The 225,616-nt window shown below is 33.5% G+C and overlaps 19 protein-coding genes and 2 pseudogenes across 34 annotated transcripts; 10 read left to right on the top strand and 11 right to left on the bottom strand.

Moving 5' to 3' along the window:
* Positions 1-977: 977 nt before the first annotated feature.
* Positions 978-3,743, top strand: LOC130823431 (malate dehydrogenase, chloroplastic-like; annotated as a pseudogene).
* Positions 3,744-7,643: 3,900 nt separating this feature from the next.
* On the bottom strand, positions 7,644-8,507 carry LOC130823430 (uncharacterized). The gene has a single exon (XM_057688050.1). It carries the CDS (start codon positions 8,505-8,507, stop codon positions 7,644-7,646), a length of 864 nt encoding a protein of 287 aa, XP_057544033.1.
* Positions 8,508-10,636: 2,129 nt separating this feature from the next.
* On the bottom strand, positions 10,637-12,097 carry LOC130824547 (outer envelope membrane protein 7). The gene is made up of 2 exons (XM_057689604.1): positions 11,731-12,097; positions 10,637-11,083 (listed from the first exon to the last, which is right to left on the bottom strand). The coding sequence occupies exon 1, from the start codon at positions 11,970-11,972 to the stop codon at positions 11,763-11,765; it is 210 nt and encodes a 69-aa protein (XP_057545587.1). The 5' UTR covers positions 11,973-12,097; the 3' UTR covers positions 10,637-11,083; positions 11,731-11,762.
* A 2,047-nt stretch (positions 12,098-14,144) lies between these two features.
* On the bottom strand, positions 14,145-22,641 carry LOC130823429 (cytochrome b561 domain-containing protein At4g18260-like; annotated as a pseudogene).
* A 3,338-nt stretch (positions 22,642-25,979) lies between these two features.
* On the top strand, positions 25,980-37,926 carry LOC130824395 (SUPPRESSOR OF ABI3-5). Of its 8 annotated transcripts, none has more exons than XM_057689391.1 (17): positions 26,016-26,300; positions 28,960-29,091; positions 29,300-29,340; positions 29,791-30,012; positions 30,102-30,504; positions 30,590-30,661; positions 30,743-30,835; positions 30,919-30,998; positions 31,701-31,854; positions 32,628-32,715; positions 32,789-32,880; positions 32,985-33,053; positions 33,332-33,511; positions 33,762-33,951; positions 35,633-36,574; positions 37,004-37,185; positions 37,453-37,926. In XM_057689391.1, the coding sequence occupies exons 2-17, from the start codon at positions 29,047-29,049 to the stop codon at positions 37,630-37,632; spliced, it is 3,033 nt and encodes a 1,010-aa protein (XP_057545374.1). In that variant the 5' UTR covers positions 26,016-26,300; positions 28,960-29,046; the 3' UTR covers positions 37,633-37,926. The 8 variants fall into 8 exon arrangements, with proteins under 8 accessions (XP_057545379.1, XP_057545374.1, XP_057545373.1 ...); XM_057689390.1 differs by having other exon boundaries at positions 29,782-30,012; positions 31,704-31,854; XM_057689388.1 differs by having other exon boundaries at positions 29,782-30,012.
* A 1,677-nt stretch (positions 37,927-39,603) lies between these two features.
* On the bottom strand, positions 39,604-41,856 carry LOC130824228 (60S ribosomal protein L18a). Its single transcript, XM_057689146.1, has 4 exons — positions 41,699-41,856; positions 41,432-41,547; positions 41,283-41,346; positions 39,604-40,128 (listed from the first exon to the last, which is right to left on the bottom strand). The coding sequence occupies exons 1-4, from the start codon at positions 41,711-41,713 to the stop codon at positions 39,787-39,789; spliced, it is 537 nt and encodes a 178-aa protein (XP_057545129.1). The 5' UTR covers positions 41,714-41,856; the 3' UTR covers positions 39,604-39,786.
* A 14,736-nt stretch (positions 41,857-56,592) lies between these two features.
* On the top strand, positions 56,593-59,443 carry LOC130823996 (cytochrome P450 710A1-like). Its single transcript, XM_057688859.1, has one exon. The coding sequence runs from the start codon at positions 57,211-57,213 to the stop codon at positions 58,753-58,755; it is 1,545 nt and encodes a 514-aa protein (XP_057544842.1). The 5' UTR covers positions 56,593-57,210; the 3' UTR covers positions 58,756-59,443.
* Positions 59,444-66,170: 6,727 nt separating this feature from the next.
* On the bottom strand, positions 66,171-74,171 carry LOC130823768 (uncharacterized). Of its 5 annotated transcripts, none has more exons than XR_009046621.1 (10): positions 73,853-74,166; positions 73,557-73,784; positions 73,366-73,487; positions 72,628-72,688; positions 72,258-72,398; positions 70,799-70,906; positions 70,402-70,630; positions 70,068-70,322; positions 68,548-68,831; positions 66,171-67,241 (listed from the first exon to the last, which is right to left on the bottom strand). XR_009046621.1 is itself a non-coding variant. In XM_057688522.1 (9 exons), the coding sequence occupies exons 1-9, from the start codon at positions 74,057-74,059 to the stop codon at positions 67,162-67,164; spliced, it is 1,431 nt and encodes a 476-aa protein (XP_057544505.1). In that variant the 5' UTR covers positions 74,060-74,171; the 3' UTR covers positions 66,171-67,161. The 5 variants fall into 5 exon arrangements, 3 of the variants coding, with proteins under 3 accessions (XP_057544505.1, XP_057544507.1, XP_057544506.1); XR_009046620.1 differs by lacking the exon at positions 68,548-68,831 and having other exon boundaries at positions 66,171-66,795; positions 66,880-67,241; positions 73,853-74,165; XM_057688522.1 differs by lacking the exon at positions 68,548-68,831 and having other exon boundaries at positions 73,853-74,171.
* Positions 74,172-77,048: 2,877 nt separating this feature from the next.
* LOC130823939 (gibberellin 2-beta-dioxygenase-like) lies at positions 77,049-81,131 on the top strand. Its single transcript, XM_057688771.1, has 3 exons — positions 77,049-77,513; positions 78,447-78,789; positions 80,626-81,131. Exons 1-3 carry the CDS (start codon positions 77,101-77,103, stop codon positions 80,878-80,880), a joined length of 1,011 nt encoding a protein of 336 aa, XP_057544754.1. The 5' UTR covers positions 77,049-77,100; the 3' UTR covers positions 80,881-81,131.
* A 10,543-nt stretch (positions 81,132-91,674) lies between these two features.
* Positions 91,675-105,374, top strand: LOC130824274 (cullin-4-like). The gene is made up of 17 exons (XM_057689211.1): positions 91,675-92,775; positions 95,853-95,968; positions 96,069-96,415; positions 98,179-98,359; positions 98,829-98,951; positions 99,039-99,326; positions 99,814-99,939; positions 100,084-100,185; positions 100,269-100,322; positions 102,466-102,572; positions 102,708-102,768; positions 102,845-102,976; positions 103,084-103,221; positions 103,306-103,386; positions 104,352-104,432; positions 104,544-104,624; positions 104,903-105,374. Exons 1-17 carry the CDS (start codon positions 92,472-92,474, stop codon positions 105,014-105,016), a joined length of 2,436 nt encoding a protein of 811 aa, XP_057545194.1. The 5' UTR covers positions 91,675-92,471; the 3' UTR covers positions 105,017-105,374.
* Positions 105,375-106,634: 1,260 nt separating this feature from the next.
* LOC130824275 (uncharacterized) lies at positions 106,635-116,863 on the top strand. Of its 2 annotated transcripts, none has more exons than XM_057689212.1 (11): positions 106,635-106,834; positions 107,350-107,526; positions 107,616-107,671; positions 108,695-108,760; positions 110,792-110,899; positions 112,226-112,292; positions 112,528-112,612; positions 113,336-113,496; positions 115,307-115,408; positions 115,698-115,920; positions 116,379-116,863. In XM_057689212.1, exons 1-11 carry the CDS (start codon positions 106,796-106,798, stop codon positions 116,510-116,512), a joined length of 1,218 nt encoding a protein of 405 aa, XP_057545195.1. In that variant the 5' UTR covers positions 106,635-106,795; the 3' UTR covers positions 116,513-116,863. The 2 variants fall into 2 exon arrangements, with proteins under 2 accessions (XP_057545195.1, XP_057545196.1); XM_057689213.1 differs by having other exon boundaries at positions 106,637-106,834; positions 107,377-107,526.
* A 2,605-nt stretch (positions 116,864-119,468) lies between these two features.
* LOC130823107 (protein TIFY 5A-like) lies at positions 119,469-120,442 on the top strand. Its single transcript, XM_057687712.1, has 3 exons — positions 119,469-119,637; positions 119,770-119,860; positions 119,992-120,442. The coding sequence occupies exons 1-3, from the start codon at positions 119,576-119,578 to the stop codon at positions 120,235-120,237; spliced, it is 399 nt and encodes a 132-aa protein (XP_057543695.1). The 5' UTR covers positions 119,469-119,575; the 3' UTR covers positions 120,238-120,442.
* A 1,622-nt stretch (positions 120,443-122,064) lies between these two features.
* Positions 122,065-124,164, top strand: LOC130823104 (uncharacterized). The gene is made up of 2 exons (XM_057687707.1): positions 122,065-123,612; positions 123,691-124,164. The coding sequence occupies exon 1, from the start codon at positions 122,087-122,089 to the stop codon at positions 123,362-123,364; it is 1,278 nt and encodes a 425-aa protein (XP_057543690.1). The 5' UTR covers positions 122,065-122,086; the 3' UTR covers positions 123,365-123,612; positions 123,691-124,164.
* Positions 124,165-125,656: 1,492 nt separating this feature from the next.
* Positions 125,657-130,983, bottom strand: LOC130823106 (glycolate oxidase 1-like). 2 transcript variants are annotated; one of them, XM_057687710.1, is made up of 12 exons: positions 130,478-130,983; positions 129,265-129,462; positions 129,025-129,149; positions 128,542-128,588; positions 128,372-128,449; positions 127,707-127,831; positions 127,510-127,576; positions 127,359-127,421; positions 127,206-127,275; positions 126,750-126,850; positions 126,455-126,559; positions 125,657-126,185 (listed from the first exon to the last, which is right to left on the bottom strand). In XM_057687710.1, exons 2-12 carry the CDS (start codon positions 129,414-129,416, stop codon positions 126,000-126,002), a joined length of 1,119 nt encoding a protein of 372 aa, XP_057543693.1. In that variant the 5' UTR covers positions 129,417-129,462; positions 130,478-130,983; the 3' UTR covers positions 125,657-125,999. The 2 variants fall into 2 exon arrangements, with proteins under 2 accessions (XP_057543693.1, XP_057543694.1); XM_057687711.1 differs by having other exon boundaries at positions 129,265-129,447.
* Positions 130,984-131,443: 460 nt separating this feature from the next.
* LOC130823105 (glycolate oxidase 1-like) lies at positions 131,444-136,377 on the bottom strand. Of its 2 annotated transcripts, none has more exons than XM_057687708.1 (12): positions 136,145-136,377; positions 134,945-135,142; positions 134,705-134,829; positions 134,222-134,268; positions 134,052-134,129; positions 133,384-133,508; positions 133,187-133,253; positions 132,777-132,848; positions 132,621-132,690; positions 132,277-132,377; positions 132,079-132,183; positions 131,444-131,866 (listed from the first exon to the last, which is right to left on the bottom strand). In XM_057687708.1, exons 2-12 carry the CDS (start codon positions 135,094-135,096, stop codon positions 131,681-131,683), a joined length of 1,128 nt encoding a protein of 375 aa, XP_057543691.1. In that variant the 5' UTR covers positions 135,097-135,142; positions 136,145-136,377; the 3' UTR covers positions 131,444-131,680. The 2 variants fall into 2 exon arrangements, with proteins under 2 accessions (XP_057543691.1, XP_057543692.1); XM_057687709.1 differs by having other exon boundaries at positions 134,945-135,127.
* A 5,427-nt stretch (positions 136,378-141,804) lies between these two features.
* On the top strand, positions 141,805-148,140 carry LOC130823981 (protease Do-like 5, chloroplastic). 2 transcript variants are annotated; one of them, XM_057688834.1, is made up of 8 exons: positions 141,805-142,222; positions 144,451-144,597; positions 145,042-145,104; positions 145,201-145,290; positions 146,115-146,237; positions 147,104-147,191; positions 147,391-147,465; positions 147,782-148,140. In XM_057688834.1, exons 1-8 carry the CDS (start codon positions 141,974-141,976, stop codon positions 147,886-147,888), a joined length of 942 nt encoding a protein of 313 aa, XP_057544817.1. In that variant the 5' UTR covers positions 141,805-141,973; the 3' UTR covers positions 147,889-148,140. The 2 variants fall into 2 exon arrangements, with proteins under 2 accessions (XP_057544817.1, XP_057544818.1); XM_057688835.1 differs by lacking the exon at positions 146,115-146,237.
* A 1,991-nt stretch (positions 148,141-150,131) lies between these two features.
* LOC130824309 (protein NO VEIN) lies at positions 150,132-175,897 on the top strand. Its single transcript, XM_057689243.1, has 13 exons — positions 150,132-150,856; positions 151,117-151,451; positions 152,754-153,396; positions 154,737-154,841; positions 155,476-155,653; positions 158,889-160,531; positions 162,439-162,651; positions 166,321-168,561; positions 169,336-169,448; positions 172,447-172,837; positions 172,920-173,237; positions 173,964-174,218; positions 174,443-175,897. Exons 1-13 carry the CDS (start codon positions 150,221-150,223, stop codon positions 175,496-175,498), a joined length of 8,127 nt encoding a protein of 2,708 aa, XP_057545226.1. The 5' UTR covers positions 150,132-150,220; the 3' UTR covers positions 175,499-175,897.
* A 10,747-nt stretch (positions 175,898-186,644) lies between these two features.
* On the bottom strand, positions 186,645-187,516 carry LOC130824256 (uncharacterized). Its single transcript, XM_057689186.1, has one exon. The coding sequence runs from the start codon at positions 187,368-187,370 to the stop codon at positions 186,942-186,944; it is 429 nt and encodes a 142-aa protein (XP_057545169.1). The 5' UTR covers positions 187,371-187,516; the 3' UTR covers positions 186,645-186,941.
* Positions 187,517-201,483: 13,967 nt separating this feature from the next.
* LOC130824230 (uncharacterized) lies at positions 201,484-205,484 on the bottom strand. The gene is made up of 5 exons (XM_057689148.1): positions 205,358-205,484; positions 204,967-205,138; positions 203,085-204,060; positions 201,999-202,159; positions 201,484-201,908 (listed from the first exon to the last, which is right to left on the bottom strand). The coding sequence occupies exons 2-5, from the start codon at positions 205,098-205,100 to the stop codon at positions 201,815-201,817; spliced, it is 1,365 nt and encodes a 454-aa protein (XP_057545131.1). The 5' UTR covers positions 205,101-205,138; positions 205,358-205,484; the 3' UTR covers positions 201,484-201,814.
* Positions 205,485-206,722: 1,238 nt separating this feature from the next.
* LOC130823788 (phosphoglucan phosphatase DSP4, amyloplastic) lies at positions 206,723-216,608 on the bottom strand. The gene is made up of 14 exons (XM_057688563.1): positions 216,383-216,608; positions 216,205-216,274; positions 216,031-216,081; positions 214,227-214,326; positions 213,995-214,071; positions 213,837-213,913; positions 213,311-213,391; positions 211,878-212,010; positions 211,233-211,292; positions 210,130-210,186; positions 208,974-209,069; positions 207,633-207,692; positions 207,450-207,557; positions 206,723-207,125 (listed from the first exon to the last, which is right to left on the bottom strand). Exons 1-14 carry the CDS (start codon positions 216,406-216,408, stop codon positions 206,994-206,996), a joined length of 1,128 nt encoding a protein of 375 aa, XP_057544546.1. The 5' UTR covers positions 216,409-216,608; the 3' UTR covers positions 206,723-206,993.
* A 2,247-nt stretch (positions 216,609-218,855) lies between these two features.
* On the bottom strand, positions 218,856-225,155 carry LOC130824043 (SEC12-like protein 1). Its single transcript, XM_057688918.1, has 10 exons — positions 224,613-225,155; positions 224,439-224,533; positions 223,212-223,344; positions 222,938-223,029; positions 222,408-222,507; positions 222,248-222,320; positions 221,845-221,968; positions 220,987-221,106; positions 219,412-219,482; positions 218,856-219,321 (listed from the first exon to the last, which is right to left on the bottom strand). Exons 1-10 carry the CDS (start codon positions 224,778-224,780, stop codon positions 219,134-219,136), a joined length of 1,164 nt encoding a protein of 387 aa, XP_057544901.1. The 5' UTR covers positions 224,781-225,155; the 3' UTR covers positions 218,856-219,133.
* Positions 225,156-225,616: the final 461 nt, after the last annotated feature.

Raw genomic sequence — 225,616 nt, 5'->3', positions numbered from 1 at the left:
GTAGAAAGAAAAAAATACATTATTCAATAAACTTGAGAAATAACATCTACCATCAATTCATTTTATGCTGAGAAAAAGTTCATATATCTTGGATTTGATTAGTTATTTAAATAAGTACATACTAGAATATAATAATATTTCTTAAGGTATTTTGTAAATATTGTTTATGGGAATACAGTTATTTAAATAAGCCATGAAATTGAAATTCATATAAATGTCTTACTTAAGTTTATACAACTCATAAGAATAAATTGGTTTATTATCCGTTTATTTAAAGCATAAAATAAGATCTCTCATAAGTTTATAATAAGGGTTTTGTGTAATATTTGAGAAAAATATATAATTGGGTTGAATAAATGGACTTTAGTCATATTTAGATTGAATTGAGAAATTGGTGGTGTTCCGCCTAAGAGTAATTAAAATATAATTTTGACAATTCTTTAAATAGTCAGCTTGTTATAAAATCGTCTCACTATAAGCTAAGTAGAATTCTAACATATGATTTATCTCTGCAATAAATGCTTTATTTCTCATTTTATTTCCTATATACTTTCACATATGTGATGCTTTTCTTTTTGTCAAATCTAACAAAATAGATGGGATGGATGATGTAAACTTTATATTATGCTCTTTCTATTTGTTTATCGCGCTTCCATAAATAATTAGTTGTAATTTTTTCAAGATAAAGTTTTTTTTACAAGGTAAGACGCGTTGCTTGAATAAACGTAGTTTTTCTTGGAATTTCTCGACATTATTGTTTTTCATTAAATCAAATGAAAGCTACTTTTCCCACCTTTGTTACAAATTGTCTTTGTATATTTTTTTGAATTTGTTACATTTTTTCATGTGAGAGTTTTTAGCAAATTTAAAGGAACAAAAGAGTAAAGACCACATCAACTGCTACAAACATGACCTTTGCTTCAATTGCTTCATTGCACCATATAGTGTGAGATAGGCAAGGTCTAAAAAAGGAAGTCATGTGGACTACAACAACTGTAGACTGTAGCTGCGAGTCAGTGGCAGATTCAGAGTTCTTTGGAAAAGATAGGGAGTCGTTCTTTAAACAACACATCCAATGTGTTGCCTCTCTACAGCCTAAAGTTGAAGCATCCTTGAAGGTGGCCATTCTTGGATTAGGAGGAGCTGTTGGCAGGTCGTGCCAAGATGTCCTCACTAGTTTCTAATCTCCATCTTTACGATATAGCTAATGTCGAAGGAGTTGCTGCAGGCCTCAGTCATTGTAACATGCCCTCAGAGGTTTTAACTTTTACTGGCTCTGAGCAGTTGGGATTAGATGCCTTGAAAAGTGCAGACGTCATCGAGTTCAAAGAAACCCACAAATGACTCGAGCTGATCTCTTCATATGAATGCAGGGATAGTGAAGATTTTAGTGGAAACTGTTGCTAACAACTGTTAAGATGCCTTAATTCACAAATTAGCAATCTAGTGAAGTCAACTGTGCCAACTGCTGGAGAGGTTCTAAAAAAGAGGGAGTTCATAATCAAAACAAACATTTTGGTGTCGCTACTCACTACCCTGGATGTTGTGAGGGCAAACACATTGATAGGTCGTTTACGTACTATCAAACAAATCCTAATATGCAACTAGTACAGCGGCAGTTAGGGTCGAATCCACAGGGAACAACGTAGTAAATGATTATTTTCCGGCTACCAATTGATCCTTAGTAAATTAACGATATTAAAACATCTAGGGATAAACTTCCCCACTAGCATGATATGATGACAATGAGATCCTACTACCCTTACAACAATCATAACCAAGTTCAATAGGACGAATACACCATTAAGAATACTAATAACTCATTTCGAAGACTATTAGCTTCACTACCATACTATCAAACCTATTTTCATGGAATCAAGTATAATAATGACATTGGGCACAGTATTCTATAAGATCCAACAATCGAATCTATCTATTTTCATGAAGATTATCAAGTCCTTGATCTAAAAGGCAATTCACTCAACCCTAACTTTCGTTAGCGATTGAATGAATTGTTAACCACAATTTCCAAAGTTTCCATTGAAAAACGTAAGTTAACTAGCATAAGAGATCAAGCATGAATAAGGATTATGCATAACAAAAAGGGATTGGAACTCAATAATTCATCATCAAAATCATGGCTAGGGTTCCATCTAACCCTAGATTAAGAAACTACTCACACATATTAATTGCAACAAAATAAAAATTCATTAAAGAAAACATGATTAAAAATAATAACAAGAAAAGGGATAAAGAAATAGTACTTGAATTCGAATACCAAATGATGAACGAAAGTAAATGAAGTTACAAAGGTTTTTCCCAAAGTGAAGAATTAAAAGTGTCTAAAGAAAACCAGAGAAAATGTTAACTCCCCGTCTACGGTTACATTCCTCATCATTTAATAAAAACCGAGCGGAAAAACGGTTATTAGAGCAGGACCGGACCAGGTTTCTGGAAGACCGGACCAGGTTTTTGGAAGACCGGACCAGGTCCGTGTGCTGAGGGTTTTCCAGAGAGCAGAAATCACAGGACCCGACCGGGTTTGAGCAAGACCCGACCGGGTCCGTGGGTTGAACATTCCATCAAGTAATTTTAGACAAACCCGGCCGGGTTTAAGCTTGACCCGACCGGGTCCTGGGCTTGGATGCTTGCGTTCTTACTTCTTGCTTGAAATCATCCGGGTATGAAATACCCGCCCGGGCCTATAATCTTGTGCTTACTTTTCTTCATGAGAACGCGGTAAAAGTACAAACGAAACCCAACGGGACTAAAAGCATGTCCGAATGGGCCCGTGAGCTCACAAAAGTGTCGTAATGCGGTCTCGAACTCTGCCAAATCTCGAAGCACACATTCTAATGCTCAGGAGTGATTCGCTTCCAATACAAGAGTGGAGTAAAATGGCCTGAAATAATCAAAGACACACAAAACTCCAACCAAGCGTAAAACCACATGGAAAATGCGAAATCACACTTCGAAATGCCATAAAAATGCAAGGGAAGGGAGCATAAAAGTATAGTATAAATTGCATAGATCACACATTTGTCTCTCAAAAGAAGAATTTGAAACTCATTGATACGGATGTTCCGGTGAATGGTGGACATTCGGGTACAAACATATTGTTAGAGATTATAACATATCTTGGGGCCTCAACTATTAGCTTAAGCTTTTGATTGAGTTGGTTCAACATGGTATCAGAAGCCAGCGTGACAAGAGGTCACGGGATCGAATCTCAATCATCTCTCATTTAAAGTAGAATATTCGGCGCATATGTGCATCCACACTTCTAGCCAATGGGCTCTCTTGTGAGGGGATGTGTTAGAGAAGATAACATATCCCTGGACATCAACCATCAGCTTAAGCTTTTGGTTGAATTGGTTCCTTAATATATATGAGTATCCATTATTATCCAAGGCAAAACCTGTGAACTTCACCGATGAATAGATAGAACTACTATAAGAATTCTGATGTGGGGACAGAGGTTGTGCACACTGTGGCGTATGCTACTGCCAAATCTTTTCAAGTCTTCTATATGTGCTCACGATGGAGACTGAGATGCATATGAGCTTTCATTTTTAGCATCAAGATTCAAAAATTATGTTGGGAAAACAGGGAAATGAAGCTAGTGTAAACTATCTATGGTGTATGATGCTGCCTGATTTGTCGAGTCTTCTCGCCGTGCTCTCTACAGAGACTCAAATGTATTTGAGTGCTCATTAGTCATTTTGAGCAGTCTTCTCTACTAAATCTTCTATTTTAACTCAAAAAATCATTTCACAAAATTAGACATCAATCATAACCAAATATGAGCAGGTACTTGGAACTGGCACTTTAGTTTCTATTCCAAAATAATAGATAACAATGATGAATCAAAATTTACAAACCACTTGTAATTAAGTTGCTTCCATTAGTTTCCTCTCCAAATAACTTCAAAATTTCATACTTAATACCTCTTTTTAAGACCCAAATACTTCATAGAAAATGTTCGCACATTGATGAGTGAAAACCTAAGCAATGAAAGATTAATGAAGTTTAAATAGGCAAAACGGAGCCAAAGTGAAAGTTGCTTGAGTTGGCATGTTCAAGGGGCATTTAAGCAGGGAAATAGGGATTATTTTGTTGTGAAAAGTGGCTCAATGGATAATGTGCATTGCATAGATGAGACTGATGCAACGAAGCGGGCTGAATAAACTGTGTTACAAGTGACGAAATAACATGATCTCCATTAAAGAACAGAAGCAAAGAAGAAGAAGGAGAGTAGATTTTATTTGATATGCATTAGTACAGTAAGTGGAGGCCATGCCTCATTATATACAAGAGGAATATGTAATTGCTAATTAATGAGCTGTACACAGGAGATAACCACTTTATACAAGAAAAGAATATTCCCGTAACTTTATTACCAAGTTTGTTATGCTAACAAACAAACTAAATGGGTAAAGAATAATCTGTTATTATTTCTTGCTAACAGAATAATGAATACCAACACCCCCCGCAAGCTTGGGGTGGTGGAAGTCATACCAAGTTTGGACAACAGAAGTTGAAACTGCTGGGAAGATAGGATTTTGGTGAGGATGTCTGCGAGCTGGTGTTGAGTGGGGAGGTAGGTGAGCTGAATAAGACCTTCCATAACCTTCTCGCGTGTAAAGTGGCAATCAATCGCTATGTGCTTAGTACGGTCGTGAAGAACTAGATTGGTGGCGATGTGAATGGTGGATATGTTATCACAATGAAGGGTGACAGGTTGAAGGTTACAGACCCCAAGTTCTTCAAGTAAGCGAACAAGCCAAGTGATCTCAGACGCAACAGCAGACATAGCACGATACTCGGCTTCGGAAGAAGATTTAGAAACTGTATTCTGTTTCTTGGATTTCCAGCTTACAGGGGAATGACCAAACATCATAATATAGCCAGTAACAGATCGACGAGTATCTAAACAGGCCCCCCAATCGGAATCAGAGTATGCATGTAATTGAATATGATCGGAACCCTTAAGGAGAATGCCCTGACCAGAGGTAGAAGCAATGTAGTTTAAGGTGTGGGTGAAGGCTGAAAAGTGTTCTTGTGTGGGTGACTGCATGTATTGGCTCAGAGTTTGGACAGTATAGGAGAGATCGGGACGTGTATGAGTAAGGAAGTTGATTTTGCCGTCAAGACTACGGTAGTGGGAAGGGTCAGGAAGAAGGTCGGTTTGGGAGGCGTGTAATTTAAGGTTAATAGGAAGAGGGGTAACAACAAGATGATACCATCAAGATTATATGTAACTTCTATACCAAGAAAGAAGTTAAGAGGACCCAAATCCTTGATGCTAAAGACAAAATGAAGATGTGATTTCAAACCATTAATACCATCAATATCATTACTGTAAGTATAATATCATCAACGTACACGGCGACCATAATAAACGAATGTGAAGACTTCTTGATGAAAAGAGAGAATCGTTCTTAGACTGAACAAAACCTTGGTGGAGGAGTTCTTGAGTGAGATTGGCGAACCATTGACGGAAAGCTTATTTGAGACCATACAAGGATTTCTTTGATTTACATACAATGTTGGGACCATAGTGAAGACCCTCAGGAACTTTCATAAAAACCTCTTCGGTCAAATCGCCATGTAAAAAGGCGTTGTTCACGTCCAACTGAAATTAGGGCCAATGATGTTGAGCAGCTATGGCAATGATACATCGGACGGTGGTCATTTTGATAACGGGAGAGAACGTTTTTTGATAGTTGATGCCATGTTTTTGTGTATAACCCTTGGCAACAAGGTGGGCTTTGTACCGTTCAAGAGAGCCATCAGATTTCAGCTTGACTTTGTAAACCCATCTGCAGCCAATGGGTTTCTTGTGAGGAGGTAAAGGAACCAAATCCCAAGTATTATTCTGTTCAAGAGCAAGAAGTTCAGCTTTCATGGCCTGAACCCAATGAGGATTATTTGTAGCTTCTTGGTAAGTATGAGGTTCATGCCAAGTTTGAGGGGTGGAGAGAATAGGTGAATGAGAAGAGAAAGCAGAAAAGGAAACAAGATTGCGCCAATGGGAGATAGCTTGGTTACAAATATAATCTTTGAGATGAGAAGGGGGGTGGTGGGGTCGTGTGGACTTACGGACAGGTAAGGTAGGGGTGGGAGTGTTTGGTGTAGAAGAAGATAAAGTAGTAGGGACAATAAATGTAGGTGTGGTGGGGTTAGGTGTAGGTAAAAGTGGTGGCAAGGAAAAGGGAGATGCGGCAGAAGTAGAGGGCGTAGGATTAGGAGTAGCTTTAGATGTAGAAAAAGGTAAGGTAGTGGGGTAAGATGCATAATGGTCGATAGTTGTGACCGGTAGGTAAAAGGTGGGGTGAGGTGAAGTTTGTTTTATATGAAATGGAAAATGGTGTTCATGAAAAACAACATCTCTAGAAATTTGAAATTTGTGGTAGTGAGGTTATAAACCTTGTACGCTTTTTGACCGTATGGGTAGCCAAGAAACACATAAGGTTCAGCACGGGATTGAAATTTATTACGACCTTGTATGATTGTGAAAGTGTAGCATAAACATCCGAAGGCACAAAGATGATCGGTTTTGGGTTTGATACCAAAAAGTTTCTCATGTGAAGAGATATTACCCAAAGTACTAAGTTGCATGCGATTAATCAAGTAGTTTGCACATTGAACACTTTCACCCCAAAATTTGGATGGCAAATTAGCTTGAAATGAGAGAGTACGGGCTGTTTCAATTAGGTGACGATGTTTGCGCTCGACAACACTGTTTTGTTGAGGTGTGTTGACACAATTGCGTTGATGTAAAATGCCTTTGCTATGATAATATTTTTTCATCTCTCCTTCTCACAACTCAAGAGCATTGTCAATCCGCCCTTGTTTAATATGAGCATCATATTGAGTTTCAATAAATGTGAAAAACTGTTGAACAATATGGACACATTAATTCTTATTCTGCATCAAATAAAGCCATGTACACCTTGTGTATTCATCAACAATTGTTAAAAAAAAGAGTACAACCATTGTGAGTAGGAGTAGCATAAGGACCCCATATGTGAATTCAAAAGGTGATATAGACTGGATACAACTAGAAACAAAAGGTTGTCTAGTTTGTTTAGCCTTAGGGCAAATAGTACAAAAAAAAAATTCATTAAAGTAGATGTGTCAATATCATGCTTATAGGCTTTTAGATGACTAAAGGGAACATGACCTAGGCGTATGTGCCATAATTTGGCCTCTTTCATGACTTTATTATAGGTTGCAATATTTGCTATAGGGAAGTTAGAAGACTTTTGTATGATATCTGCAAGTGTAGTGGTAGGGCATACATCTTCAAGAAAATATAGTCCACATTTCAATTTACCAAGATGCAAAGGAGTTCTCATCAAAGGGCCCTGAACCAAGCAAGATTTATCAGTAAATAATAAAGAGGCATGTTGAACAGTGCATAGTTTATGAACAGAGATGAGATTGAACTTGAATTGAGGTACAAAGAGCACATCCTTAAGGATCAAATCTGTATGGATTTTGAAATCACCAACATGAGAAACTTTGGCAGTCCTTCCATCAGGAATAGTAATATCATGTTGATAACCTTTAAGTGTTCTCAAATTTGTGAAAGAAGAAAGGAAGTTGCACATGTGATCGGTGGCTCCGCAGTCAATAATTCATCCAAAATTAGAGCATGAAGAAAGAAAGTAGAACGTAGCTGCTACGTTGGCAGAAATAGTGACTTCCAATGGATATTTGGCAATATGTGCATCAGTTTTACCAAGGTAGTGCAGCAGGTTTTGGAATTGTTCAACAGACAAACCGGTTTTGTGTACATCAATTTTATGATCCTGATCAGAATCAAGAGCAAAAGCAGCAGTGCGTTTGGAATGATGTTGCTCGGAATTTGGATAACCGTGTAGCTTATAGCACCGTTGGATTCTATAACCACTCATTTGGCAATGTTTGAAACCTCGTCCAAGTTGTTTTTTATCTTGAGATGTTCTAGTCTTGCTTGAGAATTTCTCATAAGTGGATTTCTTGTCAAATGCAAATGCCATAAAATCAGTGAGAGAAGAGGTGGAGATCTTACTGAGTTCTTGATGTCGCTGTTCTTGTAATAAGATGTGGTATGCTTCAGCAGCGGAAGGTAATTCTTTCATTCGAAGAATATTGCCTCGAGCTTGTTGAAAATTATCATGGAGTTTCATCAGAAAATGAATAAGGCGTTGATCCTCACGATCTTTAAGATATTGTTTAGTCAGATTGCATGAGCAGTTGATACATGTGCATGTAGCAAGAGGACTGACATTATCAATTTCGTCCCAAAGACCTTTTACTTTGGTGTAATATTCAGCAATCGACATGTGCAGTTCTTGATAAGTACGTGACAAATCTTCTTGAAGAGAATAGAGCAACGAACTGGAGGTTTGGCCAAAACGATCCTCGAGGTTTTTCCATATATCGCGAGCATCATTATAGTACATAACACTCTTGGCAACGGAACGTTCTAGATAAGATATGAGCCAGCCAATGACCATGGTGTTACATCTTTTCCAGGCTTTCAATTCAGAGGAATCAGTTGATGGTTTGCTTAAAGTGCCATCAATAAAGAATTTCTTGTTCATGGAGATTAAACTGATGAGCATGTAGAAAATCATGATGCGGAAATAATAAGGTAGAGATTTGTGTTTTGGGTTTTGATTACTTGGTTTGTATTGAATAATAATGAGAGATACTACCTCTATTTATACAAGAGATTAGCACTAAATTAAGGAAACGAAATATTACGAAATATTAAATTTAAGGAAACTAAATCACAATAACATAAAATATAAAATATAATATTCTACTAATATTCTACACTCCCCCTTAAGTTTGGTCTTGGGATCACCGAGACCGAACTTGCCAAAAATATTCTGCAATGCTTTTGAGCTAATCGCCTTGGACATAAAGTCTGCTAGTTGATCTTTTGATTTTACAAAGGAAGCATTGATAATCTCTTCGCCAAATTTGTCATAATTAATTTTCAATTTTTGGAGTTTGGATAAAAAAAGCCACAGTTTTAAAGGGTAAGAAAATGGATAAAGAAATATGATGGGTCTTATTTTTGGATTTGGGTACGAAAACGGGTTGGATTGGAAAAATGGGGCACGCGGGTCTATGGGTAGATAAACCAGGTAGGTTTAGGTTTAGATTTTTATTTTTTTCCCTCATAAAAGGGTGATTATTTTTGGAAACAAATGTACACCCCATCCATTTCTGATTTCTTGCTTTTTCTCTCCTCATAAACCCCTTCTTTTTTGCTTGACTCACTGTACCCAACTGGGTTGGCCATGCCATCGGTCTGGTTCACCGGCACCTTTGTGATTTGTTTGTCAGTTTTGGTTATTGGTATGTCAATTTTTGGATTTTGTTTTCTGGCAAGCTTTTCGATTGTGGCCTTTTGGATTTGTTTTTCTGGGTTGTTCTTGAATCTTGATATATTTGATTTTGGTTCTCTGGATTTCGGGGGTTTGGATTTAGAATGTTTATTTTCAAGTTTTCTTGGTGAACAATGTCGAAAGTAGTCTTGCCACCGTTCCGATGACTCACCGAAGCTTTGGAGGTGACTTTTTCGTTTTTGAACTCATCACTTAGCTGAAATGATGAATTTTCAGATTATGAACAATTTTCTTCCCTTTCTTTGCTCCCCCTTTCATCTGTGACGAGACCAAGAAAGATGTGAATCCAAGTCCACAATTCATGGGCAGTAATAGTATAGTCAAGAACACAATCAATAATGGTGGGTTCAAGACTTGCAAGGATCCAAGAGATCATCAATTTATCACTTTGGATCCATTGTTGATCTTTGGTTGTAGGAGGGGTGGCAATGATATGATTGAGTCACCCTCGATCATCAATTTCAGTTTGAATTTCTTTACACCACTTGGTGTAATTTTTGAAATTTAAATGTGCAGAAATTTCTGACCAAGTATAAATTTTTTTTGTTGTATTTTTGGATAAGTTGGAACAAATGTTCCATTTGAGCCATAGAAATCATAGTTTTGGCTTGGTTTTGTTTTTAATTTGGTTAGGTTTGATTGGGTTTTTTTTGTTTTGATTTGTTTTTTTATCAATTTTGGTCGATTATGATCAATGATAAAATACCGAATGAGTTTTTCCGTCCAGAAAAACCTTACGGCTCTGATATCATGTACAAATCATAATGCGAAAATAATAAGGTAGAGATTTGTATTTTGGGTTTTGAATGCTTAGTTTATATTGAATAAAAATGAGAGATACTATCTCTATTTATACAATAGATTAGTACTAAATTAAGGAAACGAAATATTACGAAATATTAAATTTAAGGAAACTAAATCACAATAACATAAAATATAAAATATAATATTCTACTAATATTCTACTTTCCTACAGAGCATAGATCTACCAGTGCCATCAAAGGGATTACTAATGAGTTTGATGCTTGAGTGGTCAGAAGGATGAAGAAAATAGACAATACTCGAAGTTTGAGTGAGGTCCATGGTGGTAGAAGAATCAGCTGCCATGGCGAGGAAAGAAAGAGAAGAAGAAAAGGATTTCAGAAAATGGAGCAGGATGAAAAACGCTCTAATACCATGTTACAAGTGACAAAATAACATGACCTCTATCAAAGAACAGAAGCAAAGAAGAAAGGAATGAAGATTTTATTTGATATGCATTAGTACACTAAGTGGAGGCCACGCCTCACTATATTCAAGAGGAATATGTAATTGCTAAGTGATGAGCTATACACAGGAGATAACCACTTTATACAAGAAAAGAATATTCCTATAACATTTATTACTAAGTTTGTTATGCTAACAAACAAACTAAAATGGGTAAAGAATAATCCGTTATTATTTCTTGCTAACAGAATGATGAATACCAACAAACTGGTGAAGGCTGCTCGAACAAGCCACCGAGGTATTTTAAAGTGCAGCAGCTGACATAAGGTAGCAGACTTGCAGTGACCTTTGCTTGGACAAGTACTGTCCATACTCGAACGAGCAAAGTGTATCAGAGCCTCGATTTTGGCGTTTTCTATGCTGAAAACTTTGGTACTCCTATGATTGACTCCTTTAACTCCTAGAACCTATAAAGAAGGCTCCAATGTTAAGAGGAAGCGCATTGTAGTCTGTAGAGGCAAGCAAACTCATCTTCGGTTGTTAAATCATAGAGAGAGTGAGCTTGTATCGTCAGGAATAATACAATCAAACACTATAAATTGTATATGTGAATACGTGCTTAATGTAATTGTTGGTTTATCATTACGAAATACAAATTAATTGATTTAGAGAGAATTAGCTTAAAGAGCTAAATACCCATTTGGCCATTTCTTTACTTTGTGTGTCTGATTTCACAATACCGATTTGGGAAATAATTCCAATCAATTTAAACGATATCTTTTTTTATGAAAACCCTTCATTCTTCGAGGTTTTGTTCAATAATAAAAAAAAAAAAATTTTAATTAATTTCATAAAAATTTAAATAAATAAGTTGAGAATTGAGAAACTACCATATACAAGAACTTGAAAAGCAATCGAAACGATATTATAAAATATGAGAACAATCAGCAATTAGAACTTGTACAGTACAATAAACACAATCACAATTGACAACAACAATTTCACAATACTAATATGCAACAAAACATTCCAATTCCATAATCAGCACTCTAAAAAAACTTCATTAATTAACAACACTTCTCAAAAAAAAATCAAAAACTCAAAATTAGCTTACATCAGGCAAGATTGGCTAAGATCAAGAAGAGATCACACGGACTGAGAAGGTTGAGAGGAAGAATCATGATCATCAGTGGAATTGAGAGGAGCAGTGATGTCGTCTGGATCGTAATCAGGGTTGAGGCTACGATCAATGGCTTCACGGCCTTTGTCGAGGCAAGGCTTGCACGCCATTTCGATTGCTATCCAACCTAACGCTAAACCAACCACTGCAATTATCGCCGTCGTCACTGCCCCCATTGTTGATCTGCAGATCGGGAGGAGGTTGCTTTGCCCACGTTTTGTTGAAATGGAATGTGATCGAGGAGTTGTGATTATGTAAATTTTGAATCGGTTTTGTCTCGGTCGGTTGAAGACTTGAAGTACTCCGACCCACTAATTTATTTTTTTTTTCATTTATTTTATACACTCTATCTAATATACTTATTTAATTTTAAATATATTTAATTATTTATAATTAAAAATTATAAAAAATTAATATTAATAAATTTTACATTAAATAAATCAAATAAGATCCTATATAATTATATTTTTAACTTATAGATTAATAATAAAATACAATTTAAAAGCGAAGATGACTAGCATCCCAAAAATAAGTGGGACACCTAAAATAAGTAGGAGGAATTTTATTATTATTGTTATTATTATTATTATTATTATACCATTTAACCATTCTCACCAAGTCTAGTCTTTTTTTATCATCCAAAAAAACTCAACTTAAAAAACAGTTCATCTGTTTAGATTGGTGTTTGTATTTTTTCATTTTAGACCATTCAATATTTTTTATTTGTTATTTTAATGAATCTTTTATTTACATTATATTTTTATTATTAGTATTAATCACTCTAGTTAAAACATTTTTAATGCTTATGGTTCTGAAATAACACTCCGGCCCAATGGACCACTAGTGACTACTCATGGAGGCTATAAACTGGCCCCACAATCAACACAAGTTTTTCTAGCGCACTTTGGTCTCACTAGTGCGCACTTTGGTCTCACTAGTGCGCACTTAGGAAAACTTTCCAAGAGGTTATCCATCCTACGATTGCTCCCCACCAAGCACGCTTAATTGTAGAGTTATTAGCAAATAGGCTCCCTAGAAAAAGAAGATGCACCTTATTGATATGAGTAGTCTATCAATCTCGTTTCAAGCTAAATCAGGGGTATCACATTCACCCCCACTTAGGAATACAACGTCCTCGTTGAACCGTAGTTTCAGGATCTTTTCCACTGCTAGGTGCACTGAACACACGATAAGCCACGGTCGCAGGGTTACTCTGATACCATTTGTAACACCCCGGCCCAATGGACCACTAGTGACTATTCTTGGAGACTGTAAACTGACCTCACGAATCAACACAAGTCTTTTCAGCGCACTTTGGCCTCACTCGTGCGCACCCAGGAAAATCCTAAGATTGCTCCCCAACAAGCATATATGCTTAACCGTGGAGTTCTTAGCAAATGAGCTCCCTAAAAAAGAAGATGCACCTTCTTTTATGAGTAGTCTATCAATCCTTTTTCAAGCTAAATCTGGGGTATCACATTTTCACTAACTTTATTTTAACATTTCTATAATGCGTATGGTTCCCATTCGTTTTTCACTAACTTTATTTTAATATTTTTTTATGTTTGTGGTTTCTATATTTTTTCTACTAATTTTATTTTAGATATTTTTCATTGCTTATGTCCCTATTTTTCTCCATCAACTTTATAATTCAAATGAAATAAAATATCTATAATCTAAAAGATTCAACTTTTCTTAATTCTCTTGAATATTCTTTATAAAAAAAAATAAAGGAAGTAAAGCAAAATCTATAAAAGAAATTTAAATTCCATAAATCTTACAACCATTAAATTTTAAAAATTTGAGTGTTATTTAATCTATAAAAAATTGACTTTTATATTTTTATTACATGTCAATATTATTTTTTCTCTTAAAAATCTAATTGTATCGGTCATTAAATCTTTTAAATAAGAAACAATGCAAATGCCAGGTTGTTTTGGGATAAATAAAATGTGGGATTCATTTATCCAAATATGAGATTTTTATAATTGAATTTTTTTCATTAAAACAATCCTCATCACATTCTAATTGCTCGGTTATGACTTTTCGGGGTCAATTTATCAAACTTAAAATTGCTCTAATTATCTTTGTAGCTATGGGAAAGCACTCGTTACTCGTTGGATATTAACGGTTTAAAATTATGTATAAAAAGGTAAATAGAAAAACATCAAATTAGATCAAATATACATACTGACAAGTAATTTTATACAATTATACATAGCTCTAACTACGAACAATTACTATAATTCTATATATTTTCTCTATTTTTTAAAGCTTGCTACTTAAATTAATATTTTTCTTTATAATATGTCATTTTCAGTAGCAAACTCAAAGAAATAAGTAATTATTTAATTGAACAAGTTTTTGAGTGCATTAACTTTAAAGCAAGACTTTCTCCGTATATTCGGTTTAAATTCACCACCTTTTTGTAAACAAACACCCTTTTTTTTAATTAATCCCAATTGTCTTGAAAAAGGTAGAAGAATGGCAATGATGAGATTTCAGCAGTGAATAGAACCTTCCAAAGAGTTGCACTTTTTTTGGTTCGTTTGTTATAGGCTTCTAAGCCTATGTAGATATTGAGAATTTCCACTATGCATGTACTTGTGCCCAATATCCAATGCAGGAAATACCATACACTCCTTTTCTTGGTTCCTCTGTTGAAAAATCTAACATTAAATATTACACTTGAACATAAGAGGTGAATAAAATTTATATATATATATATATATATATATATATATATATATATATATATATATATATATATATATGATTTTATATCACATTGATTTCTGATATTATATTAAAAAATTAACTTAATAAAAAGTTTAAGCTAATGATTATAATCTAATGATATGTTGGAACTCTATTGGAGAATGATGGACTTAGCTCCCCTATGAGTCTCAATTTGACACATTTAAAAGGGTTAAGTATGTGAATTTGTTAATGTTGAATGGTTTATCCTATATTGACAAAACTAAACATGGCGTGCATACTTTATAAGTTATTGGAGCCTCCTTCTTCCCATTGCCATATGGTTTTGGGATGGTATATATCTCCTTGACTTATAAAGTGTGTGCACCTCGTGTTTTCCCGTTAATATGTTAGCATTCACAATAAGTCCAGCTTAATTTAACATGGTATCAGAGTCGACGGTTCGATCAAAAAATTAAAAATGGTAGGTCCGAAAAGAATGGCGTTCCTACCAAATTGATAACTCACACCTGCAAACTTACGAGGGTTCGCATGTGAGAGGGGTCAGACTAAAAGGGTTGAACTACTAATGAGTGAATGAGGCAAGATTTTGACGGGTCAGACTAATTTGGAGATTATACATTTATGTCAAAATATAATTGATTTTTATTTAATCAAAAATATTGTTACCACTCGAAATATTTTAATATGATTTATTGATTTATTTAAAAATAAATTATAAAAAATTGGGTTGTGTTGGTTGGGTCAAACTGGCTATATAATTACCTTTGTGGTCTAAAAAAACCAATGATAGCTTGAACCCAAATGGCGCCATAATGTGCTAAACCAATTCTCTGATGGTTGTTGCTGAATGTTTTCGAAATTTTTGATAGATATAATTGCTTCTGTTGTTGCAACACACACTGACAATATCTGTGATGAAACACATTTTCACAAAAATTTTAAAAAATTATTTATTAAATATAATTTTAAAATTTAAGACTTTTAGAAATTATTGTTGGGAATTTCCTTTTTTACGAGTAATAATCACTATAAATCAATAAGTGTAAGTATTATAGGCAAGTTATCGGATTTTAATAGCGTTGACCAAAAGTAACATGTTTGACTTAAATTTTACATTTGACTTCACATAAGTAATGCTTGACTTCTTATTTTAAATTTAGGGAAATTTGCAAAGAAACACCTTTTAAAACCCCTTTTTTTGTAAAGAAACACCTTTTATAATTTTTTTTTCTAAAAAAAACACCTTTTAAGAGACTTTTTTTAAAAAAAAAAACATCTTAAATCAGTTTCCGGTGACTTTTGTCAACTTTCCGGCGTTGACTATGCCAGTCAACGCCGGAAAGTTGACAAAAGTCACCGGAAACTGATTTAAGGTGTTTTTTTTAAAAAAAAAGTCTCTTAAAAGGTGTTTTTTTACAAAAAAAATTATAAAAGGTGTTTCTTTACAAAATAAAATTTTAAAAAAAATTATTATTTTTTTTATTTTGTTATTATTATTATTATTATTATTATTATTATTATTATTATTATTGTTAATTTTTTTTTAATTTTTTTATATAATAATAAAAATAAAATTTTTTTAAAAAAATAATGTTAATAATAAAAATAAAAACAAAAATTTTAAAAATAGTTAAAAAAAATTAATAATAATAAAAAAAATAAAAAGTATAAAAAAATATAAAATAACAATAATAATAATTAAAAATAATAATAATAATAATAATAATAAAAATTAAAAATAAATATAAAATTTAAAAAATAATTTTTTTTAAAAAAAAAGAAGAATAATATTTATTATTATTATTTATTATTATTATTATTATTATTATTATTATTATTATTATTATTATTATTATTATTCTTTTTTTTAAAAAAAAAATTTTAATTTTATTTTAATTTTTAATTTTATTATTATTATTTTTTTTTAATTATTATTATTGTTATTTTATATTTTTTTATACTTTTTATTTTTTTTATTATTATTATTAATTTTTTTTGAATTTTTTTTAACTTTTTAAAAAATTTTTGTTTTTATTTTTATTTTTATTTTTATTATTAATATTATTTTTTGAAAAAAAATTTTATTTTTATTATTATATAAAAAAAAAAATTTTTTTTTAAATTAATAATAATAATAATAATAATAATAATAATAATAATAATAATAATAATAATAATAAAAATAAAAATAAAAAAAATAATAATTGAAATTTGCAAAGAAACACCTTTTAAAACCCTTTTTTGTAAAGAAACACCTTTTATAATATTTTTTGTAAAAAAACACCTTTTAAGAGACTTTTTTAAAAAAAAACACCTTAAATCAGTTTCCGGTGACTTTTGTCAACTTTCCGGCGTTGACTGGCATACTCAACGCCGGAAAGTTGACAAAAGTCACCGGAAACTGATTTAAGGTGTTTTTTTTTAAAAAAAAGTCTCTTAAAAGGTGTTTTTTTATAAAAAAAAATTATAAAAAGTGTTTCTTTACAAAAAAGGGGTTTTAAAAGGTGTTTCTTTGCAAATTTCCCTTAAATTTATATGGAGTATGTAATGCAAATGAGACAATTAAATTAATAGTGGATAGGATTATATAAGTAGCCAAGAAACACTATGGGTGACATAGTCGTCAAAAGGATAAAGCAAATCAAACTTTACACTTTTTTTGGATATAAGAACTTAACAAGAAAGAAATCTAAAAGTGAAAAATTTAGAAGAAAAAGATTTGAAGAAATTAATTTCTTTAATTTTATTCATGACTAAATCTCTGAAAATGAGGAAATATATATTCGGAAGGAATAATTTTCTCTTTTTGTCTTTTTTTTTCCTCTTAAACAAATAAGGTAGTAAGAAAAGATTTCTTTTATAATTCTCTCTCACATCTCCCTTTCCCTGTCGTTATTTTTCTTTTGTTTTTAAATTGTTATCTAAATGTATTGCAAACAATTAAGTAGCAAATGACTCTAGGATTAATCGATATCAATTTCAAAAAATGTTGTAAGTAGAGGTGTTCAAAATAAACCGCACGACTTGACTTTGACCAGATTTTGTAACTAAACCTTACTTTAAAAAAATAAAAAATTATGTAAAATCTAACATATACTTAATGTAACATTTGAGAAATTAATAATTTAAGACGATTGAGTTTAAAAGAATTATTAGTGCGAGAATGATCTTAAATACATATGACATAAAATATTCTCAATTTAATTTTTCTTCTTTTCCTTTTCTTTTAATTTGTTTTTTTTAAAAAAAAAAAACAAAAACAAAAACAAACACTCAAACCTGCTTCCTTCCGAAAATTTGAAAAAAAATAAGATTTTTTAATAACTTTAATAAAAAAAAGAGCTTCGGCCAAACTTTATTCCCAAAATAAGCGTCTTTAGCCCCAAAGTTAGGCTCGGTATGTAATCGCTGTTACTAACAGCTAGTATAAACAAATGGTCAAAATGGTCAAGTCGCTGTTAATAACAGCGTTTAGGTAGTATTGGTCCAAAAAGACTTCAAAGACAGAAAGAAAGAATACATGAGAATTCAATTGCCTTTCTTGTTCCCTTTTCTGTTTCCTTGACCTTTTTATTCCATGGTCTTTCCATGGATGATGTATTCATGCATCCATATCCAAAATACTTGGTATTCAGATATTAGAGGGCAGATCTTTAGCTTCAGTTTTCACCAACTCATTATCCCTCTCTTTATGCATTTATAGGCTCTTCATTTCTGAAAATGAGTAAACTTGAGATTTAAATTTTCTTTTTCCGAAAGTGACTTTCACTGCCATTCAATTCACAGAATAAAAAAGTCAAGGAAACAAGAAAAGGGAACAAAAAAGGCAATTGAATTCTCATGTATTCTTTTTGTGGGGAAAGACCATCAATTTTCTTTGAAGTCTTTTTGGACCAGTACTACCTGAAGTCGCTGTTATTAACAGCGACTTGACCATTGACCAGTCAAAGCCTTATTTCGCTGTTAGTAACAGCGACATATAGCTTGACTAAAATTTTGACCATTTGTTTATACTCATTGTTAGTAACAGCGATTACATACCGAGCCTAGCTTTAAGGCCAAAGACGCTTATTTTGAGAATAAAGTTTGGCCGAAGCTCATTTTTTTATTAAAGTTATTAAAAAATCTTATCATTTCAAATTTTCCTTCCTTCCCCATTGCTCTAAACCCGACATTCACCTCCTTCCCCATTACTCTAAACCCTTATTTCTTTCATGCTTCAAAATTTGAATCCATGGACTCATTCTCATTGGGATAACCGAAGGCAACACGCGTTGTTCTTCAATCTTCTTCTCCGTCCGATCTTCGAAGGATTTGGGCTGTGAAAATCAATTGATTTTGTTCTCTTTCGTGATTTTTTTTCAAGGTAAATGATCAATTCTTCTGCATTCTTGGTTGTTTTGTATAAATTATGGCTAATTGATCTCTCTTTCTTACTCTCCTCTAAATTCGAACCACAAGGAGTGTTGTAGCAACCGAAATTTTCCTTTCTTGTGCCTCTGAATTCTGCCAAAATAAGGGGGAAAGAATGAGTTTCAGTCCTGTTGATTAGGCATCAAATCCAAGCCGAAAATCAAGCATGTAATCTGATTTTTTTTTTTGTTTCTTGTAGCTGCAAACAGAAGGTAATCCTTCTTGCTTCTTTTTCTTTTTTTTTTTTAAAGTAATTATACTCTTATTCATATAAAGGTTAGTTTTATTGAGATACTTTCACTTGCATATTCTTTTATCATGTATTAAACCCTAAACTTTGACAAATCTTGAAAATTTGTATGAATTAATTTGATGAGTTCTTAATTGAGAAATTTATGGATATGAGTGTTGCTAGTATATGGTGAGATTAGTGATTTCAAGGTGCATTACCAAGAATCATTTTAAATTCAAGGAACAAGAAAACCTTGATGTGGATTGATGTTAATTAAGTAAATTTTAGAGTAATTTGCATTGATTTAAAGAAATGTTGAGATTATAGACCTTGTTGATATTATTGTGGAGGTTTGAATTAAAATTGTTGGATGTCAAACATTAGTGGGAAATAAGGAGAATTATTGAGAGTATGCTTTGGGTGGGAAAGTAGTGAATAATTGGAATCCTTTATATGAATTAGGAGTATTCTTGGTTTTGTTATGATTATACATATAGAGTTTATTTGGAAAATAAAAAGAGAATAATTAGAGAAGCGAGTAATCTTTAAAAGAAGTTAAACAAAATCTAGATTGCGGTTATTATAAGTTGATGAAATGGTGGGTTTGACTTGGAAGTACACAAACCTTTTATGTTTAGAAATGTTAGAATATAATCCTTGGTTTAGTCGCAGTCTTAGGAAAGGAAGAGATGCAATAACTTATATAGACCTAGTTTGTTGTATGTTCTTTCGTGATGTTGTGATTGTTATGCTTCAGGAGGCGATATCATCGAGGAATCCTTCTAGTGATCGTGGAGAACCAGACTTAGCTTCTTGAAGCGTTTTTGGTGAGTAGTAATAGTCCCTTAAAAGGGTCTGGCTAGACTACTGTTTTGAAAATGGTTTTTATCATATTGTTTTAAATTGATAATTATTGAAGCAAATTTGTTATGATGATTATGTCGAAATTGATATGGTCAATAGATCGGTGCTCACGAGTTGCTCATTGACAGAGTAGAGGAAAAATCTCCCTTACTCCCTTTTTGAGGTGAATTGTCATTCAAATATTGACTAGCCTCACCCGAGAGTGACATAACTTTAGAGTTATGGATGTTCCTTTCAATTAGACTCTTTGTGCGCACATAGATCTAGGAAACTGGTGTTGCTTTTAAACCTTTGTTTTGAATTAATGTATTTTATTGTTTTGGATTGTTATTTCTCATTCAATTTAATCTAATCCTCTGTTGTTTTCAACTTTTAGTTTGTTTCACAGATCGGAACCAGTCGGGAACGATGAATTAGCGGAGTTGATTAGAGTTCCAAGGGTGTTATATTGAACTGAGCACATTGGAATTTTGTAGTTTTGAATTAGGCTTTGGTAAATGTATATTATTCTAGATTGTATTGGTTATCTTAGACTTTTATAGAGACTTTTATGATTACTCTATGATTTAGATAGATATTTGGATTGAGAATTAGCTGATTTAGCTATGTTTTAGAACTAAAGACTCATTTGCACAAGTTTTGGAATTGGGATTTGAGTTCTTGGGAAATAAACTTCGTGATGACCCTATTTACTCAGTCAGCGGTGAGTCGGGTTATTACACTTAAAATCTAATTTTAAATCAATCTAAAATACTTGACCTAAAATTAAACCGATGGCATGAATGAAGAACCCTTATTGTAACTTGTTGAAAGAATAGTAGGGATTGAAAAATGAGATGGAAGTAAAATTAGAGTTTGATTGGAGTTGTGGACTCCTCTCTGTAGGACATTCTGATGATCAATATGCCTATAGACACAAGGAACCTTAAGGATGCCCATAGCACAAGTCCATGAATTGCAACTTCACATACCATCTTGGGCCTTAGCTCATGCTACAAAATATAATACAACACATACACCACTTACGACTAAGTCATTGAATGACAATATAATAATAAAAACTAGGGTAATTTTATAGTGATTTGATAGTTTGATAATAAATTTAACAAACACAAATTAATAAAATCTGAGTCGTTTGCTTTTTTTATTGATTACTAAATGATTTAAATTTGGATTAAAATATTTTGAATCAAAATTATTCAATTTAAATATTTTTAAAACAGTAAAATGACTTCAATTTTTTTTTTTACATAAATTCATTAATATTTCTAATTATTGTTAATAATCTCACATTTCGCGAAAAAAAAAGAAAAAAACTCAATCAAATGCTTAAATTATGGTTGAGGTCTATGGTATGTTACATCCTCTAACACGCCTCCTAACAAGAAAACTCTTTGGGCTAGAAGTATAGATGCAGTCATACAGCACATGATGCCCTCCTCACATACGTCGTTAAATATTCCACTAAATAATTAATACAAATCTAGTATTCACCGGATTAAATCCAAATCGAATTTCACACTAAAAATTTCTTCATGGTATCAAAATCAATGGTGTTTTCCTGGGACCGGTGATCAACCACGACATTCATCATTAACCAGATAATCAAAACCAAACTAAACTATTTCCTTAGAATGAATGTTCCAAAGTATCCAAACATATAACCAAAAAATCCATACTTACTCAAATGTTTCTGAAAATTTGAATTTTACAAATTACACCAAGTGGTGTAATGAAATTAAACAAGAAATAGCAGATCGGTGGCAGCTCAATCATATCATTGTCGTCCCTCCAGAAAACAAATATCCTCAATGGAAACAAAACGATGCACCAGTGATGTCATGGATACTTTACACATTGTCAATGTTGTTATTAATCATACTAGTGCCCATGAATTGTGGACATAGATTCCACCTTTCTTGGGCCCCTAACTAACGAAAGGGGGAGCGAAAAAAGGGAAGAAAGCCGGTTAGACTCAGAAAATTCATCATTCCGGCAAAGAGATTAGTTTAAAAACGAAAAAGTCGCCTCCAAAGCTCCGATGAGTCAGCGGAACGGTGGCAAGACTACATTCGCCATTCCTCATCAAGAAAACTGACAAACAAGCATTCCAAATTCAAACCCCCGAAGTCTAGAATACAACATAAGCAGAAAATTACAAACAAACAACCAAGACAAAAGGAGCCTAGATCCAAAAAACAGATCTCAAAAGTTACATAAGAACCCAAGAGTAGTCCAAAATCCAACAATCAACATCACAAAACAGCAATTAAAGCCCATGAATCCCCCATTTTCAAACCTCAAAATCCACACACAAAAATCACAAGGAAAATCAGAACATCAAAAATGGGTGACAGCCACCATGGTGCCGGTAAACTGACCTGGCAGCGTGACCAGCCCAGACGAGTGTGACGAAGCAGCCATAGAGAAGAGAGAGGAGAGAAATCTGAAAATAGGGAGGGGGGAGAACAAAGTTTCCATAAATAACATTATTTATAGAGAAACTATGTTTGAAAACCCTAAAACCCCAAAAGAATCCCAACCCGCGTGCCCTCATTTGGGTCACCAAGGATCCGCGTGGGTGGATTCATTTCCAAGCCAAGTACTTCACCCATTTTAAATCCTAATCTTGTTCATCCAACCAATTTAATTAATATACCCGTTTTTCTATCCAAACTCAAAAATTTGAAAATCAATTATGACAAATGTGCCGAAAAAATTATCAAAATGTCCTATGTAAAATCAAAAGATCAACTAGCGGATTTTCTGATCAAGGCAATTGGCTCAAAAGCATTGAAAAATATTTTTGGCAAGTTCGGTCTCGGTGATCCCAAGACCAAACTTGAGGGGGAGTGTAGGAAAGAAAAATATCAGTAGAAGATACAAGTTGTTGATTTTTTTGTCAAGCTGGTTAAAAGTATTTTTTTGTTGATTTTTAAACTAGTTGTTTAAGAAGATACTTGGTAAAATTATATATTGGTTGTTGGTTATCTATTAGATAAAACGTGGATCAACAAGTCAAAATTCAATAAAAAAAATATATGTCAATCTGTAACACCCCGGCCCCTCGAATCGCCGGTGACTACTCATGAAGACTATAGACTGGCCCCACAAACCAACACAAGTCTTTCCAACGCACTTTGGCCTTACTCGTGCGCACTTAGGAAAATTTCCTAGTAGGTCACCCATCTTAAGATTACTTCTCACCAAGCACACTTAACTGTGGAATTCTAGCAAAGGGGTTCTTATGAAAAGAAGATGCACCTTATTGATATGAGTAGTCTATCAATCTCGTTTCAAGCTAAATCAGGGGTATCACACTCACCCCCACTTAGGAATACAACGTCCTCGTTGAATCGTAGTTTCAGGATCTTTTCCCCTGCTAGGTGTACTGAACACACAATAAGCCACGGTTGCAGGGTTACTCTGATACCATTTGTAACACCCCGGCCCCTCGAAACCGCCAGTGACTACTCATGGAGATTGTAGATTGGCCCCCACAAACCAACACAAGTCTTTCCAGCGCACTTTGGCCTCACTCGTGCGCACTAAAGAAAACTTCCTAGGAGGTCACCCATCCTAAGATTACTCCCTCACCAAGCACGCTTAACTGTGAAGTTCTTAGCAAACGGGCTCCCATGAAAAGAAGATGCACCTTATTGATATGAGTAGTCTATCAATCCCGTTTGAAGCTAAATTAGGGGTATCACACAATCAACTTAGTCTTTTTATTTTGGTTCAAAAGCTAATTTCAAACACGTTATTGTTATTTCATCCTTGTGACAAGTGTTTGATTCTCAACGCACACTGATGATAATATTAATCTTCTTTCCCTTTGCATATAGGAATTCTACAGCTTACCAAGTTAAATAAAGTCAATCCCTCCAACTTACTAAGTTCTTTATATTGTAAATTGTACTCTATATTACTTTATATGTTTCTTTAAATTAGTTACATTTGCTTTTTGCACAATTTTAAAATTAAGTATCAATATCTATATAATATACTTTTTATACAAAATTATAAAAATACATATTAAAATTACATTCATGACCGAAGATGAATTTAACAAGATCATACATAAATATATTTTAACTCATATCTAAAAAAAGCTATGTTTGAATTTCTCCCTCTCTAAATATACTAAACATAACTAACTTAATAAAGCTATAAGAACAGTAAGAATACCTATTTCAAATGAGCACTATGATGAAGATGAAAATTGAAATGTGTATGAAATTATAAGAAAGTAATAGAATTTTTTATTTTAAATAAGAAAATGAGACAAAATAAATTAGATGATCAAAAATAAATTGGTACTATTTTTTTCGTCCTATGAAATTTTTCTTACTTTTCTATTTAGCCAATCCAACAAAATTTATCACATTTTATATTTTAGGATACGAGTCACTTTCTTTTTTTAATTTTCATTTATATATCAATTTACATTTTTATCTTATCCACAAATTTCTACCACTACTCTATAATTTTATCTCGTTTTTAAAATTTTTTTAGTTTTTTTTATCAAACATATATAGGGCAAATATATTATGAATAGAATATGAACGGAAGAAGTAAGGCAGTAAAACATAATATGATTAGTTTGTCAGAGCATACAAAAAGGATTCAACTCCAACATGTAAAATGCTCACCAACCAACATGCCACTCTTTTCATCAGGTTGTGCACCACATCACTTTTAGTACATAGTGTGTAGTGGGAAATGGGAATGTGGGATTTAGTACAAATCACAAACCACAAACCAACCAAAACCACATATGTATAGCTATGATATAATATAAAAAATATTTGTTTCTTTAGAGATATATTATTTATAGGTGAAACGAGCTTAAAATAAAAAGTTTATATTCTCATAATTTATATTAATTGCTTATTTAACTTATATATGAGACGTCTCACAGTGAGAATGTCTCATTCAATAATTTGTGTATAGAAAAAGGACTTGCTTTGTAAACTTTTTTTGTTGGGTAGGTTTTTAACTTGTTGCAAAATGCTCAAACTAAAAAAAAAAAACTTGATTGAAAATATGTTTTTAAGCCAAAAGGAATTCTTATTAGCTTGATTCGTTATTTACACTTTTTTTCTAATAAATAGCCAATATACATCTTCTAATTATATCAAGTATTATCTCCATTGACAATTGACTTATATAGTTTACTAAACATTTGACAAAAATATCATTGCTATCGACTGGTCAAACAACAATCAATTGTCAAACATGGCATTGATTAACATTGATTTACAATTAGCAAGTGAAGGTGGTTGCAACTTCAGACGATTTGTTAGCAAATTCTGGTAGGCGTGTGGTAATCGAGTCAAGCAAACTCGAATATAGCATGATCAACATTGACTCGGTCAATTACAAGTTTTGACGAGTTGCTCAATGCAATTAGCAAGTAAAAATTGTCGAAAAATAATCAAAACTTGTATCCATTCGCCGTGAATATTCTTATATTTTAATTATTTTCTAATAATCTCTCCTTTAGTATACATTCGCTCAGATTGTATCAATGTTAAAACGAATTATCTTTCTAGTAAAAAAAGATTTTTCGGAATAACATCCCCTTCTCCTCATCATTTAAACCTGCCCAACCTAGCTACCCACCCCTACCTCACCACTTCATCCACCCCAAAACGAGTCTTATCGACAACCCTTAATCCCCTAACCACCCACCTCACCTCCTTCCCATCAACTCATGTGCTGCCTCCCCATGATTTTGCGAGATGAATTTATTTCAAGTTCTTATTTATATGTAAATATTTAATAATTTAATTTACCTTTTTATATATTACATCAGATCGAGTCATAACTAAAAACCATTAGTGAAATCAATTATAGCCAATTTTATTAAATTTATGAATTTGATTTTCATTATCTCTTGTTTGTAATTATAATTAATAAAAATAGACCTTGGGATTAAATAGAAGGAAACGTGGCAAAATCTAAAACGCGAACAAATTGGTCCTGATTTGTTGTGTCTTTGTGTTTTCCCGTAGCCGAAAACCAATTTTCTTTCTCCTTCTCCTCCTTGTTCTAAGACTTCTAACTAACCCTTCAATTTCACCCTTTTCATTCGATCCTAAATCTTCACTGTTTTTCCTTCAATATGAATCCAAATTCTCACCAAATTATCGGTTTTTCTTTTCTGTTCCTCCTGAACACTCCTTAATTCGTTGCAGCCGCTGAAGCTTCCATTAATTTTCATTTATTGAATTAGGGTTTTTTCGGCCAATATCGTTTTTGGTTGTGAAAGGTACTCTGTTCTCTCTTTTTTCCTTTTGATTGGAATATTTAGGTTTAGTTATTGATTATTGAGGCAGCTGCGCAACTGAAGTTGTTAATTCTGAGTTTTTTAATTTCATGTATGTTTTTAGTGGATGTTTTTGTTTGTTCATTATTTTTCAATCGATAAAGATGGCGGGAGATTGTACGGGTCTAATGTTTTTAGGAGTATTAAAATTAAAATCAGCGATTATTTTTTATTGTTTTTGATATCTAATAGCTTACTGATTTGTGAAACACGGGAAGGACTTAAAGGCCGTGCATGTGTGTTGGAACTTAATAACAAGCATTTATGGAAAATGTGAAAAAAGGGATGATTTTTGTACTGATGGGTGATAGGGTATTATCAATTCTATTGAACTGGTTTGATAACTTTGTCTCTCTCATAGCTACATCGTTTTCACTGCTCCCAAAGTCCCAATGTGAGAGCTTTTTAATCACAACATAACAAATTAAAAGGGACAAGAGTTGGAATGAATGTCGGGCTGATGGGTTGAGGAAGTAATACTAATGGTCAATCAATTGAACTGTCATTAAAAGAGGTCGTTTGATTAAGTACTATTCTTATTGGTAAGTTTTGATTCCCATAAGTTGGAAATTTGATATCTTGTTTTGCTGACTACTCCAGTTTTACAAAATAGAGACCTTAGAAATTTAATGGGAAATGTGAATTCCACTCTTGGTCATTCCAACTTCTCATGTTTTTTCTATGTCTTAATATCAATCCAATAAATCTTGACAAGTCTCATATTTTCACAGTGGAAAGTGGAAACTAAATTTATCAATTAGAGCTTCCCATGGAACTATGAAAAGCTTGCCCCTGTTAATCCATTGACCCTTAAATAGGAATGTGAAATTGGCTCAACTCTCTTCTGTCCCTTTTTAGCAGCCTTTTGTGATAATCGATGTATTTGTTTGAACTCTATTACCATGTGTTTGTAATTGATTGATTTTCCTTCCATATCAATGCTTTAGCCCTCATCAATAATTGATTGATTTCAGGTCATTTTTTGGTCATTTTGAGAGAATATCAAATGAATTATCGGTCGAATAATGTTACACACTACCTTTCACATCATTTTTATTAGGAGCTTAATGAACCATCTCTACCATTTTTTTTGTTTTTTTTGGATTGAGGCATGGTCGTTTTGGGTTACCATTTTGGACTGCGTTTGATTTGGAAATGTATTTTTGAATGCAAATTTTCACTCAATGGATGCATGAGATATTCATGGAATTTCATGATAACAAGTTCAAATCTTTGAATGTGTTAAATTTGTAAGTGTTTTTATGTAGGTGGTATTTTTGTCACAAATGCGCTGGAATTTTCCATTTAAATAAATAATATGGGTGGAATGTTGGTTATTGGAAGAGAAGAGATCATTTTAGGAATATGGTGTTATGAGATACGTATCTTAAGAGGAATTGAACATCCAATAAATGATATATTTATTTGAAATGAAAAAATAAGAAAGGGTTTTAGAGTTGCCAATATTGAACACAAATGGGGAAAAACCATCTACGTGATTTGCTCATATGCAATGAAGACCGAAATTTGCATGAGTTAGAAGAGTGGAAGGTTGCAACTTTGAGGATTGTATTAGAGGAAGAGGTGGGCCGAAAATGACTTGCTTAACAAGAGTGAAGAATTGCATGGAGTATTCTGATATATGCCAATTGATAAGAATGTAAAGAATTAAATTTTGGTGAAGGAAAGTATATGTATATGATTGTTGGAATTAATTTTATTATCTATAGCTTAGTATTAGTGAGGGCCGATTTATAAAAGTTCTATTGTTTTGCTTTTAAAAATGTTTTTAGGCAATCTGTTTCTACACTTAGAGTTCGTTAGATTTTTGGATATTTTTCAAGATGGAACCATGTTTAAGTCGATGGACTTTGTACGAACATAGGTGGGGGTTACGGTATTGGTAACTTTGTGATGGTTATGAAATATGAATTGAACTTCTTACTTACCTAAAATAAAAGCCTCATTTACTTGTGCGTCAATTTTATTCATATCAGTGATTGTTAGTCATCACACTCATATCCCAAGGAACGACCTAGTTCATTTGTATCTTGGTGCTCTTTGACAGTTGATTTTATATGTTGAGAATTGTAGAACCCATAAACCTGTGATAGACGCATGTATTGCACGAGAATTTCTGGTAACCATGGTTGGAATTCTATAATCATTAATTGGATGATGATGTGTCTCCTTCCCAAATTTTTTGCCATCTGTCTGTAAAATGTTCTATATACGCTGAAGTGCTTAAAATGAGCCATATGTATATGCGATACAACAAGTCGTTCCAATGATCCAGACTTCTTTCCTTGAGAGTTTTAAGTAAATTTTGTACTCAGCTGATAACAGGTCGGTAGATGATTTGATTGATGCTGATGGTTGTGTTTCGCTTTTCAGAATGAAACACCTTTTCTTTCATTTTCTTTTTTGGCTTGTCGGAAGAATGTTTTGTTGGCTAGCTGGTGTACTTTTCTTGGCGATACTTATGTTTTAGAGAATGTTTTGGGTATATGTGGCTATGAGGATTCTACTGGAGGCAAGGCCATGTCATAACAATTGGTGCTTGGTTCATCTTGGCATAACTGTGTTTGTGCATCCATTACAGGAAGTTTTGCAAACATTCTGATCCTGAAACCTCTGAAAGATCATGCCAAGAGAATTGCAGGGTTAACTTCCACAAGTAGCACAAGAAATGGATGGTCGCTATGGTCTTCAGCATGGATGGGAAAATAACAGCGTAATTGTGGTTTCCTTTTTAATCACCTATATGGGATATGGGATGATAGTACAAGAATTAGGGTTCATGTGATTGTCCATTTTTTCTGGCATCTCATCCTTGAAAGAGCAATGAGAGAGAGCCTAGGACATTGAGGATATGGAATGATTTCCCTGTCTTATACCATGACTGTTTCTTGCTGACATAACTTGTTCTCTTCACTCCACAGGCATTGGAGGCATTTGGTGCTGCTCACGAGTCAAGTTATCGGTGAGTGTTCATCTGATGCTTGTAATGTGCACACCAAGTATTTTCTTACGACTGGTTGGACTGTGTATGGGTGTCTTTGTCCGAATCTGTCACATTTTTGCTTAATCTTTCTTTATCTGCTACTGCTTTATTCTACATGTGAGTCAATATTGCATTGTTAATGTCTTTTGCTCTCATGGATTCGTATGGAACAAATTGAAGGGTTATTCCTAGATTAGATATTGATTTAGTATGTGCTTATATTTTGAGTTGTCCCATAGCATTTCATTTTTTAATAAAGCATGTTTTTAGGACGTACGCATTCTTTTAAGTTTCCTTAATTTGTATGGAAATTGGTCGATATTGTTGTATGTTATATGAAGAATTGTTTCTTATACTTAAAGGAAGTGTATCTTTCCCTTATTTTGGCCCCACAATATGTATTCTTGTCATGGCTGGCAGTGCCTATAGTGACAGGAGGTATATAGATGAAAGATTTCCTCGGGATAACACATACACTAGGAGTACATTCCACGAGAGGGACAATTATGCAGTCCCTCCACCTGTTGGTCTATGGTCGCAAGAAAGGCGGAGAGGTTATGAAGAATTTCCCCTTGAAAGAGAGCCTAGAAGACATGACAAGTCATTCCTCGAACCATATCGTGAGATAGATACTTACCGTGATGGACACAGGCAAGCAGTTTAACACATATGAGGATGTTCATCTGTTTAGATATCCCCTTGTTTGGTATTGACCGCTGCTGATTTCATGTATTTCACAGGGGTGGAGGATATGGCATGCGTGATCGTGATGATTATGCTTTTGATGACTATGATTATAGGCACCGCAGAGATGATAGTCGTGAGAGGGATTATGAATACGGCAGGAATAGTCATGATTCCGATTATGATAGAAGCAGAAGGGATGGAAGTTTGAGACGACGTGATTCACGTGAAAGAGATCGTGATAGGAGGGATTTGAGCCATGAAAGAGAATTGAGTCCATATAGAAGGCATTCACGCTCCCGCTCTCGGTCTCGTGGTCGTCACGATCGTTCAAAATCAAGGTCTCCCCGATGCCGTAGTCGTGGTCGTAGTCATCATGAGGACACTTATGATGATCATTATGATAGGAATGACAGACGTAGAGATCGTGATGAAAAACGTCATGATCAATATTCTTCTGTATGTTCTTTTGGCATACTGGTTATTGTGTTCTTCATTTTCCTTTTCCTAAAACAGAAGAGCTGATATCTTTGGTTTGTGCTAGACGCCATCTGCTACTGTGGTTGTAAAGGGTCTCTCACCGAAGACTACTGAAGAAGATTTATATCAAATTCTTGTAAGTCCATCTCTCCTGTTGTCATGACGTTTACTTTCTTTGTTTCATCTGCGTACCTAAATATTTAGGTTCTTTTATTAGGCTGAGTGGGGGCCTCTACGCCATGTTCGAGTCATCAAGGAGCGGAATTCTGGCATTTCTCGTGGTTTTGCCTTTATTGATTTTCCATCAGTGGTTAATTTTCTTCCATGTTTGGCTTCTAAATTTTCTTAAAATTTTAAATTCTTTTATCGACTAATATGTACCTTGTGTTGCAGGATGCAGCACAGGCAATGATGGATAAAGTAGGATTGGATGGCTTTGTGGTAGACGGAAAAAATCTTCTATTCGAGTATAGGTAATGTTTTTAAGTTTTTCCCTTTTTTTGCTTTAGGGTAAAATGGCCCTAAGCACTCCTTCAAAATCACAATTATTGGTCTAATTGTTGATAAGGCACATTTTGTGTGGGCGGAGGGTGTGTGTGGCAGGAGAAGTGGATATAAGGTTTCTTCCCCTTTAATGGGGGAGGTTTAAGTCACGTGAGGTTGTGTGTGAAACTACTCATCAGCTACATCAAGTTATGTTGGTCAAATCAGAATGTTAAACTTTTATGTTGATGAAATTTTGCTTAGGTCTATGTTCTTATTCTCTCTTAAAAGAACGGTTTTGTTTCCGATGGACTAGATTTATAGTTCGTTTGGTTTTCGATTATAATGGACTAAAGTAAATTAACTCATTAAACTTCTTATTTATGTAAAGTTGCACATGATACGTGCTACTAAAGGTCAATCGGAAACAACCTCTTGTTACTGTTATCACTAACAAGGGTAATGTTGCGTACATCCTACCCTCCAAACTATGAGTCAGTTAATACATTTGGATAATGTAAAAAATGTTGTCTTAAAAGAACAATTTTATGTGCCTTGTGATATAAGTTGTAGTAGTAATATTTGGTTACATATTTTGTTTTGTGAGTTAATATTTTGCGTATGAAAGAATTAATTCTTTGACTCCTGTTCTTTCTCTATGTATTGCATCTGGAAATCATGTTATCATACAGTAGCAAGCCAACTGGAAGTTCAGGAGGGCCACCTTACGGACAAGATGGTCCGAGATCCTCTCATGCCAGTCACAGAAGCACCATAGTACCCTCTGATTGGATGTGCACTATCTGTGGGTGCGTCAATTTTGCTCGTCGAATATCATGCTTTCAGGTTAGTTTAGTGTCCCATTTTATTGATTGATGTTATTGCTTGTAGCTTTGTGATTTTCCCTCTTGTGTCCTGTTTGTTCTGATGCTTTTGACATCATTTTTCATGACTCATGTATATGTTAACTGGTTGAGTGCTTTCCTTTGACCCTTGTGACAAGGTCCTGTGCTCACCACCTATGGGAAGGGTTGATTTTCTCTCCCTCCCTTGCTTGTACGGATTATCTATATTATAGTGTTTTTTTCCCTTGTCATTTTTTTCACTTTACTGGAGATATAGATCTAAATGCTAAGCTTATCTTTACTTTTTATGACCCAATTTATTTGTGGCCTTCTATATTTTTGGACTGCCTTAGTTGCTACATGTTTGATGCTTCTTTGGGAAACTTATTTTTGAAAGTGAGCCCTGTTTTTCTTAAAGACGCATTGTAGTGTGCTACACCAATTTTTGGACTAAGGGATAACATTTTTTTTACTCATCTGTCCATTGAATGTGCTAACTAGTAAGGAGAAAATTCAGTGGGATGTAAGGATTAAGAATCAAACTTAAACTTGAGCGAGAGATGTATTGTCAGCAGAGGTCCGGCTACAAGGGATGGAAGTTATTACATGTATATTAAATGCTCCAACATCTGATTATCTGGTGGATTATCTATACTGTTGCATTTTGATTTGCAATTTTGGGTGTTGTCCTTAAGGAAATGCCGAAACAAAAGTGGTATAGCTAAGCATTTTGGACTCTTGCTATTGTAAGTCTAACCATGTTCCTATATGCAGTGTAATGAGAGCCGAACTGATGATGCTCCACCTGCTGACATGTCTTCATCAAACCCTGCGCCATTAGGTAGAAAGGGAGCCGAAGCAGGTTGGTACCAATTTTAGATTACTATTTTTTGCTGTTGAGGTACCACTTTAATGTTAAATTAATATGTTCTCAGGACCAACCCATGTTTTGGTTGTACGCGGATTGGATGAGAATGCTGATGAGGAAATGATTCGTTATGAGTTTTCTAAACATGCTGCAATCAAGGTATTTAACATAAACAAAATGCAAATTTCCTTGCTGTACTTCATCATGATGTACCTAAAATTTTTGGGGTTGAGTTCCTTAATAGAAGAACTTATTCTTTGCAGGATCTTCGTCTTGTTAGAGACAAATTTACCCATGTTTCAAGAGGATTTGCATTTGTTCATTTCTACTCGGTATGCCTTTTGAACTTCATCCACGCGTCTTTTGGTATTGATAATTTATTCAAGCATTTCCCAGGCAAGGTTTTTGGTTAGTAAATTTTGTTCCTGTTAGTTGTTGAGACAAGTCACTTTCGGGGGGCTTTATGCTAATGCTATTTGAATATTTTTGGATCACAAAATAAGCTTATTTTTTTCAGTTGTAGGATTGCTGTATTATTTCTTAGATATTTGGCTATGGCTGCTGAAAAGGTCATCATTCACTTTCCGATAATTTTGTTTTGCCTGTGCAGGTGGAGGATGCCACCAAAGCCCTTGAAGCGACAAATGGAACAAATCTAGAGAGAAATGGTCAGATTCTACGTGTTGCATATGCAAAAAGCATACTTGGTCCTGGATCTGGGTCTTCAGGGCCTTCACAATCCAGCAGCCTAGCTGCCGCTGCAATTGAGGCAGCAACATTTGCTCAACAGGTTGATAATTACTGTAAGACTAGCATGTAAATATGACTGTTTATAAGGTCTTTACTGTTGATGGTTAATAATTATTTAAAAAGGTCTATTTTTATGGGTTTTAGCTTTAGATTGAGGTTTAGATATTTTGATATTCTTGTATTTTATTTCTCTCATATTTCATCTTAGTATGCAGTTTTTCATCTACCAATTAAATTGATGCTTCTGATTTTGGGATGTTGATGCTTACTATGGCTTGCATCTGCTACAGTATGATGCTGTTGGTTGGGCACCTAAGGAATATAATCCAAATGACATACAAACAAGTGGCAACCAGGAGCAAGGCGCTGAAGTTGCTAGTCAAAAGGAAGGTTCTGCTCCTCAATCTGGATTTGTGTGGGATGAGGCATCAGGCTATTACTATGATGCTGCCTCTGGTTTCTACTATGATCCAAATACAGGTTTGTGCATTGTGGGGGAATGGTGATCATTGATTCAATTTGCAAGATTGATGTGATTTTACCCATTTCACTGTGATGTCGTGCACGTACAGTTTTTTTTTTATTTTTTATTTTTTTATTTTTGGGTGTGAGGGGGAGAACTTATCAAAATAATAGAACATGTCAATGTGGAATTGTAGACTTTGAAATTAACTTAGTTGAAGGAACCTATGATGATTTAGGCATCCTATTTTAAACTTCTTAGGATTTAATAGCTATAAAATTATTGAGATTAACACAAGAATGCTACCAAAATTGTTACGATAACTCTCGATGAAAGTTGGGGATGCTTGTTCATTGCCCTCTACATCTCCAATACAAAGTTTGAGGAATTGCTCGTCACTGCTTCATAGCTCAGTTATGAATTGATTGACAGATTTTCTTTTTTTTATGGGGTGGGGATTCTAGGCTCTTGTGCTCTTTTGTGTGCATATGCTTCTACTTTCATGAGTATACGAATCATGAGTATGATTTCCTATGGCTTCAATATCGTTGAAGTTCAGGAATTTTGTAAAAGGGATAGATTTGGTAGCTTTTCTACTAAATGATTGTCTTAGTTTTGTTTTTAACTGTGGAAGATGCGCTTAAACACAAAGGCTGTGTGACAGCTAAACACGCACCTCGTGCACAGAAGGCAGTTATGGAATTATTTTTAAAAAAATTCGAAAAAACTCTGTTGCACCTTTTTTGGCTGCGCCTCCCCCATCTCTTGCCATTTTCTGGCTTCTATGTTTGAAGGTGCGGCCCAGTGTCTCATGTTCCAACACACGTTGATTTGCTTATTGTAAATGATATTGTCATTTTATCTGACCCATTTTACTTGCAAGTACACAGCAGTGCCTGATATTGATATATTATTTCATGAAATTGGAAACGTTTGATAAGTTTTTAGGGACATGTATGAATGGTTAGATCAATTATCGTTGGTTTCTTAACCATCATATTTTCCGGTTGCATGTATGAGAAATTCCTGTTGAAATACCAGAATTTATTGCTTCTCCCCTGTTCAAAACCGTGTTGTGGAAAATTGTGCAGCCTCCTGTCTCATTTCAAATTGACTATTGTAAATTAATTATAAATTTGAACTTGATACATATAAGACCTGATTATCAAAGAAAACAATTTGACCTGTGCTCATGAAAGTAACTAAGGCAGACAAGATAGGAGAGCATAATGATAACTAGCACTTGTGTTCAAAATAGTTTCAAGTTAAAATACAGTGTCTGTCTTGGGGCTATTAGAAATTGAAAAGTTTCAAATATTGAGGGGCAAATAGGACTTGTGTTTTGTGATTTATTGGATTTTGTTTTGAGTGATAAGTTGATCTGTACATGCATATTTCAAAGCTAAGTTTCCGAAAATTTACTTATTGACTCTAAAATCCATTGATCTTATTTAGCACATTTTAGAAAGTTTAAGCCAAGATTAAAGTGTTAGCATGTATTGTTTAGTTAAACTTAATAAAAAATGAGATAGGTATTGCTTCCTCTATATTGCTAAATTCTTATATGTGCCATGGATAGACTTAGTTTTTGGGTAGCTTCATGGTGGTGTTCTTGATTGGTGTCAATTGTCATAGTTAGCACTTATTGCTTAGTACTTTCATATATGTGTGATGTATACTGATGGACATGGAATCCAGGTCTCTATTATGATGGCAACAATGGGATATGGTACTCATTTGACAACCAGACTCAGCAGTATGTCCCTTGTGTTCAAAATGCTGACAAGACATTAGAAAAAGAATCTGAAGCTCCCAAGACAGATACTACAACTACTAGGAAAGTAGTGATCTCTGCTCCTGCAGCTACAATAACATCGAGTGAGAAACCTGCCTCTCTACCTGATGCTGTCCAGGCAGCTGCCACAGCTGCGTTAGCTGCTGAAAAGAAAGAGAAAGAAAAATCCAAAGAAATAAAACTCGCTTCCAAGAGCAGCATTTTAGCCAACAAAAAGAAAATGAATAATGTTTTGTCTATGTGGAAGCAGAGGAGTCATGAAGGGCAAACACCCCGTGTGGCGCTGGATGATGGTCAATTGAATGTTACTGATGATCGTCAGAACTCCATCCCTACATCCTTGAAATTGAAAGCAGTGGGTTTGAAGGAGAACACTAATGGTAATACGGGGCTCCTTTCAACTACGACATCAGTTACTCAGACCACAGTCTTGGAATCTGATGTCAAGCCTCGCCCTGTGAGCAATAGTTCTGGAGGAACTTTAATGGGAGTAATTAGAGGATCTGGAAGAGGAGTTGTAAAATCTGATACTGTGTATCCTGGAACAGCAATGTGCGTATCTACTCCGTCATCATCTTCTGGGTCAACTGCTGTGGCTGTGACACCTTCAGATACACTGGGAGCAGCAACTTCATTCAAAACTGATGTTTCTGCTCTTGGCAATCATACAGCACCTGCAGCTTCTGCAAGTGGAAGGAGAAGGTTTTCTGAGACACCTTTGCAGTCCACTTATGCTCAAAGAGAGCAAAATCAGACATCATATCGGGATCGTGCTGCTGAGAGGCGTAGGATGTATGGGTCATCAGTATCTTACAATGATGATGACCAGGATTCCGGAGATCCAAGTAAGGAGTTCTTTTAATGTTGATTGATATTTCTGTTGCATCAATGATTTAGAATTTTATTCAGAAGACTAGAGAAAATTACGGCTTCTAGAAAGGTACCATTGTTAAAATTAGTTCTATTGCAGTATATGCTTCAGGAGGAGGATTAGGATAGCGATAGACATAGTGAAACAGAACCTGCTTATAGTTGACGTCTTTGAAAATTTAACAAAATGGTCTACGTAACATTTGTGCTAACTAGTGAGGATTGGGAAGCAATTGCCTAAGTGCTGCTGTCAGCTTTCTAATTTGTTATATGTAAGAGTGGTTGAGGTCACACATAAAATCATCCTGCGTTGAAAAACCGTTTCATTCGTGAATTTAGCTTATGTACTTCTTTTGCATTAATCTATGGAAATTTGTGTTTACTTATGAATTGGCATGATCAAGATGTGGGGTTCCGAAAGGGTGCATCAGATTTAGGTTCTATGCCGTTTCCACCAGGCGTTGGTAGCCGTGGGACAATTGACAGCAACGTTCAGAACTATGATGTAATTACACCAGAGAAAGCCATTGATGAGAGCAACGTTGGTAATAGGATGCTACGCAACATGGGCTGGACTGAGGGATTGGTATTTTTTCTTTCCTTGCCTTTATTAATTCTAAAACTTTTGTTTATCACTCTCCTTTACATCCAGTATTCATCAAACTCTGTATTTGCAACATGTAATTAATGTTCAGCTGCAAAATATCTTGTAATTGTCAACTATAATTTGGTTTTTACGAGGATGCTTTGGTGGTCAGCCTTTTGTTGAATGAATTCCGAATGCTGATGTACTGACACTGTTGTGGGTATTGGTTGTCTTGTTCTTGTTTTTGTCTGTTGTCACTATATGCAGGGCCTTGGGAAGGATGGTAGTGGGATGGTGGAGCCTGTTCAGGCACAGTCTTTCGACACAAGGGCAGGTTTGGGAAGTCAACAGAAAAAGGTAGACCCAAGTCTAGAAGTGCACCCAGGAGATAGTTACAAAACTTTAATTCAAAAGAAAGCTCTTCAAAGATTTCGTGAGATGTCTTGAATCATGAAAAAAGGCGAAGAACACTGCATTTTTGAAGGTTGAACATGGAAGGATGTTTACATTTGAATATGGACGCCATGGCATTGCGCTTGCGCCCGGACTTCCTTTAGTCGTGAGAAATGGATTTGTGTATAGAACTAAGACAAATTGTTTTGGTACTTTGCAATAAAGCGGTGTCAAGTAGTTTTGTTCTTCGCATTCTAGTTGCTTTGGAGACATAGGTAGAGATTATTGTTCCCTTTTATGCTTTAATTTATTCCTTTTTGAACTTTATAAAAAGTATAATCTTTGTTATCAGCGATCTTTGATGGTGTTTGTGTTGGATTTGTCGAGATTAAATTTTTGTCATCTTTGACATTCATATTCTTTATGTTATGGGGGATATTTATGTGTACTGGAACCTTATCCCCCACAATGTTATAAGGTGAATTTTGTTGGGAAATCCGATTTGGTTGATCGGAATGATCTGTTAAAAGCTTTTTAGGAACAACCAATCACACCTATAATATTTCATGAAATTCTGCTATTTGTATCTATTTCCTTTATTAAAATTTATGAATACCTAAATAAAGGGTATGACTCCACCAAAATATCTACAAACTAAAACCATGGAGTTTATGCTTTATACTTTTTTGCTCCATCATAAGTATGTTATGTTACGAGTATATTTATACATTTAAATTATTTTTTCATCTAATTATATATATATTTCTTCCACTTTTTCTTAAAGTATATCTTTTAACCTCTCTTATTTTCTCTTATCTTGATTTGTACAAAAAAATTATTTTGAACAAACTTTATGCGATAAAAGTAGTATCTAATTTTTCTATTTTCTTTGGAGAGATTGCATTTTTTTCATTTGAATGCTAATAGTGGACGGAAGGAAATAAAGAAAAAGAAATTGAAAAATGAAATTTCTTCACATTTTAGACAAAACAAATCATTCTTATATTAAAAAGTTTTAAACTCCCGATCTTCCCTCATCCCCCTCCCCTCGTATCCTTCATTTCCTTAAAAAAATATATCCAAACATAGCATAAGTCCTAACATTACTTAAATTATCTAACATTAGATTTCTAACATAAATCCAGTTTAGAATATAAGAACCATTTAACTTGAATTTAAATCCCTAAAAACAGTCTCTCAAATATCTTTCCTCCCATGCTTATAATCAATTCATACGGTTAGTTTTTCTAAAAATTGTGATAACCGCAACTTATTCAAATATCCTTAAATTCAATACACATCCTTGGAATACGATATTTAATCATTGTAAAAGCTAAACAAGAAAGTAATTGAGAGACGTGTAAAAGCAATTTAAAAAAATATAATCCATCTTTTTGCCTATAATGTTCAAATATACACAAACACTTTCGTATTTTTTTATAATCTCTTATGAGATAAGATTTTAGATATTGAGGATTAAATACATGTTTTAAAAACTGTGAAAAAAACATCAAATACACTATAAAAACAAAATGGGGGGAGTTTGTAAGATTTATTTTTGTTAAAACTAATACTATTTATGATATATTATAAAAAAAACTATTCTACCTAACTTTAATTTATCTTAAAAAAAAAACAATAAAACTGATTTCAATTAATAACAACTAATTTTAATCCGTAAAAATCCATTTAAATCCGTAAAAACACATTTATAATAAATAAATAAATTATAATATGTAAAAATTAATTTCAATCCATAAAAATCAATTGATCAGAAAAACTCAATTTTAATTTGTAATAATAAGTTCAAAACGGCAAAAATCAAATTAACTAAGCAGGACATAACTTATTTTCATAAAATGTGACTTATTTTCATAAAACACACCTTTTCTTTATAAAAAATATGTAGTATGATTTAAAACATCATCAGAATTCAGAACTACTATTATGGTAAAAGAGAAATTTCTCCTTCAAATTAACCCAACTGTCAATACTGATTGACAGTTATCACAACCAACATAGCAATAGGAAAAAAAAATCACCATTAAAAGATGTTATAAAAAGGTTAACAAAACAAAACAAGTTTAAAAACCACATATCTTGTCTGCAACATACTATCATAAGATCACTACGAACCATAACAATTCAAATATGTTCGGTAAACAAAATTTCGCAGCTCGACTACAATGCGGGATAATAGTTGTGCTCTTACATGAACAAGTTGGGCTTTGAAGCCTTGTAAGTTGTTTTGAGCTTCCTGGTTGGTGGTCTGATCTTCCTGAATACCATGGGAAACTTGATGTCTTGGCTATGGAATTGCTTGGTGCTCTCCCTCTTGCAAAGCTCGTCAGAGACGGTAGCTGTTTTGATAATTTGAATGCACGGAGCCCTAACCCTGTGGCGAGATGCCATCTCATTGTACATGTGCTCAACAGCACCATTCAAGGTTGTGTCCCTGTATTCTTTGTACATGTTGTGGTACCCGGTTCTGCTTTGGTAACGCAGCCAGATACCATAATTCTTGATCACGGTTGGGTTCTTCTCATAGATCTGAAATGAGCGATCATAGATGAGCACAAGAAACAGATTCACTAATAACACAATGGTAATACTGCCGTTGAGCGTATATGAAATACCAAAACACAATGGTAACTACACAAAGGTAAGTACTTGATCACTCGGCAGTCATACGAAAGGATCAATGAAAGAGAACAAAAACAACAAGCTAAAATATCCAACTTTAAACACTGTTATCAGAAAGATTATACAATACTACGGAAACCATAAACGGAAAAGCTAATTAAGAGTACCGGGAACAGAGGGTCCACATAATGGGGACTTTTTTGTATATTATTTTAATCATCAATACATTAAAACATTTTTTACATTAGATCATTGATATGGAGTTTGAGAAATGATGTTTCCTAAACGTTAATCTAGAGTTAATGGGACGCAGTTTCAAAATAGGGATTCTATGGGAAGTTTTAGGTTTCTGCTGACTAGGCTTCAAACACTACTTTCAAAGATAATTCAGGGAGAAAATCATAAATCAAAATCTACATGAATATAAACACCTTGTCACAGACAATGCATAGAACAGATCCTATTAATTAAAATAGAAAAAACCAATACCATACAACATAGTGCATAAGCTACCATTAATGAATTTGAAGGTTTATAAAACTAAATGCAAATGAATGAACGATGACATGCATATAGAATAATGGTATAATCTCAACATTTCCCAAACCAAATATAAAACCTAAAACCTTAAATAATTATGAATGAGAATGTCTTTATCAAAACGTTAAAAAATCAAAAAGTAGCCCAAGACAATGGAGTCCAAATGATAAAACAAAATCAACAAAGCTAATTTAATTGTAAGCAGTTACAAAATATTGTTGCATTTCAAATAAAAAAAACACCAAAATTCGAGTCCAGGCCACAATAATATAGAAAACACCCAACAACAAACATTAATCTCAACAAGTTAAAACCTAAAATAAATAAAATTTAAGAATAACATGTTAAACGTACCAAAATTCAAGATATAATGAAATAAAATTCATGTTAAACCCTAAAATGAATATGTGAAAATAAATAAAATTGCAACTGTTCTAGAATGCATGTACAGTTTCAATCTTCAAAATCAGATTCACAACCTCAAACATTGAACAAATCATTCAAATAGAGAAACCACTTACTTCGTTGATGGCGAGAACCTGGCCATTGCTTTTCTTAACCTTCTTTAGTTTCCTCAAAAAGTACCTAACAATTAAAAATCAAAACCCTAATGAAATCCCATTTACAAAAATCAAAACCGAAAAAAGAAAACAAAAAATTAAAACCATACCAAAACTTGGACTTAGCCCGGACTTCATTGGTCGCCCACAGTTTCATTCGGTAGATCTTGGGGTGCTCATCAGTCTCCGTCGGAAGAGCTCTCCCAACCACTTGATATTGATGAAACTGATCCCATTTATTCACAGAAAATAAATCTCAAAAATTAGCAAAAGAATCAATAAAAATATGCGAAATGTAAATTGATTTGATCAAAGTAAAATGATAAGAATCAAAGTGAAATGAATAAAAATTAATGATGTTGATCTAAACTACTCACTCTGTATTGAACCATTTTCGATGAACTGAATGTGTCTCCCTTCTCTCTCTCGAACTCTTTAAGGTTTTCAGCGGCGGAGATTGAGAATAATGAAATTAGGGTTACCGTCGGGTTTTATATATCGAACATTTTGCGGAGGAACGAAGTTTACTTGGGAGTGAACCCTAGGGTATTTAATTTGTATTAATTGGGCTATTTAACCCATATATCTAATATATCTCTTGGAGAGACTGTTTCTCAGTCTCTCTTGACAATTTGTGTAAAAAAATATCTAAAGTAAGTTTTGAAAAATTTTAATTCCCAAAACAGGCGCCTCCTTAACCGAGCCTGAGGCCAAGTATGTCCGCTGTTAGTAACAGTGAAAAAAGAATTTTGACTTTTTTGACAACTTTCTTTATTTATTGTTAGTAACAGCAAACATGCCCGACCTTACGCTTGGAAAATGAGACGCTTATTTTGGGAATTAATTTTTCTGAAGCTTAATTTGGGTATTTTTTATAATAAAATCAGCTCGTCTTGTATGAGATTGTCTCACCATGAGACGGGCTCATATATCAGCCCATTTCTTTAATTGATTGCTTTAAGACCGTAAGTGATCGGTTTAAGATCATAAGTAATCACTTTAAAACTATAAAAAATAATTTTTTTAAAATTATAAGTGATCACTTTAAGGCAAAAAGTGTGTATCGGGTCAGCCCAATAAAGATGATCTCACTGTGAAACTGTCTCATTTACGAATTAGTGTAATAAAATTACTTTGTTGATAAATTCCTTGTTCTTCTATTTCTTTAGCTTAGACAGGCCTGAGTGTACTCGGGTTGTTAGGTGGGTTGAAGGAACAAAAGCGTAAGACAAGGGGAGTGATCAGCGAGAATCAGACCTAGGACATTTCACGAGAAAGGTGATATATGTTTCAATAAAACTCGATTATCTATTATTCTTTTACTTAGAACGTTTTCGATCAGATTGCTTTTAAATTGAGTTACTTTCGAGTTGTTACCATTAAGAAAACAAACTTCAAAAGGTTGTAATTTAAAATAGTCTATTAAGTTACTAACTATTCAAATTTAACAATTATTGTATGATTGATGATTTTACAAATTCTTAACTACACATTTATACAATGTTATCCTTCATCGACTCAAAATAAAACATTAATTAGATAGTAGGTCTCAAACAAATATGATGAAGTGAACTTTAAAAATTCACAAATTTAAAAGTACTGGTCAAAATAATTGGGTTTAGATTATTATCAAGTTGAACTATTTTTGATTTTTCTATATCGGATTATTTTCATGTTATAGATCAAAATATTTTAGATAATGGTTCACTAATTTTTCTAAGTCGGAGGAAGTACATATACACGTCAAAACACACTTTCAGTTGAGAATTTCTGCAATACGGTTAGATGTACATCTTCATCTCATCGATATTGGGTTTCACCACTAGTAATCAATATTTACTCCAAAAAGTTATAGCAATCACGACCATAATACACTGCATAGCTTGGTTTTCATGAATGTATTTGGCAAATACGTTTTTACGCTTTTTAGCCTTTTGATTTGTCAAATATTATAAAAAAGTGTTTGATAAACGACTTTAAAGTAAGATGAAAAGCTGACTTGCCAAAACTAAAAATCTACTATAAGTAATTTTTTTTATTGGTTTTTGGCTTTATAATTTACTTTTTCTCTAATAAAAAGGTTAAAAATCTTATAACCAACAACTTTGAGATGACTTACAAATTAGCTGATACATTCACTAATATTTCAGCCAACAACCATTGCCAAACAAATACATAAGCCTTGAAAAGAAAGGGACAAGGTTTAGTTATACAACAATTTTGAGATAACTAAGCTGAAAATGAAATAATTGTCTACCATAAGTGCAATTCTTTATGCAAAGGGTGTCTTCATATTGAAAAAAATTGTACAAGGAAGTATTGCTACCATTGCCATATTGCCATCTACATCAAACTACTCGATTGTGGAGCGTGGACACATACAATTGTATTCTATATATCTCATTACAATCGTTCCATTTGTTATTGTAAAATGATCAATTGCTGCTTCAACCAATCTTTATGCAAGCCAACTTTTAGAATATTTTCTAAACACGGTAAGCAGTTTACAGTGTAAAAACAAGGTTGCATCGGATCGCTTCGGCCTTGTTGTAAAGGTTTTCAAAAACAACTAATTAATATTTCTTGTATTGTAACGGTCTAAAAAAACCGTGTTATGGGCCGTATCAAGGGATATCATATGGCTTCGATTTATATTTAGGCGTTATGATGATTACATCCCTCCCGCTATTCCGTCACCTTTACGTTACCACGATCATGATTTTACTAGATTTACAATAACTACTATGATAGTGATATAATGGATTTAAGAAAAAGAAATATTGCCCAAAGGGGAATAGAGAAAACTCTAAAATGCAAGTTAACACTATATTAGCATTGTAATGATTCTTAATCCAACAACATAAATGAAAATAAAAGCACGCTACAATAACAAAAGTACAAAGCCGTAATCCCAACATATGGGGAAAACATGAGAAACATTAGGCTTGCGACAATATAAAAAATAAAAACAGTCAAAAAGCAACCACTTAACTTACAATAACCAACCAGCCCCAATTCCGCAGCAAGGAAGCCTTGGCTCCCTAAAAGTTCTTCCTTCAGCAACAGCATAACCTCATAAAGGTTAATAAACAGATACCTCATCAGCACTACCAAATCCATACTCCCTCCTATTCGCTTTACTTGTTTCATTTTCGTTTTTCAACACTATTCATTAATCACTCTTATTATGTGATTTGTTCTTGTTCTTAATCTATAAGTTACAACATAGTCATGTGGGATCTTGTTTAATTCGTCTTATTGCAAATTTTATTAATATTAACTTTTTATAATTTTCACTCAAGCACAATTAGAGATATTTAAGATTGAAAACGTGCATTGTGTAACCGCCTCGAATTATGAAGGCAAACACTAGCTGAATTTAGTATTAATCAAACATAAGCTAATTTTGCCAACACAATTAAGTGGTTACTTAAAGGTGAAACCAATGCAATATAACAGAAATCTTAATTGTCCAAAATAAAGTAAAATTACAACCAAATTAAAATAAGTCCGAAGTTCAAATTAGATCCTTAAAATAGTCCAAATCTAAACTAAACAAATCATATGATCGAGTGCCGAGCAAGCAGTCATAATTCAATTTTATCTATTTTTGGTAGCCATTCGTTATGTATATGGGCATGAAACTAAGCCAATGTTTGATTTTGAGCTTCCTTCCTTAGCTGGTGTAGTATTTGGATTCTCTCGTCGTCTCTCTCTCTCTCTCTCTCTCTCTCTCTTTCCTCTCTTTCATACTCCTAATTTGTAAGTCTACCATTGTAATCCCTACACTTGTAAGCTTCAAGCTTATTAAACGATTAATACAATCAGAATTTACAATCTAGAAGTTTTTAGCCCACGATTCAGTCTGGTCTCATTTATTAATTGCGATGTAAATGATCTGTTATGTTTCAATGCTATTTAAAGTTGCTAAGATGAGGCTGAAATAGTCGCATGTGTACCACTTCAAATGATGCTAAACCTAATTTCTTTTTAGATTTATTATAATATTTCCATTAGTAGATAAATAAAACATTGCAATGATGAATAACGCTAAAGAAGATAACATTGTTTTGAATACCATCTCAATGACTTACTAGAAAGTTCCGTGCACATGAGATGTCAAGCGATGAGTCTTAATGATTTGAATTGAATTGATTGTGTTGACACTTATAACAAGATAGTTCAACTGTTGACAACATGTTTCTCATTGCAAAAAATTTTTTGTTTTATTATAGCTTCCCTCTAAAAAAGTTAAACAATCCTTGTGATCTAAATATATAAGAGTTCAAATACATGTCTACAAAAAATTACTTGCTTCATATTAATAATCAATTTCAATCTTAAATTTTGTTGTAACATATATATTTTCTTAGTGTTCTAAAATTTTAAAATTTATCATAAAACAAATTAAATATTATTAATTCAAATTTATTTAAAAAGACAATAAGTAATTTTGACAACCGTTAATACATAACCTTTACACAATTTTATTATAAACCAAATTAAACTCTCTCGTTTCATCATTTCATCATTTCAAATTAAAGAAAAAAAAAAAAAAAAAAAAAAAAAAAAAAAAAAAAACTCCCTTTGTTTCATTAGAAAATTCAAGTGATATCATCTACACAATGTTGCAGGTTATGTCTATTAAAAGGCGATGTGGGATAGCATGTATGAAACATTTCAATTCATGGGTGAATTGGAACAGAGAAATCAACTACCTAGTCAAACAACAAAATACGAAACAATCGATATGAAGCCATTGAACAGGAGGTTGCAGAAAAGAAGACGAAGATCTAAAACTCGAGTCATGGAAAGGCAATTGAAGATAATTCTTTCTTACTCTGGAGATACTGATTTAGAATGTGTGCTTATTATATTGAAGAGTAAATATATTGTTTTGAAATTCAAAGTTTAGAACTAGTTTTTGTGTTCTGTAATAATGCTCTGAGTAAGGGATTATCAAAGTTAAATTGCAACACATCCGATCCCACATCCTAAAATGAAAGATGGGAAGCTCTTGCTTTCTTATAAATAGTCTCGTGTGAATTCCAACGGTTTTGCTTAAGTGTTCCCATTGGCTATCTTCTTACTTTAGAAGGTTGGGCTATATGGGCAGCATAGTGTAGATTTGTAGAATAGTGCATAGGGAGGTTTGGGTTTCTAGGGTTGGGTGAGGGGTTAGGATTAGGATAGAAGGCTTTAGAGCCATAAGGGAGGGGGATTGACTTAGGGTAGGGGCTTAGAATAGAAGGTACATGTTTAGGGTAGGATAGGAGGGTGGGATAGGGTATGGGCTTAGGGTAGGATAGGGGAGGTTAGGGTAGGATAGGATAGGGGCATAAGGTAGGGTTTGATAGGATAGGGGCTAGGATAGGATAGGATCTTGGGTTAGGGTAGGATAGGATGGGGGACGGGTAGGGTAGGGGAGGTTAGGGTAGGGTAGGATAGCGGCTTAGGATAGGATAGGATCTAGGGTTAGGGTAGGATAGGATGGGGGACGGGTAGGGTAGGGGAGGTTAGGGTAGGGTAGGATAGCGGCTTAGGATAGGAAAGTGGAGGTTAGGTAGAATAGGATAGGGGCTTAGGATAGAGTAGGGATTAGGGCAAGATGGGATAAAGGTTTAGGGTAGGATAAGGGTAATTGTAAGTTACTGTGGTGTTATTACACACACGTATTGTGTTAATCCAAATTGATAGTTTATTTTGAGACCCTATAGTGTTTGTGATAATTCTCATGGTCTTGAACGTGATTTTATCGATCATTTTACTAAAATTTTTCTGCTAGTTATTATTTTCCCCTTCCCATAAAATTAAATTCTTGAAATACTTTAGAGTTTAGCAAGTTGGGGTTTTAGAGTTTAGCAAGGCAATGTTGACAATGTCATATGAGTGAGCAATCAAGTCGTTCAGGGGAGTGGTGCCGAGCAAGCATAAATCTCAATTCTTTATTTCTTTCTAGAGGCGTTCAAAACTGAACCCAACTTAACTCGACTTTAAAGTGAACTTAAAATAATGTAAAAATCAATGTAGACACAAGAACCGATTTTAAACCAAGTCAAATTGATCAAATGATGCGAATAAACACCCTCCTTTCTTCATTTATTTCATTAGTTGAGCTCCCTATCAACTATTTTAACAAATTCTCAAATGTTCCTTCACCTAATTTATTGACATTGTTTGTTTGCTTAACCTTGAAATTATCCTTAGTTTAACATTTTTTGATGTTTATAGTCCTTATATATTTTTCAATGACTTTCTATAAATATAAAATTAGGTTATTAAAATATTATCAACAGTCAAGTTGATATCTTCTTAATGTGGCGGCTGACTCATGAGTCATGACTTTTGTGTTATTGAAAATGATTATCATTCACTCTGTTTATATTGGTGCTTTTGACTATTTATTTAACTTAGATTCGACTCAAACTTTTCTTAAACTCAATCTATGATCCAACTATGTTAAAAAAAGGTAAAATATAAATGATTAAATAAAATTCATCTATAATTCCATTAGGTACACTTTTAAAATCCTAAACCCATTAAACTCGATAGGTTTGAATTCAAATATGAAGTATAAGACTTTGCTTGTGCATTTGAACTTGAGTCTGAGTCTGAGTCACATGGTTTACACCAGACCAGAATATATTATGGTTTTTTGGTCCGATCTAGTTTAAAATTTTTAAAACCTAGACCGGATTGGAAAACGTAATTTAAAAAAAACAGATCAGGCCATTTAGATCGTAGACTAGACCATATACTTAAATTACGATTTAATCCGATTTAATTTACAATTTAGATTAAACTTTGATCGGCCCTAGTCAAAATAAGCATAGTTGACATCCTAATCATTTAAGGGAGTAGGCTAAGAAGACAACTAATTTACGATTTAAAACCAAATACTTTTATTCTATTTTACTATCAGTTCTTAATACTTGGTACAATGTCAAAATGATGTAATTATCATGTAATGGGTCTAGTATAAAAAAATACAACCTATCTTTTGAGAGATCTTCTTTGTGATAAACATCTTTTAAGTTTAACCCATTAAAGCTTAACCCATCCAATTAGTAAAAAAAAATGTGAAAAAAATAAGTCTTAGAAATTTGAGCAAATGCATATCATGTTGTATTCTGATTCATCATACCATCATCATTTGTTTGCAATCTTTTAGTTATTCATAAAGGCACGTGACTGCCAACCCAGATTGAAAGCTACTCATGTACTCATAACCTGCAATACACGGACATGCGAAAATCCGTGTCCGACACGCTAAATGAAGTGTCTGATATTTTAATATTTTTTCGGACATGCGGACACGGCAAGGCCACGGGAGAGACACGATAAGGGACACGGCAAGGAGTCAAGGACACGTTATAAAAAAAAATAAAAAATTGAAAACAAAATCACTGACTCACTGTCTCACTCCTCTCGAATTCCTCTGATCTCTCAGCTCCCTCTCTTGCTCTCACTGACTACTCACTCCACTCAACTCTCTTTCACTCTAGCCTAAAAACTCTACACAACTCTTCCTCCACCTCCGCTGTCGCTGCCGCACACCCGCACCACTGCCGGCTGCTCCTCCTGTCCTCCATCACAGACAAACACTGTGGGTTGTTCGAAACTTCAAATCGAACAAGACGAACGCTGCTGCTGGCTGCTTAGAATTGCTAATCAATATACCAAAATCATCATTCGATTTCTTTAATGTTGTGACATCTTCTAGGGTTTACGTTGATAATCAATTTCTGGAACTTCAACTCTAAACAACCTATTTCTAAAATTGTTAAAGATACATCAATATTAATCAAACAAAAAAAAGGTAGAAGAGGAACAATACTATTTAGAGTATTAGACAATAGACAGTACCTTAATGGGTAGCAGCATGATGTTGGGGAATGGGGAGGGTGTTTGTGTTTGAGTTTTTTGTGGGTGTTTTTGGTTGGGTTTTTTGGATGTGGGAGTTGTATTTTTTGGTGGGAGGAGGAAATGGGTGAGTGAGAAAGGAGAAGTGAAATACTGAAATGGAATGGGTGCGAAATGAAAGGGTTTGGTTTTTGTTTTCACAAATTGTTACTAGGAGCTGTGAAGCACGGACACACCCCTGAATGTATTTATTTGGTTTTCTTTGATTTAATTTGTATGACTATTTTTAAATATTCATGTTGTTTATTTGGTACTTATTTGCATTTTATGTGAGTTTTATGTTTTTAATGTGTTTATTTACATATATCAAATGAAAGATTGTAAAATTATCTTTAATTTGATATATTTATTATATTACCATTTTCATGTCCCCGTGTCCGCCATTTTTAATTTGGCGTTTTCCCGTACCCGTGTCGTGTACGTGTCCGTCTTAGTGCAACACTGCAACGTTGCTCATAACACATCTAACTTTACCGAGACTTAATTCAGCTGCCATATATTCTCATTTCCATTTAATTTCATTTAATTTGCATTAAATTTTTATTTTGACTCCTCACAAATATTTATATTCTCTTATTTTATTCGCGGTCCATTTGGTAGATGATAATAAAAGGTGGTAATGAAAATGAAAAACTAATACTATAATTTTAGTTGAAAAATCTTTTGGGTACCTTAAAGGTCATACTTGTCTAACTTCAATTATCTTATTTTCTTTATAAAATTCATTCCAATGTATTATCATTGGGAGATGTGATATTAGGTGGTAATGGAAATTTGTAAATAAAATTATTTTTTTGTGATCAAAATTTCATTACCATGGGAATGCTATGGAACTTTTGATGAATTTTTACACTATAAATCATTCTCATTACCACCGTTTAGTACCACTAACCAAACAGTCTGTTAATATTTGTCTTATCCACACACTGCAATAGTGTATGTTCCAAAATCATGAGGACATAATGAGTAGCAAAAATTTGTATCAATTTTCAATTTAATTTGTTCTAATTATTTTAAATTATTTTCCTTTTTGGAAATTAACCCCACTAAGCCTGGCTGAATAGCATGAATAGAAGGTAATGTTTAGGGTAGGATAGGAGGGTGGGATAGCCCCACTAAGCCTGGCTGAATAGCATGAATAGAAGGTAATGTTTAGGGTAGGATAGGAGGGTGGGATAGGGTTAATCTTTAGATAGGGGCATAAGGTAGGGTTTGATAGGATATGGGCATAAGGTAGGGTTTGATAGGATAGGGGCTTAGGGTAGGATAGGGGAGGTTAGGATAGGATAGGATAGGGCTAGGGTAGGATAGGGGAGGTTAAGGTAGGATAGGATAGGGGCCTAAGGTAAGGTATGATAGGATAGGGGCTTGAGGATAGAATAGGGATTAGGGCAAGATAGGATAGAGGTTTAGGGTAGAGTAGGATAGGGGTAATCATAGGATAGTGTAGTGTAGGAACATAGGGTAGGACAAATAAACCTAATATTGTGTTTTTATTTGATTTTGTGATTAGCATAAATAAACCTAATATTACCAATTCAACCAGCCACATTTAATAATTCTCTATTATGTTTTTATTTTATATAAAATGTGTCCATTTACCTACCCCATGGATAGTTGGATACCCTTAGATCTGCCACAGGTTAAACGTATCCGTTATCAAATAATTTTCCAACAGTTTGGATAGTAAATTAGAAGAGAAAAAAAAGAAAGAGAAGGAAAAGGAACGGAAGAGTTATCAAATAATTTTCCAACAGTTTGTATGGTAAATTAGAAGAGAAAAAAAGAAAGAGAAGGAAAAGGAACGGAAGAGGAGGGGTAATGAGGTAGAATGCACATTTTTTTTAGAAGAGAAAGGAATGAAAAATATGAAAAATAAGTATTTCTTCTAAATCTTTCCACTTTAAGAAATATTGTATTCTTAATAAAATTTATCCATATTTTCTCTCTAAATTTCTTCTTTTCAAATCTTCTCTTCTCTCTTTTATTATATAATCTGATATTTTTTTTCTTTTATTTTTTTTTCTATCTAAAGACAATGTTAATGGTAGCATATGAAATTGTTAAAGGTGATGGTGCACCAGGGAGTAATCATGTGGGGTTATCTAACATGAAAGACACTATGTAGTATGTACAAAACTAAATTTACCTTTTAAATCGAAACTATTGTACAAATACTTGATTTGTTCTTTATGTTTAAACAACTTTAATCAACCAATGCAATCATTCCAACTTTAATACTGCTGGTAACTTAAAGCTTGTCAGTTCAAGGACTTCAATATGTGGGGTTAAAGCTTGAGAGGTTTAAAATAAATCCGATAATATGATATTTATATAATTTTTTATTTGTATTTGACTTCAACACAACTTTAAAAGTGAACTTACAATATTATAAATAATCAATATGGACACTAAATTTTACTTTAAATAAATTTGAAATATATAAATCGAAATTTATATGATAATCTAAATGAGCACTTCTATTTGGATATTTGAAGGATATTTTATGTGTGTAATTAACTAATAACAACCTGCAGTAATAAGATTACCAAACACTTAAGTTATTTAACTTAATCAGACATACCAATGATTACCCAAGTTTTGATTCTAAATATTTCTAATAGAGACACGATGCTAGGGGTGTGTTGGGCTCAACCACACCCCTATCATGTTTTTGGATTGTTTCTTTTATAATAATTGGAAATTTTTTATGCTACCATTCAATTTTCATGAAATGTCGGTGGTAACACTTTTTTTGAGAAAATTCAACATGGTAACATCTAGTTTATGCACTATTTAATAGCCGTAACATTTTTGATTAAGTTCTTGTTAAATTCTGTTTAATTCATTATTTTGTAAATTTTTTCCACATGACAACATTCAATTTTTGAACTTTATAATGCCAACAACTTTATTAGTGCTTGAGATGCACCTTTTAAATTTTATAATGTCAACAATTTGAATGAAAACAAAATTATTACAACATTTATGCGCGTTAATGAATTAAACGGTGAATAAAACGTTAAAATGGTGAATTAAACATTTGAAACAAAATTTGGATGCTATTATGTGGAAAAAAACTTACAAAATGATGAATTAAACGGAATTTAACAAGAAATTAACGGAAAATGTTATAGATTGTGCATTAATTGAATGCTATTATGTGGGATTTTCTTAAAAAAGTGCTACCATTGGTATTTCATAAAAATTGGATGTTACCATGTAAAATTTTCCTATAATAATAGTTTTAAGTTTCTTCTATGAATTTTAACTCTTGAATAGCTATAATCTAAAATAATCTTTTGGCTCACCCTTACCAAGCGGCGAAGCTACATGTGGGCCGGGTGACGGAGGGAGGGCCGACCCCTTAACCAAAAATGCGATTTTTTTGTTTTTTTTTTAGCTTTGCCCCCTTTACTTATTAATGATATATAGTTTAAAGAGTTTAAAAATTCAACAAAAAATTACTATAGCTCAATTATTGGAGTAATAAATTTGTAATCTAAGTATAGGGGATCAAATCCTAAGTTAAACTATTATTTTTTAATAAACTCATAAATTTTTATTATGATGTCATTATTCTTTATCTTTCATAATTTTATATTTATCATTTTTAGTGTGTGTTGGTATTTTTCTATCTTAATTTTAATAGTCTTTTTGTCGAGATTTATTAGGCGAATATATAGTAAACAATATTTGATTTTTTTTTAAACGGATAATTATAGAAAAGCTTTAATGGCATTTGTTAAATATAATTTTTACTATAATTCAAGTTAATTTCAGTGTACATAATTTTAAAATTTTCATAGTTTAATTAGTTTTTATATAGTAAATAATCTATAAATATATTAACTATTTAACCCCTATTAAAAATCTTGTCAACGCCCTTGCTATTTCCTTGAGTTTTGCTTCGAGAATGCTTAAATATACCCCAAGTTTGTTGTACAATGTGAGTTCCAGAAGTATTTTGTATTATTATATTTATACAGCAATAAAATTATATTTAAAAGAGGGCTTATTATCTATCTAGAAAACCCAAAGACAGTTGTATATTCAACTATGATAGTCTAAATAATACTGGCAGTTTTGGTAGCCAATTGATTTGGTATACTAATACAATACAATTATTGTCTATTTGTAGACTATTCTTGTTGTCATGATTATATTATTATATCGATTCATTACTCAACGTAATAGTTGATCAATTAGTTGGTCATGCCACTTTATTCTCATACCTTCTCTCTTTCAAAATACTTATAAATTTATTTTTTCATGGAATTCAATACATTAATTTAATTTTTAGAAACATTTCATATGATGACCGTGAGTTTTTGACTTTTCCACAAATGCTTTTTAAATCCACGTGGTAATCTTGAGTTTCCAACTTTTTTATGTGGTTGACAAAATGTTAAATGTTTAGTTAAATTAAGTATTCATTTCAACTGAATGTCAAAATATGTGGTCAATTAGATGGTCACAACATTTGTTTTTTGAAAACAAAATCATTACTATTGGGTAAAAATAGCGTAAAGTTAACAAAAAAATCTTCATTTTTGTCCACCACGTGAAAAAATTGAAAGGTTTGTCTACCACGTAAAAAAGCCAAAAATTCAGGGTTACCACATGAAATTTCCCTAATTTGTAATATATCTAAATAATTAAAAATCTGATATTGATAATCTTTACATTGAGACAAATCAAATAAAATCTCACTTAATTATGGTGCAATATTACTAATATTACATGTAATTTGAAATGAAAAAAGTTTTTTTTTTTAATGGAATGGAGGAAGTATCTCATTCTACTTTATTTTTCTTAGTCATAAATCAGATTATTAATTTGAATCTTAGAATAAACATTAATGAGAAATAAATTATTTTTAAGAAAAAGTAGAATATTCGTTTGTCTCACTTATATTACTTAAAGAAGAAAACACTCATATAATAATTTAAAATTGATTTGCAAAATAAATAGGAGAAATCAATAATACTCACAGTTTTAAATTCACATAAGACTTGTTGCCAGTAGGGTGTTTTAATAGGTTGGATAAGGGCCCTTTAAAATTAATATGGGCTTTCAAAGCCCGGTCTGACCCAACTCGGCCCATTTTTACAACTAAAAATATTTTAATCCCTATTTACAAAGACCCGTTTTTGGCCCTTATTGAGCCGTTTTATAACCCGCTTTATTTTAATTATAAGATAGTTGGTTTTCGCCCCGAACCATTTTTGACCCGCCTTTTACAAAACCTTTCTAAAAACGGACCGGATAAGAACTCAAAATGTAGAACCTTGCTCATTCAACACCCATAGTTGCAGCAATGACCAATTATTTGTTTGTCATTCTAAAATTTACACTTTTGCAAAACATGCTATATTAAGATATTTTATTTAATTATACACTTTTTGTAACTTTGAAATTGCATTACCTTTTAAAATTGAGTCAATGGAAAAAATAGTCTTTGATAACTTTGCTCCCATTTTGATGCCTTTGCCTTTTACCATCCATAACGTCATCAAGTTAGTAATTTGATTTCACTTACTGCCCGTTTGGTACATGGTATTAAAGGGCAGTAATGGTAATAAAATTATGTAATAAAAATTTTAGTTGTTTGGATGCCTTCAATGGTAATGGATGGTAATAAAATAAGGTAATGAAATTACCAAAAAGGGCCATTTTTATTACCATCAAACAACCTGGTATTAGGCTGTAATGGTAATGAAGTATTACTGTGGTAATAAAATAAGGTAATGTTGTTACGAGCCGAAGAAAAAAAATAATGAAGAAAAAAAAGGTAATGTATGTAATTATCTAAAAAAATATTATTATTAAAAAAAGAATCATTAGATAGAATAATTTAGATACAATAATGCTTTTAGATACAAATATACAATAATGAAACTAAGAGTCATACCATTTTTTATTACTAACAACCAAATGCAATCAATGGAATATTATCTTTCATTACCATTCTTTAGTCATGCACACCAAACAAAAGAATTTTCATTACCAATTCTCATATCCATTCCTTCATTACTATTGTCATTACAACATTTCATTTCCATTACTTCATTACCATCAATCAAACGGGCCGTTAATGTTCACATTTTTAATTACATGAAATCGTATGAGACAAATTTATAGACTTTACAAATTTCTCTAATTGATCTTTTTAAGATTATAAATAACTAATTTAGCATTGTAAATGATCACCTTATAATTAAAAAAGTGATTATTACTTTAAGACAATATATATATTTGACTAACTAAATAAAAATGAGCTTAGAACGAAACTTTCTAATAAAGAATTAATTTTTTTTGTTATACTTGTCTTCATACTATATATAAGTATATATTAACTTCTAACACCTTATAGTGATTTCATCATGTTACACATAGGTGTTCGGCAATCAATTTCTTTTAGCTTTTAGTTAAAAAGTCAAACAAAACCTTAGATATGACTTTTAATGCAATTGAAAAATCTTAAATCTAAGACAATACTGATACATACTAATATTTTAAGTAGCTTAATCAATAGATTTATTAATATTTTTAGAATATAACTTATTAAATACTCTCAGTTAACAACATCAAGCTGGTATGGATCTGCTCCTACAAGTGACCCAATTTTTCACAAACCGTGACTATACAACGCAAGGGACGAAAAATTCATCACTAATACCAAACAGAGCCAAAGCACAAGCCATGTTCTGAGAGTGTGAGTGTCGTTTCGAGGCAAACTATAACAATAACAACAACAATCCTAGCCGCCTAGCCAAGTCTCAGCACAGTTCATGGGACCAGAATTGTTTCCTGGAGAGGTAACTAAGATTAAAGTAAAAATAAGGGCAGGCTGTCTCACAATATCTGACCACACCACACCCACCCTGTTGTCTTTAATAGCACATGTAAGTACATCTTTCAATTATCAATCTATCATTCCCTATTGCCCTCTTCAACCCTCCGTCTACATATGCTTAAAAATTTCATATATAGTGCGTGTTGATCTTATAAATAATATTAATATATTTTTAATATATAATTAAAAAAGTGTATGTATTAAGTAGACATTTAAAATAATAAAAATGTCGCTAGGAGAGGATTCAATGGGTTCTGCGAAATTTAAAACAAAAACAAATTTTTGAAGAAGAGTGCACTAGAAATCTTAGTGAAGAGCACACAAATGACCAATAAGAATGTTGTACAAGTATTTCAAATGAGGTGACCATTAACAAAAACAAATGATGGTAAAAGTTATTATCTACATAGAAAAACATATTATGTTATAAATCTAAAAAAATATTCTTAATTTATAACATAGTATCTCTTTCTGTATATATAGTGACAAATTAAAATCTTTCTTATTATAAATATCGAAAAAATTATCAAAAATAATCTAACTTTTAATCATTTGCTTTGAATAATCCCATCTTTAAATTATTTTTTATTAATCCAACCTTTTGTACGTTTTTTCTCCCAATATACCCAACCTCCTAATTCACCTCAACACCACCCCTTCCCTCACCCATAATGTATGTGGGAGCAAATACATATTAAAAATAAAATTATTAAAATAATCAATAATAAAATTATTGACGGCAAAAGATTGAAAAGTTAAATTATTTTTTACAATTTTTTGAGTACGCCACTAGCCGTGGCCCATAAAGCTCATGCTATACTCCAATCTCCCTATTTAAGACTAGTCCAGTAAGTCCACCTTTGATTCTCGATTTGCTCTCTATCTTCAACATTTCCCGCTCATCACTAATGGCTTTCTCTTTCTTTTTACCACTTCTCACAAAATGGAGAAAAGTCTAAAACCTTGAAAAATATTTCAAAAAAGTGTACTAAAACAAGAGGTACACTTTTTGATTTTCTCATCTCAAGAACAAAATCTGAATTTAACCCATTATTTTGTTACTAATCCAACCAAGATCTCAATCCATTTCATACATACCCATCTAAAATGGAGTATCAGTTATCTGAAATTTGGGTTATTCTAAAATGGGTAGTTCCATATTTAGCAACATTTATAGCATTGCTTATCTTAATCGAACAAATCACATACCTAAAGAAGAAGTCAAATCTTCCAGGTCCATTAATGGTGTTTCCTTTCCTCGGTAATGTCTCATCCCTGGTTCGAGACCCAGCTAAGTTCTGGGATGTCCAAGCCGACTACGCCAAATCGTCACCCCTTGGAATATCCGCCAATTACATCATCGGCAAGTTCATGCTGTTCATCAGAGATTCAGAAATGAGCCACAAGATCTTCGCTAATGTTCGACCCGATGCGTTTCAGCTTATCGGTCATCCTTTTGGGAAGAAATTGTTTGGTGAGCATAACATGATTTATTTATATGGTCAAGAACATAAAGATCTTCGCCGACGAATCGCTCCCAATTTCACACCAAAAGCATTGGCTACCTATTCTGATATTCAACAGATTGTGATTCTGAAGCATTTGAAAAAGTGGACGGAATTGTCCGTAAACGGGTCTAGACCCGTTTCGCTTCGGTTAATCGCAAGAGAAATGAATCTAGAAACTTCTCAGAATGTTTTCGCTGGGCCGTATTTGGATAAAGAAGCGCGTGAACAGTTCAAAGTAGATTACAATTACTTCAATTTGGGGGTTATGGCGTTACCCATCGACCTACCGGGTTTCGCCTTCCGAGATGCTCGACTCGCCGTGGATCGGTTGGTTACTACACTGAGTCAATGCGTTGAAGTGAGCAAAACAAAAATGGTGGCAGATGAAGAACCCAATTGTCTGGTCGATTACTGGATGCAAGACATGGTTCGAGAAGAAAGAGAATCCGGATCCGAATGGGTAAACCCACCACCAAATTGTAGCAACCGTGAGATCGCCGCCCATGTATTTGACTTCCTATTTGCAGCACAAGATGCGTCTACATCATCCCTACTATGGGCCGTCACCTTACTAGATTCCCACCCAGAAGTTCTCTCGAAAGTTCGAGAAGAAGTGGAATCAATCTGGAACCCAGAATCCAATTCCTTAATCACACCCGAACAGCTCATATCCATGAAATACACACAAGCGGTGGCGCGTGAGGTGGTCAGGTACCGCGCTCCGGCGACACTAGTACCCCACGTGGCACGTGAGGAATTCAAAATCGCTGAAAATTACACAATCCCCAAAGGAACCCTAATTTTTCCGTCAGTTTATGAATCGTCTTTTCAAGGGTTTATCGACCCGGATCGATTCGACCCGGATCGATTCTACTCGGATGAAAGAAGAGAAGAACAATTATACAAGAGGAATTTCCTGGTATTTGGTGCTGGTGGACATCAATGTGTAGGACAAAGATACGCGCTGAATTTGCTGGTATTGTTCATCTCCATGTTCTCAAGTTTAATTGAATTTAAACGACATCGCTCTGATGGTTGTGATGATCTTAATTTTTGTCCTACAATTTGCCCTAAAGATGATTGTGTGGTTTCTCTCTCTAAAAGGTGTGTTAATTTCCCTACTCTGTCACTATCTCTCCCTTGACCATCTTGGACCAAATTATTTTCTTAGGTTTTTTTTTTTTTTTTTTTTTCTCTTTGGTCTCATCAAAATCCCGTTTATAGTTTCTAATGAGCGTAATAAGATCCCTTTCGTAGTTTCTAATGGGCGGGATCCGATCATAGAAAACTATCCAAATTTCCGATCATAAATTTTAATGGGCAGGATGGAATCCCGGTCATAATTTCTAATGGACGGGATACACGATGTATGATAAAGACGCCATTATATTTTATTTTAATTTATTTATTTTAGGAAAGTTTTAATTTTCGTGTTTTTTTTGGTGTAAAACATAATGTTATTTGCAGTCTCTGGAATTATAAAAAGGAGAATTAGGAGTTAATATTGATTTCTAATTAATGTGTAAAGAATTAGAAATGAGACTGTAAATAACATGGTGGATTTGATTTTATTAAAGCAATGTAATATTTATTTTTATTTTTATTTCTTTTTATTTAATTGTTATTGATTTGGGATTAGGTGGATGTGAATTGAGATACTTGAAAAAGTTGGGTGTCTTTTGTGTTTGTCATTTTGTAATTTAAAATATTATTCTTTCTTTTATGTTTTTTTATCCTTTCTACAAGTCAGATGTTGGAAATTGTATTGTGCATGTGTCTGTATTTATTTGAATTCACATTGACAATCAATACATACATGTGAAAATTTTTTAAGAGATATATACTTGTCAAATTTTTTTAAAAAAATATAAGAAATCGTGAAAATTTGATATAAAATGAAAAGAATGAATTTTATAAATGATACTTCTTCCTTTTGTAAATGCTCGGTTTTTGATGAATACATTAGTTTTTGAAATTATTCATCAACTATATTATACTTCCTCCTATATTATACTTCCTCTATTTAGCTTATGCGTCCAATTTTCTTTTATGGTCAAGTCACCTTAATTGTCTCATTTTTATTTTTGGTATGAATTTTTGACTTTTATGCTCTTAATAACTTTATCCTATTTTTAATTATACCCTCCATTACCCATACTAATTTTCCTTCCTTACATTAAAAAATCCATAATACCACTCTTTTTCCTACCCTTAGAGTCTCACTTTTGACTCTCCTTAAAATCCGTGAAAAGTCAAATGGAACTCCTAAGGTGGATAGGAGGGAGTATATATTATATATGGTGGCTAATGTGTTTGAAAAACATATTCAAGTGGGATCTTATTTGAATCGTCTAATCATATACTTTTATTAGCTATTTTTTTTTCAGAGAATGTCTCTTTAAAAGACGTATCTCAAGCCCAACCCATTAAAGATTATTGTCTATTTACCGTATTTTTAATGCCTACTTACATTTTCCTTAATGGCTAATTACATTATCCTTAATGCTTATGCCTATTTTCAATATCTTAAATGGCTACTTACTTCAATCTTAATGCTTATTTACAATATTTTAAAAATATATAATAAACCACACAATTAGAGATAGTTTCCAAAAAAAGACTCTCTCACGAAAATTTATGTACTTTTATAACATTATATTTTTTTAATTTTTAGATGTGTATAATTGAATATATAAATGATCGAAATAACACATTAAATTGTGTAAAAAATCAAATGTTACAAGTATAATAGAAAAGAATAAATACTCCTATTAAATAAATTTATAAATGTGTTCTAGATTAAAATAAGATGGGATTTTGAGTTGTCTTGAATGTTTGAGAGACCTTGAACAAAAATTGAAATATGGGCCTTTTAACTCTTCCATGATTTTAATTAACCAACAAAAATATTTCCAATTGCAACTAAAAGGAAAGTAAACATTCCATTGTATTTTCATTCAAAGTAAATTGAAGGTCTTTCATAGGATATATTACATAAAATTACTTATAATTTATCAACATACATGCATCTAAAAATGTCTCAAAATTTTAATTTTCAACAATTTTGAATTTTAAGTACTTGAAATCACACAAAACTTGGACAATAAATTAATTTTTGCTCTATCCGTTGAAATTAAATTCAACTATTATTTATTTTTAAATAAATTTATTTATTTAGTATAATTATTATAAATAATTTCAACTATTATTTATTTCTAGTTGGTTGAAGCTTTAAAGATGATTATAACAATACTTTAGTTTATTTCTAGTAAATATATCTAAGAGATAGGTTTATTAAAACAAAAAAATAATTGAGTTTTTATTTGGGAATCAAACAAAAGTTGATGTAATTTTTTTACCAATTCGGTGAATCAAAATGAGTCATATTGCGAACAAACAATTTTGACCAATTTTTTTGTTCGTCGTTAGCAACTACGAACATATCTGGCCTTAGGATTGGATATGAAGATACTTATTTAAGGAATTAAATTTACCCGAAGCTCATATTTTTATTTCTTTTGTTAAAATTAGTTAATTGTTTCAACTTGAGCCAATTACTTTTACCGGAAACTTTCAAATATGTCAAAGGCTCAAACGGAATCATTGAACCAATTACTTTTTTCATTATTGATTCAAATTGAGATAAGAGTGGACCGGTCCAATTCGCGTGTGTATCAACCTCACGTACTTTCATTTTTTTTTTATTTTTTGGACATGTTTCAATTTTAATCTTAAAGAAATCAATTTTGACCTTAAAGAGTATCAATTTCAAATTAAAGTAAACTTTAAACAAATCAATTAACATAAAAAATTTCAATTTTGACCTATTTGTAATCAATTTTGACGTTAAACTAATCAATTTCTACCTAAATATGGTTTTGTTTCACAATTTGAGAATGGAGTTAATAAAATGGTATTAATTTATCATTTTATGGATGAATTATAAACAATAAATGAATGGTCAATAACACTATCAATAATAATATTAAAACATTGTACAATACAAGTAATTTTATTCAATGCAATATAATGGCTCTAATGGTGGACAATTCTAAGATGAGGCTCTGAATCACAACTCATGGTGTTCATGTTATTCAGCCAGGCTTAGTGGGGTTAATTTCCAAAAAAAAATAATTTAAAATAAGTAGAACAAAATAAATTGAAAATTGATACAAATTTTTGCTACTCTATATATGTCCTCATGATTTTGGAACATTCGCTTTTGCAGTGTGTGGATAAGATAAATATTAACATACTGTTTGGTTAGTGGTACTAAATGGAGATAATGAGAATGATTTATGGTGTAAAAATTCATCAAAAGTTCCATAGCATTCCCATGGTAATGAAACTTTGATCACAAAAAAGTTTTTTTGTTTATAAATTTTCATTACCACCTAATACCATATCTCCCAATGATAATGCATTGGAATGAATTTTATAAAGAAAATAAGATGATTGAAGTTAGACAAGTATGACCTTTAAGGTAGCCAAAAGATTTTTCAACTAAAATTATATTAATTTTTCATTTTCATTACCACCCTTTATTATCATCTATCAAATGGACCGTAAATAAAATAAGAGAATATAAATATTTGTGAGGAGTCAAAATAAAAATTAAATGCAAATTAAATGCAAATTAAATAGAAATGAGAATATATGGCAGCTGAATTAAGTCTCGGTAAAGTTTGATGTGTTATGAGTACATAAGTAGCTTTCAATCTGAGTTGGCAGTCACGTGCCTTTATGAATAACTAAAAGATTGCAAACAAATGATGATGGTATGATGAATAAGAATACAACATGATACGCATTTGCTCAAATTTCTACGACTTATTTTTTTCACATATTTTTTTTTGACTAATTGAGTGGATTAAGTTTTAATGGGTTGAACTTAAGAGATGTTTCCCACAAAGAAGATCTCTCAAAAGATAGGTAGTATTTTTTTTTATACTAGACCCATTACATGATAATTACATCATTTTGACATTGTACCAAGTATTAAGAACTGATAGTAAAATAGAATAAAAGTTAATGATGACAAAAATATAAAAACTAATAAGATATGAAGTAAGATAAAATAAAATAAATAAGACAATTTATAAGTTAATTCCTTTATTATGACATGCTCCCTCATATAATATTCTAACCAAATGTGAAATGTTTCATTTAGTCTTGCACACTTATCGATTTTTAGATCGTAAATATCTCTAATCATGCTTCTTTAAAAACTATACTCCCTCTATTTTTAAATGTTCTTCTCATTCGCTTTTTTCCGTATATCTCAATGTAAACTTTAAATCAAATAATGTAAATTGCAAGTTTTTAAAAATTCTAAAAAGTTGATATTTAGAAAGTATATATTTTGAAACAAATCTAACAAGATACCACATAAATATGTTTTTTTTTGTAGATCGATTGAAAATCATAGTCAAAATTTAACACTAAAATTCGTAAATTACATATGAAAATGGAATGAGTAAAAGTTAAATATTAATAAAATTAACATTTAATCATGATAGGAGTGAATATATAGCAATATAGCATATATTGTGAAACTGATGTAATTAAAAATATAGCAAACGTTATGACACAAAGGTGGTATAAAATGTTTTTAAATTAATTTTAAAAGAAATAGATGTAGAAATATTAATTTTGAAAGAGAAAAAAATATCAATTATGAAATGAGGAGGGATATTATGATGTGAAAAGTAATTGTATGATGTGATTAGTTGTCTTCTTAGCCTACTCCTTTAAATGATTAGGATGTCAACTATGCTTATTTTGACTAGGGCCGATCAAAGTTTGATCTAAATTGTAAATCAAATCGGAACAAACCGTAATTTAAGTATTTGGTTTGGTCTACGGTCTAAATGGTCTGATCTGTTTTTTTTAAATTACAGTTTCCGATCCGATCTAGGTTTTAAAAATTTTAGACCAAACCGAACCGAAAAACCATAATATATTCTGGTCTGGTGTAAACCGTGTGACTCAAACTCAAACTCAAGTTCAAATCCACAACCAAAGTCTTATACTTCATATTTGAATTCAAACCTATCGAGTTTAATGGGTTTAGGATTCTAAAAGTGTACTTAATGACTTATAGATGGATTTTATTTAATCATTTATATTTTACCTTTTTTAACATGGTTGGATCATAAATTGAGTTTAAGAAAAGTTTGAGTCGAATCTAAGTTAAATAAATAGTCAAAAGCACCAATATAGATAGAGTGAAAGATAATCATTTTCAATAACACAAAAGTCATGACTCATGAGTCGGCCGCCACATTAAGAAGATATCAACTTATTTAATAACCTAATTTTATATTTATATAAAGTCATTGAAAAATATATAAGGACTATAAATATCAAAAAATGTTAAACTAAGGATATTTTCAAGGTTAAGAAAACAAACAATGTCAATAAATTAGGTGAAGGAACATTTGAGAATTTGTTAAAATTGTTGATAGGGAGCTCAACTAATGAAATAAATGAAGAAAGGAGGGTGTTTATTTGCATCATTGGATCAATTTGGATTGTTTTAAAATCAGTTCTTGTATCCACATTGATTTTTACATTATTTGAAATTCACTTTAAAGTCGAGTTAAGTTGGATTTAGTTTTAAACGTCTCTAGAAAGAATTGAGATTTATATGCTTGCTTGACACCCCTGAGCGACTTGATTGCTCACTCAAGCTTATGATGTTGTTTACATTCTGCCTTGCTCACTCCATAGAATTATCACAACTTCTCATGTTTTGATACCCCAAAATATTTCAAAAATTTAATTTTATGGGAAGGGGAAAATAACGAAAAAATCTTAGTGAAATGATCGATAAATTATAATATCACATTGAAGACCATAAGAATTAACACAAAAACTTAGACGAAAAAATTCCAAAACCATCAATTTAGACCAACACAATTATTTAGACCAACGCAATTCGTGTGTGTAACATTTTCACTATCCTACCACACTAACCTACAATTACCCCTATCTTACCCTACCCTAAACCCCTATACTACCCTACCCTAAACCCCTATCATATCCTACCCCACCCTAAACCCCTACCCTATCCCAAGCCCCTATCCTATCATACCCTACCTTAGGCCCCTATCCTATCCTACCCTAACCTCCCCTAGGCACTATCCTACCCTAAACATATACCTTCTATTCTAAGCCCCTACCCTAAGTTAATCCCCCTCCCTTATGGCTCTAAATCCTTCTATCCTAATCCTAACCCTTCACCCGACCCTAGAAACCCAAACCTCCCTAAGCACAATTCTATACTATGCCCATATAGCCCAACCTTCTAAAGTAAGAAGATAGCCAATGGGAACACTTAAGCAAAACCGTTGGAATTCACACGAGACTATTTATAAGAAAGCAGGAGCTTCCCATCTTTCATTTTAGGATGTGGGATCGGATGTGTTGCAATTTAACTTTGATAATCCCTTACTCAGAGCATTATTACAGAACACAAAAACTAGTTCTAAACTTTGAATTTCAAAACAATATATTTACTCTTCAATATAATAAGCACACATTCTAAATCAGTATCTCCAGAGTAAGAAAGAATTATCTTCAATTGCCTTTCCATGACTCGAGTTTGAGATCTTCGTCTTCTTTTCTGCAACCTCCTGTTCAATGGCTTCATATCGATTGTTTCGTATTTTGTTGTTTGATTAGGTAGTTGATTTCTCTGTTCCAATTCACCCATGAATTGAAATGTTTCATACATGCTATCCCACATCGCCTTTTAATAGACATAACCTGCAACATTGTGTAGATGATATCACTTGAATTTTCTAATGAAACAAAGGGAGGTTTTTTTTTTTTTTTTTTTTTTTTTTTTTTTTCTTTAATTTGAAATGATGAAATGATGAAACGAGGGAGTTTAATTTGGTTTATAATAAAATTGTGTAAAGGTTATGTATTAACGGTTGTCAAAATTACTTATTGTCTTTTTAAATAAATTTGAATTAATAATATTTAATTTGTTTTATGATAAATTTTAAAATTTTAGAACACTAAGAAAATATATATGTTACAACAAAATTTAAGATTGAAATTGATTATTAATATGAAGCAAGTAATTTTTTGTAGACATGTATTTGAACTCTTATATATTTAGATCACAAGGATTGTTTAACTTTTTTAGAGGGAAGCTATAATAAAACAAAAAATTTTTTGCAATGAGAAACATGTTGTCAACAGTTGAACTATCTTGTTATAAGTGTCAACACAATCAATTCAATTCAAATCATTAAGACTCATCGCTTGACATCTCATGTGCACGGAACTTTCTAGTAAGTCATTGAGATGGTATTCAAAACAATGTTATCTTCTTTAGCGTTATTCATCATTGCAATGTTTTATTTATCTACTAATGGAAATATTATAATAAATCTAAAAAGAAATTAGGTTTAGCATCATTTGAAGTGGTACACATGCGACTATTTCAGCCTCATCTTAGCAACTTTAAATAGCATTGAAACATAACAGATCATTTACATCGCAATTAATAAATGAGACCAGACTGAATCGTGGGCTAAAAACTTCTAGATTGTAAATTCTGATTGTATTAATCGTTTAATAAGCTTGAAGCTTACAAGTGTAGGGATTACAATGGTAGACTTACAAATTAGGAGTATGAAAGAGAGGAAAAAGAGAGAGAGACAACGAGAGAATCCAAATACTACACCAGCTAAGGAAGGAAGCTCAAAATCAAACATTGGCTTAGTTTCATGCCCATATACATAACGAATGGCTACCAAAAATAGATAAAATTGAATTATGACTGCTTGCTCGGCACTCGATCATATGATGATTTCAACATACAACCTTGCTAAACTCCAAAAGCCCTTTCAGACACTATCCATGCTTGCCCAAATAGCTCTCATAGGTAACCTATTTTTAACGTGAATGATTTAACATTCCAAACCCTGATGTAACCATAGTACTCCAAGCAACAAACCAATGCTTTGACAATAACTTCTCATGTATACCTTGCGCTTAATCACAAAGGAACACTCTTCTCCATGGCAATAAGTACATCATTCTTGATACTCCAAAATATAAGAGTATAATACAAAGCTTTGCTTAAAATGGCTAGGTCAAAGTTCTTGGCAAACTAAGTCACATCGTCTGACATTTCATTTGTGGATGTAGTCCAAGCTTAATCCATCTAATTCAGCATATGAACATAACACAGTTGGTAGTCATTCAGGGACAATTGTACTTAAAAGAAAAAATGTCTTTATTTATTTACCTCATTATGCTACATTCTAAGACAAATAAATGTCAAGGATTAAGAGAACTGTGAAAGATGTGAATATGATAACTTGAAGTTTTCTCCTTGATCAATTCCTTTCTCATATTAGCTACTAACAAGACCACACAAGCTACAATGGGTGGTTTCTCAACAAGTTCCTTTAGACAATGGTTACTGTAACATTGTCACAGAATCACTCGTATAGTCATCGCTTCAAAGCTTTTCCTACACAAGTATCTGTACACGAAAATGATAGCTGCCGATCTGCGTCAAAATTTCTCAATCACACTTGCGCTTGTGAAGACATTTCATGCAGATAACTATTAAATAATACATTCCAACCAATGCAAGGAGCGACACTGCAATATTTAGTAAAAACGTCAGCAGCCGATAGGTGAAAATACACACCCCCAACAGCCAACAGTACACATAACCTCCGAGATTAAGTTTCAATATCTCATAGCAAAATGATATCCACATGTTGACACAAAACTCGGTAAACATCTGACCTGCTTCACCCCATCACAGCATAGACAACCAAATAGAAACCAGGAAAAAACAATGTACCATTTACTCGGAAGCTCACTCTTCCTTAAACTAACAATATAGCAAATGTACTAAATGGTGGGAATAATAATGAAATATTAGTGTAATTGTGGTATTAGGTGATAATGGAAAATTATGAACAAAATTTTTTTAGTATCAAAGTTTCGTTACCATAGAAATGTCATGGTGTATTTTATGAAAATTTGATCTACAAACTATCATTATAATTAGAATTAATTGCGAATTACAACCTTAATGTTTGATGGTTTTGTTGATTACAGCTTTGATGGTTTTTTTTTCTTTTGCGAATTACAGCCTTTAAAGTTAATTTTTGACCACTATTCAGGCCAGGTGATCCGTATAAAATGACCGGTTGACCAACGTTTTTACCTTTGACTTTCTTTTTTTTTGTTTTAATTTTTTTGAGTTTTTTTTCTTTTCTCATTTAATTTCTTCTTCCCCAATTACTTATCTCACTCCTTCTTCTTCATCCCTAATAATCTTCGAAGTCTCTATTAATCTTCAAAATTCTCGTTAATCAAGCCAAACTAAATGGGTAACTTCTTTTCTAGAGTTTATTACTATCCTCAAGGACATATTCCACAGGCTTCATATTCTGTTCCTCTCCCTCCTTCTGCGAGATGTGTTTTATGTCGTCTTATTGAAGTCTTACAGATCCCGATACTGATGAAGTTTTCTTTAAGTTGCATCTTCAACCGGACAAGGATTATGATCCAATTTTTTCTTCACAAAGAACAGAAGAAGAGTCAAAGTTGGAGACAAACAATATTGTTTCATTTTCCAAGGTTTTAACGGTATCAGATTTTGACAATGGAGGAGGGTTTACTGTGCCGGTCAAATGTGCCGATAAGATTTTTCCAACGTTAAATAGAGGCTGATAAACCATTTCAAAATCTTCCGATATTCATGGAAAAACTTAGGGAGTTTAGGCATAATTATCAAGGAAAACCACTCAGACATTTGTTTACTAGTAATTGGACTAAATTTGTGAATGCTAAGAATTTAATTGATGGAGATACTATTATTTTCATCAAGAAAATCTAAACTGATCAAGATAATGAGATTTTGAAGATTAATGGAAAAAAATTGAAAGATTACCGGAAGAAAAGAAGTTAGCCATTTAGTTTGGCTTGATTAATAGGGACTTTGAAGATTAATGGAGACTTTGAAGATCACTATCGGCACATATGACCGGCACAGTAAACCCTCCTCCTTTGTTAAAATCTGATACCGTCAAAACCTTGGAAAATGAAACAGTATTGTTTGTCTCCAACTTTGACTCTTCTTGTGAAGAAAAAATTGAATCATAAATCCTTGAGCGGTTCAAGAAAAAATTGAATCATAATCCTTGAGCGGTTCAAGATGCAACTTAAAGAAAACTTCTGCAAGATAAAGAAGAAGAAGAGAGAAAGGTAATTGGCGAAGAAGGAATTAAATGAGAAAAGAAAAAAAAACTCAAAAAAAAAAAGGAAAGTCAAAGGTAAAAACGCTGGTCAACCGGTCATTTTGTACGGATCCGGTCACCTGGTCTGAATAGTGGTCAAAAGCAACTTTGGAGACCGTAATTCGCAAAAAAAAAATAAAAAATAAAAAATATATCAAGGTTGTAATTCGCAAAACCATCAAACACTGAGGCTGTAATTCGCAATTAATTATTATAATTACTTGGTCCCAACCAAATGGGCCATGAGTCCTGACTGTAAGCATCATGAAGATCACTGAAAATGAGACTGATCTAAAGTGATGGTCTATGTAAATCTGTAGTTACTTACTAGGAACATATTCGGAATATACAAATTGAGAAATACTATATTTAACCATAAAAACATGGTCAGATGAAGGCCGTGGTCAATCCCCGAGAAATATGACGTTCATGCTCTGGCTAATACACGATATACATGGAAACATCTGTTTATGTGTGCAAGATACAAGCAATGGGATGTAGGCATGAGAAGATGTATCTTAAAACACATCTGAGGAGAATGCTCAAATTTCAAGACACGGTAATTTCCAGTTCCAAGTGTAGAGTTGCATGTAACGGGACACTTGGTTATTGGTATTAATTGATGATAATGAGAATGACTTTCAGTTTATTTTCATAAAGTGAATTATGTCATTTCTATGGTAGCGAAACTCTCACACTGAAACATGTGTTTTTCTTCATAATTTTTTATTACTACTTAATATCACTTTTTAAATGGCATTGGATCAAAGTGAACTTTGAGAAGAAAAGGAATTATTAGAGTAGCATAAGCATAATCACATACCTTGTCAAGTAGTTTTCTAAGCTAAATTACATTAAAAACCACACCCACTATTTAATACTAACAACCAAAAGTAAGTGTTAACTCCTTTGTTTTAGCTAGAGCTTCAAGAACTTCTGGCCTGGACCAAGGGGATATTAATTTTTAAAGGCAGGTCAACCTTGCAGGAGGAAAGATAATTATCACTAGTCTGTAAACCAATCGTTCTTTCCTTTTCTTCCTAAATGATATTACAATCTTATTAGAAAGTGATAAGAACAATCTTTTGAACACACAAAGATTGAAGAAACTGAACAAGGCAAGGGTGTCATTTAATTATAAGAATATAACTGTTTAGAAGAAAGGAAAACTTACGAGATATAATGGCAACAAAGACAAGAATGGCCAAGCGATATCTAACAATCCAAGGGAGATCAACTTCAAGAGAGCAGTGGTTCTGATGCGAGGCCCTACGGCCTGTGGCAGCCAGTTTCATGCTCTTTGACTGAATATCAGATAACAGGATCTTCTTGCTGATGACTGGTGACCCATTAATATCCCTAATTTCTACTTTCAAAGTCACAGGATCAGATTTCCATTCTACCTCAATGACACCGAAATTGGATTGTCCTGTACAATCATTTTGACATCACCCACCAAAATTGTGACTTTACAAGCTAGGCCAGTAAAGAAGGGAAGACAAGGTTACCATATATACATGACTTGTATCTGCAATTTCGCTCCATAACTCTCACAGTAGTAGGTATGAGCCGTGCAATTAGTCTCACTAAGAAACGCAATGATGGTGGGACTACTCCCTCAATCGATTGTGTCAGCCCACTAGAGGTAATGTCATACAAAGGATATCTTGTTGCACAATCATAACGAGCAATTTCAGCAAAATGGACATCTCCGCTGATGAAGAGAATGCCATCCCTCTATGTAACAGAAAGTAGGGAGAGGTTATAGCAACAAGAACATTTAGCAGTTTAGACTTAATTCCAACTTTCTGCTGAATAGGCAACACATCTTAAGAGTAGCGACAAGACTTTCCAGTGAGTCATAAGTGAAATTATAGAATTGTGAAAGATTTTTCGACAGCTCACCTTACTATCTTTAATTAACTGAAAGAAGCGTTTCCTCTCCTTCGGAAAGCGTCCCCAACCCTCGATTAGACTAAGTGGACTAGTGACTGCTGAATGATTTGATATGACCTAAATAAAAATTAGATGAGAGTAAAGAGAAATATACCAATTTCCACATAACCAGGGAAAAAAAGGGCAAACCATCAAACAAAAAAAAAATAAGAAATCCTCTCTCTTACACTAAAAATGTCTACTTTTGCATTTGTGATACACAATATTGTGTCATATATTTTAGGTGCATATTTACTGCAGGGCAGAAGGGAGCAATAAACAACAAAAATTTAATTAGCATAAATTATTTTACAAACTAAAGTATAACATAGGCTTGTAACATAATCCAAACCACTTCATGCTTCGAAGTCCTATAAATCCTGGGCTATTATTGTAAAAGCATAAACTTATACATATATGACACAATTCAACTGGGAAGCACAAGATATAATGTGTATAAGTTATGAGAACCATAACACATTTCTTAAGAAAAAGAGCACACTACAAATAAGTCACACACAATTACAAGCTGTCATTGTTAGCATATCATTCAAAACAATTTTAACACAAGAGATAGACAATTGACAAAGTGATCAAACGAAATTTAAAGAAGAGTCTCCATCACTACATTCAAAAATCATGGTTTGTAAAAAGGTTGTGCATTCCCTCTCCCCTATCTCCTCCCTGACTAATTAGTATTCCCCCAACAAGTGGTCAAATTATACACCCAAGTCAGCTAGTCCTTTAAAGAGTTTTACTACTACTAGAAAGTAACAAATACTAACAACACTATCAAGACAAGTGCAAGTAAAATATGAACTTTATAAATTTCATCATTACAACATCCCATATTTGACTTCCTAAATATACGTGGCATGGAAAACACAAATTTTGATTCAAGTACAATGTATTAAATTGTGACGGAGATGCAAAATTTTAATATGCATGATATTCAAATAGCCCAAAGGCTTTGTATAAGCTAAAAATGGATATAGTGAGCATCAGATGCACCGACTAACATGAGATTTTGTCACAACCATTTTAATTCAAAAAGATATTGGGAAGATCTCTTGGACAACCTAGAGAAAGTAAGTGAGGAATCAAACATGAGCTGAAGGTAGTATAAGTTTCAACTGCCAAAATGCATGACATTTGACAAATTTTTTGTGTGGCCGTATCAAACAACAGCCTTCTCTACTGAGATTTATAAATCTTTGCATTCCCATACACCACATTCACAGTCCCACCCCCCTTCCCCATTTTCTTTATGCCCCTTTCGTTGAAATATGTACCATAATAATCGTACAACGTACACGTTCATAACAATATGATTGTACATTACTAGTTCATAACTAAAAGCAAACATCAACTCAAGTAGCAATATGTTAGCAAAAATTTATGATTTCTTATTTCCTACAGGTTACAGCACCTGAATAGAGGAGCCAATAATGGTAATGGCTGTTGGTTGACCATAGAGTTGTTTCTCCAACCATTTCCATTGCCGACTTCCCAAAATAGTCCCATCACTTGATAAAGGATCTCTGTAGTATCTTGTGTCAAGGAGAATGACCTGAAAGTTTCACACACATGAGAACCAAGTAATAAGTATTAACAAGACAACAAACAATTTTGTAAAGTACAACAACAATGCCAAAGCCTTAATCCCAACTTCATGGGATTGGCTACTAAGTTACTCTCACCAAATTATGAGCACATTGAAAAAAGAGGATGACAACCCTTTATGGATTTGGATATGAAGTTTTCATTTGTCTACTACTTTCACCAAAGCAAAGATATACCTTAATTTGCTTGCCAACAGGGCCAAACGTGTATGATGTATAAACACCAGCTTGCTTTCTCCTAGAATTAAACAGATGATTCAATGAACAACAACGACAATGGCAAAACCTTAATTATCCCAAAGATTGAGGTCAACTATATCAATGAACAAGGGTATATAAGAACAAAAGCTTACATACAAACACAAATAATTGGGAAAAAAACAATGTTAATTTGTTAAGAATTAGTAGTAGGATATAATAACCTATAAGCACAGTGTAAAAACAAGGCAGCATCGCATCAATTGTCCACATTGTAAAGGTTTTCAGAAACAACGAACTGATATTTGTAGGGTTGTAAAGGGGTAAAAAACCCACGTTCTGGGTGTATCAAGGCATATCTTATGGTTTAAACCAAGCGTTATGATACACATCACTCTCGTTACTGCATCATCGTTTTGTTACCGCAATTGAGATTGTTACTGCATTTTTACACTTACGCCTATATAAGGATAAAAAAGAAAAAAGGAAAACGTTCAAAGAGTCGATACTCAAGAGAGAGATTCAAGTGCCACGTGTTGCGACAACAATAGTTTTATCTCGCCTAAAATACAAGAAGTCAAGAATAGTGTAGAATATTGCTTGATAGTTAGCAAGATTAAGCATAATAGTCTTCAATTCTGAGTGCATAAATCAAGAATATTTATACATAACTAAACTATCAAATACTTAACTCTTAAACAACAAACAATAACAGACCTGGGACTATCCAAAGGTTCGTCCAAGAAATCAAGAAGCAGCTTTTGATTGGTGAATTTGGCAGTGAATTCCTTTCCAGCATCATTCAAACCATAATCATGATCATCCCATGTTCCAATAACCTAGCAAAAGCAGCTTGATGACAATTATCATTCAAAATTAATAAATACTATCTACGAATTAAAACAAACCTTGGAACGGTTACGAAGAAGAGCATAGTCACGATTGGTCTTAGCCTGATTGAATTTAGATTGCATATCATGATGAGAAGATTGATAAAATCTTTCGACATTTTTCCAAGGTCCAAAAGTGCGTTGTTTACCGAACAATCGAAACGGGCGTTTATTGTCTCCATAGATATTGTCTCCTAACCAAATGAATAGTTGAGGATTAAATTCATTGATTGGATTCCATATTATCTGCAATCAATTTCAATTAGATTCTGAAATAAAAACAAAATCATGATCATAGGGAGTCAAGAACAGACCTGAGGAGCGGTTTGATTAGAGCAAGATCCAAAAGCAATTCGAGAAATGGGAGGATCACCATGAGATTCAGCAATGGCTGAATCGCAGCAGGTAAAGAAAAAGTAGCAGAAAGTAAGGAATATTGGAATATCGACCGGATAATCCTTCTTGACGTTCTTCTTGTTGTTAAACACTGTCAATCTCAATCGAAAACCCCACATCCACATTTCTATTGTTTGTTATCCGTGCCACCAAATCCAAATTACATCCTAAAAATTGCCCCTTGGTTGGATTTTATATAATATCACTTTTAATGAAAGATTTTGAGTTTGACTATATTTGCCCTTCCATTTTCACGAGCCTACCCATAATCTTAAAACCAAAGAATATACTAATTTTCCTAGTTGTTTATCGATTGTCTAATTTTTATTTTTTAATTATCACCTACCGCCTATCTAATATTTAAAAACACATTTATTTTAATTTTTAGTAACTTTACGACTCTGAAAAGCCAAACTCACAAAAACTAATTAATTAAAAAATACTGATTAATTATCTTTTAAAATTTACTATGGTTGAGATTTAGGGTATACTATGTAAGGATTGAGAGTGTACCAAGTAGAAATTTGAGATATATCAGTAGGTATTTAGGGTTGTCGAGTAAAGATATGAGGTATATCAAGTAAAGTTTGAGATATACCAAGTACATATTTGGGGTATACCACGTAGGTGTTTTAGGGTTGTCAAATTGGTTTTTTGAGATATACCACGTAGGTATTTAAAATATACTAATTAGGTGTTTAGGGAATACCCCGTATGTGTTTAAGATATGCAGGGATTTGAGTATACTAAACAGTTATTTAAAGTATACCAAGCAGATATTTGAGGTTGTCAAGTAGGTGTTTCATGGTATATTAAGTATGGTTTGGTATGAAAGGTATGTATTTGAGGTATATCAAGTAGTTGTTTTAACGTATACCAAGTAAGTGTTTGAGATTTACAATAATCAGATGATTAAAAACACCTACTTGACAACTTAAGCATGCTAAAAACACTTATTTAACATACTGTGGACCCTTACTTGACAACTTCAGCATGCTAAAAACTAATCAATGTAATATGAAATTAACAAATCTAATGTTTTTATATTTTTCATAGTTATAAAAAATAATTAGCGTTAAAACAAATTATTTAATTATTAAGTTATTATCTTATTCATTCGGATCAACGAGTCAATTTTGGATCATACGAGGCTCAATTATCTACTAACATCACTTTAAAATAGTAGATGTGCATTATGTAAATGTTAGTCCAATAACAATAGTTTCACCATGCACTATCTCATTTGAGAATTAGTGGTATTTATATAAGGAATTACAAGGTAAAATCTGAAAAGAAAATGACTATATTAGTTATTGAAAGTCGTATCCATTAAAAAGACGATATTTATTCCAATTAAAACATTGATAATTCTAACCCTAACTCTGATGCGAAGTCTAAACCTAAGACTTATCACAAATTCTTGTGAGAGATGGTCTCTCAAGGAGACCATCTTTAATTAAGCCAATTCATTATATATTTTTTAAATATTATAAGTAGGCCTTAAGAATAATGTAAGTAGACTTTTAAGATATTAAAAGTAGACATTAAAAATAAGATAAGTAAGTATTAAAAATATTATAAGTAGACATTAATAATATAATAAGTAAATATCGAAGAAACGGTTTCTCAAATAACTAGCTATTTATAATATTTATAAGAGGGGATCTATATAAATATAAAAAAGAAAAAAAGCAGTTTCGAAAAGATCCGTGTCCCAAGGAGGCAATATAAGGAGATTTCAGCATCCTGGCCTGCTTGAGTGCATCCCTTCCCAAGTGAGGCATAAATCATGTATCAAACAGTCGACACATGTCGTCTTATTATACTTCGTTTCTTCTTCCCATCACGCCCCACCTCACCCCTCCTCTTTCTCTCGCCTGCCTTTATTCACTCTCTCTCTCCTACCTTCTCACTTGAAGTATCATGCTTTCTTTTTTAACTCTCAACTTGATCGCCGGCTGTTTTAGCAAATTAGCTTATTAAGTAATTTTAACTTATTAGGGTTGGGTGGTTAAATCAACTGATGTTGGTCTTTGGTAAATTAACTAGTTGAAACAGTTTATTGATACAAATAAGCTGTTTTTTAACAAACTGCTTATAGCAGCGAGTTTAAAATTAACTGGTCAAACTAGTTAATAAAATCAATTGGTCAAATCAGATACTATAATCAACTATCAGCCATTTGCCAAACACTCCCTATAAATTTCTTGACTTTGCCTTTTATCTAAACCTTTCAATTTTAGAAATATTTTATTTTAAATTAATAATTAATTTATCATGGTATTATTTTATTGATCAATGTAAATTTTTTTTGGAAAATAAGGATTTTTAAACAATATCTTCTTTGTTTTTTTTCTTACAACTTACTTTTTGAATAATTTTCAATGTAATATTTGAATTTCAATATCTTTGATTACGCAGCATAAAATTCAAAAAAAATGATACAAAAGTATATATTAAGACAATCTAATAAAATCTTTTATGAGTATATTTTATTTTCTTTATATCTCTAAAAAATTTTAGTCAAATTACTCTCTCTTTAAAGTGAAATATTTTAAATGATAAAAATATTAGGATACGAAGAGAGTATTTTGAAATTGAGATTTTTGAAATACAATATCTTCAGAAGTTAAGTGTTTTAAATAATAATTAAAATTCTAGATTTGAAACAATCAAATTGAAATTTTTAAAATTAGTTTTTTCTTATTTTAAAAAGGTAAGGTGAATCAAAAATACACAAAAAATATTATAACTCTTTTTATTTATTTTATTTTTATTTTTATGTTTTTAGATCAAAATACAAAAAATCATAAATTATTCTTGAGAAATTTTCCTTTCAATTCTACCATTAATTGCTTTTCCATTATTCGAAGAAGTGTTTATTCGAGTCATCAAATCGATTTCGAGTTAGGAGTTTTAGTTCGATTGAAAACCGAATCTTATATTTTTACATCAACGTAAATCAAGTTAAATCAAATCATATTTAATTACAATGCTAAATAAATATTAAATTATCATATCTGTTTTAAATACATGTATTTAAACTTAACCTTTGATCATTCTCGGTGTTCCCCCATTTGTCAATATAAAGCAACTGCACCATCTGCAGTACACAATCTCATATCTCCATCAATCCATTTATTTTACCGAAAACTTTACAGAAACCATGGTAGTTTTATCTCAACTTTTACTAGACCAGATTGTAATCAAAACATGCAAACCAATTAACAATCCCACCACCTTTTCACCATCAATTATTCCCACCATTGATTTATGTAATCCTGATGCAAAATCAATGGTTGTTAAAGCTTGTAAAGAATTTGGGTTCTTTAAAGTTAAAAATCATGGTGTTCCTATACAAATGATGGCTGATTTAGAAGATGAAGCTCGTAAATTCTTTAGTTTGCCCCAAATTAATAAGGAAAGTGCTGGGTTTCCCAACCCATTTGGGTATGGTAATAAGAATATTGGGCGTAATGGGGATATTGGATGGGTTGAATACCTTCTTCTTTCGGCTTCTCCTGATTTTATCGCTCAAATTTGTCTTGCCATTTTCCCTGAAAATCCTGATGTATTTAGGTATATTTCACTCTTTCTCTTGCTTTTTCTACTAATTCCCTCTTTTTTCTTCTTTTACTCTGTTTTCTTTGCAAATGCTAAGCAATCAATTTAATCAAAAGTTTCAAATGCTAAGCAATCAATTTAATCAAAAGTTTAAGCTTATGGTTGAGCGTCCATGATATATTATATACTCTAATATGCTTTTTTATATCATATACTCTAATATGCTTTTTCATACGAGAGTCTATCGAACTAAAACATGATGCTGAGAAGGGTAGTTTAGATTTATGACTTTTCGTTACGTTCGCTCTGATACCACATAAAATTTATAGTCTTAAATTGATTACTTATAGTCTTAAAATGATCATTAATAATTTTAAAATATAATATTAGAGAAGTGAGTTAATTATATGAGTGTCTCATGATGAAACGATCTCATATAAGAGTTGTTGTTTCTTCTTTTGCATAAGTTGTTATGACGCTGTCTTATTCTGCAACGCTCTAACTAGTCTACTTAGTATAAATTATAAGAATATAAGCTATTTATTTTAATATCATGGAATAGTACAGTGGTTTGGGTGTTTATGGACATGGCTCCATTGACATTTCATCAATTCACTTATATTCTTCCTTATCAAAGAAAAATTCTAAAATGGACTTTGATACAAACTCAAAGAGGATATAGCTATAAATAAAATTCACAAATAATTATTTGTCATATTTATTTTATATTATTAAAATTTGAAGCTTATAAACTAATTAGAGAGTATATTTCTGTTTACAACAAAAGCGTAAAAGTCAAAGTGTTTGTTTAAGTTGATGGTTAGTTTTTGACAAAACTCGGAGAATATGTTATGTACTATATAAGTTAAAATGTTTTTTACTTTAGATACATATTTTTTCCGTTTTATTATATTTGAAACTGATGGTGACATTTTTGGTATTGTGCAGGTATGCAATAGTAAATTATATAGGAAAAATGAAGAAAATGGCGGTGCAAATATTAGAAATGATAGCAGAAGGATTAAATGTAGGGAGAGAAGGGAAAAATGTGTTGAGTAAAATGATAAAAGATGAAAAAAGTGACTCATATTTTAGGCTAAACCATTATCCACCAAGACCAGATCCAGATGAAGGTTTGTTGGGATTTGGTGAACATACGGATCCTCAAATTATATCAATTTTACGCTCAAATAATACTGCTGGTTTACAAATTTCTGCTCAAGATGGTACTTGGCTCTCTGTTCCACCTGATGATCATTCCTTTTTTATTCTTGTTGGTGACTGTTTGCAGGTACTCTACTCTTTTCTTTACTTTGTGCATGTCTTTTTTTTTTATTATAAACTAGGCCGAGCCTCCCAAGGATGGTCGTTATACGGGTGTTTGATACTTGGCTTTTACATTGATTTTTAGTGTTTGATTTGTTGGTTCGTCAAACAATAAAAAAATTTTTATTAAATGGCTTTTAAGTCAGCCGAAAAACTAACTTTTAACTCAAAATAAAAAGCTACTCCAGTTAGTTTTTTTGTTGGATTTTGCTTATTGGTCTACTTTTTCTCTAATAAACAACCAACAGTCAATAATAAATTTACCAAATATTTTCATAAACAATTAGCTTTTTCAACTAGTTTAAAAGTCAAATACAAACAACCAATATTTTTAATTGGTCAAACAAACCAATTAAACAGTCAATTAACAAACACCCCATGGGTTAAAAATGAGAATTGAACGCAGGATTTCATGTTTTATAATTGAGACAAGATGCCTTCGTTTATTATGTCTCTTCTTGCTTGAATCTAAAAGAAAATTTTAATAAAAGTAATTTTGTTGTGGGTGGGTTAGAAAATTTTTATAGACATGGTGAAAATTCAAAATGAAAATTGCTCACATTTAGTTGTAAGTATTTAAGTAAACAGTTTGTTAAATTGATAAATTTTTACTACTTAAATTGATAAAGTGACCACTTAGATGAATACTTAGAATCTTAAAATAATCAATTAAAAAAATGAGTTAACGTAAGCAATAAACTGAAGAGTAAACTACTATATCCAGCAGGTACTATAAAAAAAGGAAAAAAGATATCTAAAAGTTCCACAAACATATCCATATTTCGTATATCTGTACTTGGTTGGGAAGATATTAATATTATAGTAATAGAAGTATTTAGAAGTATTTTACACCCACGTCATTCCAATTTGGAAGGTTCAGTTTGCAATTTGCAAAATACTCCTATAAGTTTGTGCGTCAAATATCTCAGCTCATTCATTTGTCATGTCCAAGGTGACGTATTTTCTTAATTTCATAAAATTGTTAGGCTTCATTAAAAACAATATCTCCATACATAAATTTATACCCGCACTTCTTTCGTACCTATGAAATTATCACGATTTTATATTACATAATGATTTTAAGTTATTATGTGAATGATATTACGTTACAGATGAAATATATAGATGTGAATAAAAAAAATAAAAGGGACATTTTATCACAAAGTAAAAGGAACAAACTAAAAAAAAAGTATGGTAATCTCTTAATTAGGTAAAAAAGAATAGCTCATTTAATTAACATAGAAATAAATTTTAGTGAGAATTTTTAGTTTTATGATGTTTCTTTATTTGTTAGAATTTTAAAATGTTTTTTTTAAATTATTAAGATTATTATGTTATAAAAAATACTCCGTAATCTTTGAAAATGTTTGAATTTTATAATATAGAAAAATTATCATTTTAATTGTAAGTAACATTCACAATTGATCATATAAATATAGGTACATATGAAAATTTCCAAGGAAATTGAGAGACAACTAGATGACTTAAATATTAAATTGCACGTTAATAATTCACTTTTAACATTCATTTAATTTAATTTGAGAATTGAGTCTTGTCTTAATTGAAGATCAGAGTAAATATTTTTTTTCACAAATTCTTTTTATATAAAACGGTCTCAGCGTAAGCCATTTTCACTTTGAGTTTAATAATAACACAATAATAAAAAATTTTAGCATAATAAACCTTTTATATGATTTGTCTGACAACTTTTTTTTTCATGCACATGAGTTTTTCTGTGCTTTGTGATTACGTAACCTAAAACGAAAAAACATTCATTACTTTGATTGTGGTTGTTTTGCAGGTGATGACTAATGGAAGGTTTAAGAGTGTAAAACACAGGGTATTAGCCGACAACAAAAAATCAAGAATATCAATGATCTTCTTTGCAGGGCCTCCTTTGTGTGAAAAGATAACGCCTTTATCTTGTATTATGAATCCTGGTGAAGAAAGCTTGTACGAGGATTTCACTTGGTGGGATTATAAAAAATCTGCTTACCAATCTAGATTAAGTGATGATCGCCTTTCACGTTTTGTAAAGAGAAATCCTATGCCCTAATTTTTTCGTAACAATATTTCAGTTTGTTGGTTACACTTTAACCAAAAAATTAAGTTTCAGTTTGTTGGTTATAGTTTAACCAGACAGAACGAGAATTATTATGTATAATTAGCAACATGTTGACCCTTAAATAGTTAAAAGTCAACCACTTTGGTAAATGTTAAATATACGAGTTATTTAGTCTATTTTCGCCTGTATTAATATGTAGAAAAAGTTTAATGTATGAAGTATGTTTGAGTTTTCGAAATTTATTGAATAATGTGTATTTTATCACTGGATGAGAGTTTATATAATTGTTTTTTGGATTTAGTATGAACTCATACTAAAATCGTCAATAAAGGTAATGTATAATAGTAATAAGAGAAGTCCATAAGTATTAGACATAACTAAAATGATGATTTCATGTCATGGACATATTTTTAATGGTATATGATGAATCTGCAAAAGAATTACTCAGAAGTAAGAATATAAGCGAAAATGTATATTGTAAGAAATTTTTTGTTAGTGGTTTTACCATATATGAAAAATAGTTGACAAAAAACTTTACATTATAAATTATTCTCATTATTATCTTTAAATACCAACAACCAAATTGCACGTTAGTGGTTTGGGATGTACTCTCTTCTTCTCTAGTATTTTTCTATACTTTACTTTTTTATATTATCCAATGCACCGATTCAATTGTTAATATCTTTAATTACACTTAATAAAATTTCATTTAAATGTATTTTATTTCATAAATTAAAAATAAAATATAAATTAGACCGATTGATGAACAGTATTTAAAAAGTAACTATATCATAAAATGTTAGGTACAAATGGAGTTATTAGGAGTAGATTCTATGGAGTGATATAATCGGTATGTGGCAATTACTATGTGTTGTCGGAGATAAAGAAGAGTTGTGTTGTGTTTCCAATTTGCAATTAATTTTATGGTAACCTCTTTAAGTTTCTCTTGGTAGTAAACTTGGCACGTCCTATGTTTCATATATGATTTGATCACTTATTGGCCCCTATATTTTCCTCCTTTATTATATGTTTGTGCCCTTTTCATATTGATCATTTTTATTTTTCTCTATGAAAGATAAATATAATATCTTAATGTCATTAAACGACTTTTATCTAAAAATAATTTTATCCTTATTAGTAATAACACTAGTAAAAAAGTTGTTTTACAAATTGCGATAAATCTTTGATAGTAAATATTATGTGCAAATTCACATAAATAATAGAATAAATGTTTTAACACAATTCATTATAAAGATCTTCTCAACTTTTTATTTATGCTTGTTTTTCTTTATATCTTTACATTTATATTTATTTCTTATTTTTCTATACAAATATCTACATCAAAAACTTTTTTTAATTATAGAGTCAGCTAAGAGAAGTGAAAGGGTTATGTAGAAATATGTCCTAAAATGTGGAACTTATGTATCCTCAACTGAAATAAGACCTGATTTTTTAAAAATTATGCTTCCTCTTTTTTTATTTACTTGCATCCAAAGACACTTTCACATGACCAATACAGTAATTCAATCGTTAATATTTCTTTTAATTATACACAACGAAATATTATAGATTCTAAAAATCAATAAAATTCACATGAAACAACTTTAATAAGATTCCACTTGACTAGGTTTTAACATATAGATTAACAATAATATAAAAATTAAGTGACATAATAAATAGTGCCAAATTGTCCTTGAGTGTAAGTAAAAAACGAAGAAAGTACTAAGCAAAGAGCACCTTTCAAAGTATAAATAAAAAAATGAAAGAGAAATTTTATATGGTAGTCTATAATCCCAATTATTTTATTGCACAATTGATGCCAAAATTGAAAATTCATATGGTATTACTAACAATCCCAATCACCGGTACGTTGTGGTCTTAATCAATAGCTTAAATTTTTAGTAAAACTGATTTCTTTACCATAAAATTATGGTTTACAAATATGTACTTCCTCCGTTCCATAATACCTGCTACATTTTCTATTTTTGGCAATTTCATATTACTTGCTACATTTTCGTTTTTAGTAATAAAATAATCATTTAAAGTTCTACCATCCTTATTTTTATCCTACTCTATACCTCTTTAACTTTTATACCTATCATTATTTAATCTTTACCTATTCCCAACAACCTATTTTTTTTCTTTTTCAATTAACAATAATAAAATACTATACTCTATAAAGTAAACAATCAGTTACATTGTAAGTCAATCATTTTTCTTAATATGTATACCCATGCAATTATAGCAAGAAATGCAGAACAGAGGAAGTATATAAAATCATAGAGCCCCTACAATATTGTGTCTCCTATTTGTTACTTGGCAAGTATGGTCACATCAACTCTTCCTTTCAATTGGGCAACCATGTTTCTTTGACAAGGTCTTTCTTTTCACATTGCTTTATAATTCGTCCGTTCTTTATTTTCTATATTTAATTTTAGTTGTATAAATAATAGAGTATATAATATATTATAGAGCTTCAATAATAATTATTTTAAACAAATATTTTTATTAAGTTTATTTTTAAATATTATATCAAAAATCAATGTTGAAATAGCATCCACCCGTGAAGGAAAATTTGACAAGCAACAGAAGTATCATTTTCATGCATTATCACAACCCAAAATAATGTTCGAAGTGGGTGGATCTAAAATGGCCAATTCTCAACAAGCTCTATAGGAAGGAACTTTTCATGGCAACAATTATTTGACGAAGACATTGAGTTGTATCCCATTATTGGTCGATTGGGACATTAGGAACCTAAGGAAATGAACCAAAAGTTTGGTACAGCTACACCTTGGACCATTTAGTTAGATACTCTTCTTAACTCTACTATGGTCATTTAATAGTCTAGCTTTAGCTCATCCATTTTGATTTTACATCAATTATCAAATATAAGGGTGTCAGTGTGTCACCATATTTGAATCTTATCTCAATTAGAACATGTATTAATATTATTTTTTTAGAAATTGAGTTTGATTCTTGATTTTCCCCTCAGTTTATCATGTATTTGAAAAAATATTACATGAGCACCAACGGCGAAGCCACATGGGGGCCGACAGGGGTCAGGCTCTGCGACCTACTTTCACAGTCTATTCTTGTGATTTCTTTTTCTAGTTCGTCCCCACAAAAAAAGTAATTAGATATTGCTAATATTGTTTCATAGTTTTTCGATCATTTTAACTTTTATTTTCTGGCTTTGCACTTGATGACCCTATTTTCAAAACGCAATTCTACAATTTTTTTTATTAAATTTAGGTTTTTACGAAAATTGTTTTTCCATAAATATTATACTTCTAGATAGTGCTCCCTCTAATTCAGCACTAACGTCCCATTTATTTTATGCACTATATCCAATACACTTATTCAATTCTTAATATCTCTAATTGTGCATTAAAAATTATAGAAAGTTGATATAATCCTTGCATTGAGACGAATCAAACAAGATCTCACATGGCTATGTTTTAACTTGTAGATTAATAATAAAATACAAATTAAGAGTAAGAGATGAATAGTGTTCAAAAAGCAAATGAGACATTAGTGCTGAATATTTCTTTGTTTTAATGGGAAAATGTTAGCCATTTGATATGAAGAAGAGTAATTTATGACTTTAAAATATAAGAAATTCACAAAGGCTAAATTCAATAATTTATACGGCTTAAAATTAATTTATTGGTTATTTTTTTGTGCTATAATGAAAAAAATTGATACGCAGCATTTATGATTTTCAATTAACTTTTGTATGAGATTCTGAGATTTTAATTTAACATTCAAAGAATCAATTTTAATATTCCCTTATTTTCTTCGTAAGTCTTGTACAATTTAATTCACATTAATATGATCTAATTAATTTAACTATGATTAATAAAAATCAAAGTAAATCTTGTACGAATTTTGTTCCCAATTGATTCATTCACTTGATTCAACTCTTTAATGAAAATGTGTCCAATATTTAGAGCTAAGTCCATACAAGAATTTTACTTAAAAAAGCAACTATATATAATCGATGAATACATCTAATTTTGTTTAAATGCAAAAATTCGGATAAAAAATATAATTATTTGCTCCTAAATATAAAATGAATAAGTTTTTCTATATAATCATCTATCTTTTTAACTTTACTACATAATACAAATTAGTAATAGTATATTAATACGATAATTTTTTATATTCAGCGTTCAGAGTGAAAAAATAATTTTTCTCATACAATGTTTGTTCAAAATGACATAGGACCACGATATCTTTTTGATGGAGTTAGAAAGATTTGATAAAAACAGCATAAGACATCAAATTTTTTTAGATTGATTTGAAAGAATATCAAATTTGCACGAATAGACATGCAAAGTGATGTAGATACATACGAAATATAATTACATAATAGAAATAATACTAACGGCCCGTTTGGTACATAGTATTAGAGCGCGGTAATGGTAATAAAATTAAGTAATGAAAATTTTGGTTGTTTGGATGCCTTCAATGGTAATGGATGGTAATAAAATAAGGTAATGAAATTACCAAAAAGGGCCATTTTCATTACCATCAAACAACATGGTATTAGGCGGTAATGGTAATGAAGTATTACTGTGGTAATAAAATAAGGTAATGTTGTTTCGAGCTGAAGAAAAAAAATAATGAAGAAAAAAAAGGTAATGTATGTAATTATCCAAAAAAATATTATTATTAAAAAAAGAATCATTAGATAGACTAATTTAGATACAATAATACTTTTAGATACAAATATACAATAATGAAACAAAGAGTCATTACCATTTTTTATTACTAACAACCAAATGCAATCAATGGAATATTATCTTCCATTACCATTCTTTAGTCATGCATATCAAACAAAAGAATCTCCATTACCAATTCTCATATTCATTCCTTCATTACTATTGCCATTACAACATTTCATTCCCATTAATTCATTACTATCTACCAAACGGGCCGTAAAAGATATACATCGTACATGCTATTTATACATTATTTTAGTTGATAATTTATTCGTAATTTATTTATTGAGTTTTGATATAGTAGTTCTTGACGACCAATTGAATTGTAAAATAATTAAATCTAAAGGTAAACAATGTAATGGTAAACAAGAAAGAAATTTTTCATAAAGTGAAATTATAGCACATGAATGCAAGAAAAAAATGAACAAAAAAATAATAGTCTTTTATGGTAAATAACAAATTTTGATAATATGTATACTTTATGGTATACTATCATTTTAATATTCTTTTAAGTTTTATTGAAAATAGTATATACTCCCTCCTATTCATATGCACTCTATCCAATGTACTTATTCAATCTTTGATATATCGAGTTATGTATAATTAAAAATTATAAAAAGTTGATATTAATAATCTTTACATCAAACGAATCAAATAAGATCCCACATGACTATGTTTTAACTTATAGATTAATAATAAAATGCAATTTAAAAGTGATAGATGAATAGTATCTCAAAAGTAAATGAGACACCTAAAATGAATAGGAGGGAGTATTGATTTGACGGTTAGACTTGTAGGGAATGGAAACCTTTACTAGCGGTGGTTTTTTTTGTTGTGGCCAGGGACCTTATAAATCATTATGAAAGTATGATGATGCTTTTAGTTGGGATCGACCCAAATAGGATAAACAATAACTAGATGCGGTTTCCATTGGTTCTAGCTAACATTGGGTTCTTTCCATTTTATTTACAAATGTATATGTTGATGATTTAAATGTTTTTATCAACTTTTTGTATAAGTGGAATTCTTTATTTGTATTGATTAAGGCATGTTTTTTTTATTTGATCTAATTGAATATAGTTAGAAGTTATTAAAGTCTAATTTGATATGATCTGAGTACGGGCTGAGTCGATCGAATCTAATCTTAACAGATTTGATTTCATAAGGTTAATGTTATCATAATTTTTTCATACTAATTAATAAACTATAATAGTTAAGATATTTTTATAATTATAATTATTAATTACTATTTTTATTATAATTAGTACTATATTTATTTGTATTTTGAATATTATTATCATTTGTTATTATCATTTGTAATTATTATTATTGTTAAATTGTATTATTTATTTAACATTATTATTAAACTTATTATTACTACTACCACTACTACTTTTATTCATCATCATTATTATTATTATTATTATTATTATTATTATTATTATTATTAATTAGATATAATAATTGATAACACCAACAATAATACTTTCTTTGATTTTTAATAGTTTGCTATAATTCTGTTTTTCATGCTATTTAATACAGAATTTTAATTTTTAATATTCTTTAATTTTATATGATAAATAAAAAGTTAATAGTATTAAAATATACATTAAAACGAATTAAAATATACATTAAAATGAATCAAATAAAATACCACTTGAGTATAATTTACATTATATAGAGAAGTATATGCAAAATAAGATCAGTTTGATGAACAATATTTGCTATAGTGGTTTTAGCAACTATTAAAAACTAAAGCTTGGTATATTAAAAATTGTAATAATAATAATAAGAGAAATTATACATGGTAACAATGAGATTTGACGAATTACGAGTGGCATAAACGTTTTTATGATTTTTTCACATGGTGGCAATATGATTTTAAGTTTATTGAAATTGTAGCAAATTCCATTTGAAACTTGAATATTTTGTTAACTTTTATTATTTTTCAGATTTTGCCTTTTTTTTGTTTTTGTTATTTAAAAAAAATAAAAACCTCCCAGACCACAGTATCACCCCTAACTTCACCTACCCACTGACGAAGAACACCACTACCACTATCTCCACCACAAACCCTACCTACTCACAAGAATCCACTGACCCACGCCCAACCTTCAACATTACCCTAACCCTAAAAACCACTCAAAACTCATCCCACCTATCACCATCACTACCACCTTAACCTAACAACCACCACCATTGAAAAGGCGTCAATGGTGGCGGTTAACCCATCCCACCTTAAAAAATAGGTCAACGCACTTGGAAAAACAAGTTATTTGTGGTTGATGCATATTTAATTTATTGGGTGTGCAACCTCGAACAACTAGAAGATGGTAGTGCGTGGTTAGGCTATAAGGGCAAGAGATTTCGATGGTGATTTACGAGGGATGGGGTGTGCTTGTTGGTGAGTGTGACAGACTGACAGTGGAGTTTGAGGGTTATTTGTGGTCAGAAATGTTTCTGAATATCTGTGGGTATGTGTGATACCCCAGATTTAGCTTGAAAAAAAGGATTGATAGACTACTCATATCAACAAGGTGCATCTTCTTTTCATGGAAGCCTATTTGCTAAGAACTTCAACATTAAGCGTGCTTGGTGGGAAGCAATTTTAGTATGGGTGACCTCCTAGTAAGTTTTCCTAGGTGCGCATGAGTGAGGCCGAAATGTGCTGGAAAGACTTGTATTAGTTTGTGAGGCCATTCTACAGTCTCCATGAGTAGTCACCAATAGTCCGTTTGGCCGGGGTGTTGTAAATGGTATCAAAGCGACCCTGCGATCGTGGCTGATTGTGTGTTTAATGCACCTAGCGGGGTAAAAGATCCTGAAATTACGGTCTAACGAGGACGTTGTATTCTTAAGTGGGGGTGAGTGTGATACCCTAGATTTAGCTTGAGAAAAAGGATTAATAGACTACTCATATCAACAAAGTGCATCTTTTTTTCATGGAGCCCATTTGCTAAGATCTCCACAGTTAAGTGTGCTTGGTGGGGAGCAATCTTAGGATGGGTGACCTCTTGGGAAGTTTTCCTGGATGCGCGTAAGTGAGGCCAAAGTGTGTTGGAAAGACTTATGTTGGTCTGTGGGGCCAGTCTACAGTCTCCATGAGTAGTCACCGGTGATCCGTTGAGCCGGGGTGGAGTAATATGTGTGAAGGTGGAGGTGATAGTGGGGATGGGTTTGGTGGGTGTGTGTAGGACTGCGTGGGTAGGGGTTGGGTGATGGTGGGGTGGGACTTAGTGGTTTATGGATTTCTTTAGAGTTCTTTTTTTATACTTATTTCAAATAAAAGTAAAAGTAATGGTAAATGTCTTTTCATTCAATTTTAACAAATATTTGACAGATTTGTTACAATATTTATAAGCTTAAAACGTTGTTGCTATCATGTAGACTAATCGTAAATAAGTGTTGCCACTCGCGTTTAGCCAAACCTTGTTGCTATCATATAGAATTTTTCTAATAATAATTATTATAATAATAAGGAAAAATTGTCTAGAATAATATAACTTTTTCTGATTTCTTCGTAATAATCCTAACTTTTGATTAATCATGAATAATATAACGAGCTAAGAGGGGTATTAACCTCTAAGAGCATCCTTATTGATGATCTAATTTTAGATTATATGACCAAACTAAAGGTAAAATGCTCTTAGTGGTGATTTAATATGAGGGTGGTTGTGGAAAAGATTGGCAAAAATGGTCATCATGTGACCCGTTCACTCAAATGGTCACTCCATTTTTTTCAACAACTATACAACGTGTCCAGTGGTGATTGGCCAAGAAATGAAGCAATTCTGCTGCCTGACACACAGCTGCCCTGCCTTTCCATGTGGCGCCTTTTTATTGGATGAAAAAAATTAGCTTTATATTAATTTAAAGGGCTATTTTCTTAATTAATTAGATTTTTTTAAAAAAAAATAAATTATACCAATGTTTATATTTTTTCGAGATCTATAAAATGAGACCAGTTTTGATATTTTTTGACATAATTTCAAATTATATTAAGTTTGTACATAAAAATTTTATTATTTTTTTAATTTGTGTATTTATTTTCTACGTGCGCATTGTAATTTTTATTTGAATTTAATGAATTTCGGTAATTATAATTGATGTCTACAAATTTATATATATTTTAATTAAATAAAAAATTATATTAATTAAGTTTGTACATGAAAATGATATAGGAAAAAATAAAGATAAATATTAGATAAATTAAGAGAAAGAGAGTATAGTAGAGTAGATAAAAAGTAAGAGGTTTTCAAAAAAAAACGATAAAAAGTAAGAGAGTTAAGATAATGATCTTTTAAAAGGGTTTATTGTTAATAAAATTAAGTTGAAAGATGAACTTTTAGGAGAGAGAAAAATTATGAAATAATGTGATGACGTTTTTTTGGTTACCATTAAAGATGCTATAAGATCCAAGTAGGTAAACGAACCTAATAATGTACGCAACTGATTTTTTTTAAAACCAAAACCAGCCCCTTCCCTACTACCACCAATCCACCATCAAACGTCCTCTTCCTTGCTGCGATCACCACAACTCCTCTACCCTACTGACACCAACCCCCTCCCCCACTGCCAGTCTGCCACCAATTTCACCTTCACCTTCATCTTCATCTTCAACCTTTATACTTTTAATGTTTTCATCTTTATTTTCTTTCTCCTCTTTATCTTCAACCTAACAACACCATTTAAATGGCTTCATCTTCATCTTCAACCTTCATAAACCTTTAATGAATTCATCTTCATTTTTTCTCTCCTCTTCCTTTTCAACCTAACAACAACACTACTTTATCTTCAACTTCTCAATCCTTTAAAGGATTCCTCTAATTTTTCCCTTTAATGGCCAAGGTGGGGGATCGACTCGACCTTGAGGGAGATTTAGTGGGGGTAGTCGGTGGCGCAAAGGGAGGATTAGAGGGTTGTTGATGGTGGGATGGGAGAGTAGGAGGGTGGCACCAGTGGAGGAAAAGGGTTTTGGTTATTTCTTAAAATTTTTTTCTTTCCTAAATTATCTGTTTAACAAGTTTTAAGTAATTTAAAATGTTAATGGAAAACATCTCTCTTATTTGGTATTATTAATGGTTAATCAAAAATTTGAATTATTTAAGAAAATCGAACAAAAATTGGATTATTTTAGACAATTTTTCCTAATAATAATTAATATAAGTAATAATAATATGGCTTGCTTTGATTTGATTTGATTGGATTGGTCAATATGGAACTTTTTGATTTCATCTAAATAAGTTTTATCTAGTCTAAAGTAATCTGATTTTAATAAGAATAATTTGTAAGTTAAAAAAATAAGTTGAGGATAACATGTTTTAAGATAATTCTTAAGTTTGAGTATTTGCCTTCCATCTCGTTATTATGGGAATTATTTTTAGTCTTACTTCGATTTTGATAAGTCGTAACATTTTTATAGGTTAAACTCAAAATTTTTAATATATTTTTCTAAGTTTAAATGCGGTTAGAATTTAAGAATGTTACAAATAATATTTGATGCAGACTACATAGCTAAAAAGTTGTACATGTTCTTGATAAGATTTTGTATTGGATTTGGTGGTCTAGAAACCAAGCATGAGAAGGTTAAAATCTTAACTCCCACAACGTTAGTGTGTAATTTCTCAGTTGATATTAGATTTAGATCCTATGCTTTATTAGGAAAAATCTTTATAGGCAGGGGCGATTTTGAAGCTGTGCGAGGTGCCTAATTGTATAGGCCTCCAAATCTAAAATGCCTCATATTAAAAAATTAAAGTTAAATAACATACTATTGAAGTAGAGTAGTTGGTAGGACTTTTGCTTAATATATCAATGGTTATATGTTCAAAATCCATTTTTTCTCTCCTTTTTTTTATCTCTTTCCAAACCAATTCTTTACCTTCCAAATATTTTCTCTTACCCAATATTTACACATTCATCAAATATCAATTATCACTAATATAATTTATAAAACAAATCAACAACTTATTTTTAAAATTTTCAATCCTTCAAACTTTTACTGTTTAATTTATAAGTCATCAATCTATTACTTTTTTTCTCTTTCATTTTAACATTAGAGAAGAAAGTTTAATTAATAACAACTTAATTTAAATTTAGGAAATTATTTTTTATTTAAATTTAAGAATTATATTTTAATTATGAAGGACCCCATTTCAGAAACATTTGAATAACAAAGGTCACGAAATTATTTCTTCCGCCCCTGTTTATAGGAAGGATGCTTTATGGCCGAAAAACTTTAATTTTGTTTTTGGTCTATCCACTTATTTTCAACATCGACAAGGTAAAGTTGATTTGCCTTTGGCTTTTGTTACCTTGTTCTTGTTCTATTGCACTTGTTAGAAATGATATTTTTCATCATCTGATTTTATTATGATTTATAGAAAAATACTAGTCTAAATTTTGCTTTATCATACATTTATAAAACAATACTTATCAAAGTAAAAGTTAGGGTCATTAATAAGGACAAGATGAAAGTTCAAACTCCTTTAAATCAGGAGAGGACTAGAACTCACAGAAGATAATATAAAGTTAAAGTTTTTATCATTATAAGCCGATAAACAAAAGAAAATAAAAATAGTCGATCCATCAACAATACAGAAGGCTTCCAAACTTTTGTAGAGGATGCACCCAGACAGTAGTCCCAATGTGGTGAGATAAGACGGTCAGTCTCGACGTGGTGAGATAAGGCGGTCAGGTCGGTGTATCTCGCGTCTAGGAACCTGTCGAACCTCCTCTAGTCCATATGTAGATCTTCTTTCTTACCAAAACCCCAATACAAAGCCAAAACAATGAGCCATTTGAGCTAATAAGACAACTGAAACCCCATTCCATTTCCACCCATTTCCTCCTTTCATGTCTCCCCCCACCCATAAGCGCCCATCTTCCGCTTCCACCGCCAGTAACGTCAGTATCACCCATAACGCCGCCGGTACTTCATTTTCTCCGGCGATGAAGAAGCCTAAATCTCAGTCTCTAGACTCCAAAAATGGGATTCATTCTGATGATTCTGCTTCCATGATTGTCGATGAAGATCTTAAACAATCTCATGATGTTGTTGTTTCCCCTTCTTCTAATTCTCGTGCTGCTAATCTATCTCGTAAAAAGGCTACCCCACCTAATCCTTCTACCAAGAAGCTTGTTATTAAACTCGTTAAAGGTTTATTTTTCTCTCAATTTCTGTTTTTGGGTTACTTGGATTTTTTTAGGGTTTTTGAATTTCTTATTTTGATTGTGTTTTTGTTCTGAATTATGACTTTCTTTTGTTTCGCTTTGGATTAATGTGGTTGAATGATTAATTGAAATGGGGTATGAGGTTGGTTTCTTGTTTTTCATTTGTTGGTTTGATGGCGGGTGTATGGTTATTGATTTGAAGTTGAATTGATATGTTGTTGGCGGTAATTATCTATTGTATCATTGGTTTGTTACTTAAATGCTGAAGCTTAGTAGAGAACATTTCTGTTTAGTAGTAACGATGATGAGGCTTGTGATTGTTTTCGATTAGGGCTTTTGAGGTGTTTGTTCATTGGTTATTTGAAAATGTTTGCTCCTGGGGATTTGAATTTTGGATATCATACAAAGTTTCCCATTTACTTCAAGTTGAGTGTATCAATGGTACTATAATCATATAAGGGAATATCATTGAGGGGCCAATGAAATCAAGTTTTCACTCTTTTAGGAACTAAAAAATGTGAGTCTCTAGCCCTTAGGATTGGACTCTGAGGGTTATTTGATTTTGTTATTGTTTTGATTTGTGAACTAGTTAGCATCATGGTTGCTCAAGTCTTGCGACAAGAAAAAAAAAAGCCTTCCTGGACATTCCATTTGCGGAGCATCTTGATCGGGCTAGGCAAGGTGAGGTGATTTCTTAAGGCGACTGCCCCAAAACGCGTACATCGCCTGAGTGTGCTATAGAACACCTTTTGGTCTTAGCTTTAGAACAAGCCCACTTGGTGTAGGCACCCACCAATAACGTTCTCTTCTTTTCTTCATCTTCTGAAGTTCTAATATTAGTTTTTGGGGGTTTATAATTTATATTTTTTTCGGCTTTTTTTTTCTCGGGCCCCTAACACCCAAAGACTAGTGCCTTCACTTGCCGCCTAAAGCCCAGGCTTTGGAGACCGTTAGCTGCTTAAGAAACATCGCTCCTTTGTAAACTAAGGGTAGCATTTAGTTGTTGGAAACCATAGTGTTAGTGAGTTAATTAGTCCTCAACCTAGGCTTGTGTGGTTGTTTTTTTGTTTATTGTCCATTTTTCCTGGTTTCAAAGTGATGGGAACTATGTAGAACATGTTAGTTGAAGCAGAAAGATGATATTAGGGTGGGCTTAATGACTTCCAAATTCCATCAACCGGCGAGAAATGCTTAATTGTTCTGTGTAACAAGGATGAAATCACCAGGATATAGCTTTTTTGTGACAATCTTATCTCATAACATTGAAATTGGCTCATGGAATCTTCACCACATTAAAACTGGAATGAGGCACTCATTTTTAGGGTTAAACAATTATAAAAGGTGTACCTTGGTTTATCATTGTTTTGATTTGGGCCACATTCAAATTTCTAGATCTAAAGCCCTCCATATATTAAAAACACACAAGGGACAGAAGAATCTAGGGTGGGGGAGAAGTTCCCTTAACATGGATTTTTACAAACTGGTAGTAGTCTCTAATCTCTATATAGTTAAATTACAAAATAACATATAGGAACTACAATTATGATGTGATATGTGTAGAAAGATACTACGGGCAAGTTAATTAGTAAACTCATGGTAACACGTTGAAACGTATATAAGCTTCTAGAGCTAATCAAGGTTATCTTTAATTGAAACTTTTTAGTTGAGTTGAACTTGACTTCACGGGGCTTAATATAATCATGAAACTCATATTTTCGATTTGAGAACAATTCACTTGCAAGGAATGTTCATGTTAGACAAATGATTTCCATGATTACATCATTCACGAGTACACTTCCCTGCGCTCAAGCCTTTTAGTAGTGCAAGGAACTCTTCTTTGCTCTGTACAACATGACAAATCCAACTTGAACAGAGCATATACCGTAACGCCTTAAACTTACATATATCGGCCTTAATATGCTCTGTCCAAGTAGAAGTAGAGCTTTTGGAGGAATATGTTCTAATCAAACACTAGCTAATAGTATCACTAATGCATTAAGGAAGCTTCTTTCTACTTCTAGGGGATAGGAAGGGGAAATACTAGTATATACTACCACTCAAATTAAAAGAAATTTGGATGGGAATAAGTCATTCATTACGAGAATTCTAAAATTACTTGATTGGTTTACAATGGCATAACTTACGCTAATAACGAATGTCCTTCTATTCGGAAACCTTTTTCTACTTAATGTAGAGTGAGAAAAACCGCTAAAAAAGATTTCTTCTAAGAACAAAACCTTCAAAAGATAGTTCCCAATCCTTAGCCAGAATAGCCACAGTCTGTAGATATTATTTGGTAAGGCTAATTTTGACATCAAAGGTTTTCATTTATGTCATGCTAGAACTAGAAGAGGAATGATGGTATGCATGGATTAAACTTGTTATGTTGCTACTGCTGAAATGTCTTGTAGGCATTTAATGAATCATGTCGCACTTGGAGGTAATGTGTGAGTTTCTGAATAGGACTCTGAGTGACTGCTTCACAGTGAACATAGAGAATTACCGAACTTTGGATCATCTTACTTCATGATGTTGCGGAGCAGAAAAAAGGCCAAAGAAGAGGCACCTGAAATAAAGTTGACTAATATGTGCTTAGCCATGATTAGTGTTTTGAGGACTAATGTAGTTAAAGAAAAATGCTTGCTGGTTGTTTGTTCTGATAATGGAAGAGGAATAAAACTTTATAGATTGTTATTTCTTGTTTCACTTAAGGTTTGTTAGTAGATGTAGGGGAAATTTTAACTATCTTGTGTGAGTTTTTTCAAGTTCAATTAGTTTGGCAATGCTATATATGTTTTAAAAAGTCTGGCTGCTAAGCACCGTGTGTTCACAAAATTTTTCAAATCGCGTTTCCATATACATGTGGCTGTAATCTGTATTAATATCAGAGTTTAGACTGCCTCTAGCTTACTGTATTTGGAAGCAAAACTGCTGGTTATTGTACTTTCATTGGGGGTGTTTTTCATTGGTATTTGCTAAAAAAAGTGCATAATTTGATCTATCAAGTATGCATCTATCCTGAATGTTGTTTTGTCTTCGTTCGTCTTTGCTAATTATGATCAGCTAAGCCCACACTACCTCCTAATTTTGAGGAAGATACTTGGGCTACTTTGAAGTCAGCCATTAATGCTATTTTCTTGAAGCAGCCTGATTCATGTGACCTGGAGAAACTTTATCAGGTAGATATATACCCACAACTCTGTAGTCCTCCTGTGAGGGGGGTTTGGTCTTTAATATTATGCAAACTAGCATTCTGCTTACTTTTTTTAAATGTCGTAGGCTGTTAATGACCTTTGCCTGCACAAAATGGGAGGAAGCCTCTATCAACGAATTGAGAAGGAATGTGAAGCACATGTTTCTGCTGTATTGCATTCATTGGTTGGCCAAAGTCCAGATTTGGTGGTCTTTCTGTCACTTGTTGAGAAATGCTGGCAGGATCTTTGTGACCAATTGCTGATGATTCGTGGCATAGCTTTGTATCTTGATAGGACATACGTAAAACAGACCCCAAATGTTAAATCATTGTGGGACATGGGATTACAGCTTTTCCATAAACATCTTTCTTTGTGTCCTGAAGTTGAGCACAAAATTGTTACTGGCCTTTTGAGAATGATTGAGAAGGAAAGGTAATTTAGGTATTTATTTTTACTTCAATATTGCCATTGGTTCATAATTAGTGCTAAATGTGACCTCTAAACTTTGCAATATGATCATTGTTTGTACCTTGATATTTGTATTGTTAATCATATTGACTTTGCAATATGATCATTGTTTGTACCTTGATATTTGTATTGTTAATCATATTGTGTTGGAATTTGGCTTTACTCTGAATTTGGCTTTCCTCCATAATTTAATTAATAGTTATTCATGTCATTATTTTTTGAAAAAAAGTACATCTTTCATAAGGTTGGTATTGCTGTCTGTTATCATAGAATCATAGTTTATGCTATTGTTTGTGTGATGGTTATATTCAAGCTTTTTACTTCTTTTTGTCTTTAATAAAGATGATTGTTTCAATCAGAAAATGATGTCTACAATTGTTTTACCAAATTTTCTATGAACTACATTTGAGGTGGTAGCTGTTTCGACTTTCGATGTTGAGGTGATATAGTTCCCAATTTTTATTTTTTTTGTGGGGGGGGGGGGGGGAGGAATGGGAAATTGGTTGTTGTTCATCTCTTTTTTGGGCAGGTAGCTGATTTTGATCATATTTCTTTAGACCATCAATTTTATTAACAAGTAGATTTTGATTTATTTAAAAATGGGTTTACTTGAGTTTTTATCTTAACGTATGGAATTCATAAGATTTAACAGTTGCATTTAGGTTGGGATGGAATAGTCAAAAGTCTTGTGCGATTTTGGTTTGATTGTTGCAATGAGGGGAGGAGATGGAGAAGGTGGAGGTTGGGTGCTTATGGAACCGCGTCAGGTAATGAAAAAGATTGAAGGAGCAGAGGTGGAGAGGAGATAGGAAATAAATACAAAGCTTAATTTAATTAACGGAACTTTAACGGTCAAGCAGATGAATGCCGTTGGTTGGTGCTCCTTTACAAAGAAATATAGTTTAGTAGGTAGTTTTTGACCAAATATGTGTCCTAGGTAGTTTTCGGTAAGAAACCATTTCGTAATTTTTTTTGACAATCTTTATTTTTAGGCATTGCTATCCAAATCCACTTCAAAACATACTAACCAAAGTGACCATGAAAAGCTCAAATTTTCATTTATTGCGTACACTACGATGGTTTTTGAGTTGTTTAGGTCAAAATTGGGTTTGATCGGTGTTGATGCAATATTTTTTAGGCTGTTCTAGTTCGATTAAAATTGGGTTTGCGTCATAATATCTTTGTTCAAAACCTAGTATTTGCGGACCGACTTCAATTCGGGTCACAGTTCAGGTCGATTTTTGGCAGTAATAATGAATGGTTTTGTATGATAGAATTTTTGGACGTCTTTATTGACTTTCCCCCCTCCAATTTTTTTCATTTGTAGCTTTATGTTGAATGATGGGTAAAACTACAATTTGATTTTTGTTCTTGATAATTTATATCTTTGTTCTAGTAGTTGTATTCTTTAAACTCATTGGGACCTTGCTGGTAACAGTATCAATGTCTGTTGCTTGCTGCTTTTTTGAAATGTACATATGTGCCGAACGCTATGTTTTGTTATTTTTGTCGTTTGATATTTGTCATTTGGCTGGCCTTGTTATTATTTGAATTTAGAGGGCCAAAATGCTCTTTGTCCATCTTTTATGTTTTCTATTTGTACTTTCTGAAACAAATTTTTTTCTTGAACTACCTGTACGTGATCTGAGCATAATGCCAAGTCAAGATAAAGGAGTTCTTTCCCTTTTATAGTTTTCATTTTTCCCACTTATCTCGCTGTTTTCCAGATTAGGTGAAGCTGTTGATAGGACTCTTCTCCATCATCTCTTAAAAATGTTTACTGCTCTTGGAATTTACCAAGGAAGCTTTGAAAAACCATTCCTTGCTTGCACAGAGGAATTTTATGCTGCTGAAGGTGCAAAGTATATGCAGCAGTCGGATGTTCCAGATTACTTGAAGCATGTTGAAGTATGTATTTGCTTTTAGCATCTCATCCTAGGTTTTCCCTTTTTAGTACGTGTGAATCAGAGTGTTTTTTTTTTGACCTGCATTGCTGCATTTATAATAACTATATTGTTGCTCACGACCTGTTCTCCATAACTAACTTTGAACTGTACTTGAAGTCTGGAATTAAACTGAACTAATCACACCTATTTCATGTTGTGAAAATTGGACAGTGAAAGTGATGGGCAAAACCTATTAGAACAAAAGTAAACTGAATTGAATTGATTAACAAAATTCATCAAGAATTTAGTGAACTGAACTGAACTTGATGAGCAAAACTTATTTGAATAAAAGTGAACTGAACCGAACTTGTTGGAAATGAGAATAAGTTTCCGAGGGGAGACATGTCCATAGTAGGTTTCTTATATTACTAATGACTGTCTGTTTAACTTTTGTGTGTGTGTTGAAGACCTGAATTGATGCTTCCTTGCAGATAAGATTGCATGAAGAACATGAACGATGTCTTCTTTACTTAGATGCAAGTACTAGAAAACCTCTTATCTCAACGGCTGAAAAGCAGCTCCTTGAACATCATATTTCTGGAATACTTGATAAGGTATAGCATCTGCAATATGGCATTGATATTGCTTTCTTCTTTCCTACTTCCGTTTTTTTATTACTGAGGTATCGTCATCCTGAGCAGGGCTTCATGATGTTGATGGATGGAAGTCGTATTGATGACCTACAGAGGATTTACAATTTGTTTTCTAGGGTCAATGCCCTTGAGTCACTTAGGCAGGCTATTAGTTCTTACATTCGGAAAACTGGTCAGGCTATCGTTATCGATGAAGAGAAAGATAAGGATATGGTGTCTTGCCTCTTGGAGTTCAAGGCAGCAGTTGATAAAATATGGGAAGAGAGTTTTTCAAAGAATGAATCATTTGGCAATACTATGAAAGATTCATTTGAATATCTCATTAATCTGCGTCAGGTTAGGGTTCCAAAACAATTCCTTGTCAAGTTATGATCTTTATTTCTTTTAGCTTCTGTCATTCTGAAGTTTGGTATGCTATTGCAAAACGAGGTTGCAATTTATTTTCTTAAGCCTGCGAATTTTTACTGATTTATAAACAGGAACAACATATATATATATATATATATATATATATATATATATATATATATATATATATATTGTGAAAGCATAGTCTTAAAGCAAATTTGGTATAATTTGGGGGGAGCTTCCACGCAGAGGTGAATATTGGAGTTTGAAAATTTAACTGGATATTCATATGGCAGTAGTCAATAGTTGACATTGTACATCATGTACATCTTAATTTGTAGGTATCACCAAACAATGTGGAAAAGGAATATACAATATGTGGCTGCATATTCATTACTCGCTAGATGTGTTTTTTATGTGTTGCGTATATTGGCGTTGAGTATGTAACTAAAGATTGATTTTTTTGATTCAATAGAACCGTTCGGCGGAGCTGATTGCGAAGTTTCTTGATGAAAAGCTCCGTGCTGGAAATAAGGGAACATCTGAAGAAGAATTGGAGGGCACTCTGGATAAAGTCTTAGTCTTATTTCGATTTATACAGGTAGTTTCCGTGGCTCTCTGTTTTAGCAATGGTTCTCATTTATTTTAATGTATCTGCATGATTGTGGTTTTTCTATTTAGTTCTGCTAACAATTTAAGCCTTGCAAGACCTGGGCCAATATCTTATATGCTCTGTAAAATTCAGGGCAAGGATGTATTTGAAGCATTTTACAAGAAGGATCTTGCAAAGAGGCTTTTGTTGGGAAAGAGTGCTTCAATTGATGCTGAGAAGTCAATGATATCAAAGGTGACTTCATCAATGCCAATGCCAGTTGATTTAAGTCTATCTAATCTCTCTGATAATTTATCGAGTTTCTTTTGACATTGCAGCTCAAAACTGAGTGTGGTAGTCAATTTACAAACAAACTTGAAGGAATGTTCAAGGTTTGAGTCTTATTCTTCTAATATTTTTGAGGATTGCTTTCAGTGTTACCTCTGTTAGTGAGCCTTCCCCTTCTTCATATGTAGTGAGTGGTTAGTGTTTTCCTTAAGGAGCGGATGCTGGTGGGTTGTACCCCTTTCGGACCTCCTTGTTTCTACCAGTGTTACTAGGATCTTTTCACGATCCTGGTCTGGGAACCGGGTCAAGAGAGAAATTCATAATTTTTCAAAATTTGAAGTGGGATAAAAGAACTGCAGGCTAAGATTTTTGGGTTACAAAACGTAATTTAGATGTGGGTACATTTTCGGTTCGATTATTTTTATGGGAAAATAATAACATGTGGAAGTATAAAAAGTCAGCTGATTTAAGTAAAATATTTTGTGTTCTATTTATATACTCATTGTGAATTAATAAAAGTCCAGGTATTTATCATGGGTTTAAAGTCCATTTGTTGTGTAAATCTGACCCCTAATGTAAAGCTATAAAAACAATGTATAATTAGTAAAAGGGTAAAAAAAGGAAAGAAAAAAAATGGGAAAGCTCTATCTTAAGTAAAAACTTTACATAATGATTAGAAAAATAATTAATCTAGAATATAAATCTTACGTGGGAGAAAGTTTTAGTATAATAGTATCTAAGTCCAGTTCACTACTGTCAAGAGGGTCGCCACTACTTCTCTCATTCATCTTTGTCCTCGTTATACTGTCGGGGTAACATAGCGTCATCATTTCTTTTCCCTATCGTCTTCTACTTCGCCACTACTGCTGCCCCATATGCAGTGCACAGGTATGGATTGATGAAGAAGGATCCAAGTCGCGCATCTAATCTATTTAGGTCGTGATTGACCAGCTATTAATCGATGTGGACCGCGATTCGGTCGCCGATTCTTTGATCCTGCTTTCAATAAATCCAAGCTTATCTCCCCCATTGCCACTTCTACATTCTTCAAGGATTTGATCTGCTCTTGAAGGTGGGTTTGATTCTTGGTAATGGTCTCAGTGTGGACCTGGAAGGCAGCCTCAAACCTTGATGCTTGTGCCTTCATTTGAGTGCCCAAGGCTTCCATTTGTGCAGTTAGTGTGGTCAGTGATGCCCACCCCTACATCTTTCTTTCCACCACCTTTTTAATGCATATTGGCTGAGTGGGGCCATTTTTTCCAGCTTCTTTGTCACCAAATGTAGCATACCTGCTGCTTCCTTTTGTGCTGTAGAGACCCCTCCATGTGCAATGGAGGAAAGAAGAGGAAAGAAGCAGATAGGTGAGTAGGAAATGAAGCAAATAAGACAGTATGGTATAACTTAGAGGAGAGTGAAAGGCTGAGAGCACTGACTTGTGCAAAGGCTACAATTGTTAATTCTTAGCATACTTTTGGAGTAAATGCTTCTCTATTATTTGTACTTTTTAGTCTGGGGGAATTACTTCATTGACCCTTGGTTTCGTACAACCTCCAAGCATAGAGCATTTTTGTATATTCCTTGGCCTTCTTCTAATATAATCTTGTTGTTCATGTGGTTCTGGCCATTATTCTCAATTTATACATTATGAAATAGTTGATGTTAAGTTGCTATCTACAATTCTTTTGGAAGTTTAGGAAAATTAAATAATTGACTTCTTAATAAACTGGTAGAATGTGACATTCTATTACGTTACCATTTAGATCCTGGCCTTGTTGTGAAGACTTAAATTCTAGATACCTGGACTTGTGATTACTCTAGTCTTAGGTACATTATACTCAGGCCCTAATTCCCATATACTCTTATTTAATGCTGGTTTTGTACTTATACACTACCTCAACCAAAAAAACATCTATGCAATTCCCAATTTTTTTCATTGCTCTCCAATACTAGCATGTTTTCATCTTAGTGTTTGATATTAGCATTTGTAGCTTAGTTTTTAAATTGATTGGATATAAAGATTTGGTCTTTCATGACAGTAGCTTACATTTGCAGAGTCACTGAATTCCAGTTTCCTCTCATATGTTGTTACAGTCAAAGCTTACATGAACCTGAAGAACTCTTAATATGTTTTAGTCTGTATATTGTTGTTCGTATTTAAAGTCAACTGTTAGCTCAGACACCCCATTGTGAGTGGTTGCTCTTCTGTATTTCTCTTTTTCTTGGTTCATATATCTTGCATGTTTGTAGGATATTGAATTATCGAAAGAAATAAATGAATCTTTCAAGCAATCATCTCAAGCTCGGACAAAACTTCCGTCAGGAATCGAGATGAGTGTCCATGTCTTAACCACAGGGTATATTCTCGTCTCTTTTTTGAACTCTTAGGATTTGATGTTTTTGTTTAGTTGATTCTGTGTCTTTTTCTTTCCTTTTTTAGATGCTTGCATGTACAATCTGGAAACTTATAAATTGTGTCTGTCTTGCTGCAGATACTGGCCAACATACCCCCCAATGGATGTTCGACTCCCACATGAGTTGAATGTATACCAGGTCAGGGAAAAGTTATGAAACAGGGATTTTCATGAACCTCCCTTAGCATGTGTTTTGATTATGGCTTGATGTGCAGGACATATTTAAAGAGTTTTACCTTAGCAAATACAGTGGTAGACGGTTAATGTGGCAAAATTCACTGGGTCACTGTGTTCTGAAAGCAGACTTCCCGAAGGGTAAAAAGGAGCTTGCAGTTTCCCTCTTTCAGGTTCGTTTCTTCCTCTTCAGGCATTGGTATAGGGTTGATCTTTTGGCTTCGCTTTTATTCATTCAAGGTTTTTCCCTCTGATTCTCAAGTGGTGCCTTATTTTTTAGGCTGTAGTTTTGATGCTATTTAATGATGCTGAGAAGCTGAGCTTCCAAGATATTAAGGATGCCACTGGGATTGAGGATAAAGAACTGCGAAGAACTCTCCAATCTCTTGCTTGTGGTAAAGTTCGTGTCCTTCAGAAGGTATTATCCTGACAACTATTCCGTCATCAAGACCTTTTGCTGTAATTTAAATGCATTTTTTTAACTCTTTATTTACAAATTCAGGTTCCTAAAGGCAGAGATGTGGAGGATGATGACTCGTTTGAGTTCAATGAGACATTTACTGCTCCGCTTTATCGTATAAAGGTACTTAAGAATTTTAAATCATAAGTACAAAATGAGATGACTAATTAAAATATTTTTGGCTACATAGTCTTGTGATGCTTTTGATTTTTTTCAAAATTGGGTCGTTGACTTCATTGACATATATAAAGTTGTTAGGAGTTAGGCTCCTTTTGGCTTTATGTTGGGGACGTTTTCCTTCAAATTGCTTGGCTGACTTGGTATGAGCAAAGCTCTTCATAGACTGTCTTGAAGATTTGAGAATGAAAGGGATACTTATTGAAGGACAATGGTTTTTATAGGATTTTTTGGAAAAATTTCATTGTACGACCATCCAACTTATCTTTAAATTTCTGTCATTTACAAAAAGCGTTGTGCAAAACCTTAAGAAGGTAGCACATTACATGTAGTATTGCGCTTGCTCCAAATTTGTCTAGAAATTCTTCTGTTTCCCCTCTTGATGAAATCATATGCCTCTTCAAATTCTGGCAGAGGTAATCTTTAATCAATCAGAGAATTTATGCACTCTGTTTTTGAATTTTTTGGTAAAGGATTTTCAAGCTTGTACTGAAGGGTGTTGTAGCTTTAAACTCTTACAAGTTACTACAGACTTTGCTTTTTTAGGATATTCAAGCGATCATGTTCTCCAACTTTGAGGGAAGGCGAATTATGAACCCCCAATTGAATTATTTGAATGTGGAAAGCTATTGATTAACCCCAACTAGTGCTCCATCATCTGAAAAGATAAATTGGGTTACTCTTTTTATGGTTATATGATATATGATATATGATACAAAAAACAAAATGAAACGCCAAAATAGTGGTACAGGAAAGGTAAGTCCAAACCTTCTTCCAAAGCTCATTGACAGGCTATTTGGACATTGATTATATTGCCTTGTCATGCTCTATAAGGACCTGATTTTTTAATCTCGTTGAATATCATGTTTGATGGTATGACATGATAAATAATGAATATTTTCATTATGCAGGTTAATGCAATCCAGATGAAGGAAACAGTGGAGGAAAACACGAGCACCACTGAGAGAGTATTTCAAGATCGTCAATATCAGGTTGCATATCATTTAATGTTCACAACTTAATATTTCAAATGATGGCAATTTCTAGTTAGTTTTCTCGGCCAAGTTCAGAACTTTACTAACCGCTGCACCATTTAAAATTAGGTTGATGCTGCTATAGTTCGTATTATGAAGACGCGAAAAGTGCTTAGTCATACTCTTCTAATAACCGAACTCTTCCAACAGGTAAAATTTCTTCTCGATTGATGTGGTGGGCCATTAAGGGGGGTTGGGTGGAGTAGAGGTGCACCATATACAAGTATCGATTTTTCTATGGTATTGAATCGAGTTTATGTCACCCATCTAGTTGCATCATGAAGTATAACACCGAAACGTTCACGTGACGGTGAGTCATGGAATGTTCCGGAGGAAACTGATAGTTTTGACGTTGGAGTGCATTGAATGCTGACACTAATATTTCATCTCGATCTGCTTTTGAATTGCGTTTTTGTTTGGTGAAACAGCTCAAGTTTCCCATAAAACCAGCTGATCTCAAAAAGAGGATCGAGAGCCTTATAGACAGAGAGTATTTGGAGAGAGACAAGAATAATCCTCAAATATACAACTACTTGGCGTAATGGCATTTACAGTTTAGCCTACGGTATTATCGATTGAAGGCTGCTTATCTGATATTGTACAGTAACTTACTTCGGTCTACCATATTTTTCCATTTTCAATATGTAGATGTAATCTTTTTCTTTTTTTGCATAATTGATATTATCCTTTTGCAATTTTTAGAAAATTGTCCCGGCCAAGAGCAATATATTGTAAAATATCAGCGAAGTGGTAATGTAACGGGTACGTAGTTGTTAGAATCGTCACATATTTTTGTGTTAATTTTGTGAGCCGGAGTGGAAATCGTATGTCATTCATGAATGAGGGTTTTGCAGAAACTGGGCCTTGCACTTTTCTGTCAATTTTGAACAGAAACGAACTTGTTAAGTGCGTATTTTGGATCTTATTCAGTTCAGTTTAGTTCGACTTTGCTTAGACCTTTTATCGTGGAAGAATAGGCACAATAGTTGGTTGTGCTTTGCTTATATCGAGTTGAGTTTTTTTTGATTTTCTACCGTACCCTTCACTCTTTCTCTCCACTTCTGGCTCCCCTTAATCTATTTGCCTTCAATCCAACAACATATTGCCCATTCATCTTCCCTCATATACCTATAATTCACGATAACACTCACGGTCCGTTTTTTCGTTTTTGTTTGTTTTTTCAGTTTTTGGGATATACTTTTCACCATATATTTGTTTTCATTTACAAATTTTTTCATCCTTTTAATATACTTCATGGGTGCAATGATTTATGTTATAGTGTTGCTTAGGCAGCCCAATCGCTTGGAAAAGTTTGGTGATCCGAGTTTGTCATTGTGTAAGCTCGCTTGACCATGCTATTGGCTTTTGCTTCGCTTCGATGACGATGGCCCGGAAATGGCATGACACATGCTTCAAGGTTGAAAATACCTACAAAAGCCTCAATCACACATTCATGAATGCACGATGTAGATGATCCCTTGTTACACACAATCTCTAAAGACAATGTCATCTTTTTTACTTGTGCACTCCACAACGTAATTATGTCAAATGCCCAACAACCAAAATTAATTAATTTCTTGTGATTAAATACATTGTTAAACCAAACTCCACCACTATTAAGTACCAATATGACTATATTGTCAAACCACGATCTCCAAGTGTACATCAATATAGGCCCAATTTCGATTCATCACGTTTTAGACCACTCTAATTTAGAAATTTGAAAAAAATAAATTCATTTGAAATTTTCAAAATAAACTTCTGAAAGTTTTAATTTTCAAAAAGAAGCGTCTTCGTGTCCGAGTCTTAAATTAGGGTAATAACAGCAAATAAGAGAAAAGAAGTTTACCATGACTTTGTTTGCTGTTACTAACATCGAACAAAAAGAAGACAATGTTTGTTCGCTGTTGATAACAACTAACAAATCTTAAACAAATATTTAACCTCAACTTTGGCATTAAAACGCTTATTTTGTTGATTAAAATATATAGTCTTACCGTAAGACGTTCTACTTACCTAAATTGAATACTCCAACAATCTGACTAATATAATAACTAACATATAAACTTCTTGTTTTAAGTTGGTCTTGTCCACCGAGAGAGAATATTGACACGAGTAGCTCCTCTCGTTATTGTGATTCTATTTCATATCTACATTAAAATAATCTTCCCACGTTCCAGTTCACAGTTGTAATCCTGACTATAGTGGCCTAGCATTCAAATACCGCAGTAGAACTCTGCGGAGGACAGTTCAAAGAAGAAATCGGAGATCTCATTAACAATCTCCGCCCTTCTATCTGTCGCCTCTCTCTGCAATCTTCCATGTCTGACGAACCATTTCTCACTCGTTGGAGCTTCCAGGTTATTCTCCATTCGAAGCATTTTTACATGTTTAATTCTTATTTTACTAAATATCTGTGATTATTCAACGATTTAATTTGATTTGTGTCAAGTTTCATTACTTAATTTTGCTATTTGATCTCATTGTATTGCTACCTTTTTTACTATGATGTTTCTGTGTGTTGACGATCATGAATCGATCAACAGAAATGTCAAACGTTGAACTGAACTAATGTAGTTGCATACAATCTTTCAATGATGCTTGAATTTCTGAAATTTTGTTTTTTTTAATACCAGGATTACAAGTTTACATATGTGATTATTCAAAAGATTTTATACGATTTGTGTTTCATTTCATTACTTAATTTTGCAATTCTGATCTTAGTGTACTGCTGCTTTTTTACCGTGATGTTTCTGTTTAATGACGATCATCAATCGTTGAATGCAAAAACGTCAAACGTAGAACTGAACTGATGTAGTTGCATTCAATCTTTTATTAATGCTTGAATCTTTGAGAATTTGGGATTTTTCACTAGGATTTTAAGTTTTTTTATGATGCGAAGTTTGGAAGGAAGAAGGAGCCGAAGCCGGAAGAGGAGATTGCTGGAACGGGAAACGGAAATCACAGCAATGGTGTAGCGAATGGAACTTCTTCGACTGAGAATGGAGGAAGAAAGCGTGAATTTGCTGTTTATGAGCAGTATAGGAATCAGGTTAAATTCATGTTTCTTATTAGTGTTTATTTGGAGCTTTTGTTTATACTTATTTTCATATTTTTTTGTTTGTTTGTTTATCATGACAGGGTAGAAATGGGGCTCACTCAAATGAAGGTTCCGCGAATGGGGCTGGTGATGTTGTGTAAGATATGCTGCTTATTTGATATATTATACTACAATGTTTTATTGGTTGATGTACAACCAATTGTGGTGTCTAGCCAACCTTATTTGATGCTGGATTTAAAGTTGTTTAGTCCATTAGTTTATGAAAACATGCTAATTTACAATCTAATATGTTTTGCTGAGATATTTTGAACTAGAAAAGGGTGAATTTATTCTTATTAGGCTTAGTTTAGCTGTTAGGCTTACTACTAGGCACAATTGATTCAAGGAAAAGGCAACTCTTTGATCTCTTTAGATTAGATTTATGAGTTTAGAATTTGTTTACTATTATTTTATGGCTTAAGCAGAACCTTTTTTTTAGAAATGGTTGTGGTGGAACCTAATTATGCTTGATTTAGTTATTTAGGAGAATAATTGTTTGAAGCATCAGAAGTTCTAATTAATTTTTTAATTTACTCCCTTAGGTGGCATAGGCCAAGTCTTAGTATTTAAATCGCTTCGTTTTGAGGTGAATAGTTTTACGAATTAAGCCAATGAGGTCCCAATGACTTATTTTAGGAGTAATTAGCCCATATGAGTGAATATTAAAGCTACCAGGATTTATCCTTCCATCTCCTTCTAAACTCTTTCAAAAAGGTGTCTCTAATCCCACTATATTTCCACAGCAATAGAGTTAAAAGTGAATCCAACAACAGAATTAAAGAGGGAGGTAATGAAACTTTTAAGAAATGATTGTTTATAGGGGTTGACTATTTCCTCTATGAAGTTATCCTCTTGACTTTTTGTCTACAGATAAACCTCATATGAAGCAAAATTTTAAGAGCAGAATCTTTCAAATTTGTAAAGAGGTGCTTGATTCCCTTGGTATCTTATGCAGTTTATTCCAAAGTTCTTAACTCTACCTGCGCTGCTCTTATCTAAGCATTTCATGCATGTATCTCCAAGATTTGTGTAAATGATGCTTTTATGCACTTTATTTCATTAACTTGTCCAGAAATACATGATTTTATAATGCTCCCAATTTATCTTTTTTTTCTTCCAGGAACAAGCCCATGCTGCCTTCATTTGAAGATGTTGAAACACGTAACTTAGCGGAAAGTCTATGCAGGTAGCATTTCAATTGGATTTTTAAGTTTATCCTCGTTTTTGTAATACTTTTATCAAATAACCTAACAAAGAATAAGGATTTTCGATGCATTACCTTGACTTGATGGCTGTAGTCGAATGACTTTTAGAAATTTACTAACTACACATATTACTAAAGCAGGAACCTCTAAAAAGGTTCATGCCAAGTTCACCAAAACATAAAACCTAAACCTCAACCTCAACAATTCCATGATTTCAAAATCATTAAAATTTTAATTTCAAATTTGTTTTTTAAAAAAGTCAAAATACTTTCCTATATCTCCCTTTTATGCTTTCAAGAGATTGAGCTAATGTTGAAAACTATCTCGAACCTACATTGTTTATTATATTTTTTTATTATTTATAATATCCCAATTGTGAATAGATTTGCTAATGCAGGGAACTATTCAGCGATAATTTATTCACATATGGGATAATCAACAGATACACTCGAAAGTTAATATTTGAAGGATATTTCTAGTTGAACACTAGTACTAACAATGTTTTCTGATTGAACTAGAATTCACACAATTCTCTCAAAAGCAATAAATTTGAATGTTTTGAAACCAGCAAAGTATTCCAACGCTACAAAATATTAGTGATAAACCTCATTAAGCACTTCTGAAAAGAAAACTTAATCGAACTAGTATAACATTGCAAACAAGCGTATACTTTTTTAAGTTTTCATAATCTTGAATTTGAATTTCAACTATTGATATGCATCGATATTTATAGGATTTTACCTAACATTAGTTAACTGGGGACTAGGGTAGTAGTTGTCCAAGCTCCAAATTCAACTAAAATCTACAATTTCTACTACTACTCAAATTTAATCATTTAATTGAGTCTATTAATACTATACTAAGGGTAAATTTGGAGGGATAAGCATGAAAAAACCACGTGGGGAAAGTCATTCTCGCTAAGTGCCTATTCTTCTAATTGCCAACAAGTTCACTTCAGCTCATCTCTATTAATCGACCAACCGGGATGAGGCCATCACTTTTGCTCTGTTTATTCAATTCAATTCAGTTGCTTTCAGTTCAGTTGCTATTAGTTTTTCTAGATTATATATCCTAACTTAAAGACTAATCTTAAAAGTAGGATACCCTATTAACTTCAAGAAAGTTTCTCAAAACGCTTTCTCCATCCAATTACCCCAAGCAGCATGTTAAATTTTATCTCAACTTCTAGGATGAAGTATATCCATATGCTGTAAAGACTAACTAGAGATTTATTGTTAGTTTTTTTCTTTGCCTTTTACATATTCACCATAGTGCAACTTCTACAAAATAATGCTTTGATGCTGAAAATGAAAAAAATAAAAAAATAATCATCTACCAATCAAAGTTTCTCAGAGAGTAAAAAAACATTAAGGATCTTAAACATTCTACAATTAAATTTTATGGAGTTAGTCTAATTGATATCTCATTTATTATTTTATAAGATCTCATGGACCCTTTAAATGTTGTTAGATAGCATGATCTTCATCACGAAATTAACAAGTCCTTTATAAAGATACCACACATGAAATCACAAGTTGTTGCAATTGGGTATCTGTTCATACTCTACCTCCGGGACCAGGGCCGTCTCATTTATTTTTGGTCCCAATGCGAAAAATAAGAAGGGATAATATAATACCCCATGTTGAATTTGAAGTCATTCTCGATTTCAAAAATTCTAACAAGCATTCCAAAAACACTTTTTCATCTAACTCATCACAGTTTATATGAATTATACATGTTCGTGAAAATAATAAAAAACAATAAATCCAAAATAAATAAATTATTCTAAATTGCATCACATACGCTCTTAAGAAAAATTAGAGTATTTGATGGATAATGTCTTGTTCTTATGTCTTCCGTATATATATGCACTATAAAAAGTTAACATTCAGGATCTCTTAAAACAACAGTGCTATCTTTCACAATTATTCTTCTTTCATTCATTCAATTTCAATCATCTTTACATTCTGTGGGTCAAAGCTACTGATGTACTTGCTTTTTTTTCTGAGCAGAGATATAATCCGAGGAAGCCAAGATGTCAAGTGGGAGAACATAAAGGGTCTTGAGACAGCTAAGCGCCTACTTAAAGAAGCTGTCGTCATGCCTATCAAATATCCAAAGTATGTCATGAATTGGCGAAAGGGAAATCGTAATAAGTTCCCTTTTATTTCTGGCTGTGAAGTTATTTCCTAGCTGCCTGAAACTATTGATAGGAACTTGTATGAACCTATGAAAACACAACACACTTTTACCCATTTTCTCTTAAAAAGTCAATGTGGAATGCTTTGAAACTTCTATGATATCTATTGAATTTTAGTTGATTCAAATCACGCTTTTCAGACTTGCTTCCTGTGTACATTGTCTGAATTTGCCACTCATAACCTATAATATATGTGTCTAATATTCGCCACTTGATGCTGAACTTATGTTGACTCTTTTATATCTCATGTAACAAGGATTGATGTCATTACTCATCTATGCCAACCATGCTATGAATCACGTGAGTACAAGCCAAAGTCTTAATCCCATAGAACGAGGCTGGCTACAAAATCTTATATTCTAGTCTAAATGATCGTTTACATAAATTCTCCTCATTTCCTGATTTTTTATGTGGCTATTTTTTTATTTTTAGAATATTTTCTTTTAATATTTTTTTAAAAAAATTGTTTTGTTGGTTCTTGTTGATATATGTTTTGAAAGAACCGAATGAAGTATAGTTACTGTTAGCAACGATCTCTCATGTTGATTTGTTTTGGTTCACGCAGTCGATCCCATATTTGGGATCAAGGCTTTGTATTTAACTCCTGAAAAAGCTTGTTTTTACTCTCTGATATTGTTTTTAAATCAGGGCAATATTGCAATATGTTAGTCTGCTATTAATTATGGGGGTCAAAATTTGCAATTCAATGTCCAAAATTTCTGTATGTCTTTGTTTTTTTAAAAAATAATATCAGACATAGAAGTTATTTATACAAGTTTTTTTAAAGTGGGTTTGAAGTGTTGCCTTTTGATTATGACAGATGTTGGCTGTTTTTATATCGCAACCGAATGCATATGCTTAGTTACCCATCAGTTTCAAGCTTATTTAAGTAGAAGCTTCTTTGTACCCTAATCATTAGTTTCTATATAGGTGTCTTGCTATAGAGGAAATCCATTTAGGGACTATAAAACATGCTGAGCTGGAGTCTTTAACTGTACCCACACTGAAGATATTGTTTGAAGACCGTGGATATTGGATAGTAAATTGCCTCTATTATAGAATTTTCTAGAAATTGTTGATTCTATAAGGTTTATACTGTTCAAATAAATAAGCAGCAGTATGCTGCTTTGTTTTGCTGTCATTGCTCCAGTAATTAAAATGCATTGCACTTGTGTTTGTCCTAGATCTAATATATTTTTTGTCTCATTTATTTCTTAAATGCTGATGCTTCTTGGCTTGTTTCAAGGTACTTCACTGGATTGCTATCCCCATGGAAAGGTATACTCCTGTTTGGTCCTCCAGGAACAGGAAAAGTAAGTAATTCATGAATTATTTGTTTTTTCAGTCAACTTTATTTTACTATGTGTCCATAGTCTTCTGACCTCTGAGTGCTACTGTTTAATCCAAATATTTTGACTGTGCAGTACTAGTTGTCATTCTAGTTATGAAATGTAATTGTGTCCTTTTCTCATCTCACTTCACTTACTTTTCTCTGAATAATTGTCTATAAACTGATTTATTTTTTTTCTGCTATGCTGAATGTGGTAGACAATGCTGGCGAAGGCTGTTGCCACAGAGTGCAATACCACTTTTTTCAACATTTCAGCATCATCTGTTGTCAGCAAGTGGAGGGGTATGTTTCTTTTTCGGCTTATTGGTCTAATTGTTCCCTCAACTCATTTTGGCCATTGTCATGCATTGTTTAGGTAGTAAAAATTTATCAAAATGGGATTTGTGATATACAGTAACTTTAAATTTTGTATTGAGGTTATGCAATAATTTATATTATTATATCGACCTTAGTATTGCATCTATATTGTAGATGCTAAACATCAATAATGCTATATTTTTATTGAGATTCTTGCTTAAATTTCAAGTTTTACAATTCACCCGTTCGACTAATAGAAACTTTTCAAACTTTTCTCTCAATGATGTCAGTATGTCACTATGAAGGCAAAAAAATCTGAATAAACTTTTGTTTATGTTTTGTCCTGCAATGATGTCGCTTATAAAAGCTCAAACGTTTTAAGTATGAGTCTAGATTTCCAAGAATTTTGTTGAGATATGAGCTAAGATTACACACTTATATGGGTAAGATGAGCATGTCTTTTTTTGAGAGCTAAGACCCTCATTGGGGATTCTCGAATATTTTGGATGAATAGTAATTAGCTAAAACGACTATGTCTTGGGTCAGAATGAGCTTATAATTAGTGGATCTTAGCAAAATTTTCTTTGTAAAAACTAAATTCTAGAATGGAAGATGCCTGAGGTATGATGTATTTATGTTTTCTGCTTGACATGTATCATTGTGTGTCCACTATATATTGATTTCATCTTCGCGGTTTATGTATCGCAGGTGACTCAGAGAAATTAGTGAAAGTACTTTTTGAGCTAGCCAGGCATCATGCACCATCCACTGTTTTTATAGATGAGATCGATTCAGTTATTAGTCATCGTGGTGAAGCACGTAGTGAGCATGAAGCTAGTAGGCGTTTAAAGACTGAGCTCCTCATACAGGTATATTTCTTTCCAAGTTCCAACCTTGTTTAATCCATATATTTCTTCAATCAAGCTATATGCACCACAAATTTTAAAGCGGCAACTTATCTTTGCTAGCCATCTTATGATTTTAGGCAGCTGATAGTTGCTTTTAAAAAAAAATTCGTTTTGGTTGTGCCTTCCCAGTATATTAATTTGTTATCGTGTGGTTTTCGCTTGTAATATTTTCCTGTTATTTGGAACAATTGATAAGAGAAGAATCATTTTTGAAAGGAAAAATTATATTATTAGTCCATCCTGTTTCTCGCTTGCTTAAATTAGACAATAAACCTAAGTGTGGTAATTTAACTATTGTTTCATTATTCATTTTAACCCAACTATTGAAGGTCAAAGGTTTCTTTGCTCATCTCATCCACACATTTCTTCCTTCCACTTGTTTTTTTTCCCCTTGTTCTCTCATTACAAACTAATAAAATGACTTTTTTCTGTTGTAGTAAATCAAAAGTGCTGAGGGTGAAGGCGAAACATCTATTCCCCCCGAACTTTTTTTACTAATATGATATATATTTAATAACACCTTTACAAAAAGTATAATAATGTTTGGCTTATGGTATAGTTTGTTTTTTAATAACTAAGAAGTCAAGAGTTTAAACCTTTGCCCTACTTATTTTTTTTATCCAAATAAAGTCTATCGTAACCCTCAAGTCTCACTACTCACTTTTGCAAAGAAGTTACTAACTTTATTGAGTTCTTAGGAATTAATGTACTTACCATATTTGGCTTTCTTATTTAGACGAAGTCACGAAACAATTTCTTCGTTTATAAAGCATGCTATTGGACATGCTTCCCTTTCATGGGATACCTTGAATCCCTTCCATGGGCTGATTATTGACCCTTCTTTCTTTGGTTAGCTTCTCATTGTCTTATGTTCTTTATCTTTATTTTCTTATCATTAAAATCGCCCTAAACAAATGCACATCTGAAAAGCTTTTACAGTTCATATAATTATTGGTATTAAATGATGGGAATGACAATGAAAATATAGTGTAGCTAGAAAATTTATGTGCAAGGTTTGCATTTATGTTTGTCCTACTCTGATATTTTTCTCCTTTACAAATTCATTCCCCTCCTACTCTGATGTTTTTTGTTTGTCCTTAACTTTTGCCCGTTTTTGTCTGTCATCACTTCGCCTCTTCTCTGCCCAGATTAAACAAATTCGAAAACATTTGACCATATGATATGAAAATGATTCCTCATTAAGGTCAATTGACCTAGATTGGAGTTGGTAGGGGCTGTTATGATTATGGTAACCCTTCTCATGGATGTCTAACTTCTTATGTGGTCATGCCAAGTTTTAGCTTTACAAACCAGGACTGAGGATTTAGGAACTTGGGATATGTAGTACGAAGAAAGACGTTCATCAAATGAGTGATTAAACAATGTATCAAGTTTGTTCATGCAAGATTTATGTAGCTTGAGCAAGAGGTTGGCTGGGCCACATACCACCTTGAGATTTAGTAGCCTTCTACTCTACATGAGTCCTTTTGAATCGTGACATGCGTTGCTACGGAATTGCAAGGGATTTCTGTGACTAACTATTTATTCCAGATCGACTGTATCTTTTTTCCTGTCCTGTGATAACTGATAGTCTCTTAATTGTAGTCTTCCTTTGAAATACCTCTTGATGAACAAGCTTCTGGTCACACTTGACACAACACAACTATCCTTAGGCATGTGCATTGTGGATGCATGGCATTATTTCTTCATTTTGCATGGATGCACTTTCCTCATTTTGAAAATCTATAAAAAAAACTGGATGTGTTTGCAGATGGATGGCTTAAGCAGGAGTAATGAGCTAGTTTTTGTCTTGGCTGCAACAAACCTCCCTTGGGAACTTGATGCAGCTATGCTCCGCCGACTTGAGAAGCGAGTATCCTCTATTGATTCAAATGTATTTGATTTGTTGTTTCAGCAATTATTATTGCAAATTACTACTTTTAAAATGTACTATCGCTGCTTAGTTACAAAAGTGAGTCTGAAACTGAGATGGCAGACACGCTGAAGTTGGGATATTCATGTACTAGTCTGCATAATTGTTTGTTTTTTATATTTTAAATCATTTTTACTCAAAGAAATACCTGGTTATTGTCTTCTTTAAAATATAAAGTTACTAAATGCAAAACTTTTAGTAGTGGGCTTCCTTGACAGAAATGGTAAAGATACTTGTGCCCCTTCCTGACCCTGAGGCAAGGCGAGCCATGTTTGAAGAACTTCTTCCATCGGCAACTGGTGACAATCAAGTTCCATATGATGTACTGGTAGAAAAAACGGAAGGATACTCTGGTTCTGATATAAGATTGGTGTGCAAAGAGGCTGCCATGCAGCCAGTTAGACGATTGGTGTCGGTGCTTGAACAAAAACAGGAAGTTATTCCCGAGGATGGTATGTCCTTTGTTCATAAACTGGGTTAGATTGCTTCACATATTACTCATCTCTTTTTATGTATTCCCTTTCCATTACATTTCCATCACAGTTCATAAACATCACGTCTGATTTCTTTTAATTTAGAACATTAAAATTATTCTACTGGATGAATTTGTTTGTCTTTTGAAACAAAGAGAAGCTCAGAGAATTCTATGCTATAAAAATGAGAACTTTGAATCTCATTGTTTTCCACATTTTGTGAAAGAAAGGCACTGAATCAATTCTAAAGCCCGATTACGTGAAGGGAATTTGTTCTAGTTTCTTCTTGCTTATGTTTTTTGGAATGTTAGTTTCTTGCTTCTTTTTTCCCGTAAAATGGTTACTCTTAATTCCACTGTAAGCATAATTACATGTCTCTGTACGGAACTTGGTGTTTTCATATGCTCATTATTACTGCTAATTTCTTATTCACACAGAATTGCCTCCTGTTGGACCAATAGAACTTGGAGATATAGAGCTGGCATTGAAGAACACCCGGCCATCTGCTCATCTTCACGCACATCGTTATGAGAAATTCAATGAAGATTACGGTAGTCACATCCTCCAATGAAAGCAACTGCTTCAAAAGTTTTGATTTTGTTGCAAGTCAGGTATCAAATTAAGTTTCCGAGAGTAGGTATGAGTCAAGCTTGAGTTTATGGCAGCTTGACTCACTTCCTTAGAAGAAAATAGCTTAAATTGAAATTCAGCGGAGTTTTATTACACATGTCGAGCCCTAATTTGCAAGTTGGCCTGATCAGTCGCTCTTACTTTAGACCAATAATAATGTTTATGTTTTTCATTTCATGGCGTTGTCGATTGTATTCATCAAGCTTTCAATTTTTTTTTTAAATGTTGGAAATTCTTTTGATGTAGATGAATCATGATTCAAATTGAGCGACATCTTTTGCTCCTAGCTACCCAGATTGGTTTCGGAAAAATCTTCGTTTTCATTCTTTATGGATTATCTCATACTTCCTTAAGTGACTAATGGTTACGTTAATGATCAAGTCACCAATTCACAAAATCATTGAGTTTTGATGCTCTAGTATGGCATGACTAGACCTGTGCAATGCGCCAGAGGATCGTTGGGGCCCGTTTTCGACTATTGTGCCACTCTAAATGAGGTGTTTAAAATAAGAATGATAAAATGCATTATACATCATTGATTCCAATAAAATAACAAAATTTAGAGTTGATTTGAATTATGAAAACTTAAAATGTAATAATTTTTTTTATACATATAGGACTAGAAAAAGTTTTTATCATTTTAAATTCTGTTAATTTAATTTAATAAAGCTACATGTTAATTAAAAAAATTCCTCAGCTATTAGATTAAGATATGATATTCACAACAAAATAAAAATTGTAATCGACAGCAATCCCGCAATTTGGAAATAACGTTTGGCAACAAAAACACGTGATAATATGAGAAACAAAATGGGTTTTGCAATGACAAGTACAAGCACTGTCTTGCAAGCATTAGAAGGAGTAGAGCGATTAATATCAAAAGCTGGTGGGAAAGCTAATCTACCTCTTATATATCCGTTCAGATATTGTCTATGCTGTTGGGATTGTGAGTAGGTTTGTGCATCAACCACAGATCCAACATATGAAAGCCGTTAACAGAATTCTCAGATATCTGATAGGCACATTAAGAAGGGGCATAGTTTTCCAAAAGAACAGTCATCTTGATTTGCAAGCTTATAGATGCTGATTGGGCAGGTCATAGAGACGAAAGTCAACTTCAAGATACTTTACTCTTGTGGAGGGAAATGTTGTAACATGAAAGAGTAAGATATAGAAAGTGGTGGCCTTATCCAGTGCAAAAGCTGAATTTCGAGGAATAGCTAAGGGGATCACTAAGGTTTTATAGATCGAAAGTTACTCACAGAACTCGGATTCAAACAAAACAGTTGTGAGCTAAATTGTGATAACAAAGCTGCAATTAGCATATTAGAGAACCCAATTCAACATGACAAAATGAAGCATGTGGGAGTTGATCGGCACTTCATAAAGGAAAAGCTCGAGCATAAGATAATTCATATTCCGTATGTTAAGTCCAAAGAGTAACTGGCAGATATTCTAACTAAGGCTGTCGGGTCAAAATAATTTCACGAGACGCTATGCAAGTTGGGCGTTCAAGATCCCACTACCCAACTTAAGGGGGAGTGAAGGAAAGAATAAAACATTATATTTTATTTATGTATAGTTTCATTAAAGCATATATTTAGGATATAATTAGAGGATTATTAGGAGATTAATATCTATATAAATATAGTAACTATTGTTCTTTAAAAGGGTTGTTTTCTGTAATCAATTCAATTCAAGCAATACAAACACATCTTAAACCCTAAACCGAGAGTTGATTTAACTCTTTGGTCTTAGTTAAATAACGGTAATTTATTAAGTTAACAAATCACCCTTATGTGATAGAATTTGATATTGTAGGAGTTTTGTGATATTAATTTATCTTATTTATTTATTTTGTTATAATTATTTTTTAATTTTTTATAATTATTTACAAATCACGGTTATTAGTTAGAAATTTTTTGCTAGAGTGATGCACACAAAAAGTGAGTAGATAGTGTGTGCCGACTGATGCACGTGTATGAATTACTAAATATAATACGGCAAGTCGGCAACACAAGTTGTGCTTCTAAGCTGTAGTTTTAAGTTTGGCAAAGTAAGCGTCCCGTCTTTTTCCATGTTTCACGTGTTTCTTTTATTTTTACTATTATTTATTTAATTATTTAATTTATTTTGCATTATTTTGAATTATTTAAGTCATTTATATTTTTATTTATTCCATCATCATCATTATCACCTTCATATTTAATATATTCCGGTCATTGAAAACTATGATCAGGATATGAGAAGGGAAGGAAGACGACAACTCATACCTATAAAGAAGAGTGCGACAAAAGAGTCCCTCGGCTCGAGTTATATTTTGAGTTATGTGTCATAAAAATAAAAATAATAATAATACGAAAATATTCAATTAGACAATTAATTATTTAATTATATTTTTTCTTATACATTAGACACAATACATATTCATAAAATAAGTTTGAACGATGAACAATGCCAAAATATGTACTCTATGTAACAAGTATTTTGAAATGGAAAATTCAATGTTCTTATCTCATTACTTTTTGCACGTTTGTCAATGGTCAATTCGCTTTATAATATACTTAATTGTGCATACTTTAAATTATAAAAAATTAATATTAATAACTTTCACATTGAGATATTTGAATAAAATTTTATTTGACTATATTTAAACTTATAAATTAAGAATTAAATACAAATTAAAAGTAAAATATAAATAACGTGGACAAGATAAATTAGACATTAAGTATAAATTAGAGGTACTATTTAAAAATGAAATATAGAAAACATTATATAAACATGCATCAACCATGATAGGCCCCACTAAATGACTGCAAATTAAAAAATCAAAATCTCCCATCTGTCTTTCTCTTCCTTTAAATGACTACTATAAATACTCCCACAAGGAATTAATTTTAATTATTTCAAAATTCAACCATTTCTCTTTTTATAAATTTCCAATCTTTGAATATTTTTATTATTATAATTATCAAGTTGTGAATTTTATTATAAATTTATAAAAATGGAATGCAATCTAGAGCTTGCCCTTCAACCATCATCTTCAAGTTCTACACATAAGCAAGGGTATCTTCTTAATTAATTCTCTCATTATTTTTAAGTAATTAAATATGATTAATATTACAAAAGATATTTAAATAATGATACTGATTTTATTACTTATTGAATAATAATTTTGATTAATGAATGTATAAACAGGGGATGTAATGGAGAAAATGGAAGCCAACAGAAACAGATCACAATCTTCTACAATGGAAAAATTTGTGTCTGCGATGTCACAGAGTTTCAGGTAATTATTAGTAAACATTCTAATAAATCTTTTATTTATTTCCTAGCGATCCAAATAAAGTTTAATTGTTTATTTTGTTTCAAGAATAAGTATAGATTTTAACAAATGAATGTGGTATTGTAATTGTGCAGGCGAGAAGTATTATCAATTTAGCAAGTAGGAAAGCAGAAGGAATGTGTACATCACCTACCTCCAGAGGCGGAGATGGTTGCGGTGGCAGTGGTGGTGGTGGCAGAGCGGAAACCATCTCACCAACAACGTCGTTCCAAACACAACAAATGTATACTCAAAATGGTGTTTCCATGAAAAAAGCATTACGAAAATTTTTAGAAAAGAGAAAGTATAGGGTTCAAGCTACTTCTCCTTACCACCGTTAGTGTGTCCATTGGTCGATCTGTAATCAAAGAAAACATAAGGAAATTTAAGTTTAGTCAAAGTGTAACAAGAAACAAATTGAAGCTCAAATGATGATTCAATCGTTCAAAGTATTGTTCATCAAAATTACTACACGATCCAAGACATTTTTTGTGATGGTGTCCAAGTAAATTTAAACTACATTCGCTCTGCTCTCCTTTTTTTCGTTAATACTCTTTGTACTCTTTGTAATTGAATTTTGTTTGTGATTATTTTGAAAGTAGATGGTAACCTTTTGAGAGGAAAAGAATAAATTCAAAAGGAACTAAAAATTCCTAGTCTATTGAGTAGGAAAAAAAAACTAATTAGGACAACTTAATATCTCCTCTAATAATTCCTAAGAAATTCAAAAATTGTGAAACAACTCTGTTCAGCCTAATTGTTCTATTTATTTTTGGACACTATTCACTTATCACTCTTAATTTGCATTTTACTCTTAATTTATAAGTTAAAACATAATCACGTGGGATCTTATTTGATTCGTCAATACAAGGATTATTAATATTAACTTTTTATAATTTTTAATTAAGAATAATTTGAGATATTAAAGGTTAAAATATTGCCTCGACAAGTGTAAAAAACTAAATGGAACACATAAGCTGAATAGAAGGGAGTATTAAACTTCAGCAACTTATTATATGTTATTACAAACTTCTAGAAGATAATGTTGATGTAAACATATACTAGTCGGATGATTTTGCTACATACATATGTTAATCATATGATCTATTGACTTATTTATTGATAAGGACATAATATACTTCAACAATTTATTTGGATTATTAAAGTAATTGCTTATAGCTTATTTTTTTATATTGTACTGTATTCTACTTATGATGATACATTTCGAGGTGATGTGGTTGAGATCAATGTTTTGTGGAAAATTTGAAAAAAATAAGACAAATAAACAATTTAATGTAGGTTCATAAACTTGCAATTTACTAATTCTTGTTGATCTACAGCTTATTGAGGTACGTTTTTATTATAAATTTTTTTATTTGGTGTTGATTTTAAAATGTATGTCATGTATAGTGGTCGTTTACACTTAAACTCTACGAATATGTCGAATGTAGTTGTTATTTACGTTGATCTTCATAATTAAAAGTTTGTTCGAGAATTTGTTGTTGAATTTAAAATGTATAGTGGTCATATATTTATGAACATGATGGTGATGTTGATTTTGTATGTGTTGTTGTAGAAATGGATTCATTTCGTGTGACTGTTGAATGCTTTTGGAATGGTTCAATTCGATCAACTAGTAACAATGTTAAGTATGTTGGGGGAAGACGTAAAATGTTTGCATGCAACTCATACATGGATTTGAATGAATTTAAACATTTTATATGCTCTAAGATTGGCATTGACTACAAGAAGTACTGTTAATGTAAGTTTTAAATACAATATGAGTGGAGATTTGTTAGCTTTTCCGGTTGAGGATGAGGAGACTATAGATGCAATGTGGGAGTATTCAAAATCTACCTCTATTCCTTCTTTAGAGTTATATGCAGAAGAAGTACCCCTAGGGAATCAAGATGTCAATGTTGTGGAAACAAATGCATTCTTGAATGTAACTTCTTCTGCTCCTTCTCATATGCCCTTCCCTACCCAAGAAACTCAAAATCCCTTTATGCCATCATTCTCTTATCCTTCTAATGAACCCAATCAACTTCAATTTCAAGTCTCAAATGATATACTTTTAACTTAGAAGATACGAATGAGCCTTAAGATGATGTTAATAGTGAGAGTAATGAATTCGTTGAAGCTCCTTCTGAGGACGATGTGGGTGTTGACGAGGAGGCTCTAGCTAATGACATGACTTTAGGAAACATTCCAACAATCGTTGCCCCTACATCCTATGCACTGGTTCCCCTTCTAGATGAACACATTGAGGACAACTCTTGGAGGTCTTGGGATTATGATACAACCTACACCGACGAAGGAGAGTTTCAAAAGGGTATGATGTTTGATAACAAGGATGCGTTGTTGGACGCTGTTAGATTGTATCGTATTCGTAGGAACATTGAGTACCGAACTGAGACTTCAAATCAAACCGTGCTCACCTTGAAGTGTAAGAGAGGGTGTGGTTGGAGGCTTAGGGCTAGGAAGAGCTCCTATTTACCATCATGGGAGATTATTACGTATAAAGGGAAGCATGGGGGTTGTGTATTAAGTACTGAAAACGTGTCAGCTGGGCACATTCATTTGACATCTTCCGTGATTAACAATCTTATTAGAAATTGTGTTGCTAGAGACCCATCAATTAAGGTCTCTGTTGTGCGTCAAATGGTGAAAGACCAATTCGGTGTCGAAGTGACCTATAAGTGGGCATGGTGTGCTAAACAGCAAGCCCTTCTCTCCATCTATGGTACATGGGAAGATTCTTATCTTCTTCTTCCACGCTTCTTGAAGGCACTGCAAATTTCAAACCCCGGGACCGTAGTTGAGTGGTTCTTTAAGGAAGATAATGATGTCGGTGTGTATGTCCGTCCTAGTATTAGAACTTTCCAACGCGTGTTTTGGGCTTTCCAACCTAGTATTGAGGGATTCAAGTATTGCAAACCCGTTATTGCCATTGACGGAACACATTTGTATGGTAAGTATCGCAATACGTTGTTGACTGCCATTGCCCAAGATGGGAACAAGGGAATCTTCCCGCTTGCCTTTGCCTTGGTCGAAAAAGAATGCATAGCCGCGTGGTCTTGGTTTATGGCCTATGTTCGTAAGCACGTGATGCATAGTCCAGGGTTATGCGTTATTTCCGATAGGCATGCGGGCATTCTAGCAACCATGGAGGAGCCGAAATGGCAACCTCCGAACGCCTATCATAGGTTTTGCTTGCGGCATTTGTTAAGTAACTTCAACCATCAAATGGGTAATGTGAAGTTGAAGAAAATGTATGGAAGGACTGCAGAGCAAAGACAACCAAATAAGGTCGTCGAGGGATTGAAGGCCATTGGTGTTGCTAATCGAGAGGCTCTTTTTTGGATTGATCAAGTTGGTGATATGTGCAAATGGTCAATATGTCCGACCCTAGTGTCCTTACGATGCAGGCGAATCACAGGAGCAGTGTGCTATGGGATGTACTATTGAACTTACCCCTTTTGAATTTAGTACTTCATATTACTTTAACTTGAAGCTAACATAACTGGCGCCATGTCGCTCGTTGGGAGCACAGGCTAGAGCTGCTGGCCCAAGGTGCGCCTATCGACGCTGCAGGCGCACCTACTACGGCGGATTACATGCCGTGGTTCCACTCCATCACTCGTCGATGGATGACACCACGAGGTATCATGGCGACAGCCCAGTACGCTCCCGCAACACCGACGATGACACACTTTGTAAGTATTCTTCAATGTTGATTATTATGATAGAACTTACACGTTATACATTTCATTAATACTTACGTCTTACTGCAGGCACAGGGCATTGCATCTGTCATCAGCTCCTCCCAAGAGGAGCCTGTACGGGAGATTGCCCAAGGCATACTCCTAGGGACGCAGTTTCAACACTTTATTCCGGAAGTGACTGCGCCCGACACCACTATGTACGAGTACGGTTCATCTCCTCATCGTGCCGACGTTCATCTTGAGGAGGTTGACTTAACGTGCCCGGACTACGGTGCCGGGTCCTCACAGGGTGCCACATCCTCACATTATCAATCACCTCCCCTACCCGAGCGTCATGCGACGGCCTCTTACTATCGTAGGAGGCGTCGTAAACCGTCACAATTAGACAGGGTACAGGAGGAGGATTAGCATTACAATAGTGTTTGTATATATTAAAGATTAGTGAAATTTTGTTTATATTGAACATTTGTACATAATCATTATTTGTAACATTTTGACTTTTGTGTATAATTTGTAATATATGTGTACATGTATATATTTTAATCGTATTATCACATGTTTATTATGAATGAAGTGATGTTAAGTACTCAGACTTTTCGGCGATGAATCATTCCGCCAAGAATGCAGTATGAATAAAATCAAAATAAAAAGAGAATCAAATTCAAATAGGGAAAATGTTGTCGAAAATTCAACACAATTTCATTCATGTTCAACGAATCCATATCAAATTACATAGTTCATTCATTAATTTAAACTACCGTCGCTAACTAAGATTGCTTCTTAGACTTTCTCATAATCCTTTCAGTCTCTTCTTTCCTATGTGCCATATCATCTATTTGTCTCTTAAGATTAAACACCTGATCTTTAAGCTCTTGTTTTTCCTTTTCAAGCCGTAGTATTAAGTCTCTCTGTCATTTGGTACCCTCTGGAGCAATCCATCTAAAGTATGTGCATCCTAATCCGTCAACCAAGTAGAAAGGGCAAGCAACAAATTCACGCCTTGGATCAAAGTCGCTCCAATCTGTATTAATCTCAACTTCATAACCACAATCACAAAGCTCTTCAATACAATGCTCCTTTGACATACATCTACATAATACATATAATATAGTAACGTAAGTGAACTTTCAAAAATAATATTAACATTTATAAATTGAGAGTAAAACTAACATAATACCTTATGTTAACTTTAAAAATTGATTGAAAAGAAGAAGGATGATGTAGAATGAATATAATGAAGTATGGGAAATGATGGAGCTATTTATAGAACATCATTACAATGGCTATTTTCAAGTTCCTAACGGCTATTTTTCTAATTAACAACGGCTACTTTAGTTCATAAAAAAAAATTAAAAGGCCAAAGTCGCTGTTAGTAACAGCGACTTTGGCCTTTTAATTTTTTTTTTCTCTTTTGCTGTTATAACAGCGATTTTACCCGAGGCTAGGCTTGGATGTACGGACGCTTATTTTGGGAAATAAGTTTTCACGAAACTTATTTTGAGAATTAAGTTGTTAAATAATCTTATTTTTTTTTCAAATTTTCGTGCTTTGTTACCATGTTGGTGTTATCAGTGTTTTAGATCTTGAACCTATCTTCGAGGTGATGAATATTTGTGATAATGTAGCAAAATTAACGTATTCCCTTCATTTCAAAGACTTTGTCCATTTGATTTAGGTACGTTTGCCAAGGTAATTATTAAAGCCTTAATATCTCTAGTTGCGCATAAATTACAAAATTATAAAAAGTTAATATTAATAATTATTGCGTTGAGACAAATCCTTGATCTCTAGGCTTAAGGAAAGTCTATGTAGTAGTTATCACTGCATATGAATGATCATAAAAGGCACTCAACATTCACATGAGAGAGACTCGGTGAAAACAAAAGAAATCACCATCATCATCAACCCAATATCTCGCTCGAAACCAGGGTTTGTGTGAGGAAAGGTGACGGACAATCCATTTCCTCACTCCCTTCAAAGAGAGGACTAGAGTGTAAAAAAAGAAATACAAGGAACAAATGAAAACAACAAAACTACAAGTAGAACAAATATGCTTGGGTTTTAAAGGTTGTAACTTTATCATTTACATTGCAATCTTCTTCCAAAAGTGTGCTGTATACTTGGGCAGGGTTTCTATAACCTAGCACATTTGTCTGTTTACATGACATTTTATTTGATAATCCAAACCATCCATTTGTTTCGGACATTATTTATGGGTACAAGACTGTAAGAACAACCACAACACCAAAGTTATCATCATAAAAATTTACACAACAAACAAGCCCCCGAGTCACCAAGAACGGGCAACTCTAATTTGCATTAAAGTCTACCTGATAATGAACACGAAAGTTACACAAGATGTAGATGCTTGGTTCGACTTATAACTTTGGGGAAATCCGGAAAGTTTCCCATTCTGTTGTGACATGGTTACGGCTAATCTCCTTGATTGATCGACAACCACTCAATGCCATGGTAAGCTCAAACTCATCACGAAGCATTTGCAGTACTTTTCGCACACCAGCTTCTCCATGAACAGCTAATGAAAAAACGATGGGTCTACCAATCTAAAAGCAAAGATAAAGCCATTAAGCATTGTTTTTTTCTCCAAACTCACTGGTATGGAAACGTTTCTTAAGTGGAAAAGGGAGCAGTTAATATGTTCAATTTCTGTTCTATACTGTTACGCCTGTCACTTTGAATTTGCCAAATTACGCAAATCGAAGAGAGTTTTCGAAATGTAGTGTAGCAAATTCAATGGAGCAAAGGGAATAGCTATTAGACCAGAATTGCCAGAAAACAGAGCAGCATGTACACCACAAACAAAATCACTTACAAATACTCCGGATGCCCCAAGAGCTAATGCTTTGAAAACATCTGTGCCACGACGAACACCACCGTCCAAGAAAACAGGAATTCGACCTTGCACTGCTTTTACAACCTATGGATGACAGACGAACGAGCATGATATTCAGACATGCTGCAATGTACAAGCCATCTAAAACGCCTCCCAAGTCATATAATCAGCATATTTCTCAGTCATATAATCTAGAAATGGTTATAATAACTCAAAGGGTACTTTTCTTACTCGATCAACATTTACTATAAATGCAGGGTATGTGATTTTGTACCTCTTCTAAAGCCATGATGGTTGCTGGAACATAATCCAGTTGTCGAGCTCCATGGTTTGAGACAATGATTCCTGCTGCACCTGCTTGTACTGCCAGTCTTGCTGCAGATACACATGCTTACTGATTAGCATCCTAGTATTCTTTCTTTTTTTTTATAAAGCATCCTAGTATTCCTAATCCTAGATTTGAAAATTTGGGAAATTGTACTGCGGTTGGGATTAAACAAGTTTGATACTATTGGTGATTACTTCTAATAAATAGTAATTTCGATCAAATTTTTATAATTTTAAGAAGTCTTTTCCTATTTTTAGTACTTCATTAGTGCTATAATGATATTATCATTAAAAAGAAAAATCAGCGACCGAAATTTTATGTAGGATCAACGCTTTAGATTGAACAGTCAAGTGGTTGGCGTTAAAACTAATCACTATAGAATTCAACCTAAACTCTACTAACCATCCTCGGCAGTGAGCACCCCTTTCAGCAGAATTGGCAGCTTGGTTATGGTCTGAAGCCACTCTACATCCTGCACAAAATAATCGCAGAGAACACTTGACATATTGCAAACATATACTTGTCAATGAGCTATTTACAAAAGAAATCATTCACCTTCCAGTTCAATGACCGATCAACTTGAGAAGATACATACACAGCTAATGCAGAGTCATTTGTCTGTAAATTTAATTCAAAAAGAGGTGTGAGATTTCCAGTCTCGTTAGACAACTAGTATATTCTGCTTTGATATCGCACTGTCACGCACCCGATCAATCTTACCAATATCCAGCCCCTCAAAATTCTTTATAGTCAAGTATGGTGGTAGAGTAAATCTGCACGGTATGAACCATGGACTCAAAAGTACACTAATACAAAACTTTTCAGAAAAGGAAGCTTACTAACTTAAAGCCTTTGCTCTGAATTTACTAGGATGTAACGCAAAAGAAAACCTATTTTAAGTACCTGTTCTTAATATCAGCTTCCCTTCTACCAAGCCTGGGTGTGTCAACTGTGAGAGCAATAGCCTTAAAACCAGATTCCTCAGCTCGTTTAACAAGCTGAGTAACAACATTCCTGTCTCTCATTACCTAGATTGTAAGTATACAGTCATCATAAGCAATCATACATTGGACGAATCGAAAAGAAGGCAAGAAAGATCACATAAACACGCAAATATTTTGCCCTACATCCCTTTGATGCACCTTTCTAGACGCTTCAATAACTTTCCATAAAACTTTAAAATCAGACGAACTGCCAAGTCGACATTAGACCACCGAATATGCAGTCTAGTAGGCAAAAATGAGCTTGCACACGTTGCATTAGTTGACTTTCTTCATGTTCCATCCATCAACTTAAAGTAATCTAAGAAATTGACCAAGAATACTCTAAATACAAACAGAAATATGTGTACTTAGTAAAATACACTATAGACGCTGAAAAGCCCAGCACTTGGAATCCAAGATTCTACACTCAAATCACCAGGCTTTCTTTAAAAAACACACACTTCTACTAAGATTGATTCATGAATGAAAGACACGAAAAGAGACTAAGAAACAACAAATATAAAAGTTACTAAGATTGATTCATACAACAATAACAACAAACATTGAGAGCCCATTCATACTCACATAGAGCTGGAAAAAACGAATTCCATTTCCAGTTGAAGCAACTTCTTCTACACTAGATGTTGCCCATGACGACAATGTCTGTATTGAGCAATGAAGTCGAAACGTCAGGCTCGCAAAAAGATGAGGCATACTTTAAAATTACTAGAACTACAAGAAATAAGAATACAAACCATAATTGTGCCAGCAGACGATGCTGCCCTGGCTGTTGCCAATTCTCCTGCAAAAAAATGTCTCATTCTCATCAGAACATGGAGTTTTTGTCTTATTTCTAGTATCAGATCATAGGCAAGCCAGCATTCAAGAGGAAACTGAGTGATTAAAAGGGTTTAGTGCAACCCAGTAAGAGTTTGTAGAATATGTGCCACGGAGCTTAAAATATCTAATCATAACCAGCTAAAAAGGTGCACCATAAATTGAAGCTGCTCCTTATGCTTAGAGGAAACCATAAAAATGGGCATGCTCATAAACATTCATGATCAGTAAAAAAAGGAATCTGCTGGTACTGTAAACACTTAATGTGCTGCGTATAATTCCAGCTTCAAAACTACATTTGATGATGGAGCATGTTGCTTACAGCACTAGTTTTAAAACATGGGGCCTAACCAATAAAGTAGATACAAATTACATAGAACATCAAAGACTGAGCAATTTACCCTCTGGATGAGCCATTTTTTGCATAGCAGTAGGAGCAATCATGATTGGCATGCTAATATTGAAACCCAAGACAGTAGTTGTCATATCTATTTGGCTTACATCAATGAGGATTCGAGGCCGGAACCTATAACAATATAGGAAGGAATGTTAAATTGATTAACTGAAAAATACAATCCAGAAAACACAATGTATCGAAGTTAAAAACGAATACACTGTGGCTTGAAAGGTCAGACTCTTACAAAATCCTTGAGAAACAATTTCTGTTCTCCTCAAGAGTCCATTGATCTTCAGCACCTGATGAATAATAATCATAAACCATCTTTGGCAGCCTCTCTTTTGCTAATTTTTCATATTCTGAAACATTTGTTATCTCCATCATGCTAGTAGCCATAGGCTCGTGAAGTAAACGTTGTCACTTTCAGCTGAAAATTTCAAGGCTGTAAACAATGAGATCACCTTCATGAATAACAGAAAAAAAGGACCGGCGCAAGACAGATTAGAAAAGCTTCAACAAATTAGAAGCTAACATAGTGACATAAAAAGAGGAAGGAAAGTACAACAAGGACGTCAACAACGTCAAAACTTTAATCCCAAAAGATTGGGGTTACCGGGTTAGCTAGGTCCACAAGAAAGCACAAAATGGTAAAATAAAAAAAAAACGATAGTTAAATTTCTATATGCTAAAAATATTTATCCCATGGTAATTCAAATGTTTTAATATCAACACAAAATCATATTTCATTGAAACCTATTCTTTGAAACATGGGTCAAAAAGCTCATTGAATCATATGGAATCGATGGGGACAAAGCCACAAAGGGAATAATAAAGAAGTAAACTTTTTGGCTCCATCAGATTAATATTGAAAACACAAATAACTAAAAGTACCAAAAATTAGTAAGCATTAATAAAAACCATAATCAAGCTTTAATGAGGAAAATTTCAATTCATCAGGAAAATGACATGAATAAAGAAGGAATCAATCATTCAGAGAGTTAATGGCATGGCCTGGCCTGGCCGGGACTGTAGCCCAATAATAATTCTAAACATAACAATGTTTTTGGCATGGCCTTTCCTGTCCTGTCCTAAACTCCTAACTTTGAAAACCTTAACACAGATCACTAAAAGACCTACTTTTGAGAAGGTCAATTTTCCGAGGAGAAACCGAGTTCGATTCTCGGTGCCCTTTCCATAACCTTAAAGGAACTAAATTTGATTTCGTTATGTTTAGTTCATAATTTCATATAGAATTATATTTTACATTCGTTGATAAAAGTTGAAAATTAACAACAATAAAGAAGTGCGCATCAATCAAATCAACGAAGATCATAAAATTAAGATGAAAGGAAGCCATAGAGATAGTAATTATCACAGAAGCACGAATAGAAAAGTAAAGGAATCCATTAATGGAGTCAAAACAACAGTAACGTAATGGAGTAAATGAGATTACCGACCTGAAAATGGATTCGAAGCTAACCGATGTTGATTATTGATTGTTGTTGTTCAACTCCCAGTTTGAATCAAATTGTTGGGAGGAAAAGTTAGAAATTAGAAAGCAATGAAAACTCAAACAATCTTACTTGCAGGAAAAAAAACAATTTGTTTTACAAATTCTTTACTGGGACTATATCACCGTTGGACGGCTTAATATCGGTTCGTATTCCGGCGTTCGTATCAAGATGGGACGGTCTGTTCATAATTTAAATTGATCACTTTAAAATTTCAAGTGACAACTCTAATAAACCAAATATACCTGACCAGCTTAATAGAAACAATATGATCATAAAACCGTCTTATTTAAGAATTTGTAAAATACAGAGCAAAATTTTCTTATAAGGATAGGCTAAAGAATTTACACGGTTAGATCTCTTAAGAGACGTCACATGCAGCATGTATACGAGTGGTTGAGTCCATTAAAAATTTTTTTATGTATATCAACTTCAAGCCTTAAAACAGGCTTAAAACTCATATTTTAAATTTTAATCTTCCTTCTCCAAATGTCTAATTTTATTAATAAAATATTCTTTAGTCTTTATAACTTATAAGGCTTAAAATTGCTGAGGGTTAGAATTTCTATTTCGAGCCTTAACCTTCTTTCACCAAGGGTTAAAATAACTATTTAGAGACTTAAAGCATTGGGTTTAAAATTCTTCATTTTGTAAAAATATTTTTCAAAAATTAGGCTCAATTTAAATTATTGGGTTGGATTAGAGAAAGTCGATGTAGCTGTGGCATTTATAGGTTGAATATTAATTTACCTTTTAATGCTAAGGGCAAATTATTTTTTTCCCAACATTATTATGGGAAATTCCAACAAAGTTGGAAATAGAACAACTCTAAGTTTCGACCTTTATCACATTTCTTGCAATTTTCTTCAAAACGTATATTAAATACTAGGGGTAGGGTTTCTATAGTCTTGGTACATTAATCTACTAATTTGATAACTTTATTTAACAATCCAAACAAACCATTTGTTTCTAACATTGTTGAAGCCATAAAAATTTGTCTCTAACAACAATCCCCTAGTCACCAAGAAGCCCCAACACTCATTAGCATAATAACAAATGAACACATTATGCTTGGGGTGAAAAACTATCATAAAGAATTTTAAAACCGTAGCATATAATATTTTTTCTACTAATGATAATTAGTTGAACTTATAACTTTGGGGAAATCCGGGGAGTTTCCCATTCTGTTGTGACATGGTTACGGCTAATCTCCTTGATTGATCGACAACCACTCAATGCCATGGTAAGCTCAAACTCATCACGAAGCATTTGTAGTACTTTTCGCACACCAGCTTCTCCGTGAACGGCTAGTGAAAAAACGACCGGTCTACCAATCTGAAAGCAAAGATAAAATATGCAAATAAATTTTTAGAAACTAAGCATATGCACACAACTACATATGTTCGAAACCAACTATGGCCAGACTCAACCCGAAATAACAAGCCAAATTGTCAAGATATTTATAGACACACAAGATTCGTAATCAACCCAATCGAGATATCATACTCAAACGTAAATTTGTACACACAACAAACAGATTCACTTACAAATACTCCAGATGCCCCTAGAGCCAATGCTTTGAAAACATCGGTGCCACGACGAACACCACCATCTAGGAAAACAGGAATTCGACGCTTCACAGCTTTCGCAACCTGTATATGACACAAGAACAAGCGCAAATCATCCAAACTTGAACTAACTTAGGAGTACTATGTATCATGTATGCAGTAAATGTGATTTTGTACCTCTTCTAAAGCCATAATGGCTGCAGGAACATAATTAAGCTGTCGACCTCCATGGTTCGAGACAATGATTCCCGCTACACCTGCTTGTACGGCCAGTCTTGCTGCACATAAACATACTTACCGATTAACATCCAAGATCATAACATGAACATAACATTACCTAATTAACCATTATTCACTCGTGCAGTAAATTCTTAGAAGTCAGTTGACCCTGATTTTTGGGATTAAGGCTCTGTTGTACTGTAATTGGCCATACAAGCCAACTTCTATAATAAAACGACATGTAGTTGACTCTAAAGTCCAACCATTATAGAATTCGAACGAGTCACCTAGACTCTACTTACCATCTTCAGCAGTGAGCACCCCTTTTAGTAGAATTGGCAACTTGGTGACGGTCTTAAGCCACTCTATGTCCTGCACAAATCACAAGCAAAGTAAAGCCTAACACATTGCTAAACATGTACTTGTCCATAAGTTGTTCTAGAGACGAAATCATTCACCTTCCAATTCAATGACGGATCATGGCGATCAGCTTCAGTAGTTACATAAGCACCTAACGCCGAGTTATTTGTCTGTTAATTCAATTCAGGATAAAGAGGTGTAAGATTTCCAATCTAAATGAACTACTAAGTACAGTAGGGGGTGTTTGGCAAAATAGCTTATTGGACGATTTTGACCTATTTTGGCACAAATAGAGGGTTGGACGGTCAAAACATATGATTTTAGTGCATGGGGAAATAGCTAGTTGAAACATCTTGTTATTAAGAAAAAGTTGTTTTTAAACAAGTTGCTTATAGCAGCGGGTTGAAAACCAGTTGATAAAATCAGCCAGTCAAATATGCCACTCCAATCAGCTATCACTCGTTTGCCAAAAACACCCCATATGATGAAATGTCTTGCTTTCACTCACCTGATTCGTCTTACCAATATCCAGCCCATCATAATTCTTTATAGTCAAGTATGGTGGTAGAGTAAATCTGCACGGTATGAATCATGGACTCAACAGTACACTAATACAAAACTTTTCAGAAAAGGAAGCTTACTAACTTAAAGCCTTTGCTCTGAATTTACTAGGATGTAACGCAAAAGAAAACCTATTTTAAGTACCTGTTCTTAATATCAGCTTCCTTTCTACCAACCCTGGGTGTGTCAACTGTGAGAGCAATAGCCTTAAAACCAGATTTCTCAGCTCGTTTAACAAGCTGAGTAACAACATTCCTGTCTCTCATTACCTAGATTGTAAGTATACAGTCATCATAAGCGATCATACATTGGACGAATCGAAAAGAAGGCAAGAAAGATCACATAAACACGCAAATATTTTGCCCTACATCCCTTTGATGCACCTTCTAGACGCTTCAATAACTTTCCATAAAACTTAAAAACAAATCAGACGAACTGCCAAGTCGACATTAGACCACCGAATATGCAGTCTAGTAGGCAAAAATGAGCTTGCACACGTTGCATTAGTTGACTTTCTTCATGTTCCATCCATCAACTTAAAGTAATCTAAGAAATTGACCAAGAATACTCTAAATACAAACAGAAATATGTGTACTTAGTAAAATACACTATAGACGCTGAAAAGCCCAGCACTTGGAATCCAAGATTCTACACTCAAATCACCAGGTTTTCTTTAAAAAACACACACTTCTACTAAGATTGATTCATGAATGAAAGACACGAAAAGAGACTAAGAAACAACAAATATAAAAGTTACTAAGATTGATTCATACAACAATAACAACAAACATTGAGAGCCCATTCATACTCACATAGAGCTGGAAAAAACGAATTCCATTTCCAGTTGAAGCAACTTCTTCTACACTAGATGTTGCCCATGACGACATTGTCTGTATTGAGCAATGAAGTCGAAACGTCAGGCTCGCAAAAAGATGAGGCATACTTTAAAATTACTAGAACTACAAGAAATAAGAATACAAACCATAATTGTGCCAGCAGACGATGCTGCCCTGGCTGTTGCCAATTCTCCTGCAAAAAAATGTCTCATTCTCATCAGAACATGGAGTTTTTGTCTTATTTCTAGTATCAGATCATAGGCAAGCCAGCATTCAAGAGGAAACTGAGTGATTAAAAGGGTTTAGTGCAACCCAGTAAGAGTTTGTAGAATATGTGCCACGGAGCTTAAAATATCTAATCATAACCAGCTAAAAAGGTGCACCATAAATTGAAGCTGCTCCTTATGCTTAGAGGAAACCATAAAAATGGGCATGCTCATAAACATTCATGATCAGTAAAAAAAGGAATCTGCTGGTACTGTAAACACTTAATGTGCTGCGTATAATTCCAGCTTCAAAACTACATTTGATGATGGAGCATGTTGCTTACAGCACTAGTTTTAAAACATGGGGCCTAACCAATAAAGTAGATACAAATTACATAGAACATCAAAGACTGAGCAATTTACCCTCTGGATGAGCCATTTTTTGCATAGCAGTAGGAGCAATCATGATTGGGATGCTAATATTGAAACCCAAGACAGTAGTTGTCATATCTATTTGGCTTACATCAATGAGGATTCGAGGCCGGAACCTATAACAATATAGGAAGGAATGTTAAATTGATTAACTGAAAAATACAATCCAGAAAACACAATGTATCTAAGTTAAAAACGAATACACTGTGGCTTGAAAGGTCAGACCCTTACAAAATCCTTGAGAAACAATTTCTGTTCTCCTCAAGAGTCCATTGATCTTCAGCACCTGATGAATAATAATCATAAACCATCTTTGGCAGCCTCTCTTTTGCTAATTTTTCATATTCTGAGACATTTGTTATCTCCATCATGCTAGTAGCCATAGGCTCGTGAAGTAAACGTTGTCACTTTCAGCTGAAAATTTCAAGGCTGTAAACAATGAGATCACCTTCATGAATAACAGAAAAAAAAGGACCGGAGCAAGACAGATTAGAAAAGCTTCAACAAATTAGAAGCTAACATAGTGACATAAAAAGAGGAAGGAAAGTACAACAAGGACGTCAACAACGCCAAAACTTTAATCCCAAAAGATTGGGGTTAGCTAGGTCCACAAGAAAGCACAAAATGGTAAAATAAAAAAAAAACGATGATTAAATTTCTATATGCTAAAAATATTTATCCCATGGTAATTCAAATGTTTTAATATCAACACAAAATCATATTTCATTGAAACCTATTCTTTGAAACATGGGTCAAAAAGCTCATTGAATCATATGGAATCGATGGGGACAAAGCCACAAAGGGAGTAATAAAGAAGTAAACTTTTTGGCTCCATCAGAATAATATTGAAAACACAAATAACTAAAAGTACCAAAAATTAGTAAGCATTAATAAAAACTATAATCAAGCTTTAATGAGGAAAATTTCAATTCATCAGGAAAATGACATGAATAAAGAAGGAATCAATCATTCAGAGAGTTAATGGCATGGCCTGGCCTGGACTGTAGCCCAATAATAATTCTAAACATAACAATGTTTTTGGCATGGCCTTTCCTGTCCTGTCCTAAACTCCTAACTTTGAAAACCTTAACACAGATCACTAAAAGACCTACTTTTGAGAAGGTCAATTTTCCGAGGAGAAACCGAGTTCGATTCTCGGTGCCCTTTCCATAACCTTAAAGGAACTAAATTTGATTTCGTTATGTTTAGTTCATAATTTCATATAGAATTATATTTTACATTCGTTGATAAAAGTTGAAAATTAACAACAATAAAGAAGTGCGCATCAATCAAATCAACGAAGATCATAAATTAAGATGAAAGGAAGCCATAGAGATAGTAATTATCACAGAAGCACGAATAGAAAAGTAAAGGAATCCATTAATGCAGTCAAAACAACAGTAACGTAATGGAGTGAATGAGATTACCGACCTGAAAATGGATTCGAAGCTAACCGATGTTGATTATTGATTGTTGTTGTTCAACTCCCGGTTTCAATCAAATTGTTGGAGGAAAAGTTAGAAATTAGAAAGCAATGAAAACTCAAATCTATGGTTATCCAACTCCAAGTTTGGATCACGTTATCGTTGAAACTTGTAATATCTATTGTGTACAGTTAAAATCTGTGGTTCAAAGTGCACTAGTCAAAGCAGTTTAAAACAAGGAGTTTATATGCTAATAATTATATCTGGGTTGTTCAATTCATTTACGAAGAGTATCTTAAAGAGAAATCGTCCTTACACAATATTGATTGTATACTTATTTTTTATTTTTTTACACATTTATCAAGTAAAATTTGAGCATTAATGTTTATTTATTTATAGATATATTTTATGAAAAACTTGTAGAAAATACATATTAAAATGCTATATATCAAAATAAATCTAACAAAATTATATATTTTAACTTCTTAAATTCATAAAAATCTTTTAAAAAATTTTTTTCTAAAAATATTTTAAATATAACTAACAATATAGAAGCAAAGAAAAATGAGAAATTATCAGTACCCCTATGTTATTGCACTTTATCTTTGGTACCCTTGTATTTTTTGTAATTCCAATGGTACCCCCAACATATCTTGCTAATTACAAACGTAACACTTTTTAAGTTTTTTCCGTTAAGTGGCTGTTAAATTTTATAAAAAACCAATCATGGTTAGTTTCTAATTCATTTGCTTTCCCTTTTCCTTTTCCCTCCTAACGCATACTTGCTTACTCTGTCTTCATCATCATCATCTTCCTGGGTTGAGTACGCCATTGTTGAAGCTTCTTCTTCCTCATTGCTGCTTTACTTCACTTTGGTAAGTTCCCTAATCTTTCCTCCTTTCATTCTGTACATGCAAGATGTTGAGTTGTTTGAGTTCTTGCCCTAAATGTCGAGTCTAATGGTGCAATTTTTTTGATTTTGTCGCCTTAAATGTTGCGATCATTAGGGTTTTGTTCTTGAATTATGTGGTTTAAAAGTGTTCTGAGTCGTTTTGTAAGTACTAAACCCTAATAATTAGGGATTTTTTGAATTTTGAATCTGTTGTGCAATGGATGATTGATGTTGGACTTTTTTTTGATTTTTTGTTTATATATTCTAAATGGATGATAGTGTGATGTTGAAATTTGTATACAAGGGTAAAGAGATGGAAGTTTTTGTTGATGATGTCGACCTAGTTAACTTGCAGACATGATCATTGATTATTGGGATAAAGCCGAGAAGGAGGAACATTTGATGCCTGAACATCTCAGTTTTAGTTTTGTATACAAAAAGAGACATGTTCAACTACTTGATGATAAAGCATTGTTGGGATGTTTAGTAGAAATAAGGGTAAGGACGGTATTTGCATCCATGTAGATGTAGGGGACTCAAAACCTAATGCCCTGTTAGATAATGCTAGGAGGCTTAGGGAATTCTTAAAGCAGAATGCACAGAAAAAAGATTTGACACCCAATCGAACCCCTGCAGAACCTGATGATGATGTTGTTATGATAATTCCAACCCCTAGTGCACCCTATGAGAAACAGCCTGTGTTGAATGTTGATGATGATGTGGATCCCATTCCAACCCCTGTAATACCTGAGAAACAACTTGTTGATGATATGGACGTTGATGATGTCTGTGAGGAACCTGCTGTGAATGAAGATGATTTTGCTATAGAAATGGACCCCATTCCAACCCTATTGTGAAGCCCAAGGGCTAAAAATCACCAAGATTGAGTTTAGGCCCAAACTACCTGTTCTTAGAAAGTAGAGCAGACATGTTGAGACTGAAATGGAGCCCCCACCATCCCCTGGTAACATCAATGATGTGATCATTGAAAATGTTGACTTTTTGAATGAGATAAACCAAGTTGATGAAGTTAATGTTGAAGCTACTGAGCCTATCCAGAGTCAAGGTAATGATGAAGGTAATGTGGAGAAGACAACACCAAAGAGAACACCAAAGAAAACACCAAAGAAAACCCCAAAGAAAACTACTAAGACAAAATCTAGTTTGACTAAAAAAATCCTAAAGACCACTTTAAAAAGAAAGGGAATCATGAAGGCAGTTACTAGAAATTCTGCAAGACTAGTGCAACAGAATAAGGAAAAGGAGGTTGCTGCTGCATCTGGAATAGGATCCTTGCTCAATGAGAATGATGATGAATCTTTCAGTCCAACCATGTCATTGTGAAGATTGGGAGAGGCTGTGTCCAAATATTGTGAAGAGAGTTCAAGTATTGTGCAATGAGAGTAGGTCTTGAAGGGCTTTAATGTCTAGTCCAGGGAGTATGAGGTGATGGAGGGTATTGTCTCGCAGTTTGAACCAACACACATGCCTTTGCAATGTGTGGCAACTCACTAGCATACCATGTAGGCATGCAATGAGAGCTATTCTTCATAAAGGTCTTGATCCATAATCATTTGTTCATGAATGGTATTTAGTGGAGAAATATAAGTTGGTCTATGGTTAGGGCTGGCAAAAGCTGACTCGACCTGCTAAGCTGATCTGAAACCGACTCGAAATTAGTCGGTTTGGGTTTAGATTTTTGACCCAATTGATTAAATGGGTCAACCCGGCCTGATATGTTTATTAAATGGGTTAAGTTCAGGTTGAATATTTAAATCCGAAAAAAACCTGTATAACCCATTTATTAAATGGGTCAGTCAGGTCTGATCAACCCATATTATCTGATATTAACCCATTAATATTTAACCTAAAACTTTATATTTAATTCTTTACACTTTACTGATTACTTATTTCATTAGTCATTCCATTTTCATAAAACTAAAACCCATTTCGGGCCGGTATTTCCCCTTCCCTGTTCATTCCATTTTCCGATTTTCATAAAACCCATTTCGACATTTTCATAAGAACTCTAAGTCCCTAACCCACTGTTCTCTTGTTCTTATATTTCTAGGTATGTTATTTTAGTTTTTTTCTCTCTTGTTCTTCCATTTTCTTTGATTTTTTCGTTTGTTGTTGTTCTTCAGTTTGTTGTTGTTCTTCGATTTTTTTTTGGGTTTGATTTTGCTTGTATGTTTTGTTCTGTTCTTTGATCTTGATAAGAACAAACCCATTTCAACATTTTGTTATGTCTTGTTTTGGGTTTGTTCTTATTTTGATATTTTCTAATGTTTTGGGTTTGTTCTGATCTTGCTATTCTCTTTTGGTCTGTGTTTGTTCTTGGATTTTGAAGAACCTTAACCCACTCATTTTGCTATTATGTCTTGTTTTGGGTTTGTTCTGATTTTGCTATTCTCTAATGTTTTGAGTTTGTTCTGATTTTGCTATTCTCTAATGTTTTGGGTTTCTTCTGATTTTGCTATTCAAGAACCTTAAGCCTCTCTGCCTCTGATTTTTCTATTCTCTAATGTTATGGGTTTGTTCTTTGATTTTCAAGAACCCTAAGCCTCTGATTTTATTATTCTCTTTTGTTCAGTGTTTGTTCTTCGATTTTGAATTCAGCTCAAAAGCATCTTACTCGGCCACCATATTTTAGATTATGATGATTTGTAGAAACTAATTATGATGCTTTTGGTTTTGGCTTGTCAACTTAACAATTTGTTGTGATATTTTGCTTATTTGTTGACTTTTGAAGACTTTTTAACTAGGAAGTATGCAGCCATCTAGCAAGATAGTATTATCTTGTTATGAATATGATGAATGATGATAGTTGAACTTTGAAGCATGTTTATTATGAAATGTGAATGTTTATGTGTTTAAGTTTTAAATTTTGAAAAAATGGGTCACATGACCTAAAGTATATGGGTCAAATGACCTGAAATATATAGGTTCAATAACCTGAAAAAATCGAATAAAATCAAACAAAAAAAAGCAGGTTTAATGGTTATTTAGCAGGTTGACCCGACCTGCTACAGATCAGGTCGAGGTTTCAATTTCTAACCCATTTAATAAACAAGTTAGGTTCAGGTTAAGGGTCTATTGACCCATTTATATGTGACCAAAACCTAAAAATGATCCAACTCGATTTGTTTGACACCCTACCTATGGTCACAGCATTAAACTTATCCTTGACCAAGATAAGTGGCCAGCTATTGAGCACCCTACTATACTACCTCCTGTGATCAAAAGAGGTGTTGGTAGGCCTTGTAGGAACAGAAAGAGAAGTGATGATGTAGAGAGGAAGGGAAAGAGGAGCAAGGCAATAAAATGTGGGAAGTGTGGATATTTTGGTCATAACAAGGCCACTTGCAAGGGAGGGGCAACAAAAAAAACAAAAGGCAGCAAGAAACACTAATGAAGCTTCAACTTTCAAGAGCAAGGGGAAGTCAGTAGTAAAGCAGAAGGCATCAAAGAAGGGAAAGGGCAAAGCAAAGTGAATAGTATTTTTGTTATGTGATTGTAATTACTAAACTTTTGACTGAATTAGGATGAATAGTAGATTAATCCTCTTGTGATTGTAATTACTAATCCTCTTTTGTATGAATTATGTATGATTATGGATAAATAACTCCAACTTGGTATGCATATTGATCTAAATTTTTTGGTCATGAACTTGTGTATTGGAATGACAGATAAAGTACAATCTTACTTTACAATGGCAAGAACCAACATAACACCTAAGCTTACATAGATAGAAACCATTTCAATGCTTACAATCTTACTTTACAATGGCAAGAACCATCAACAGTAGGTAGAACATTACAACAAATTTCATGAAAACAACAACCTTAAGTAAGCTATCAACCTTCTTGGACAACCCTAGAACAATAGCTTTAAGTTCATTAAATTGTTTCCCATTCATCATTACAAGAGCAACCCCTTGAATCTCTAGAAGTACAACTTCATCAAGGTTGTCCTTCAAATCAGCATCATAACCCCATTCAAATGCTTGGCATGAAATACATTTATGGTAGATTCTTTCCATATTGTTAATTGAACCCGAAACCCTAACACAATAGAACTTTGTTGGGTCACAGTAACATTTCTTCAACCTTACCCAGCTATCACCAACTTCAATGTAATTAACGTTAGGGCTTCCAGGTGGTCTTTTGGTAGTATCGGAATACACCTTACCGCAAAATGATGAGTACTTTGAAGAAGCAGCCATGGAAGGAGAGAAGGAAGAGGAGAGGGAAAAGGGAAGAAGAAGAAGAAACGTGTGTTTGAAATGGATGCACCTGGGTATATAAGCAATAAGAAACTAACCATAGTTAGGTCAAATTAAAAAATTAACGGCCATTTAACGGAAAAAACTTAAAAAGTGTTACGTTTGTAATTAGCAAGATATGTTGGGGGTACCATTGGAATTACAAAAAATACAGGGGTACCAAAGATAAAGTGCAATAACACAGAAGTACCATTGATAATTTACCAAGAAAAATTATAGATGAAAAGACTCCCTTCGCGTATCACTGTGGTTGGAAAAGGTGTTGAAAACACCAAAAATTTGAATAAGTACCCTTATTTTTAATTTTACTATTTTAAGTGATTTTCGTAATATCGTCTTCTTTTGTACCGTTATTTTTTTATTTTTAAATTCAAATTCAAATTATACCCATAAGGCCATAATACATAATCTAAAATCAAACAAAATCAAATTATTTCAATTTAAACTTTTTAAGTCTAATCAAAACCAAAACAACTCCTTTAAAAACAAACTAAATTACAAATCGAATTTAAAATCAAAATTAAAAATTAAAAATTTTAAAGTCATGGTAGCAAAAGTAAGAATCGATTTGCTCCCTTTGTTGCTGGGAGGGATGCCATTTGAACTTTGTAGGAAAGCCGGATTCCGGAAGGATAATCTTGTACCGTAAAAACGAGATAATGCTAGCTTTGCTGGGTTATGCCCGTCCACCACCGTCAATTTCCGTCAGGCTCAACTGCAACAAATTGACCAATCATCCAAAATCGGCAATTGCCTCTCCAGTAAATAGGAGGAAATCCATCTTACTTTCTGCTTCTCTTCTCACCCTGTTTCTTAATTTCAACCCAAATTCACCTGTACCTTTGTTTTCTGCTGGTGCCCGTGAATTGGATGAACTTGAAGAAACTACCATTATCCGTGTTTTTGAGGTTACTTTTTTTGTGAATTATGAATACCCATTTCATCACAATTTCATTTTTCCAAAACTTTGTAAATTTGCTATACTTGTTAGTTGTTCTGTTTCTTTATTGCCATTTGATTTTTTGTCACTTATGCTAATTTTGTTGTTGATCTGGGTAATTGGGACTTGGGTGTCTCACTCTGCTGGCGTTTCATTTTTTTAGTACATGGTAGCATAGATTGTGATGCGGTAACGGGGTGATGCTGTTATTGTAACGACTAAAGATCAGTCGAATCGTAAGATATCCTTGATATGACCTAAAATGCGGTTTTCTACAAAATATTGGTTCGTTTGTTTTGAAAATCTTTAAAACGCGACCGATGCGATGTGGCCCTGTTTCAACACTATGCATAGTAGGCTGTGGGGAGGGTAGGAGAGGGTTAGGGTAGGTGGCAGCAAGAGCTGAACCTAGGACCTTACATCGGGAAAGTGGTACATGGTCCAATGTAGATAAACCCGATCCTCAATGCTGGGGTTTCAGTTAAAATTTATGTTAGAGTGAAGGTTTGTTTGTATGAAATTTTACTTATGCCAAATGTTTGCTGGAAATATTGGTGTATAAATAAAAAAGTAGTATGCTATTGTGGTTTGTGATGAATTTATAGTTATGAAAACATGAAATAGAGAAAGAACAATAAGATATTACCCCCTCATCCTGTCATCCATATGAATTTGCTACTCCTAGATGATGATATCACATATTGTGAGGAAAAGGTCACAATTAGTAGCAAATTTACAGGACGGAGGGAGTAATATTGTGGGAAAAAGTGCAATGCTTGTATTTGTATAGGGAAATACTTAAGGGCATCCAATCCATATGGATTTGCTACTGGGTATGTTGTTAGGAGAAATGTTACTATTTGAAAGAAAACTCACAGGATGGAAGACCTTTGAGGGAAAAAAACTCAGTGATCGGTTTGCCTTCCTCGAATATAATGATGTTGGTATAAAAGGCGTAATGCGTAAGTACATTGGTTGTTTCTTTATTTGTGCATTTAATTCCATGGAAAGTATGCCTGTATCATTAGAGACGAATATTTCTTGATAAGTGAGATGTGGGCAAGTGGATTGGAGGCAATATTAGGAGATAAAGGAGTGAGAAAATGGTTGTAGATTGGCAATGTTATGGACTGTCGGAGTCTAGCATACAAAGTTGTGTGAAGATAGGCTAAAGGAAAGAATATATATGAGTTGTGGATGTGAGGTTATTACTATGTTAGTAAGTTGCAGTCACTGGTTATCGATTAGAGTAGGAATGTCATTCGGCTGCTTTACGTAATATTAAAGAGGCATTTCGTTCATAAAGGTTTTGGAAAGTATGTTAAGTTGATTAACAATTGTAGTAAGCAATAAGCTTATATGATTGATTGTTTGTCAGGTTGTTAATGATTAGTGAGAAATAGGTGAAAATATTGTAATTAGTTTATATGACATTAAATCCACTATTTGGTTAATAAGATTTTAGGTTTATTTAAAAACGTGGATGATGATAATGATTGTAGAGAAGAGCCTACGAATAGGGGAAAAAAGAAGGAAGGTATGGATTACACTCGATGGTACTATTTGCTTGAGCTTTGAGAGTCAGCTAAGGCTCAAGTCATTTTTGAGAGAAGTATTGGCTTCTATATTATCAGGGATCATAATCTTCTTAGAATGTTGCTTCTCTTTTTCTGTCAATATAGATGGTACTTGATATGTATATACCTATGTTACTTGGACTCGGGTACTGATGTCAGATACTGGTACGTGTCCAAGTGTCAGATACGTCTAAATATTCAATTTTACGCCTAAAATGAAGTGTCTTAGTGTCACACCAATGTCCGAGCATCAAGGATCAGGCACGGGCACATGAAGCAAAATGAAGAGTCCGAGTAACATAAATTTATACTAATAACCTATACTATAAATGAAGTACATGGTATTTTTACGTTTGTTGGATATTCATCATAATTTGCAAAGTAGCCAAAAGTGATAGATGGCTTGCTTCAGATAAGGCGATGGTTTTATTTGTAAAATTATGTTGTGATTCTCCCTGTTTTATTGTTGATACTTGTTAGCATAAATCGGTATCCCTAGAACACCTAAGATAGTTCTTGTCGTGAACTATTTTTCTTTGTGCGCATATATTTGCACAATCTCTCGTATCTAATTTTCAGAATTATTTGTAATTTCCTAGCACCTTTTTAAAACTTGCAGGAAACGTCACCGTCTGTGGTCTTTATTCAAGTTCTATCAAAATTGAACAACTCCAACAATTCAAAGGATGCCTTGCTAGATGATGAAAGTAATGCAAAAGTGGAGGGGACAGGTTCTGGCTTCCTCTGGGACAAGTTTGGTCACATTGTAGGAAAGATTATTTTCTTTCACTAATAAACAAGCTTACATTGCAATTATTTTGCTTCTTATCTTAAAAAGGAGTTTGGATGTTTTCTTTTTTTTTTTTTTTTTTTTTTTCCCTTCATCAATTATTTTACATCAAATTCATTAGGTAATGGAGTATATGATATCCATGCATCCCTTTTATGCTAAATATATATGCCATAGTATTGAACTTGATAAATGTGTTAGTTTGCGCCTGCAATAGATTGCAGCGTCCAAAAGTTTTAAGATTTATCGATAGCAATGGGAAAATTTTGCCAAATTTTGTGTTATATACGTAGTCTTAAGAATTCTCTTCCTTGTTATTACATTACTTGTAAATATTCATTGCAGTGCTTTATAACTTTTTTAGGCAATATTATTTCATTTACAGTTTCGTTATTATCGAATGTTACTTTTGTTTGACAGGTTACGAATTACCATGTTGTGGCTAAGTTGGCAACTGATCAGAGTGGACAGCGGTTTTGTAAGGTTTTGCAACTCGTACTGATGGATATAATGCCTACTTAATTCTGGAGTGAATTTTTTTTCCTATAGGAGCTCTGATGATCTTGTTTCATTTTATAGGTTAGTACAGTGGATACCCGAGGAAATAGGATCTCAACTGAGGCCAAGATCATTGGTTTTGATCAATCATATGATCTGGCTGTTCTTAAGGTAAGAAATGAGGCTCTATTTTCAATTTTCATAGATCATAGATACACTGGATAAGCAACAAAATCAACGACTTCTTTTAGCCCTTATGTGAGCCAGAATTCTAGTGTTTTCAGCTGCATCCTGTGGTGACAGCGAGTTCTCAAGAAATATTCACGAAAATCAAGAAAAATAGAATCTTTTAGATGGTGGATATATTTTTTTATTGAATATTGAGTTTGAGGGAGGAAAATGGGGACCATAACCATTACAAAATATTCAAAGAAAGTGGAAAAATTATAAACCACAACTATTAAAAAAATGTTAATAAAGTTAGTGGGAAACCTGTGGGAACCATAAGCAATACAAAAATGTTAAAATGAAGTTATAGTGGTAGATATGTGGGGTTCATATATTAAAATGAGGATAGACAAGGTTAATTTTATCCGATTCTTTATGAGAACAACAAATGAAACAACCTAAAATGGCAAATGGGAACAATTTTAAGGAACGGAGGGAGTAGTTCTTATTAGAAGTTTTACATAAGTCTGGTTGTTACCAATCAAAGTTGGTTTTGGGAAGTTCTGGATTGAATTACCCTTTGAATCAATGGAGAAATATTGGTTTTCTTTGAATTTGAGACCCTTTATTCAATATGTAAACTTATGTTTTACACCTATGTTAATCACGTCAACTTTTCTTTTCTGCAACAACACAATTATTCTCCCACATAGATGATGATATTAATTCTGTCTTCTCCCAACTGTTGTTTGTAATTGTGGAGTTACTGTTGGTCGTACCTTTGATGATTTAGATTTCAGACTAAGCTCTAATTCTTTCTGATGTAGTTTGATTCTCAAGGGAAAGAGTTTAAGCCTGCTCTTCTTGGAACTTCGAGCGAATTACGTGTGGGGCAGAATTGTTTTGCCATTGGGAATCCTTATGGATATGAAAACACTCTAACAACTGGGGTAATTTCTTAAGCCAACTTTGGTTCCTAGCACTGATGGGTATTATTTGGGATTAGAACATTGTGCTAGAGTTCTTGAATGGATAGAAAGCGGTTGCGCTTATTATGAGAATGCTAGATGTTTGAGTTACTTTTTCATGGTTGATAAACACTAATATGTTCAGAAAATAAAGAATATGTGTAGTTGTGTACCCTATGTTATTTGGACTCGGGTATTGGATACTGATACGTGTCTAAGTGTCAGATACGTCTAAATATTCAATTTTACTCCTAAAATGAAGTTTCAAAGTGCCATACCAATGTTCGAGCATCAAGGATTAGATACGGGTACGTGAAGCAAAATAAAGAGTCTGAGTAACATAGTGTGTACCTTTATAGAGTGCAGAACTTATTAGTTTCCTGAGACTGATTGTTTACTTCTACTGCTGTATGAGAACTCATTTTACGCACATCTTGATACCAGCATGTACTAGCAATACATTATTTTACTTTAGAAAATAATATTGGGTTGTGAACTTGTAATCTATTAATGTTAACATGCACATCTTTCTGTTAGTTGAACTAGCTATATAATAAGATACTCTTGCTTGCATATACAAACACCGTGAGTTTTGTTTTTCTTCTTTTTTTCCCCTATTTAAAAGCTAGAAGATGTGCACATCTTTTATGTGAAGTTGAGATCATGTTTACCATCAACGGTCGATCTTTTGGTTAATATAAGGATAAGGTTACGTACATCAAAATTCCCAACCCTGCCTAGACGGGAGCCACTTAATGTGGGTAATAGAATGCTGTTGTTGGTATTAAGATAGGAATGTCTTATATTAATCACTAGATGAAATGATAGTTGGTAGTTATTATACCCAGGTGGTCAGTGGTCTGGGCAGGGAGATACCATCACCAAATGGACAGGCCATTCGAGGAGCCATACAAACAGATACTGCTATTAATGCTGGTAAATTATGCTAAATGCTTCAATTTGTCCTTGAATTTCATACTAAGTTGTATAGGAAGACTGAAGAGTGCTGGTTGTCATTAATTCTCACTTTTCGATGCAAAGAAAGGGAGCAAGATATTCCATACAGACAATTAACGACTTAGCGAGCATTTCTTTTCTTCATAAAAGACTTTCTTTATTTCAATGTTGATCGCAGGAAATTCCGGAGGGCCATTGATAGATTCATATGGGCATGTGATTGGTGTGAACACTGCGACATTTACTCTTAAAGGTGAGAAATTTCATCTTTGGTTTATCATAATCGTAATATATGTTACATAGGAGTAAGGAAGCTTGGGATTTGCACTTTGTAGTCCTTTTGTCTATCCAATTCGATTTGCTATTTCCATGCTGTTATAGGACAAATAGGAGAACTCACCCAAAAGACTAGCCTGGTGGGTTGAAGAGCTCATTTGCGTATAAACCCCACACCAATTGCATACACAACCGATGTGGGACAAGTCCCATACCTTGCAATGAACGACAACGCATGCTTAAGTGAACTTTTTGATGTTAAAATTTTAACCATTTCTCTTGCCCAAATGCAGGCACTGCGATGTCCTCTGGTGTGAACTTCGCAATTCCGATTGACACGGTAGTACGAACTGTACCTGCTCTTATCGTCTATGGAACACCTTACAGCGACAGGTACTAGCGGAGACGTAATTGATATTGATATCTCAAAGCCTCTACAAACTTGATAAATTCAACGTACTTTTATGTTGTGCTTACAATCTTCAGGCAAAAAAAATCTTTATGGGTAACATAGAAACTATAGTAAGATACTAGATATCAATGTTTTCCTTGTGCATAATTTTGAGTACAATTTTTTGTATTATACTTCATATTGCAGTTGTGTATAATTTTTATCAGTATTGTAGAAGTAGAAAATTACCAGTTTCTTGTGCATAGTTGTGTATAATTTTTATCAGTATTGTAGAAGTAGATGGAATCGACTTGGCTATGTTGTCGGAACGAATCCCATAAGCCATCTCCTAAGTAACAACGAACAAAGAATTTTGACCTTTTTTTGACTAGTTTTTTTGTTCGCTTTTAGTAACAGCGAATATACCTAACCTCAGTTTTGACACGAGGACACTTATTTTGGAATTAAAATTTTCCAAACTTATTTTGGGAATTTTTTTTGATAATTAGCTTATTTTTTCAATTTTTCCTTAGTACAACTCACCCATTCAATTAAAAGTTGATTTTAACTTAAGTCAATCATTGTAACTTGAACTTAATTTATTTAATATTTTTCTTTTATTTATAGTAAATACAAAATAAACAACTCATAAAATAATAGTTTGAAATTGAGGACTAAAATATAAAATGTAGTTAATGTTAAAAATCCTAAAATGAAAGAAAGATTCTAAAGAGGTTAAATAAGTTGAAATAAGGTTGATTTGAATTGATATACATCAAGTTAGGGTTGTGAACTTTTTTTCCAATTTACTAAAAGGATTGGGTTTGGAATTAAGTGGTTTCTGATCCGTCTATGTATGGCCCAAACACGATCCAACCGACTTAATATGTTTGATAGACCAAGTTATAAGGAAGAGGAGTTTCGACAACAAACCTAAAATCCCTTAAAATGATTACCAACTCCAATCGAAACAAGACTCTATTCTCGTTTCATTCAAGATTTGAATGTTCATTTTCGATTTTCATAGCCAATATGTAGCTTTTGGATGCTAATTTAGAATTAAATTTACCTTCCTAAGTGTAATACCCCAAGTTTAGTTTGAAAAATGAATGATAGACTACTCATATCAACAAGGTGCATCTTCTTTTCTAGGGAACTCATTTGCTAAGAACTCCACAGTTAAGCGTGCTTGGTGGGGAGCAATCTTAGGATGGGTGACCTCCTGAGAAGTGTTCCCGGGTGCGCATGAGTGAGGCTAAAGTGTGCTGGAAAGACTTGTGTTGGTTTGTGGGGCTAGTCTACAGTCTTCAAGAGTAGTCATCAGCGGTCCGAGGGGCCGGGATGTTACAAATGGTATCAGAGCAACCCTGCGACCGTGGCTGATAGTGTTCAGTGCACCTAGCGGGGGAAAAGATCCTGAAGTTACGGTCCAACGAGGACGTTGTATTCTTAAGTGGGGGTGAGTGTAATACCCAAGTTTAGTTTGAAAAAGGAATGATAGACTACTCATATCAACAAGGTGCATCTTTTTTTCTAGGGAGCTCTTTTGCTAAGAACTCCACAGTTAAGCGTGCTTGGTGGGGAGCAATCTTAGGATGGGTGACCTCTTAGGAAGTGTTCCCGGGTGCGCACGAGTGAGGTCAAAGTGCGTTGGAAAGACTTGTGTTGGTTTGTGGGGCTAGTCTACAATCTCCAAGAGTAGTCATCAGCGGTCCGAGGGGCGGGGTGTTACACTAAGAGAGTTAGTTTTCCTCTTTATTGGGTTATTTTTATTAATTTATTGAATTTTAATAACCGTTCTTATGAGTATTTAGGGTTATATTTTAATTTTGTGGTAAAAAAACTTATTAGTCTCGTATCAAAAAAAATTATATCAGATTCCTTTATATATGAAAACAGCTCCTTGCCCCAAGTTTTCCTTCAAATTACCCCATTTTCCGGTTCCACTGAATTGTTTGGTTTGATTCTCCTGTCATGATTTCAAGTTCGAATCTTGTCAACAGTTCTATCATTTGAGATTTTGGACCTTCATTGAACCACAAGTTGATCGACTTAAAACCTATTCTAGATAATTTCAGTTTAAGATGATTTTTCAACAGGTTGAGACCAGTTTAATTTTTCGTAATCCGCCCATGACCATCATTTGTTTCTTATCATTATTTTGTGAATGTTGGGAATTTTTTTACTTCCTAGTCCATTAGCGTTTTTGTAAGTCGGCTAACATACACCAACACAATAACACAAAAGACTAACCCTTGGAAAAAAAGTTTGCTAAAGGCTTCTAAAACCCTAATCCATTCTAAAGGCTTAAACCCTTCTCCTTGTTCCTTGTTTGTGGGCAATGGAGAACCAACTTCCCCATCAACACTTACATCATCGTGGCGGTGCTCCTCCGCCGCCGCAACAGCAACCGCCACCGCCATATCTTCAACCTCAACATCAACAGCTAGATCCCAATCTTGTCGTCCTTCAATCACTAGGTCTACTTCTCCAAAATCAAAACCCCTTTTTTCAGAACCCTAATATTCCCTTTCAAAATCATCCCAATTTTCCCATTAACAACAACCAATACCATCAAAATCATAATCAAACTGCTTTTCCTATTGGTTTCCAGCATAACAATCCCAATTTATCATTTTCGATCAGCAACCCTGGCAGTTCTTCGCAGATGCAGCAACAACAGCGTCCCTATCCCAAATTTCCTACTAAACCAAACTCCCAATCTACTTCTGTTGATCATAAGGCAACCCTTGACAAGATTGAGGATGCTGTTGTTGATCATAAGGCAACCCTTGACAAGATTGAGGATGCTGTTGCCACTGTACGCCGTCAATTCATTCAAGCTGGAGACCATGTTTCTGTTTGGAAGCTTTCTCAGTCTGCTCTGCTTAAACTTCAAGCTGACTCTTGGGATTCCTTAGGGTTTCAGCTCCATCAAATTCCTTCTCTCCACCAACTTATCCTCATTGAAGCTAAGGTCGTTTTTTTTATTTCCTCCGTTTATTTATTTATCTAATTTAGTTATATTACTTTGTCAATTCATGCCAAATTATTATGTATAAGAACTTGAGCATTTTCTATTTGGCATTGAATGTCTTAAAATTTTATTTGTTGATTGTGGTTAGAGATGTCAATTTGTATGTTTGTGTTAAATTTGATCTGGTCGGGTCATACTCCATTCAATTTCAGATAATCTGGTGAGTTTCTGACACTCTAATTGTTGCTTTGTTTTGTTAGATCAATGCATTTATTAGATGTCATGTAGCTGTTCACAAGATAACAACGTTGTTTGATTTGCAAGAAGCTTTATGCAAGAATGAGGGTATTGAGAACTTTGAAGACCTTGAGCTGGGTCCTTTTCTACAACAGCCCCTTGTTAAGCACTATTTTTCTTTAACCAAAGATGTGATACAAGTGTACGAGATTACAAGCAACCAAATAGTTACTTATCTTTCATTGTTTCTCTACAAAAAGCGTACAAATATCGTGATGGAGGAGTTTTTGGATTTTGTTGCAAAGAAGTGTAAAGTGACAAATCCACAGGTTCTTGGATTGCGGATTCAGAGTCTGGGGTATTTAAACAACTCTTTCTTTTTTTAACTTTATGCCTGTTTAGCCGACCTAAGGCTTTGGCAATTACGTGTCGTTTGTGTGTACATGACATGTGTGTCACGTTGCCTGTTGGTTTTTAGCTGCTGTTTTGTGTGATGGAACTTTTGAGTAGGTTCTTGCTAGTTAACCTATAATGCTCAATACTATTTGGTGGTTGACTGGCTGTTGTATTCCTTCTATGCATAGATTTCAATGAAATATGTGTAAGATTCAGTTTTATTGACCTTTGTTTTGAACAATTGAAAGTAGATGAGGAAAAGGAAGCGTAATGGGTAGCAGGAGGTATAGTTTGACATCTACGGGTGGTTGATTATGGGTTTTTCACCTGCCTTAAACCTACTTGTGCATTCTTCCTTGAGGGGGTTGGGACAATCAATATTTTCAACTGTTGCCTTCATTTAGTAATGTCATTAAAAGCTTTCAGTCCATTCCTTTGCTTTGGAAAATCTTCAATAAGTGGCCAAATTCTTCTTCATTTGCACTACATGTTTTTGCACGTTTAAGTTAGTCCCATACTCCCATCAATGAGCATGTGTGTGGTGCGCTAGATTGTAAAATTAGATTTGAAAGGAATTATCACAACTTTATGTAGAAAAGTGAATTTGCTTGACCTTGTGTTCTCTGATTAGAAAATGAGACTATATAAGTCATTTATATGTAATTCATGTGGGCATGTTGAGGAATAGATTGATACATGAGGGAACTTTCTTCTAGAACGAACCTTTGTTCTTTACAGTATTTAGCTTACCTCAAGTACCTGTGTCAAATCCTCACTGGCATGGATATGACACATGGACACTTTATTTTGGACCAAAATTTTGCGTTTTCAAATAAATTTTCCGAGTCGTTGGGCACATACTTATTGACTTCAAGTAACTTGAAATGATAAAGATTATTGCTTGGACATAGAGGTACTTTTTAGCTACTTACTGATTGCTGGATGTAGTTTGAGAGTTTAGACCATTAAAGAAATGTTGCTTGAAATGTTGAGGTGATATGTTGAAGTCGGAGTTGGAGTTTATTGCTCTATTAGTAGTCTTTTAACCATTATGTGAAATGTCGTGTTAGGGGTGAGCACAAGGGAATTCCGAGTATTTGTTACTGGGGAGGTTGTAGCTGTCGATCAATGGACTTTTTTTTTGTCTTACATTGCCTTTGACTAATTTTACTGCAATTTTTCTCTAAAAATTTTTATTGATAGCCGTAAGTTGATTAGTGAGAGTTGATGTAATCTAATGTTCTAATCCCTACACTCTTTCCAGTATGCACATAGGTTTTCTAAACAAAGCCAAGAACGCTCAAAGTCTTGTGTTGAGCAAGTGTAAGGAAGCAGTGAAAGACACATGTACGAATTCAAAGAAGAAAAAACGGCCTCTTTTCTCTTTGCAAAAAAAGTTGTTTGATGATCGTTACAATGTCTTAAGTGAGCGTGTCACATCCTTTGCTCATGTCAACAAGGATTTCTGCGGCCAACACATAAGATTTGTTTCATCAAGTTCTGATGAATTTCAGGATATGACAGATAGTTCTGATGGTGAAATGGTTGGAAATGATAGTTCCATAAGTAACCAACATCATTCATCTTCATTAAAAAGAAAAATTGGAGATATGTCGAGTAGCTGTCCTTATCCATCTGTAGCTGAAGAGATGACTAGGCTGGGATTGAAAGGAGAAAGTTGTGAAAATCAGAGCTCTAACGACAGTCAGAGAAGGAGGCTGCAGAAAAAACGACGAAGATCTAAAACTGAGAGTCTTGGAAAGGCAGTTAAAGATAATTCTTTCTTACTCTCTGGAACAACTGATTCAGAAGAGGGAAAAAATCAAAACATCGCTGATGCTAATGAGTCTATTCGGATGTTCATCACTCACTGGAAGGACGCTTGTCGGGCACACCTAGCAACAGAGGTACTGCCTTCTTCAGAATTATGCCTTAGATGATAAATTTTCCTTTGCTGATCGTTCGTTAGCTTCTCTTTTCCCCTTTTATGTTTAATTACATATGCATGATTTTGTTAATTTAATTTTAAAGATTCTATTTCAGTAACAAAAATTCTGGGAATTAAGTATAAGTATGAATGGAATTATGGGAGAAGTCACGCTGTTCGTATTTAATGTTACTCTAGATCCTCTGTACTGTCAATCTTATGTAGAAAAGTTAATCACAAAAGTAGATAGATATCCTATAATATGTCTTATTTGTTTTGGCATTATATTTTAACTTCTGCATCATAGAAGTTGTGTAACTAGGTAGCTTTTTAATAATTGATCAAAATGTGGCATACTACTATCTTTGTCATTTTTGAGGATCTTATGTGAGATAATGATGGATGAAATCATATCATATCGAAGAGTGGACTTAATATGCAAGCAAAATATTTTATCAAACTTGTGTGAAAAAAAATCGAGTTAATTTGTAGTTGTGCTTATATATCCTAGAGTACATATATCGTTTTGAAATCAATGTTCAGAACTAGTTTTGTTGTTCTGTAATAATACTCTGAGGAAGAGATTAAAAATCAAATTTAAAGTGAGATAGATGAAGCAAGTACCATATTCCCCACGTAAGGTCTTGGATTCGATTCTCACCTAGCCCTCTCCTTCCTTCTACCTACCCTATAATATAAACAATCAACTTTAAAGTAAATTAGTCTAACAAAATTTTATTATATGCTACATCTTTTATTTGGATTTACTGCTGGGATATTGACCATTATTTTGTCACGGAGCAAGTCTTAACGCAGTGGGGTTACAGATTATTGAGAACCTCATAACTCATTCACTAACATATTGTTTGCCTATGTATTCATAATGTCCCAATAACACCTGAAAGTGAAAGTGTTACACATATGGTTTAAACACTAAATGAAGACTGTTAATTGTTAATTTGCTATGTTATGGTTGCATTTTGGAATTGGAGAAGCGATCAACATTATGTGTTAAGGGTTTTCTGTGTAATGTCGCATTCCCCCCTCTTCATAATAAGTGGAAATTGGAAAACAAAGTGAAATTTTCAAAAAATTGATTATAGCATCTAGGGGTTTTTTCCCCAGGTCGTTCTGAACGTGCTGTTATATACTTTATCCAGGCAAAATTGTTTTTACATGTAAGCCTAGCTTTATGCAAGGCTGTAAAATGTGATTTGTTTTTAAAATCATTTTTTTCTCTTGTTAGCTTCCAAGTTTTAAATTAGTTTAGATTAAGGTATATGGTGTTTGGTGATTTGATCACTTTGTCTGTTGGTGTAGGTTTTGGAAAAAATGCTGGAATTCTATAAGTTGTCTGGCAAACAGAGGAAAAAAGTAAGAAATGCATTCTCAAATTATCCACTGGCTGGGTTGCTCAATGTTGCGGTGAGTAGTTTTCTTTTAATCTTGAGTTTGTTAGCTGCTTTTCTGATTTGATCTTGGTTATCTGTTCGTCGTGACTCTTGACTAAGGTGGCTCTGCCTTTTCTTGGGTTGGACTTTTGTGAAAGGTACGTTAAGTGAATGGAAGTATGTGTACTGGCATACAACCCTGAGTCATCTAGCTATTTGGTAAAGGGTGGTCTTCTAGCCTCCCTTTAGCGGCAACCTAGTGATGGCAGAATGGGTGGCAAGTGTAGTATGCCCTCCACCCTCCCCTATACCCATACTACATAAAATTTTGTATTGAGATACTGGTCGAGGATACTGGTTATCGGTTGGTCAGTATGTTACAATTATTTTTTGTATTGTTGCAATTCTCGCTAAATCATTAGTTTTCAATCAAGGGTGAATGTCATGACAACAGTAATGTTGCATACATCTGACCCCAATTCCGTCCTAGATTTGAGCCACTTGACATTGGGTAGTTGCATGATTCGTTAAGACACTTTTTCCAATATGCTATGACTTTTTTTCCTGGAATAGTCTTTGTATTAGAAGACATGCTATGTGTACATTGTGTTATAGGGGCTACTGATCTGAGAACATGATTATAAGGATTTCCCTTCACAATGTTGTAGGTTACATCTATTAAAAGGGGGATGTGGGATAGCATGTATGATACATTTCAATTAATGGGTGAATTGGAACACACAAACCAACAAGCTAATCAACCAACAAAATACGAAAGTATTGATATTGAAGCCATTGAGAAAGATACTGGCCTTCTCAATCAAAGTCCACCAATTCCTGTTCCATGTAAGCTGTTCTTTTTTTAAGATTAATCTTTACATATCATCTGTAATCAAAGTAATATTATTAATATGGTTGTGAATCTTCGAAGATGTTATCATTTTCCTTTCAATTCTTTTTTATGTGGTGTTAGTGGGCTGAATAGGGATTCGATTAGAAAGAAAATGGCCAAAGTCAAGGTTCTGGAGTCAGTTACATTGGTTCCCAAAAGTGTACTTATACATTGCTTACTTGAGGTTCCAACAAGTGTCTCAAGTTTGATCCCTGGATTAACAATTTTTCAGGCTTCCACCAAATAAATTTGCGCATATACCCAACACCTGATCAACTGACTGCAATTTCAGGTTGGCAATGCGGGACATTGTTTGCTATGGAGTCTGAGCCATCCTTTTCTTAATTGCTAAAAGTTAACCTAAGTTCACCAAAAAGATTTTTGATGAATTGTTTTTCAAATATTATTATAAAAAAAGTTCATGCTAAAATTTTTCAAGAGAAAATATAGCTTTCCAGAATGTGAAAAGTAAAATAGACAAATTATAATTGGTTTTTGGGATCTAAATGATCAAATTTTAATACTTTGACCAGGAAAGTATGAGAACAGGGAGTGAAGTGATTGTGTAAATTGAGCTTAAATTTTGCTACATAATTTGTATTTTTCATCTATAAGTCGGAAGATATCTATCACATACAGATATACTTGCAACTTGTATAAAGAACATATAATAGAATTGTTGCATAAGTACTTTATCCTACACATTTCGAAATCCATGCATCTCACTGGTGGGAAGCTAGTATGGGTTAGCATCCAGGTTGAAATTTAAGCAAGAAGTTTTCAAATTGCTTGAAGTATTTTTGTTTTTTTTTTTTAATTTCTTTCTTTCTTTTTTCTCATTCCCCATCCCTACTTTAATTTAAAGGAAAAACTAATTAATAACCCACCTTTCACCAATCCACCGTGAATAATCACACCTTTTGATTATTTTTTAATAATCCAATCTTTTCTCTCAATTTTCTCCCAACATACCCTTTTATCTAATAACCTGTTATCTGGTTACCAAAATAAAAAAATAAAGAAAAAGACAGAAAAAAAAGAAAAAACTGATTTCTCAGCCCCCTCATCCTAAACACCCAGCCACCGCCCACCTTCATCACCACTGGCCATCCTCTTCTCCTCTCTAGCAACGACGACCACTCCCAGCACCTCAACCCACACCGTGAGACCCCTTTTCCCCATCCCTATCAATGTCCTAACCCACTGTTCTTCATCATCAATGGCTTCTTTATCATCTTCAAAAAAAAAGTGATGATGAAGAAATGGTGATGAAGAAGCCACTGTTAATGATGAAGAAATTAATGAATTGATGAAGAAAACTGAGGTGGTTAAGAAAACTGATGAAGCCATTGATGATGATGAAGAAATAGTGAATTTGGAAAATTGGTAGGGATAGGAGAAGTGAGTCTCGCGGTGTGGGGGAGGGGCAGGGGACGTCTTTGGTGCTATGGGAGGAGAAGGGGGTGGCCATTGGTGGTGGAGGTGGCTGGGTTTAGGTGTTGGTAGGGGAGGGGATGAGAAATCAGGTTTTTTTCTTTTTTTTTTTTAACCTTTTTTTCCCTGTTTTTTTTTTTTTTTTTTTTTTTTAAATCTTGGTTGCCTGTTATAATAGGTTTTTAGGTAAAAGGGTATGTTGGGAGAAATTGATAAAAAAGGTTGGATTATTAAAAAATAATCAAAAGGTGGGATTATTCACGGCGGATGAGTGAAAGGTGAGATTATTAATATCAATTTTTCCTAATTTAAAATATTAATTTTTTAGATTTGTCATTGAAGGAGAGATTGTGTTCTTTTTGAGGTCCGCCTAATGTTGAAGACCAAATTCTCTTTGATAAGATGATCTAATTCATCTAATTGATACGTTCAGCTAGAAATCTATGTGCTGATGGTTGATCATAATTATTAATAAAAATTACTCAGCGCCATTGTTCGAACCTTGATTTTAGTTAGATCTCAAATTGAACTAATGTAGTATAGTGAACAACCTTGAAGAACTTGGTGTTGTATGGGTAAGTGGTTTTGATGTCGGAAGACCTCACGTGATGATTGTAATTTGTTATCTTTTCGGATAATCTTTTTCCTGATGTAGGCGGAGTACCTTATGTTGTTTTGAATACCATAGATCTTAGATGACCATGATATTCTCATTTGGAGGGACTTAGGGGCAATAACTTACCCTATTGTGGAGTTTTGTGTTTTTGTTTCAAGTGTTTATTTTTGAAGTCAGTTTATGGCTTTAACAGAGTTTGATAATTTTTGAACAACCTTGAAGGCTTGGTTTTGCATTTGGGTAATTGGTTTCGAGCTTAGTTTCTCTTTGGCAGCAACCTCCTATAAAAGGGTATGGTCTGTTGTCTTTCTACCCTCCCCTCCCCTCCCCGGACCTTCTATGAATGGAATATACTTGGTCTAATGATGATGGTGGCTTTGATGATGGAAGGCCTCAGTTGAGGATTGTAATTTTTTATTCTTTCTGATAATCTTTTTCCCCGTGTAGTCGAAATTCTTCATGCTGTTTTTGAATACTATGAATCGATACGGTGCCTATGATAGATGCTTGGGGCTTCTACAACTGATCCGTACGTTAGTGTTTTATTTTATTCTTAAAGCTGGACCTAGTAAGGTTTCCCAGGCTTCAAGATGTGAGCTTTCTATCTGTGAGGTACCTTGGTTCAGCATTGTAATACGTTAAGGCCAACAAACTGTAAATTATGAGAAGGGTTCAGAATTGTAATGTAAACCTGCTTATTGGCATCAGCAAAAACCTTTTGTTTAGAATGAAGAATTTATCACATCTCTTTAAAGTTTTCTATTTCTGTTCTGGATTCTTGTATATGGATCCTTTTTATAATTAACAAATTATTTACCTAGCAATTTTGCACCCCAGCTGAGGAGATAAGCAAGGACACAGGAGATAATTTCTGACTTTCAGTCGTTCTTCTTTTGCTGTGAATACCTTGAACCAATTTAAAATTAATGTGGCTGTCCACCATGCTCTTGATTCTGTATTAGCACATCATTTCCTCTACTGCAAATGCTTTTGAATTGTTCTGTCTCTAGCTTTTCTTGTTTCTCACTTGTGTAGTTAGATTTCCAGTTCGTGAAATGTGCTGAGTTTTATCTGTCTTCTTGGTCCTCTTTGTGGAACTCTTTAATATTTTTTAATTGGACGCCTTCACCATTTTTTAGGTGTTCATTTGGAGGATATTCTCAGAAAAGCTTCCAAGTATCCTACTCAGAACGATTTGTCTAGTGGAAGTTCACTTGTACACAGGGCAATCATGTTCGCTGAGGAACTTTCTCGTTGTGAAATTTGGTTGGCAGAGCAATTCTCAGTTAATGATTTCAAGTTGCTTGGTCATGGGGAGTTTTTTTCTTTCTTAGATCGAAATATCTCTGTACTTCCTAAAGAAATTCTGAACATTATAAGAGGTCAGGTACATGAATTTCAATCATTGGAGGTAAGCATGATTCAGAAACAACTGGGTATGCTGTTGTCTCAAGCATCTTGCAGCCTCTGGGAGGAAGGTGTCATAACCAAGGAGAAAATATCAGATTTGCTAGTGAGGCAGTTCCCTCTCATCAGTTTCAAAATCATTGAGAGCGGTAGTACTCGAGAGCTTCTAGATTTTGTAGAGAAGCATCAAGGAAGTGTTGCATCTAATTGTGTTATATTCTCTGCGACACTGTCGGGCACCTCTAAGTATGTTGATGCTGCTGATTCCGATGTAAGTGATATGTTGGAAAATTCTGGATCAGTTACGTCGAAGGATGCTATCAACATTTTACTCAAAGCTCCTTTCTTGTTAGATCTGAACTCGTGGTCACATTGGGATCTTGTTTATGGTCCTTCACTAGGGCCTTTTCTGGAATGGTTGGTGTCAGAGGTCAATGTGGAAGGCTTATTGTGTCTTTTAACCAGAAATGGACAGATTATTCGGATTGACCCCTTAGCTTCTGCTGATCTCTTTTTTCAAGCTTTACTTCAAGAATCTCCTTTTCAAATGGCTGTTCAGCTTTTGTCATTGTTTGCACTGTCTGGAGGGAAAAAACATGTACCCTTGTCCCTTTTGAAGTGTCAGGCACGACAAGGATTTGAAGTTATTATCGAGAATTTTATGCAGAATATTGGTTATAATGATGGTCAGAGTAATGACAGAACTCTGAGAGTGAATGAGCCCGTGGGCTTTCAATCTAGTATGAACCTTTTCAAGAATTTGAGTGGGGTGAATAGTTTTGTTGCCCATGTATCTAGCATATTTGTTGATTGTCTAGCCTTCTTGCCTTCAGAATTTCGCTGTTTTGCTGCTGATGTATTACTTTCTGGATTGCGGTGTTTGGTCAAAGATATTACCTCAGCTATTTTAGTTCAATGTAAAAGAAATGAAGAGCGTAGTATGTTGCATGAAATTGGTTACTCACTGGGTATAACCGAGTGGATCAATGATCACCATTTAGTTTGTCCATTAACTGATAACCCCTGCCTGGTATCGGTTGGAGACGTAAAAAAATTTGAGTTTACCCAGGGTCCACGCGTTGATATTTCTTCTGCTGCTAACAAAGTTGAGCTGAATAAAAATGACACTGATGTATTCATTCCCATGGGCCAATCAGAAATAGAGTATTCAAAAAATGAACACTTAGCTGACCAAGACATCAACGAGGCTGGTCTTGTTATTGAATCAATTAGACGTGATGAATTTGGGTTGGACCCCAATATATCTGACGTAGAATGTAGTTTGTTGAAGAAGCAGCATGCCCGTTTGGGGCGAGCACTTCATTGCCTCTCAGAAGAATTGTATTCACAAGACTCACATTTCCTTCTTGAGCTGGTACGTCTTCTTTATCTCTTCATCTATTGATTCTCAAAGATGTTTTTTCAGTTAAACAGAGATGTCACTAAAGTAAAATTTTCCATCTAGTTGCAGTAGCTGTAAACTTTTCATTTTGAATACTGTTTCATAGGCTTTTAGGATGATGTGTCCTGATAGTTTTTGATATTGTTTTTGTTGCATTAACTGCTTGAATTTGTAGGCAGAGTTTCTATCTTCTTTTCTTTTTCATGTAGACCAAAATCTTGAAAATTATGATGGGATTATAAGGTATTCTATGGACATAATACTTTCTAGGTTTTGAGTTCCTTTGCTTTCTCTTTTATTCTTCACGATTTAGTACTTCTTTCATCATAGAACAATCACCCATATTGTTTAAGGTTTAAACATTATTTTTATATCATTAATTAAGTTTATGAGACTCGCTATGAAGCTATAGATGAGAGTGATAGAACATTGCCTATGAAGATGTACTCTAATGTAATGACAATGCTACATGGTAAAGAAAAAGGATGTGTCGCATGATTTTTATTGACATAGAGAAGGTGCATGACAAAGTAACAAGTGTAGTACTTTGGTGGTTTTGGCAAAGGAAGTTATGCCACAGTGAAACATAATTCGCTAGTTAGTTCGCCTTTTGGATTCGCGATTCGCTCAAAATGGTTCAAAAATAGCCTAAAACCGACCATAATTTGCTTTTTTCGATTCGCGATTCGCAAGACAATTAGCGAATCATGTGAGAGTGGTATGCCACGTAAGTATATTATTATAATCTAATACGTATGAAGAAGTACAAATTAATATTGGGATAGTGGAGGAGCGACTGAAGGTTTTATAATCTCAATTTGTTTGTATCAAGGTTTGTGGTGGTCCTAGAAGGGATAACAAGACCTATTTAAGAAAAGTTCTATGTTGTATGTTGTACGCTAATGACATAGTATTGGTGGCACGGAACTAAGTTGACGTCAATGCTAAGTTAGATTTGGAAACAAACTTTAGAATCATAAGGGTTTAAATCAAGTTGACGTAAGATAAAGTAAATGTTGTTTTGGTAAAGCTAGATACGGAAAAACTTCTTTCAAGTAAGTGTTTAGAGTAATTTGGATCACTATTTCACATATTGATCAAGATGTTAAGCATAAGATTCAATGTGGGTGGCTCAAATGGAGATTTATGGTTGGAACCTTATGTGACTAAGGTGTGCCACTAAATATATAAAAATCTAGTGGATGCCATTAGACCAACACGATTCTATGAGTCAAAATGTTTGGCTCTTAGGAGATCTTATAGTAAATCGAGGTAGATGAAACGCGTATGTTGAAATAAATGAGTGGGCATAGCCTGGTGGATAGATTTCAAATGAATACATTAGAAAAGGTTTTTGAGTTGCAAATATTGAAGTTAAAATAAGAGAAAATTGTCTAGTTATGCGCAACAAAGATCAGAATGTTGGAACTTGAGGAGATTGAAAAAGGAAGAGGTAGGTTGAAGATGACTAGCTTTGAAGGTTAAGAAATAATTGAGATCGATACTTATGACAATAATAGAAATGAATGAAAGAGGAGAATATATGTGGAACTCATTGAATTGATTATCTTAGTTGTAGTCTTGTAGATTAGTATTAAATAGCCTGAACAAAATATAATCTTTGTTACCATGATCTTACAATTGAATTGTTTTGGTTTATGGAGCTGACCCTATATGTTGAGGTTAAGACTTTGATATATGTTGAGGTTAAGACTTTGATATTGTTGTATCATATAATAATCATGGTGGTGATTGTATGATAGTATTTTATTAATTGTTTACATTTATGACTGATAATTGTATTTATTATGTTCATCAATAGAACAAATATGGTGTTGTGTCATATTACCTTTCAACTGGTTTGAATCTATTATTTCCAGGTTCAGAATGCCGATGATAATGTTTACCCTGCAGATGTGGAACCTACTTTAAGTTTCATCCTTCATGACACTGGAATAATTATCTTGAATAATGAGAGAGGATTTACTGCCAAAAATATCAGAGCTCTCTGTGATGTTGGAAGCTCTACAAAGAAAGGTTCTTCTGCTGGCTACATTGGACAGAAGGGAATTGGTTTTAAATCAGTTTTCCGGGTATGTAATCAAATGTGTATCTTAGCATTTATTAAATTGATAATTGATGGATCCTTTTGCTAAAACAACGTTGTTTTCATCCCTTTTTCACTTGGGCAATTCATTTGTCTGATATTTTATTGTTTTTCGAAATTTTGTTTGGTAATATCAGCTGAAACTTAATTCTTTTGGTATCATCAGGTATCCATTTTTCTAATGTTTTCTGGGTATGTAACATATGGTGCATTTGGTATATAATATACTAGTTAGATGCCCGTGCATGATATAATGTATGTATATTATAAATTATGAATTTATATTATATAAATCAAAGTCTATGCAATATTATTATTGTTATTATTAGCAAAAATTGTCTTGAATAATCCCAACTATTGCCCATTTGCTGTGATTATTTCTAAATAATCCCTACTATTGATTATTTCTAAATAATCCAATCTTTGTATATTTTTTTGCTGACAACACTCCTTTCTAAATTTTAACCGGCTATTGTAGGTACTTACTAGTCGTTATACTTACTTCTGTCTTCCCCTTATGCTTCTTCGTTGGTCTAACTATACTCCTCTTTAATGTTAGATACCTACAATAGCCTGTTGAAATGTGGCAAGGGGTGCTGTCAGCAAAAAGTATACAAAGATTGGATTATTTTGAAATAATCAGTAGTTGAGATTATTCATAGCAAATGGGCAATAGGTGGGATTATTGAGGAAATTTTTTCATTATTATTATTATTATTATTATTTTTATAAGGTATTCCATTTCATAGAAAGAGACTTTACAAGAAGTTAGTAAATGGATTTGACTTAATAGAACTTAAATAAAATAGAAATTATTGAATGATAGTCGAAAATATAAAACAAAATAGCTAAATGCTTTAGATTACAGTATTGAAAACTTAGGCAATTTGAATTAATTAATTAATAAAATTATTACACTATAAATTTTAAAACACTTCTTTGTGCACAATATTGTCGGTACGCATACAAATAGTTATAAAAATATAATGTAATAATAAAGTAATAGATTTGAATAAGATTAATTAACTAGTAATCATATTAAGTGGTATGATTATATTAATTAATACATTCATTTGTATTTAAATTTGTATCATAATAAAAAATTATGAGAATTTTATAAGTAATCACATTAATAGATTTTCATGTTAATGTTTCTAATGTAAATCATTACAAAGTTATATGATAAGCAAGAATAATATCATACAAATCTTCTGCTAACAATAGACAGTTAAAAAACCTAATAAAGTCAAAATCATAAATCCTAAATGTCACAAAAAAAATGTAGCTTATATCCTTGAATCCTTTTGTAAACGAAAATTTTAGAAATCCAAAATAAAACAAAATATCATCCCAAAATATCTTCAGCTAACTAATTGATTATATAGATTTAGTTGAAGAATATTATTTTCGTTCAATTTATATTGGTCCACATACCATTTGTTTAAGGAAACTTGTGTATTATAGTAGTATGGCGTTATTATTGTATTTTAGTAGTATGTTATTATTCTCTTGATAGTTTAAACAATCATATTACCATAGAGTTTATAGAACTTGAATGACAAATTGAAGGAAAATCAGATGAATTTAACTATGTAACATATTTTGGTTATCAAATTGATATTAGCATGATAATAATATTTTTTTCATTCCAACAATAAGGTGAGTAACTAATTGATAAATCATGTAAGATTAGTATAATAATTTTGTCAACAAATTTAACAACATACAATATAAATTATCAACAATCATCCACTAACTGCCTAAAATATAACAATGTATCATGTGATATGACATGTCAGGAATTGCCGTTCAATAAAATTTAACCATTTTGTATTGTTTGGGTCTGGGAAGATGACCAACACTTTTGTTAAATTGTATGATATGCTTGGTAAATGATAAATCATTGCGATACTTATTTCATACAAATAAGAAGATAATTTCAAAAGTTTCTCATGCTGCATATCTCAATTCTCAAGCACTATTGTAAATGTCGGACGTCGAAATTTGTGGGGGGTTTATTTAAGAGCTTTGAAAAACTTGGTACTTTTCAATCTTACCTGAAACAGAATTCGATCTGATACGGAAACAGAAATGAGAAACCTTAGTTTTAGAGTTTCAGAATCGTAGGAAACGCTGGTGCACTTATACTTTACAACAGAAAATAAAATGAGTAAAAAAAGGTATAGAAAGAAAATGAGAAAAGGAATTAAACAAAAGAAAAGAAGGGCTTATGGTATTATATATGGTTCTTGGCTTAAAAAAAACATTTCGAGAAGGTAGTTTCGGAAACGTTAATCTAGAGTTTCGGAAATGAAGGTTTTGAAATGGAATCTGGCGGGAAGTTTCCGGTTTTAGCTATGATGCTTTCTCTGGTCTCCCCCCTCCCCCCCCAAAAAAACTTTGGTTCACTGTTGTGAAAATTTCATCAAAGGCTAAATGATTGGAAGTGAATGGATAAAGCCATAGTTACATGTAGTGTGGAACGTAGCCACGTTCCGTGATCCGGGAACGTACGTCCCCAATCACCATAAAACCTGACCCGAATCGCTCAAGGTGATGTCCTGGTTTTGAAGACCTTTTTTAAAAAGTATTTTGGCCTTCATTTACAAATTGAAGAAAAAAGGTAGGAAAAACAAGATGAAACCTAGAAATAATAATTTCTTAAAGCAACATAATCATTTTAATTTAATTTTGTTTTCAAATATATATTTTATACATAACGTATTTTGCACCCAATGGTTCCCGAGTCAATTTAGGTTGCGTTCTGGGTTCCTGTTCCCCGTTCCAAACTGAATGTCGTTCCAGGTAACAATGGATAAAAATTTGTACAACATTTACTAGGATATAGAAACACTTAAACTAGAAAGGTTTACATTGATGGTAGGTATGCATACAACATATTGCGTACCTCATCTTCAGGTTTTCATTTTAGTTGATGCTACAATATCATACTTGTAGTGTTTTCATTTTAGTTGATACTGCTATATATTGCACTGGACTGCTTTTTAGGGTATCCTATGAATTGATCTACTATATATCAATTCCTTGTTATGTAGAGTGGGGTGTGTCAAATAATTGTGTCCAATTTTTTTTCCGTATGAAATTGGTTTCTAGGCGTCAAATTTATAACAAGATTGCAGGTTTTAGTACAAGTATAAATGCATGAATATTAACACTTGATGGTTCAGGAATCGAACTTAAAACATTTTTACTTTTGTATATACTACACTATCTACATCTGTTTAGGGTATCTTGTGAAGTAGATTCTTTCTCTCCATCCCTTAGAGTTTCCCCATTTCAACAAATAAGCACTCACAAAAAATGGTGAATTTGGGCAAACTCTAAGGGAAGGAATAGTATATATCTACTCTTGGTTATGTGATATATTGAATATGTGTTGAATAATCTAATTAAAATTTCAATGATCACTTATGAAGTTAGCTACTAGGTTTCAAATTTATGACGAGTTCACAAGAATGCAGGTTTTACTTTTTAATTTGACGTATTAGGTTGTGTCAAGCTCAGGTGTTGTAATTTTAAGCAAGAAAATTGCCTGTCTGTAAAGCTTTCTTCAGCCAAATAGAGTTTCTTACTTTTCTTCTATAATATTAAGATCTAACATGACCAACTGAAACTTTAATTGCTCTTCCTGCAGGTTACGGATGCTCCCGAAATTCATTCAAATGGATTTCATATCAAGTTTGACTTGGGTCAGGGTCAGATAGGTTTTGTATTACCAACAATTCTACCACCTTTTGATACTGAGGCACTAAAAAGGTTGGTCCCAGATATTGATTTTCAAAAGGGCTTGAATTCTTGGAAGACATGTATAGTGCTTCCTTTCAAATCAAAACTTTTGGAAGGATCAGCAATGAGCAGCATTTTGTCTATGTTTTCTGATCTTCATCCTTCTTTATTACTTTTCCTTCACCGTCTTCAGTGTATTGAACTTAGGAATATGCTGAATGGCTCTCTTATTGTTATGAGAAAAGAAGTAATTGGAGATGGTATTGTCAAAGTATGTCATGGAAATGAGAAAATGACTTGGTTTGTGGCATCAAACAAGTTACATCCTAAAGTTATTCGGTCCAATGTTCATATGACGGAGATATCCATAGCTTTGACACTTAATGAAACAGAGAGTGGCGACTATGAGCCTTTCTTAGGTCAACAGCCTGTATTTGCTTTTCTTCCTTTGAGAACATATGGTCTCAAGTTCATTCTTCAAGCTGATTTTGTCCTTCCTTCTTCTAGAGAAGAAGTTGATGGAGATAGCCCCTGGAATCAGTGGTTATTGTCAGAATTTCCTGCCTTGTTTGTCAGTGCTGAGAAATCATTTTGTTCTCTACCTTGTTTCCTAGAAAATCCTGCTAAAGCAGTGAGTGCTTTTATGAGTTTTGTTCCACTAATGGGGGAAGTGCATGGATTTTTTTCTGGACTCCCTCGGATGATTAATGCTAAATTACGCCTTTCGAACTGCTTGCTTCTGGATGGGTACAAGGATAAGTGGGTTCCTCCATGTAAGGTTGTAAGAGGTTGGACTGAGCAAGCTAAAATGCTGATACCTGACACTTTACTGTATGATCATCTAGGAATTGGTCTATTACACAAGGATGTTAATCTGTCAGATTCACTTGCTAGAGCACTGGGTATTGAAGAATATGGGCCAAGGATATTGGTGCAATTTGCTTCTTCTTTGGGCCGAACAAAAGATGGTATAAGAACAATGGGTATGCACTGGCTTTTCTCTTGGCTTAATGAACTTCACAGTATGTTTAATTCTTATGCACCAAACTCAAGGAACTCAGGGTTGGAAATGGATCTTATAAATAGTCTGAAGAAAGTTTCATTTATTCCCCTGTCTAATGGAACATATGGCTCATTGGATGAAGGAACGATTTGGTTTCATGCTGACAGCACTGGTCTTGATGGTGGACTTTGTAATGAAGCGTTTCCCTGCTTATATGCCACATTGAGGATTGTTAGCCCAGCTTTATTTTTAGAGGCATCTACTGATTTAACTTCAGTAACTGGCTGTATGAGGATGCTGCAAAAAATTGGTGTCCAAAAATTGTCAGCTCATGAACTTATCAAAATTCATATCTTATCATCTATGTCAGATGACAAAATGACAGATAGAAGCAAGCAGTTAATGAGAGAATGCATTACTTTCATAATGTTTCATTTAAACTCCAATTGTGTTGATTGTTTGGTTGAAAGTGAATACATCATTTCTGAATTATGCAGTAAAGCTTTAATTCTAACAAATCATGGGTACATGAGACCTGCTGAGGCTCCAATCCATTTTAGCAAAGAATTTGGAAATTCTGTTGACGTAAATAAATTCTTAAATGGTTTGGATTACAAATGGGTTGAGGTCGATGTTATGTATTTGAATCAACCTATCATCCAGTCGATGCCGTGTGGGTTGATGAAGTGGCGAGAGTTCTTTCAGAAATTAGGGCTCACGGATTTTGTCAAAGTAGTTCCCATTGAGAAAGCTGTGACCGACTTGCCCCCTGCTGTGCTTCATCAGATATCAGATAGACAAATCATTTCTCCCAAAATGTTGGTTAAAGATTGGGAATCTCCTGAACTAGTGCATATACTGTCCTTGCTGTCCAAGGATGGCAACCAAGAGAGGTGCAAATATCTCTTGGAAGCTCTAGATGCCTTTTGGGACGATCATTTTAGTGACAAAGTTTTTGGGTGTTGCAGTAGCAACTCTGGTCTGAATGACTTATGTTTCAAATCTTCACTGTGGCATTGCATATCTGATATAAGGTGGGTGGTTTCAAGTTTTGATAATGAGATTCACTATCCAACAGAGTTGTTCTATGACTGTGACACTGTTCGTTCTATTCTTGGCTGTCATGCTCTTTATGCTGTTCCAAAGGTCAGTTCAAATCATGTTTTGGGAGAATTTTTCATGTTAAAGCTTGATCCAATCTGATTGGTGTGCATTATTAATTTTCACTTATTCTTTTTGCCCTTGTGAGCCCCTTGATGAAATGCCACTCTAACCAGGAATTCTTTCGTTTTGGATTTGAAAATTTACTAACTTGATTTTTTGGTGGGAGTTATTTATCTCTGTTAGTTGATTCACCTGCCTTGAGATACATGCCAGAATAAGGTGTGATTACATGAAAAATAGTAGAGCCTAGCAAACAATGCTCAATCTGTGTTGAATACATTGGGTGAGCTTTAGTATAGGTTTGATTATAGTAACCAATCTGATTGCTCTCACCGTTGTTTTTACTCATTCTCAAGACGCATGTGTGTATAAATAGGCGTAGTTATACTTTTTGTTCATATACAGTTACTTGTATTTTTGTACATGATGAGAAAGCTTGTCAACGTTGTAATACTTCGTTCTTTGATGAGAGGTAATAATTGTTTTGGCTGTTTCAGAGCAATACATTCTGAACTGTAATTTGAACTTTGCAAGAAGAGTATATCTGATGGAACACATGGTTGACTTACCCTACTGCTTCTCATCTAATATATGCATTTTCTTCAATGTTTTCTTGTGTTATCTTTATATTATGGATAAATCTGAGGGTTAACATTTTTATGTTTGTATGATGTAGCAATTCTATCAATGTATACTGCTCTAAAATATGTATGCCAGATTTGAATGTTCCTCTGATGTGTGATTTTTGTTGAACAGGTAAAAAGTGTGAAATTATTATCCGAAATTGGTTTCAAAACTCAAGTTAGACTTGAAGATGCATTGGCAACTCTTCACACTTGGAGAACATTGGAGGGTACATTCACTGCCAGGTAGTATTTTACTGCAAGCTTCATCACAGTTCTTTTTAATGGTGATTAGTTGGTAAAAAGATGCTCTGCTGTTTGTCCTTTCTCAATCAATTATCTGATGGTTAGAAATGCATTAGAATTTAGCCCTAGCAATTTTCACATAAACATAAGCTATTTTTTGAATTCATTTTGTTATCTTAAAAAAACAAGAGGGAAAGGTCTGAATATAAAATTATCTATTAAACATTTCAATACTTATGGTCATGAACATATGTGAATTTCTGGAGAGGACATTGTGCTCACTGAATAAAAATGCTAATGAAAAAACAGAGCTCGTGTAACAAATTTTGAAAAATTTTGGAGCTTGCAAGCCATTCTGTCCTTCCTTCCCTTCGAAGCCAATGCAAATTCTGGCTGTTGAAATGGACCTGTATGTTCTATGGGGAATCTGTTGAAGGCCTTAATATCATCAACATGAGTACTTGTTGATCTACTCCTTGCCCTAGTAAATGCATGTTCTTTCATTTTCACCGTATATTCTTACATTTGTCGGCTTACACTGGCAAATTGAGGATGTTTCCTTTTTTTTGCTCTAGGATGTTGGTGGGTTGGTTAACTCTGAAAGAGATAATGCCAAACATAAAACCCACATGACATAAAAATTGTCAAAAGAAAGTCACTCTCCATAAAACAAGATATATGCTATATAAATAAAAAATTTGTGTAATTTTTTAAAGATCAAGAGTCTATGAATACCCAAGATTGATGCTCTCAAATGGATGTCATTTTAATGGAGACGTGGAGTGAAATTGGAGTGATATACTGCCTTTTGGGCAGATTACGGAGTTTGAGCTTGCAACAATAATAGTCAGTAGATTTCCAAGGTTGTGAAAGGAAAACAGAATGGGAATGAACTCAAGGTGTTAATGTCTTAGGATGGTAGCTGATGTAGTGATAGCCCCTGAGTGGTGTTAGATAAGAGGAAGGTACCCGTGTCACATTCATCTTCCTAGTGATAATACTTGCACAAATCCTAACTAGCGGAAACAAAAGGAGGGTTTTCAGAGAATTGGGATTGGAATATTGGATACCATTTCCTTTTTTGCTCCAATAGTTAGATTTTAAATGCATCTACATTACATAGTGAGATGGAAGTTTTATCCCAGGTGGTTCAATGACATAACTTATGTGCCTTTGGATTTCATTTGATGCACTTGTAAAATCTTTTATACTGCGTTATAATTGCTATTAACCATTGAGCCAAAAGAGTAAAGAATAGTTGTTTTACTATTGATCTTTTGTTCGGTTTCGACTCTCCCCCTTGTCTCTTTCTTTTCTACATGCATGCATGCTAATACATGGCTCAAAATGTCTCTAGTCATATAAATTTCCCAAATAATACTCGCAAGCGCTTTGCACAAAATATATACGTAGACAGCGAAAGCATTTGTATGTGGCTATGTGACTATGTACCCTAATGAACAATTAAAATTAGTGTATGATTATGGTAATATCACTAAAATGTTTGAAGAAAAAGAAAGTGGAAAGGGTGCCTCAAATGTTAGCTTTAGAAAAATGGCTTTTCTTGGTCTAGGCTCAAACAAGAATTTGATCTTGTTACAGAGATAAAAAGAGAAAAGGATCAAAATTAGGATTTCCAAGGGCCTCCACATAATCAGATACCTTTTCTTTCTCTTCAATCTTTTTTCTTGTGGATTCTTCATCTTTTTTCTTCTCTTCTATAGCCTCTTTGATTTTATGTTTTCTTTTGTTTTCCAGCTTTTTTTCACTCCATTTTCTTAGATATTTCGTGTGCCGCTTTTTTTTCGAAAATAATTTTCTTTGATTTTTCTTCTTTTAGTTTCCTCTGTGTCACTTCATCTAGTCTTTTTTCTTCTGGATTTTTCACTTACAAGTTTTTCTTATTTTTTCTCTACTTTGTAACAATTAGAGACAATTAGACACATTGCTTTAAAATGTAGATTTAGGTACCTTTCTTAGCTTAGTGATAATGAATATTTTAGATTTTTGATGCAATTTTAATATAAACAACATATAATTTTAAGCATCAAATATGCTCCGGAATTGTTTTATAATCTTTTGAGCCAAAAGGTTTGTTTCACCTATGACAAGATCATGCTTTCACCTTGTGCCTTGTGCCTAGGCTCAAAGACCCTTTTGCACCTCAATCCACCTTGTGCCTCTTAAAATTAAGAGTTTACTAGTGTTTGCTATATTTTGCAAAATAGCTAGTCAATTAAAATTTTGTCTGTCGGTAAATCTTTATTCTCGATCCATATGCGAATTTTGACTTGGTGGTTCCATTAGGTTGAGAAATTATCCGTTATCGTATTGGACAGCAATTTCCTTGAACTCGTTCACTCCCGTATGAGGAAGGTATATAAGTGTAGTAAAATGGCTTATGCAAGGTTTCTTCTGGTTAACGCTCGACTTTGACTAGGTTTTAGAAATAGGATAGGTGCTACAATACTTTTGCATCAACACAATTTCTTAGAAGGTTAAGATTAAGTAGTTGTAATTTAGAATTACACTGTCTCGTCTGATAGTGTAATCTACCCTTGTAGAAGTTTTTTGAAGATATTGGTTGTAGTTACTGGATTACCAGAGCTGCTTGTCTTTGTTTTGTGCTTTATTAAAAGCAAATTTAGAGTTGTTGACACAGTCAATGCAATTTAATGATGGAAAGTTGAGGGCAGCATTCTGAGCTGTGTAACCTAATTTGCTGATCCCCCTGCAAATTAATAAATTGTATTAGATTTTGGCTTATTTTTAGCCCTTTTTAGGTAAATTGTCAGGTAACACTAAACAAGCATTTCAAATTCAAATTTGGGGTCTCTTTTATGAAAGCCGCAACTCACAACTTCTATTAATTTTATAATGTTATGATACTGTCCTGGTTTGGTTATCAATACTCTAAAATTGCTAATCTTCTACTTTCGTTGCATATTTCATATAATCTGTTAAATGAGCTAATTTTGTGAGAACTTGATCTTTCCAGTTTGCCACAAATGTCCAAATTGTACTCCTTCATTTGGAAGGAGATGGAAACATGTAGGGAACAAGTGCTGGATGCTTTGAATTCTGGACCTTTTATATTTATCCCTTGTGCCTCTGTTAAACACTATGAGGATGTTGTAAGTGGGGTTTTTCTCTCTCCTGAAGACGTCTACTGGCATGATTCTACTGGTGCTCTGGACCATAGAAAGACTGAATTCTCCTTCGAGAATTGTAGTGTTCCAATGAGCAAGACATTGCGTTCTATATATCCAGGCCTTCACGACTTTTTTGTGAATCAGTGTGGTGTGCATGAGGCCCCTTCTTTTCGTCACTACCTTCAAATTTTGCAGCAGTTATCTAGAAATTCTATACCTTTTCAGACAACTAGTGCGGTATGTTTAGAATTTTTCTGAGAATGATGACCTGTGTAGATTAAGGACCCAGTGATCAATTGCTTCTTGTTTCTTGTATCAGGTATTTAAAATTTTTCTGAAGTGGTCAGATGCCCTGAACTGTGGTGCTCTTAGTAGTGATGATTTGTCTTACTTGAAGGAATGTCTCTTGCTCTCAGACTTTAGAGTACTTCCAGTAATGAATGATAAGTGGGTTTCCCTACACCCATCATTTGGCCTTGTTTGCTGGTCTGATGATGATATTTTAAAGAAAGAAATTAAGCACTTGGACAATATTGAGTTTCTGTATTTTGGAGACCTAACAGACAACGATAAAGAGACTCTTAAAACCAAAGTATCTGCACTGTTGCAGAACTTAGGTATACCTGCTCTTTCCAAGGTATGCTGGTTGTATTTTTACATCTGTTGTCTCGTGTCTCATAAACAGAGTTCTTTGTAGCTGCTCACTTATACTATTTGCAAGGTGAAAATTTTGCCTTATTTGAGCTCTACTGTTTGGCTGTTTGCTATCTCTTGAGCTTGAATAAGTCGTGTTTCAAATCCTTTATTTGGAACAAATTTTTTAGTATAATATGAAATCAAACCTAAAGGTTGAACTCCATGTTACCATTAATGCTAGTAATACCATGATATGATGAGTTTTGGTTGTAAAGAAATACAGTCAGCAGTGACTTCTGGAGTGCTTATTTTGTTGGTATTGGAAGGATTGAACTCATTCAGTATTCAGAGGCTGCGAGTTACCTCTGAAATGGATGTGATTCCTAACATGACAAACATGCCATTTTCTCTTTTCATCTAGGTTTATTTTTATAATCTAGGTGAATCAGAGAATAAATACTGGCCACATTTGTTGGAGATTTCCATTTTGCACTCGAGCAATGCTGCTGTTATTTCTAAAAGGAGGCTTTTGAACTTTTTTTTTGGTTTTTTCCTGTATATATATTCCAACAAAATTACTTCCATTATATGCACGTGTATACAATTCAAAGAAGCATATTGCTAGTGTTATTTTTTCCAATTTTCCTTCTGCAACTGTATATTTTGTTGATGAATTACTGATGATTTTTAGAAGCTTCTAATGAAAAATTGATGGACTTCATTGCAGATTGTATCTCGTGAAGCTATATACTATGGTCCTGCTGATTGTGGGTTTAAAACCTCGATGGTGGCATGGGTGCTTCCCTTTGCGCAACGTTATCTTTATAATCTACACCCAGAGAGATACAGCCTTCTCAAGCAGTCTGGATGTGAACAATCTTTCCCAAGAATTTTTGTGGTGGAAAAGCTGTTCTACCATAATGTCATAAATAGATGCAACTACTCATCTAAGAAAAGGACTGAATGCAGCTCCCTACTTCAGGTACTTGGTGTTATATGTTGGATTTTGTATCTTGTTTTTCAAATACATAGTTTTTAAAAGGATTGGTTGTCTTCTGGTTTCCTAGCTCTTATATCTAAGGAATGTATGTGGTAATTTGGATCTGCATGACTATGATCTCTTCCACCTCTACTCCACCCATTAAATAAAACACACCTCAAATTTGATGGAAAATCTTCAATGCATGACTTGATTTCATTCTGTAGGGGAATGTTCTGTATACAACTCGAGATTCAGACTCACACTCTATGTTTATGGAACTGTCCCGATTATTCTTTGATGGTGCTCCCGAGTTACATTTGGCCAATTTTCTTCACATGATAGCTACTATGGCAGAATCTGGTTCAACGGAAGAGCAAATGGAATTTTTTATCCTTAACAGCCAGAAAATGGTGAAGCTTCCCGTTGAGGAATATGTGTGGTCTCTTTCTTCTGAACTATCCTCGATGGAGAATGATGAACTCACAAGAAATGCCCTTTTATCAAATATCAATGACCAGCTCAAGTCCAAGAAAAAACCGGTGTACTCTTGGCCTCCTGTGGACTGGAAAACTGCACCTGGTTTCAGCTATTCTCGTGCAAATGGGTTCAGGACACAACCTGGGAGCATGGACCAAAGTGGTGGCACAGAAATGGTGGAAGGTTGTATTGAAGCCTCAGTGCAGGAAGAAGCTGAACTGGCCTTAACTGATATAAATGAAGACGTCGAATATCCCGAATCTACAATTCTCCCTGTTTTCGATAATGAAAGTGATCCTGTATACAATCAGCCTCTTCCCATGGAAGCTTTAGCTGATCCTACCAATATTGTTGTCGAGTCCCTTTGCCCGGAAGAGGGTCAAACAAAAAGCAGAGATCAGTCTAGTAATCTGGGTGCTCAGGAAGCCATGCGAATCGGTAAACTAGGGGAGCTCGTGGCTTACAAATACTTTGCTGGAAAAGCTGACGGGAAAGAAGTGAAATGGGTTAATCAAGAAAAAGAGACGGGCTTACCATTTGATATCGTGATTAGCGATGAACAGAATCTGGAATATGTCGAAGTGAAAGCTTCACGATATGCCAAGAAGGATTGGTTTGTCATATCGGCACGAGAATGGCAATTTGCAACAGAGAAAGGGGACGCTTTCAGCATTGCTTATGTTATTCTTTCTGCTCAAAATCCTTCCCGGATTATTATTTACAAGAATCCTGTAAAACTTTGCCGACTTGGTAAACTACAGTTGACTGTTACCATCCCAAAGCCCCCAACTCAATCAGTGTAGATATACATTCAATTTTGTTTCGGATCTAACCTGATTTATTTTGTGTTTATATTGAATTATGTGAATACAGTTTGGGTCCAAGTTAGTTTTACTATTAGTCAAATCAAGTTCGATTACACTATGAGTTGGGTCATTTTTGGTTTATGATTAACTTGGAGTCGGGTTTTTCTTCGGGGTTTGGGTTGAGTTTAGGTTGTTATATCAAGCTTATATAAAAAATTCAAGTTGGAAAATCTTGGATTCTTCTTATTTTGGGCTCTGGTTAGCTATAGATAAGGTATATGAAGTTAAGAGTAAAATTTATGACATCTTATGCAATGTTCGAATAAAATCACGGGTTAATTATAGATAATAGCGGATTCAATTGATATCAAGTTTAGACAATTGTAGTCATGTAGATATCAGATCAGGTCATTTGTGGATTATTGATGTCAGATCGAGTCAATTGCGGTTTGATTGATATTGATTCGGATAAATTGTGGGTCTCAACCTCTTTTAAGTCGTATTATGTCGAATACCCGTCGGCCATCGGGTTAATGTCTATTCAATAGTTCAAGTTGATAACATGTTGAATGTAAGTTGAAATTTTATTAACCACATTTTCCAGTTAATATCGAGTATGGGTCAAATGCAAAAAAAGTAAGACAAAATGTAAATAGTTTTTACATCGAATCATATGTCAATAATATTTTACATTTCTACAAGTTGACCATTGAGATAAAAGATTATCATCATCATCCCCAGTGTATTCCGCCCATTGAAAACTATAGTCAGGATCTGAGAAGGAAAAGACGGCGATAACTCATACTCATAAAGGAGAGCGCGGCCAAAGAGTCCCCGACTCGAGAAAGAATAAAAGAAGTATCTGCAACTGATTGAACCGAGTGAGACTAAAGCGCCAAAGAGTCTCCCGACTCGAGAAAGAATTAGAGAAATTTCTGAAACTAATCGGATCGAGTGAGGCTAGATCCTTTGTATAATTCAATTCTCGCTACCCACATAAACAGTTAGTTATCTCTCCTAAAATTGTAAAGATTCTCTAACTACCGCTATCGAATAAAAAAAGAGTAAGACACGTTCATAAGTTTCGCGTAGTGATTGAGTTATACAAGTTTCCAAAAGAAGGCAAAGTCGTTAGTCGGCACAGCTAAATGTGGGCGTATTGTATCGAAAAAAGACAATGTTATGAGTTACCCAAATCAAGATCGCATCCGAATCCAAAGCTAAGGCCTGGCCCTTGGTGTATCACTCCAACATTCATTCACTCTGTCTCGTTAATTTTGTCCTATCTTTTAGGTTGTGCAAACTAAATTTATTATACTTTTTTCGTTCTAAATTAGTTGCAACATTATAAAAATGGTGTTATTTATTTATCACTCTTTTTTCTCGCTTAACTCCACCACATTTTGGAGTTGTCCATTTGTATGTTTGTTCGCTCTTAAATATAATATGTCAAAAAAATTTTGACAATTTGATTTACATATTTATATATAGTTTATTTCAGGATCAGATCGATCTTACTCGGTTTGAGTAATTTGGTTAAAATAGGACAACTATACGACATTTTTAGTGAGTTGGTCTTGCATGTACTTGGTGCATACTAAAATAGTATGCAGTAATCTTAGATTTAGGAAGTCTGAGTTAGGACTCGTCACTTGTCTTTGACCCTGATTTGCAACTTCCAAAACCTGGTGGCGACTCGCCGCTTATAAAGTACTGAAAAGCGACGACTTGTTAATTCTACCTCGGTTATACTTTTCTGGAAAACTACGAGTTTTGGAAAAATTGAGGCTTAAGGGCGACTTGCCTTCTATTGTTATCCAAGAAAATTTGCTTCTTCAACAAAATGTTAGGGATCATAGACTATTTCACTTATCCTTGACCCTTTTATCACTCTATCATTTTAATAATCAACATAAATCTTTTTTTTTTTACCTTAAAAACGCAATAAATCACAAAATCATCAATCAGGGTAAAATAACTTAAATATAAGTTAAAAATAACAGAGTAATTCTTAAATATTCCATGAGATAATTACAACAATATTTATATACACAGATTGCTTAATTAGGCTCTAATTACAGCCCCAATTATACTAATAAAACCTCTAATAAATTGGAGGTGATTGATATTCCTAACGGAGGAAGTTTAAAGCACTTTCTAACACTCCCCCTCAAGTTGAATGGTAGCATCCCTAACATCCAACTTGCTCAATACTTGATCAAATGCTTGTGTGGAAACAACTTTTTTTAGAATATCGGCTAGTTGGTCTTCTGACCGAACAAAGGGTAGAGTTATTATTTTTCCATCTAGATGATCTTTAATGAAATTTCTGTCTATCTCTACATGTTTAGTTCGGTCATGTTGCACTGGATTCTCAGATATTCGTATGGCTGCCATATTATCACAGTACAACTCACAACTTTTCTCGGGTGTATACCCAAGTTCCTTCAACAGTTTTCTGAGCCAAAGAACTTCAGTGATGCCTTTGGCAATTCCCCTGAATTCTGCTTCAGCACTGGACATAGCTACAACCTTTTGTAGTTTGCTCTTCCAGGAGACTAAGTTCCCACCCACAAGGGTGAAGTAACCAGAAGTAGATTTCCTACTATCACGGTCTGCTCCCCAATCTGCATCTGTGAAGGCATGTAGATTTAGGTGTCCATGATTTCTATACAAAACCCCTTTTCCAGCAGTTCCCTTCAAATATCGCAGAATTCGGTATACAGCATCAAGATACTGTTTTTGAGGCTTGTGCATGAACCTACTAACTACTCCCACAGCATAGGCTAAATCTGGTCGGGTTTGAGACAAGTATATCAGTTTCCCAACAAGCTTCTGGTATTGAGTTTGGTTTGTCAACTCAGCGTCTTCAAGGATCTGGAGTCTATGATTCATCACCATGGGAGTATCAGCTGGTTTGCAGTCTATCATACCTGTTTCTGTCAAGAAGTCTAAGATGTATTTCCTCTGTGATATAAAAATACCCTTTTTTGATCTAAGCACTTCTATTCCCAGAAAATATTTCAGACTTCCGAGATTTTTCATTTCAAACTCTTTGAACAACTTACTCTTCAACTGTTCTGTTTCTTTTTTGTCATCTCCTGTTATAATCATATCATCAACATATATGATAAGACAGGTTACTCTCGTGCCTCTTCTCTTTAGAAACAGGGTATGATCTGCATTGCTCTGTTTGTAACCGAATTTCTTCATTGCCATAGTGAACCTTCCAAACCATGCCCTCGGTGACTGCTTCAACCCATACAGAGCTTTTTTCAGTCGGCATCCTTCACCTTTACCAAAACCATGCGAGAATCCTGGTGGGGCTTCCATATATACCTCATTGGACAAGTCTCCATGAAGAAATGCATTCTTTACATCGAATTGATATAAGGGCCAATCTCTGTTCGCTGCAATCGAGAAAAGAACTCTAATGGTGTTGAAGTTTGCTACTGGAGAGAAGGTCTCATCGTAGTCTATCCCATAAGTCTGTGTGTATCCTTTTGCTACCAGCCTTGCCTTATATCTCTCAATGCTGCCATCTGCTTTGTGCTTAATTGTAAAGACCCACTTGCAGCCAACAAGTTTTTTTTTAGTGGGTAATGTGCACTTTTCCCAAGTGTTGTTCCGGATTAGTGCATTTATCTCTTCTTCCATGGCTGATCTCCAGTTTTCACTCCTCAATGCCTCTTCTGTTGTGTTGGGAATGTCTTATGAGTAAAGAGCTGTATTGAAGGTTTTTGCTTGTATAGACAAGTTACCTTCCCCTGCCTTGTTCACAGGATATTTTGACCGTTGAGATTCAAACTCTGGATCATACCTCTTTGGGGGAATTCCCCTTGTGCTCCTTGGTGGCAGTTCATACCTAGAACCCATTGATTGATCTGTGTGTGATTCTACATTTTCACTTTTAGAAGACATATCAGCAGAATCTACATTTTCACTGTCAGAAGGTATATCAGCAGGTTCAGGTGTCCAAGATTCATTAATATGGCTCAAGTCTGAAGTACGTACCTCAATGTCTTTCTGAACTGGAGACTCAGACACGGTTGAATCAGGCACGATATTGTTGAAATCGGACTGTATAATGTTATCAGTTGCCTTCGTGGTATCGCCTACTTGTTCTTTTGGGTCGAGATCACTCAGTTCTGGGTAGACTAACCAACTTAGATCTATATCCTCATTAGGACTCTCCCCCTTAGATCGAAGGTGGTGGTAATAGAATTCTGTTTCAAAATCACAATCCATGGTAGTATATAACCGTTTAGTAACTGGGTTGAAACAACGGTATCTTTTTTGAGTAGTCCCATATCCCACAAAGACACACTTAACAGTCCGTGGTTCAAGTTTATTTCTTTCTCGTTTAGGCAAATGAACGTACACAACACAACCAAAGACTCGAGGTGGTAATAAATGAGTAGAAGGAATATTGGCATGAGTTTTTAGGGCATCTAACGGGGTAGAAAATTTTAGGCTTTTTGTTGGAAGGCGATTGGTAAGGTAGGTGGCTGTGGAGATGGCTTCAGGCCAGTAATAAGCAGGAACAGCGGATTCTATCATTATGGCCCGAGTCATTTCCAACAGAGTTCGGTTTTTTTTTTCTGCTACCCTGTTTTGTTGTGGGGTATCACGACATGTGGTTTGGTGGATAAGGCCATTTGTATCATCAAAAAGGTTCATGTCGATATTCTTATACTCAGTACCATTATCAGATCGAAGAATTCTAATTTGGGTTTGAAATTGTGTTTGTGCCATTTTATCAAAAGAGACAAAAGTCTTATAGACATCAGACTTGTTTCTAAGGAAATACACCCAACTCATTCTAGTGCAATCATCAATAAATGTAACATAATATAAAAAACCATGATTATTGAACGCGGGAGTGGTCCCCACACATCCGAATGAATTAAAACAAATGGTTTATCAGTTCTACTATCACTGTTCGGATAAAAATGTCTATGACTCTTAGCAAGAATACAAGCTTCGCAATCGAAAGGAACATTTGAACTAGAAAGATTAGGGAAGAGTTTCTTAAGGTATCCTAAAGATGGATGACCTAGTCGCTTATGCCACATCCAAAGCTGCTGTTCAATCGTCCCGAACAAGCGTTACTTTACCCTGGTGAGGCATCTGAGTAACATAATATAGTCCACCCTCCTCAGTACCATGCCCAATAATCTCCCCGGTCCGAGCATCCTGAACAGTACAACCAGAAGAATTCATGTTGACAATACAGTTTAAATCCTTTGTCAATTGGCTAACGGAAAGTAATTTGTGGGATAAGTCTGGTATGAAAAGGCAATTTGGTAATTTGATGTTATCCGAAATTTTGACAACACCCGACCCCTCTGTTTTAATTACCTCTCCATTGGCTGTTTGTGCGTGATTTTTTCTCGGTGGGAGAATAGTTTCAAGGTCACTGGCATCAAACGTCATAGTGTCAATTGCTCCAAACTCAAAAATCCATCTGGTATTTTTGTTCGGTTTGCAAACTAGTCTTACATGGTATGAGTTGGTTTCATTATTTTCATGTTTCACGGTTTGTGAGATAGGCTTGAGGTTTGTATTGGGCCATAAAGGAAATGAGCTTGAGTACTTATTTTGACAAGTGGGATTATAGCATAAATGAGAACTTGAGCCATATAAACATAAATCTTGAAGCTCATAAACCATACCTTCCTCCTTCGTTTTCTCTGTCATACCTGACGCAGAGGATCCACGGCCGCCTGCTGTTCCTCCGTGTTCTCCGCTAGCTGCTGGTGCCTCACTGGTACCCACGGCCGCCGTGCTCCTTCTCTCTCCTTTCTTCTTTCGATCTCCCCACCATTCTGGGTAGCCGATAATGTCGAAACATCCCTTCTTGGTGTGTCTCGCACCCCCACAATGGGTGCATCTGAGTCCCGATTTCTCATCATCTCGACGGAAACTGGGTTTCTCTGTTCTTCCTCTCGCAGCAAACCCACCACCATTTCCCGATGATTCCATTTGTGAGGGTTTTGGTGGTTAGGTGCTCATAATCCCTCGCCAGTTTATCTCTCTCCTTATTATCGCGAACGCCTCCTCCGGTGTTAGAAGATGTTCTCGATTGAGAATATCCCGTCGATCCTTATCAAGAGTTTCATCTACCCCTGCTAAGAACTGATACAATCGGTTTTACTAGGTTATTCAATTGTAAGTCGTTTTGTCTTCTGGACTGTTCATCGGATTCGGTGAACGTCTGTCAATCTCCTTCCAGATTTCGGTATGTTTGCTGTAGTATACTTCAATTGGATCTCCTCCTTGCTGAATTTTGTTTGCTTTGACCATAAGGTCAAAAACTTGGAGTCCGTCTTTGGTCCCTCCGTATAGTGTTTCGATCCCTTTCCACAAGTCTCTTGCGGTAGGGTAATCCAGAAATTGATTTTGCAATTCTGGATCTATGTTTTCAATTATCCACGAGATTACTAATGAGTCCCGTTGTGACCATTTTATGTAATCTGGATCCTCTTGTCTTGGCGGGGAGGCTGTGATGTGGTTGAGCCTTCCCCTGCCGCCGAGTTCCAGTTGCATTAGCTTTGCCCATTTTGTGAAATTTTTGTGATTTAATTTTTCTGGAATTTGAATTGGTTGGAAATTCTGAGTTTCTGTGGTGGATTTTTTTGTGTTTAACTGTGTAAACTGTTGCATTAAATCTTCCATGGTTACCGGGTTTTGAATAACAGCTTTGTTATCGGGTTCCATGGTAGATGATGAGTTTTATAGGTTGCCGGTCGCCGGAGATCGGAACCTGGCTCTGATACCAAGTTAAAAATAACAGAGTAATTCTTATATATTCCATGAGATAATTACAACAATATTTATGTACACAGATTGCTTAAATAGGCTCTAATTACAGCCCCAATTATACTAATAAAACCTCTAATAAATTGGAGATGATCGATATTCCTAACGGAGGAAGTTTAAAGCACTTTCTAACAATATAACCAAAAATATGCTATAACATCCTAATACATTACGAAAAAGGAGTATAAATAATAAGAATAAGTGCAAATAATTGCACTTATTAAAGGACACAATGACACAACACACGACAGAGATTGCACCTGGCGACCTTTACCCTGAACTAGGTCATGACTTGCGATATGTATCAGACACCGCGACTCTTATTTTGTCCAAATTCTTGTTGCTTAAAAAACCTTGTTTAACTCCCAAAAATGCCCTTTTATAAGAAAAGTGTTACTTTATTAAAGGAAAAGATTTAAATAAAAAAATATGTGGATGATAATAAAGTAAGTGGCGAAATAAGACCATTTTTAAATGTATAAAATTAATAAATTATTTGAAAATAACAAAAGTAAAAAATATAATAAAATTATCAGACAGAGAGAGCATATAATTCAATTAGATATTCTGAAAATCACACTTATGTTAGTAAAGTAGCATGAATATGAATTTAATAAGCCGTATAAACCCCTAGGCAGTCCTAGGTGACAAGTAAGCTCTCTGCACCATGAGAGCTTTTAGTAAGAAACCTACAAATCTAATATAATGGATAATGCAACTACATGAATTTCAAGTACATTCAAAACATTTAAGCACAATGCCAATAATTTTCATAATAAATGACTTTGAGTTAGTTCAATGACTTAATTATTCATAATTCTCATTAAATAATTTTCATCAACATTTTCATGTATCAAGTAGCTTGATTTAATGACATGGACCTCTCACAGCAACTAGCAATAAAATCCACAAAAACTTTATTACAAGCTTGGCTTGGCTTCATTAATTAATATTCAACATATACTTCATATAATAAACTCAACAAATTAATTAAAATAAATAAAATCAAAATACCTAAGAAGCATACAAAAAACAAATATATACAAAATAATGGAATACAAGTACAGCCATAAGATTCATATCAACATTAAATCCCTTAAATCTATCACAACAAGATAAATAATCATTATCGTTCAACGAGTTTGTCAATATTTCTATTTTAGTAAAATTATATTTTACTTTGTTCTGTTTCTATTTTAGGTAATGTTTCAGTTTTTATTCACATATTTTCTCTGATTTTTTCTTAGCTTTATTTTTATTTATAAAATTTAATTATTTTACTATTTTCTTAATATGGTTGTAAATTTGTGTTGTTACATTGTTAGTGTAGAGGGAGTATGGAGGAGTGAATGAATGATAGATTGATAGTACTCTTTATATTAATTAACATCAATCAATAACACATGCCCATTGGGAATCTCTTTGTATTTTTCAATTATATATTATTATTAAATAAAGATATTGAAATAATATTATGTGGCATGTAATAGAAGCAACGAACACGACACATTAGACTTTTTTATAATTACAATATTTTTGCTTTTATATAAAAAATTCAGAGGCAGGCGACATACAATGATCTGTTTGGGTTAAATGCGGATCTTTCTTTTTCTCACTCTCAAAAATAAAAAAAATATCATTTTTCTGTCATATTTATTTTACATTATTTAGAGAAAAACTCTTATTACTTCGTATATTTAAATTAGAAAATAAAGTATCTTTAAGAAAAAGATAAGAATTTTGTGATAAATAAATAGACAGATTAAATTGTATAGATAAAATTAAAAGACAATTAAAATATACAAATGTGATTAATGTAAAGTAGTGACATAACAAAACACCAATTGATACTAAAGTAAGGGTCGGAGAGGGTAGTACATCTTATGTTTCATTATACTTGCTACATTTTACTTTTCACGTAATATAATGTATTTTTTTATTATTTATATCTTGAATTATTCATTAGTAAAAATTATAAAATCTTACATTTTAAATTATAATATTCAAACTAAATTTCACTTAAATGATGAACACTTTTGATAATCTTAAGTAATAAGTATTTCGGAACGAAAATAGTATATAGTAATATAAAAATAATGTTAAATAAATTGGAGGGAGTAAATTGTAGTGGAGTATTGATTGAGTGTAAAAGTGAACGGATCCCAAAGCCGTGACAATTACTCAACATTCTTGTTTGGTGTTTAAAATCTAGATCAATCCCATTGGTCCCCACTTTTTTCCTTTTCTAACTCCTAGGTAAAAGGTAATATTCATACTAATATCCTTTCTAATCCTTGCTAGTTGTTCGTTACTTCTAAATGTCTTATTATTTTTTTTTATTTATTTTTTACGCATTTTTAAATGTAAATTTTCAATTTTAATATCTCTAAATACACATAATTAAAAATTATAAAAAATATATAATAAAAAATATACATTAAAACGAATCTAACAAGATCTTACATGGATATATTTTATCTTTTAAATATGTGTCAAAAACATTAATTAAATTTCTCTCTCCTTAAGGTGGAATATTCCAATTGGGAAGAACATTAGAGAACGAAAGAAGTATTTATTTTTTACACGTTTGTCATATTAATTCAATCTTTAATATCTCTAACTATATTAAAAATATAAAAAATAAATATTAATATAACTTATGTTGAGATGAATCAAACATAATCCCATGTGACTATGTTTTAATTTATTGATTAAGAATAAAAAACTAATTAAGAGTTGATGAATAGTACTCAAAATAAAATTGAACATTTGCAAAGAAACAGAGAGAATATAATATTTAGCCTGTATTCAATGTAGCAGTTAAAGTAGTCGTGGTAATTAATACTTTTGATGAGACTTTTGCTATAAATCATATTGTTATTAATATGAATATTCATACTCTTCTGTTAATTTTTGAATCAAATATTTGTATTTTTTAATGTAAACGTAACAAAATAAATGAGATGGAGGATTAATTTGTATAACTCCAAAGATCCTAGTTCAAATTTTGGATGTTTCTCAATATTATAATAAATGAGTAATATATATATATATATATATATATATATATATATATATATATATATATATATATATATATATATATATATATTAATCATAGTGTTGATTAAAAATTTTTATTTTTATTTTTTGTTATTGTCCAATAACCACTACTTAAATTTATACCTAGTGACCAAAATAGCTGATTTGGATCTAAGACATTGACTATTGAAAATAACTTTGCAAGTAAATATTTACATGTTATTAGGAATATTTACTTTGGTGTTTAATAATCTATAAAATCTTAAATTAAATAAGTACAATGGATAAATTTAGAGTCATTCTTTTCTTACTGATTAAAAATTTGTTAAAATGTACATAATTTTTTGCCATTAATTGTAACTTTTCTTTTACAAAAGATCACTATTAACTTATAAGTATTTTAAAAGTAGTAGATTTTTCTTCCCATGAGATAGCCAAATGGTGAGACTATTTCTATTGAGTTAGTCCATATATATTTAATATGTTAAAGTGATCACTTATAATTATAAAATATTTACTACTAATTATATGAATTTGTCTCGGTCTCATACAAAAACAGAGTTTTTTTTTTCATGCAACAAGTACAACAAATATAGGGTGTCTTAAATAGAAGTACAAAGTAAAAATATACTCCATATAATACAATTAGTTTATTAATCCCAAGAGTAGTGAAGTATATTAGTATATTAGTCAAGTATTAACCTTAGTATAAAAAAGAGTTAAACATAAAATAAACGCCGTCATATGTCCTAAGCTATCTTTATTCCATAAGCTTTCATCATCATTCATCTCCAACTACAAACAACCCCAAAACCAACAACCCCTCATCTACCCTCTTTCACACTTTCCACCTTTCTACCTTTCTCTTCTCACTAAAGGAATCCAATACTATGTTTAATCATTTCACATCAAATTATTAAAATATAAATCTAAATATATGTGATAATATATTAATTTTAGATTGCCAATTATTCTAATTTTAGTAAAAAAAATTAGGGGTTTAAAATAGACCAAACAATTTGATATTAACTCTATTTTGTAATGGAACCCGATTCGATCGATTTGACTTCAAAAATGAACTTATAATAATTATGTAGAAACTTACATGGACACAAGACCCAGTTTTTAACAAACCTGAAACCTAACTCAAAATCAATCCGATGACTCGAATAAACACCTTTAGTAACAATCAATATGGAAAAAAATTATGAGTTCAAATCTAATATATCCATTGGGATTTGGGAGGCTTTAATTATCAGCTAAATTAAACTTAATTATATAAAACCAAAAAATGATCTGAAAATATATATAGTAACTGAGATCGTTACATTCATAATTAATTATTACTTCAAATAATCTAATTCGTGTAAATAAAATAAAACTATAATATTGATCTAAATACAAATATTAAAGAAAAAACAAATCAAAAACTTTAAATTTATATGATTAATAGTCTAGCGCACCGGTTTAGATGTCGTTGTTGTGTAAACCTTTTTTTTCTGGGGAACGCTTTGTGTCTCAGACTGTCCTTTTATGCATCGGAGTATCGTTTTTTACGATTATCGAACTGCCTTTTTTAGGAAGAAATACAAGAACATCTCCTTTTAAGTAGCTTACGAGATTGAATTTGTTCAAAACTAGAAGCAAAAAATTGTTGAAGATCTTCATCTTTAGGAATAATTAATTGTGGGTATTTTTGTTGATCAATAAAATCCAATTTCTTTCTGCATGCTATGTTTGAATCATATCTTCTCTTACGCGGCGCAGGTGGTGGGCTATGTGGGGCCGGGATCTTATTCTCATCAGATGTGGGTGTTGATGAATCATCCACCACCGTCTGATCTTTGATCATGATCTCTTTCTTTACATGATCTGATTGGTTTTTTGATTGATCTGATGAGATTGGATTATTGGGTTTTTTGTGTTGATTTGATGATGGGTTTTGGACCGTTTGATCAATGATGATCATCATGATGGGAGAATTGGAATTGAGATCTGTAGACATGGATTTGGAGAATATGTAAAATGGTGGGTTTTGTTTAGATAGATAGATTAGGGAAAGAAAGAGACAAGTAGCTTAGTGTATAATCTAGGGAAAGAAAGAAAGAAACAAACAATGAAATAAAGAAGGTTAGGGGAGGTGGATGTGGTAAGCTTTTGTATTCTATATATACTATCACTACTTATATTTCTTTTGTGGTGTATGTTATGTGTATCACTTGTTTTTATTCATTTTATTTATGGAGATAAAGTTGAAGAATCTTATAAAATTACACACGTCATTTCATTGTAACGCGATTTTAATTGATTAGTCTAAACTATTAAAAAAACAACTAAAGAAAATTAATTGTTTGTGTATAAGGTTGTTTAATAGGGGCCCAGTCTATTGAACACCCTTGTTCTTGTAGAAGTTAAGAATTTATTAAATCGATCAACCCATTTTTGTTTTTTCTTCAGTGTTGTTAGTTAATTTATTATTGTATTTTTATTCTTAATATATAAGTAATATTTCCTTATGGCTCAAAAAATTCTAATATATTTGAATTAATATTATTTGATTCGTAACAATATAAAGTTAAATATGTAGATGAAAAATATAAAAAAAACTAATATGAGTCATAATAAAAAAATAAATATAAAATAAATTTAATAGAACAGACTAAAAAATTAAAATAAATATATTGAATAGCATATATACTCTTGAAAAGAAGAAAGGGATTACCATGAAATGAATGAATGGATTGAAGTTGAAGCTATAGATCAATGCTGATTAGATTATTCTTAGTCTTACTCAATGTGGGACCCACTTTCTTTCTTCTTTTCTTAACCCTTTTTCATTTTTGATTGTGACTTGTGACCAATTTACATGTTCATGCTTTGTTATTATTTTGTTCCCCTTTCAATTTATATATAATTAATTTACATAGAAAGGAATATTTGATTCACCAAGATTTGGGGTTGAGTTATACTCAACAAAGGTAATCAAAACTTGGGGTGAATGTTTTATGCACATCATTCATAAGCATGCCAACAACAATTATAAATTTCCAACAATTAGGATGAGTATGAGTAAAGATTGCTAGCTACTATAATCACCAATATTTATCATATATAAAAATTATTATATATAAAAAGTGTAAATTTAATTTAAATTGGATTTTATTTTAGTCAATATTGCTTTATATGATAGCTTGATCAACATGTTGATTTCATTTTTTTTTCATATTCAAAATATTTTAAATTTGATCAAATTATAGTTGATTTTTGAATCGGGCAGGGTTCTTTTCGACTCCATAAACACTGCAATTTGGGTTATAAGCATTACCTTAAGCATTCAACAAGTCTTGTAAAGACCGTCTCACCATGAGATGAACTTACATAATTAGTTTGATTCTTTATTTGATCACTTTAAGATTATAAATGATTACTTTAAAGTTATAATTGATCACTTCAAGATTATACAAATTGATCATTTTAAGATTATAAATGATCATTTTAGATCGTAAGTGATACTTGGTCAGCCCCATAAAGATTATTTCACCGTAAGACTGTATCATTTGAGAATTTTTGCTAAGCATTTATTTAAGAAAGTAAGTAGCTCACAACTTGAGATGTTCATTATTCTTGTAACTTGTGTCAATTGTTATCAACTTGTGAATTGTCCCACATTAAAGGAAGAAAAGAGAATATGTTATTTTATAAATTTAAAGAATAACTCCTACTATTTCAATTGTTTTAATAATGAACATCTTTTGTTCTTTTAAGTAAATTATCTTTTTTACTATGTTTGTCCAATTTTAATAAAAAAAAAATAAAACGTGAAAACTCTTGGATCTAGTGTAGAAAATGAATGATAACCAACATTTCTCTTATTGGAGTGATAAATATCGTATAGAAAAAAGTTCATGTCTAGAATCTAAAGCATATTGGCCGTTGATTTTCTTTACACAAGTACAAAATTTGTTGTAAGTTGTAACGATGGTTGGATATACTTCCTCCCACGTTTCTAATTACTTAAAATATTAGAAATATTCTACTATTTAATAATTATATTTAATTTATAATTAATTTATAATTTATAACTAAAATATAGTCAAGTAAAATTTTATTTAATTTGTCTCAATATAAAAATTGTTAATATCTAATTTTTATAATTTTTTATACATAATTTGAGATCTTAAAATTAAAATAGTATATTAAACTGCGTAAAAAAGTAAACGTTGCAAGTAATATGAAACAGAAGAAGTATTAAATTGTACTGCTACACCAACTTATTCAAGTTGTTGTTTGATGTTTACTTTGTTTGGTAAAATAATTTTAGTTGATTGAGTGAAATAATTAGTTGGTTGGAATTTTAACTGATATAATCCTTTTGTTTTAAATTATAAGAATATAATTCTCTTATTTTAAAGTTGACTCACTGAAAATTAATCTCTAATAAAATTAACTAATAAGTAATTTTTTAATTCTTAAATGAGACGATCTTGCGGTGAGACCATCTTTATTGGGTTGCCCTTATACACACATTTTGTCTTAAAGTGATCACTTATAAATTACATTAAAGTGATTACTTATAACCTTAAAACGATCACTTATAACCTTAAAATAATCAATAAAAGAAATAGACAAAAATATAAATCCGTCTTATGATGAGACGGTTTCATACAAGACAAGTTGTGAGTAATTTTAATGGGAGTGGTCTAGGATTTGGGCCCACCGGGTAGCCAAGGGCCCAAGATAGTCCTTATATTTCTTAGTGAGTATACAAACACCATAATTTAACAACCTTCAGTTTGTCTTTCTTTTTACACAAACATGACTTTGCTTGCCTTTTAGGACTTCTATTTAGTCTAATTATTGGATATTGGTAAACATCGTCACCTTTTTTATTTTATTGTCACCCCTATATTAATGAAATGACGAAAGTACTTCTGGATTTAAAATTTGTTTACACACTTTAATTTCACTTAATAACATTTTTATCACTCTAAAAACATTAAATCAAAAGTTAAAATTTGGTGCAGCTAAAACGTAGGAAATGAAATCATGAACATTTTTATCGTCACCCTATATAAATTGAATTTTCAATAGCGCCCCTGCATAATATACGAACTTAAACATGGTAACATCTCTCTAAAATCTCTCTAAAAATGCTCTCTAAGTTAAAACAAGCTAAAAGTTGAAATCAATTTATCATGGCTAACTAAAGCGACTATGAATCCGATTCGAATGATTGCTTTTTAAAAAAAAATAAAATTGGAGTCGCAAAAAAACGTGCGACAGGACCGTGGCTGAGTTGCACAAAATGTGCGACTCAGCCACGGTTTGATCGAGTGCGACTGACTTATTTTTAATTATTTTTTAAAATTTTTTTAAATTTTTAATTTTTTTAATTTAAATTATTTTTTATTTTCTTATTATTAAATATATGTTGTAGTAAGTTATTTTATTTTTTAATTTATATTATTATTTAAATAATTTAAATATTTTTTTATTTTTTATTTAAATTATTCTAGTAACTTATAATTTATGTTGGAGTAAATTATTTATATTATTTTGTATTTTATTATTATTAGAATTATTTTATTTTATATACATTTTAATTTAATTGAAATTTTAATTATTAAAGTAAATTATTTTTTATTTAATATTGAATATTTTTATTATTAATGTTTGTTTGTATAATGTTTTATTAACCTAATCTATTGTTTATTTCATATTTTAAATTTGCAAGACTTTGAAAACTTAGGGGACAATATAGATTACTCTGGCAGATTTGTTACGGATAGGGAATTTGATTCTGTAGATGAATTACCTATTTGGACTGATGAGATAGCAATAGAAATTGGTTTTCAGTTTACACGTGCTTCATATAAACAAAAAGAAGGACGTTCTAGAGTTAGTTTGTATTTAAGATGTCACCGCTATAGTAATATTAGGGGTGATTTGCATAACCTAGATAATGCTGCCTGACCTGGTTCTAAAAGTAGAACATGTCGGTGTAAATTTATGATTGTAGGAAGTAGTCGTAAACCAGGAGAAAGACCTTGGACGGTGAGAGTGTGCCCTGGGGAAAAAGGAAGACATAACCACTCGTTCTTAATGTACAGAGATAGTCATGTAAGGGCAAATAGGTTGAATATAGATATTCGGCAGCACATATGCGAGCTTAGTGCAACCGGCATGCAACCTATGTTTATTATGACATCAATTAGACAAAACTTCCCTGTTTTTTTTTTTGCTAGTATGAATCAAATTTGTAATGATAGACAATCAATTAGGAGAGAAGAGATGGAGGGTAGGACTCCCCTTCAACATTGTCTTTATATGGCCACAGAGCATAATTACGTGGTTTGGACAGACTTGGATAATGAAGGGGAATCGAGCAGATTATTAGTTGCAAATCCTACATCCATCCAGATGATACGTACGTGGCCCTAAGTTGTGTTGATAGATACAACGTACAAAACAAATAAACAAAAGTGGTCGCTGTGTGAAGTAATTGGAATGAAGCCAACCAATCACAACTTCTTGGTTGCATTTTGTTTGATGCTAGAGGAGGCGGCTATGTTATATTCGTGGGTGTTGGAGGGATTGAGAGATATTTTTGGCACAGCTCAGACTCCTAGCGTAATTGTAAGTGATCGAAACGAGGGTTTATCTGCAGTTATTCGTGATGTCTTCCCAGGGAAAAAGGTTGTGTTGATTAATTATTGTCGTTCTATTTATTGAGTATATCTCAATTACATTCAATCTTCTTTTTAATGTAGATGTGCGACATTTATTATGCATATGAAATATTGCTAATGACGTAGAGAACATGGGGACAAATTGTGTGGCGGGAAAAGAAATCAACAAGAGTAAGGAAAACTAGATGGAACCCCTTGGTTAACAGTTCTACGCTCGCCGAATTTGAAAACAGATGGGAATCGATTGTGGCTATCTGGTCGGTTAGAAACAGATAGGTTGTTCGATATTTGGCTGGAACATGGATTCCACATAAAGAGAAATTTATGTGTGCATGGACGAATGACTGTTTACACATGGATAACCAGACTACCAGGCAGAGTTGAAAGTCAACACTCGTCTTTCAAGTATTATCTTGGTAGTGGTAATACCTCATTTGATACCCTGTTTAAAAGGGCACACGTACAAATAACAAATCAGCAATCGAGGATCCGACAAGCGCTACAAGAAACTATGAGTTCTATTTCAAGGTCTTTGCGACATAATTTCTATAGAGCATTATATCGCCATGTATCCATTTTTTCCTTGGAATAATTGCTGGTTAAGCATAACTGTATGTTAGATTTGAGTGATTATGTATTTGACAAATGCCGTTGTGCACTTCAAATCACCCATGGATTGCCTTATGCTTGTTATTTCTATTTGCCGATCAGGTCATAAGGTTTGTTGTATTTGGATGACATTCATCCATTCTGGAGAACTTTGACGTACACAGAGGTAGAAGCTGACACCAACGAAGGAGTACGACACGCAAACGCGACGATAAAGAGTACTTTCAATCGTAGGTTGATGAAGTCTTAAAAGCCGATCCCGCAGTTGTACGACGCTTGTCTCAGGTACTTGAAGATGAATTACACCCTGATGGAGCAGATATACCTGAGCCTTATGCAAGTCCACCGAGAAAGGGAAAACCAACGACAAGCAAAACCCTAAGGAGAAATAAAAGCACCTTTGAATATAACAGATCATCTTCTCGGGGTCGTGGGTCTAGATCTTCATCCCGCAGTAGATCTAGTGGTCGTGAAACGCAATCCTCAATTGGAATTAACTTAAGTTTCAACTTATCCGGTACATGGCTTTCCATTCCGTTATTCACATTAGTTTATTACAACTGAATCTTACTAACCGTATATTTAATAATTGCAGATGGTTCAGCAGGTCGTGATTTTTCAGTGTTTTCATAGCCCAATCACATCCCGCATATTCTCCTTCCTTACTTGTTTGATTGGATTGATGTTATAGGTGATGGTAACTGTGGATTTAGAGCTATCGCCATCACTGAGTTGGGAGGCGAGGAGGCATGGCCTCTTTTACGACGTGCAATGTGTAACATTTGAGAAATTAATAGAAGAATTTAAAATAAATATTAGAACGTGTATTATTTTGGGTTGAGTAGAATAAATAATTGCGAGCTAAGATTATGAGATAGTAATTGGGTCAATTAGACATCTCTTTAAATAATTAATTTTCTTTATTTCCCCATTATTACTCAATTTATTTATTTTTATATATATTAAAAGCCAAAATAAAATTGGATGTTACCCTAACAAACAATTACTCATTTCCCTTGTGCCAAATCTAAAAATTCAGCAACAACCCCAACAAAACGCCACAAATTCCTTCGAATCTGAAACTGGCGACCATTGAGCAGAATTTTCGCAGCTTTCTTCTTCACTCACCGCCTAAATCTTGAAGTTAAAAACCGCCATTGTTGATTACTCAAACATATTGGGCATCTGGGATTCGAGTATTCATTAGGCTCAAAGATTACACTTCCTTATTCTTCTTGATTAGTTGTGCAGTATTTTAACAGCCATTAAACCAACCTTTTCCTCTGAAAATTAGTATGAAACACTACCCTTCCTCGCTGAAATTTATCAATCCATAATTCGCTGAGTTTGAATCCCAATCGCATCTGTTCTTTGACTCCTTCTCGCAACAGACGTGCGATATCATTGCGGCTTCTCTTTGAATATTGTGGTAAATTGCTTTGTCTATTCAATTCTTATGTCAACCCTAGATTTTTACATACTCCTCTTCCCCATTATGTTTCAGTCATTTTATTACTTTTATATCATCAAAGATTCAATACAACCATGAGATTGATTAGTTGACTTCAAGATTTGCGATATATGTTGTTTCAATAAGAGTAGATGAACTTCATGACTGAATGATATTAAATTGGTGGATCTTGAGATGATTGGATTGGATTAAATAAATGTTGGGATTATGAATTCGATGGATGAATAACTGTAAGGATTAATTGTAGATAATTTAGCATTCTTCGATGAAGTACTAGATTTTGTGGACTTGTGAAGTATAGATTAGAATACTTATCTTTATGTTAGATAAAGGTGCATATTGGAAAAAAAAAAAAAAAAAAAAAAAAAGAGTTGTGGATAATTAACGTTAAATAATATAGGTCTTGTTGAGATAAATGAGTATATGAGGAAATATTGAATAATTGGGATTTTTGATTTAATTATGTGATTTTTGGAAGTATTGATACTAATAAGTCAAAATGTCTATTGTTGTATTAGTTGGAAATACAAAGAAAATTATGGAAGTCATGGAAGTTGTTAATCTTTAAGAGAAATGAATAAGAGCATAATTACAAAATCTTAACACAATTTGGGGAATTAGATTAGAATATGCATAATTTGTAATGATTTCAAATGTTAGATTAAAGCCTTGACTAAGCTACGGTCCCAGGAGGAGACCTAATAGGTTATAGGTTAGTATAGTGGTATCAAACGTTCTCTAGTGATGATGTGATCTTGCTATGTTTCAGGAGACGATGTCATTGAAGAACCCTTTTAGTTGTTAGCTGAATTCGTTACCTTGAAGTGACATTCTCGATGAGTAGTAACAGTCCTTTAAAGGGTCTGGCTAGACTACATTCTTGAAAATAAACTTTTTACTAAAGCTCTTTTGAAATTGAAAATTGTTAAGACAAATGTTGTTGTGAATGCTTATGTTGATATTATGATGTGGTCAATGGATCGGGCTTGTGACCTGGTCATTGACGGGAGTTGAGGAACATTGTTCCCTGCTCCCTGTTTTTGAAGCGAGTTGTCATTCAGATATTGACTAGCTTCACCCGAGAGCAACATAGCCTTAGAGTTATAGAACACCTCTCAAAACTAGACTCTCTGTGCGCAAATAAATCTAGGAAACTGATGTTGCTTTTAAAACCTTTGTTTGGAAACTACTGTGTTTTGTTGTTTTGGATTGTTACTTTTTATCCAGTTTAATCTTACCCTCTGTGGTTTCCAACTTTTACTTTGTTTACAGATCGGAACCAGTTGGGAATAATGGATTAGCGGAGGTGATTAGAGTTTCCGAAAATGTATATTGAGGTGATTATCTTGTGTTTTAGTTACATGTTTGTTTTGAGATTTAACTGAGTTAGTTACGTTAAAGAGCTGTTGATCCCTTTGCTCAAGTTTTGGAAGTGTGATTTTAGTTTCTTGTGAAATAAACCCCGTGATGACCCTGTTTACTCAGTCAACAGTAAGTCGGGTTGTTACACAATGTGTATGGAAATGCAAATAAACAGAGAGCAATATCTACGTGTGTATCTATCGGCAGAGACGTTAGATAATGCTATATTCAGTATTGGTTCACATAGCAAGGGACCTGCATCGTTTATTCACTGCTTGGAAGCACCGATAGGATTGTACTCTGCAGCAACGTTTCTTAACATTGGCATTGTGTATTATGGTTCTGCTGATGGTAATTCAAAATATAGCTGTTTAATTCTTCCGTTAAGGAAAGCAGCGGGTGTGCATAATGTAAATAAAGTTATACCTATTTGTTGGGTAAATAGAAATCATTATATTCAACTATTAATGTAAAAACCATTGATGTAAATTAATAGAAGCAATATGTATAGAAGTTTAGAAATACAACACTACTCTAACAATTAGTTTTTAATTACAAACAAAAATAGTCTATAAAGGGTCTTGCCCTTTAAAAACTTGTCATTCGGCAAATAAATCTTTAAGTTCATCAATGTATAGATTGGCAACCTTTCTTTTCTGGGGGCTCATATCCATGACAGCAGGCATCCTCAGTAATGGCGCGATTCGACTCGAAAATTCATTTGCAAACTGTAAGGAAAAGAAAAAGTTTCAACAAAATAATAAATAACATTTAAATAATATAAACACATAAAAGAAAACAAATAAATTGAAACATTAACGTATTCAACTCTGCTATCAGCTGGACCAAAACCGACACTCAGTCCTTCGCCGGGGAAGAGAAATGGGTGGGAGGACACTCTGAACCAGTCAACGTAATTAGGATCAGCCTCTGATGGAACAGATGTCTGACGAAGTGCCTGATCACCAACACGGGCACAATAGGGTAACCTACTCCATGCCTCTGTGTAAATAGGCGTAGAAGCAAAGGTCACGGAATAGGTACCCTGTGCCGGTTGCAGAGCGTGGGTAGGTCTCATAGGAGCGGGGGGAATAGTCTGCACAAAACCCAATTGTCTCACTGTCCTCACAGGCAAATACACCTCGACAATATCAAAACAAGTGATACCCCCGATATAGGCGGTGCGTGGGTGCTCATTTAACAATGCCCTGGGAGAAGTAATGTATGGAGTCCATTCCACCTGCATACAAGCGAAATTAGCATAAAAAAAATAATCTAAAATTAAAATAAAATGTATAACAAAGTGTGATTTGATGTACAAAACCTGAGTTTCCGTCATGGAGTCCAATATACTCTTACAGTCTCTCAGCCAGCTCAGTTCACGACCTGGCTTCGGCGTGGACTACATCTCTGCCCTAGTCTTATTAGGCACATGAGCTTCACGAGGATGGGGGCGGAAGGCCAGAAAGTACTCATAGATCCATGTCTGCAGCAATATGAGACAACCAGCAATGGTCTTGCAACCAGCCCTAGACGCCATTCCCAATTGCCGATACAAGTACGCCAGCGTCACTGCACCCCAATCGATATCATCCTGATCGGCATTGATAGTTAGTATAGGGTGAGGTCGCATCCCAGTTCTGGTCTTATCCGCCAGCAGTGTAGAGCCAACAATAGCCATGTAATAGGCTATACACTGCGTCTCCAAAGCCTGGGACCGATAGCACATCTACATAACTTCACCAACGTTGATGCAACCTCTGGTGAAGTACCCTTTCCTTTGTAGCTCCGATATGGGCTCCCCAAACAAACCAGCCAGCGCGAGCTTCCACTCACCGTCAGCAGGTTCAGCCGGGAGTGAACCTTCAATACCAATGCCTAATATGCATTGCATGTCGTGCAACATAATCGTCATCTCCCCCTAAGGCATGTGGAAGGTGTTTGTATCCGGCTGTCACCTCTCCACGAAAGCCAATATTAAAGCACTATCAATGTGCTGGTGCATAATGTATGGTAGCCGACCGAGGGGAGTGGTAAGTAAAACATCGTATAGCTCAATAGACATATCCCACAGTCTGATGATCGCCTCCAGCGGCTTCTTTCTACTACGGCACTCCAAAATCGAAGGCGTACGCTTAGAGCTCTCAAAAATTACTTTAGCTATGTGGCCCCCATAGCTGGATATCAAGCGTGCATCAATGGGGCCCCCGGGCTTGATTGATGTGATCAACCAGTCCATTTCAGCGAACTGTGAGTGCATGCTCCCCGTGGAGGCACATTGAAGCACCTGCAGAATTAGGGCCTGCACGTGTAAATTTACCGGCATGCCTGCGGACGACAGTCCAATCGACTGGGTGACTAATAGAGGCTTTGTACTCATTATTATCATCATCAACATCATCACTGGAAACCCCCCCCCCCCCCCCCCCCCCCCAAACTATTTTGAAGGATAGTCTGGTCATCAACGCGAGTGCGCACTTAGTGCAGCGTACTCGAACATTGGGCCTCACTGTGTCTGGCCGCCTGTTCCTGCCTAACCTGCCTAGCAGAACACGTAACCCCCCTCTCATGAGGGTCCCCTATGAGTAAGGTAGGCCTAGAATTATTCCCGCTCAACAAGTGTCTAAAAAAAACCTTTTCCTTTTCCTTGATTACCAGCCATTTATTACAATTTTGATAATTTAATTAACTATTACTAATAAATTGAAATAATAAAACATTACATTAAATTAACTACATGAACAAAAGACAATAATTAATTAACATATTAATTCTCGAATGACAAACGATTAATTTAATAAACATTTAACAATATAAACTAATAAACATTTCAAAAACAATAACTATTAAATTAATGAACATTTAATTAATATATTATATTACCTAATAATTATTATTTTGATTTTATTATTATTATCATTATAATTTATTTTCAAAAAAATTGATAATAATAATAATAATAATAATAATAATAATAATAATAATAATTTATTAACAAACATAATTTATTAACATCAACAATATTAAATTAATCATTATCAACAAATATAATTTAACAACAAAAATATTAATTATTATTATTATTATTATTATTATTATTATTATTGTAATTAATTTCTAAAATAACAATAATCATAATAATAATAATAATAATAATAATAATAATAATAATAATAATAATAATAACAATAACAATAACAATAACAATAACAATAACAATAACAATAATAATAATAATTAAAAAAATTAAAAAAAAATAATAATAACAATGATAACGATAACGATAACGATAACGATAACGATAACGATAACGATAACGATAACGATAACAATAACAATAACAATAACAATAATAATAATAATAATAATATTTAAAAAAAATTTAAAAAATAAAAAATAAAAAATAAAAAGGGGGGAGTCGCGTTATTTTTATTATTTTTATTTTTTTAAAATTAAATTCGTTTAGAAATTACCTCAAACTATTGTTTTCGTTTTGAATTCCTTAACTTTAGCTCCACAAATTTTATGTTTAGTGTTTTTAGAGTGATAAAGGTTTTATTTAGTGAGGTTAGAGTATATATAAGAAATTTTAAGTCCAGGAGCAATATCGTCAATTCATTAAAATAGGGGTGGCGATAAAATGAAAAGGATGGCGATATTTAAGGATTGTGTAATTATTTGCCTTTGCGTCTAGTAAGACGCTCCATCAGCAAATAAGCAGTCTAGTAAGCCATTTATCAATTTCGTCAAAAATGTACTCTGTTTTCGCTCTGATTTTGATGCATATGCTATTTCAATCTGTCCTATATAGTTTGCTACATTACCTCTTTTGCGTATGACCCCAACCACAATACCATACTAAAACTTACAATTTGTTTCGCTAATATGATCATATGTATGCTTAAGTTCAAAGGGAGCTACTAGGTTGCACTAAAACGGACACGGATACGAACACGGACACGACACGAATACGGAAAAACGCCAACTTAAAAATGGCGGACACGGGGACACGAAAATGGTAATATAATAAATATATCAAATTAAAGATAATTTTACAATCTTTCATTTGATATATATAAATAAACACTTTAAAAACATAAAACTCACATAAAATGCAAATAAGTACCAAATAAATAACATGAGTATTTAAAAATAGTCATACAAACCAAATCAAAGAAAACCAAATAAATAGGTAAATTTAAGTTTGATCATCACACATCATCCATATGACATCCATTATCATCCTCCACTACAATTATGATTTCAATTTTTTTATTTTTATTTTTTTTTAAAAAAAAAACGTGTCCTTGACTGCTTGCCGTGTCCCTTGTTGTGTCCCTTCCGTGTCCTTGCCGTGTCCGCGTGTCCGAAAAAATATTAAAATATTGGACACTTCATTTGGCGTGTCGGACACAGATTTTCGCGTGTCCGTCGCGTGTCCGTGTCCGACACGTGTCCGACACGGGACACGCCAATCCAGTGACGTGTCCGTGTATTCCAGGGGAGCTAAACCCTATCAGTCGTCACATTTAGGGCTGAACACGGTCCGGTCTGGTCCGATTGGTCCGATTTGACAGAAAAATCAGACCAGACCAGAAATTCCGATCTGGAAATTTTTCAGACCAGACCAGACCAGTCAAGAGACCAGACCGGACCAGCTCTGGTCTCTGGTCTGGTCTGGTCTACGGTTTTTTTTATTTTATTTATTTTTTTTTATTTTTTATTTTTATTGAGTGAGATTCTTCATTCTTCGAATTTAAACAATTTAACATTCAACATATCAGAATTCCAATCAAACCCTAAAACTGATAAATTCCAATCAAATTCCAATCAAACAATTTAACATTACGAGATTCATTCAACATTCAACTGAAAATTAAGCAATCCATTCGTCCATAACCAATTTAAACAAAAGTTGAAGGAAGATTGGAGAATTTAAACAAAAACTGATAAATTTGAACATTCAAGTATTCAACTGAAAGTTGAGATTCTTCATTCTTCGAATTTAAACAATTTAACATTCAACATATCAGAATTCCAATCAAACCCTAAAACTGATAAATTCCAATCAAATTTCAATCAAACAATTTAACATTACGAGATTCATTCAACATTCAACTGAAAATTAAGCAATTACACATGTTTTTTTTTAGAATGAAGATTCTACACTTACATTACGAGATTCTACACTTGATTCCGTGGTGACTACTGAGATTGGAGAATGAAGATTGGAGGAGGAGCGTCGAAGCCTCGAAGAAGCACAGAAGCACTGTCGACTGTCGATGGGTTGAAGGCTTGAAGCTCGAAGATTTGAAGCCTCAAAGGAGCGCCGGAGGCGAGGAATTAGAGAGGAGGTGAGGAAACAGAGAGAAGGCGAGGAAGAGAGGAGAATGTCACGACTCACGATTTTGGAAAAGGAGATGGAGGCAGCCAGCAGCAGGAGTTCACTCATGAGTAGTTGCCCACTTGCCCTAATCCCCTAAAATATGATTTTACTACGGTTTTCCGGTCCGATTTGGTTTGAAAATTTTAAAACCGGGACCGGACCGTAAACCGTTTAAAAAAAAAAATCGGACCAGACCATTTAGACCGTAGACCAGACCAAATATTTAAATTACGGATTGGTCCGATTTGGTTTACGGTTTAGACCAAACCATGTTCAGCCCTTGTCACATTCCCTTGATCAGTCATATTTGTCAAAATGATTATTTAGTGGGTTAAAATGATCATTTATAATTTACAATTTTAGTAGGTTAAAATGATCATTTACAATTTTAAAGTGATGAAACCATCTCTATCAAGCTAACCTATGAATATTTAGTGGGTTAAAATGATCATTTACAATTTTAAAGTGATCAACGAGAAAAATAAGCTTAAGTTCATCTCACGGTAAGTCGAGTCTCATACAACACTAGCCGTTATTCGTTTGCCTTTGTGTCTAGCTAGACTGCCATCAGCAAATAAGCAATCTAGTAAGCCATTATATCAATTTTCATCAAAAACTTAATTCATTTGCCGCTCTGATTTTGCTGCATATACTATTTTAATCCGTCCTACATAGTTTGCTACATTACCTCTTTTGCGCATGACCCCACCCACAATACCACACTAAAACATACAATTTTCTTCACTAATACAGTCATATGTATGCATAAGTTCAAAGGGAGCCAACCCCGTCAGTCGTCACATTCCCTCGATCAGTCATACTTGTCAAAAACATTGCGACATTCTTAACGATGAACACTGAATCACAAAAAATGACACATTCCGAAAAATACAACACAAGCTACTAAATTCTACAGAAGCATGAATAACTAATCATTCAGACCAGAACCTGAAAAAGGCGTCTACACAAGCTTTAACGAAAGCCAGTAGAGGATTATTTTCTTGCTTTGTTGCCCTCCACGATTCTCTGAAATGCAAGAAAGCAAACGTATTAAGAATCGAGATTTGATGTAAATAACTTGACTGCTGCAAGCGATGTTTTGCAACGGATACTTACAGGTCAATTCTATCTAAAGGGGGAGAACTTCCAGCCATAAATTTCTCGTCTTTCTTCAAATCGTTTCCATGTATTACCGTTGGCTCCTTGACAGTTTTGCAGCTTGTTCTGCTGCTATTTTCCAAGTAGATTGCTGTCCTTGAGGCGTTCTTAGGCTGCATCTGCGCATCAAAAGTAGGATTAGAAAAGTGCATGAAAGCTTTGAATGTCTCCCGCAAGGCCGCATACCTTTCAACATAAATCAAAGATGCACCTCAATAGAAGACATCAATAAAAGACAACATAAACCCATCAACTAAAAACTTGCAAATTTTAGAATTCATTATTTTGGAATGCATATGAATTTCCAATAAAGAATTTGTAGTTCTTTGGTTTTGAATAAACTAGTGAATTGGGTCAAAAAATCAAATGCACTTCTTATTTCGGAATCAAAGATCAACAGCAAACAGATTCCATACTTAACAAAGGTAAGGTTGCATATATCTGACCCCCTAGCTCACACTACACCGAAGACACTAAAAAGGTGTTGGGGCAATGTAATGTTATAGTTGGAATGCGCATATATAGGGAAATTCCACGTGGTAACGTTTTAGATTTTTTCACAAATGTCTTCTTAAATCCGTGTGGTGACCTTAAACTTCCAATTTTTCCATCTGGATCACAACGTTTGTAATTTTTTAAAAAATGTCATGATTTTGGGTAAAATTAGCATAAAGTTAACAAAAAATGTTCCTTTTTGTATGCCACGTGGAAAAGTTGAAAGATTAAGGTCACCACGTAGATTAAAAAAATATTCGTCTACCACATGGAAAAACAAAAAATTCAGGGTTATCACATGAAATTTCCAAATAAATATATTTGTAACATTGGATGTCCCATTGTGATATTGGGGAGCTATCACTAGAAATGCCCAAGATCAAATCTAGTCAATCAGAGACCTTGAAAAGCAAGTTGCTAAGGATAGACTACTGCAAAAATCCTAACGTGTTTTGGGTTGAGAGCCCTGAGATCCACCAAGAAAGCTTACACTAAATTTTTAAAAAGTGGTCAATGAAGACACCTTTACAAACTTTAGTTACAACTAACCTGAATGTTCTTTAGCTCAGATGTTCTTGATGTAGTGTCACCATGAGCTGATATTGGACTCGTGCAATCATGAAGAACTGCATTATCATCCTTAATTGGTATCGAATATGGCATATCCACCGAGTCATCTTTGAGATTGATCTGCGTATTGTTGACCGCTTCATGTTTTATTGTCATATCTGGGTGTGCAACGGATCCTGAAGATTCAAAATCATTTGCTTCCTTAGGTGTCACCACATCAGAAGTTTCAGACGAACTGAATTTATCTTTATCCATGAGCTGATTGATATTGCTTAATTTACTCTTTTGGAATTTCGGATGCTCTGAATCCCTATCAGAACAAAGAGAGTCAGTCGGCATGCTGCTCATGTTAACAATTTCCTTGAATGTTGGTTTCAACGGGAACGTTTCAACTTCTACTTCCTGCGTTGGAAGTGTTACGGGCGCATGAAACGCACCCAATAGTTCTGATTCTTCAGCGAACAATTTAACCGGCTTTTCAGGTATTCCATCAGTCTCCATAAACTCCACCAAAGATTCCTCCGAATTCATCTGTTCTTGATGATCTGAAATAACAAGATTCTCACTAGTTGATTCACATGTCAGCCCATCATCAGTCTGAAATTCTGAATTTTGTGTCGAATTTTGAACATCACCCTTATCGAAAATCTTGGTATATTTCCCATTAGTGTCTAAATTCATCATCGAAATTTCGTTTTCTCCTTCACTAGAGATAACATTCAGCTCCATTGCATTCTGAATCAAACGACCTTGAGGCTCCGAAGAAATCGTTCCTAATGGATGATTTACTGCAATCGCATCCATTTGCTCTTCAGAATCAATTTGTCCAGGACCCAAAACCCTGTTTTCTTGAATTATCTCCCTAACAATCTCTCGAACAGTATAAAAAGAACCCCCAACTTCTTTATGAGTCAGATTCAAAGATGGAAAATTCCCATTATTTGAACTCTGGTATCTACAAAGCACACAACATTGAAACATCCTAAATGAAATTCCTCAGCACAAACCATTAAAATTTCTATACATTGAGCAGGCCAACTACTACATCACAATTACTTGACAAGGTTTTTGATCTTGTACTACTCTATAATCACTCTTTGTCCACAAAATCCATTTTCATCCATTTGACAGCAATTATTAATAAATAAGTTCAGGAACAATTACCTAAACTAATTCAGTTTTTTCATGATTTACCTATAATAATCACACATATTGATTGACCCTGAATAATCCAAACTTTAGAGTGTATTTTCCTAGAGTAAACCAAGTAATAAGATCGACTTATTATAGCAAGTTTTATTTTCTAAAAAAAAGATAAATTAAAATAAAATGTCGAAAAAAATGTAAAAATGTTTTTTAACAATTTCAATTTTTTTATTATTTAGAATTTTTATGTAAATTTCCAAAATCTTATCTAATTTTACATTAACTTTTAGTTTATTTTTTTGGTAAATTTTTTATGAGCATCCGATTATCTGAGTTTAGTATAGTCAAATACACCTAAAATTAGAGTAATTCATGGTTAATCGTTAATCAATAGGTGGGATTGAAAATCATGAAAATGTTGATATATTCTAGCTAATTTCTCCATAAACTTATCCTTATTATCAGGATTTAATACCAATAATCAAATGGGTAGTTAACCTCATTATCAGGATTTAATACCAATAATCAAATGGGTACTTGAACATTTTGAAAGGGAGGAAGTCAAAAAAGACTTCTAATTGTTTGAATAAAAAGAATCCCACAAAAATGTAAATACATAACTACAGACATACAAAAATGAACCAAATGCAAATAAAAATAATGATGATAATCGATAAATTAATGAAACTTTAAAAATCAAACACAAAGGGGTTACCTCTTGATGAATGATTCAACCATATTCTTCCTCTCCTCTTTAGAACGACGAATTCGAGACTTTTTAGCACCTGAATCATTGGGTGTAGCTAAGGCAAATGTTTGACCAACCCAACTTCCCTTTAAACTATACATGCTGAACACTATAATCCTCCAACTCTAATCATAAAACTCTACAAAGAACATCAAAACCGATCATCACAACTCACAATCAAAGCTAAACTCTAAAATCAATTGATCGACAGTAAAAGTAACAAAATAATCAACGATCAAAGAAAATAGACTAACAAAACAAATCAAAATAGTGAAATGTATGATTGAATTGTAATGGTAAAGAAATCGAAGAATGAGAAATCAAAAAAATGGGAAGAGATCGAGTATCAGCGCATTACAGTGTGGAGAAAAGAATGAAGACGGTGGAAATTGGAAATGTCGTAAGCCAAAACCCTAAACCCAATACTGTTTTGCTTTTAGGTTCGGCCATTTATTGTGTGCTCTTATTGGTTCTTAAAAGGGCGGGAGACTCCTGTATTTTGTTCCTATACAATTGAAAAAACACAAATTATAATTCATTTTTTAAGAATTTTTTTTTAAATTTTATTTTCAAACTTAATTGATTTTTGAAAATTATAGATGAGAATATTTAATTCTTACTAATCATCATCGTCAAAATCAAAATTCTTAAGTATTGTAAGTATATTGTCAAGTTGTTGAATTATGAAAGTTTTAGTGAACATAGATTTGTTAATTTAATTTTTTTTGACTAACCGACATTTGACTTAAACTAACCTTTAATTAGTAATATTTTTTTCAAAAATTATTATTATTTTAATATTGATTTTCTGAAAAATAATTAATAATTTTTTAAAATTTATTTTCTCAATTATTAAATATGGAGTAATCAACATTAATTTATATGACTTATCTTGTTTGGTTTTTTGTTTTCATGTGGAGGGTTCCTCGATTCAAGGGTCTTATTGATCGTAGCTTTCTTCAACATAGGTAAGGTATATCGTTTTTCACCATCTTTAGATCCTATAACTTTTATGAGTGGGATACACAGAGTATGACGATCATTATAATGGTCAAACATTTCATTAAAAGTCTTTTTATTTATCGTAATGAGTTTTTAAAATAAATGAATGCCACAATTATACTTGAGGCATGTATAGTTTAAAAATCTTATTAAAATGAGTACTTATTTACCTTTTTGGCCACGCAAATTAAGAAGATATTTGACATCACTTTCATCGATGCTAACAGATTTGTGGAAAATGAATAGTGCGATCAATTTTTAGGGGCAAACAATTTGAAAATTAGGTTGGAATGTCAAAATCGAGAGGATATTTAATGTCGGCTTTACCACTGCTAACAAATTTTCTCAAAAAAACTAACGTGATTATTCTTAGAGGACACGTAGCTTGAAAATTCAAACAAAATAAGTACATATTTGCCTATATTTAAAGCACACAAATCGAGAAAATATAATGAAATAATAATAATGTTCCTAACCATCCATATAGGAGGTAACTGCAAAACATTACCCGGTTTATATGGCTTATTGACAACACAAGAAAAGAAAGAGAAATGACCGAAAATAAAGTGTTATTGCGTAAAGCATTTAACTCAGTTAAAATCTTAAGCGGATGGTTAAAGCTCCATAATATGTTATATATTTTACGACATCCCCTCACACAAAATTCCTTTGAGCCAGAATTATAGATGTAATATATACTGTTTAGTCACAGCGCTAAATATTCTACCAGAAATAATAGTAGTATAATTGAAATTATTTCATCTAAGCTTATGTACATCCGTCCTTGCTAGGTTTATTGTGAATGATATATGGTTTTGCTAATAAAGTATAAATTTTTATTACAAACACATTGAATGATAATATTATAAACTATATGATTTTCAATTAGCATGAAGTACACAAAGGATAACTCAAAAAGGTGCCTGAAAATCTCATTGCCCTTGGCATGAACTTCTACTACTTACATACATGACTTTTCTGTATACAAGAACTCACTCGAGCTCGGAGAATTCCTCAAGAAATTGTAGTATTTTAGCTCGTTCATCGGTAGTCAGATCAGGATCATCCCCGGTCAGCCTCTCCCTCAGTTGTGCACTATCACTATCTGGATCATCAGCAGAAACCTGCACAAGAATATTGACATAAAACTGATTTTTGACGACAGTTGGGAACCAAAATACGAGTTCCTAAAAACCCGCATTGTCCTAAACTGGTTCACAATGGCATCGGACCGACTCATTCATCGCACAAAACAGAAAATGTTGCGTTTTATAACACGCTAGTTACTGATATTTTAGGTACTTAAGATTCAGATTTCATTATTACACGGATCCTTCAAAATATGAGTGTGTAGATTAATCTACGAGTACTAACGAGTGTACGGAAAGCCTATGAATGTGAACAGAAAGAGTAGCAAACCCGCGATGCTTCTAAGTTTTAAGACTCACCACGACATAATTGTTGATATGACCATCGTCATTTGGCGGAGTCATGAGTTCATCGTTGTTGCAAACCCATTCACCATCAACTACATACTTATACTCATACTGTCCTTCCTGTTATGAAGAAATGGTAAGTTTGAAAAGCGAGATGAAGTCGTTTCTAAATTTGTATAATGAAGTAGAACTTACAGGTAATTCTCGCTCCATAATCCATGACGCTTGTTCCTCGTCAAATGTCAGTGGAATTTTCTAGATTAAAGAAAACTGATTCAATAAAGTTTCATGAAGAATCCAAGATAAACAATGAAGTAACAGAAACGAATGGCTGGAAACAACTCGGTATACCACAACCAAAAGAACTAGGATTAGCCAGGGGTTAGTGACGTTACTCTCAATCCAATAATATCTAACTCAAGGAGAATCATGGTTTAGCCTAGTGGTTTAAGGCTTTTCCTTTTGTTCTTGTGACAAGGGTTCGATTTTCACTACCTACAGGATTGGTTAGTTCCCCCTTCCCCCTCACCTATAGTTACGACCTTATCCACGATCAAAAAAATAATGTTCTCACTTGGGGTAACCAAGTGTCCGACACATCTATATTGTGCAAGTTGGGGGTGTTTGCCGAACGGCTGATAGACGATTATAGTGGCTGATTTGACTAGCTAATTTCATCAACTGGTTTGACCAGCTGATTTTGAACCTGCTGCTATGAGCAGCTTGTTCAAAAACAACTTGTTCATAACAATAAGTTGTTTCAACCAGCTAGTTTACCAAACATTAGCATTAGCTGGTTTGACCATCCAACCCTCTATTTATATCTAAATAAGCTAAAATTGCCCAATAAGCTATTTTGCCAAACACTATTTTTGATCCGAAATTAATGTCAAGAGCTCATACCATACACCCAGGTTAAGTATTAAAATGAAGAGTCTTAGGCAAAGACTTAAAAAGATGAGTTCATGAAATAAATTCTCACCCTAAAAAATATCATGCAAGTTCAAAGATCAACTTTCTCGACAATAAAGAGGTAGAGGTGCATTATTTGAGGGGACTTGATCAATAATCCAAAAAAGGGAATAGATTCTTATTCGAAAACGAGATCAGATGGCCCAGAATATTTGCTTGATCTGAGACAAACAACTACAAATAGACACCATAACCCATAAATGCATTCTTGAACTAGTAGAGCTAGGGTTAGGAATTACATGTACACGTCAGATACTATAGATTTTCCTACCTTAGGTTAGTTGATACAGCTGGTCTTGTATGAGACGGGTCCATATAATTACCCTATTTTTCTAATTTATCACTTAAAAATTGTAAGTGATCACTTGAACACACTAAATGCACATGGGTCGGCCCAATAGAGAAGGTCTCACCATGAGACCGTCTCATTTAAGAAATTTTGCAGTTCATAAGGTAATTTACAACATTTAAGATAAAAAGGACAAGTTTAACAAAAAAAGAACGTTTAACTAACAACAAAATAATTCGAAAAGAAAAACGAGAGAAAATGCTGAACGATCTTACCTGGCCCCATCCAATATCAAGCCCGGATATTTCAACTAAGGTATGACTTTGATCCTTCCACTTGAAGGTAACTGGCTTTTTCTTGAGGCCCGAAAGCTTTTAAGATGTACAACGACAGAGTAATCCAAACGATAAATCAGTATTGTATTCATTTCTGAAATAAGTACGACATTTTCATAAAAAGCAAACTAGATTGGTAATTAGATGAAGCTGAACTGCTAGAGCGCTTGAAAGTGAAGGTCAGCTTCAGCATTTCATAGAAACAAATCTAGAAACTAGAATCAACGCAGTGCCAACTTTCGCCCATGAATAAATACAATGTAGATTGTAGGCTTTGAAGCATGAGTTCATTAGGATTGAATTCTACATTAAACTGCGCACGACATTTTTTGCTTTGAGAATCGTCAAATTCATAGGAAAACCAATGATTTATGTTTATGGATCAGTAAACTCAAAGGAACAAGTTACAACAACAGGGTCCAGATCCCTGAATTTATGCTCTTAACTCGTTAGCAAAAATGACCTACCATTTTATTTTATAAGAAACATGAGAAAAATTACTAAATTGATTATGAACACATTAACAATTAAATAGGTAAATCTCGTCATTAAGTTCAGATGATTAACTTAATCATGATTTACTGATCCATGTTTTCTTACTTTAATATCTTCCGAACTGTCTTCCATGTCAAATACCTTAATAATGATTTCTTCCGTACCCCCAAATATTTAACCCATTGCGTTTCCAATGTGAGAGCTTTTAAGGAAGCTTGGGAAAACATTTGGGGACAAAAGGAGTAATGGTGAGAGCCACAATTGATCAAGAACTAGACTCATTTCATGATCGAGGAGCCTATTTAAGATTAATGATATGAATTTTCAAACAGTTAAACAGGATATAGTTATTGGTTTTTTCGTGCGACTATTTGCACGATTTTGAGAGTGATTATCTTTTATAGTCTTTCAACTCGCCTTTTAATAGAGAGCCGAGACATTGAACAGAATCAATTAAACCCCAAAAACATCGAGTTTTGAGCTATTCAACTTCTGAATTCTCAATCCAAATTTAGAGCAGCTTAAGAGTTATTCCTTTGTTATTCGATTCATATCTATTTTAAGTTCAAGATTTCAGTGGAAAAAGATAGATAATACTCACAATGTCAGCTGTTGCACTTTTAATAGCATCCAATTTCGGGCAGCAAGAACGTTTACTCTGCAAAAAAAAAGGCCATCAATAAGAAACCAATTTAGCTCATTGAAAGAGTATAGAGCACCTGATGTGGTCCAAAAGAGCATAAATATAAAAAAATTTGCCCATTAATTGCAACATTTGAAGAATTGCAGGCATGATGTACAAAAGATCCAGCAGATATTTTCAACCCTTGCAATAAAGTGGATTAACATCTTTGCACTTCTACTATTTCATTATTTAAGGGGAATTTATACTAGGGCCTACACAAATGTTAGCTTTAAAGTTCAATTTGATGAAGAATTTTTGTTAATGTTTGATTTCTAAAAAGTTTTCTTTATACAAAAAAAAAATCAAATAGGAGTATATGTTTAAGGATATACGTTGGCTAGTTTAGTGAAAAAAAATCACGATATAGTTGTTCCTCACCGAGGACCATAGTTACATGGAACGGAACGTAGATCCGGGAACGTTTGTCCCCAACCATCACGAAACGCGACTCAAATCGCTCAAGGTGACGTCCCGGCATAGAATACATTTTTTAAATGCTATTTCGGCCTTCATTTACAAATTAAAGAAAGAAGGAAAAAATGAGATGAAACGTAGAAAACTAAAAAAAACAATCTCTTAAAGCAAAAAAAAACATTTTAATTTAATTGTGTTTTCTAATATATTTCTTATACGTAATGTATTTCGTACCCAATCGTTCCCGAGTCAATCTAGGTTGTGTTCCTTGTTCCCGTTCCCAAATTTGGTCCGCTATCTGGATTGGTTTTGTGTAGAAAATCTAGTAAAGATGAGTTCAAGAGACATATTTGTGCATTGAAGCTTAAAAGATTTGGGAAGACATAACCATAGCCCTCACGTACATAACACTAAGTGGTTGGTTGACGGTTAGGTACAGTGAATGATTACTTTTAAAGCTTTGTGCGCTGTTAAACTTTCAACCATATTTTGAACATCTACTCTTATAACTTGTTCCTTGTAGATGCATGGTATCACATCAAAAAGAAGATACAGAAACAGATCTATACAAGATAAATGTGTAATTGGAACAAATGCATACGTACCAGCAATAATCTGTGGGCTTCACTTAGCCTATATCCTTGAACCCAATACATGTAAGCCAACTGCAATTAAAGCATCGATTTTGATTAAAACATGACAAAAATTATGGGCACCAATTTAGTCATCACTAGGGGTGTTCAATGGGCCGGATAAGGGTCAGGTCGGGCTTAGCAAATATGGGTAGGATTGGATAAGGGCCCCTTAAAATTAATATGGGTGTTATATGGGGCGGGCTCTGAAAGCCCGGCACAGCCCGATCTAGCCCATTTTTATTACATTAAATTTTTATAATTCCCATTGATTAATTTATAATAATTAATTATCATTTATAATAATTAAATTGTAAAAATATTAATAATCCCCATTGGCATAGTCATTTATAGTAATTAAATTACCCATCACTTATGCTATTTAAAAGGGCCCGTTTCCGATCCTTATTAAGCCCTTTTATAGCCTGCTTTGTTTTAATTATAGTAGAGCCCATTTCCGGCCCGACCCATTTTCAACCCGTCCCTTACAAAACCTTTCTAAAAACGGGCTAGATAAGAGCTCAAAATGGAGGCACGGCCCGTTGAACACCCCTAGTCATCACTCATTGAAGCAGAACACAAATTGCTTCGGTAATGCACAAGTAGTAGAGAGCATACAGCAACAGCAGGTGCTCTGCCCATTCCAGCTGTACAATGTATGTACGAGATTCCTCGGTTTCGGTTTATAGCCTTGTATAATTTGCTGACAACGGCTGGAAGCCTCATTCGTAAATCGAACCCGTCAAAATCCCTGTTCCATTCCAATGTTATTCTAACATTTTTTAATAGTGTCCAACTAACATGATAAAATAAATAAATAAATAAATCAAGAATAAACTGTAACACCCTATTTGTCGTCCGAAAGAACCTTAATAAGAGAAAACACTAATAAGGGTAAACCTTGCTGCTGGGGATGTCCAGGAAGGTTAAGACATACACAACAAACATCCTAAAGCCTAACTCCTAAACAATCAAGACTAGGGGATCATGAATCATGACTAATGAGATAAATGGATGCTGATTGCAGACTTCACAATTTTTATCAACAAACAACTAAATGTTAGTATATAGTACCACGATGCCTTATGGGTCAAGTTCAAAGTCTAAACCCATTTTGAACTTTTAATAACATACTAAAAGAGCACTAACATCAGTTGAGATGCCAACAACAATGCCAAAGCCTTTTTGCCAAGAACTAGAATCAGCTACATGAAGTCTTATCCATAGTGCAAAAACAAGGAGTATTGTATCGTTTAGTCGTATCGTAAAAGTTTTACCGAGTTAATATTACATGCTTCGTAAAGGTGTGAAATACCGCGTTTTAGGCCATTTCAAATGATAATTTCATTGTTTAGGCCAATATTTGGTGGTACGATAACTGCATCACCCCTGTTACCGTATTACCATGTACGTTACCGCAACTGCAACCATCACCACGTTTTTGCTAAGTTCTCATTTTCTATGGTCAATTAGTCATCGACAATGATTCTCTTCCTCTGTTCACTTTTGCCTACCACTGTAAACATACCAAATCCTTCAAATCATTTTAGAGTACAGGCAAATAATCTCTACACCCTTTCGAGGAAATCATATAGGATGTATTCTCAAAAAGAATTTAAACAGAATTAAGTTCGATACAATTAAGTTCAGCAAAATAAGCAAAAATAAGGTAAGTTTAGCAAAAAGAAGTTCAACAACTTAACAAAATAAGTTAATCAAGCAAAAGTAATTTGATTAAAAATAAGTTACATTTTGCAAAAGTAAGCTAAAGAGAACACCCACATAGTTCCATCTTCATTTCTTGAAACATCTTGTAGTAGATGATACCGAAATCAAATGCAGTTTCATCTCCCTAGTTTATGCTAAATTTTTTATTTCTAAGCTTCCTCAAAATAATTTTGTTTCATATTAGTTGGTAAGATAATTGGCCATATGGCCAACCCCTAGAGGCTAGAGTAGCTTGAGAGAAAGTAATACTTCTTTTGCATCCACAAATGTGGCTTTCTAATGTTTAAAACTTTCAAACAAATAATAAAGTGGAAATCAAGAACCTTATTTCAGCACGAATATGTTCAACGTCAGTATATTTCTGTGCATACTTCTGAATAGCCTTTATATCAACACCAAAATATCTAGATTGTGTTAAGAAAAAAATATGCAACAGGTTTGGACTGAGATGTTATACCAGACTTGGCTACAAAGGAATGCTAAGATCTTTGAAGGGAAAGACATATCGGCTCGGCATATGGCTAACACTGTCATCTTTTATGTTGCTTCTAGACTTAAGGATGATAGAAAAGATAGTCTTAGTGTATAGTTTGGCTCTTTTGTTTTGGGTTGTTTGGCCTTTCTTGTTGGCAGTTTTGCTTAAGTTGGTGTCTCCCTTTCGTGTATAGGGTGGTGTTTTTTTCCTTTTATAGCCTGGGATGTAAAAGGTCTTTTTGGAGTCAATATAATCCTCTTCATTGCCAAAAAATATGCAACAGGTACTAATTATGCACTATTCATACAAAGATTTACGCTAATGCTTTTGTTTATGATACTTAATAAAGAGAATCATGTTCAATGCAAGGATACTGAAGATCAGGATCTTGCTGGAGACAGAAAATAGTTCTAACTCCAATATTTCGTAGCTTGTCAACATCTTTTGGACTCTGCATGTAAAAAAGATGCATTGAAGCTAAAAGGTTTCTCAAAAAAAAAAAAGAAAAAAGCAATAAGAAAAAAAAAGATACCTGCAAGCATGAACCAACTATCAAATCCGGACGAATAAAACTGTAGTTCATCCCAAGTTCATGCCTATAAGTCAGAGCTACAGATCTAAGCGTCAGAGAAAATGACATCTAACACTAAAACAGCATATACTTCAGATATGCACAGATTATAAACACAAGACAATGTGATTCATTTTTCACATTTCTTCTTTTCTTTAATAACTAGAAGGAAGGAAGGAAAGATTGAACTTACAAGCACCCATTGCTTCTGTCATGGTACTACTGTATATATCTGATTTTTTCTCGTCCACAATTTCACTCTTCTCACTGCTCGATTTAGGTTCGGAAACCGCCTGTAATGTAGCAAACATACTACCCCATAAATATTAGAAATGAATTTGTACTCATAAAACAACAAAAAAAACAATAATGCCAAAGTCTTTAATCGCCTAAATAATGGACGGCTACATGAACCAATAATCTAGTCATACTGATTGTACACATGATTTCTCCTCCTTCGTGCATTTTCATCTCTTGTCATATGGACCTCTAGGCCTAATTCACTCGTATTCTTCATTAACCAAGTAATTTTTGGCCTTTCTTTTCCTTTTTCTGAAATCTCCCAGTTCCAACCTTCCACCTTTTAAATAGGATGTTTCCGGCTTTTGTCGTGCGTGCCCAAACCCACAAAGAGTCGAACAAGGTTTTCCTCCATCTTATCTTCAATGTTCACAACTTTCAATCACTTCCGTATGTCCTCATGTCTAATCTTATCTTCCAATGTACATCCACTCATCAATCATAGAATTAGGGTTTCAGCTACCTCTATCTTCCTACTACAATCATTTTACAATGGTTCAATAATAAGACTCATATAATAATGATGGTATGGTTGTTGTTTGATTAAAAAATTCTTTAGCTTTAAAGGAACTCCTCGATCACATAAAAACAGTTTCCTGTCTCCACTTCAGCCAATCACACTGAACGTCACATCTTGGTCAATATCTTTAATTTCCTCAAAGATAGACCGAGATACTTGAAAAATTCACTCGAATATAGTTCTATATCCTAATCCTAATGTGAATTAACAGTAATTGGGAAACCTTCATTGCTCCTCTACAAGACCCAACGTTTGTTTTCACTTGCATATGTTTAATTGTGTTGATTTACGTGCGGGTTATTCCCTTCTTTGTCATAACCGACCACAGTACTTCTCTCAATATCTTGTCATATGTCTCTCTAAGCTACTCAGAATCATGCGAAAATCTTTTTCATTTACTTCGAATACTACAACAATTGTCTCTACAAAGAAATGAACTTTTATGTGTGAAATCTAAAATAGTAGCTCTCTAAAACACTAGTACATTTCCTCGAGTGACTTTTATCACTTTTCTCACAACTTCATGGCATGGCTAATTGATTGTACCCCTGGATGCAAACCAATAATAAGCACTTCCCTATTATTCTTAAGAACATAGATAGTTAAGGAGATAGTGATGCAATCTTCAAAAAAGCAGAAAACTAGAACTCGTTAGGGCCTCCGACACTTATTATCACTTATGTTCAGTTATTTCAAATCTGGTTCATACATCCAACTCACACTTTAACTCTCACATCATTCAGCTTAGTTAGTACAATGAGTTTAGTCCACTTCCTCTGTTTTCAGCCCAAGACAGCAAGCCCCCAGTGCACTCGTGACTTGTCACTAAAATGTCGAGCCAGCCCACACAATAAACTTGACCATATTTTGACGAAAGGTTGTGTAAAATAAATGTCGTTTTAACAAAATTCAACACTTACAAAGTAAGTCTACACAATTTTTCCTTAGGCTTTACCTCACATTAAAGTCCATGAATTTTATCATAAAGTACTTATCATCGAAATGAAGAGCAGGAAAGAGTTTGGCTCACATAAAATTCAACAATATCATCATCATCATCATCATCATCATCATTATAATCAGCAAGAAATTAAGCAACAGGCTTATCAAATTCACAGAATACCCAACAACAAAATTCAAATAAAATTTAAATCTAGAGTTCATAATCATAACGAACCTTAACAATTACACAATGACGAAAACGCGGATCACTGACATGCTTCACAGGCTGCATATACCCAAAAAAGAAAAAAGAAAAAAAAATTAAAAATAAAAAAAAATCAACAAACAAATGTATAGTATTGAATACAATAATACCCAGAAAATTGATGAAAACGAAAAGAACCCATACCATTATATGAACAAAGGTTGAAGATTTAGATTCATGGGGTTTGAGAAATTCACATGGCAAAGCGCATAACCTGATTGATATTCAACAAAATCATTAAAACCCATAAAAGAAAAGATCATTACCAAAAACAAAAACCATGTGTAAGATTATTGACCCGAACGGAGAAAAAAACGATTACCTGGGGAAATTCTGCAGACAGTTCATTGCAAAAATAGATGGAAAACGCTATGAAAAAGAGAAAGGCTAGAAGAACTCTTGATTGTAATGTTAAGGTAAGGGGCAGATATTTTTTGATGGGATCTTCTGGTTTTCTAAAAGTATTCTTAGTAAGTGCACAGAATATCTAGCAGTACAGTGGCAGATTCCTAAAGCTGCTAGCTACCACGCACTCCATACACTCAGACTTGTACTCAGGACTCGATATGATAATTATTATTTTTATTTTCACTATTTTTTTATTGAGATCGTCTCATTATAAGCTTGTCTCAATTGAATCAGCCCAACGTCTTTGAAGAAAAACTGCTCTATAAAATTCAAATTTTATTTTTTTAATGTTTTTTTGCCTAATCGGCTTGTATGAGACCGTTTCACCGTATGAGCTCATCTCATGGTGCAACGGTCTCATACAAGACTTGCTAATTTTATTTTTACCTTCGACTGGACTCGATTAGGCTCCGTTTATAACGAGGTTTGGGTCAATTTTAAACTATTTAATATCAAAAAATAAAATATAAAAATGAAACCAAAGTATATTTTTAATTACTTAAAAAATAAGTTGGTCAATATCGAATTGGATTGTCTTGACTTATGTCGAATTTAAGCTAGTACTATTAGTTAGGTATGTTGACTAAAAATATCAAATTGATCAAAGATATAATTAAGCCTAAGTGGAAAGTGATGATGTGGAACCAAAAAGATTAACAACTAAAAGAAGTATGACTTAAATTTTGTGTTAATTAGTCATATGTTAAATGACAGTTAAAGTGTAGAAGAATTATGGCTTAAAGGTTAGAAGTAACAGGGTGATTATTAGACCTTAAGCATAGATGATTGGTAAAGCATACTCTAAGTCATGAAGAAGTACACACTCCCATTGTGTGCATAAAACAAGAATATGGAGTATTTCACATGGGTTGCAATTGATAAATAAGGCAATGTAGTACACACAAGCTAGATGAAGCTATAGGAGACCATAGGGGACTTCGGAGACCGTGTAACAGCTGGAAAAAGGGGCATTAGAAGGCTGCAGCTTGCTGTCCTGTTCATTTTTTATGCTGCTGTTTTGTTTTATGTTCCGACCAATGCTACCCCATTGTCTCTTCTTGCCTATTTATATGTGTAGTGTTGTATGTATTATGTAGAGAGCCAAGCTACAAGCTTGAGCCTCTCATCCTTACCAAACTCTTTCTAATTCTCTACTTAATGTATAGTCCACACACTACTCTCCATTGATATAATTCCTTCAATATTGTAATGAGCTTTCAAGCTCCTACTATTTTTTAAACACATAATGATACACTAGCTTAGGATGGTGGATGTAGCCTTATTAATGGTGAACCATCTTAAATCTTGGTGTTAATATTTTATTTACTTTTATTGCTTAAATCACCTTAATACTTGCATATAACCATGATTCATTAATGCATAGTCATTAACCTTTCGTCTCACCTTTAAGCCCACGCTTCCGCATTCGTCAGCCTACTCTAACAATAACTTCTGAAAATATGGATTAAAACAATTTGTTTCAGGATTCGTCTCACCATAATTTTCCATTGCATTACGAGTCAATGTGTTGGAGTTAATTCGAAAAAAACGTAATTGTATTAATTGATGTTTGATTTTGTGTTTGGTGATTCATTTACAAATACAAAAACGTTAAATTTGCTTACGAAAATATATATATGATTTGTTTGGTAAATATATACTATAAAATTTAATGATAATTTTGTCTATTCCTTATTCTTGGAGACACTTTGAAGACCAAACAATTTTTTTTGTAATGTGGAGTAATATACATAGTAGAATGACTTATATTGGGTAGGCACGAAATAGTGTCGTGTCAGGTCGTGGTCTGTCGTGTCAAGGTGAAGTATCATGTTGTGTCATGTCAGTTAACCTAAAACCAAGGCCAATGCACGACACAAGCATGCGGGTCATGTCGGGCCACAAGTCAAATTTTCTTTGAAAATTAATGTTTCTCCTGAATTAGTTATAAAATGGAAAGCTTGACTGATCGTGCCTGTAACACCTCGAACGAGAGTTGTAGATCAGTGCCACAAAACCAACACAAGCTTTTCAAATACACTTTGTCCTCACTCGTGCACATCCTGAGAACTTTTCTAGAGGTCACATATTCTAAGATTTTTTTCACACTAAAACGTTTAAATATACTTTTTTAGCAAATAAAGTTCCTAAAAAAAACATATGGACAAACCAATCCTTTGTGCCCGTGTCATGCAATGCCAATCACACAAAAATGAGTTTGTGGCGCATCCATAACCCACTATGACGTTTTATACTGTACCATTTCGTCCCATGAGCAAGCTGTGCGGACGCCTCCAACATGCCTGCCCAACCCATGGCCATATCTAACTAGAGCAGAAGTATATATTTATATTTTGTATTGAATAAATAAGTAAGAAAATATAGTAAAAATAAGTAAAAATATTGATTCATTAAATGCAGTAACAAAAATTTGTATGTCACACCAATTCATAAACTAAATATATTTCAGTCCAAGCCTCCAAGGAAAACATTGGATAAATGGAAAGAAGAAAAACATATATTGTACACCATATCAATGAAATATCCATTTAGTCCCTTGCCAAATTATATTTCACAATTTAATCTGTAATTTCATCATCTAACAGCCAAATATAAGTTCCACGTGGCTACACCTTCAAAGGATCTACGCAAATCGGATTGAGAATTACAAATCTAAAAGGCCAAATGGATCCTCGGACGATTGTGGATCACCAAGAAGAGTATCGAAATTCAATCTAGGGGAATGATTTGTTCCCGGGAGCTGCCAAAACGAATCAGACATCACGTAGAAAATGTAAAAGGCGATTGCAGAAGCCAAAAGCAAAACAAGAAGGAGCGCGTAGATCTGCCATTCTGCAAAAACGAAAGTACCAGAATGTAATTAAAATATATGTAAAGAAGAAAAAAGCATGGCCGTTATCAAGAAATACGCGTTAAGAGAACCTTTCCAGTCTGCGGGTACTGTTAGCTTTGTCACTTTAGCTCCCCATTCTTTGGTAGTTGTAAGAACAACCCTGAAAATAAAACATTGGATAATCATTCAACTTGTAATTTCAGAAGCGTGCATGTTTGAATAACGTCATTTTAAAGCACAAATTATTCAGTGAGGAATTGAACTGTTGGGATGTTTTATCCCACATCGATGAATTAAAGATGGCGTGCACACTTTATAAGTCATTGGAACCCTTTCCCCATTGACATACGTTTTTGGGATGATTAATGATATCTTCTTGGTTTATAAAGTGTGCACACCTCGTATTTACCCGATAATATGTTGGCATTCACAATAAGTCCAACATAAACAGCGGAATTACAGCTTACACGCACACAGCCACAGGTATCTATAACCTTAATCATGGTCGAACATGCAGCCGATGATCTACCCCTGTGCTGCTGCCGATGATGTTGCATATACGATAACACGAAAAAGTGCAGTCTCAGATCTAAACGCAATATTATAAGAACTGAATCTTTCTACCATATACACCACTTATTTCCGATCAAATTTTTTGTTCTCGTGAAAGGAAAGAGAGCCATGTTACTTAATTCTCGCAGGAAGAAAGAGTGCTGGACGTGGGAATGATGAACTGTTTTTTATATTGTGTTGATTACATAGTTTTGTGGTTGACAGTTGTGGAGTTGCGGTTAGCAGTTAACCATGGTGAGGTGGAGATACGTGCAGTTACTGGTTGATGGTGCATCAGTGCTGGTGATTAACTGGTTGTTGTGGGGAGATTGTTTGGGTTCTAGTACTGTAGGGCCGGCCCTATAAGGGGGCAAGAGGGGTCTGTGCCCCGGGCCCATCCAAAAAATTAGAAAAACGACACGTTAATATTCAATAGTTTGGGGCCTATAATAGTATATTTAGTAATTAGAGGCCATAATGAATATTTCGCCCAGACCTCTCAAATCTCAGGGTTGGCCCTGTGACTAGTAGTTTTAGGTTAGTAAAGTACTACTTCCTTAAACTATCATTACATTTTAAACGGGTCCAAAAGTCATCGTCAAACCTCAGCGTCATCGGCATTAGTAGCTACAATAAGTCGATAACTAGAACAAATAGAAAGGAACAAAGGCAGCATATACCAAAACCATTCATAACAAAATAAAAAAGCTCTCGGAATGCATTATAGCAATCCCTACTTATGTGAGGATTCTAAGAAACGTTTAGTTTTGAAGTCCGAACGAACAAATCTTAAGCTTCACAAGTCTATTCATGTACCCACTATGAACCCACATGACCTTACCATACAATATGTCCAAAATAATTGTAGAATGAAACCAGTGCCACATGCTTCGCTAATCTGCTCACGAATCACGAATCGAAAAAAGCAAACTGTGGTCGATTTTGGACTATTTTTAGGTCATTCTGAGCAAATGACGAATTGAAAAGGAGGATCATTTGAACAAAAGTCAACAAAGTAACTAATGATTTGAACAAATTAATTTTTAAATCATCATACCATCAGCATGACAGAAACTACTCGAGAATCGTCATCAGCATCAAACATTAATTACCTTTCACTAGGACAAAACTCTAGAGCTGCGACAGATGTACCCGGATGCAGCCTCTTACTCCAGTGACTGATCCGCATCGATTTCACTTCAACTACGCAGATATCACCATCTCTACTTCCCCTGTGATATAAGAAAGTTTAATATTTAAAGAGTAATTAAATAGAATCCCAAAATACCATGTCGACACATCATAACAAAAGATGTCACAACTCGGCTCAGTTTTCATGTTAGTGTTCACCGAGTTTAAAAGATAAATTTGACATATTTTACTCGTATTCGGTTGCAGTAAAACATAAAATTGAACTTTGAAGAACAATGCAGATAATTTGTCCCTTCTAACCACTGTCATTCTCGAAGAAAAACGAGTACGTGAAGTTAAAATGGGACAAGGCTTTAACTAGCTGTGATGGTAAGTGCATCAATTCACAAAAGAGTAAATTAAAGATATCAGCAATCGTGAAAATAAAAATTAGGAAAAATGGCATTAATAATCCAACTGTTTACTCGTTTTCTATGAATAATCCACCTTTAGATTATTTTCTAATAATCCGATATTTTCCCTTAGTTCGCTGCGGATAATCCAAGCTTTGTTTTAGATTGTTGACAGCATACCCTATTATTATCTATTATTAATAATATGATAAGTTGTGGGAAAATGTATAACAAAGGTTAGATTATTAGAAATAATCCAAAGGTGAGATTATTCACAGCGGATGGATGAGAGTTTGAATTATTCATGTCGATTTTTCCTAAAAATTATAAGAAAGCCCTTAAGCCATTGCAAGAAAACACGGAAATTGATAACAGTTTGATGTGGTTAGGTAAAGCGAGAAACTACCGTAAGATTAAAGTACTTACAAGGCAAGATATTTTCCATCTGGGCTGGTGGATATTACTGAAGCAGGCTTTGGAAGCAGTACCTTATACCCAATCCTATTCCATGTACTCATGTCCCATACAACGGTAATTGGTTTAAGCCTTGCTGTAAATACATGAACAATTTCTTGAAATTACAGATCAAACCCATTTAGGAAATCGAACAAAAAAACATTTTTATAGACAACTTTTTTTTTGGCAAAATAAAACTCTTATTATTTACCAGAAAACAGAGTCAATACAAATTTAACTGAAGAATCAACCAGACTAATTTTGCATCAGTGTGGAACCTAAGCTCACCTTCTAGAAAGGGTTTCTTAGGCCCACTCTTCATGTGCATAGAAAGGGATAGACAACTTTCAATTTCGGCTTGCGATTTATTTACCTCTTTGAACAGTGCAAAACACAAATGGTTTTGTTCCATCCTTCGAGAAACAGCATAATTCAATCTTTTCGTCCTGAACATGAAATTCGAGTCATATTTCAGTAGAGATTACTAAGAATACATTGCATTAAACAATGAAGGAAAATCGAGCAGTCTCTACCGCATTGCGCTTCAAGGTTGCCACAAGAACTCCTTCATTTGCATTCCAAACTCTTGCAGAACCATCGGTAGACGTTGAGGCTAAGAACTCGGAGTCTAGACTGAAAGGTACATCATTGTTAAACATTTAACTCCTATAGGTAAAACTTTAAGAGGGGCGTTAATCCAAGCACAATATAAAATTTTGTTTTGTTGGGCTTATTTATAAATGCAAATTCCTTTATGAGACGGATCTCTTGTATGAGTTGAATAGTCCAATAATACAAATTATTAGCATATGGACTTCTTGCTTTAAGGTCGTCTCACTGAGAGACGGTCCCTCACAAGAATAGCTCATTTATAAATCAGTTAGCTCATGACGGAAACATTCAAGTTTTTCATAAACGTACAATTATAGCGTTTATATTTGATGTATGTGACACTCTAATTATAGTGACCCTTTAGTCCTTATGTCAAGAATATCTGGCTAAAAAAGTAATTCAACGATCTTGATAAAACAAATCTGAAACTGAAATTAACATTTTCGCAAACCTGAAATCCATATCTCGAACGGACTTGTGGGCATTTGGTTCATCAAGAATCATTCGCATGCTAGGCCATTCAAAGATTCTGAGACGCCCATCCTGAATGAGGGAAGAATATATTGAGACATGCGGGTTTAAAACAGTAAAAAATAAGCATATTATTTTGCTTGATTTTTGTTAGAGAAGAACGAGAATAGAAATTCAGGCAGTAATATAAAAACAAAGCACAAGAACATTTACTTTTTCAATCTTTCGGTAGATCAGAGTTAAAGACATCTTACCTCACCACCAATACCAAGTTTGCATCCATCGACGCTAAAGGCTACACAGTTTTGCTGACCAACACCTTCTAAAGATGGTGCTTCTCTAGCTAAAAGCTTCATAGTTGTATCTTGTACACATATTTCAAATAATCTGTATTATTTGGAAATTGAGTTAATTGCTTCTTCCAAAAAGTCTAAAGAACAAAAGGAGGTGCAATTTATAAATGCTGGATAGCGGTTTGACGGTTTCAGGTGCTCATATATAGAAGTTGTTATATAACGGCTAACCAAACCAAACCAAACCAAATAGTGCAGTTGTGAAATTCTTCATTCATAATTCCGTTTGTAGATTCTCATTTCATCCCACTCTTTTCAAAAATAAAGGATTTGTTGTATAAGTTCTAAAGCCATATAGACATGTACAAGAGAGATGAATACTAAACAACTTGTTAGAGTGCTTAAGTTCACAATAATTCATCAAAAGACAATTTCTAGGAAATTATCTTCAAGAAATTGAAACCCTTTAACTCGGTCGACACCAAGAACTAACAAAGTCCATAGTTGAACAAACTTTCCTCAGGGAACAGAGTAATAATACTATTCTACTCAAATAATCTTCTAATGCTTATTGATCCATATTAATTTCAATCTATTCTCTCCGTCTTACAACTAATGATCTGAAAGCCCTTCGACAACATCATCATCCCAAAACATGTTAGTAGTAAATATAGAAAATCATATTAGCCTGTTCAAACAATCACCTCCCACACATCAAATGAAGGACAGAGGGTAACAACTCATAGCAATGAAACAAAAGGCTATCATTCATGGACGTCAAGATATTTATAATTCACCTCCATGGTATTGAAACTTCTCCCACCAAGCAAAATCTAAACCCCCTAAATAATTTGAACAATGAATATATCCCTCCGTCCCTATGAAATTGCTACACTACAATTAAAAAGCTCACATTTCGATTTGCATATTGTAGCAAATTCAAAGAGACGGAAGAACAATTGTGTACTAAATTGTCCATGTAGAGTTATTAATGAACACAAGGATCAAAACCCATCTCCATCTATTTACTATTTACCATATTACACCTCCTAAATGCATCAAACTTCAATGTAAAATATAGTAACAACTAAAGTTAGAATATTGTACGCACAATATTACAGCGAAAATTCAAACTTTTTGTTAACCAACAAAATGAAAAGGAAAGCAAGAGAGATAGAGACAATATACTTGCAGTCACCAGAGGTAGTAGCACACATGATTTGATCCCCGTTTGGATGCACTGCAATGCTAATAATCTCTCCATCTTCAATTTCTTGTGCAATCTGAAAACAACCCATTATTTCAACTACAGAAAATCATCAATATCAACAAATATAACCAATTGAATCACATTATAATTACCAATGAAGAAGGAGAAAGAGAAGAGGAAATAGGGTCAAATGAGAAAATCTCAAGTTTTGATTTAGCAGAAGAGGATTTATAAGACTTTCCCAAAACCACCAAATTCATATTTTCTGGGCGTTTGATCCATTTCCCACAATTTACAATACCCAAATCTTGCAATTCCATTAATTTACTAAAATTCCCAAAATGAAATCACAGAAACCCCAATTTGATTGTTTATTGATTGAAGAAGTTTAGGGAAAAAGGGGAAATTTAGGGGAGATTTTATAGTGTTGTGCAAGGAGGGAAAGTGGGTATGATTAAACAATTAGGGATTAAGGACGTGAGTATTATGAAGTTTAAAGCTTGAGAGACAGCTAATTAGGCTCATCAACAGCAATTCAAGTGGGGTGTTGAAGGAGTAAAAGTCAATGGTTTGATGATGGATGCATGGCTGGGTTTGACATTGTGCTGTGGATATTCGGCTTCATTGATTCCATAATTATGATTTTATGAATAAACAATTTGAGTTTCTTGCCTTCTAGGGCTTGTGCAATTGAGGGATACTTCCTTCGTCCTCTTATGTCGCTTTGGAAGCCCATTTTTAAACATCGCCACTTTTTTTTTTTATCGTCACCTCTAAATGAAATTATAAATTTACCCCTAAATTTAAAAAATTTACAATTTTACCATCCCTTAAAATTTCTTATTTGTAATAATAATAATAATAATAATATTTAAAAAATAAATTAAATATAATAATTTAAACAAAAATAAAAATTTAATAATAATAATAATAATAATAACAATCACAGTAATAATAATAATAATAATAATAACAACAACAACAACAACAATAATAATAATAATAATAATAATATAAATAAAATTCATAATAATTTAAAAAAAACAGTCGCACTAAAAACCGCTAGCCAACCGGAGTTGAGTCACGGAAAAAACCGCGGTTGGACCACGGTTGGCTCGCGGTTTTTCCTGCGACTGGGTTTTTTTTTTAAGTTATT

This window comes from Amaranthus tricolor, chromosome 9 (genome assembly GCF_026212465.1).
Source record: "Amaranthus tricolor cultivar Red isolate AtriRed21 chromosome 9, ASM2621246v1, whole genome shotgun sequence".
NCBI classification, from domain to species: domain Eukaryota; kingdom Viridiplantae; phylum Streptophyta; class Magnoliopsida; order Caryophyllales; family Amaranthaceae; genus Amaranthus; species Amaranthus tricolor.
Note: the sequence above shows the minus strand (reverse complement) of the source record. Positions and strands in the feature narration are given on the sequence as shown.

What these genes read in the sequence shown, in the direction of transcription:
- LOC130824228 (XM_057689146.1), bottom strand. An exon ending in CGGGCTAAGTCCAAGTTTTG is followed by an intron (nt 41,347 to 41,431) that starts GTATGGTTTTAA and finishes TTTAATTGTTAG; the next exon opens with GTACTTTTTGAGGAAACTAA. An exon ending in AGGTTCTCGCCATCAACGAA is followed by an intron (nt 40,129 to 41,282) that starts GTAAGTGGTTTC and finishes CGCTCATTTCAG; the next exon opens with ATCTATGAGAAGAACCCAAC.
- LOC130824275 (XM_057689212.1), top strand. Translation starts at nt 106,796, where the DNA reads ATGTCTGACGAACCATTTCTCACTCGTTGGAGCTTCCAG. An exon ending in ATGCCTATCAAATATCCAAA is followed by an intron (nt 110,900 to 112,225) that starts GTATGTCATGAA and finishes GCTTGTTTCAAG; the next exon opens with GTACTTCACTGGATTGCTAT. An exon ending in GGAAGTTATTCCCGAGGATG is followed by an intron (nt 115,921 to 116,378) that starts GTATGTCCTTTG and finishes TTATTCACACAG; the next exon opens with AATTGCCTCCTGTTGGACCA.
- LOC130824043 (XM_057688918.1), bottom strand. Translation starts at nt 224,780, where the DNA reads ATGGAATTGCAAGATTTGGGTATTGTAAATTGTGGGAAATGGATCAAA. An exon ending in ACTACCTCTGGTGACTGCAA is followed by an intron (nt 223,345 to 224,438) that starts GTATATTGTCTC and finishes CAAATAATACAG; the next exon opens with ATTATTTGAAATATGTGTAC. An exon ending in GTTTTGCACTGTTCAAAGAG is followed by an intron (nt 221,969 to 222,247) that starts GTAAATAAATCG and finishes ATGTATTTACAG; the next exon opens with CAAGGCTTAAACCAATTACC.
- LOC130823105 (XM_057687708.1), bottom strand. Translation starts at nt 135,096, where the DNA reads ATGGCTACTAGCATGATGGAGATAACAAATGTCTCAGAATATGAAAAA. An exon ending in ATATTGGTAAGACGAATCAG is followed by an intron (nt 132,849 to 133,186) that starts GTGAGTGAAAGC and finishes TTGAATTAACAG; the next exon opens with ACAAATAACTCGGCGTTAGG. An exon ending in CCATTATGGCTTTAGAAGAG is followed by an intron (nt 132,184 to 132,276) that starts GTACAAAATCAC and finishes TGTCATATACAG; the next exon opens with GTTGCGAAAGCTGTGAAGCG.
- LOC130823788 (XM_057688563.1), bottom strand. Translation starts at nt 216,408, where the DNA reads ATGAACTGTCTGCAGAATTTCCCCAG. An exon ending in CAACCTTTGTTCATATAATG is followed by an intron (nt 216,082 to 216,204) that starts GTATGGGTTCTT and finishes GGGTATATGCAG; the next exon opens with CCTGTGAAGCATGTCAGTGA. An exon ending in GCAGAGCACCTGCTGTTGCT is followed by an intron (nt 211,293 to 211,877) that starts GTATGCTCTCTA and finishes CTTTAATTGCAG; the next exon opens with TTGGCTTACATGTATTGGGT.
- LOC130824256 (XM_057689186.1), bottom strand. Translation starts at nt 187,370, where the DNA reads ATGTCTACAGATCTCAATTCCAATTCTCCCATCATGATGATCATCATT.
- LOC130824230 (XM_057689148.1), bottom strand. Translation starts at nt 205,100, where the DNA reads ATGTATAGTTTAAAGGGAAGTTGGGTTGGTCAAACATTTGCCTTAGCT. An exon ending in CTGAGCTAAAGAACATTCAG is followed by an intron (nt 202,160 to 203,084) that starts GTTAGTTGTAAC and finishes TTTGATGCGCAG; the next exon opens with ATGCAGCCTAAGAACGCCTC. An exon ending in CCTTTAGATAGAATTGACCT is followed by an intron (nt 201,909 to 201,998) that starts GTAAGTATCCGT and finishes CTTGCATTTCAG; the next exon opens with AGAATCGTGGAGGGCAACAA.
- LOC130823996 (XM_057688859.1), top strand. Translation starts at nt 57,211, where the DNA reads ATGGAGTATCAGTTATCTGAAATTTGGGTTATTCTAAAATGGGTAGTT.
- LOC130823430 (XM_057688050.1), bottom strand. Translation starts at nt 8,507, where the DNA reads ATGGTCATTGGCTGGCTCATATCTTATCTAGAACGTTCCGTTGCCAAG.
- LOC130823107 (XM_057687712.1), top strand. Translation starts at nt 119,576, where the DNA reads ATGGAATGCAATCTAGAGCTTGCCCTTCAACCATCATCTTCAAGTTCT. An exon ending in AGTTCTACACATAAGCAAGG is followed by an intron (nt 119,638 to 119,769) that starts GTATCTTCTTAA and finishes ATGTATAAACAG; the next exon opens with GGGATGTAATGGAGAAAATG. An exon ending in GCGATGTCACAGAGTTTCAG is followed by an intron (nt 119,861 to 119,991) that starts GTAATTATTAGT and finishes GTAATTGTGCAG; the next exon opens with GCGAGAAGTATTATCAATTT.
- LOC130824274 (XM_057689211.1), top strand. Translation starts at nt 92,472, where the DNA reads ATGTCTCCCCCCACCCATAAGCGCCCATCTTCCGCTTCCACCGCCAGT. An exon ending in ATGAGTTGAATGTATACCAG is followed by an intron (nt 102,769 to 102,844) that starts GTCAGGGAAAAG and finishes CTTGATGTGCAG; the next exon opens with GACATATTTAAAGAGTTTTA. An exon ending in AAGTTCGTGTCCTTCAGAAG is followed by an intron (nt 103,222 to 103,305) that starts GTATTATCCTGA and finishes TTACAAATTCAG; the next exon opens with GTTCCTAAAGGCAGAGATGT.
- LOC130823768 (XM_057688522.1), bottom strand. Translation starts at nt 74,059, where the DNA reads ATGTGGATGTGGGGTTTTCGATTGAGATTGACAGTGTTTAACAACAAG. An exon ending in CTAATCAAACCGCTCCTCAG is followed by an intron (nt 73,785 to 73,852) that starts GTCTGTTCTTGA and finishes AATTGATTGCAG; the next exon opens with ATAATATGGAATCCAATCAA. An exon ending in TTCTTCGTAACCGTTCCAAG is followed by an intron (nt 73,488 to 73,556) that starts GTTTGTTTTAAT and finishes TGCTTTTGCTAG; the next exon opens with GTTATTGGAACATGGGATGA.
- LOC130824395 (XM_057689393.1), top strand. Translation starts at nt 29,666, where the DNA reads ATGGAAATTGGTCGATATTGTTGTATGTTATATGAAGAATTGTTTCTT. An exon ending in TTATTGATTTTCCATCAGTG is followed by an intron (nt 30,836 to 30,918) that starts GTTAATTTTCTT and finishes CTTGTGTTGCAG; the next exon opens with GATGCAGCACAGGCAATGAT. An exon ending in TGGGCTGGACTGAGGGATTG is followed by an intron (nt 37,186 to 37,452) that starts GTATTTTTTCTT and finishes CACTATATGCAG; the next exon opens with GGCCTTGGGAAGGATGGTAG.
- LOC130823104 (XM_057687707.1), top strand. Translation starts at nt 122,087, where the DNA reads ATGACTTTAGGAAACATTCCAACAATCGTTGCCCCTACATCCTATGCA.
- LOC130823939 (XM_057688771.1), top strand. Translation starts at nt 77,101, where the DNA reads ATGGTAGTTTTATCTCAACTTTTACTAGACCAGATTGTAATCAAAACA. An exon ending in GAAAATCCTGATGTATTTAG is followed by an intron (nt 77,514 to 78,446) that starts GTATATTTCACT and finishes GGTATTGTGCAG; the next exon opens with GTATGCAATAGTAAATTATA. An exon ending in TTGTTGGTGACTGTTTGCAG is followed by an intron (nt 78,790 to 80,625) that starts GTACTCTACTCT and finishes GTTGTTTTGCAG; the next exon opens with GTGATGACTAATGGAAGGTT.
- LOC130823106 (XM_057687710.1), bottom strand. Translation starts at nt 129,416, where the DNA reads ATGGCTACTAGCATGATGGAGATAACAAATGTTTCAGAATATGAAAAA. An exon ending in TTCGTTTTTTCCAGCTCTAT is followed by an intron (nt 127,832 to 128,371) that starts GTGAGTATGAAT and finishes CTTACAATCTAG; the next exon opens with GTAATGAGAGACAGGAATGT. An exon ending in GGTGCTCACTGCCGAGGATG is followed by an intron (nt 126,851 to 127,205) that starts GTTAGTAGAGTT and finishes GTGTATCTGCAG; the next exon opens with CAAGACTGGCAGTACAAGCA.
- LOC130824547 (XM_057689604.1), bottom strand. Translation starts at nt 11,972, where the DNA reads ATGGGGGCAGTGACGACGGCGATAATTGCAGTGGTTGGTTTAGCGTTA.
- LOC130823981 (XM_057688834.1), top strand. Translation starts at nt 141,974, where the DNA reads ATGCTAGCTTTGCTGGGTTATGCCCGTCCACCACCGTCAATTTCCGTC. An exon ending in GTGGACAGCGGTTTTGTAAG is followed by an intron (nt 145,105 to 145,200) that starts GTTTTGCAACTC and finishes TTCATTTTATAG; the next exon opens with GTTAGTACAGTGGATACCCG. An exon ending in AAAACACTCTAACAACTGGG is followed by an intron (nt 146,238 to 147,103) that starts GTAATTTCTTAA and finishes TATTATACCCAG; the next exon opens with GTGGTCAGTGGTCTGGGCAG.
- LOC130824309 (XM_057689243.1), top strand. Translation starts at nt 150,221, where the DNA reads ATGGAGAACCAACTTCCCCATCAACACTTACATCATCGTGGCGGTGCT. An exon ending in GTTTTAAATCAGTTTTCCGG is followed by an intron (nt 162,652 to 166,320) that starts GTATGTAATCAA and finishes CTCTTCCTGCAG; the next exon opens with GTTACGGATGCTCCCGAAAT. An exon ending in AATGCAGCTCCCTACTTCAG is followed by an intron (nt 174,219 to 174,442) that starts GTACTTGGTGTT and finishes TTCATTCTGTAG; the next exon opens with GGGAATGTTCTGTATACAAC.